This window comes from Muntiacus reevesi, chromosome 1, assembly GCF_963930625.1.
Source record: "Muntiacus reevesi chromosome 1, mMunRee1.1, whole genome shotgun sequence".
In the NCBI taxonomy this organism is placed as follows: domain Eukaryota; kingdom Metazoa; phylum Chordata; class Mammalia; order Artiodactyla; family Cervidae; genus Muntiacus; species Muntiacus reevesi.
In genome coordinates, this window is record NC_089249.1 from 6,729,887 (window position 1) to 6,973,679 (window position 243,793).

At 42.1% G+C, this 243,793-nt stretch overlaps 2 protein-coding genes and 1 non-coding gene across 7 annotated transcripts; 2 read left to right on the plus strand and 1 right to left on the minus strand.

The window, feature by feature from the left end:
- The first annotated feature begins 67,915 nt into the window (after nt 1-67,915).
- On the plus strand, nt 67,916-137,750 carry ELK3 (ETS transcription factor ELK3). Of its 2 annotated transcripts, XM_065937153.1 has the most exons (5): nt 67,916-68,246; nt 95,665-95,873; nt 119,605-120,384; nt 129,599-129,721; nt 135,160-137,750. In XM_065937153.1, exons 2-5 carry the CDS (start codon nt 95,667-95,669, stop codon nt 135,256-135,258), a joined length of 1,209 nt encoding a protein of 402 aa, XP_065793225.1. In that variant the 5' UTR covers nt 67,916-68,246; nt 95,665-95,666; the 3' UTR covers nt 135,259-137,750. The 2 variants fall into 2 exon arrangements, with proteins under 2 accessions (XP_065793225.1, XP_065793231.1); XM_065937159.1 differs by lacking the exon at nt 95,665-95,873.
- Nucleotides 137,751-138,625: 875 nt separating this feature from the next.
- On the minus strand, nt 138,626-242,044 carry CDK17 (cyclin dependent kinase 17). 4 transcript variants are annotated; one of them, XM_065937167.1, is made up of 17 exons: nt 241,484-242,044; nt 180,340-180,486; nt 176,184-176,348; nt 172,343-172,476; nt 169,116-169,241; nt 157,205-157,261; nt 156,151-156,265; nt 155,305-155,399; nt 154,912-154,974; nt 152,536-152,659; nt 150,686-150,806; nt 148,389-148,486; nt 147,810-147,915; nt 145,281-145,323; nt 143,962-144,052; nt 142,600-142,677; nt 138,626-142,075 (listed from the first exon to the last, which is right to left on the minus strand). In XM_065937167.1, the coding sequence occupies exons 2-17, from the start codon at nt 180,455-180,457 to the stop codon at nt 142,038-142,040; spliced, it is 1,572 nt and encodes a 523-aa protein (XP_065793239.1). In that variant the 5' UTR covers nt 180,458-180,486; nt 241,484-242,044; the 3' UTR covers nt 138,626-142,037. The 4 variants fall into 4 exon arrangements, with proteins under 4 accessions (XP_065793239.1, XP_065793249.1, XP_065793245.1 ...); XM_065937177.1 differs by having other exon boundaries at nt 138,626-142,425; XM_065937173.1 differs by lacking the exon at nt 241,484-242,044 and adding an exon at nt 240,615-240,807.
- TRNAC-ACA (transfer RNA cysteine (anticodon ACA)) lies at nt 182,385-182,456 on the plus strand. The gene has a single exon. It is a non-coding gene; the product is annotated as a tRNA-Cys (tRNA).
- Nucleotides 242,045-243,793: the final 1,749 nt, after the last annotated feature.

The window sequence follows — 243,793 nt, forward strand, 5'->3', positions numbered from 1 at the left end:
TGGGGTGGGACTGCTTAATCACTGTGATCAGAATTAGCCGTTTCAGATGAGACCTGCAGCATGAGAAGGAATCAGCCAGTGAAAATCAGGGAAAGAGGGTCCAACACCAAGGAAACCAATGGCTCAAAGGCCTTGAGCTAAGAGTCTGACTGTCTGAGGAAGCAGAAGGAATGTGGCTAAGGACATTAAGACAATTTAGGGGAGAAAGAAACGATGTCTTTTCGACACATGGAGCTAGAGAACTGGATAGCCACATGTAAAAGAATGAAACTGGACCCCACTTATACTATATTTAAAAATTAGAAAAAAAAAATTAGCTCAAGTCATAGCCCTGAGTGTGACAGCCAAAACTATAAAACTCTTTGAGGAAAATATAGGAATTTATCTCCATGACATTAAATTATGCAAAGCCTCTTTAGATATGACGCCAAAAACATACGCAGCGGAAGAAAAAATAGATAAAGTGCAGTTCATAAAAAATTTTAAACTTCTGTACTTCAATGGACAAAAAGTGGAAAAAACTGAAATGCCTATCAATTGATGAATGGTTAAAGAAAATGTCTATACCCAAAATACCGTAATATTATATTAGTAGAATACTATTCATCTGTAAAAAGGAACAAAGTGTTGATATAATCTACAACATAAATGAGCCTTGAAAACATTGTGCTTAGTGAGTGAAGCCACATATAATGACCAGATACTGTAGGATTTCATTTATATGAAAAGTCCAGAATATGAAAATCTATAAAGATAGAAACTAGATTAGTGGTTGCATAGGGCTGCAGGCGGGCTTCCCTGGTAACTCAGCTGGTAAAGAATCCGCCTGCAATGCGGGAGACCTGGGTTTGATCCCTGGGTTGGGAAGATCCCTTGGAGGAGGGCATGGCAACCCACTCCAGTATTCTTGCCTGGAGAATCCCCATGGACAGAAGAACCTGGTGGGCCATAGTCCGTGGGGTCGCAAAGAGTCGGACACGACTGAGCAAATCAGCTCGGGCTGCAGGGCAGATGGGGAGTGACTCCAGTGGGCACAGTTTCTTCACCGAGCGATGAAAACATTCTCAATCCACTCTGGTGCTACTGTATAACTGTAAATGTACTAAAAGCTATTGAGTTGCATATTTAACTTAGGTGAATTGTATGTACGTGAATGATATCTCAGTAAAGCTGCTATATAAAAAGAGAAAGAGAGACGAGGGAGTAAGGCAAAGGAGCTCCAATGAGGCAGAGGGCTACGGTGCTGTATAAACATTCACTGCTAATTTTTAAGCTTCTTTTAGAAATCAATGTACAAAAATATACTGATACAGTAGTTCAGATAGTACCTGAAGCATGTGCATAAACAAAGTGTAGGACAAACTACTAAGGGCCTCGAAGTTAGAAGCAAACATCATGGATCAGACGTCTTGGATGAGACCAAAGGCAAAACATACAAGAAGATCAAGAGCAGTGTAGAACCACTTGCTAGACATGTTTCCTTAGCATTATCACTGGCCATGAATGAAGAGGAACTAATAATAGAGGTGGATATTTATTCAGTGTTTAGTATGCACCAGGCACCATTCTAAGTACTTTTCCAGTGTGAGCTCACATAATCCTCACCACATGCTAAAGAGATAGAAGCAGTTACTAGTCTTTTGTACAGATGGGAAAACCTGGACACTCAGTGAGGTTAAGCCTGGTCCTTCACCCGAGCTGCCTGGCTCCTGAGCATGTGCTCTTTACCACCTCCCTAGAAGGCCCCTTATCATTTCTTCTCTGTCCGTTAGTTCTTCATATAGAAAAACAGGAAGCAAGCTGTAAATGGCTTACATTATAGAGTGTGGGGTGAATACAATCAATTCTTTGTTGATCTTCACTAAATCCCTAGTAAGTCTCAAATATTATTGTGTCTCTGTGTGTGTGCATGTACATGTGTGTGTATTGTTTCTCTATCTACCTATCTTAAACAATATATATATTTTCTACTGAATGAAAAAATACTTACCAAAATTAAACTTCTGGTACCCAACAGGTACTGTGAAAGAAAGCACTACACTCAATATGCCAGCAAATTTGGAAAACTCAGCAGTGGCCATAGGACTAGAAAAGGTCAATTTTCATTCCAATCCCAAAGAAAGGCAATGCCAAAGAATGCTCAAACTACCACACAATTGCACTCATCTCACACACTAGCAAAGTAATGCTCAAAATTCTCCAAGCCAGGCTTCAACAGTATGTGAACCGTGAACTTCCAGATATTCAAGTTGGATTTAGAAAAGGCAGAGGAACCACAGATCAAATTGCCAATATCCGTTCGATCATCAAAAAAGTTAGAGAGTTCCAGAAAAACATCTATTTCCACTTTATTGACTATGCCATAGCCTTTGACTGTGTGGATCACAATAAACTGTGGAAAATTCTTTAAGAGGTGGGAATACCAGACCACCTGACCTGCCTCCTGAGAAATCTGTATGCAAGTCAAGAAGCAACAGTTAGAACTGGACATGGAACAACAGACTGGTTCCAAATAGGAAAAGGAGTACGTCAAGGCTGTATATTGTCACCCTGCTTATTTAACTTATATGCAGAGTACATCATGAGAAATGCTGGACTGGATGAAGCACAAGCTGGAATCAAGATTGCCAGGAGAAATATCAATAACCTCAGATATGCAGATGATACCATCCTTATGGCAGAAAGTGAGAAGGACTAAAGAGCCTCTTGACAAAAGTGAAAGAGGAGTGTGAAAAAGTTGGCTTAAAGCTCAACATTCAGAAAATTAAGATCATGGCATCTGGTCCCATCACTTCATGGGAAATAGATGGGGAAACAATGGAAACAGTGAGAGACTTTATATTTTTGGACTCCAAAATCACTGCAGATGGTGACTGCAGCCATGAAATTAAAAGACGCTTGCTCCTTGGAAGAAAAGCTATAACCAACCTAGACAGCATATTTAAAAGCAGAGACATTACTTTGCCAACAAAGGTCTGTCTAGTCAAAGATATGGTTTTTCCAATAGTCATGTATGGGTGTGAGTGTTGGACTATAAAGAAAGCTAAGTGCTGAAGAACTGATGCTTTTGAACTGTGATGTTGGAGAAGATTCTTGAGAGTCCCTTGGACTGCAAGGAGATCAAACCAGTCCATCCTAAAGGAAATCAGTCCTGAATATTCATTGGAAGGACTGATGCTGAAGCTGAAACTCCAATACCTTGGCCACGTGATGCAAAGAACTGACTCACTGGAAAAGATCCTGATGCTGGGAAAGATTGAGGGCAGGAGGAGAAGGGAACGGCAGAAGATGAGGTGGTTGGATGGCATCACCGACTCAATAGACATGAGTTTGAGTAAGCTCCGGGAGTTGGTGATGGACAGCGAAACCTGGCATACTGCAGTCCATGGGGTCACAAAGAGTTGGACATGACTGAGCAACTGAACTGAACTGAACTGATCCAACAGGTTAGGATTTTGGTTAGGATACTAGTTCGGCTACTGTTAAAAAAGTCAAAATAACAGTAGCTTAAACAAATAGAAGTTTATTTTTCTATCCTGTAATAGTTGAAGCATAAATAATATAAGGCTAACGTAGTGACTTCATGATAATGGAAACCCAAGTTTCTTCCATCTTGACTCTCTGTTATCCTCAACAAAGGATTTCTGTCTCATGGTTGAAAGTGGTTGCTCCAGATCCTGCCATCATGTGTGCCTCCCAGCCTATAGAAAGGGGAGAAGGAAGAAGTGGAGGCTTATTCTTTCCCTGTAAGGTCATGGACCAGAAATGGCACAAATCACTTCTGCTGACATCTCATCAGTGAAAATTTATTCCTTTCCACACCTACGTGCAAATAGTGCTGGAAAATGTAGTCTTTAGTGAAATAGTCAATGGTTTGGCTAAAACTCAGAAACTGAATCGTCAAAGGAAGAAGGAAGGATTGGCTGTTAGGGGACGACCAGCAACCCTGCCACAGGGTAAAGCCAGGTCAATAGACGCTTGTATAGAATCCTGCCTTGAGAAGGCTTATTTCACATTGAATGCAGACCATTTTGTATTCACAAATGATTTTACTGCTTTTCGGTACCTTTTAAGAATACAAAGGAACTACTGATGGCTGGCACCTCTAATGTGAACATTTGTAGAGGAACATTTTTTAGCAGAGAAGCTAAAAACTCAAAGGACAACAAAATCAGTCTACATTCCTACTCCCACTTAGGGTGAAAGCATAAAAAGTTAAAGTAGATGTATAAGAGAACAAAAGGAAACCTGCTAGCTTGATGTTCCCACATGATCTGTACATAATGTGAGGTAGGCAATAGATCGGGTACTTTTCTATCAGCAGTTTGGTAAATTCACTTGGAAATGGAATGGATTCACTTCTGCACAATGCTGGAAACAGCAGGATCACATCTTTTTTCCCCAACCCCCCACCTGCCACATTTAGACTCAGATACTGGCTTCGGTGTGAATACAATAGGCACTTCCCTGGTGGTCCAGTGGGTTAGGACCTTGCGATTTTACTGTGGACAGCCCAGGTTCAGTCCCTGGTTGGGGAACTAAGATCCTGCAAACCATGTGGTGCAGCCAAAAAAACAAAAAACAAAAGAAAACAAAAAAACCATGGACACAGTAATACGCTGCGGACACGAAGAGCACCTGCATGAACGCGTTGGCAGCCTGGAGCCATTTCCTCACCTTGCTTACTCTGGTCTGAAAGACTGGTTCAGATCACATCAAAGTGTGTATCGGTATCAGCGAAAACCCGTGTCTCACAGAACTGAGCTGCTAAACATTATGATCAATACAAGGCTGACTTGATGATCCACAAGTATAACATAATTTATAGGTTCATGTCCAAGTTCAAGGAGTAAAACAAATATTATAAAATTACAGGCTCTGTCAAATGACTCTAAAACCACCAGTCAATTTAATAATAACAATCAATGAAAATCCGTCAGATGGGTTATTTAGGAAACTTGCTTATATAGGCCATACAGTAAAAGAACTGAATTTTTCACTCATCAGCAAATTACCTGTGCCTTGTGAAGACACGCGCTAAAATGATAAAACCAAGGGACTCAAGAAGTCATCACGTCCAGTCCTCCATCTGTGGTCAGGTCAATGCTTAACCTATTTTTAGCAAACTTGAGTAATGGGAATTGAACTGTCTTCCTCTGAAGTCTGTTCCAGGGTCCAATGAGGAAATGCTTTCGCATTCATAACCACCATTGTGCTGTAATCTCAGCCCATTTCCTATAATTTGCTCCTCCATGGAGATGGAAAACAGCTGGCCATTTTTTTCTTGTGATAATCTTTTTTTTTTTTTTCCCAAATCCACGCACACTCTGTTCTCTCCTTTCCATCTTAAAACACCCAAACTCCTTTAGCCTGTTTCTAGAAACTTCTTATTTTCTAGCACTTATTGTTCCAACTCTTGGTTCTGTGAGTTTCTCTGTATCTCTTAAAAATATGAAGCACTGAGCAGTTTAAACTGGCCTTGCTCAGTTCAGAAACACCGGAGGAGTCTGTCTCAGCCTTGGTATCTCACAGTCTCAACTGCAGTCTCTGCTTAAATTTCAGTCCTCTGTGACCTTCAGGTCATTTTCATGACCTGGGAGCCCCACCAATTTTTCCCCCCATTCAGCTTCTGGAAAACAACTTATCTTGTTGGTCAAGGTGGGTTAGGACATGATTTCCCTCCTTCAAAACATCTAACATGTCCCCAAACCTAGTGTCCTCTGTGACCAATAAACACAATTTAAATGAATCCCTCCAGCCTCAGGTGAAGATAGCTAACAGCCCTAAACCAGCACGTGCGAGTCACAGGAATGTTTCCCCTCAGTGGATGCTTCAGAGCACAAACCTCACAGACACAGTTGAGTTCACTTGACACATTGACTAAACACTGTGGAAGGTACAGCGAGGACCCAGGTTCCAGCCAGGGCAGGGTTTCTGTCTTGGCACTCTCAATATTTGGAACCAGAGAATTCTTTATTCTAAGAGGCTGATCTGTGCATTGTAGGGTGTTTAGCAGCATCCTTGACCTCTGCTCCCTAGATTCCAGTAGTAATTTTCTGCCCAGGAATGACAGTCAAAAATGTCCTCAGACATGGCCCCAAATCCCCCCTCCAGAGTGGAGCACAATCAACCCTCAAGTTGAGAAACCACTCTTCCAGATGTATGACTTCCCTTTCCAGGAAGTGAATTGGTTCAAGAAAATTTGCTCACAGCAGGTTCTCGTTCTGTGCTTCCCAGCCTCCCAGGACCTGTTGGACTGATCATGCATCATATACTGAGGTGCTTTTCCCATCTTCTGTAATCCCATCCTTTGAGATCAATGTGATCCCCTTTATTTTATCAATACTGAGTGGTTGAACTGAGTCATGTATGGATGTGAGAGTTGGACCATAAAGAAAGCTGAGTGCCAAAGAATTGATACTTTTGAACTGTGGGTGTTGGAGAAGACTCTTGAGAGTCCCTTGGATTGCAAAGAGCTCAAACCAGTCCATCCTAAAGGAAATCAGTCTTGAATATTCATTGGAAGTATTGATGCTGAAGCTCCAATACTTTGGCCACCTGATGTGAAGAACTGATTCATTTGAAGAGGCCCTGATGCTGGAAAAGATTGAAGGCAGGAGGAGAAGGGGACGACAGAGGATGAAACGGTTGAATAGCATCATCGACTCAATGGATATGAGCTTGAGCAAGCTCCCGGAGTTGGTGGTGGACAGGAGAGTCTGGGTTGCGGCAGTCCATGGGGTTGCAAAGAGTCAGCCATGACTGAGTGACTGAACTGAACTGAATTAAGAATGAAGTACCACTCACCTACCACTGGGTGTATTTGAACCCAAATCAGGCAGGATATAATGACTCTGTTTTTCCATCACCTAATACAGCCTCTTCTCTCGATGGTTGGTGATTTGTAATTACTGGGGTCATCCTTTCCCTTTGAACATGATGCAGATCTCATCCTATAAGAATGCTGCAGTTTTCTTTAAATAAAACCCACACTGTTTCACTGAGGTGATCAAGAAGGAAACCCCAGTGGAGAATCCCCTGACGGTGCGGACTTTGACAAATCTGGGTTTACTTCATTAGATGAGATGGCAGTTTCCTTGTGCATCTTTAAAAAGCTGTTCCTTCTCCCCCAACCCCTACACACACCCTGCCCTCGGAGTTTCACTTCCCCTTGGTATCGTCTGCTCTCACCATCCACACATCCAGACCCTTTCAGCCTGTTCAGTTGTGCAGGGGCTGGTTTGGTCTCCTTGATCAGCTTTCCCCATTGTCGGGGGCGCTGGGTTACATTTGCCTAAGACTTTGTAATTCCCAAAGCACTTTTCCATGTGCTGTCACATTTGATTCCTGCCCCATCTGTGAGGGAGCCTGGGCAGTGGGATTACTAAGATGAAGAAAACAGAGGTGCAGGGGGGTTCTGGATGGCTGAGGAAGGCCTGGAAGTAGGGTTAGGCATCCTGACTCCACCTCCAGAGCACATTCAAGGGACATCTGTTTGGTTAGATGGCAGTAAGAGCTCTTCCTGCAAAAGCTGTGCTTTGGTGGCTGTTCACACTCCCCTTTTTTTCTGAGAGGGCTGGTTCCATTCCCTGGGTCCTCTCTTTTTATCTAACAGACAGAAAGAATGGTTTTGAACCTTGTGATCACATCAACCTTTAATAATGGTGTCATTTTCTGCCTTCCATTGTCCCCTCGTGGTCTACCTAAAATATGAATTTCTTTCTTCACGCAGACAATCCAGGGTCTAAGAAATCTGTTTCGGCTGTGTTCTTTTCATGCACATGATCTCTTCTGCCAGGCAGCACCAGAGCCTCCTTGCTTTCTCCCCTGTTGACTGCAGCCTCTAGGAATTCATTCTTTTTTCTGTGCCTGCTGTCTCGTCCCCTTCCCCCTGCTCCCCACAGCTCAGTGCCAGCACCTTCCAAAGTCCCCAAAGCCAGGCCTCACCCACTTGGTCTCACCCATGCCTATCTCACTGGACTGAAGTGAAAATTGGATGAAACGCTGCCTGTGAGCTACATAATATACACAAGAAGGGCAATATGACGAATTTAGTATATGATGTGAAAAGGGCATCCTGTTCTCTCAGACCCTTTGTCCCTCAGATTTCGTTCCCATTAGCTTTTCTTGCCAAAACCCTGAGCTTGAAGAAATGCACCTTCCTGCCTCCTGTTTTCTTTATCTTGCTGATTTCTCTCCTTCCTTCCTTAGAACCCTGAATGTTATCATTTTGTAGTCATTTCCACTGAAGTCCCTGGGCACTTTTCTCCAAAGATGGGAGAAATGTGGGTATGTTTAGAGGCTGAGCAGGACTCAGGAGAGAGGGAAAAGTTAAAGACATAGAAGACCAGAAGGATTATTGAAGGAACAGAGTCTGGATGAGATGAGTCCCCAGAATAGGAGCAAGGAATCTCTGAGGTAGGAAGCACAGAAATGAGATAGGTGCAGGTAAGTTGGAGGTGGGGTTGAGGGACATTCCAACATCTTAGACTTAGCGCAGTAGAGGTTTTGTGAAGATGGGCATGGGGTGAGCGTTGGTTGACTTGGCAGAGTCCAGTGACCCAGCATAGCGTGGAGTGGGGTGTTGTTGGTTTAGAGAAGGTTGGGCGGTTTGGAGGACGGGCTTTGGAAGAGAACGTTGTGAAGGAGCAGAACGCACATGTTCAAACTGATAACTGGTGGAATCCAGGCTGGGCAGGAAGCAAGTGAAGCAAAGAGGGTTAATAGACTTGGATGGCGTCCTCGACAAGAGAGCTGAAAGGCTAGACGTTGGTGGTCTGAAGCCTCGAGATTAGAGTTTAAGGTTTCTGGCAGAGAACACGTCTGGGTGACAACAAGGCCCCAGATGTGGTAACATAAGCGGCTGCCCAGGAACAGCGGAGGTGAGGGCTGACCCACACGACTCTGTGGGCCCTGCTCCCGCGACCTTCCAGCGTCCCAGGAAACACGGGAGGCCTCGTGAGCCCTGTCCCCGGAGTCGGGCCTGCCGGATCTGGTCTGTGCCTGCCCCTCCCTCACTCAGCGGTGTCACCAGCATCACCTTTGCCTGGCCTCTCTCTGATTTCTTGCATGTTTTCCACCTCACACGCAAGCAATGGCTTTGGCTGCTCCCAGCAATGACCTCCTGGTCTTCAGAGCCCTTCAGTGTATCCTCTCCCCAAAGGACCCTCCTTCTCAGGCGCCACCCCAGAGAAGATTCCTTTCACCCAGCTGGCCTTGGCCTCACCGCAGGTGGAGTATGGGCAGGACTCCTGGACGCTGAAATCACCAGCGCACAGCACCCATCTGGGGAGAGGGGAAGATTCTAAGGCAGGTTCTCAGTGACAGTGAGGAGCTAAGGGCGGATAATATTTTTTCTCTAAGACTCAAATTCCTACAGGAGCCAAGCAGGTAGATAAACCAGTGATGCCACCCAATGTCGTATGATAGAAACCAGTGCGGCCCACGGCCACCTGGCAGACACATGTTCTATCTGTGTGCAGCAAGAGTGCTCAGCTCCCAAATTGTTGCCATACAGAAATGTGGGCTCAGCGCTGCCAAAGCTTTTCATCATTCAAGAGAAGCCAGAAATCTAGGTTTGCACATAATATCTCCTGGTTTTCAAAGGATTACAACTCACTCAAAGGAAAATTTTAAGCAACTTGTTAGCCAGACTATCTCTGATGATTGAACATCCCCTGAGGGTCGCCATTGTGCCTGAGTAATGGTGTGTGCACGCCAGAAACAAGTGAAGAGAAAGCCTGTTTTCCATCCTGGGAACGGGGGACAGCCCTGGTGTTGGGGTGTGCCAGTAAAAGGATTTCCTATGAAGGGTATAATTTTTCCCCCTGCTAAGACTCAAGAAACAGAGTTGAAAATGAATTTTAAGCTTTTTTCTCTCAACCCTTTTTTCTTACTTTTAACCCTTTGGAAAAGTCAATTACACATGCACAGCCTTGATTGGTGGCATGTTGGAAAACTGAGAGGTAAGCAATGAAAAGAAGTAAAACTTCCCTGCAAGCCCTCCTTTTGGGTTGGTGTTGTCAGTCGTGTCCGACTCTTTGTGACCCCATGAACTGCAGCCTGCCAGGTTCCCCGTCCATCACAATCTCCCAGAGTTTCCTCAAGCTCATGTCCACTGAGTCAGTGATGCCATCATCCAACCTTCTCATCCTCTGTGGTCCACTTCTCCTCCTGCCCTCAGTCTTTCCCAGCATCTGAGTCTTTTCTAGTGAGTCGGCTCTTCTCATCAGGTGGTCAAAGTGTTGGAGCTTCAGCCTCAGCATCAGTCCTTCCAATGAGTGTTCAGGGTTGATTTCCTTTGGAGTAGCTTAGCTACTACATTGTACGGGGTGGAGGATGGGCACCTGGAGGATGGAGAACCAGGAAGGCAGCAGCAGATGAGCCAGCAGCGGGACCAGGAACAGCTGGGAGGGTGAGAAGCAGGAAATGAAAAGAAACAGCTGAAACCAGGGCTGACTCTGCTGAGACCCAGGATAATTTGCCAAGGAGGATGGCCATGATCCCCAAGGTTGGTGGAGGCTGACATGGAAAGATCTTTGCCATATGTGGCTAGGTGGAAAAGCAAATCCTAAGAGAACATTACAAAATCATCATGTGTAAGAAACACATGAATATTTAGATGATATGTGCATGGAAAAAGATTGGAGGAATATAAATGAAATATTAAATGTGGCTTTTATTGGTAGGTGAGTGGTATGTTTTTACAATCCACAGAGATTGCTTTTGTGGTATGGTAGAAATGGGTCTGGCATCGCTCTTTTTTTTTTTTTTAAGTATCATAGATTTTATCTCTTAATTTTATTATTTTTTAGCCTCACTGCCTGGCATGACAGGTGTTAGTTCCCCAACCAGGGATGGAACCCACACCCCCTGCAGTGGAAATGCCGAGTCTTGACCACTGGACCACCAAGGAAGTCCCTGTTACTGCTTTTTAAAAACTTTGCACGTATTAATGGGTTTGACCCTCACTACCTCCTTCTGAAGGCAGTACTGTTATTATCCCCCATTTTATTATTGAGGAGGAAAATAAGGTGAGGAAATCTAATATAGTTGGAGGCAGTGCAGTGGTATCAATGTTAAAAATGTCACAATTATTTCATAAAGAAGAAATTACCTCCACATGTGAGCACTTATTCGAAAATCTGTGTTGTGCAGTATTTTTTTTCCAGGTGATAATTTTGGGGGTTCAAAACTTCTTGCCTGTTCCTAACCTAAAACAAACCAGAAGTCTCCTTGGAGACTGAATCGCCATCTTCTTTCATCTTGGTCACTGATGGTCTGGAGCCTGTTCTTAGTTGTTGCTTCCTTCCCATGTGTTTATTGAATGCATTTCATTTACATGTGTAGAATCTGTGTTTACCACTCTTCTGCTTTTATCCCTTCACTGGTTTCCTCAATGAAAGTGAAAGTGAATGTCGTTCGGTGGTGTCCAACTCTTTGCAACCCCATGGAATTCAGCCCATGGAATTCTTCAGGCCCGAATACTGGTGTGGATAGCCTTTCCCTTCTCCAGGGGATCTTCCCAACCCAGGTTTCCTGCATCACAGGCGGATTCTTTACCAGCTGAGCCACAAGGGTTTTCCTCAATATATATTTTATTATGAAAAATAATGGGTTAAGACTGAATTCTTTCTTGGGCTTCCCTGGTAACCCAGTGGTTAGGACTCCACACTTCATTGTGGAGGGCCAGGGTTCGATCCCTGGTCAGGGAACTGCATGCCACACAGTACAGTTAAAAAAAAAAACTGAGTTCTTACTTTGCATCAAGCACTATACTAAGCCCCTTTCAGAACATATCGTATTTAATTCTCACACCACCTTATCAATAAGGGGCTCTGATTGGCCCACAGGTGAAGCCTGAGAAGCACAGAGAAGTTAAGTAACTCTGCCAAAGCCACACAGATAGCAAATGGCAGAGCCAGGATTTGACTCCAGTCTGTCTGATTCCATAGTTCGTGGCTTTAAGGGCCACACTCTACTGCTAGCCCTGCTCACTGTGTAGTGAGGGCCTGAACAAGACTCCTTTGTCCTGGATCTCAGAGTACACACGGACATCCTTGGGCAGAGGCCTCCTGCTTCCCCTGCCTGGCTCTGTTACTTTTGGCTAACAGTCATGGCAGCCTGGAATAACCCAGGCCCCTCCGGCCTACATTCCTGGCCTGTTTGCCAGGCCGCTGTGTCTCACTTGTGCTGATGACATCATTACCCTGGTCCTGAGCTGAGAAGTCAGAAGCGCCTTCTCTTCACGTTTATGTATGACCCTTTTCAGTCGGTCCGTCTGTCAGCATGAGTTTTCCTCTTGCTTTCTTTTTCCTTGGCTCCCTCTGGCTCTCTTCTAACTTACCATGTCTCTGCAGGGGCTTGATTTCCCTTCAGGCGTGGAAAACCCAGGCTGTCTTTGACTTAAACCCTCTGCTCCCTTGGCCCTCCAGCCTGTTCCTGAAGACACCCTCCCTTTACTGAGGACACAGTCCCCTACTCTCAGATCACACTCCTGAAGAGAATTGAAAACGCTCCTCCAAGCCATTTTACAGGGAGTCTTGTGGGTCAAACCCACTCCTCTTTTCTGCTCAAATATCTGAAGTTCCTTCTGGCGTGCTTATTCTAGTTGAGACTGGTCAATATCATTTCAGCCAAATCAGTAGAGAAGGCAGCCAGTACTCTGGAGAAATGCTTAGTGATAAATATAAAAAAAAAATAATAATAATAATAAAAAAAATTAAAAAAAAAAAAAAGACAATATGGAGCTGGGTGTTTAATGGGTAGCCACCTTCCAGATTACTGAGTGACTGGGTGACCCGTTTCTCTCCCCAGACCCTTTCGTTTTCTGTTCCCCTTCTCTGGTAGGAAGAGGTATGCTCTTAAAAAGCCTCCTTTTAATGGACCAAGAGCATTCCTTTTTAGCCACACTGTTCTAGATCCTAAAGACCTCTTCCCTAAAATGAGAACAACTTGGTGCAATGGGAAGAGTGATGATCAGAAGATCAAGGTTGTAGAACTGGTTCTGTTAGTTAATTGTGTGTTTCGAGCAGTCGCTTAAGCCCCAGAGCCTGAAGCGCTCTCTTTAATAGTCATTCATTCTTTGTCTGCACTGGGCCTTACTTGCAGCTTGTAGGGCCTCTCACTGTGGCCACAGACTCTCTAGTTGTGGCGTGACGGCTCCAGAGTGCTCGACCTTCAGCAGTTGCGGCACGTGGGCTTGGTTTCTCCAGGGCATGCGGGATCTCAGTTCCCCGACCAGGGATGGAACCCACGTCCTGCATTGTGAGGCAAACTCTTAACCACTGGACCACCAAGGGAGGTCCCCTGAATCTCTTTTTATGTGAAATGCTAGTGATCATCCAATCAGTGTCACAAGGTAAAGTAGTTAAGACAGCTTTGATGACAATGCAGACATAAAGTCACATTATTCCTTCAAGTTTTCTGTCTTGGAGGCCCATGCTGTAAAACTATCAAAACTTCTACCTTGACTTCTAAGAGGAAAGTTGAAATCCTTAGATGATTGGTTTTAAGCCTAGAAGTATAGTAATGACAAGGTATGGAGGTGCCTGGGGCTACCTTGGCCCCTCCTAGTCTATGATCTGGACAGTTGCCTGCTTCTCAACCTTAAAGGTGCAATGCAAATGCAGTTTCAAGACCTCATCCCTACTTCCCATTTAATTGTCACTTTTAAGTCCCTTCTGTATAGAAATCCTAAAATCATATCAGATTGCTGTCTATTAATTTGTAATGTGAAATTGGACAAAAATTAGATAACATGTATTTGTATATGAGTTATCTATATGAATAGCCACAGTATTTTTAAGTAAATACTCATATTGTTCATGTTATAAGAAGTAGACATATATAATGAAGAAGGTTTATAACAGAACACAGTGCATTTTTAGGCTTTTCCTTAGACATACTTTCACTTCAATGCTCAGTAGAAACTCTATTACTTACTAAGAAATAGAAGCATCTCTAACACAGCAAATCCAAGGAGTAAAAGTTAAGATCAAGAAGTTGTTCGTTATAGGTCTATCAGGTAGGAATGCTTTTGACTGCAGTTTGCAAAAGGAGCCCAACAACAGTTAAAGCCATGTGTATATCTATTATTTACTTAAGAAATCCAGGGTTGATTTCTGTGTTTCAAGAATGAAATCAATCAAGGAACCAGGCATTGTCCTACTCAACCATCTTCTGCAAGATGCCCTTACATTTATCACCTCATATTTGTAAGATGGCTGCCATTGCTCCAAGTATCATATCACTTTATGATAGCATTCCCATCAAGAAGAAAGGAAGGAAGAAAGAGAAAGTACGACAAACCTTTTTCTTCATGTGACTCATCAGGGAGGAAAGTCTTTCCTGAAGTTCCCAGTAAAGTTTGCGTTATTTTTCATAGCTCAGATTTGGGTTACATGTCATCTATAGTCCGATCACAGGCAAGGGAGTAAGAGGCTTGGGTTGTGACTCATCCCTTGGGCTGAGTGAATTGCAGCCCCGAATGGCTATTGGGTAGACAACAGTATTAGCCACAACAAAGTAATCCAAATGTGGGCTTACAAAAAATACAGAATTTGGGTTAAGTGAAAGCACACACATTTCTCAAATGTAAAGTAGCTGTATGTTTTATTCATGAGCTAGAAAATAAGAAACAAATGTACAAAAAGATGTGCTGGGTTATGCCAGGCAGAGAGTATATAGATCTGGTCTGCAGAGTGAGTGTGTCTACATGTAATAAGCAGGTGAGAATTTTGAGTGGATGAGACCCACTTGGCTGGAATCCACAGAGACAAGCAAAGTGACAGCAGGCAAACAAGCTTCTATATAGGTATCTCTAGGAAAAAGAATTGCTATATCCACTGACAAGTCTCTAAGAAGAGTGATCACTCTGCGTTGGACGTCTACCGGCTATCCATGTCGTGGGGGATCATGGCCCCAGGACTCCAACATCATAGCCCCTCCAGTGAGCCTGTGATCTTTGTTTGAACGGGTTGAATCCTCCATCCTGGGCATGTGACCCTGGAGCAGAAACATGGAGGGACAAATAGAGTTGGAATTAAGTCATCCTATGGCAATGCCTACAAAGAGGGTTCAGAAATTCCTGCTACTGGTCATCCCTGTCTCCTGCCATCCATTCCCAGGGCTTAATTTTTCATCTCCTCCTTTCTACTCATTGATTTTTTTTGGAGGGGGTTGCTACACTGGATCTTCGCTGCTATGTGTGGGCTTTCTCCAGTTGCAGTGCGTAGGCTTCTTGTTGTGATGGCTTCTCTTGTTGCAGAGCATGGGCTCAAGGTGCTCGGACTCAGTATTTGTGGCACATGGGTTTAGTTACCCCGTGGCAAATTGGATCTTCCCGGGTCAGGGATTGAACCTGTGTGGCCTGCATTGCAAGGCAGATTCTTAACCACTTTCCCACCAGGGAAGCCCTCTGCTCATTGACTGATCCCACAAATATTGGTGACCATACTGTGTGTGCCGCCCACCGTCCTAGAGTCTGGAGTGCAAACAAGAATGTCAGTGTCCCGGCTGTCATGGAACGAGCAGTCTCATAAGGAAGACTGATGACGGCATAGTAAGGAAGATCATTACCCACAAGATAAGTCCTGTGAAAGAGAAAGGGTTTTGCTGTATTAGAGATCAACAGAAGAGGCCACTTCAGATAGGATCATCAGGGAAAACCTCCATGAGCTGCCCATGATCCTCCAAATAGCCCTTCTTTCTTGCTCTGTGTAACCAGGGCCAGTTTCAATTGCTTGCTGTTGAACATTGCTAACAGACACATGGAGCAAAGGAAGTTCATGAGACCCTATCACAGGTGGTGCTACTGGTAAAGAACCTGCCTGCCAATGCAGGAGAGACATAGAGATGCAAGTTCTCTCCCTGGGTCTGGAAGATCCCCTGGAGGAGGGCATGGCAACCCATTCTAGTATTCTTGCCTGGAGAATCCCATGGACAGAGGAGCCTGACTGGCTACAGTCCAAGGGGTCACAAAGAGTCAAACATGACTGAAGTGACTTAGCACTGTCATAGACAGGAAACATCAGCCTATGGATCACAAGCCCTTCTTTCTCTGAAAACATATACCCAAATCATCTTCTGATAACTAACTTAACTTACTAAGAAAAAAATCTAGGTAGTATATTAATATACATATACCATTAACGTAGGGAAAAGGTGTTCTGGAGAGGAGATGGAGGTCTTCTTGCTACTGCATATTCATAAAGAAGCTTTCTGGGACAAATCTGACTTGTCTGAGTCTGGGCAGTATGAGTCAGTTCTCCCAGGGTCTGATCTTATCCCTGAATGAGGTGATGGCTTCAAGTGGACAGCACTGAGAGTTAGTACCTGGATAACTCAGTAAAGTACCACAGCCCATGAAGTCTGGCTGGAAGAGTCTGTGGATCTTACCCATCATCTTTAGTACTGAGGGTAGTTTTGAAGCCATCTTGACCTCGCGGTATTCATGAGGAAACCTAGGCTAGGACCCAGACTGATCACTCAGGGCCTCATGCCTCAGCCTTTACCTGGGTCAGGAGTAAGGGCACTTTCCATCTGGAACCCTGAGTATGAACCACAGCTGCTTCGATCATGGAACAAAACATCTTAACATAAAGAATTTTTTTTTTTTTACATAAAGAATTTTGTACTCTGCATGGTGATGGAGGACCTGAAGAGTAAGTTGGAGCCTGATGGTGTGGGGCCGACTTGCCCTTAGGAACAGGGAGACACAGAACACTTTTAAGTAAGGGAAATGGTGAAATCAGATCTGGGTTTTAGAGAATCAGGTCTGATGAGAAACGAGAGGAAGGTGCTAGCACAGGATTAGGAAAGATGAAAACAGTTCAGGTGAAGTCTTGAACTAAGGCAGTGGGAACAGAGAGAAAAAACACTGGCAAGACCTTACAGTGATGTCAATAGGCCTTGGAGGGGGAGAAGAAAGGGAGGGATCTAGTCTGGGTGGATCCAGGCAGATGAGGGAAAAGAAGGCCAGAGAAGTTGTAAATGGGAGTGAGAGAAATTTGGGGTGGTCGTGATGAATTTAGTTTTAGCTTAGTTAGAAGCGTTTACTAGAAGTATGACCCTCAGTGTCGGCTAAACCACAGTTTTGTAAAGTAGCCACTGATACTACCCATGGGGAGAAGGTGCATTGGTAGAAAATCCTAAGAATAAATGGTAGAAATGAAATAAGGGGGACAAATGTGGGTTTAAAAAGAGAAATGATTTGGGAGCGATGGCTGAGGGAGAGCAGAGGAAGGAGGAAGGAAGCAACAAGAATTGCAGGAGCGAGCCAGAAATAGGCCAGGGGCAGGCGCAGCCACACCGGAAGGAAGGGGAAAGGTGTGAACATGTGGGTGGAAGGGGGAGAAAATAGGTAGGAAGTAAAGGATGTGAGTGTGGAAAGGACGTCTCCTTTGGAAGGTGCAGGACACAGCTTTCAAAGTTGCCTGCCCCACCCTCTCTCTCTCCTCCAACTACTTGCCTTAGTTGTGTCTGCGAAAAAGGATTTTATGACAAGAAGCCTGCCTGGATCAGACTTAGGGGGGTGTCTTCTGGATCACAGAGTGTTCATCAGCAGTCTTTAAAAAGAACTCCTCTTCCTTAAGAATTTTTGTTGGCAAAACATGGAAGGTATATATGAGGCACAGATATCAGACGCCCCTGGGATTCTTCTTTATCGTCTTCCTCCTCACCTTCCTCTTGGTTTCCCAGGTCAAAAGGGCAGAACTTCCTGTCGGAATTTTAAAGCCTCTGTCGCCTTGATTTTGTTCCTGGCTCAATGGAGATGAATTCCAAGTTGAAGACAAACAATTGTGCCTTGTGAACAGTCGTCCATGTGTTGAAAAGGCTCTAAGAGTGTTTTTTGTTTTTTTTTTTTCTTTTGCAAACCTGTCTCAGGGAAAATTCCCGGTGGTGGGGAGAGGGAGAGTAAAATCCATCCTAGAAAGAGCAACTTCTGATGACTCTGAGAATGTGATTTTCTAAATAATTCATGAAAGTCAAAGGTGTCTAGTAAGAAGAGATGTGGGGTTGACTGTAAAGAGAAATGGCATTCCCTAGAACAAAACCTCCCTGAGCAACAGTAAGTCTTGAGGTTAGAAAAGTTGCTTGCATGCTCTCAGCCTGCTGCTGGGCCCTGTGCACCTCTGATGCCTGGCTGCCCACAGTTCTCACCTCCCCTGAATCACAGAAGCTGCGAGATAAGAGCTTTCTGGGCAGATGGACGCACAGTGCCGTCAGACACCCTGCACGCCCAGCCTCGTACCGCTTGCCTGGGGGGAACCACCTCGACTCTCACTCTCCTGATTTTCAAATTACTGCAGAAAAGCAGAAGTCATGGGTCTAGGAAAGGAGGAAAAAGTCTCTGGAATTCCGTTCTCGGAATAAAGTTCACCTCTACTCATACAAGGACTGATGTGCAACAAGAAACCTTTAAGCAGTATCAGTCATGTGAAGACCAGCCCTCCGAGGTCTTGTCACCAAGTCTTTGCAAATATTATTTTCTAGAAACTGTGATCCTCTCCTCTCCTCTGTTCTTGCCCAAAATATTGTATTTATCATCAGTAACAAGTGTGTGGTGACTGTCTATTGTATGCCATCCAATTGTGCTAACCACTTATGTGAAATTATATTTAAAAGCCAAAGTGAGTCAAAATCAATTTTTCTAAATCTTTTAAAGCATCTAGAAATGTTGTAAATTCAAGGTGAGATGTCCCTGTCACATGGAGATATATTTTTACTTTTTAAAGTAAAAATGTTTTAAGAGTTTCCTCTTCACAATATTATCTTTGGAATCTTCTGTTAAAATACTTATTTACTTAATTCATCCAACAAGTAATTGAAGGGTGTACTAGGTGTCAGGCACTAATCTAGAAGCTGAATAATTCAGTGGTAAATAATAATAATTATAATTTGTATATATTGAGTACTTTCTCTGTACTCATTGTGTTAAGCATTATGTGACAGGTATTATGTGTATTCATTAATTTATTCCCAAAACACTATGGTGTAGATGCTATCCATGTTATTATAAATATTACATATTAATATAAAAGTTTTAAGATGAGTAAACTAGGGCAGAGAGAGGTTAAGGCCCTTACACTAAGTCACACATCTAGCTAACAGAGAAACTGGGATTTGAATCCAATGGTCTGGGTCCAGAGCTCCAGCTCTTAACCTCTTGGAAACCGTCTGCTGTCACAGAGTTTGCATTGCTAGTGATTATAACACGTGCTGGTGTATTATTTTGCAAGCATGCCGTGGCCTCTGAGAGGTCCACATTCCTCAAACTAGGGGAACAAATAGAATAGTAAAAATGAGCAGTAGATTTAGAGTCAGGAGGCACTAGTGGCAAAGAACCTGCCAATGCAAGAGACTTAAGAGATGTTTGATCCCTGGGTCAGGAAGATCTCCTGGAGGAGGGCATGGCAACCCACCCCAGTATTCTTGCCTGGAGAATCCCATGGACGGAGGAGTTTGGTGGGCTCCATAGCGTTGCACAGAGTCAGACACAACTGAAGTGATTTAGGTTCAACACCTCAACAAAGCATTTAACCTTTTGAGATTCAGATTTCTCATCTTTACATTGAAGATAACCACCTATCAGGGATGGTGAAAGTGAAATGAAAGTGTTAGCTGCTCAGTCATATCTGACTCTTTGCGACCCCATGGACAGTAAGTAGTCTGTCAGGCTCCTCTGTCCATGGAATTCTTCAGGCAAGAATACCAGAATTGGTTGCCATTCTCTTCTCCAGGGGATCTTCCCAACCCAGGGATCGAATCCAGGTCTCCTGCACTGCAGGCAGATTCTTTACCATCTGAGCCACCAGGATGGTATCATTCATTAATGCCTTCTGTCTGTGAGGTTGGCCTGTAATGCTGTTGATCAGCTTGGGTGCTGCTGGTGATGTGGAGACTCACTGCAGAGGGTTAGAGTAGCGAGAACAGCCCCAGCTCTTTCATCTAAGCTTTAGCCATTTGAGCATAGAAGACATATAGCAGTTTCCTGCTCACATAGAATGCTTTCAAGTGGGAACAGAAGTTAAGTTCAAAGATGCTCAAAATTTAAAGTAATTAGAGCTGAGAAGTCAGTTTAACCTAGTTGACATCCGTGTTAGCAATAAATGGTCTACAGATCAGTACAAAGTTAAAAAACTTTTTAGAAAGTATCACATGGAACTAGGAAGTGTTTCTAAAAGTATTAACTGTATGACATTCACTGGAAATGGTAGGAAAAATGTTTGTCACATATTAAAAAAGACTTAGAAGGTAGAGAATCTTTAAAAGTCTATTAATCTTTATTCACAAAATTTTATAAATTAATCCTTATTTTCCTTTTTATAGTTGTAAGATTTGGACAAATTACACACTCCCTGAGCCTCCGATTTCTCATCTGTGAAATGGGAAAGTAATTACATTGCAAAGTTGTTAGGAGGATTTGAGATAGCCCATGTTATATTACTTCTGGCTGTTATAACAAAATACTCACAGAATGGTCTAACCAACAGACATTTATTCCTCACATCTTTGGAGTCTGGGAATTCCAAGATCATAGTACTTTTTTTTTTAACTTACTTTGCTGCACTGGGTCTTAGTTGTGGCATGAGGGATATTCATTGTGCCGTGCTGGCGTCAGTAGCTGCAGCATGCAGGCTCTCTCTAATTGTGGCTCGTGGGCTTCAGAGCATGCGGGTTTCAGTAGCTGGGGTGCACAGGCTTAGTTGCTCTGAGGCATGTGAGATCCTAGTTCTCCGACCAGGGATCAAACCCTCTTCCCCTGCATTGCAAGCTGGACTTTTAACCAGTGGACCCCCGGGGAAGTCCCTGGCAGATTCAGCTCTTGACCAGGTTCCTTTTCTTGGCTTGTCGACAACTGCCTTCGTGCTGTGCCATCACTTGGCTAAGAGAGAGGGGGAGCCGGCTCTCTGGTGTGTCTTTTTATAAGGTTACTAATCCCATAACAGGGGCTTCCCTTGTGGCTCAGCTGGTAAGGAATCTGCCTGCAATGCAGGAGACCTGGGCTTGATCCCTGGGTTGGGAAGATCCCCTGGAGAAGGGAAAGGCTACCCACTCCAGGATTCTGGCCTGGAGAATTCTATACATCAGTCCATATAGTCTATACTATACAGTCCATGGGGGGCAGAGTTGGACATGACTGAGCGACTTTCACTTTCACTTTTCAATCCTTTAAGGACCCCACCGTCAGCACCTCATCTAAACCTAATTACCTCCCGAAGGCCCCATCTCCAAACAGCATCACATTGTGGTTAGGGGTTTAACATAGGAATCTGGAGGGACATGATTCTGTCCGTAGCACATGTAAAACCTCAGTACAGTGACTAAAAGGTGCCCAGTAAGTAAGAGCTACTTCCAGCTTTTGAAGAGGAAAATCAGGAGTTTCCTTTTCTTCCCAGACCCATGTGGACTTAGGTCTGTGTTGCCTCTGTTGGGTTCTTGCTGTGAGCCGTTCATTCTATAGTTTGTAACATATATATACAGTACAAGCATTTCCTATACTTGACTAATGCCTGGGCATATTCTAAAGTTAAAAAACCATTATAGGTTGATTTCAGTTGTGTTTTATACCAAACTATAGGAGCATAAAATTATATCTAACCTCCTATGCAACTGTAAAACCAAACAGATTATAAGAGCCCAAACGTACACAATCAGTATAATTCAGAATAATAATATTAGCATGAGAGATGGTGTTTGCACTAGCATGAATTATTGAACATGAGGAGGCTCTGGCTCTGACTTCGGGTGCCAGCTTATCTGTGTGGGCCCCACCCTCACTTTTCTTGTTGGTACAGTGTTCCTTGATGTCAGTTGGTCTTCAAGGTATCACTCAGGAATTAGGTCCATCCATGCTCCTTTGTCATTAACCCAAGATAATTACAGTGTTACTGTTTTCTGCCAATACGACAACAAGCACAAACACAGACTTGGGAAAATAGTCCCTGTTTATGGGATTGGTGATCTGGAACATGTTCATATTAAATTTTTAAGACTATATTTGACATTAGTACAAAAAAATTACAATTTTTAAAATTTTTTATTTATTCTTAAAAATTTTTTTAATATTTATTTGGCTGCACCAGGTCTTATTTGCAGCATGTGAGCTCTTAGTTATGGCATGTGCAATCTTGTTCCCTGACCGGGAATCAAACCCATGCTCCCTGAGATGGGAGCATGGACCACCAGGAAAGTCCATAAATCACAAAATTTTAGAATCATCATGGCAAACTCTTAGACCTATAGGGACCTACAGACCTTGGTTTAGGAACACTGATGTGATCCTCAGATCTGTGAGCTTTGCCCACAGAGAATCTAGGTTCAAATCCTGCACCACCGTGCGGTACTTGTGGAATCTTAGAGGAGTTCACGCTTTTAGCCATTCAACAAACACGCAGCGAGCACCGACTATGTTCCAGGCACATTTTTAGGCCTGGGGATATAATGGGATACAAGACAAGCAAGGTCACTACCTTTGTGGAGCTTACATTCTAGAATCTCAAGGGCCAAATCATTTAAACACCTCCCCAAGCCTAAGCTTCTGTATTTATAAAATGTGAATAATAATGCGGCCTACCTCTGGCGAGGATGAGATGGTTGGATGGCATCACCAACTTGATGGACATGAGTTTGAGTAAGTTCTGGGAGTTGGTGATGAACAGGGAAGCCTGGCATGCTGCAGTTCATGGAGTCGCAGAGTTGGACACGACTGAGCGACTCACCTGACCTCTGGCTGATCTCTGGCAGCCTAGATAAACTGACACATACCTGAAAGGTAGGCTGAACTTCCCTGTTTGGCCTAGTTTCACTCTTCATCCTTCTTATCCTGCTCTGTGCCTCTGGTTGGGCTCAGCTACACCAGCTCTCATAGCGAAGGGCAGAGGATGGAAGAGTAGGCTTGGGGTACTTATTCCCTAGGCTCCTTGCCTGCCAGGCTTCTGGTAGACAGCTCCTGCTTCAGCCTCATACATGAAACAGGAATCTTATTTCACAAACTTGTATGTGCAAGAAGGGTCACGTAATGTATTTTCATTGAGAATAATTAAATCTGCCTCCAATCTCCCATTCCACTGGGTTGGCGGGAAATGCCATGGCATTTCTCTCCTAGGGTCATGCAGGTCAGCGTCTCCTCTAAAGGGGCGCTGTTCACAGCAGAGATCTATACTCAGGTCTGTGGGACTGTGAGGGTGGGTGTGCAGAGTCCAGACCCGTGCCTGAGTCTTGGAGCAGCAAGGTCCGCTCAGCTCTGCACACACCCTGTAGATCACAAACACGCACGCTCACTGCCCCCCCTCGTGCCAGCAGCTGCTGCTTCCTCCTGACCACAGCTCAGAGACCCTGCTCCTGTGCGCCCCTCCCTCTGCACCCGACGGGCTCTCTGCACCTATCCCCATGTCCAGCGTGTGTGTGAACAGGAGTGAGCGCGCTGTCAGGACCCCTGCCCAGCGCAGGCTCCACAAAGCCTAACCAGGGAGAGTTGGTCAGACAGCATGAGAACTGTATTCGTCTCCCGGGGCCATAACAAAGTCGCCCAGGCTGAGTGGCTTAAACAAGAGGAATTTATGTTCTCACAATTCTGGAGGCTGGAAGGCCAAGATCAAAGTGCTGGCAGGACTGGTTGTCTCTGTGGTCTCGCTCCCTCTGGCTTGCAAACGGCCATCCCGTTGTTGCTTCCTGCCGTGATCTCTCTGCGCATGTGGCCTCCTGTAGTCTTTTTGTGCATGCGGGCTTCTGTGGTCTCTCAGTATGTCCACATTTCCTCTTCCTCTAAGGACACTGGTCAGATTGGATTAGGTCCCACCCTGAGGCCTCATTTGAATTTAATCATCTCTTTAGATACCCATCTCCAAATACAGTCACTTTCTGAAGTACTAGGGTTTATGGCTTCAACATACAAATTTGGTGTGGGGAGGGGATGGTCACAATTCAGCCCATATCAGTAAAATACCAACTTTATTTTATTTGAAGAAGAAGATTGCCTTTTTCTAATTAGCACAGAGGCACATAAAGCTTTCTTGATAGCTCAGTTGGTAAAGAATCTGCCCGCAATGCAGGAGACCCCTGTTCAATTCCTGGGTCGGGAAGATCCGCTGGAGAAGGGATAGGCTCCCCACACCAGTATTCTTGGGCTTCCCTTGTGGCTCAGCTGGCAGAGAATGTGCCTGCAACGCAGGAGAGCTGGGTTCAATCCCTGGGTTGGGAAGATCCCCTGGAGAAGGGAACAGCAAACCTCTCCACTATTCTGGCCTGGAGAATTCCATGTACTGTATAGTTCATGGGGTTGCAAAGAGTCGGACACAACTGAGTGACTTTCACTTCACCTCATGGACTAGTGGTGGCCCAGCTGGTGATCCTTAAAAGTTCAGTGATTCCAGGGCTTCTGTGTCCCGTTTGGGGTGTGGAAATCTTTGCAAGGGCTGGGAGCCTAGGGCCTAAGTCCAGTCTTCCCAGGACAGATGACCATTCCTCTCAGCCTTAGCAGTAGCACAGTTCGAAGGAGTGGGGTTTGGTTTCCACTGCCAAGGGACCTCCTGACCTTTGCCCTCCTTTCAGTCTGGGGGCCTTGCTCCGTTCTCCTCTCCTGCTTCTTCCTCCGCTCACCGCTCTCCTTGGCCAGGACATCCAACACCATCTCCTCCAGGAGCTTAGCTGTTTTCCTGACAAAGAGAAGGAGATATGTTATATTCAGCTGACTTTGATTCTTGGTTCTTCATCACCACCTTCTCCTTGGTCACTTCTTTCTTGGATTTTTGGGTGGGGAGAGAGAAAGAAGGCAATGATGAAAAAATTAACTTCTCTCTGAATTAACCTGCCACATATGGAACGCTTTAGCCCACTGCCTGGCAAAACCAGCCCATCGTCATCATTATTATTAATGTAATTGCTATTCTTACCACAACACTATATGAAGCAGCACTCAGAGTCTATGGTCTGAGCACAGGGCACCAAGAAGCTAGTGTCTAAAAGAGCACCGTCCAATAGAACTTTCTGCTGCGATGGAAATGGCCTTCATCTGCACTGTCCAACGAAGCAGCCGTCAGCCGCTTATGGCTTCCAAGCACTTGACATGTGGCTAGCGCAAGTTTAACTTCGAATACGATGCAGCTGGCTGCTACCCTGCTGGGCCGTACAGATTTATAAGATTTTCATAGCAGCTGACAATAGAGAATGTTTGAACACTTTCAGTCCAAATAATAGAACTATTTCAATTTCATTTCCCGGCCATACCTGAGCCCCATTTTGCCTCTTTGCCCACTAGAAAGAGGAGGGCTGCCCCCCTACAGATTCGACAAACAAGCCAGAAAGCCAACAACAACATTTGGAAGCCTCGGGGGATGTTTCTGCATTGAAACCTTGACCTTCCCAGTTCATTCTGCACAGCAGGAATGTCACAGAGCGATGCCATCCTCTCCTGACTTCAGTTTATGACACCCCCTTCCCCAGGTTTTATGTGGCATCTGAAAAAAAGAAAATCAAAGTGTAATTCAAATGAGTTTTGTTTTCCTGCGTTGGGGCTGTCTTTTCACACCACCTCTCGAGACCCTCCAAGATGCTACAAGTCTCCGCTCAGCCAGGCCTGGGAGGCTCACATTCCAAGCCGGTCCAAGCTGCCAAGCTCCATGAAAACCCTCTGAGCACAATTAGGAGTTTTTACTAGATGCCTTAATGGTGTGCCCACTGCAAATGTGTACCTTGGCATAGCCAGTCCTCTAGGCTCCCGTCACCTTCTTACTGCAACTGGAATTGGCATCGCAGCCCCTGGAAAATGGGCACCTCTCTTCCCGACCTTCTGCATGAATCGCTCTGTTCTGTGGAGGAGCAGAGCTCGCCTCAGACGCCTGCAGACAAAACAGACGGGCTGCTTTTCCTGCGTCGGACTTTTCCCGGGGGCTGGAAGGGAGCCGAGGAGCTCTCCTTGAGCTGCTGTAATTTTTCCTCTCTTCCTTCCCTGCCTTTTCCAAGTTATATAATTTCCTTGGAGCCACATGTTTTTAAAAGTCCTTCATTCACACGCCTTCACAAACACTCTCAAATAATGTTCATGCATCACACCCATCTGGGTGTGTCTTCAAGGGACACATTTGACGAATGCATAGATTTGAACGAAATCCGACGGTGTCACCCCCTGGGAAGCACTCCTCTGACTCCCCATCACTTACAGAATGTAGAACAAGCTTGTTAATTACAGTAAATGAGGCCTTTTACGATCTGGGTCTGGCTTATGTTGACAGCCTCATCTCCCTCTGTTGTTACACTGGCTCCAGCAATTCTAAGCAGCCTATGCTTCCTCAGACAAACTTTGCTATTTTGCTCCTGCGAGTATTAACCTATGCTGTTCCACCTGCCCTGCAACGCCTCCTTGTCCGCCAGGGAACCGCCTTTCCCCGGTATTTGGCCAGCAGGCACCTGCTCCGGGAAGTTCTCTCCTCCTGCTCTCTCTCTCCCTCTGCATTGTGACCATGCCCTGCATCTTACATTTACCCGCGTTTCACTTGTCTCTTTACATCACCTTGTTTCCTTGCCCATCTTTCTCCTTTCTTGGACTGTGAGGTCACTGAAGTTTGACTCTGTGTCTTTTTCCTTTTTGTTTTTTTTATTATTTATTTGACTGTGTCAGGCCTCAGCTGCAGCCTGCAGGCTCCAGAGTGTGTGGGCGCAGTAGTTGCAGTACCTGGGCTTAGTTCCCTGATCAGGGATCTTAGTTCCTTGACCAGGGATTGAATCTGCATCCCCTGCATTGGAAGATGGAAGATGAATTCTTAACCACTGAACAACCAGGAAAGTCTCTCTTTTTCACCAGAACTGCCACAACCATAATGCCTGACTCATAACTGCCAATCACAACCCATTGTTGAAATGAGCTGATATGAACAGAAAGAACATCTAATGTGAGAAAATGTGTATTCTCTTCGGGATAAAGTTTTGTTGAATTCATTTGAATCGGCTTTGGTTGTAATTATCATCTGTGCCTTTAAAGAAAAAGATGTGAATTACTGTGGAAATAATATTTTGCCAAAAAATAAAGGAGATAGCAAGGGAGAAACAGGAAAAATATATATGTGTGGAAGCATTCATTCAGGTCCTGTGCTGTGGGCTTCAACTCCAAAGGCAACTTGAATCTGCCTGCATCTCTCTACCAAGTTACATCCACCCTGGATCTCTGCTGCCACCTCCTCTCACTATTTCCACCTGCCCTGTTATGAACTGCAATTTTGTGTCTCCCCAAAAGCCACATGTTGAAGCTCTAACCCCCAGTGCTTTGGGGGGTTATTAGATTCAGATGAGGTCCTAAGAGTGGAGTCCTCATGATGGTATTAGTGTCCTTATAAGAAGAGGAAGAGAGACCAGAGCTTTCTGTCAAGTGAGGACACAAAGAAAAGATGGCCATTTATAAGCCAGGAAATAGGTCTGCTGTTACCGTGATCTTCCCAGTGTCCAGAACTGTGAGAAGCAAATGTCTGTTATTCAAGCTACCCAATCTATGGCAATTTATTGTAGCGGCCAGGGTTAAGTAGCACAGTTCCCTCCTCACTCCATGCTCCGCCCAACAGCTAGAGTCAGCTTTTCCTGACATAGGTCAGTTCAAGTCATACTTAACCACCCCATTCACTTCCAATCCCACTTGAACACGATCATACTCCTCTCTCTGGCCTACCAAGACTTGCCGTGGTCTGGCTGCCACCTCCTTTCTAGAATGCTGTCTTCGCTTCTCCTCCCTGTTCACACTCCAGCCACATCACCTTCTTTCGTCCCTCCCAGCCTCATCCCATGTGAGCTCTGCCCAAAGGACATTCCTACAGCCAGCTGGATGACTGACCCTTCAGAGGAAGACTTCCTGTCACAAGATCTCCCCTGACTTCAGTATCTGAGGTTGTTTCACCGTCACTTTCCACCACGTCACCTGTTTCATTTCCTTCATAGCTCTTTCGGGGACACACCTTCTTGTTTATTTCCTCATTCATTTTCTGCCTTTCCCAGCCGGGCTCCTGGAGGACAGAAGCCACACCTGCTTTGCGTGCTGCCTAGAACAGAGCCTGGCCCAAGCGGTGTCAGAAACGGCTGGCTATCCAGACTCTGGTAGGTGCTTGGTGCTGTGCTGGACACTCCCACAAACACTACTCTGTGTAATCATGTCCAGGAGGGTGTCTTACAAAAGTTAGCAGGGAATGGCCCATGATTTTCAGTGTTTTGACATACCTGAGGTAGATTCATTTATAATTCGTTTCTTTGAAGTAGAAGTGAGTCAGAGAGAGTGACTTCATACCCAAGTCTATCCACATCAAAGCATTTATGGATGAATGCCAGGGCAGCAAAATTAATGCGACCTTAAAATGGAAGGTTCAACCTTAGCAATGTGGTGGGTGGTGGCAGCACCCCACTGGGGTCTGCAGTCCAGCACTTGATCACTCCAGCTCTGAGGCACCTATAAATTAAGATAAGGTTGGTTCACTTTAAAAGCAGGTTCAGTTCTACCTCTCTACCCCTTTAGAAAAGATGAGTGCAGTTTCTGAAACACTGAGTTTCTCAGAAGCAAAGTTGACTATGAAGGTTAGGTTGTGTTTTTAGGAGAGCTCTGTCACGGAGAAGGCAATGGCACCCACTCCAGTACTCTTGCCTGGAAAATCCCGTGGATGGAAGAGCCTGGTAGGCTGCGGTCCATGGGGTTGCGAAGAGTCGGACACGACTGAGCGACTTCACTTTCACCTTTCACTTTCATGCATTGGAGAAGGCAATGGCAACCCACTCCAGTGTTCTTGCCTGGAGAATCCCAGGGGTGGCAGAGCCTGGTGGGCTGCTGTCTATGGGGTCGCACAGAGTTGGACACGACTGAAGCGACTTAGCAGCTGTCATGCAGAACCACAAAATTTGAGTTCAGATTATATTGCTTGGGAGCTCCTCGGCTTTAGGCAGTTCACCTAACCTCACGTGATCAATTTTTTCCTCTGTAAAAAGAAGTGCTTGCTCTATCTGCCTCAAGAGTCCATTCTAAAGGTCAGAATTAAATAGAATGGTGCTCTGGAGGAAAGTGTAAAATGGTAAAGAGCCATGCACTGGAATGTGTTACTCTAATTATCATCACAATCTACTTCCTACAGAAGCAGAGAATGACAGAATACTAGAAATTATTCATTCAAACCCTTTTATGTGATATATGTGTGCACGTGTGTTTAAATGTTACATAGGTTATAGAAACAAGCTTTTGGTGACTTCTTGTCCACTTGAGAACACTAATACATGTAAGACATTCTGACAATAGAATAAATGATCAGATATGTACTTCGTGTGAGTCTAGGTGGTGGTCTGGATTATTGTGATGGTGTCCTAACCATCTGTCCTACCCCTGAAGGCTCTCTGCTCCCCAAGCTACCCCCAAGCATTGGCACAAGAGAGACTTCTCCAACAAAATGTAGTATAATAAAGTGGTCAAACGTGCGAACTTTGGATCCAGACTGCTTGGGTTCAAACCCCAGTTGCGCAACTCAATTAGTCAGTTATTTCAGCTCTCTTTAAAAATGGGAAAGTATCAGTAATTTCCTCTTAGGGTTATTCTGAGGATTTAATGAGTTACTGGGGCTTCCCTGATAGCTCAGTTGGTAAAGAATCTGCCTCCATTGCAGGAGACCCCGGTTCGATTCCTGAGTTGGGAAGATCCTCTGGAGAAGGGATAGGCTACCCATACCAGTATTCTTAGGCTTCTCTTGTGGCTCAGCTGGTAAAGAATCTGCCTGCAATGTGGGAGACCTGGGTTCGATCTCTGGGTTGGAAAGATCTCCTGGAGAAGGGAAGTGCTACCCACTCCAGTATTCTGGCCTGGAGAATTCCATGGACTGAATAGTCCATGGGGTCACAAAGAGTTGGACATGACTAAGCGACTTTCACTTCACTTCACAATGAGTTACTATCTGTGAATATTTAGCATCTGTCTGACACTTGACAAATATTTGCTATTATCATTCACTTGCTCTCTGATTCTATCACTGAACTACTACAGATTTTCTCATGGGGTCTTATTTCTCTCTAAACCAAAGTCACACCCATGAGCATGATGTCAAGACCTTTCTCTCCCCATCTCTGCAGCTTTGACTATTACTCCCTTCACTCCAGCCAAAGGGAACAATTTGCTTTTCTTGACATCCTTCTTGCCTTCAAGGCTTGTCTCTGCTCCCAGGTTGGAAGTGCCTCCTCTTTTTCTCTGAGCTCTTTAGAATCTTGTCTCTGTCTCTTAGCCCTTGCCATTCTAGTTTCTGAAGTCACTTTCTCTTCCCCTGCTAGACCGTAAACTCTTCAGTAGCAGGAATTATGGTTTATTTGACTTACATATTCTGCAATATCCCAAACAGACCCTTTGACCATTGTAAGTATTTGGTCATGGGTTGTTGAATGAATGAATGAATGGCCTGAGGTGATCAGAGGTCACACCACAGAATTGAAAGTTGAACTATATCCTAAAAGAACAGGTTTTTAAAAATTATTTATTTTATTATAATTTATTGATTAAGATCACACAATACGGAGCTAAACTCTCTAGGTTCAAATCCTGATTTTGACATTTACTAGCTCTGAGTGAGTTGCTTCACTTCTCTGTTCCTCAGGTTTCTCATCCTCTGAATAAAGATAACATAATGCCTTTCTTCCTGGCATCACATTTTGAGGATTATCACATGAATTTAGTGGCATCTTGGCACATAGTGAATCCTTACACAATAGTAGCTGTTATTCCTGTTGCCATAAAAGTGATAAATGCATTCTTGCAAGAGGTCCAGGAATACAGTAAGAAGGGCAGGAGTCCCCACTCCACTCCAGCAGTCTTACCCCACAGATGTCGCCATTGCTCTTGTTTTAGTAAGCATCCTTTCAGGACTTTTATGAATATAAAATGTATTCAGCAACATATGTGAAATCATACCACATATAGTGCTCTTCAAGTTTTTCTTTATACAACCATATATCATGCTTATCTATTTATGTCAATACGTGTTACTTCATCCCTTTTAACACTTGCTCACCATATTAGTTTATGGATTCATGGCAATTAATTTGGTAACCACCATATTGGTGGCCACTGAGGCTTTCCCAATTTCTCACCACGATGAACACTATGCAGTGAATATATTAGAGGTGCAATTTTACACACTTGTGATAGAAGATCCTGGATGTAACACCATGGCCAATGAAGACTATTTCTACAGATGTGCAAGAACATCAGTTGTAGATTACAATCTTTGGCCCTTCTCATGTTGTCATTATTTGACCTCTCATGGCTCTCTTGTATTTTATTTGTTGATCTATATTTGATGAAAATGAACACAATAACCATGTGCTAAAATTTCATAATCATTTTCCAGTTGCTCTCTGGAAAGATAGTAACAGTTACACTCAAAGGATAGTATTTAAACAGGCAGAGAACAGTAGAACTGCTCTTGTTAGGGAAACAGTTTGTACTTGGGGAGGTAGTACTAAATAAGTCTTGTTGAGGTTCCATGACAAAGAGTTCAGTCTTAATTGAGAATATTTCTTTACTGAAGTTGTGTGACAGAAAGTTAAATGTGGGACTGAGTTGGCTTAAAGCTCAACATTCAGAAAACTAAGATCTTGGCATCTGGTCCCATCACTTCATGGCAAATAGATGGGGAAACAGTGGAAACAGTGGCTGACTTTATTTTTCTGGGCTCCAAAATCACTGCAGATGGTGATTGCAGCCATGAAACTAAAAGACGCTACTCCTTGGAAGGAAAGTTATGACCAACCTAGATAGCATATTAAAAAGCAGAGACATTACTTTGCCAACAAAGGTCTGTCTAGTCAAGGCTATGGTTTTTCCAGTGGTCATGTATGGATGTGAGAGTTGGACTATAAAGAAAGCTGAGCACTGAAGAATTGATGCCTTTAAACTGTGGTGTTGGAGAAGACTCTTGAGAGTCCCTTGGACTGCAAGGAGATCCAACCAGTCCATCCTAAAGGAGACCAGTCCTGGGTGTTCATTGGAAGGACTGATTGAAGCTGAAACTCCAATACTTTGGCCACCTGATTCGAAGAGCTGACTCATTTGAAAAGACCCTGATGCTGGGAAAGAGTGAGGGCAGGAGGAGAAGAGGACGACAGAGGATGAGATGGTTGGATGGCAACACTGACTCAATGGACGTGGCTTTGGGTGGACTCTGGGAGTTGGTGATGGACAGGGAGGCCTGGCATACTGTGGTTCATGGGGTGGCAAGGAGTTGGACATGACTGAGTGACTGAATTGAACTGAACTAAACTGAGAAGCAAAGGTAGGGAGCTAAGATCTCACACCAGACTGCAAGATGAATCTTAAAATCCAAGAGGTATTTTACAAAGATATGCCTGGGGACAGTAGTCAGGATGGACTTTCACTCTTATATTTATAATTCACTCTTTCAGTGTACAAGTAGCTTTTTACACTGAAGACACCCGTATCCATCACAAGAGATTAGGTTATGTTGCAATAACAAACAGCTGAAATCTCCTAAACAGCTGCTTTCAACAATAAGTCTCTTTCTCTCTCATGCTACCTGTTCATTGGGGATTGGTCAGAAGAGGAGTGGGAATGAGGTGGTTCTGCTCATCATTGATCAGTCATGAAGGAATGAGGCTGATGAACAGTTACAGCCTCCAAAGTTGCTGGCTTTCGAGCCAGAGAGAAGGAGAGGTTTGGTGGGTGTTGCATTGGCTATTAAATACTTCAGCCTGGAAGGGACACACCTCACTGCTTTTCACAACTCATTGGCAGGAACTAGCCCACTGACCCCATCCAATGCCCCAAAGGGGACCAGAAGTATAATCCTATCATGTGCCTAGTAGGAGGAGGGTTGGAAATAATTGACAAACATTATTACTACCCATCTCCTTTCTGATACCAGCCAGAGTCCTTGCCCTTCTCCAATCAATAGAAATTGACTAGAGGCCAGACAAGAAATTCAGGCAAGGCTTTATTTGGGCTGCTGCACCAGCTGCAGGAGGGAATGAAAACAAGTAACAGGCTTTCTGCACCCCACTCCAGCTTGGGAGCAAGTGGAGGTGTGTCCAGGCATTCGGCTGGAGGGGTGGCTTAGACAGTTTGCCGTCCCTTTAGGTGGTGGTATGTGCAATACCCTGATTTTACTCCTGACACCCAGTTTTTGCTCCCAGCTCTTCAGAAATGGTTGTTGAGGTTTTTTGTCTTTTTTCTATCTTTTGGCTCAGAATTTGCCCCAACTGCGTATGCATGCAATGATGTTTAATCTCCTATAGTTTCTTTGTATTTTGTAGCTCAAGGAGAAGTGTGTCTACATGTGAGCTTTGCAGCACTACAGCAAGGGCCCCAGGTTCCAGCCTGTCTCATTTCCATTATCTAAAATATCCTTTTCAGATAATCTCTCAACAACTGAGAGAGAAGGGTCAAATAATGCTGTTGTGTCCAATGTTATTTCAGAATACTGGGCTACAAACAGGCCCTGACTATGCTTGGAAACAGTGTGCTTCTATAGGCCAAATACTATTTTGATAATGGCTTCAAATAAGGTGAAATAGCATGAAAAAGCCGTTGGAATAGGTGAAAACTTATCCAAGCAAATCTTCATAGCAAATCTACCGTCCTTTCACTTTGCATGTTTCCTTCTCCATTTTCTCTTCCCTGGGATCTTAGGCCTTCTTTGGGGCCTTTATAAGGCCTGTTCAATCTCCAATAGATTCTCTGTCCAAGGGCAGAGTACATTACAGCAATGATAATCGTAATAATGATAGTAACTCCTTTAGTATTATTTTCCATACCAGTGCTTTTCATCTATTAATTCATTTTTCCTCACACCAACTTTATAAGGTCAACATTTTCCCTTTTCTCCAAATGAGGAAATTGAGGCACAAAAAGGTTAAATGACTGCACTCACCGAAGATGAGAAATCAGGTAGTGTATGATTGCTAGGGCAATTGATGTAAGAAATGTTCTAGAACATTCCCCTCCCCCAACCACAAACTCCTAGCTACCAAAATTTACCACAAACATTTCTGCATTTTATTGAAAGCTTTCCACCCCTAACCCATGCCCCATTGATTTCAGCCAGCATTCAATTCAGAGAAATAGCACCACAATGAAAGTTCACAGAGCTGACAGATTCTTTAATAGACTTGACCTGAAAAATCTTATATTAAAAACCAGTTATGCTGTCACCTTGGTGGAGGACCTACTTTGTTTTTGTTAACTAGTCTGCTTTCATGGTCACTCATAATCCTTGATGTTTGATGTTTACCTCTTTCCTTTTTTTCTCACTCTGAATACTTTTATAATTTCACCATGAAAAATCTTTCATGGGGCATGTGTTCCCCTTGGATAATGGGAGCTTTGAAACATACACCAATATTCCTTTACCTTTAAATCTAGTTAATACTCACTTGACTTCAGGTTAATTAGGGTCAGTAATGGTGCGCATTCTTGCAGTTTCATAAGAACGTTCATCTGAGACCTGCAGAACACTTTATCTACCTTAATTAATCCTTCACCTCTGTGAAGCAGGGATGGGCAGGGGTAAGTACAAAGATGAAAATGAACAATGTGCTAAGTATGTGACATAAGCCAGAGATGTTCTTTCCACTTTATGTTTTTTTGTGTTCATCTTTTCAGTGTAGACATGATCAGAAAACTTTATTTTTGAAGAATTATCTGGTTGGCCTGCACATTTTCTTTAGCTTTAAACCTCAGCTATTGGTACTTTCCCACAGGCTCATTCTGTGGCCCTTTGGACCTTACCTCTAGATTACAGGAGAATCCTTTCCTCAGGGTCTGGAGCCACCCTCCTGCCCTGCCCCTAGTGAAGTGGACCCTTAGTCTAGGATGACCTGACCATACCAGGCACACAGGAGGGAAGTGAGTGAAGAAAGAACTCACACTGATAAGAGGGGATCCAGGCCGGCCACTGGCCCGACCTTGTTCTGTTAGTGTAGAACCTTGACTCATCCCAGGTATGACCACCACTCTCTGGTGCTTATGGTATGGCCTGAGGACTCGGTTTTGTGTGCGACTCGCTCCGTCTTAGGGAAGATGAGGGGTGGTGGAGTTGAGGGCCATAGAAGTTAGGGAACCTCTAGGTACATGACTGATATGCCCATGAGAAGAAAAGGCTGCTGGCATTGGGACTGACACTCCAGTGAAGTGGGAGAGATGAAAACTGCACACTCCCTGGCCTGGGAACTGGGAAGGCAGGCTTCTGTGGGGAGGGCTGTGAGAACCTGGAAAACCAGGCAGTTATCCCGGATCAAGGTCAAGATTAGCTCAGAGACGTGGAATGGGAGACAGAGTAAAATCATCCAAATAGACCACTGGACCAGCTCTGGGGGAAACTGCCCAAAATTCTTCAACGTGAAAGAGCAATGTGATTTCCTTTCAAAGAACTAGAGAGACATGTAGTTGGGAGGACTTGAGAGGCTTAACCATGGTTTTTGCTCAGGGAAAATCTTGAGCTGTATTCCTTCAGCCTTCAGTTGTAGACACAAGGGACTTTTCATTCCACAGAGACACCTTGTCAGGTACCCGAGGGCTCCATCCTCCTTGGGGACTTCAGAGTACCCTGAGATATTGTGTGTTAGGTTGATCACATGGCCTAAGTCCAACTGCAACAACACAGCCAAGTTTGGGGGCATAGTCCATTGTTATTCCTGCTAAACAGTCAGCAAGACACTCTCACTGGAAGGCAAAGGACAAGGTAACTAGTGTAGCCCCAGGCATGGGTGACACATAGGGTTCCGTGAGTGGACGATGGGTGGTCTGTGAAGTCTGTTTCTTCTCATGCCTACAGAGTCCCTTCAGATCTGGTGCTCTTGCCCCAGACCCCACCAATTTTTCTTTCTCACTGGGTTCTCCCCAGTTCTTAGACCTCATTGGGTAGGGCTGGGGAGGAATTTTGTTCTCATTCATGGTATTTCTGCCAATGTTTTGTCCTTTCTGTGGGTCTTTTCCATTTCCCTAATGGCCTATATAAGCTTCTGAAACTCCAAAGTCAGGAACAATCTTTACCCTGGCTCTTTTTCCACTGTAACATCTTTTCTCTGAGGGAGTCAATACAGAAGAGCCCAACTGCTTCAAAGGGAGTAGGGACATGAGGGAAGCACCAAGAAAAGAGTGGAAATGTAGGGGTTGAGGAAAAGTATTGGTCAATACAATACAAGGATATTAAGTATTTTTCTCCCACAAATCTAGTTCCTTGGAGACTGACCTCAAATTGCTTGCCTCACTTGGATAGAAAAACTACCCGGGGTAACTCTGGGCAGATCAATTGGACTTCCGTGTCTGCAACAAAAGTTGGGAACCCCAAGATGAGCACTGCCCCGTGGGTCACCTGGGACCCACAGGAAAAGAGTCAGGAAAGTTCCTCCCTACCTGCAAATATCCTCACATAGCAGAAGGTGGTTGAGTCGCTCAGTCATGTCTGACTCTCTGAGACTTCATGCACTGTAGCCTGCCAGGCTGCTCTGTCCATGGGATTTTCCAGGCAAGAATGCTGGAGTGGGTTGCCATTTCTTTCTCCAGGGGATCTTCCCCACCCAGGCATTGAACCTGGGTCTCCTGCACTGCAAGTGGATTCTTTACCAACTGACTCACCAGGGAAGCCCCACATAGCAGAAGAGGAGCCACAAACAACTGTCAGACTGAGCAGTATGTGGGAGGAGCTGGGAGTTCCAGGACAAGACTGGTTGGGGCCAGAATCTCTTTGGTCAGAAGTAGGGCTCTGGATAGGGATAATGTGGAATCAAATTGCCTTTTCTGGTTTCTGTTCTCTTGAGAGGAGTTAAATCTGATTGTTTCGTGATTCCATCTAGTAACTGTCCAAGTTCTGAGTCTCAGCACCAAGGTGAAAAGTTGACATTGAAGGAAAAGATTCTTCTGTTTATGCAATACTGTGGTTTATATAATTCCTATGTTTAAAGTTTGTAGGCAGTAAAACAACCAATTCCCTCAAAATATAACTATCTGAGGTTGATTTTATAGGAAATAAAGCATCTAGATGAATCTTGAATCTTATCCAGATTGACCAAATTGGTTGAACTGAGTTAAATGGAAAATACTGGGTCAGTTACAAACATACCTTGATTCTTAAGAAACTGACTAATCTCCTGTCTGAATTCTATGTCAACCCCTGTGTCATGCATGAACTATTTTAACTGTCGTGAACCCTGTGTGAAGGATTGCAGTTCTCTTAGTGTCTATGCCATTCACGGTACGCGCACACACACACACATGTCAGTCAAGGTTCACAGCCCCAAAAGTCACTTTATCAAGGGAGAGATGAGAAAATAAAACAAATCTGATATGCTGGGAGGCAATTTGTGGCAACCATCAAGCCCAAAACTCCCCATGGAAGTGTGATTCCTTTTCAGTTTTGAAAGATGTCATTTGTGTAAATGCAGGACACATTCTTTTGGGGGTGAGCGGAAATGTCCCCAATTTCTGGTGGTAGCGGATACATCTGAAAAATGGAATCAAATCAATTTTGCTCCCCAGAGGGACAGGTAGAGGACTCCCATTTCCTGCCAATTCAGTTGAAAACAATGAGGAGAGAGGAAAAAAAAAAATTGGAGCCCTCCCTTCTCTTTCTGGCCTTAGACATGAACTCTCGATAAGATCCTGGAAAACAAGCCACGTTTTTTAACAGCCGTTTGCCCTCTTCAGCTGAGAAAACAGCAAGAGCCAAAACTAGGAACTGGGGCCACCTCTATTGTGAATGTGGCCAGGCTGACTTATTGTCGCCAAAGAGCAAATCACGAAATGACTGAGATAAGGCATATAATCACATTTTCACATGAACCTTACATTCTTACCTCTTCTATAGGAGAGGATATCCCTCCAGGAAGGAGGAAGGTGGGACCCCGCCCATGTCCTACAGGAGCGCTGGGACTGCATTGTCCCAGCCTTTTGTAGGGACACAGGAAGAGGGTACGGAAGTTTCTACAGGAAAACAGAGAAAAGTTCAAACATAAACAGCATCCCAAAAAATTTACCAATAGTGAGCTAGGTTTCCTCTCTGGGCCTTCCATGCTTCCATGCACCACTGGGCTGGCAGATTTTAATCTCAGATTCTGTTCACCTTGGTAACCTCCAACGTGTGTGATTGTGCTGTTTCCCTACTTAATAAGTAAGAGGATGTGTTTTCTATGGCACTGGAGACAAAAACAACCTCTTTCCAGAGACCGTATCCTGGCCTGGCTGGAGTCTGTTCTGTCTTTTCCATTTGTCACTTCTGGGGAGGGCACGGCTTCCCTGAAGTCCCGTGTGGGACAGGGCGGCTCCCTTTTAGGAGGCTTTGAACAAAAGTTGAAAGTGGCCAAATTGCTGCTTCCCATGGCCAGGCAAGGGCTTGTGTTCAGCTCCGGGTTTTGGCCAGAGACGTGCCTGAAGAAACACACTCCTAAAGGATGTGAGAACAGTTGTGTCCCCATGGCAGTGAGGGCTGAAATTTTCCCTCCCTACCCACTACCAGGGCTCAGAGGAAGAGCCATAAGAATCTCTGAACCCAATCTGAGGCCACACGGCTCTCTCTCTGGCTTTAGGCTTGAGTTGCAAAAACCACAGCTCAAACAGAAGGAGTGATTTCATTGTTAAACCTGAAAGAAAAGTGCCAAGGTGAAAAGAGAGCAACTTTTGGGAGTCTCTTCCCCTATTCCTAGTCACTGTGTGTGAAATCCCTGTGTGAAATCAAAATGGCTGCCCTTCACCTCAAACTACAGAGATGGGTGACAAGTAATGAGGTCAACTTCTGAAGTGTGAGGAGTGTCTCTCTTTTTTTACCCACTGATTGAAGAAGTGCCTTCAACTTGGCTAGGAATTGTGGAAGCCACTTCCAAACTGGCTCTAATGGGGGCTGCCAGACTCTTAAAAGGAGCATTCGTTACTTCCCAGACAGAGCCAATCACACATTGAAGAAGCAAATGGTTACAGTGAGCAGAAAACTTCTTAGAAGATTCCATTATGGGAAATGAGAGCACCCCTAATCTCCCCCACCCCCCAATAGCTCTTAAGCCCAAGTATCTTTCATAGCCTGTCAGAGGAGAGAGTTCTGAGTGGACTACTCTAGCGTTTTAGGTGATATGTTTTTCTGAATTGCTTTTTCCAGAACAAATGACTTTCATTATGTTCAGCCAGGGACCGATTCTTCACTTAAGTATGTAAAGCAAAATATGGCTTGTTTTCACAACAGAAAGCTTTTCTGACAGTTGCCCCAATAGGTGATTGAAATGTGTTATATAAAAGTCCAGGTGCAAGTATGAGGGTGAGCTTGACTTCTGAAAGCAGTTGAAAATGCTGGTTAAGATGTACTCAGACTGCTCTGCCGCTTGGAAGGAATACCTGCCTTTTCAGAAAACAGTTGATAGAGAACTCCATCATGCCACACAGATTTCTGGAACAGTTGTTACTGATATCCTCTCATTCATTCATTCACTCATTCATTCATGTAATTGTTCATATGTAGAGTAAGGTGCCATGCATTGGGTTATATTTCAAGGACAATCCAGGATGGTTTTCAATACGTTTCAGAGCGAGGCACTGACCTTGGACACTGCTGGAGGTCCCCCACCCCTGTGCCAGGGGTTAACGCTTTAGCTGCTCAGTGCATGTCAGTATTTTAGTAACCACTGCAGCCGTGCCAGTGCATGAAAGGCTAAGCAATAGTCCTGATACAATGAGTCTCCCATCTCTAGAACCAGCAGTCTGGAGCCTGCTGCTGTAAATTACTAGCAACTTAGAGAGAGACAAGGTCCAAGGCTCTTTGAGTCTCAACTGATCTAAAACCCCAGACAGGCCCCAGCAAGGTCTTAAATCCCACAGAAGGGAAGCAGTGAGGGAGGGCCCTTCTAATCAGAGACAGGGGATGATATGGGGCTGGAAGCAGCAAGGATGCTGCTCAGGATGATGTTCAGGAGGGAGACTGACCGTGCTCTGTTCCCCACCTGGCCCAGCAGCGGTGCAGGGAAGCCAGGCCTGCCCCACTCCCAGACTAGCAGGCACCCCTGCCCAGGCCTCCCCGAGCTCTCTTGTTCTGCCTTCTCCCCAGTCTTCATTCATTCACTCAGCATACTTCACTGATGAGGATACAGCAGTGGCCAAAATGGACATGATCCTGCCCTCAGGGGGCTAATAGTCCAGCCAAATATTAGAAAGGCGTCAACTTATACTTGAATTTCCTGAAAAGTTCTTAATCATAGTTAAACAGGCTATTTAGAAGCTCATATTCCAGTCTGGTGAGATAATAGATTTTCCCATCCTTTTTATCATCCAAATGACTTCTAATGTGTTTATATGCTTCTATAATCTATAATAATAAATCAAGTAGAATTTTATTAATATTCAGTTCATTTCAGTCACTCAGTCACATCCGACTCTTTGCAACCCCATGTTTCGCAGCACACCAGGCCTCCCTGTCCATCACCAACTCCCGGAGTCCACCCAAACCCATGCCAATGAGTCGGTGATGCCATCCAACCATCTCATCCTCTGTCGTCCTCTTCTCCTCCTGCCCCCAATCTCTCCCAGCATCAGGGTCTTTTCAAATGAGTCAGTTCTTCCCATCAGGTGGCCAAAGGATTGGAGTTTCAGCTTCAGCATCAGTCCTTCCAATGAACACCCAGGACTGATCTCCTTTAGGATGGACTGGTTGGATCTCCTTGCAGTCCAAGGGACTCTCAAGAGTCTTCTCCAACACCACAGTTCAAAAGCATCAATTATTCAGCACTCAGCTTTCTTTATAGTCCAACTGTCACATCCATACATGACTACTGGAAAAACCATAGCCTTGACTAGACGGACCTTTGTTGGCAAAGTAATGTCTCTCCTTTTAAATATGCTATCCATGTTGGTCATAACTTTCCTTCCAAGGAGTAAGCGTCTTTTAATTTCATGGCTGCAATCATTCTGGAGCCCAAAAAATAAACTCAGTCATTGTTTCCACTGTTCCCCATCTATTTCCCGTGAAGTAATGGGACCAGATGCCATGATCTTAGTTTTCTGAATGTTGAGATTTAAGCCAATTTTTTCACTTTTTATTAATATTAGTCATATTTAATTGGATTAAGATTTTTTCACATATAGAGTTATAAATTCAAACACCTTGTATTTAGCAAGCCCATCTAACCCAGATCAAGTCTTCCCGAGGATTAAAGGGATTCAAGGCACGACCTTCTGTTAGAGTACTTAAATTAACAGCTAGAGTAGCATTAATGGGTGTGTGTGTGTGTGTGTGTGTGTGTGAGCGTGCTATGATTCAGGCCCTTTGCTAAGCATTTTACATGAATTCTCTTATTTATCACAACAATTTAAGAAATAATTACTAATATTATCCTTATTTCACTGACAAGGAAATCAAGGCTCAGAAAGGTTAAATAACAAGTTTTAGGAGAACAAAACTTTTAATGATCAGATATGCAACTCATTTGGCTTTGCTGCACCCAAGTGCAGAGATGGTGAGCAAAATATTTCACAAGTGATATGGTGTGGGTACTAACCAATCAGAACGGATGCCAGGCAATGGAGTGAAAGCAGTGTCCCTGGGGGAGAGGCTGAGTTTGCCAGGGTAGCCAAGTCATAGATGAAATTGACTAGGACAGCACCTATTTATGAACCAATATGAAATTGCTTCAATATGTTAACAACTTGGCCTTATCTATAGAGCCTGCTCAGGTGAAATGGAAAGGTCAGCCCCCTACCACCTCCTCTGGGTCAGCTGAGTGACTACTGTTCAGTTGTGTTCACCAGCAAATTGGAGAGTTACTAAGGGTCAGATTGACATTGACAGCCTATTCCAAAGACTTAGTGTATGCTGAGAAGGTGAGTATAATTTTATACGAACTGTAAAGTTACCAAAGATTTCTTTCCTGATTCTAGACCAGAACACCCTAATTGAAAGTCTATGGGTCACATTCAGCCTGCAGATATGATTTATTCAGCCATACAATGTTCTCATTTTAAATAGCAAAAGCTAACATTTCTAACTACACATCAGGTATATATGTGCTTTATTAACTCACTTAAACTTTACCTTAAAACTATTATGACCACCCCCATTTTACAGATGAGAAAGCCAGGGAACAGAAAGGCTGAGTAACTTGACTAAAGTGGCACAGTTAATAAAGGACAGAGCTGGGATTTGAACCCAAGCCGTCTGGCTCCAGAGCGAGAGTTCTTGACCGATACGCTCCTCTGCCTCTCTGTTATACTTGAATTATTAGCTGACATTTAAAAATCAAAAGAGATAAGATAAAAACCCAGATTTCCAGCTTGTCAGAATTAAAAATCAGAGCTTATACTCCCCCATGGCAAAAATCTGCCTCTTTTCCATGGGAATGTGGTTTTCTCTAGTCCTCATCACTCTCAATGGCCTTTCAACACTGAGGTTCATCATCATTTGCCATTTGTCATCAGGCTGACACTGTTGTTTTCTTACAGACAGCCCTTGTCAGTCCTCTTCACTCATTTATGTGACCTGCTTGGCCCCTCAACTAGACTCTTCCTAAAGACGGGATGTACTTTTGCTCTGATAACACATATATCATGATATGCAGAAGTATGGGTGGAGCTTACTCCTCTTGAGAATTGTTACTAAGTACCAGAAAGATAACAGGTGAGGAGAGAAATGAAGCGATGATGGGCAAATTTAAAGCAACTACTGGGAAGAAAATCCTTGATCCCCTCAAGCCAAAACCATGTAAGACCTCAAATTTCTACTTAAAAACAACCTGATTATTAAGCTAAATTCTGTGCAACTGCAAATAGTTTTCCATAAAAATCCAGTATTATACAACATATTACTGTAAACCAATATGATTGTCTTTTAAAATTCATTTACTGGAATTTTTACATTCAGATGCAAACCTGCTAAGTGATCCCTTTGGAAGATTGGCCCCCTTTCCTGTGATGTCCCTGCCAAAAACATTTTGGGATTCCCCAGGGGGACTAATCTTCAAGGCACTTTATGAACCACACAGTAGAAGTCAGTCTCATTGTTTTATATTCACATCTTGTTTTTGATCCAGAACAGTAACACCCACTTTTTTCACTGTTATTCAAATAATTTTTCTGTTCCAAAGTAAAATCCATTAAAGGATGAATATTTGTTTATACTGGAGATAAAATAATTAGCAGCAATCTTGGAAAGCAATTCCATAAGTGTATTAACAACAATAACATCTTTGAAATCAGAGCGTAGGGTTCCAAGGTGACCTCTTTGAATGTCTCATTTCTTTTTAAAATATGTTCTGATATGTTTAAAGAATCTGATAAGAGAAAAATAAATATCTATTTTTGATGGAGTGTATATATGTACGAACAGAAAGCATATACACTGAAGCATATATACTGAATAAATAATCATTTCTGGGCAACACTATTACACATGGTCTTTATTTTCTTCATTAATATTCATTCAACAAGATTTCAGTACTTACTGGCACTATGTTAATGCTAGGAACACAGCATAAAGATTTCCTTACAGTTTTTCATTATAATGAGAATGTCTGATTTTTGCTATCATAAAAATGAAAACTATTTCCATTCTGAAATGACATATCTATGTATCTATCTGCCAGATGAAGAAAACTAGAAGAGGAAAGAGGGTTTGTCTTCATAAACTTGTTAATTGGGACACCTAGCTCTTTATGAAATTATATAAATTTGGCTTAGGAGACAGAGGCAAATGAAATCTCATGCAAAGCCAGTGGGTGAATTGGAAAATTGGTGTAGAAAAATCAGACATTCAAGACCCATACCTGACATTATTGTGTGACTTTGTGCCATATTGTGCCAGTGCCTTAAGTTTCTTCTCCAAATATAAAGGTATTGGATTAAATGATCTGTATGGTCCCTGACAACTGTGATATTTTATGACTATTCTAAAGTTAAACCATTCAGTTAAATCGCACAATAAAATATGTTTTTCACATGGACATGTGTTAGTCATAAAGAAAACAGGGCTCAGTAAAGAGACAGACCTGCAGCAGAGAGTCACACAAACTACTGTAATAGGAAGTTAGTGTTCAAAACACTAAGCTAAAAACCATGTAGCCCCTGTCCATGAATAGATAAATTCAGAAAGGGTGGCTGCCAGTTAGGAGGAAGAAGTCAGTGCCCAGGCTTGCCAGTCACACTGAGTTTTATTTTTTTTTTTAAGTTTTTATTTTTGGTTGCAGCATAGTCAATTAGCAATGTTTTGTTAGTTTCAGGTGCATAGTTAAGGGATTCAGTTATACATATACCTGTATCTATTCTTTTTCAAATTCTTTTCCCATTTAGGTTATTATGGAATATTAAGCAGTTCCCTGTGCTATATAGTAGGTCCTTGTTGGTTATCTATTTTAAATGTAGTAGTGTGTACATGGAGAAGGCAATGGCACCCCACTCCAGTACTCTTGCCTGGAAAATCCTATGGACGGAGGAGCCTGGTAGGCTGCAGTCCATGGGGTCACTAAGAGTCGGACGCGACTGAGCGACTTCACTTTCACTTTTCACTTTCATGCATTGGAGAAGGAAATGGCAACCCACTCCAGTGTTCTTGCCTGGAGAATCCCAGGGACGGGGGAGCCTGGTGGGCTGCTGTCTATGATCGCACAGAGTTGGACATGACTGAAGTGACTTAGCAGCAGCAGCAGTGTGTACATGTCAGTCCCAAACTCCCAGTCTGACCCTCCACAGCACCTCTCCCCCCCAATCCCCATAACCATAAATTCGTTCTCTAAGTCTGTGTGTTTTATAAATAAGCTTATTTGTATAATTTTTTAGATTCCACATATAAGCATATGACATTTGTTTTTCTCTGACTTGCTTCACTTAGTGTGATAATCTCCAGGTCCATCCATGTTGGTGCAAATGACATTATTTCATTCTTTTTAGTGACTGAGTAATATTCCATCTAGTCAAGGCTATGGTTTTTCCAGTAGCCATGTATGGATGTGAGAGTTGGACTATAAAGAAAGCTGAGCACCGAGAAATTGATGCTTTTGAACTGTGGTGTTGGAGAAGACTCTTGAGAGTCCCTTGGACTGCAAGGAGATCCAACCAGTCCATCCTAAAGGAGATCAGTCCTGGGTGTTCATTGGAAGGACTGATGCTAAAGCTGAAACTCCAATCCTTTGGCCACCTGATGGGAAGAACTGACTCATTTGAAAAGACCCTGATGCTGGGAGAGATTGGGGGCAGGAGGAGAAGAGGACAACAGAGGATGAGACGGTTGGATGGCATCACCGACTCAATGGACATGGGTTTGGGTGGACTCCGGGAGTTGGTGATGGACAGGGTGGCCTGGCGTGCTGTGGTTCATGGGGTCGCAAAGAGTCAGACATGATTGAGCGACTGAACTGATGAATTGACTGAATATTCCGTTGTGTATATGTACCACATCTTCTTTATCCATTCATCCATCAATAGACATTTAGATTGCTTTCAAGTCTTGGCTATTGCAAACAATGCTTCAGTGAACACTGGGGTGCATGCATCTTTTCAAAACATGTTTTTTTTTTTTTCCAGATATGTACCCAGGAGTGGGACTGCTGCATCATATAGTAGCTCTATTTTTAGCATCTTAGGGAACCTCCATACTGTTCTTCATAGTGGCAATACCAATTTACATTCCCACAACGGTGGAGGAGGGTTCCCTTTTCTCTGTACCCTCTCCAGAATTTATTGTTTGAATTTTTTAAATGATGGCCATTCTGACTGATGTGACATGATACCTCATTGTAGACACTCAATTTTTAGATCCACAAGACAATAATCCTAAAAGGCAGGCTTTGTGGGAGAAAGGAAAAGTTTCAGTTGGGATGCAGGTATGTGTGTGTGTGAGGGAGCAGGAGGGGATGGTTAATTTCCAAAGCTTGCCTTAACACACAGAGAGGCAGACCTGGGTCACAAGATTTGTGGACACATGCTGTGGGTCCACAGAGGCCATATCCTGGGGCCTAGGGTCCAATAAGAGTGGAAGACCAGGGAGAAGCTCTTTTATATTAGGAGGAGGAGCGTGGAGGGGGAGAAAGACTTGGGTACCTTGCTGTCCGTCAGATGCTCCAACTCTTTGTGACCCCATGGACTGCAGCACACCTTCACTCTACCCTGGAGTTTGCTCAAACTCATGTCTAATGAGTCTGTGATGCCATTCAACCATCTCATCCTCTGTCTCCACCTTCTCACCTTCAATCTTTCCCAGCGTCAGGGTCTTTTTCAACGAGTCCACTCTTCCCATCAGGTGGCCAAAGTATTTGAGCTTCAGCTTCAGCATCAGTCCTTCCAATGAATATTCAGGGCTGATTTCTTTCAGGATTGCCTGGTTTGATCTCCTTGCTATCTAAGGACTCTCAAGAGTCTTCTCCAACACCACAATTTGAAAGCATCAAGTCCTGAACGAACATCCAGGCACAGATAAGGACAGTACAGGTGGTAGAGGGGATTCAGATCAGAGAAGACTGGGCTCTGCTTTCTGTTCAGAACTTAGAGAAAACTCTCTCTTCAGGCTCCTCATCACAACAGAGTCAAAATGGTGGTGGGTGGGTTTCTGCCGAGTGGGGCCTGAGACTGTTCCCCACTTCCCCTTGGCCTGTTGTGGCATGTAAGGGAAATAGAAGTTCCTCAAGACACACTCCCAAGAGAGTTGAGGATGTCAGACTGTGATCTTTCATAGCAAACCAAGACAGGGACTTGAAACCAAGGGCTGGAGGGTGGAGCTGAGCCCCCAAATGGCAGACATGGAGGCATTGGGGATGTCCAAGGTATAAAAGGTGTCCTGAAGGTATCTAGGACCAGCGAGAGCTGAGCTGGGTGTGTGATGGGCAGGAGATCCCTGGCGTCTCCCAAAGGAGGATCTGTGCAAGGCCAAATCAGAGATGATGCCCAGGAGGGGAGGGGTCCTCCTCAGCCCAGGGCAGCCCACCTGGGCCCTGAGGCCCCAGATCCATCCTTCCCTGCATCCAGACCCCATCTTGGGAAGGAGGACCAGCAGGGAAAGCATTTGAGAGGAAAGGGAGAACCCCTGATAGGAAGTGTCAACCTTGAATTAACCAATTGTTAGAGGGAAACAGGTGGTTTTAAACCAGAAGGGGCTGTCCCCTTCCTTTGGCAAGTTGACGGTTTTTTCCCTCCCGCACCATCAGCAGGAATGGGAGACTGGTTATAAAAATTAATCACTTAAGCTACCTTTAAGAAAAGAAAGAAAAGAAAACCTGAACTGTCATGTGTGTTTCCACCCTGCTGGGTAAGTGTGTAATTATAATTACTGAGTCCTATGAAAAGTCCCTAGTGCTTTGAATGCATTTAATCAGGGCACAGAGATGGGCAGGCAGCCCTCAGGGACAGCCTCAAGAAGGAAGTGATAGTAGAGCTGAGATTTAAAGGAGGCGTTAGCTAGGCAGGGGAGAGTTCTAGGCCCCCAGGAGGAACGAGGCTAGTTCCCAGGGGCTGGGAGGACGGGGTGAGGTGGTGACGGGTGAAGGGGTGAGGCCAGTGGCACTGGGCACCTTTCAGCAGCTCTGGACAGTTGGCTGGTGCACTTTGACTGAGCTTAATTGATTTAAATGCTCCTCGATTTTGTGGGGGAAACAACATTAATGAACTGTGTTAGTTAGGGCAGCAGGGATGCATTTAGAGATAGTCTAAGAGTAAGTCAAGATAGCAGCCTAGGAAAATGGATCTGCAGCTTGGGCAGCTGGTAGGAGCCCAGACCACCACCACCGCTGCCACCCACACCTGCCAGAGCCCACAGCCGTCTCCGCTCTCAGGCATTCCTGTGCCCTGCCAGTCTCTCCAGACCTCTGAAGGGCTGGCACAGGGGCTCTCCCTCTTGTGGGATTGAGCCAGAAAAAAGGGGGCCAAGGAGACAGAGACTAAAGGACGCGAGCTCCTGGCCAACTCTGGGTACCTCTCACCCAGCTTGTGGGGATTTCTCCTGGGCCCTGGGCATGCAGCAGCATCGCCAAGAACCCTCCTGGCTGGGCAGATGATTCCCAGAAGTAGTAAGAGCAGACAGACTCCAGCCTGGAGTGTGTAGGGATCATCCTCTCTCCCTCAGGGGGGCCCATGCCTGCTCTCACCACCAGTAAACTTGCTTGGACCATTGGGGCCATCTTGTAATTGGTCTTTCTGCTCTTACTCTGTCCTGCCTACATTTTTCTTTTCTTTTTTTTTTTAGAGAACTGTTTTTACAAAACAAATCAGATTGTGTCTCTCCTTTGTACAAAATCCCTTCATAGTTCTTCATTTTTTTCTTTTAATAAAATCAACAGTCCTTCTGAGCCCGCAGGATTCTGGATGCTCTGGCCCCTGCTTACCTCTTCCATCATGCTCCACATGTTCATTTCACACAGGGCACCTTGAACTCCTTTCAGCTTCTCAATATGCCATTTTCTCTGCCTGTATTAGGACTTTTGCCCTACCTACTCCCCCCCACCCCATATCTCTTCTGGACCTCTTTGTGCCTTCTACCCAAAATGCCACCCCTCCCTCCTGTTCACATTTTGTCTTGTCTCCCTAGTTAGTCCTTTCATAGCATTTATCGATCTTACATTTCCTTGTTTACTTATTTGCTTGTTTATTGTCGATGGACAGGGAGGCCTGGCATGCTGCGATTCATGGGGTTGCAAAGAGTCGGACGTGACTGAGTGACTGAACTGAACTGATTGTTCATGTCCTCCACTAAAATTTAAATTTCTTGAGGGTGGGGTTTGCCTTGAGTAATGTTTGGCTCAAATAAGACTCTTAATTAGTGCCTGTTAAATAAGTGCACAAACACATGAACATATAGGTGAATTACCAAATTAACTTTGAGCAAGGGGGGACCAAGGCAACGGAATGATTCTGAACCACAAACATTCTCATTATATGGTTGGTCCTGGAGGGTAGAGGTGGAAAAAAGGCAAATAAAATGTGCAAAGAGATTTCTGGCAATCCCATGATTGAGAAAGGCACACTCAACTAACCCTATCAGAATTACTAAAGGAAGTGTTGTGGTCCCATTAAAAAGCACTGCCTTCAATTGGGAAATTGAAAAAGTTTCCTAGATCCAATTGAGTTCAGCAGTTCAAGAAACAGTATTTGGGCTTTTACTTGATACTGGGAAAGATTGAGGGCAGGAGGAGAAGGGGGTGACAGAAGATGAGATGGTTGGATGGCATCACAAACTCAATGGACATGAGTCTGAGCAAACTCCATGAGATGGTGAAGGACAGGGAAGTCTGGTGTGCTGCAGTCCATGGGGTCACAAAGAGTCAGACATGATTTAGCGACTGAACAACTGCTCTGCAAAACATGGAGCATGTAGATGAACAAGTCCAGAACACTGCCTTCAGGGAACATACAGTCTAGCAGAGGAGACAGACACAGACAAGGCTAATGATTCTATTGTATAAGGTGATAGGTATGGAGTCATTGTTCAGTCCCTCAGCCATATGGGAGTAGCCAGGGGGAAATAGGAAGAAGTGACTGGCTCCACCTGGAGAGGGTGGGGTTGCCTGTATGGAGTGGGGTGGCTGTGAGCTGTGCCCTAAAGGTGAATGGGATTTTAATTGGCTGAAAAGGCTAGGGTGGATGAAGGCAGAACTAAAATGACCAGTTAGGAATTATGAATGACGGAGGCACGATTCTGAATATGTTGATCTTGTAGGGACCTGGAACACTGATGTGGCTAGAGAGCTAGTTTGGGAATCCTCAGTAGCTGTTGGAGCCACAAGCTTTTAGGAAAGCTCCCAGGGAAAGTATTTGAAGCCAGAAGGGGAGGAGGCAAACTCCAAACCCTGGCAATCAGGAAAGGAATGATCAGAGGAATAGGAACTAGAAGCTGGAGAGATGCAAATCCCAGAAACCAGGAGGGAAGAGACTCACCTTTCAGAGTCCTTCCCCAGGTCCTTCTTCATAACACCCATCTTGCAGGTTGCTACTTAGTGAATGTCTGTCCATTCCCACTAGAAATGAAGGTTTCTAGAAAGGGCAAGAAATGTTTGCCTTGCTTATTGCAATATTGCCTACACCTGTACTGGGTCTTATCACCTAATTGAATGAATGAATGAGTATTTTCAAATTACTCAGAGTTTAAAAGGCTAAAAGTTGCAAATAAGACTTTTGATTTCCCAATTGGACATGAAGGTGACATTTGCGAGACCAGTTTTAGGAACGGGGTTAGCACTAATACCTATGTCATGTGGCAGTTATGAGAATTAAACGAGTTAATACGTGTAAATGCTGAGCGCAGTGCCTGGATGTAGTTAAAGCTCAGAAACAATAGGTGGTTATTATTTCTTCTAGTCTTCACTTTCAGAAACAATTCTGGTGAATTAATTCTTGATAGTTGTATTGCATCTATCAGATTGGTTTACCACCTTTCCAAGACATACTATAGATGTATTGCCTTAAAAACTACCATGACAGAGCACTGTCTTATCAAATGACTGTAACAGAACCCAGTGAAATGAGATTTTGCTGTCAAATCTGGCTATGGCCTGGGAGTCTGGCAAGCTCCCAAGAGGCCATAAGATGGAATGAAGTCTCCTTTCTTATTAAGGAGACTTGTAGAACAAAGGTTTACCCAGTGGCTCAGTTGTAAAAAAAAAAAAATCTATCTGCAATGCAGGCAACATAGGAGATGCAGGTTTGATCCCTGAGTTGGGAAGATCTCCTGGAGAAGGGCACAGCAACCCACTCCTCTATTCTTTCCTGGAGAATCCCATGGACAGAGGAGCCAGGCAGGCTACAGTCTATAGGGTCTCAAAGAATCAGATATGCCTGAAATGACTGAGCATGCACTCACACATGCATGTAGCCAGGTTTTGGTTCCTAAATCTTTGATTGTACCAGTCAGTTAATCCAGAGGATAAAGCCTGAGAAGTGGGATGGCTCCAAAGACTGGCTCTGTCACTGCTGCTGCATCTCTCGTGTCCGACTCTGTGCGACCCCATGGACTGCAGCCCACCAGGCTCCTCCATCCATGGATTTTCCAGGCAAGAGTGCTGGAGTGGGGTGCCATTGCCTTCTCCGGCTCTGTCACTAGGTTTGGATAAAGAAGAGAGAGGCTGCAGGTGGAAGAGGTCTTTGAAGTACGACCTGAGACAAAGGAGACCTGGGTTCCCATTCTGGATGTGCCACTAACTCTCAGAATTTGACCAAGTCACTTAGCCTGTGTGTGTGAGTCTTCTCATTTGTATAATGAGATGCCTACATGAACCTCGAAATCTCTACAGCAGATGGTTTGCAAAGATGGCCACAATTTCTCCCATCTCTATCTGTTTGCCTCCTTTGCAGCATAACTTCACTTTTTCTCCTGTCAAGAGGTAGAGTCTATTTCCTCTCCCCTTGAATCTGGACTAGCCCTGTGACTCGCTTTAGCAGAAGGTAGTACGTGACATTCTGTTTGGGTCTAAGCATTAAGAGGTCTTGCGGCTTCCACTGTCACTCTCTTGGAATGATGCTGTGGCCATGCGAGCAAACCTAGGCCAGCCTCCTTGAGTACAGGCTCACGTGGAGAGGACTGGCCAGCATCCAGCACCAACTACCAGCCAGTGTGAAAGTGGCCGTCTTGGACCATTCCACTGCCAGATGAACAGTCACATGAGCTGTCCCAGACAAGACTAGCAGAGGAACCACTGCGCTGAGCCCCACCAAAACTGCTGACCCACAGAACTGTGAGCAAATATAATGGTTGTTGCTTTAACCAACTAAGTGGTGGTTTGTTACACAGAACCAGATAGCTGATACAGCCCCTTTTATAGCCGACACTCTAGAGACCAATTTTATTGCTATGAAGAAGAAATCATGCTGTGTGATCTTTCAGTTTCACCTTACAGTTGGCTGCAAAGAACTCAAAGGTTAAGGGACTGTTTCATTTCCTCCCCTCCTCCCCCAGTCCCTGACTCTGAAGGTCTTCGCTTTGCAACATCACTGCATATGGAACCACTAGAGCTTAAGCACTCTGCCATCTTCCCACCATGGAAGACACTGAGCAAGACAGGAAGTGGCTTGGTGACTCAGTGGGCCTTTCTTCTGAGTCACTGAGTTGTCACTTCCCCTCTGTGTGGTTCCAGAGAACATTCCTTCATTCAGCCAATGCCTGTAAACAGCTGCCCTGTGCCAGGCGCAGCCTGGGAAGCAGTGTGGTGAGGGACGATCTGGCCGTGGAGTGGATGGGTCACAGGATCTGCGTGGCTCTGATGGAGAGGGCTCACCCAACCCTGCCTTCTCAGATGCTTTCATTTAGCATCTCATGCACATGCTCCGGGCTTCCTGAAGTGGCTCCGTCCTAAAGGCATGGAATTTCAGAGCCGGGCAACTTTTAAGGCCCAGTCAGTTCAAGCTTTTCTTTCTTATACTTATGAAGTAATGAAGGTCTGAGACTTAAATAATAGAGGTAGCTTGTGGCAAAATTAGGCCCAGAATTCAGACCTCTTGCTCCAAATCCAGAAATTTTTCTATCGCATTAAAAGACCTCTCAGAGCTCAGATTCTCCTTCCTTCTCCTTCCTGACTTTCCCACACATTCTTCTCAGTTTTGTATTTCAGGCATGAAGTTAGTTCCCTCTTTTGGCTCAAGATTCATACCTTACCTGTGGAAGATAAATTCCACCCACCAAATGATGATGATAATTAATAACATAACATAAACTCAAAATACATTTTTCAAGTACCTGTTATATGCCAGGCACAGCCTCAGTTTTGGGGATATAGTGAATTAGAGACACAAGGAATCTACCTCTGGGGAATTTACATTCTTGAGGGAGGTAGAGCAGACAATATATAAGAAGATAAAAAGAATTAGAGAGTGGTGGTATAAAAGTAAACAAGAAAATGTGATAGAGGGAACCAAACTGGGAGATGTATGGTCAGGAAAGGCCTCTTTGACAATGTGGCATTTGAGCTGATAGTTGATTGGCGAGAAAGCAATAACTCTTTAGAAAATGCAGACAGCAAAGGCCCCAAAGTGGGAACAAACTTTCCTTATTCGAAAAAAAAGAGAGGAGGCATGTGGTCTCTTGAAGGGAAGAATGAGGGGGTAGGAAGGAGACAGAACAAGGAGGCAGAGGCGAGATCGTGCTGGGCCCACAGGCCACAATACAGAGCCGGGAAGCTATGTATTTGTGAGGGCGCGTGGGAGGGTACTAAGTGATATGACATGATTTACATTTTTAAGAGATGGATCTGACTGCTTGGATGAAGAATGTATGTTAAAGATTAAGAGTGAAGTTGGGAGGATAGTTTATATATTATGTGTGGGGTACCTTGTATATTTTATCTCTAATCCTCCCACACTTCAAATCAGACCTTATTATGCCCATCTTGTGGACAAGGAAATGGAGACTGGAAAAGATAAGGGAACATATTCAAGGTCACGGAACTGAACTTGAACCAAAGATCATCTGACTGCACTATGGGAGACCTTCCTATGTAACACGTGGCTTTACTAAGATGGTTGACCACCCTGGGCTAATTAAATTTTCTGATTATTATTGTATTTTGTAGTGTAAGATTTTAGAGCTGTAAGTTATAGATTGAAAGTTCCTTGGAGGCAATAACCATGTATTACTTATCTTGCCATTTATGATAGTTGTGACTCAATCCCTGACACATAGAAGGTACTAATTCATATATGATGGATGAATGAATGAATGGGTTTCAGTAATGAGAGGTTTTCTGAACCTCCTCCCACCTCAGGCCTACCATTTCCAGAAGTATAAGTATCTTTCACAAAATCATATTACAGGGCTGGAATGAGAGTCTAAGATGCTGAATCATGGTTCTTTCCACCAAACAATGCTAGCCCAATTTATCTGTTCAGGACAGATTTCTTGGTTTAACCTAAATTTTAGTTTGGTAAATTCTCAAGGTCAGGCAGTGTCTATTTTGTACCCTGCACATTGGAAGTGTGTGGAGTCTACAGAGAGGCTCACCCTGGGCCTTGAAGTAAGTTTTCTCTCAGAAAATTAAACAAAAAAGGTTAAATCCACATGTGATGGGGAAAAAACAGATATCTTTAGGTCCCCTGGAACAGCTGCTTTGCTGGAGTTTAATGTCTAAAAATAGAATGTTCAGACAGAGCAGGGTGAGACTGGGAATAGAGCACAAAGAGAAAGGCCATCTTGACTTGATCATCCAGCAGAATATAGTATAGGGACAATGTATGTGAGGAATGGGAGCTTTGTGGTTTCCAGAGATGACCTTCCTTGATGAGAAATTCATCCCATGTTTGTTCACTGCTGACCACCAAGCAGCGAATACTGCTCGTGGGGTCCTTGAGGGATGGATACTGAAGTGGTTTGCCAGTCCTTTCTCTAGAGGACTGCGTGGTGTCAGTGCCACACTTGGGTGCAGTCTCAAAATCATTTCCAGTTCGTTTCCAAGGCAAACCATTCAATATCACAGTAATCCAAGTCTATGCCCCAGACACTAACGCTGAAGAAGCTGAAACTGAACGGTTCTATGAAGACCTACAAGACCTTCCAGAACTAATACCCCAAAAGATGTCCTTTTCATCACAGGGGATTGGAATGCAAAAGTAGGGAGTCAAGAGAAACCTGGAGTAACAGGCAAATCTGGCCTTGGAGTACAGAATGAAGCAGGGCAAAGGCTAACAGAGTTTTGCCAAGAGAACACACTGGTCATAGCAAACACCTTCTTCCAACAACACAAGAGACGACTCTACACATGGACATCAGTTGGTCAATACCAAAATCAGATTGATTATATTATTTGCAGCTGAAGATGGCAAAGCTCTATATGGTCAGCAAAAACAAGACCTGGAGCTGACGGTGGCTAAGATAATGAGATCCTTATTGCAAAATTCAGGCTTAAGTTGAAGAAAGTAGGGAAAACCACTAGACCATTCAGGTATGACCTAAATCAAATCCCTTACGACTATACAGTGGAGGTGACAAATAGACTCAAGGGATTAGATCTGGTGGAAAAAGTGCCTGAAGAACTATGGACAGAAGTTTATAACATTGTACAAGAGCAGGTGACCAAAACCCCTAAGAAAAAGAAATGCAAAAAGGCAAAGTGGTTGTCTGAGGAGGCCTTACAACAGCTGAGAAAAGAAGAGAAGCAAAAGGCAAAGGGGAAAGGGAAAGATATACCCAACTGAATGCAGACTTCTAAAGAATAGCAAGGAGAGATGAGAAAGCCTTCCTCAGTGATCAGTGCAAAGAAATAGAGGAAAAAATAGAATGGGAAAGACTAGAGAACTCTTCAAGAAAACTAGAGACACCAAGGGAACATTTCATGCAAAAATGGGCACAAAAAGGACAGAAACAGAAAGGACCTAATAGAAGCAGAAGAGATTAAGAAGAGGTGGCAAGAATACACAGAAGAACTATACAAAAAAGGTCTTAATGACCTGGATAATCATGATGGTGTGGTCACCGAGAGCCAGATATCCTGGAGTGTGAAGTCAAGTAGGGTTTAGGAAGAATTACTATGAACAAAGCTAGTGGAGGTGATGGAATTCCAGCTGAGATATTTCAAATCCTAAAAGATGATCCTATGAAAGTGCTGTACTCAATATGCCAGTAAATTTGGAAAACTCAGCAGTGGCCACAGGACTGGAAAAGGTCAGTTTTCATTCCAATCCCAAAGAAAGGCAATGCCAAAGAGTGTTCAAATTAATGTACAGTTGCACTCACTTCATGTGCTAGCAAGCTAATGCTCAAAATTCTTCAAGGTAGGCTTCAGCAGGACGTGAACTGAGAACTTCCAGGTGTAGAAGCTGGATTTAGAGAAAGTAGAGGAACCAGAGATCAAATTGTCAACATCTGCTGGATCATAGAAAAAGCAAGGGAATTAAAAAAAAAATCTACTTCAGCTTCATTGACTATGCTAAAGTCTTTGACTGTGTGGATCACAACAAACTGTGGAAAATTCTTCAAGAGTTGGGAATATAGACCACCTTACCTGACTCCTGAGAAACCCATATGCAGGTCAAGAAGCAACAGTTAGAACCGGACATGGAATAATGGACTGGTTCAAAATTGGGAAAAGAGTACATCAAGGCTGTATATCATCACCCTGGTTATTTAATTTCTATGCAGAGTACATCATGTGAAATGCCAGGCTGGAAGACTTGCAAGCTGGAATCAAGATTGCCAAGAGAAATCTCAACAACCTCAAATATGCAGATGACACCACTGTAATGGCAGAAAGTGAAGAGGAAATAGAGTCTCTTGATGAAAGTGAAAGAGAAGAGTGAAAAAGCTGGCTTAAAACTCAGCATTCAAGAAACTAAGATTATGGCATCCAGTTCCATCTCTTCACAGCAAATAAGATGGGGAAAAAGTGGAAATAGTGACAGACTATTTTCTTGGGCTCCATAATCACCACTGACTGTGACTGCAGCCATGAAATTAAAAGATGCTTGCTCCTTGGAAGAAAAACCATGACAAACCTAGACAGCATATTAAAAAGCACGGCATCATTTTGCCAACAAAGGTCCATATAATCAAAGCTATGGTTTTTCCAGTAGTCAATCAGATGTGAGAGTTAGACCATAATGATGGCTGAGCGCCAAAGAATTGTTACTTTTGAATTGTGGTGCTGGAGAAGACTCTTGAGAGTCACTTGGACAGCAAGAAGATCAAACCTGTCAATCCTAAAGGAAATCAACACAATATTCATTGGAAGGACTGATGCTGAAGCTGAAGCTCCAAAACTTTGGCCACTTGATGTGAAGAGCTGACCCACTGGAAAAGACCCTGATGCTGGCAAAGACTGAGGGCAAGAGGAGAAGGGGGAGACAGAGGATAAGATGGTTGAATGGCATCACGGACTCAATGGACATGGGTTTGAGCAAACTCCAGGAGATAGTGAAGGACAAGAAAGCCTGGCATGCTGCAGTCAATGGGGTTGACTTAGCAACTGAACAACAACAAAGCAACAAATTCTCAAATGATGTGGGAACAAAATTGGGTCATTTGTAGTGATATGAATAAACTTAGAGTCATACAGAATTAAATAAGTCAGAAAAAGAAAAACAAATATCATATATTAATGCATATATATGGAGTCTACAAAAATGGTACTGATGAACCTATTTGCAAGGCATGAATAGAGATGCAGACATAGAAAACAGACTTGTAGACACAGTGGGGGAAGGTGAGGGTGAGGTGAATTGGGAGAGTAGCACTGACAAATACACACTGCCATGTGTAAAACAGACAGCTAGTGAAAACTGCTGTGTAATGTAGGGGGCCCCGTGCACACTCTGTGACAATATACAAGGGTAGGATGGGTGGGGGAAGGAGGAGATATATGTGTGCGTGTGTATATATGTATATATAGCTGATTCATGTTATTGTATGGCACAAATCAACATTGTAAAGCTATTATACTCAAATTTTTAAAAAATGTTGATTTGGCTTGGTTGGTTATATAAAGGGTCCTCTGAACAGTAGAGGCAAGCAATTTAGTTACTTTGAAAAAGGAATGCTCTTCATTACAAGCAAATTCACTTGTCAATGTTTCAATAAAACTGTATCACTGAGAATATAGTTTTCCCTGGGGGTGGTGCCTCTCCAAGTTGGGAATGGCATAGAACATTGCCACTTGTTGAAGTTCTAGGTATATTAAAAACTGAACAAATGCAAAAGAAGGGTATAAAACTTGTGATATATGGTCACATTTCTACATTTTAATTGTTAACATATAAAACACAATGCAATATTATTGTACTGCTGACAATATAATTAAGGACCTACAAAAATACTAGTTCTTAGTGCATTTTAGCAGTGGTTGGAGGATGGGATGTACATACATGAATGCCTTCTACTTTCAACTTTATCAGGCTGTCTGCACCTACATAAATGAGATCCTTGGGCAACAATGTTAGCGCTAAACATGAGGCCTTGACTGGTGAGGCCACGCTCAGAGGGGCACTTCTGCTCTCTGCACCTGTCAGCTCAGGCTCAGACTGTCACCAAGGTGGTGCTGTCCGTGGACCATCAGCCACACCAGCCTTGCCGTGGCGACATCTGGGTCTTGCTGTGTGCACCGCCACCACTACCCCGCTGAAATATCGCTTGTCTCACCATGGTGAGCACAAGTGTCCACTGGTATTCGCATCGTATTTACATATAGCCTATGCACATCCTCCCATGTGTGTTTTTAAATTGGCTTTTGAAATTTGCTTTTTGATTGATTGGTTTACTTATTAATTGAAGTAGAGTTGATCTACTAACACTGTAACAGTTGTATTAGTTTCAGGTGTATAGTAAAATGATTATATATATATATATATTCTTTTTTAGATTCCTTTCCATTCTAGACAAGATATAAAAGCTAGTGCCCTGTGCTATACTGTGGGATTTTGTCATTTATCAGCTTTATATATACAGTAGTAGATAGATTCTACATATAAGTGATATCATATGGTATTGTCTTTTCTGACTTCACTTAGTATGATAATCTCTGTATCTGTCCATGTCACTACAAATGGCATCATTTCATTCTTTTTTATAGCTGAGTAATATTCCATTGTCTCTCCCGTATACTTTAAATCATCTCTAGATTACTTCTAATATCTAATACAATATAAATGCTGTGTAAGTAGTTGCAAATAAAATGTAAATACTATGTATCTAGTTGCTGGGTACACAGCAAATTCAAGCTTTGCTTTTTGGAACTTTCTAGAATTTTCACTCCAAATATTTTCGATCTATGTTTGGTTGAAGCTGCAATTGTAGTGCCCCCAGATACTGAAGACCGGCTGCGTGGCAGTCGGCTACATACACAGTGAATGTTCCTCAAGAAGCATGTTGACTGATGGGCTGGTAAATCAACAAAGTTATAAACAAAGCCAGGACATCCAGAAAAATCTCTTAAATACTGTATTTGGGGAAGAGAGCTTCAAGACAGCCGGGAATGCACTTGGTGAGGTGGCAGACAATGGGAAAGTGTCGGGGGTGTTTAGAAGGACACTGATTCACACACAGACAGAAAACTGCTCTCCCTTTTACTAAGCCACTTCTCCCGTGGACTTCAGCTGGCTTCTGTGAGCCCATCTTCACATGATCTGCCTCACCACTAACCCTCACTTCTCAGCTTTCTAAGCTGTGCCTCTCAAACCATTCAGGGATCTTGAAGTCAAACTGGTGGGCTGCAAACGACATTTTCTAAGCAAATAAAAAGGGATAGAAGATATCAAAATACATCACACGTGATAAACATTTTTAAAAAATCTACTGTGAAACCTGTTTCAATCCTTTATATGTGTGTGTAGGACTTAGATGTAAACTGCATTTCCTCCTGTGGGTTGGAGTAAAAGTTTTCAACCTGCTGCTCCAGGGGGCAGATTAAAATGCCCCAGCCTTCTGCTGTGCAGACTCTGTGACCAGGGGCTTCTTAGGCAGAACTGCTGTGAATAACTACATTGGGAGGTGAGGTCTCAGACACTGGTCGAGTGTCCTCAGTTTATAGTTTGATGGGGGAAGACACCGAGTCTAAGAAAGGCGATATGACAAGTTAGTGGTAGAAACTTCACTCCCAGCAGTTCCCCAGCCTCTCCGCTCTGGGTTTCTCCTCTTTACCTTGTGGTGGTGTTCAGTCACTCAGGTGTGTCCCACTCTGCACCCGCATGGACTGCAGCACCCCAGGCTTCCCTGTCTTTCACTATCTCTGGTGGTTTGCTCAAATTCATGTCTATTGATTTGGTGATGCCATCCAACCATCTCATCCTCTGTCATCCCCTTCTTTTCTGCCTTCAATCTTTTGCAGCATCAAGGTCTTTTTCAATAAATCAGCTGTTTCTATCAGGTGGCCAAAGTATTGGAGCTTCAGCTTCAGCATCAGTCCTTCCAATGAATATTCAGGGTTGATTTCCTTTAGGACTGACTGGTTTGATCTCCTTGGTGTCCATTGGATTCTCAACAGTCTTGTCTAGCACCACGGTTCAAAAGCATCAGTTCAGCGCTCAGCCTTCCTTATGATCCAACTCTCACATCTATTTATGTCTACTGGAAAAACCAAAGCCCTGACTATAAAGACCTTTGTTGACAAAGTGATGTCTCTGATTTTAAATGAGTTATCTAGGTTTGTCAGATTTTCTTCCAGGGAGCAATTGTCTTTTAATTTCATGGCTCCAGTCACAATCTGCAGTGATTTGGGAGCTCAAGAAAATTAAGTCTGCCACTGTTTCCTCTTTTTCCCCATCTATTTGCCATGAAGTGATCAAAGTGGATGCCATGATCTTAGGTTTTTACCTTGTGCAGTCCTCTATTAGAACTCAGTAAAGAGTACCAGAAAGGATTTGGGTTTGTTCCAAAAACCTGGACTTTAGTCCCAACCCCATCACCTACTGTATGACCCTTAACCCACAAATCAATATCTCCACTCTTCAGTTGTATCAAATGTAAAACAGGATTCATACTATTAGAGATTGATTGACTTCATCTATTTAATTGCACTTTTTAAAGTGTGAGGCATTATACACATTTTCTAGTTGTTTTTGCTCTGTGAGTATCTATCACATTTATTAAAGAAATGTGTATTGCTGTGGAGATGAAGTGGGGGGTGGGGGTGAATGTAATATTACCAAGTCTCACCTCCTCTTAAGAGTACCCACTGACACTTTGTGGGGAGGGAGATACTTCTTCCATACATTTAACCTCAGCATCTGCTTTTGGCCTCAGAGCTCTCGCTGGAGCCTACAGAAATCCTAGTTAATTTAAAGCTAGTTCAAAAACGTGCCATCGCCCCAGCTTTCGTTACATCCAAACCCTGGTGCCCGGTTTCTGACAGCAGCCTACAGGTGGCATTTCTCTCCTCCATCGTGGGTTCCATCTGTAGCCTCAGCGGCCTGTGGGAGACATGAGGCCCTAGGACCGTGGATGTCCCACTAATGACATCGTTGAACATCTGCCTGCTCTTGGGGGGACCCAGTACTGCACCTCTGCTCCCCCTAAGCCCAGTCTTCTGCACTTATTTCTCAGGTTCCAATTGTGATGTCTCACATGAGGTGACTGGCTAAGCCCTCAGTCCACTGAGAGCCTGTTATATCTCAGGGAAATCTACTTCATGCTGTGGTGACCTAGACGAGAGGGGAATCCAGAAGGGAGAGGATATGTGTGTGCAGATGGCTGGTTCACTTTGCCGAGTAGCAGAAACTAACACAGTGTTGTGAAGCTACTATACCAATAAATTTAAAACAGAGAAAGTGCCCTATTTTTTGTTCTATGCATTTAAAATCCAAAGCAGTTGTTTATACAGGAACTCTAGGCAAGTCATCACTAAAAGAAAAAAGAACCAAGACCATTTGTACCTTTTTGGACAAATCAGATTTCTATTATGTAGGAAGTGATTTTGACTAGTAGCTGCTCAGCATAGTTTCTTAGTTGTATTCACCCTGGAGATTACAGCAAATTATTATATATACATACATATATAGATATAGATATAGATATATCTGTATAATCTACAGAGATTATAGAAAGGAAAATCTGCTTTCTTTTCTAATGATATAGTGTGGTTTGGGGGCGAGTGTGGGTATATAAAATATTCATAAGTTTTAATCAATTGAGAATCTAAAAAAATCTAAAGCTTGGAATCATTGTTTATTCCTTCCAAATGTCATCAATTGTTCTCCCTTCTACTGATCGTTCATGTGTCTCAGTAATGTACATCATTTATAGAACTTGTATATCAGTCCTTTTATTATTGATGAATTGGTTGATTAAAAAAATTGTTAGCACCTTTTTTGGTAGGCATTAGTGATAATGCTAAGTGGTAAAGTTTAAACCCTGTATGATGGGGATGCAGGAGAAATGGGCCATGGACTTCATTTAGTGGATCTTGAAAGACTTCTTGGAGGAGGTGGAGTTCGAGGTTAGTCAAAGGGATGAGTAAGACATTTACAAAGCTTTCATGAGCAGAGAGGTCATCTGGGTGGAGCTCTGAAGATACAGAGATTCTTGGATTCAACCTCAGAATCTCAGGGGTGAGGCCCTGGTATGTGTGGTTCCAGTGTGTAAACAGGACTGGGAACTCAGGTTTGTTCAGAGACCAGAGGAAAGTTTGAAAGGCTATCTCCAGGGCTAGGAGAGTCCAAACCAGCTATTCCCCACCTCAGCAGAAGACCAAATAAGAGGAATTAAATGAAGTCCAACAACTTGGTTTCCTTTGAGGAAGTTTCTGGATGCAAAGTTTGTTAAAGATACTAAGATTTTAACCCCATATGAGAGAGAGACGTCTTCTCCAGAATTAGAAAGAAAATGCAGCTAAAACCAAAACAAAAAACAGGGCAAAACTTGATGGCCTCTGCCAGGGGTTGATAAACTTTTTCTGTAAAGAGTCAGAAAGTAAATATTTTCAGTTTTATAGGCCATACCAGTCTCTGTCACAACCACTCAACTATGCCACTGTGGCACAAAAGCAGCATTAGGTAACATGTGAGTGAGTGAGGGTGGCTCTGTTCCAACAAAGATTTTATGGACACTGAAGTTTGAATTTCACATAATTTTTACATGTTACAAAATATTATTCTTCCTTTGATTTGTTTTCAATCATTCGAACACATAAATTCTTATTATTCACTAGAGCCAGGAGGTAGAGGCAACCCAAATGTGCATAAGCAGATGAATGGTTAAAAAAAATGTAGTATGTGTACATAATGGAATATTAGTCAGCCTTGAAGAGGAAGGAACTCCTATCACATGATATGCCACGGGTGAAGCTTTAGGACACTATGCTAAGTGAAATAAGCCAATCACAAAAATGATAAATACTGCATAATCCCACTTATGAAAAGAAGTGAAAGTGTTAGTGACTCAGTTGTGTCCAACTCTTTGTGACCCCATGGACTGTGGCCCACCAGGCTCCTCTGTCCAAGGGATTCTCCAGGCGAGAATACTGGAGTGGGTAGCCATTCCCTTCTCCAGGGGATCTTCCCAACCCAGGGATTGAACTCAGGTCTCCCTCACTGCAGGCAGATTCTTTACTGTCTGAGCCACCAGGGAAACCCAATCCCACTTACATGCAGTACCTAAAGTAGTTGCATTCATAGAAATTGAAAGTAGAATGGTGGCTGCCAGGGGCTGGAGTAAGACAGAATGGAGCATTGGGTTTAATGGGTTGAAAGTTTCAGTTCTGCAAGATGAAATGGTTCTACAGATCAGTGGTACCATAATGTGAAGAGACTCTACACCTTACTATGCTGCTGCTGCTGCTGCTAAGTCGCTTCAGTCGTGTCCGACTCTGTGCGACCCCATAGACGGCAGCCCACCAGGCTCCCCCGTCCCTGGGATCCTCCAGGCAAGGACACTGGAGTGGGTTGCCATTGCCTTCCCCAGTGCATGAAAGTGAAAAGTGAAAGTGAAGTCGCTCACTGGTGTCCAACTCCTAGCGACCCCATGGACTGCAGCCCACCAGGCTCCTCCGCCCATGGGATTTTCCAGGCAAGAGGACTGGAGTGGGGTGTCACTGCCTTCTCCGACACCCTACTATACTAAACACTTAAAAACAATTAAGATGATAAATTTTATGTTATGGTTTTTACCAAAGTTAAACTCTATTTTTTTTTTTTAAGAAAAAGTTAATTCTTATGTTGAAAGTCATAAAGAAACAGGCAGTGGGTCTTGCAGACTGCAGTCTGCCAACCTCTGGCCCATGGATGGCCAGTCTGAGGGCAAAAACGATGGTCCAAATCAGTGCTTCTCAAAGGTCCCCATTGATGGACCTCTAACAATGTAAAAAGGAGAAGGCAGACTCTCAACGGGTCTGCCTGCAAGTCTATACAGTTATTTTAAATATTCATTCAAATGTAGTTCGTGAAAAATTCAAATCCTGGTCCATAGCACATGCTGTTTTAATGTAAAATTGGCATTCAATGTAAAATTCAGTAAAAACTGATGTTCATGCAGGCTCAGAGAGGGTGCGTGACTTAGTCAAGGTCACAGGGCTGGAACAAGTCAGTATGGGACTGGATCCCCAAATTCCTGATTCCCTTTGTCTACTTGCCCCCTGTGTGGGTTACCTTTTCATCAGGCTTTGGCTGTCTATTTCCAATTCCCACCCACATTCCCGCCAATACTGAGGTAGTCTCCAAAGTAGCGAAGCAAACCACTTTTAAGTTTCTACCAAAATTCACCGATTCATAAGTTTAATACCATCAATTCATATGTTTCATATATTATTTGTTCTGCTATGTTCTAGAATATTTTAGTTTGATATATTCTAAAACTCACTTTTTCTTGTCCTATCTAATTATACTTCCTCATCCATCTGTATTTTTTAAAATTGTTCACAGCATCCCATTCTGTTACACATTGTGCAATGTTAAATTATAAGGGAACCAAGAGATTTGCTGTTTTTGTATATCCAGCATCCATTTTCTCATATGGTAGATTATTTGTTCCGATTTCTCTCTTCTTTCCTCTTTGTCCTTCTCCCTGTCCCACTGACTTTTTTTTTTTTATTCATCTCACTCTGCCAGGTCTTAGTTGTGGCACATAGGATCTTTCAGTTACAGCATGCAGACTCAGTTGTGGCATCTCAGATCTAGTTCCCCGCCCACGGATTGAACCCAGGCTCCCTGCATTGGGAGCACAGAGTCTTAGCCACTGGACCATCAGGGAAGTCTTCCTGTTGACTTTAAATTTTGGAAAGCACTTTATAATTTTATTTATTTATTTACTTTTGGCTGTGCTGTCTTGGCGGCTGCATGGGCTTTTCTTTAGTTGTCGGGAGCTGCTCTCTAGCTGCAGTGAGCTGGCTTCTCATCGTGGTGGCTTCTCTTTTTGCAGAGCACAGGCTGTAGGGCACACGGGCTTCAGCAGATGGGGTCCCTGGGCTCTAGAGCTCGGGCTCAGTAGTTTGGCTCTTGGGGTTCGCTGCTCCATGGCATGTGGGATCTTCCAGGATCAGGGATTGAACCTGTGCCTCCTGCATTGCCAGGTGGGTTCTTCACTGCTGAGCCACCAGGAAACAGCCAACCCAATCACTTCCCCCCCAACCCCACTGACTTTAAACTTGGCCACATGACTCACTTTCCCTTCTGGGTAGTGAGTTGACCTGAGGGTGTGCTAGTTCTAACCAGAGGTTTTAAGAGGTTCCATGTGTCTTCATCCACTTCTCTTGAGTTCCTGTCCTTCTGGAAAGTCACAAGTCCTGTGTTGAGCCTGTTCCTTCAGCCTGGGTCCAAGAATGAGAAAAACATGAGAAGCAAACCTGAACCCAGGCAACTGAGACCCACTTGTTGTTAGCCACTGGGTGTTGGGGCTGTTTGCTACATACTATTATCCCAGCAAAAGCTGACTCCATAAGGTTTATTTGAGCTGATCCTCCTCCATCCTGCCCCAAGCATCCTCGAACTCATCACACTGATAACTCCAATCTCTGGTAAGATCTGTTCTTTTCAAAGCGGAGAGAGCCTCATTCTCTCTTGGCTGGCAGTCATTCATTACGGGTTCCTGTCATAGAGGGTTTCTGAAGAAATTACTCATCATCCATATAATCCAAACTCTTACCTGTTTTATAACAGAAACATAAAAAGAATGTGATCATACAATACTAGATGCTACATCTTTTGGCTGCTTTTTGATAGTGAGAAGCAAAGCATAGAAAACCAATAGCAGTTGTGAACTAAATGTTCCATGTCTCTCCTAAATTCACATGGAAATGAATAACCCCAAGTGTGATTGTATTGAGAAGCTGGGCCTTTGGGAAGTAATTGGGTTTAACTGAGGTCATGAGGGTGGAGCTCCTGTAATTCGATTAGTGCCCTTTATGATAGGAGACGACAGAGTTTGCTTCCTCTGTCTCCTTCTACACGTGTGTATTGAGAAAAGGCCACGTGGGGACACAAGAGGTGGCCCTCACCAAGAACCAAATCTGCTGGCACCTCGACCTTGGCATTTATTACAGCAGCCTGAGTTAAGGCCTGCTGACACCTCCCTGCACCTTGAGGAAGAGCTGTGTCAGCTCTGAGTTATTCATTTTAAGCAGAAGCTTGGACTAGTGATATGGACAACCTAAAACACCAGGAGAACTTAAGCAGGTCTTCATTTGGTCTGGGAAACTCCAAGACTGCCTGTGAGTATTTCAGAAGTGCCTTAGACAAAGAAGCATTTCTTCAAAACAAAGCCTGATGAAATCATGTAAACCTTCTCTTGCTTACATATTAGGATTCAACAAAGATTTTTTTATGAAGATATATAATTAAAAAGCATGAAAGCCACTAGTTTAAGATACACTCATGCTTTGCTTTGGCATACACTTTGCAGATAACACAGGGTTCTGAATTGTATGTGTGAGATTGTTTCTCCTTGAGAAGGATAGAAAATTAACATTCTCCTGGTCCCCAGCTGGATCATTCAGGGGTACAGAGTGAGCTCTGCTGAGTGATAGAAGCCCACTAGGGATTAAAACAATAATCCCTAAAGTGGAAAATCAACTGTGGAAAATCAGGGGTTGATAAATAACCCTCTTCCCCATGCCCTCTCCTCCTTTACTCTGCTACCTTCCCCCAAGCCCCGAGCTCCTGTTTTCCCACCTCTCTCAGAGGTCTGGCGGGCTTCAGCCCACTTCTCCGTGACCTATCCACGCCAGCCCCAAAGCAGAGGCTGAGGACCTGGACAGTCCGCTGGTCAGGTGCTCTGATTGACACTTGGGGGTGGGACCTGGTGCTAACTAGAGTAACACACAGCCCCGCCCTTAGAAGCCCACACATAGTAAGACTGAGAGATTCATGAGCAAATAACCTTCAGAAAGATGGCAAAAGGAAGAAACAAGTAAGCAAGTGGGGGACTCTTAGAATGCCGCCCTCTGGAAGGCACACAGGCCCTGCCACCGGGATATATGACTTAATCGGTTTGGGTTGTGCATAGAGATCAATAGTGTTCAAAACACTCCCCAGGTGATTCTAACTTTAGCCTGGGCTGAGAACCATCCCAGACCTTTTGAATCAGGAACTTCTGTGGTGCAGTTAAAACCCGCTTTAACAAGCCCCCCACGTGACGCATTCTTCAGTCTGGGAGCCGCGGGTCCGCGCTGCTCGGGAGGGAGAGGCGTGGACGTGGAAGGGGCCAGAAGCCGAGAAGCTGGGGCTGGAGCCCAGGACGGGGTGGGGATCCTTCCCCCGGCCCCCTCCTCCAAGCCTCAGGGCAGCGGGCGGGCTCCCTCCTTAGAGCCTGGCCTGAGCCCTTCGGGGCGGGGGTCCTTGTTGGGGGAATGGCGTGGGGTGGGGTCCAGCTTTGAGGCCACGGAGCCTCCCTCCGAAGCCTCAGTCCCTGGGCCCCTGGTCGCTGCTCATTTCCCCCTGGAGTCCCTGAGCAGGCAGGAGAGGTCGGGCCCGGCGTAGGCCATAGCGAACGGCCAGACAGGGCTCTTCTGGAGAATCCTGGCTTCCAGTTTATGGCTTCTCATCCTTTTCCCCCAAAGTGGGCCCCCTACTCTGAGCGCTGGCTTTTTTTTCCCCTCAGACAAAACCCGCGCCTCCTTTTCTGCACATGCAACAAACATCTCCTCCTTAGCAATCAGGCCCCCACCCACGATCAAAGCAGCCCTTTGGCCCAGAGCACCGAGACCCCACTCCCGACGCCCCTCGGCCCCACCGCTCTCCCATCCCAGCTGACATGAAACAGCGCGTCCAGCCGCCTCCCCACTTTGGGCCTCCGCGTCCAGACCAACCCGGCAGGGCAAGCCCCCACGGCGGGCCCGGCGCGGTCCCCAGCCCGGGGACCCCGCTGGGGGGCGGTTAGAGGGTGGAGAAGAGGGACCCCGGGCCCGGCCGCCACCCAAGGGCAGCCCCCGAGCGCGCCGGGGCAGCTCCTCCGGGTTTCTGGCCGACTCGCCCGGCCCCCCGTGGGGAGGGGCTGCGGCCACTCGGAGTCGCCAGGGGTCCGGAGGCTCCTCCCCGGGGGTGGCCGAGCAGGAAGCGGGGCGCGCGGCGGGCGGGGGCGCGGTGCGGGCCCGGGGCGGCGGAGTATGCGCGGGCCTCGGCGGCCAGCCCCGGCGCACAGCCGCGGCCGGGGCGCGCGGCGCGGGGCGGAAAAGCCTGTTTACACAGACTGCACACCGCCTGGGGAATAATGCAGTAAAGGAAGTGAGCCGGCTCGGCCTGACTGCTCCAACTTCCTGCTCTCACACACACCAGAGGGAAAAAAAAAAAAAGAGGAGCGAGAGAAAGAAAAAAAGGGGGGGAAATCAGGATCTCATTACAAGAGCAACAGACCGTCTGCAGACGCCTGTCAGCATGGAAAGTCGGGGGCTTTCGCCCGGTTCCTCCTAGAAATTCCCCCGAAGAAGGATCTTGAAAGCTCCCCCACATCTGGGTAGGTAGTAGGGTTCGTGCCTGTTGCTCGGACACTTGCAAAGTTTCGTGGGGGTTGGTTTGGGATTTTTTCTTCTTTCCTTTCTTCTGTGTGGTTTGGTGGGGGTGGGGCGGGTGGGCATCGCGTAGGAGGCTGCAGGCCCGGGGGCTGCGGGGAGGCCGCGGGGAGTGGGCGCCGCGGGATGTTTCTGCGCCTGGGTCCGCGCGCCGGCCCCGGGGGCTGCGGCCACCCGGCGCGGGCACACCCCGCCCTGGGCTGCGCTGCGAGCCGGGAGGAGGGGGCGCGCCGGAGGAGCGGGCGACGGTGAGACTTGGGGTCCCCGGGGGGTCGGCGACTGGAGCGGGCTGCGTGCCTGGAGGCTAGACCACCGCTGACCTTCCAGGGGGGCTGGGACTTCCTCGGGGTTGCAGTGGGTACGGATGCTCGGATTCAGGGAGAACAGGGGTGGGGAGGGAAGAGGAGGGCGTGGGGAGCCCAGCGGCGGGGCTGGGGGCCGCGTCCCCTCTGGCTCGGCAGGTGACCCCCGCCCGGGTCGCCGCCCCAGGCGCACGCCTAGCTGGACCTTATAAAGCCGGCAGAGTCATTACTGGACTCGGTCTGGGAGGAGGACCCAGCAGTTTGGGATGGGGCTCTTCAACTTGCAACTGAATGTTGGCCTGTAATGCTACTGTAACTTTAGGGGGTAGGAATCACAATTTTGCAGGGTTAAAAGAAAAATCGCAGGTCTGGATTTTTGTTACGTTTTCTGAACCGAATCATCCTGAGGACAAGCTGCAGTTAGGCGGCGGGTGGGGGTGGGAGAAAGAAATGTTATTTCAGAAACTGCAAAAGGGGCTTTTTAGAAGAAAAAAAAAAAACGAGTGTCGGGAGAGTTTCTGGCTTGTCTGGAAACGGCAAGACTAATTGCCATGCGCTTCCGCTTTGAAACTGGCAGCAGACAGCATCTTGAAAATGACTCACTAGAGGAGCTGACAAAGAAACTGTGGTTTGCTGCTGCTCAGGTTTATGTATTTGTGCTTTTTACAGTTTCCTTTGTAGTGTTCGAGGGGTCACCGCCCCTTCCCCGCCGGCCCCCTCCCACCCTCCCGCTTTTGGAAGCCCTTGGCGGGTCTTTAACTCCCCCAGCGCCCCAGCCGGGAGGTGGGGGACGCCGGGGGAGGCTGGGTTGTTTTTGGAGTTGGCTGGGGAGAGGGTTAAAGGGATTCTGCTGCTGCAGGGGGAAAAAGTTCCCTGAATTTTCCACTGGCTGCTGCAGGAAGAGAGCCCCTTTAGTCATTGCTAAGTAATGTCTGCACACACACCAACTAATCTCATTAGGAGTTTCCGCTGCTCAGCACAGGAGGGGTTTTGTGCAGCCACTGTCAGCCGGGGGAGCCCGGCGCTGAGACCGAGACAAGTTACAGCTTTATTTACTTAGAGGGGCAAGTCGCCCAGCGAACCTTTGCAGGGCAGCATCTTAAACTTTGCAGTCATTTTGGATCTTGGGCTTACAAGGTTTTTCTCTCCTAGCTGTCCGTGTGTGCGCGCGCGCGCGCCTGTGTGTGTGTGTGTGTATGTGAAGTTTCTATTACCCAAGCAGCTCAAACACACCCATCCTCTCTCATCTGTGCTTCAGTTGGAGGGGGAGGGGGGATGCGGCGGAGGTGATGAGAAGCCGAGCGTGTTCCAGGCATCTTATTAATGAGCTCAAATTGATTTCTGAGTCTTATTGGCAAACAAAATGCCCTCTGATCTCTACCCCCCCCCCTGTGACACACTTTTATTTGGGAAAGGTCAGTTATGAGTTTCAGTTTATGGGGGTTATAAAATTACAAATTGTGTTAGGAGGGCTCGCCCGTCAGACAGTTAAGAAGACTGTCCCTAAATGTTTTTAGGGTTTCCAGTAATGATCCTGCCTGCAAAAACCCCTGATGGTCATTCTATGCCAAATATAGCCAAGGCCTTCTGGGCTTTTTTTTTTTTTTTAAACCTTTCAATGTTGGGAATGTGTAGAGTTACTAAAAAGGGTAAATAATTTTAAGGAACCTGATTGGAACTGTTGGGTCTCCTTTATTGACAAGGACATGCTGCTCTCTTGAGGGTTTTTTAAGGTGTCAGTGTTTCTTTTCTGGTGGCAAAGCGTGTCCTGAAAACAGCCCAACCAGGGTGTGAGTCAGGGGACGTGAGTACAGGATGTCCCCAACACCGCACCTGGCACAGAGTAGATGCTCAATAAATCGCTGCATTGAAAGCTGTAAGTAGGATAACAGGACTTAACAATAAATAGATAAGGAAAAAAGCTTTCCAAAGGCAGCATCATTCTGCAGGATCTATCTTAAGGATGAAGGTTGTAAATATTCTCCTCCGTAGACTACATTTCCTTCAAAACAAAAAGGAGGTCAAGTTATTTATTCCGATAAGTTATTATTTGGAATGCATGATGTTCATTTGTATCAGTTCTCAACTAAGAGTAATTTTGCTTCCTAAGGGATATTTGCCAGCATCCAGGAATGGTTTGGTTGTCATAATCAGAGGGGGTACTGCTGGCGTCTACTGAGTAGGGGTTAGGGATGCTGCTGAACATTCAACAATGCCCAGGACAGCCCATCGCAAAGAACTTCCCAACCCAAAATGTCAGGAGTACCCAGATGGAGAAACTCTTGTTTACGTTAATGATGAAGATGATAACTTTCATATGAATTCATTCAACAACTAGGACATATAAAAATCATCACTGCACTTTTCTGTCATGTTGAATAACAAAGTAGGCATGAATTTTCTCTCCCTTTCTGTTTGGTTAGTAGTATGTGTGGAATGATATGTAAATAATGATAGTGTGATGGTGTACCTTTGTGAGCTGAGTTAGTCCCTCTCTGAACCTCACTCACCTGGTACTAATGCCTTCTAGACCAGAATGACAGTAGCCCAGATGGGGGAGAGCAGTGTTTTGTTTTTTTTTTTTCAGCCCTATTTTAATTTTTATGCTTCTAAACATTTCTGAAAGATTTCTCTTATTAAAAAAAAAAAGCTTACTAATTCAAACCTGTATATGTAATATATAATAACTGTAATTGTGAGATCCTATATTGAAATTTATATTTGTAATAACTTTTTAGAACTTGAATCTTTTCCTGAAATCGGTTTTAAAGGGCTTCCAGGCAGTGCATATAAATTAAAATATTCCATTCTTAGCTGTCAGATACTGGATTTGAAGCATCCTGTGCTGCCCAGTTATATGTTTATGAGATTCAGAAAACCAGTATGGTTGCAAAGCATTACCTAAAACCAAACAAACCCAATACACTGGAAAAAAAAAATTAAGGATGTGACTTCCTGGAGTAGAGGTTTTTTTTTTTTTTTTTTGCTTATGATGAATTACTACTTACTAATTAATGGCTCTGCTCCTTTCTAGTCCGAGGGAATGATTCAGCCATCTTTGTGATTTCTAGACCTGGGGTTCCTCATTAAACTTTAAAAGAAACAAGATTCTCTATCCCTTTTGGGTTTGTCCTGACTGTGGGCAGACAGCTTCTGCCCCTAAGGGCCAGTATCTGCACATACAGATGAGCAGTTGTGGCCATTTGAATGAAGGGCTCCATTTCTGGCAGATGTTTCTGTATGTTTAAGGCAAGACTTTTTCATGTTTTATTATTTATCTGTAATTCCCCTTTGCCTTCATAGATTGACGTATTTGAGGTCACATTAGTATAGCAATATTTTCTAAAGGTTAGTTGTTTTTTCTATTATAAAAATATTAATGTGAATTATCTTAGGAAGAGTGAGAAAACCACAAAGAAAAAATAATAAACATCTCCCATAATCCCTGTTAACACTTCGGTGTATTTTTTATTCCAATCTTTTAAAATACACACATACCCACACAATATTTTTAATTGGAGTCACACTATATACTTTCTGTTTTGTAACTTTTTCAGTTAACATATCGTGTAACACAGTTTAATAACTTGTCCTAAGACCAAAATCACCACCCATAGAGCTTGTATTTATTGATCCAATAAATGTGTTGACTCAACAGTGAATTGACATAATTTCTACATGAACTCGTTCAGTGTTTTTGCCTCTGTGGCTCCCAAGTCATGTTCTAAGAATGCAGCCCTCATGAAAGACTGAATTCATATGTGCTGTGAAGTTTGGGATTTTGATGAGCTTCTCTGTGATTTAAGGATGAGTCATGATTTGCAGAAGAATATCAAGATGTAGTAACAGGAAGTCCAGGGTGCTACACATCAAAATAGAATGCTCAGTGATGAAAACAGAGAAACTAGGTTAGACCAGAAATACACCTTGACCTTCTCTAACTATAAAGAAGGGAAGAAGGTGCTTCTTGCACATTGGGTGACTCTTATTCATTAGCGTTTCATTTTATATCAGTAAAGTTTCCGAACTTTGAAGTTGGTATTTTCAGTGAATTTTCAGTCCAAGATTATTATTGCCTGTGACCAATTTGAATTGAGATCATCCAGCTTTTTGGCTGAGACTGTGGCAGTGAGAACGTGAAAATTCTGGTTTTGCCACTTAGGATACAGCCTCAGTAAACCGAATTGTCAGTGTGTGTGTATGTGTGTGTGTACTGTTTAATTGATACACAATTTATAATAATGAGCTATTTTCAGATGTACAACAGTGATTCAATTATGTGTCTTCTTTTTAAGATTCTTTTCCCTTATAAGTTGCTACAAAATATTGAGTGTAATTCCCTCTGCTGTACAGTAGGTCCTTATTGGTTATCTGTTTTATATATAGTATCGTGTATATGTTAATCCCAACCTGCTAATTCATCTCTGCCAAGTCCTCTTCCCCTTCAGTAACCATTAGTTTTTATTTTTCTGTGTCTGGGGTGCACTGTTAACACATCCTATGGGCCTTCAAAAATGGTAGATCATTCAGTCTTTTATGTAGAAATTTGACTCCTCATCATCCCTACCCACAACCAAAATGAAAATGGTTTTCATCCATTACTGGAAACTCAAATATATGTCAGCAATTTAAAAATAAACTTTGAATTGACCGTTTCAATAAGTTGTAATTTGGTTGACTTGCCACTAGGAATTACTCACAGACCACTTTGTGTGTTTTAATTTACAGTTGCTGGAAAGTTATTATTAAATTAGGAATTAAATGGGATTATTTTATAATTGGCTGTGAGATTTACTTGCATATTTTTAAAGAAATTAAGATGATGGTTATGCTAATAGATTCTGATTTGAATTGGATTAAAATAAATTTACTTATATACATGCTCTAAAAAGAAGTTCCAAAGCACATAGCATCCCAAGTATTTTCAAAGTTACCATATCTAAGGACAGTTCCTAATTTTCCAAGTATAAATATGGGAGTGATGAGACTGTCTGGTGAGGTTAGGGGTCATTTACTCCAAAAGTAGAATGAATCGGAGACTCTTTGTGTCTTTTTATTTCTTTCACTGATGTATAATTTACGTACATGAAATTGCACAGATCTGAAGTGTTATAGCATACACCTATGTAATCCCCATCCCGTACCTCCAAGGAGAGAAATTTCTATCATCTAGAAACATCCCCTGGTTATTTTTTTTATTATATTATGGCAATTTCATGATTCTACCATGTTACTAAACCTCAGAACACCAGGGTAAAATACTGTAGTATTTTTATTTGATCTGCTTGGTTAAAAATAAATTGTCAGAATGTGTGGATTTCCTCATCATCCTGTAAAGAGGAAAAGAAAGTTCCTTCACTATTTAGTATCACTTTTGCTTATCAACAGTCATATGTATGTTGGGGGAAAAAGCAGATTCTCTTAAAACAAGTTGGGTTTAGAGGCTAGCTGACTTGATCTCCCTGGACCAAGGTTTTCCTGGTCAGAGGGTAGAGTGGCTGGAGAGTTAGATCCAAAGTCCTATTTGAGTTGGTCTTTTTTTTTTTTTTTAAGAATAGAGAACTTGAATTCTTCCAGGAGTTGTGAAAGTGTAAAGTGAATGTTTGCTGTCATCCCCCGAAAGCTGACTTTGAGAGACAGGCAGCAAGTTTTTGAAACTATTTGATGGTGGAAAAAGGGGCTCCCCATAAGCTTCCCTTCAATCCCATTTCTGCCCCTTGTTGAATCAGGATGACCTGAGGGACGGTGCCAAGCTCCCTTTTCCCCTCCTCCTGAGGTTTGTGACAGGCACCCCTTGTTTCTAAAGAGCACGACTGCCTCATTCTTGGGGACACCAGCGACCGTCTCCAGCTTGGGTACTGAGTAGCTCAGATAAGATTTTGATCGCCAAGTTGGGTCCCTGCTCTTTCCTCCTGATCATATCTGAAAATCCTCCCCCCGCTGAATCTGAGGGGCTCCACATTTCCCCTCAGCCCCTCGGTCTCTTCCCTGCCCACACGCTAGAGCAGTCCTGCAAACCCAGCTCCTATCCTGTGGCTCCTCTGCTCACGATCTCCCAGTGGCTGCAGCTGGGATACAGACCAAAACTCTCTAATGTAAGCGACATGCTGTGCTTTGGGCCAACTCCACTGGCCTTTCCTCAAGTCCTCAAACGTGTGACATGCCCTCTGGCCCCTGGGCCCTTCCAAATGCCCTTCTCTCTTCTGGGAATCCCCTCCTGGTCCTGTGTTCTCATCAGTTTCTCTCACTCCACTTTTGAGCCAGCACGTGGTCATCTGTCAGGTCGCAGCTCAGCCATCCCTTCCCCAGGGAGACCTCTCCCAGTTCTCCAGACCAGATCCCCCCCATCTTCCATCCCTGGCCTTTAGAGCCCTGCCACCAGCTCTACTTGCAGTTTCCTTTTACCTGAATTCTTCCTCTGCAGATTCTTGCTATCCAAGCACAGGTACCAAACAGTTTCAGATGTTTACTTCTGGAGATAGGGTTGGTGTTCCTCATTATTCATTAATACTGCTTATCCAAAACTCAGGAACCATGTAGATTTGATAGCTGGCTACCTCTTGTTATCTGAAGTCACCATCCAAACCCTGAAATTCATTAGATTCGGAAACTGAGGGATATCTGCACATGGATGTATCAAGATGTATTGCTCATCAGTCTTGCCCAGCAGTCTAAGCTCCCACTGGGCCTCATCTTTTCTTATCCTTGTATTTATTCCAGCCCTTTGTACAATATGTGACATTCATTGAATTAAAAGCAATCTGAAGAGGAAAGATTTTGTCAGTATGGCTCTTCTCCCCCCATTTTGCCAGTGAACTTGATATAGCTATTGATATTGCTATTCCTAAATCCGGCTCTTTCTTAGACAGTAAGTTATTTGAATTAATAAGAGGCATATCTCTTGGTTAAATCAAAGAGACAGCTAAGAAGGTCCTCTATAGAGGATATATAATTGTCCAGAGTTTTTGTCCAGATTTGCAGCAAAAGTGAATTTATAGAGATCAGGTTAGTATGTTACCATCTGAGGGGACAGACTTTAGCTCTGTTGTTGATATCGGTGTTAGAGTTGGTTAACAGGTAATTTAAAGGATAGTACAGCTTGAAAGAATCTCAATGTAAAGTTCTTTCCATATTAAAATGAATCATTCTATAGCAATCATCATAGTCCTTTATTGAGACTCAGTTGACCAAATTTCCATAGGTTCCTTGGGCTGAGTTCCATAACACTCACTGTTAAAGGTGCTTCTTCACTTATACTAAAACCTTTGTGTAGCTTTTGTTTATAACTTCTTATAATAAGTGACATTTCTGATTGAGTTTTAAAATAATAATATTGCCTGTGTGATGATGAAAGGATGAATAATTAAATACCTAAATTGTTTTCAGTTGAGGGCTAGATCTGCTAATTTCAGCTGGGTTCTGCTGAGGAGTGGTTTGTTGATAGTCAAACCTTGATTAATCAGAAGGTGTAATTAAGCAATATTTTTTTTCTCCCTGCAGTTAATTGTCAGAAGAGAGAGATTATGACAACTACCACAATAAAACAAGCCCTAGAATTTATTCCGGGATGTGCTTCTTCGTGACTGCAGGGTCTCTCTGTAGGAATTAGCTGCAGGAATTCTTAGATGTTTACACCTGTAGGTCCTTGTCGTTGTCAGAATGGTGACATGAGCGCCCGGGAGAATCAGAATGTTCTGTTAGGCAAACAAAAAAGGCTGTAGATGTGAGAACAGCTTCCCAACACTAACAGTTAAGGATGTGTCTCTGGTTAATACTCGATGAACTGGAGAGGTAACCTCCTCAGTACCGTTTACTGGAGCACTGTGTGTGCGTGTGTGTGTGTGCACGCGCGTGTGCACGTGCCTCCGTAGTTGGAGCTACAAGAGGGATGCATGAGTCTAAGAGAATGTGACTGGTCTCAGTTTTTGCTCCTTTTCCACAGTCCCTCTGCTCATGGAGTATTCAAGCCCCAGTTCTATACAGAGGATTGGCATGAGGGAAAGTTTGCCAGACCTCTTCATCCCATCCCAAAGAATCATTACTTCACTGTGAGAACTCAGAAGAGCTTGGATTTTTGATATAATTTTCAGGAGCAAAGAAAGCCCAGGTACATCATAATTTCAGCAAGCCCCATATAGAACATACAGGAAGGGACCAAACCACTTAGCATCATTTGAAGACTATGTGGATACAGCTCCTTGGTCTTTTCTGTATGGTCTTACATTTGAAATCCTCTGGATTCTAGACTTCATGAGTGTTGTGGGGAAGCTATTTTTGCTAATGTTCCTGCCTGTTTTTCAAACTCCAGATACGGATCATTTAGACCAGAAGGTGTTGGGTAGTAGAGCATTGCTAGGTTTTTTTTTTTCTCTTAGAAGCATTTTAGGACAAACATCTCCAGATTCTCCCAGTGATATTCTGAGTCAGGGTTGGAAGTGATTAAACCCCAGGTGGAGAGAGAGAGATGTTGTCCCATGGTGCTGAGTCTTTAGAGGAGGGAAGACTGCCTGTTGGTGAGCCCACTCCATCTTTGATAGTCGAGGCAAAGCCAGAAGCATGGCCCAGCCAGCCATTCGGCATGCCTGACTTTGCTTCATTCACTTCTTTAGGTTCTTTAGCATTGATTCTCAATTCTGCATTTGTGATCCTTGGATGCACTGAGTAATTTTGAAGAGTGTTAAACAATTTCCTAAGGTGAATTACTTTCATTCCAGAAGTATATTGCTATTAAAAGATGTCTTGAATCAAACCGAGTGACCCAAAAGTACTGGGGCTCCCAGAAGGTCAGCATCACTGCTCCCCAGAGTTTTGCTCTGCTTTGATTTAAATCAGAACTGAACCACAAGAACAGCACCCTCCTCCAGGCTTTGCCACATCCTTTGTTTTTTTTTTTTAACCTAAATATTGTACGTGCTGTGTGTGCTCAGTCACTTCAGTCGTGTCCGACTCTTTGCGACCCTGTGGACTGTAGCCTGCCAAGCTCCTCTGTCCATGGGATTCTTCAGGCAACAGTATTGGAGTGGGTTGCTGTGCCTCCTCCAGGGAATCTTTCCAACCCTGGGATTGAACCCAAGTCTCCTGTATCTCCTGTATTGCAGGCGGATTCTTTACCCACTGAGCCACCTAGATGTTAAACCTACCAATTTGTCTTTAGGAAAACAGACACTCTCAGACCTTGATGGAGAAGACTGTATATGTACCAAATGATTCAAATACAGAAAGGGTGATTTTCTTTAGCAAACGGAAAAGATCATTGAAGTTGAAGCTGGCATTTATTTTGTGCAATTAATATATTTGTGTGGAAGAGTTGCTGGAAGAGTAAGCAGAGGAACAAGTCATATGTGACATGTAAGAAAAGGGCTAAACCGACTTGGTGGATGGCGGATTCCCGCATGGGAATTAAGGGAGTGAGGACGCTTCGGGCTCGCTGATGTTGGGTGCTGCTGCACCGACCACCGCTCTTTCCTGTTGGATGCTTTTGTTGGTTTCTTGAAGGAAACGTGTGACGGCAGCCGGACACGAATGAATGAACTCTCAGTCTTCCACTTGATGACAGTTTCAGTGTTATTTTGTCCATTTTTCATTGCAGTCTGGGGGTTAATAAATGCATTTTAAGTATAACGCCCTGGAGAAGATTAGTTTTGAAATCACTCATTATCTGTTTTTGCAACTTAAAAAAAAAAATACAAGTAATTATGCTCAACAGAAACACCAAGATATTTTAAATGTGTTCCACTTTCTACAGTTTATCTACAAGTCGGCTAGATTTTTTAAATGGACATTCTCTGAAACAATGAAATGCCTTTTGCTTGCCATTTTACCTTCATGCCATTGTAGTTTTGCTTCATGTTAAAATGAGCTTTATTAGCAGTCGTTTGGATTTAGAAGAAACACTGTATTTTGGCACCATACTCGTCATATATAGCTAAACTTGATATCTCTACAAAAATGTGGGAGAGAATTCTTCATATGGAGACAGTAAAGCTATAAAAGTGAGATTCTACCTTCATGACTTTAGATGCAGCTAAAATCCCCCGCAGATGTCCACCACATGAGCAGGTGATGATATTTTGAAGACTGCAGAGTCACTGTTTTTTATAGATCCCTTCCAATGTGAATATATTATCATACCAGATTTATGTATAAATGTTGAGGCTGTGAATTTGCATTTTCTAAACCATGCCAAGCATTTTGTCAAGAAGAGCACTCAAGAGAAGTGGTGATGCTCAAGTAAGTGCGGATCTTTGCTTAGGTAGCCACCCCTGGAAGGCAGCTCTTTTGTGCTTCTCCAGAATCCCTAAAGAAGATGTCACAAATACCAGGAACTTGTCACTATTTTTGTAACAGTACTATATTTAGTAAGGCCCCCAAAACTAGCTAACGTTAGTCAATATATCCCAGCCAGATTTTGACATTTTCAGAAACCAGCACATTTTGTGAAATGTTACACTTCAGAAAAAGGAAAGGGGAAAGGTTTATATTTATATTATTATTAGACATTTGTAAACAGTTAAAAAATGCTGTAACATTTCTAACACCAATCATATACTTCTAAACAATGTCAAGATCAGCTAAGTAGTATCATTTTCTATTTTTAGAAGACATGGAAAATGGTTTTGGTGGACTTATTCCAGGAAAAGGGAAAGATAACTTTACCAGGGGTGTTAATGTTGGTGACCATTTTTCTTTTTAGTGACCTAGGCTTTCAGATATGATTGAAGAAAGGATGCTTTTAAAAAAAACCCTTTATTTGGAGTATGATTGCTTCGCAATGTGGTGGTATTTTCTGCTGTACAGCGAAATAAATCAGTCACACGCATACATAGATCCTCTCGTTTGGATTTTACGGAGAACAGTGTGGAGGTTCCTTAAAAAATTAAAAATAGAACTATCATATGATCCAGCAATCCTGCTCCTGGGCATATACCCGGAGGAAACCATTCCAAAGGATACATTCACCCTAATGTTTATTGCTGCACTATTTACAATAGCCAGGACATGGAGGAAATGATACTTTATTTTAAGTTCCGTAGAGAAGACAAGAGAGTTTCCAAGTGTCTCCGGGAAGACCGCAGCTCTCTCCCTCTCCTGGCCGATGCCAGGGCTCTCTGGGAAGGAGAGCTGGAAGGAGGGGGTCAAGGGTCCCTTTTGCTCCATCCCGTTCCCAAGGTCAGGAGCCTGATGTGTCGCGTGTGCGCGAGAAGCAGTCTCTGGCCAAGAGAGGTGTTCAGATGATGGTGGTAAGTGGAATTGAGATGGACTGAAACGACCTATGGGAGGCTTTGGTCAGACAGAGGAGCAGAAGCAGTGGTCACCGTGGAGAGAATTTGGGGGACGGGAGATCAGGGCCACAAGGGAAGGGGAAGCTCCGAGCCTTCCCCCCACCCCGGGGGAAGCGAGGGAGGTCGAAATGCCTGCAGATGTTGGAGGTAGCCCAGACCGAGTGCATTCAGACCGGGGAAAGGGGAAGATGCACAGATGGTTACCTTTCTGCCAGGAAATGCCCGACCCTGCAGCTGGACGGGGACACGAAGCACAGCTGTGCAGATTTCCTGGTCCCCACGGTCCCTGGGGGCCCTTCTGCGAGGAAGGGATGGTGTTGCAGGCCACTCCTGACCCCACCCGGGACTCCTTCCTCCCTGGCCCTGGTGTCGGCCCTGTGTGTGTGTGTGTGTGTGTGTGTGTGTACACACGTGTGAGAGAGACCAGGCAGATGTGATGTTGATCATTTGTGTGGGTGCATTGAAGGAATGGCCTGGGGACCAAGGACACAGTTGTTAAGCAAAATATTGCTGGTCACCATTGATGGAAAAAGCACACTGTCCAGAGTTTTAATTAGCAGAGTTTATGACATGACTTTTGTTTAATTCAACATGCTTTATCTTGCCTTTTCTCTCTCTCTCTCTCTCTCTCTCTCTCTCTCTCTCTCTCTCTCTCTCTCTCTTGTTTCCACTGGGTGGTGCTGCAGGAATTCCTACCTTTGCCTTGAATCTACCCTTCCCAGAAAGACGCCTCTAAAGCATAATAGGAGGAAGTCAGTCCTGATTTAGAAAGATTTTACAGTTTCAACACAATAGTGGAGTTTGGAGGATGCTCTGGCAGGAAATGTCTCAGTTTCTGGATGTGGAAAAACCACCATCATATTGTATCATGCAAAACTGTTCTGACTGCACTCTGTATATACTTGTGGGCTTTACCAACTTACTATTTAGCACAGAAAAGCTTTCAACTTTGTCTGAAAGGTTATGGTTTCATCCTAGTAGAAGTGGCATGTGAGATTTCTTTTATTTTTGATTTTCGTAAAACTAAAAGTAGGTAACTAAACATTTTCTGCCTTAAACTTAGTTCAGGCAACCACAGATTTTAAAAGAATCTCTCTGTGAAGGCTTTATTTGAAGCTGAAGGTATTCCCTTTTTGTTTTAAAGATCATTTAGACAGCATATTGATCAAAAGGATATCTTAGATTTCTACTTTTGAAATACTCTTCATCAAAGAACAGTAGTTTGTAGTTTGCTAACCCTGTATGGAGCAGGGTTAGGGTTGGTCTTACTTAAAAAGTTGAAACAGAGAAATTAACATTCTTCCCTGAGATCATGCAACTCCTCAAGGTCATGACTATGTTTAGAATTTATATGTTCTGACATCCAGTGTTTCTCCTTGCACACAGGATTGAATTTTATTAACAGTACAGAAATGTAGGGAAAAGATTCTTCCATTCAAAGGCCTATGAAATATAAGAATCAGGGGGTAGTGTGGAAGAAGAGTGCCCACTGGAAATTAGGGAGCTCGTTAAATTGAAGCTCAAACTTAAGAACACTTAGCAAGGTTTTAAGTAAGTTTTACTCAATGCAAAACACCTTTTTTATTCTATGTGCATGTCATGAGACGCCATGAGATCCCACGTTAAGCTTTCTTAGAACCTGAAACAGGGCTTCCCCAGAGATGTTGGTTTTTTAAAAAGATGTTTTTAGCCTCCGCTGGGTGCTCGCCGAGTCCAGTGGGTCACGTCTTTTTAGTGGGGTCCCCAGCCTGCCCCTGTTCTCAGCGATGTGTTTCTCATGAGTCATGTTGTTACATGAAATGCATGCGGGTTTGGGGCTCTGCTTGGCGGCCAGGTGAGATCACCTACCTTTCATTTCCCGTGTTCCTCTCCTGATCCACCATCTAGCGCACGTATACACACCGAACGGGAGGATGTCTTTCCTATTGAGAAAGACCTAAATAATAGAAGGCACAGTTTCTTATCATCAAGAGGCAACCTTGGTTATTTAGCATTGGATGAAGCTGCCCTGTATTGAAACTGATAGTAGATCTTTTAAAAAAGGAAACTTTTTGTTTTTGTTTTTAAATGATGGAGTGGGTTCAAACTCCCTTAGAACCACTTGGAACAACTGGAATCACAAAAGCAAAACCAGAAATGAACAAGGAAACCTCTTGATTTGATTTCTCATGGGAATGTTAACTGTATTTTCCTCTGTGTTAAAATGGGACGTTTCTCTTAGTTGCTGTAAGGTGTGCACATAAGAAATGAAACCTCTGCTGGGGGAACTGTGTGTGGTGATTAAGAAGCTGGACTCAGAACCCAGGTGCACCTGGATACGAGTCTCTGTTTTCCCACAATACTCCTGTGGCTGGAGCATCTTATTCTATGTCATTAAATCATGGAGTATCCAATTTAGGCAACGTGTATAATGCCTGGTACACAGTAAATGCTCGTCGCATGTTAACATTAAAAACAAAGTTACTCTTTAAGGAAGAAATTGTGTTTTTTTGGTAGAAGCCCTATTTTTGAAAATTCCATGGACACTCAGTATTGCTGGTGGGGGAAGATGTAGCTAACATTTCCTTTAGACTGGGGCTCTCTGAGATTTATAAATTATCCTTAGGCTCTAAATATATCTTTTTTTCCCCACTAGAGAATGTTAGATTCTCAAAAAGGGTCCATGGACCAAACACAGGAGGAAGATACTGCCCTGAAGATGAGTGTGTGTGTCTATTCTCTGGATATATTAGTAATTGTATGTTTTAGGTTGACTATAGGAGATTGCTGGTATTTGACTGTTTTCGACCCATGAAAACAATATCATATGGTTCAACCTAATAGCTGTGTGGTTAAGAACATAATTTAAAATAGCATCATAATGAGAAATTATAATGAGGGGTAATTATAATTTATTTTCATATGTTACTTATCAAAGCCTCAAAAGTCAGAATTCATCTGACAGCCTTGAACTGCTAGTAATCATCATGATATACAATAACTTCTGCTATGTACAGTACTAGCAAGTGGTCTTAAACTTTCACTGGGGACTTAGTAGTAGTTTTATCACATTGAATGCATCATTTTTCTATCTCCATATGGCTTTTGATCCAAATGAGTACTGTTAGGAGAATTCGCTCAGTGTTTCCCGTGCTGAATTCATACGGTTAACTACTCTGGGGAAGGGAAAAGTCTCGAGATGTTCCCTTGGGCAATGGGCACAGCAGTGTTCTTTCAGAAAGCAGAGTTGGCCGTTGTTTTGGGGGTTAAAACAGAGCTGACACACAAGGCAAAATGAAACCAGAGCTGCAATTACAAAGTGGGACAGATGTAGGAGGCCAGGTTTCCTGTGGCCCATTTTCCAGTTTCCTGCCTACAACCTGCAGAAGAGGAAGCTGAATGTTACCAAGTGTGAGAACTGGAGGGAGATGTGCTTCAAGCCAGAATTAAGATCCTTGAAAACAACGCAGACAACAAAAACAACTGCAAAGAAAGTGAAGGTTTGGGTTTTAGTCCAAAAATGTCTGGGAAGGAGCAATCCATCTGTTTAAAGAAAAGGCATTCTCATCAGAGCCTGGGCTTTTTGAGGGGGAGCACCCCCTCTATGGGGGGACCTGGGGAGTGTCCCAGGTTGTAGGAACCTCTGATTTTTTATAGCCCTACTTATCTTTCAAGATGTGGTCTGGTTTTTTAATACCATTGGTTACCTGAAAAGATTTTCTCTGCAGTGCCCAGGACTTCTGAGTCTGTTTTTTGGGGCATGTTGATACACAAGGGAGGTAAATGTGATTAACCGATTGGCTGTAATGAACTACAGCCCCACTTTGGGAGGGCTGGGTGACCAGTTGGCCGCTTTGATCTAGCAGGCTTCTGTTCCCTTAACTGCCCAATAAAATGGTGTCTGATGTTTTCAAAGAAGAGATTAATTAAATGGAGATGTGTATATATGTGGAGGACTATAGATCACACACTATTTGTGTGGCTACCTGACTGTAAGCCATCTGGGGAGATGCCAGAGAAGTGGGCAAGTCCATCTTTCTCCCAAGAAAAAAGGAGAAAAATAAAATCCTTCTATGTCTGGGCTCTTTAGCAGGTGATAGAAGAGTCTCTGAAGTCAGATATTACAGTCCCTATCTTAAAGGGAAAGAAATCGAGATTCATGATGCTTTTTTATTGAATGCCCATCATTTACCAGGTGCTGTGCTGGAATTGCTGGATGACACTGATGTAGTGATGGTCATCGTTCAGTTGCTCAGTCATGTCCAACTGTCTTGTGACCCGTGGACTGTAGCCCACCAGGCTCCTCTGTCCATGGCCTTTCCCAGGCAAGAATACTGGAGTGGGTTGCCATCTCCTCCTCCAGGGGATCTGATGGCCAGCAAGAAATAGCCCCCTCGGTGGGAGGCTTGTTCAAGGCTTCACGGAAGGCACAGATGCAACAGCATCTAAGCCCTGGGGAAGTCTCACAGTGTACAGGGCGCTTTGCTGCGCTTTTTCTATACACCATCTCATTTAGATCGACCCATTTGTTTCTTTCAGGTGCAGAGAAATAGGTGGGTGCTTCTGGGACAACCAGTTATTTCATTTATTTTTTAACCCTGTGGATTAAGATCACCACGTCCCCTTCTGGCACAGGAAGAACAAACTCAGTACCAGGAATATTAGGAAGTTTGGAGATGTTGCCAAATTTAGAGACCCAAAGAGTATCCATCCATGCCAGGCAACCTAGAGTGAGAATAGGCCCTTTCTTATCTGCCTGTGGGCCTAGTCTGAAAGATGTGGGGTGAGCTAGGACTGGATGTGCAGTGGAGGGGATGGGTGGGCTGGGAAATGGTGGGGCATGGTCTGAATATACAGATGTGGCAGAAAGCAGAATGGTTGGAACCTACTTTCCCAGCTGGAGTTAATGTAGCCATCCATTTACTTTTCCAAAGGAAATTCACCCTATAAAAGTCACCAGCAAACCAGCTGAGTTGCTTCCCATATACCCACAGACAACACATAGTTTCAGAAGGAAAGAGGAGTGGATTTTATGCGCAGTAAACAGCAGGTGGTGGTATTATAGTGGCTGTTAGTGACTTCCCCAGAAAAAATCTTTCTCTGTCCTCAGAATGATTTGAAAAACATTGTGAACTGCAAAAGGTATTTAAAAGAAAAAGGCTGAGCGATGACTGCTTTCCCTCTTTTCTTGCTCACTCTGCTCCTTAAGGGGGCCTTCCTAGGTGGTGGTGGTGTCAATGAGGGAGACCCGGGTTCTACCCCTAGGTTGGGAAGATCCCCTGGAGGAGCGCACGGCAATCCACTCCAGTGTTCTTGCCTGGAGAATCCCATGGACAGAGGAGCCTGGTGGGCTACAGTCCATGGGGTCATAAAGAGTCGGACATGACTGAAGAGACTTAGGTCACACACGCTGCTCTTTAAAGCATGGACAATCTGCAAATAGTCACAGGATGAATGAGAATGTAAACATTTTTAATAGATAAAAAGAGCCTCGAGGGACATGAATTTAGCCTCACAGATTAGCATTTTTTTACATACAGTGGTTGACGAGAATTAAAATGTCTTTTGAAAATACATGTCAATAATCTTAATTTCACCTTCTCAAAAATAATATAAAAAAGACTTCCGTTTGTGTTGCTCAGTTACCAAATATTAATCCTTATTGACTTAATGCCCTAAAATTATTCTGTGCCAAGTTACTGCTGACCTCAAATAGTACAAATTGTTGTTTTCCAATTCCCTGCCTTAAGTACAGGTTTTTGTTTTAATGGGATGGTTTCTGACATTTCTCTACAGAAACATTTAGTAGATATTCTGGGCAGAGGAATTGAAATTCAGAGAATTTTCAGTACTGAGTGTTCAAGTTTCATCCTGACTTCTCTAACTCTGCAAGTTTTAACAAGCAAAAAGATGTCAACTTGCTGAACACCTAGTTTGTTTCTTTCTCAGGAGTTTTACTCCTTTCCTTGGGCTCATTTCTAACTGGTTTTTTTATAAGTTGGCTAAAAGTTTTCTAGTTCCCACAATATATAAGCTTTACAAAGACAATTTTTCTGAACCCTCTAAACTCTAGCTCAGGGTAGCTTAAAACAATGAAACTAGAAACATGCAAAGAGAAGCCTTAGGTTGCCACAGATAGGAAGAAGAGCAAATAAGCGGGTATTTCAGCTTCTAAGAATGGAAGCAGAAACCTCAGGCTTTGCCTACGCACTCTGAGCGGCTCTGTCTCACGTTAGGATGTCTGGCGCCACCTTGCGGCAGAACGACTGCCATCAAGAAGCGGAGCACATCTGCTCGGGAGGAGGCAGCCTGAGAGGGGTCGGGGCAGGACTAGGTTTGGGAGGGGTGGTGCTGAAGCTTAGAACAGTTTGCAGAAATCCTCTTTGTACAGACCCCCACAAATTATAACTACGACATCACTAGAGCCCCTAGACTGGTGCAAAGTGATGGTCCCTGAGGCATTGGCTTCACCAGGAGCCCTCGGTGCAGGGAGAGAAGGTGATGCTGGTGGCCGTGGGCTGGGACTGATTCTCCTGGCATCCTGGCCGCTGCTGGAGGCTTGGTGGCGGCTGAAGGAGCACGGTACCCTTCGCTACCTGATGGACTTACCTGCTGCTTTGCTTGAGGTATAGTTGATTTACAACGTTAGTTTCCATTGTACAGCAAAGTGAGCAAACATTTTATAGGTTAAACTCCATTTGTAGTTATTATGAAATCTTGGCGATATTCCCTGTGCTGCACAATCCATCCTTGTGGCTCATTTATTTTACTGATGGTCATTCAGCAGTTATGATTCTGGTGTTTCCATGAGAGGGAGTAGGCACATGTCCTTCTACTCCACCATCTTGTCTCCGCCCCTTGGTTATTTATTTTATGCACAGTAGTCTGTGGTCCTATCTTATCCCTTCCTCCCTGCCCCTTACTATTGGTAACCACTGGTTTGTACCTATGGGTCTTGGGTGGACTTTGTTTTTCAGGCATGAGTTGGAGGTTGTTTCTGCGCAGGTTACATGGCCGTCTCATCCAGGCCTGCACACTGATTCTTGCTTTGGACTTTAGCCATCACTGGCTGCTCCCACCCCTGCCCTGTCCATGGTGCAGAACTTCTTCCTCTTTAGTTCAGTTCAGTTGTGTCCAACTCTTTATGACCCCATGGACTGCAGCATGCCAGGCCTCCCTGTCCATCACCAACTCCTGGAGTCCACCCAAACCCATGTCCATCGAGTTGGTGATGCCACCCAACCATCTCATCCTCTGTCGTCCCCTTCTCCTCCCACCTTCAATCTTTCCCAGCATCAGGGTTTTTTCAAATGAGTCAGTTCTTTGCATCAGATGGCCAATGTATTGGAGTTTCAGCTTCAGCGTCAGTCCTTACAATGAATATTCAGGACTGATTTCCTTTAGGATGGACTGGTTGGATCTCCTTGCAGTCCAAGGGACTCTCAAGAGTCTTCTCCAACACCACAGTTCAAAAGCATCAATTCTTCGGTGCTCAGCTTTCCTTATAGTCCAACTCTCACATCCATACATGGCTACTGGAAAAACCATAGCTTTGACTATACGGACCTTTGTTGGCAAAGTAATGTCTCTGCTTTTTAATGTGCTGTCTAGGTTGGTCATAACTTTTCTTCTAAGGAGCAAACGTCTTTTAATTTCATGGCTGCAGTCACTATCTGCAGTGATTCTGGAACCCCCAAAAATAAAGTCTGTCACTGTTTCCATTGTTTCCCCATCTATTTGCCATGAAGGGATGGGACCAGATGCCATGATCTTAGTTTTCTGAATGTTGAGCTTTAAGCCAGCTTTTTCACTCTCCTCTTTCACTTTCATCAAGAAGCTCTTTAGTTCTTTTTCTCTTTCTGCCATAAGGGTGGTGTCATCTGCATATCTGAGTTTATTGATATTTCTCCTGGCAATTTTGATTCCAGCTTGTGCTTCATCCAACCCATAAAATACTCTCATAATGTACTCTTACTCTTTCCTCTTATCCTTTTCTTTTTGAAGGTGAAAGAGAGTTCTTTTCTTGCCTTCCACCCCCTAGAACTTCAAATGCTCTCCTAGGCAAGACTTTCTCCTGATGACACAACTCCATGAATTGTAAATCTGTATCAGAACCTGGTTCTTATGACCCAACAGAAGCTAAATGTTAACAAGGAAAGGGGAGAAATTACGGGCGCATCCTCTGAACAGAACTCTAGCTTTAAGCTTTTGAAGGAGGGGCTTTGGTCAAACCCTGTCACCCTTTTCAGATTTTGCTCACCCTTTTGTTCAAGGCTCTGCTCAAGCTCACTGCGCTAGCAAGCCGCCTCCAGTAGCCTGCTCCCAGTCCTGATACTGATGCGAGTTCCTTGCTCTTGGTGGGAGGCGGTGTAACAGTGGTTAAAGGCACAGACAGGCCTGTACGAAACTCAGTCTCACTCATTCATTCATTTGACAGGGGGCAGAGGGAGGCACCATCGGGGACGAGAGTGATCAGTATATTCAGTCTATAGCATCCTTCCCTTTGAGACTCCCTCCAGATTAAAGAGTGAATCAAGGATACTATCTGTGTTCTTTAAAGACAAAAAGAGTTGAAAACACAGAATGAGGGTGGAAAGTGACAGCTCAGAGTCTGCCTGAATGTCCCTCCCTCCTCCTCCGTGCCGTGGACAAGCTCTTCATGCTTGGTCCACCTCCACCGTGAGCTGCCCGGGGAATGCTCCCCAGTTGGGCTTCATCTTCACAAGTGGTGCCATCACGGCTGTCCCTTGGGTCATCATTTTAGAGCCCTTCTTCTATCCCATTTGGAGCCAATGGTTCTTGTCTCCTTAACTCCCTTCCCTGCTCCAGGGACACAAAATAGATCAGGGCAGAGCTAGTCCCAAGGGAGATGTGAGCGCCCAAGGGCTGTCTTTGCTAGAGAAACACCTTGGAAGCTTCAGGACAAGCATTTTACACCAGGGTTTCTTAAGCTGGAGGCAGCAGATATGTGTTCAGGGATCTGAGTTTTCTGCCAGAAGTTTTAAAAATCTGTTTTTTGACTTTTAAAAATATTGACATATAGTTGATTGACAATGTTGTGTTAGTTTCAGGTACACACAGTGTGATTCATTTTATATATATTCTTTTTCAGATTCTTTTCCATTGTAGACTATTACAAGATGGTGAATATAGTTCCCTGTGCTATGCAGTAGGTCTTTGTTATTTATTTTATATATAGCAGTGTGTGTCTGTTGATGTTTTTTCATCTTTTGATGATAGTCTTTTTAAAAACCCACATAAACATATTCTAGGTCACCTTATAAACAACAGTCACCGAAGAGCTGAAGATTCTTCCTCGATTTCAGCGCCTGTTGTGGAATCATTGCCTGATGAACAAAGAACCAAGGTGGATATGGTATCTAAATGATGCCTTTGAGCTAGCTGAAGGCCTGATATCCTCACAACATGATCTATGAAGAAGTTTCTCTGTTGCTTAAGAAATAATAGTAAACTTTGGAATAACCAAGTGTAGTTCAAGGGCATCCTTAGTAACTCATGTAATCCTTGCAGCAGCCCTGTAAGGGAGATACCTTTATCATCATCATCTCCATTTTCCTTATTTTCTGTGCCATTGAGGCACAGAAAGGTTAAGTAACTTAACCAAAGTCCCTCAGCCAAATAGGACCAGTACTTAAATTTGAACCCAGATAGTCTGGCTCTGAATCTGCTCTTCCTCACTGTGTAGCCTTCTAAGTAGACAGAAGCAGTTCACCCTCTCATCTGCTGCAAGTTGTAGAAAATAATTATGCTTCCACAAAAAACTGTGCATTGCCTAGACTCTAATCTCCTCTGGAGGATGTGATTCTGGTTTTATGGAAGGTATTTTGCAATCTATTAATTAGAGATAGCTGATAGCAAAAATAATTATTGTCTATAGGTATGCAAATTGTCTCCTATCTTGTAGAGTTCAGTTAACTCCTCTCTCACCCCTGTTTGTGCATTCATTTCAATATTCCTAATTTATAAATGCCTTTATTATTCAAATTCTTTTTTGAACTCGTTAGAACCCCTGCCAAGTTCCCTGGTTGACTAATGAGTGAAATAAAATCTTTAACATGTCTTCATTTTATATCTGTAGGAGAGCCACGATTTTACCCATTTTGAAAATTATTTTTTAACAAAGGTATTTCTCGGCCCTTAGCTTCTCGATGAGGCCTTCCATGACCTTGTGCGCACACACCCCAGGCTCCCACCCCCTTAACCTGCTCTGGTTGCCTTTCCCTGTGACACTGTTTTTCCAAAATACTGTGTTTTAATAGTCATGTGTTTGTTGTTTATGGCCTGCCTTCTCCCATTAGAATGTAAGATTCATGAAGACAGAGGTCTTCATCTCCTGTGTCTCTGATGTGTCCCAAATACCCAGAGAGTGTCTTGGCATTAAATGGATACTCAAAAAAATTGAAAAAGGTGGAGAGAGAATTGAGCCTCTCCTCTTTGTAGGGTATAATTGTATGAATACATCTTACTCAAAATAACTTACATGACCATAACTTCTGTGTTGGTTGCCTCTCAACCAAGCATCATGTGTCATATGTAAGATTAATTGTTAATTTGCATAGGGTGGGAGCGATCAGCTGGTTGTATAAGAACTATACAAGGTTGTACAGTTGTATACAAAGTTGTATACAACTATATAAGGTTGTATAAGAACTATAAACCTTGAGGCACTTATATCCATTTTTCTTCTTAATATTGAAGGGAGACTGTAATAACATATTTAGTGAAGATGATTTGCCCACATGAGGACCTGTTAATTTTTTGCCTCCTGCTCCTTCCAAAGGAGGGATGTGTGTTATTCAGATTTGACAAACTGTTTTAAATGATCTATCCTCCGCCATGGCAATATCTAGGCTATAAATTACAGAGAAGGAACAGCTGGGGCAAATAGCAGGTAGCTCTGCTCTCTGGAGAGGCCTGGAAGAGGCCTTGTCAGATGCTGTGACCATGGTCTTGGGTTAGTTCCAGTAGAAGTGCTGAGAGAGAAACCATCTGCAGCGGGCGGCAGGGTTGAGATGCAGTCAGGGAGGGTACAGAGAGTATCTAATGTGGAGGGCATCTCTTCCAGTAAGAGCAGTGATGTTTCACAGTGGATCCTCCTAAACATAAAAGTGCAGAGCTTAATGTTCACATTAAGCGTGGCATTATGAGCACTATAAAATTTAAAGAATCTTTCAATCAATAAAAATTTAACCTTGATAAAAGAGGAAAAAATAAGAATAGAATCATGTGCTTTCCGTGAAATTAAAAAGAATTTAAAACCATCAGTCAATGATTTTTGCAGCTCTCAAATTATTTTATGAGATTTTAAGATTTCAAAGGATCATGTGTTCATATGAAACATTAAATTTTATAGACTCTTGGAAAAAGGAAAGAATGGCATTACCATACCTGATAAAATTTTGTCCATTCAAAATAAGGTCTAAGGGGGATAAAAGAGTAACATTTTCTAGTCAGCTGAAAGTTTGATTTGGGAAAATTTTTTTAAAGCAAATTATAGCATTTCTTTCATGTATTGTACATAATTTAAGTGGAGAGTTGTGGGAAGTCAGCTAAATGAGGCTAGGCTGATGAAGCATATTAAGTTAAAGCAGACCCCTGCTTGTATAACAATGTATCAAACATAAATCTCAACTATCAGTGCTTTCTTGAGCTTTTTATTTAGTAAGAGGCACAGGATGCTGCCTGAATTATACACATTCTTCATAATGGCAGCCAGATACACTGGACTTGATTGTACCTTCATGTTAAGACATAGGACTTTATTAAGGAGTCTAGGCATCAAGGAATTAATTAAAAAAAAAAAAAAACACTAAATATATATATATATATATTTTTGGTGAGAGGTATATTAATTTTGATCAATTTGCTACTATGTGTTGGTGGTTGGGGGGAGAGTGTGTTCCGCAGCCATGCGTGAGACGCTTCTTTGCCAGTTCCTTGAGGCAGGCAGAGTTTGTAGCTGGCAAAGGTGTGAAGCATGACTGTACGTAAAAACAATTATGTAAATGATGACACTTCATCACAAGTTACTGAGGTTGGAACTAAGATCAAGGAGACGCTGAGTATCTTAGTGGTGGCGACCACAGCGGTGAGATCAGTGGCTGACCCGTCCACCCCAAGCCCTGCGTGTTCCCACTGCCTCGCGTGCACTCGGCCATTTCCATCACCAGGGAGGGTGGGGCGGGTGGAGGCCAGAGTGGCCGTGGGGGGCCCGCTGTCGCCCAGCACGACTTCTGCCAAGTGTGGAGGTGGGTGGCAGATGTTTGTCGCTGTGATAAGCTCGTGGGGAAATGTTTCTGAGGCTCACCTCTGAGTAGCGTGTGGCTGGGTGTTGCACAGAGAGGGCTTGTGTGACTGCACGCTGGCGGAAGCTGGCGGACCCAGCGGCGTGGAGTGGCTGGAGGGCTGGAGAAGGAGAATGGGCCGTCCGCGGCGGGTTTGCCGTGCGTTAGGCAGGAGCGGCTCGATGGCTCCGTCACCTCCGGTGCAGCCCTGTTACTCACATCCACCCTCTGGGGAATCCTCCCACCCTCAGCGGTAGCCTGGCTCCGACAGCTCCATGTGGGAGAGTGACCGGGCAGGACGGGGCCGCTCCTCCGCCCACCCCGCCTTGCCAAAGCTCTGAGTGTGTGCGGGCAGCCCTCTGGTGCCTGGTGCTCGGCTTATGCTGCTCCTTGGCCCAGCTCGGCAACTCTAGAAATCTGGCAGGGCCCTGACGAGGGTGTCCGTGTCCCTAGCCTTTGCTCCTCTGCCTCTTCACTTTCCTCTCATATCTCCCTTTTCCTTCCCTCTTTCCTCCTTTTAGCTTTGCTGAGGGCCAAGCCGTAGCACCTATGGTCATTTATGTGGCCCACTTGTAACCCTCAGAGTAAAGACAGGATTGGCCAATCCCCCTGCATATCATGCGTTTTCATGCCTAGACACACCTCATGATTGTGAATGTAAGTTTACAGTGTAAAGATATTGTGCCCCAGCAAAGGGAGTTTTTTAGACTAAGACATTGTAATAGTCAGCTCTTGCTGCTATGATGCTGCGTAACAAACAGCCTGAGAGTCACTGGTATCCGGCAACATTTATTTCCCTCGTTGGTTGACCGCAGGGGCACTGCTTCAGACTGTGATTTGTGTGACTTTGCTCCAGGTTTTGAGTCGAGCTCAGATTGGCTCCGCATGTCTCATTTTTGGGCCACAGCCTCACAGTAGTAACAGGAACATAAGAGGGAAGGCGCAAACATTGGAAGCCTCTTAGACCTCAGCTGAGAAATGGCACATTGTCATTTCCGCTCATCATTCCATTGGCCAAATCAAATAGCGTGGCCATCCCCAAATATCCGTGGGATGTGGGAAAAGTACTCTACCCATTCTGGGGCACTGCTGCACGCTCACTTGAAAGGAGGAAGGAGTGGAAGATTGAGAACAGTTATCTGGTCTACCCTGCAGTAGGTCCTCATTGTTTATGCCTGGGGCACATGGCTCCAATACACGGGGTTGGAGTGCCATGGGAAGGGATTCCAGGAAGCACAGAAAGCTCTGAGGAGTCCTGGTTGGGAGAAGCACTAAGCGTGGAACACATGGAGATGTTTACATTGTCCTCCTGTTCCATCAGGAACGTGATGGCTCATATCAGAGGTGGGGAGGTGCGAGCGGCTAGAGCCCCCGGCCCAGGAATCCCTTCCATCAGACCTCCAAACCCACTGGCAGCCTTCTGCCCTTTGGAGCAGGTTCCTCCGAGCATCCACTCTAAAATTTTAGAGATATTTGAAAGCTTACTGCCTGAAGGGTTTGGGTGTGAAAATGCCGAAGAATCTGAGACCGCTGTTAGTGATTCTTAGTGCCAGTGATGGGGAGGACGCTGTGGGCCATCCTCAAATAATCGCAAGCTCATATTCGGAGCTGGAGCTGGCGGGTTGCTGCGTGTGCATCACAGTGGTTGTGTTTATGAGACTCATGAGATACAAAAGGTGGTTTTAATCCAACGAGGAAGTGATTTACTGTCTTACAGACTGAGTGGCCATTGTGGTGAAGATTGATTTCTGAAAAGAATATCTCCTTTAAAGAGCCGTAAATAAAAAGTGTCCTATGGGTATTTGAAGAACATTACTATTCTGTTTCTCTTTAACTGAGAAGCCCATGTTGCTCAGAGAAACAGTAAAATGTGTTCTTTTGGCTGAACATGTGAAAGGAAATAAGGAAATAAATACTTATTGGAAAGGTAGGTATTTTTCACATGAATTCCCATGTGGAAAGGGAGAAAAATGATTGGTCAGTCTGAAAGCTGCCCCTTTAAGAGAAATGCAGGAGAGGAGGTGTGGAGTTGACAGAAATGTTGGTACAGATACGTCTCCCTGCGGCTGTTACTCCGGCTTCTGGGTCTCCCAGCGTTGTGCGCTTCTCACTGCACCCTAGTTCCTGTCGCCCTGGCTGCCTCCTGGGGCTTCAGTGTTCCCTGTCTGCATCACGGCACCATCCCTACTTCTCTCTGGCTTTGTCTGCACCTCACAACTGGCCTTCGAAGCTTCTATCTGTGCCAAAAGCCAGCGTTCCACCCTCTGGACATCCTGGGCTTCCTCATTCCAGCATCCTTCCCAGATTGAAACCCAGGGCACTTCACGTGTCCAGTCATGAGGGTTTAGCTATGATGAAGCTCTGAGACCAGCCCAACCGCCTCTGCTTTTCTGATGTGCAGTTGTTGATGAGACAAATGGGCATTGTTGCTGTTATTTTTACAATCAGAACCCATTGCCATGAAAGTCTTCAAATGTCTGAAGTTGGGAACTGCCTGGGAGAGTGAGAAAAAATTTCCTTGAGAAGGTCCCGTATCAACTGGGTAGTGCTGGATGAGCAGGATTTCACCAAACTCCGAAGCTGAGGAACAGCATTTTAGAAGGAGCAGCATTTACAAAGTCCTTGACAGAGTCAAGGGGAAAAGATAACATTTTTTATAGGCTTCCTTCTCATAGTGAAGAAAAGAGTGCATTTCCCATCTCTGTGCTTGTGACAGTGGTGGGCTTTTTTTTTTTTTTTGACTGTGCAGGGTCTTATTTACACATGTGGGATCTTTAGTTGTGGCATGCGAACTCTTAGCTGTGGCATGTGAGATCTAGTTCCCTGACCAGGGATCGAACCCAGGCCCCCTGCACTGGGAGCGCAGAATCTAAGACTGCCAGGGAAGTCCCACAAAAGGTGTCTGTTTCTGCAACGTGACAAGTGCCTGAGAAAGAGACCAACTCTTTAAGTGGCAGTAACTGATTCCTCAGGTCTTTAAGCATGTATTGGTGGGGCATTGGGCGGGGTTATCAGAGCACTGGGAATACAGAAAGTAACCTAACAAAGTCCCTTCTTAGAGAAGCTCCTCACGCAGCACACCTATTGGTATACCCCCGGCCCCTACTAACCGCACTTAGCGGCTCCGGTGCTTCATCCAGGTAACAGCCTAGAGGCTGACCGACGCGGGGGCTGATAGGATGAACGGTCCAGACACCATGTCCGTCGCATGGGCAGTCGTGTGTATGAGGACTGATTCAGGAAGAGGCAGTCCGTCCATCGTTTTTCATGTCACTCCCAGTGTAACCCCTGTGGGGATGTGTGCGGCGGGTCCCGGGGCCACAGGGCGTCCCTGTATTTTGAATCGTGGCTGCTTGCAGACATGCAGCCAGACGTGACTCAGCCTGGCGGTGGGGATGGACGGGAAGGTCCCTTGCCGAGGTGCACGGGCGGGGCGCGGCCGGGGTGCCCCCCGGCCTCGGCAGCTGCACTCACCGCCCTCCCCCCCACCCCCAGGTATGGAGAGTGCAATCACACTGTGGCAGTTCCTGTTGCAGCTGCTGCTGGACCAGAAGCATGAGCACCTGATCTGCTGGACCTCCAACGATGGTGAATTCAAGCTGCTCAAGGCAGAAGAAGTGGCCAAGCTGTGGGGACTCCGGAAAAACAAGACGAACATGAACTATGACAAGCTGAGCAGAGCCCTGCGGTACTATTATGACAAGGTAAACCTCCGCCGTCTCGGGGGGCTGTCCCGGGGCGGGGGGCCCACCCTCAGAGCCGGCTGAGGACAGCGGGAAATAGCGCACCGTGCGTGTGCGCACGCGCGTGCTCAGCCACAGCCGGCTCTTTGCGACCCGGTGGACTGGTAGCCCACCGCGCCCCTCCGTGCACGGGATTTTCCAGGCAGGAATACTGGAGTGGCTCGCCATTTCCTTCTCCAGGGAGTGTGCCGTGAAGGGCATCAAACAGGGGCTGTCGATGCAAGTTTGGTTGCTGTTTAAGAAAGGCTGTGCTATAGGGACTTTTTTCTGGCAGCCCTTTAGGTGGTGGTGTTTTTGTTGTTTAATCTCATAAGTCGTGTCCACCTCTTTCTCGACCCCATGGAGTGTAGCCCGCCAGGCTCCTCTGTCCACGGGATTTCCCAGGCAAGAATACTGGAGTGGGTTGTCCTTTCCTTCTCTAAGGGATCTTTCCCACCCAGGGATTGAACCTGCATCTCCCGCATTGCCAGGTGAGTTTTTTATCACTTAGCCACCAGGGAGGCCCGCCCTTTAGGTGTTACTGTGGGTCACATTCTGTTGCCTCTGCATTTTCTTCTGTGGTTGCTGCAAAATTTTTCTCACAATAGAAATTAGATGCAGGGAGGTTCTGGGGCCTCCGTCATAGGTAGAGTGACAGAATGAATGTGACAATCGAGAAAGTCTGTTTATCCTGTCTGGTTTGTGACTCACTCAAACAGGCTTTTCCAGGGTGGGGAGGGGGTGGTACCTGGGGCAAGCTATGTAACATTTGGGTGCCTGCTGTCCTCATTTATAAAATGGGGCTCAAATAGTGTGGGCTCAGGACTGCTGTGTGGAACTAAACAAGCCAGCATATGTGGAACACTTAGAGCAATGCTTGGTACTTGGGGATCGCGACTTCGTGGGAAACCTCGCTAATTAAAAGCAAAACCACTCTCATGTTTAAGTCCCGGAAATAAGTCAAAGTGCTCTATTAATGATAACACAGCATAGTTTCCAAAGCCTGGACAGTCGGAGTGAGCTGTAATGCGTTTCTGGAAAAGCAATTGATGTGCCTGCTGGGGCAAAATTATTGCTCTCGAGGGGTAATTATTTCAGACCTGTAATTGTTGACCATTTCTGTGTGGAGCTATTGTTGCTGAATGTTTAGCCTCATAGACATAAAGATTTGGAGTCCTAATAAGGGTAAGCTTTTGTTCCGGTTTTACTATTCATGTTGAAAGGTGAATTTAAAACTGATTTAAATATTAGTTCCTGAACTATCTTTAGTGCCTTCCTCCTGCCAGCCTCTTTGGAATTCAAGACAGAAGGATTACACATTTCAGGAAGTGGAGGCATCGTTAATTATAAAGTGTTCCTTTATATGATCGTAATTGCATATGATTATGTCATTGAAATGTTAAAGGTGCTTCCCTTTAATGTAGCAATTAATTAATGCCGGCTTAATGCAGAGTCCTATCAAGATGTATAAAGCACTTCTCACAAATTGCACTGTCTGGAAGCCTCACAGATGGTTTATTGTTTTGCCTTTTCCCAGGTTCTAAGTCACAGTGAGAACTGGGGCCCTCTGAAGGAAAACTGTCATCTTGCTGGCTGGCAGAATGCCTAAGAGCATGACTTTGAGACTGACAAAAAAAACAAAGTGATTTTATAGTTTTAAATCAAGGCATCACAGAAAAGGGATTCGGGGTCTGTGACTTGGTTTCCCCTTTTTCACATGGCCCAGGCATCGGGACGGAGGACTGGGACTTCAGCCCAAAGAGAGAGCAGAGCCTTAAGGTGACTTCCCCAAGAGACAGGCCAAGTCGTGCAGTCCAGTCTACGTCTGATATCCCTTGGGCAGACTTTTAAACCTCTGGGGAGAGCAGTTTCAGATTCTGCAGTCACCCTGCATGCTTTGTTCTGCCTGGTCTCCACACCCCCTGAGCCTGTGTGCGGGCATCTCTTCCTTTATAGGTAAGGTCGTGGGCCTTCGATGGGAACCTTGCCCACAGTCCTGCGGCCAGAGCGCGGTAGAGCCAGGGTGCCCACGTTCCTGCCCGGAAGGCACACGCTCTGCCATCTGAGCTGTTTGTTTCCCATGCCTCTGAGCACCTGACCTCCAGGTGGGCAATCACACAGCACGAAGGTGTCGCAGCCCTGGACGTTTCTGCTTTTCATGGAGCACCCCGGGTCTGAGTGGCCAGTGTGGCCTGCTCACCCTCCTGCTGGCGGAGCGAAGGTCTTGCCATGTGACCATCGTGCCGGCAGCTCACGCTGAGAGCGAGGGCCAGCGTGGCTCTTGTCCAGGTACCGGGCAGGCTCGGCTACCAGGAGAAGATGCCCTTCCTCCTTGGGAACACACACACCGTGTGCTGTGTGTGCACGCGGCCGTTTGACTCTCTCTTGAGACCTGCAATGGTCATTAGACACTGAATACAGGGTTGTTGGTTTTTTAATCCGATTTTTTAAAATTTTTAAGTTATTTATTTATTTCGGCCATGCTGGGTTTGATAGTTGCACCAAGCAGGCTTAGTCGCCCTGAGGCACATGGGCTCTTAATTCCCCGACCAGTGATCGAACTCGTGACCCCTGCATTGGAAGTTGGATTCTTCATCACTGCACCTCGAGGGGAGTCCTGACACCAGACACTAAATATAGTTTGAAGTGAAAAGAAAAGGAGGGAGGACATGGGGAGGAGCGGGAGAAGAGAGGAGGGGGCCTGAGTGAGTGAGGGGAAAGAAAGAACAGAAAGGGGGAAGAAGTGGAAGAAGAGATGAAAGAAGGTTAAAAAGGTGTATTTTACATTTTGTGATGAACACTTTTTCAGTTTTGTCAGTGTGATTCTAGGACTCTGTGTATAAGTTGAATGGTATGAAATTGGCAATATCTGACTATGTTTGATCCACAAAAACGGCAGTCTTCATGGTCCGTTCTCTCACCTGGGAGTCGGGGAAGGTCTCTGTGATGTGGAGCCCCTGGCCACGCGGGCACCTCGCTGGGCCCCATCCTCACTGCCTGTGCTTCTCACGGTCCCCCAGCCCTCCTGTGACCCTGCCCGCCTTGCAGTGCCTTCCTCGGTCCCTGTCCTCCTTGCCCCCTCCCCTCCCGCGCGGCCCCCTTGCCCAGAACCTGCTCTGCACGTGGCACGGTTAGGGGACAGCCCACCTCGCCAGCTGCTGCTTTGTTCCTGTCGTCTTCCCTCCTCTCTGCCGGCTTGCGTCTCTTCACTGTTGGCTGAAACTGCACATCCCTTGGTTTCTCCTAATAGGCAAGTTTTCCCGCCAGAGGAAGCAGGCATGAGGATATCGTTGTTTTTATATGCTGCATGTTACATTTTTAACCCATTCTAATACTTAGAAATGGGCAGAGGGTATAAGTGGAAAATGTATGCAGAACTTTGCAGAAGACATCAGAGAACAACGTATGGGCTAAGGTACCAGGCTGGGGCTGAGGCTGTTTAATCCTTGTTCCTCTCTGTGGGAGAAGGTGAGGGTGGGATGTTTCAAAAGAACAGCATGTATATTATCTATGGTGAAACAGATCACCAGCCCAGGTGAGATGCATGGGACAAGTGCTCGGGCCTGGTGCACTGGGAAGACCCAGAGAGTCGGGTGGAGAGGGAGGTGGGAGGGGGGATCAGGATGGGGAATACGTGTAACTCTATGGCTGATTCATGTCAATGTATGACAAAACCCACTGAAATGTTGTGAAGTAATTAGCCTCCAACTAATTAAAAAAAAAAAAAATCCTTGTTTCTCAAGAGGATGCCCTCAAGTCCCACGCCCCCCAGCACCGGGCAGATTATCACAGTGAGAACTACGATAATAGCATTAACTCTGGGCTACATGGTTTGGATTTAAATCCAGCTCCATGACTAAGTGCTTTGCCTAATTTCTCTTGGCCTCAACTTTAGTTTCTGTAAAATGGGTATAAGAGTAGAGACTATGTCATAGTATTGTGGTAGGGATTAGCTAAGTTAACACATGGTTAGGGCTGAACCTCTTGATGAAGGTGAAAGAGGACAGTGAAAACGCTGGCCTAAAACTCAACATTCAAAAAATGAAGGTCATGGTATCCAGTCCCATCCCTTCGTGGCAAATAGATGGGGAAACTATGGAAAAAGTAACAGACTTTATTTTCTTGGGCTCCAAAATCACTCCAGATGGTGACTGCAGCCATGAAATTAAAAGCTGCTTGCTCCTTGGAAGAAAAGCCATGACAAACCTAGACAGTGTATTAAAAAGCAGAGACATTACTTTGCTGACAAGGGTCCGTCTAGTCAAAGCTATGGTTTTTCCAATAGGCATGTGTGGATTTGAGAATTGGACTATAAAAAACGCTGAGCACTGAAGAATTGATTCCTTTTAACTGTGGTGTTGGAGAAGACTCTTGAGAGTCCCTCGGACTGCAAGAACCTCAAACCAGTCAGTCCTAAAGGAAATCAGTCCTGAATATTGACTAAAAGGACTGATGGCTGAAGCTGAAGCTCTAATACTTTGGCCACGTGATGCGAAGGGCCGACTCATTAGAAAAGACCCTGATGCTGGGAAAGATTGAAGGCAGGAAGAGAAGGGGATGACAGAGGATGAGATGGTTGGATGGCATCACTGACTGGATGGACAGGAGTTTGAGCAAGCTCCAGGAGTTGGTGAAGGACAGGGAGGCCTGACGTGCTGTAGTTCATGGGGTCGGAAAAAGTCGGACACGACTGAGCGAATGAATGAAACAGGGCTAAGAACAGTACCTGAGCATGTTCAGTGCTGCCAAGTGCTAAGCCACAATAATAATGCAGAGGCTAGTTCCCTGAGCACTTATTTTAAAAGTTCAGGCAGGTGCCAAGAAGAAAGTTAGGACTTTTGTGCCTGCGTCCTGCCCCACACCGGGGTGGGCGTGGGCCGCGCATGTCCTGGGTGTTACAGCTCTTCTTGCTCATGCTAAGACATGCTTTGTGCTGGTTTTTTTTTTTTTTTTTTTTTTTTTAAATATTTGTTTATTTATTTTTGGCTCTGTTGGGTCTTGGTTGTGACACGTGGATCTTCGTTGCCGCGTGTGCTCTCCAGCTGTGGTGTGCAGACACAGTTGCCCCTTAGCACGTGGCATCTCAGTTCCCCGACCAGGCACTGAACCTGTGTCCCCTGCATTGGAAGGTAGATTCTTAACCACTTAGACCACCAGGGAAGTCCCTGCAGTGCTATTTAATACTATTTTGGCTGATTTGAAAATTAAGCTTTCACAGATGCCTTCATATTTCAATGACACCTCCCGCCCCTCCTAATCAGACACTTCCCCGTGCTTCCCCGGGGGCAAGCCTCCCCTCCCCGTGCTCCCTTTGTGGTCACCGCCATCCTGGTAGAGTCCTACCGTGTCTCCGTCCCTGGGTCTCGGATCCCTGATGGGGAAGTGGGCACCGAAAAGCCCCTTCCTCCCTGGATTGTGTGAGGCGTGTGTGTGAGCACGCGCTCGGGTGCTCAGCACCTGGCTGTGGTTCAGTTGTCCGTCGGGTCCGACTCTGCGACCCCATGGCCTGCAGCACACCGGGCCTCCCTGTCCATCACCAACACCCGGAGTTCACCCAAACCCATGTCCATCGAGTCGGAGATGCCATCCAACCATCTCATCCTCTGTCGTCCCCTTCTCCCCCTGCCCTCAGTCTTTTCCAGCATCAGGGTCTTTTCCAATGAGTTGGTTGGTCTCATCAGGTGGCTAAGATATTGGAGTTCCAGCATCAGTCCTTCCAGCGAATGCTGAGGGCTGATTTCCTTTAGGACGGACTGGTTGATCAGCACCTGGTAAGCACACGATGAAAATGCCCGTCGTTTCTCTTAGCTGTGTTTGTGAGGCTGACTGCCTGGCGGTGCAGCTGTTTGTCTCTGTGACATTCACAGAGCCATCTGCACCATAGGCTCCGGGCTTACCCACTGTCGTCTCTCCGGTGCTCTGCACAGCGTCTGGCACATACCCGGGGCTCAGTAAGTACTGGAAGCAATGAATTAGCAAACGGATAACATGGTGAAGCGGCCTCTACCCAGATTCAAATCACCTCTATCATGAAAGTCAACACTAAATACGTGTTAGAAAAAAGTTACTGCCTTCCGGTTATTGTATTAATTATCTAGAGCTACAGTAACAATTTGCCACTAAGTGGGGGGCTGTAAACTGCAGATATTTGTTCTGCAGTTCTGGGGGCTAGAAGCTGAAGTCAGGGTGTCAGCAGGACCATATTCCTTCTGAGACTTGGGTGGGATCCTTCCTCACCTCTCCTGAGCTCCAGGCGGTGGTCGCCAGTCCTTGGCATTCCTCAACTTGTAGCTCCGGTCTCTGCCTCTGTCATCTCATCGCATCGCTCCCCGTGTCTTAAAAGGACACGAGGTGTACTGCATTAGAGTCCACCCTCAGTACCGCATCTTAACTCGCTCACCTCTGTGAAGTCACATCCACAGGTCCTGTGACTAGGCTTTCCCCTACGCTTTTGGGGAGCACACTTCAACCCATATGATGTATATGATTTCTCACACTCCTGGGCTTGCCTTTAGATTTTCACAATTACGCACCAAGGGAGAGCTTTGGAGATTGTGGTTTGAGTCAGCGAATCCTGAAGGATCATTGTTCCTGTGACATGTTCAGCAGCTCGATTCAGCTGCAGGTGTGAAACTAGACTGTGAATGGAGCGTCACAGTATGTTTACCGTGGACTGGGCGCTGTGCTGGGTCCCCAGGGTGGAACCAAGGCCGTGAAGATGAGCCCCGCCTTAGAGGCTTTCCGAGTCTCTGGAAATTCGGGGGTTCCCTGCCCTGAAAGAGCAGAGGACTTTAATACAAGACACAGATTAGAAGAAAAACCTACTGGCCCCAACGGCCCCAATCCTGGGTTTGTAAAAAAACACAGTATGCAAAGCACAGTGAAAGAAGGTATGCCTATATAATTAGAACCACCCAGAAGCTGTTAATGGAGAAGGCAATGGCACCCCACTCCAGTACTCTTGCCTGGAAAATCCCATGGACGGAGGAGCCTGGTGGGCTGCAGTCTATGGGGTCACAAAGAGTCGGATACGACCAAGCGACTTCACTTTCACTTTTCGCTTGCATGCCTCGGAGAAGTTAATGGCAGCCCACTCCAGTACTCTTGCCTGGAGAATCCCGGGGATGGGGGAGCCTGGTGGGACATAATTGAAGTGACTTAGCTGCGGCAGCAGCAGCTGTTCAAGAAGTCACTCAATGCCCTGAGTCCTAGGTTGGAAACACGCAGGTCATGAGAGGACACCTGTGTCTGAGCCCATGAAGGGCAGAACCCAGAGTGGACGGAGGCCTAAACAGGATGCTCAGTGCATGCCTGGGCATTTCACTGTCGTCTCCTACCAAACAGCTTGTTTTGCTGTCTTGCTGTGAGCCTCAGAGGTGGACTGGTTCATTGCATCAGTAGTTCATTTTGGGGGTACATTTTGGGGGTAGGGTTTTTTCTCTTCTTAGGTTTAAACTGAGTCTTCCAGAAGGTACTTCTACAGCCTGATGTAGACATAAGGATTTCTCAGAGATTTTATTTATTAAATAGTTTAGCAACTCTTAATAACATCAGGCAGACTTGGTTTTAAAATCTCTTGTCCTGGGGTGGGGAAGAGAAGTGTCTGGACCCAGAACACACGTGTCTCTGGCCCTGAGTGCTGCCGGCACCCATGGGCAAAGTGTGAGGGGGGTGGGGAACCCCTCGGATTCACAGCATTTACTCGCTTCATGAACAGCTTCTGTGTGGTTTCTAATTATACAGGCATACCTCGTTTTATTGCACTTTGCAGAAACTGCACTTCTTTACGAATTGAAAGTTTGTGGCAACCCTGTGTGGAATGAGTCTGGTAATTCTCACGGTGTTTCAGACGATTTTATTAGTATTACGTTTGTCATAGTGATCTGTGATCAGTGATCTTTGATGTCACTATTTCAAAAAGATTGACTTGCTCAAATGATGGTTAGCATTTGTCTTAATCAATAAAGTAGTTTAAAGGTATATAAGTGTTGTTTTTTCAGATATAATGCTGTTGTACACTTAAGAGACTATAGTATAGTATAAATATAGCTTTTATGCAGACTGTGAAACGAAAAAGCTTGTGTCTCACTTTATTGCAATAGTTGCCTTAGTGTGATGGTCACTTTATTGATGGGGATCTGGAGAACCAAGCCTGTGGTATCTCTGAGAGATGCCTGTACATCCTTCTCTAGTTGGTATGGCCGCTTTCTGTCCTCTCTGCCTTTTCTTCTATGGTTAGGCCATTCCTTTGAAAACATACTCCCTGCCCTTGAGTGGTTTAGCAGCTGCTCAGGGAGACAAACACGAAAACCAGTTATGATAGGAAAGCGCTGACTTGGCCGATTCTGGCGTCTCCCTTGCAGTAAGGTGTTAGTCACGTCCAACTCTCTTTAGAGACCCCATGCACTAGAACCCACAAGCTCCTCTTTCCTTGGAATTCTCCAGGCAAGAATACTGGAATGGGTTGCCATGCCTTTCCCTAGGGGATCTTCCCAACCCAGGGATTGAAACCTGGTCTCCTGCGCTGCAGGCAGTTCTTTACCGTCTGAGCCACCAGGGAAGCCTGTAAAGACGGGCTGCCTTTCTTTAAAAAAAAAAAGCTGCCAGGGGTCCAGATATCTGACCCAGGTCTGGAAGAGTAAGAGCACATGTACCAGACTGACAAAAGGAGGGGAGGGATATGCTGAGGAAAGGACCAGCATGTGCAAAGACCGGGCGGTGTGGAAGAGTCTGAGCGTTTGCTTAGGGAAGGAGGGAGGGATGAGATGGCAAGAGTGAGCGGGGGATGAACGTGAGGGCAAGGGCAGCGGAGAGCCAGTACAGGGCTGTCAGCGAGAGAGTGCCAGGGTCAGGCTTGCATTTTAGAAATAAACATCCGTGTTTCCTGTGACTCCTCGTGACATCGGTGCTGTCGCAGTCCGACTCCATAGCCCCGATCTTTGTGGCTAACTGGTACCAGTTGATTGCTGTCTGCTGGCCGAGCTGGTGCCGTCACACCTTCCGCATCAGAGCTGCATGCCCCCCTCTAGAACTGACCGAGCGCGAGGGGGAGAGAAGGGACAGGGTGGCGTCTGCCTCTTGCATGCACCCGCCAACTGGCTTCTGCTCGAGGAAGCCCAAGCCATGACTCTCTGGGTAGCTGCAGGAGGAGACCTGGAAGCTTACACGATCTTTCATCCTTTTCTGTCCAACAGAGCTTTTTGTCCTTGTTGTTGTTGGCAGTGAACACTCATCCCAGGGGGAGGCTGAGAGCTCTGCCAGCTCCCTTCTCATCAGGAGATTGAAATAGTGATATGATGAAAACTCCTCCTGTCTCCACAGCAACCTCCTGGCTTAGCCTCACGATGTACCGAACGGTCTTAACTTAATTGGAAGGGTTTTTAGGGGAGAACAGTCAAGACAGAGTCACTGGCAACATATTCCTGGAAGCAGAATGCATCACCTTCTTAACTTAATTGGATAATTCATTTTAAATTGGGTGTGCAATCACGACAGGAAAATGTTTGTATTAATAATACATATCTAAACCCAACTGCCTGCACCGAGAAGCCTGGCCCGGGTGGAATTCTTTAATTCCTCCAAATAAATTGTGTGAAGATTATGTGATGTATTGTCTGTCAGAGTGGAGAAAGAACAAAAAAGTTCGGCGAGCATTTGTGTCCTGGAACTTTCTAGAACACCTTCGTGGGTTGTGAAACTTGACAGAAGACCCGTCTGTCTTGGACTCTGTTCGGGGGTGTTTGGTGTTTCAGACGGTCCTGTGCTCAGCTCTGGGTCTGAGTATTGAGGGCCGGGCGTGTTTTGCTGGGTGTCTTTTTTTGTGTGTGTCCCGTCAGCCGCGTGGATGGTTAAAAGTACAACAGATGGCCACTGGGCTTTGCCTGGGGGCCACGGGGGTGACCCGGGCCCTCTCTGCGAGCTTTCGGGCTGGGAGGCTGCCCGGAAACCTGCGAGGTAGCTGATGGCCTCGTGGCAGGCTTCCAGCCTGGCCCCCGTTGCCCGGGAGGGAGCCAGCCTGCCGGGGGGACCCTGAGGGTTGATTAGGGGTGCCGCCTGTCTTGCACAAACTTCAGGCCAGCTTCCCCTTTGGCACTCACTGTTCCCCCAAATAGGGCCGTTGCTAAGAAACACCCAGAGTCTCGGGAGTCACTTCAACACTGTGCTGACGAGGCTGCAGCGCTCGGCAGCCTGGCCAAGTCCGCTGACGTCAGGCTGTTGCCCAAGCCCACACCAGCTTGCCGGCATGAGCCTTCCCGATTCTGGGCTTCTCGTGGCAGGCAAATTGAGTGGTTGTGGAGATAAGCTGACAAAACCCCTAGTGCTCACATCACACCGCCCACCACCCACCCACCGGGCCCAGCTGCTCCCCTGAACCGCCTCCTTCCCATCTCCTTTGGGCTCCGGCGACAGTTTATCTCAGTTCCTACCCCACATTTGTGACAGAAACAGGGAACGCTCCCATGTATGGAGCCTCTGTTTTGAGCTAGGCCCTGTTTAGAAACTCATTTCCCTGCATGTGAAATGCCCATCGGCTCTGTCGGCAGTGGACCCATTTTAGAGATGGGGATACTGAGTCTCAGAGAGGTTAAGTAACAGATTCAAGATGAGATGACTGGTGACCGGCAGAGCTTTCTACTTAGGCGTCTCAACCCCAAGGCCCATGCTCAGGACTATAAAGCTGGAGGGTCACACAGCTGCAGGGCCAAGAACTCGAGCTTGAATCTGGTAGGTATTCCTAATGTTGTTGATGATTGCCCCAGGGCAGGCAGGGAGAAGGGCATCACCTCCAGGGCTTGTTGTTTGAAATGACAATGGAAGAACTGCTTGCAGTGTCCTCCGAGCCTGCTGAAAACATGAGGGTGATGGTTCTGGACTCCCCAGAACACCCTGCCCTTCCTGTGTGTCCAGGTGATGCTTCCTAAAGAATGCCAGGTCGGGGACTTCCCTGGTGGTCCAGACCCCACACTGCCAATGCAGGGGGCGTGGGTTCGATCCCCAGTCAGGGAACTAAGATCCCACATGCCACCTGGCACAAACACTAAAAACAAAAAGCTTACCTGTTAAAAAAGGCCAGATCAGAGCATGGTACCCCTCTGCTCATGCACCTGCTCGGCGCCCTGCGGCCTCCAGGAAGGGTTCCAAGCTCTCTACTCCATCTGGCCCCAGCCCGACTGCCCTGCTGCCCCGCCCCAGCCCCAGGCCCTCTTCCAAACCTCACGTGCGCCTGGACTGGCGCTCTGCCTCTCCCGCCGGGCCCAGTTCGTCCTCCAGCTCCTGCCTGCGGCACCTCCTCTTGCTGACTGCACGCTGGGCGATGCCATCTCTGCGCTGCGCTCCTGCCTCACTGTCTGGGAGCTGGCCTGCCTTAGTGCTCTGCCAGTCCTATCTGACTGTGCGACCCCATGGACTGGAGCCCACCAGGCTACCCTGTCCGTGGGATTCTCCAGGCAAGAACGCTGGAGTGGGTTGCCGTTTCCTCCCCCAGGGGATCTTCCCGACCCAGGGATTGAACCCACATCTTCTGCGTTGGCAGGCGGGTTCTTCTACCAGAGTCACTTGGGATCTGGGATCACGGGAACGCAGGATGGAGGGAACAATGAGCGAGCACCGAGACGAGAGGCGCATCACGGGAAATCCACCCTCTTGGAATGTCAGTGTTGGAAGGGGCCTGACATCCTCTCCCACCCTGCCTGCCCCTCATTTACCACGTGAAGACCCGAGAGGGGAAGCGAAGTTCCAGGAAAATCGGTGGCAAAGCCAGAATGAGATGAGAATGTGCTCCCAGACCACCTGTGGTCCCCGCCCCCTCCAGCCACCTGCCAGTGCTGGCAGCGGCTGCTTGAAGTGGGGCCGCTGCCAACAGCTCCTCCACCCACGGGGCAAAGAGGGGAGCAGTTCTGCATTCTATTTTATTAACACTCCAGAGACCTTTTAATAAAAATACCCTTGAGTGTTGAAAGGGGGCCAGTGGCAGACAAGACTCCTGCCCAGTGGGAAGAAGCTGCGAGCCCGGGGGTGGGAGGATGCCCTTAATGCCACGAGGTCTGCCCCCGCCCCCAGTGGGGCAGCAAGAGTTTCTTGAGCGGCAGTGCCAGGAGGGTTTGGAAGGGCGGTTTGCCCAGCGGCTTAGCAGTGCCAGAGAGTAAAGAGATCTCATCCCAAACCGCATGGAAACCTCCCCCGGGAGTCAGTCAACTCCGAGACAGGGTTGGAGCCCTTTATTGGCAGCGCGTTATTCTTAGAAGTTGCAAGTGGGGGCGGCTGTGTGCGCTTGTATGCAGGCTGTGCACTCCGGGCTTCCACACTGCACCCAGGGCGGCCCGGGCTGCACCCGCCGGGTGCCCTCGGCCCCGTGATGGCCCGCGGGCCGGCCGAGCTCTCAGAGAGGAACCATGCCTCGCCACCCTGCTGGACAGAGACATTAAGAAGGAAGAGGATGTTTCCTTGGGCTGCTGTGACAAATTAACACACAAGTTGGTGACTCAAAACAATAGAAGTGTATTCCCTACAAGTTGTGGAGATCAGAAGCGTGAAGTCAAGTTGTCAGCAGGACCAGGCTCCCTCCGAAGGCCTTCGGGGAACCTCCTTCCTGACCGTTTCCAGCTTCTGGGGCCCCTGGAAATCCTTGCTTCCTAACCTGTAGCTGCATCCTCCAAGCCTCGCCCCTGCCTTCCCATGGCCTTCCTCCTCATGTGTGTCTCTGGAGCTTTCCTTTCCTCGTGGGACGTCGGTCACTGAATTCAGTGCTCACGTAACTCCAGGACAATCCCATCCTGACATCCTTAGCTGATTACATGTGAAAGACCCTCCATCCAGATGAGGTCTCATCCCGAGGTTCTGAGTGGATGTGGAATGTATGGAAGCTCTGTTCACCTCATGAGCGAGGGGGAGGACTGCTCCAGGGCAGGCAGTTCAGACTCATGGGTTGGGTCTCAGGGGCCCTTTCATAGCTGCCCTAGGGCAGACGGTGTGCGGTGAGGCTGCCCATAACAGGTTTCCAGCAGAGCCCAGTATGGCTGGCCAACCACTGTGTCCCCTCGGGTCCAGGTGGTGGGGCGAGAGGAGGCAGGGGCTGCCACGACCTTCTGCATAGCTGTCAGATGCTCCGAGGATGAGGATGGAGCCAGGTTCCCTTCCTTTGCCGTTGCTCAGAGCCGAGCAAGGAGCTTTTCATACAAATGCGTCTTCAGTGTTTGCTTGTGATGGAGGAGGAGCTTGGAGCATGACTCCTACAGTGAGTTCTTGTTCTGATTTTGGAGAGAGGACAGTCAGTTTCTGTGTCGGGAAGGAGTGAGTCAGACCATGGTCTGGATGGAAACCCAAGACTAGGAGCTGAAGCCCGGGTGTTGGCTGCAAAGCCGGGGGCCTGGAGACTCCCCTTTGCTGCTTACTGGATTGTGTACTCAGCTCCGAGCCCCAAATTCCTTATCTGTGAAATGGGTTTCAGAGTGTTGCGAGGGCCACATGAGTCACTGTGTAAGCCTCTGTGACTGCATGCCAAAGTACCCATATAAGGAATTTTGACTACTTGAAGCAGAATAAAATGAGAAGACAGTGTGATATAATGAGGATGCTATTCAATTAGATCATTGCTTGCTGGGCGAAATTCCACCGGGTTAGAGCTCACGCTCTAAAGACTTCTCCGAGTGAGGCACTGACACACATTGGCCTTTGAGAACAAACTGCCCTGTGAGATATTTTTATTTCTCTTTTAGGAATGAGCTAGACATCTCGTTGGGGAAAGCAGCCATCTAATACATCTTCTTGTGACATCTTGAATTCGTTTGTATGATTTTCAAAGATACCACTGTCCTTTGGTTTTGAAGATTGTTTAAAATTCATTTTCCTAAATTCATGTAAAACTGTTGCTCTGAGGATATCAACACTTTATATTAAACGTGTTCCAATTCTTTGAATCGAGGTGAGGAAACTGAAGCCGGCAGAGTTTCAGTGCCTTTCCAAGGTCATGGTAAGTAGTGAAGCTGGGACTGGAACCCCGGGGCAGTTGGCCCCTGTGCTGGCCGCACTTCGCGTCTGGCCCGTCCGGGCTCTGGGCCTGTCTCCGTGCGGGAGCACCTCTACCCAGGCCGTGGATCCGGGAGTTGCCGGGTGCGCTCCGTCCTCCCTCTGAGCCCTTTTGCTGCTCAGGGGGCACAGCCAGGCCGTGTCTGTGGACACCAGCTTCCTGTTGTTTTCCCATCTCTCGCGGGGGTTCACGTCTCTGGTGGCTCAGACAGTAAAGAATCTGCCTGCACTGTGGGCCTCGGGTCCATCCTGCTGTGGTGGGGCTGCTGGGTCCCCGTGCCTCCTGCCAGGCATCCCCTCGGAGCACGCGCCTCCTCTGCCCTGAGGCTGGGCAGGGGCAGCCCCGTCTGGAGTTACAGATCAGCCTCGGGAGGGCCGGCCGGCCTCAGGAGGCCATAGCTGGGCCCTGGCTTCCTGAGCGAGGGGCTGGTGTTCCCAGGTTCGCCGCAGTTGTCCCGAGGCTTCTCTGGAGTGCAGAGCCGGTGGTCCTGGCAGGCTGACTTGGGTAGCAACCTTTCAGCTGCTTTCTGGGAGAGGGTGTGCTGGTGGGACAGAGGAGGCTTCGTCTGGGCTCTGGACAGAAGCTGGTTGAGTCACAAGCTGCGTCATCCTGGGCACCTAAGGTTTTTAGAGCCTGATTCTTTCTCTGAGTTTGACAAGCAGTGCATAGGAAACAATTCTTTTAATGTGAAAACGCAGAGTAAAAAAAAAAATTACGTCTCAGTGGTAATCCTACTTCTGTCAAATTTTATTATACATCTTCCAAGATTAATTTTTCTTTTATATGTATATATGAGTGTATATATAATTATTTTGGTTAAAATAATGGAAGCATTTCAGGCCTGCTGCTTTTTTACCCTAATTTTATTTCAAAGGGGCTTCCCTGGTGGCCCAGGCGGTAAAGAATCCACAATGCAGGAGATCTGGGTTGGGAAGATCCCCTAGAGGTGGGACCATCTATCCACTGCAGGATTTTTGCCTGGAGAATTCCATGGACAGAGGAGCCTGGCAGGCTACAGTCCATAGGGTTGCAAAGAGTTAGACGTGACTGTTAATTTAAAGACATGGGAAAATGCTAATGATGTATTGTCCCCTGAAAGAGCCCTGGGAGATTCCATTATAAGGTCCACCCAGTACATTTTTAAAAGAGAATTTAAAATTTTATTTATTTGACTGCCCCTAGTCTTGGTTCCCTGACCAGGGATCTGGGGCCCCGAGCTGAATTCACATCCAGGGATCCAGTCCAGGCCCCCTGCATTGGGAGCACAGTCTTAGCCCCTGGACCACCAGGGAAATTCCCCCACCCAGTATTTAACCTACCCCTGTGGATTGGGAAATTGGGCATAACCTCACTTCCAACCAAGAGCCTCGACTTTTGCATCTTTAAAATGGGACCACCGTGCCCATCTTGCAAGGCAGCAGAGCACGTGGAGCGTCCCTGGAAACGCTTGCTGCTTTCATTTGCCCTTTCTGGCCACAGGTTCCTTTCATGGAGGATATCCAGCCCAGCCAGGCAGATGTCCCCCAAATAAATCCTTCGCATTTCCCCCTCCCGGGATCTCGTTGTCAGGTACTCGGGGCCAGTCGCTCGCATCACCCTCCCCAGGGCCGAAGCCTCGGGGGTGCTGTGGAGCCGGGCTGTTCCCTCCTGCCTGGGCAGTGTGTTCCATGCTCCGAGAGGCAGCAGCGAACGGGCAGATGGGCCGGGCTAGTGCTGGCACCAGGTGTCAGGCTGGGTATGCGGCATCTCTGCCGAAGCTGAGGGGCTTTCTGACAGGACATGGGCTCTGCAACCGCTCCCATCCTCTGCCCTCCACCCCCGGCCCCCAGACCTGAAGCAAGGGGCGGGTGTGAGGTTTATTCACAGTGGACGTCAGGTGCTGGCCACTCGAGGCGTGATGGACTGAAGCCTAGTTTTCTCTTTGTCTGAACCCAACTAAAGAGAACTTCCTGCTTCTCTTCCTTGGTCAAGATGTGTAAACTAGGTGGGTTTCTGTCTGCCAGATGATCCACCTGTCGCCCAGACCTGTGGGAATAAGCACGGCCTTCTGAGATGTTTAATTTTGACTCTTCAGTTGTTATTAAAGCAGATACAGGGTGGATTTTTCATTTTGTTTTGTTTTGCTTCAATAGGAGTGTAAAAATCAAAACAGTGAGAGCCAGTATGTATTGTGGGCTTATCATGTGCGTTCCGCAAGGTTTACGTGGATTACACATTCGGTCCCGTAAGGTGGGTGATAGGTTGGTCCCCATTTTATAGATGTGGAAGCTGAGGCGCACGGCTGATAAGAGAGAGGGGTAGCATTTGACCTCAGGCCGTGACTCTGGAACGCTCTTTGCCATCCCAGGGGCAGCGCTCGTGACAAGGTCAAGAATTTATGGAAAGATCCGCCACCCTGTCCTCTGTAGCCCTGCTGCTGGTGTTGGGTTCAGAAAAGGACAGTTATGTGTTACGAGTCTCAGACATTTCTTGTGTTGAGAACAAGATAGGAAAGTTGTGGAATCAGGGGCAGGGGTCCTGCAGTCCCTGGGAACCCTGAAATGGTAGAGGAACAAGAGAGCTGTGGCCCTGCTGATGGGGCCTCAGAGCTGGACCGGCTCCTCCCGGGGGAAGGGCAGTGCTGGGAAGGAATGCGAGCTGGGTAAGGAGTCTGAGCGCCGGAGAGCCCCTCGCATGACCCTGTGTCAGAACTGGGGTGCCAGGCCAGAGCCCACACACCCAGCAGGTATTTGCTGGGGACTTAGATAAGTAGAACTACAGTTTAGTAAGCTCTCACCCGGTGGCTCAGTGGTAAAGAATCCGCCTGCCAATGCAGGAGACTCGGGTTCAGTCCCTGGTCTGGGAAGATCCCCTGGAGAAGGAAATGGCAACCCACTTTAGTATTCTTGCCCGGGAGTGTACAGAGGAGCCTGGCAGGCTACAGTCCATGGGTCACAGAGTCAGACATGACTTAGTGACTCAACAGCAAGCTCTCACTGAAGGCATGAGGTTGTGGGGCCTTGCATATAGCTCCCAGTGTCTGGGAGTTTTCCAATAAAAAATGTCAGCATAAAAGCACATGCCAATACATATATGCGATGCTTCATATGGAGCTTTAACCAGCCTGGGGATTAGCTACAGAAAATTGTGTTTGTCATGGGGTGAAGCCTCCGGCTTCCTGCCTGGGTTTGTTCTATCCACAGTGAGAGTCATTCATTCAATAAACGTGTAATGAACTTAATATTATCCTTCATAACATCAAAATGAAGAAGATAAATTCAATTCCACAAACATCTCTTTATTACCCTGTATGTAATTTTTTCTTAAATTATGGAACTTAATAAACCTACGTCTGAGTTCTCCACTCTAGGGCATTATTCACACACATTCCTCTTTCTTCAGTGGGAGGAGCAGGCAAAATTGGGCATGAGGTACATATTTGAACACACCCATGGACACACCTATTTGTGTAAGTAAGCCTGGAACCTGTCAGGGCAGCAGGCAGTGCTGAGGGAGATGGAAATGGGACCCACTCTGTCAGCATATCCGCCTTGTTAGGGTGAGGTAACCTAGGGAGGCTCCATAGGACCAGGGGTGGCTGGTGCTTCCGGAAGGATTTCTTTGCACAGGGCGACCATGGTGCTGACCCAGATGGACTGCTCGCCCTGTAGGCTCCTGCAGTCTTAAAACACCCACTGGGCAGTGGCGATGGAGGGAGTGGTTTGGAGACCTGAGCTTCCACTTCTGCTGGAACTGCCTTTTGGGGTATACTGGATGAATGTCGCTTTTCCCCTTTGCTGAAGCTGGTCCCGTCCTTGCCGCCTGTAACCTCATGCAGAACGCCAAGTCAGGAGTCCTCCTCGGCTGTGAATGCACATTTGATGGGAAGTTACAAGTGGAGGCTGGTCCCCCACATGCGGAGGGGAGCAGGTGTGTGCGACTGTTGCTCTGAAACCACGCTTGGGAGAGTCCGTCAGCCCAGCTGGACACAGACAGCGTTTGTCGGGTCACCAGGCAACCGTCAGCAACAAATACTTGTGAGCCTGGGAGGAAGGGGTGGAAAAAACAGACTTCTAAATATTCTCATCATTTTTCATAATAAAAGCCCATACCCAAGTGCTCTCATGTTCTGAGCTGTGTCAGTTAACCCAAGTCTTATGACACCTTCTGTTATGACCAGGGGCTGTGGGGTCTGATTGCCCAAGTACATGCTTGTGACTGGGGATGATTTATATTCTCTGAGCCTCAGTTTGCCCATCTCTAAAATGGGAGTAATAACAGTTCCACTTTTTCAGAGGATTCAATGACTTGAGGGTGGTCAGGTTCTTAGTACACAGCCTGACACCTGATAGTCAGCAAATACTATCTAGTGTTATTTCCCTATATTGTGTGTTTTCTCAGCAAGCCCCTCCCAGGGTAAACTCGTGCAAGGAAGCTTTGCTTTGGAGACTTACAGAAAGATCTTCAAACACACATGCCACTGATGCCATCCTAGGGTCTGCCCTGAAGTCATGTACGAAGGGGCTGTCAGTTCAACTGCCAGGCATACCCCTCCTCCCAGTCTACCCACCCAGCTGGATCGCTGGCCTTGAACATCGTGGTTGGGGGCTTTCCTGACAGGTTCCCCTCCTGTGGGGAGCTGGGTTCCTAAAGAGCTGGCCTGCAGGCTCTGCCTTCCTTCACACATCCTACCCTCCCCTCTTTCTGCCTCAGTCCCTTCCAAGCCTTCTATCCTTGAAGAGGTTTCAGATTGTCCAGGTAGCTAGATCGAATCCATATTTCCTTTTAGTTTCTAGAGAAGCAAGACCCAGCCTGGTTCTTTCCAGAAACTGTTTCTTTCTCCTTTGGTCAGCTCCTGTCATCATCTCCATGTCCCTGTCCCTGTGTCGCCTTTCCCCAAAAAGCCCTCCCGGGGGCCAGTTGGTTCTCCTCACCAAGGCAGCAGCTACTGAAGGGCCCTGACTGCTTCAGCTGAGTTCAGTGGGCTGTGCAGTGTCTGTCTTTCTGTTCAGAATGGGGATTAGCAGATCATGGCAGCTACCACCCAGCCATCAGACGTTCCCACCATCTTCCCTTTAAGCATGCCAAAATTCTTCAAATTCCTTATGTTCTAGATGGACCTTGGGGGCGTCATGCTAAGTGAAATAAGTCAGAGAAAGACAAATACCAAATGATCTCACTTATATGTGAAATCCACAAAAGCTGAACTCGAAGAAAAGCACAGAGTAGCTTGATGTTTACCAGGGGCTGGGTTGGGGAACCAGGTAGGTGCTGGCCATCAGGTACCGATTTCTAGCAGTGAGATGAGTAAATCTGGGGCATCTAATGTAGAGCGTGCTGACTAGAGTTAACAGTACTGTGATGTATAATGACAGTTGCTGAGCGATCTTAAATCTGCTCGTGACAACAAAATGGTCATTATGTGGGTGAAGGATGTGTCAACTAACCTTATGGTGGTAAATGTTTTGTGATTATATATGTGTGTGTGTGTGTGTATCAAATCATCGCATTATATACCTTAAATTTACACAAAGTTCTACGTCAGTTATATCTCAGTCAAGCTGGGGGAGAAAGATTCATTTTTTTAAAAAAAATCTTTATTGAAGTATGAGTCACATACTATCTAATTCACCTGTTTAAGGCATATCAGTCATGCCTTTGAGCCTATGTAGAGTTGTACATCCATCACCATGATCAACTTTAGAACATTTTCACTACCCACCACCCCCTGCAAATCACCTGATTTTTTAACTAACATCCCCGAGTGCCTCCATCCTACCAAGTCATCCCTTAGGAGATGACTCATCTATTTCTATCTCTATAGATTTGGCTATTCTGGACATTTCATATAAGCAGAGCCCATCGTGAAACATGGCCTTTGTGTCTGGCTCCTCTCACTGAGCCGAACTCGTTTGAAGTGCATCCGTGTTGCGGCCTGTGACAGCGCTTCACTCGTTTTCACGGTTGGATGACACTCTATCTTAAGACTCGCCGCTATTTTATTTCTCAGTTAGCCATCATGTGGGTTGTTCCTTACTCCTTGAGTTCTTTTTTTGTTTAATTAAAAAAAGTTTCTGGCTGTGCTGGGGCTTTGTCGCCGCACACAGGCTTCCTCTAGCTGCAGTGAGCCGGCTTCTCGTCCTGGCGGCTTCTCTCGTGCTGGTACACGGGCCCTGGAGGGAGGCGCAGCAGTTGCCGCCTGTGGGCTCTGGACACACAGGCGCAGTGATCGTGGCCCGTGGGCTTTGTTGCCCCACGACGTGTGGGATCTTCCCAGACGAGAGATTGAGCCTGTGTCTCCTGCATTAACAGGCGGATTCTTAACCACTGGACCACCAAGGAAGGCCCCTTACGTTCTTTTTTAACATGTCAAGGCCCAGCTCTCTCTCTGAGTTTGCCTTTCAATTTCCAACCACGTTTATCATTTTTGTTACAGCCCCAAATGACTTCTTGGTTTGCTTGTGAGTGTAATCCCCGTTCAGACATTATGTTCTGAATACCCATAATAAAATTAAAGGTTGGTTCTGTTAAAGAATTTATAAGACCCGCCAGAAGAAAGGATTCAGCTCATACAGTTTCTCTTTTCTTCTATGTAATTATCTAGGCTCTAACGAGTCACTGAGTTTAGATGAGTGTTCAAACCGGCTGAGAATAAAATGAAGTTTTGCCCCAGGGAGAAAAATATTATGAGTGAGAAGCAAAAATACCTTAGAATTCTAGCAGAGAAACACACCAGGCTAGATGCTTTTCTTTTCATATCTATGGATGAGGTGGCACTAATGACACCCTTACTTAACCCTTTCCTCCTTGGGAACTGATTTCTCCTGGGTGAGTTGTAGACCCAGGCCTGCTGTGTCACCTGCAGAGATGCTGCCCATTAGGCCAAGGGGCCTTTTAGGTTTATCAGATCTCTCTGAAGTTTCTGAAGGTGTTTTTCAGTTCTGCTAGTCAAGTGTGAGAATGAGGTCAGAGGGAGTCAGCAGGAGCAGGCCAGGGTCCCAGGCCCTGGAACCGCCCAGCTTTGAATCTCAGGCACTCAGGTCTGAACCTCCCGTGTGCTGGTGCTGAGCCAAGTTTCACCCGGATTTGCATTATTGGGATTTCTGGTGCTGCTTGGGAACCTTATGTGTCTCTCCGTTAGAAGCCTGCCCTGAGGAATTCCTCCTTGAAAATCTCAGTGGCTTGGTAATTATGCCCATCCTTCTTACTACTGGATAAATTCACTTCTGGGATTTGAGGCTCCATCTAAAGGAGGACAAAGGCAAGTTAGCGGGCTGTAATGTAACAAGAGAGGAGGCAAAAACATATTTGTACCCCAAACTGATCACAAGAGAAACATCAGAATTTAATTACATTTCCTTTCATATATTTGAAAGTTGCGAAGAGGATAGATCTTAAAAGTTCTCATCACAAGGGGAAAAAAAATCTGTATTGATTGATGTGAACCAGACTTATCGTGGTGGTCGTTTGGCAATATACACAAACATTGACTCGTTATGCTGTGTGCCTGAAAGTAATGTTATATGACAATTTTATCTCATTTAAAAAAGCTTTATATGAAATAATTTTTCCCTGAAACTGTGTGTGGACATGGGAACGAGATTAGGTTTTAGCGTCAGTAGCCTGTGGCTCCCGGGCCCATCGCTCCTGTCTCTGAGCTCATGTCATAGGAGGATACCTGCCAGCCTGCAAGTGGGTCCGTGTGAGATCATGTGGGATCACTTGTGCATAATACCCCGGACAGAGCAGGTGCTTAGTGGGAGCTACATTTTGGTTTTCTTTTTCTTCTCACCAGTTATCTATTCCATACATGGTGGTATATATGTGTCTGTTACTTCCTCCATTCGTCCCACTCTCCCTCCCCTACTGTGTCCACAAGTCCATTCTCTGTATCTGCATCCCATTCTGTCCCTGCAAATAGGTTCATCAGTACCATTTTCTGGATCCCATATATATGCATTAATATAGTAATTTTTCTCTTTCTGACTTACCTCACTCTGTATAACAGGCTTTAGATTCATCCATCACACTAGAACTGACTCAAATTCGTTCTTTTTCCTGGCTGAGTAATATTTCTCTGTGTGTGTGTGGGTGTGTGTATGTGTTCTTTATCCATGCATCTGTCAGTGGACATTTAGGTTGCTTCCATGTCCTAGGTGTTGTAAATAATGCTGCTGTGAACCTCGGGGTACATGTGTCTTTTAGAATTGTGGTTTTCTCAGGTATATGCCCAGTAGTGGGGCTGCTGGGTCATATGGTAGTTTTATTCCTAGTTTCTGTTCTCCATTTGTTGTTGTTCAGTCACTAAGTCATGCCTAACTCTTTGCAATCCCATGGACTGCAGCACTCCAGGCTTCTCTGTCCTCCACCATCTCCTGGAGTTTGCTCAAACTCATGTCCATTGAGTCAGTGACGCCATCCAACCATCGCATCCTCTGCTGCCCCCTTCTCCTTTTGCCTTCAGTCTTTCCCAGCATCAGGGCCTTTTCCAGTGAGTCAACTCTTCACATCAGGTGGCCAGAGTTTTGGTGAAGAGTCAACCCTGAATATTCATTGGCAAGACTGATGCTGAAGCTCCAATGCTTTGGCCACTGATCTCCATAGTGGCTGTTATCAATTTATGTTTCCACCAACAGTGCAAGAGGAGTTACTTTTAAAGCTTTTCTCCCCAAAATGATTGTTTTTTACCCTGCTTCATACCCAGATTTTGGGGGAACAGTTTACAAGGAATCCCTTTTCCCACGGGATGGCGCTGCCGCTTCTCTGGGCTCGATGGAGACCGTCCTTGTTTTCCTTGAGTATCTCCACCAGCAAGCATCTGGTGTTTGCTAAGCTTCCAATCTAGTAGCCCTCAGGAACAGTACAGCCTTTAAAATGAAGTCCATTCTCCTAAAGAGGGGGGTGGAAAATTTGCAGAGATTATTGGTTTTCATTTACATTCTGATGTTTAAGGACGAGAGCCATAAACTGAAGAGCCAGAATTAGATAACATCAACTTAAAATACTGCATGAGTGTCCCAAACAGCCAAGTAGACACTTTATGTTTTCCTCCAGCGGCTTTCTTGGCAGCAAATTAAAAAGAAAAAAAAAAGGCTACATGATTTAAGAAAACATTGTGGTGTTTGGTGATAATAACTTACATTTCTATAATGCTTTCCAGCTTATAGAAGGCTTTCCCATTATTATTTCTTTGAATTCTCCCAAGCCCCAGAGGTTGGTAAGACAATACTGTATTATGGTTGGGGAAATGCTGCCTCCACCACTTACCTACCATGTGGCTATGTGGGGTATTTAAAGGCTCTAAGCTTATTTCCCTAAGTTTTAAAATGGGAGTTGAATAGTCCCTTCCTCTTAGCATTGCGGTGCAGATTCTATGAGCCATTGCAGAAACAATGCCAGTGACATAGTAAGTGCTTAATAAATGGCAAGAGTTTTATATTCCTAAGTATAAATAGTCCACACTTCACAGACGAGGAAACTCAAAATGACCATCAGTTTGCTAAAGACCACACCGTTGGCAATCAGCGGACGCGGGAGCGCAGCTCAGATGCCTCCACTCTTGACCTCCGTCCCCCGTGCAGCCCGTAGCTGAGATGTGTCATCAAGGCTGCTTGATGCTCCCGCCTGCAAAATACCCCCCAAGAATGACCCTCTTAGCCGGTTTCTCTGATGCACTCATCTTTTCCATGTCTGCTTTTGTGTTTGCAGAATATCATCAAGAAGGTAATCGGGCAGAAGTTTGTGTACAAATTTGTCTCTTTCCCGGAGATACTGAAAATGGACCCTCACGCGGTGGAGATCAGCCGGGAGAGCCTCTTGCTGCAGGACAGCGAGTGCAAGGCGCCCCCCGAGGGCCGCGAGGCGCACAGACACGGCCTGGCGGCCCTCAAGAGCGCCAGCCGCAATGAGTACATCCACTCGGGCCTGTACTCGTCCTTCACCATCAACTCCCTGCAGAACCCGCCCGAGCCCCTCAAGGCCATCAAGACGGAGAAGCTGGAGGAGCCGCTGGAAGACAGCCCCCCCGCGGAAGAGGTCAGGACTGTCATCAGGTTTGTGACCAACAAGACCGACAAGCACGCCAGCCGGCCCGTGGTGTCCCTGCCCTCCACGTCGGAGGCCTTCCTGGCCTCGTCCGTATCCGCCAAGATCTCCTCCTTAATGCTGCCGAACGCCGCCAGCATCTCGTCCGCCTCGCCCGCCTCGTCTCGGTCCCCGTCGCTGTCCCCCAACTCGCCCCTCCCTTCCGAACACAGGAGCCTCTTCCTGGAGGCCGCCTGCCATGACTCGGATTCCCTGGAGCCCTTGAACCTGTCGTCGGGCTCCAAGACCCGGTCTCCATCGCTCCCCCCAAAGGCCAAAAAGCCCAAAGGCTTGGAAATCTCCGCGCCCCCACTGGTGCTCTCCGGCACCGACATCGGCTCCATCGCCCTTAACAGCCCGGCCCTCCCCTCGGGCTCCCTCACCCCAGCCTTCTTCACTGCCCAGGTAAGCGCGTAGAGTCCTGTCCTCCCGGCCGCACGCAGACTCGTTGGCTTGGGGGAAATGTGGGGGAGAGGGGCAACTTCTGTCTTCGCCTCAGAGGGTGATCCTCGGGCCCCTGGAGCAAGGTCACTGTGCATTGTGCAGGGAAGTCACGCCCAGACAGGTGTACACAAGAGAAATGGGCTGGGACACTCGATTGGTTTCTTTTAGGGGCCTGAAGTGATGTAAGAGGGGATATGCACACGGGCCGTCAAAGCAGGTCCACACAGTGATTTCGAAGGGCACGTTGAGCACTGACAGCATTAGCCCCTCAGTCGTGTCCAACTCTTGGAGACCCCGTGGACTGTAGCCTGCAAGGCTCCTTTGTCCGTGGGATTCTCCAGGCAAGAAGACTGGAGTGGGTAGCCATTCCCTTCTCCAGGGGATCTTCCTGACCCAGGGATTGAACCTGGGTCTCTCACATTGCAAATAGATTCTTCATCCTCTGAGCCACTACCCTTTTAAGTTGCTGAGCAGGCCAATGGACATTTCAGGAGGCACTTGGGTTTTATGAAAATTTTATGGCGGAGTCCTCTTTGGAGGGCACTTGGTAAGTAGTCATTTGTTTTCTGCTAATAGGAAAGTATGTGCTAACCAATATGGCCATTGTGATTGTCAGTGGGGAGCTGGGCTGTTCTGCAGTCTCTAAAAAGCAATGCAGAGGCCACACCAAACGATGAGAGAGAGATGCTTCTGTAAAAACAGTGCTGGTCTGAGCAAGCCCAGGTCCCTGGCTCAGGGGAGGGGGGAGCAAACTCGTGGAGCAACAAAAGTCTGCAGTGTCACTAACTCCACCATGAAGGCGGCCTCCTCCGAATACACTATTCAGATGCTCACTCTCATCCAGCTGACAACGGCAGGGCAGGTACTGGTAAACCTATTTCTGCTTCCCCTGGAAAACTGGATGCGTTTCAGTGGCAGAGGTTAAGTTCGTTGGCTTCGCGGTCACAGACTTGGATTCAGTTCCTGGCGGCACTGCTGGGTAGAAATGTGACCGTGGGTACTTGCTCTCTGAGCCTGTTTCCACATCCGTGAGATGGATGGTGTGAGGATTAGATGGGGTAAAGGCCGTGGGAAGAGAGTTGGCTACAACTGGCGGGTTTCAGAATCATGTGACTTGGTGGCACCAGGGTGGGGCGTGCTTGAAGCAGGTGGGAGCTCTGTCCTGTCGGGTGGAGGAGCTCTCTGTCCCGTCGCGGGGGAGGAGCTCTCCATCCCGTGGGGGGGAGGAGCTCTCCGTCCGTCGGGAGAGGAGCTCTCCGTCCCGTCGGGGGAGGAGCTCTCCGTCCCGTCGGGGGAGGAGCTCTGGCCCGTCGGGGGGAGGAGCTCTCCGTCCCGTCGGGGGGAGGAGCTCTCTGTCCCGTCGGGGGAGGAGCTCTCTGTCCCGTCGCGGGGGAGGAGCTCTCCGTCCCGTCGGGGGGAGGAGCTCTCTGTCCCGTCGGGGGAGGAGCTCTCTGTCCCGTCGCGGGGGAGGAGCTCTCCGTCCCGTCGGGGGGAGGAGCTCTCTGTCCCGTCGGGGGAGGAGCTCTCTGTCCCGTCGCGGGGGAGGAGCTCTCCGTCCCGTCGGGGGGAGGAGCTCTCTGTCCCGTCGGGGGAGGAGCTCTCTGTCCCGTCGCGGGGGAGGAGCTCTCCGTCCCGTCGGGGGGAGGAGCTCTCTGTCCCGTCGGGGGAGGAGCTCTCTGTCCCGTCGCGGGGGAGGAGCTCTCCGTCCCGTCGGGGGAGGAGCTCTCCGTCCCGTCGGGGGGGGGAGCTCTCTGTCCCGTCGGTGGGGGAGGAGCTCTCTGTCCCGTCGAGGGAGGAGCTCTCTGTCCCGTCGGTGGGGGAGGAGCTCTCTGTCCCGTCGGGGGAGGAGCTCTCTGTCCCGTCACGGGGGGAGGAGCTCTCTGTCCCGTCGCGGGGAGGAGCTCCGTCCCGTCGGGGGGAGGAGCTCTCTGTCCCATCGTGGTGGGTGTCCTCGCTGTCACCACCATTAGTGGCAGCACAGTTGAGCATCTCGTGTGTCAGGCACTGTTGTAAACACCATCCACGCAGCATCTTAGTTATCTATCATCACAGGCCCGTGAAGGAGATAATGGCCATTGTCCAATTTTTCCAGCAGAGGTCAAGGAGGCAGAGGCCCAGTAACTCACCCAAGCTAATAGGACTTGGAGGTGAAGACTTGAGCCCAGTTAGCCTGCTCCAGAATCCACGCCCTTTAGGTACAACGCTCTCCGCACACGTGCTGGGAAGGTGCCCGGCCTTCTCTGACCGTGAGATGTCCGTGGAGTCTGCGGGCAGCTGAAAGCAGCTCTTGGTCTTTTTCCTCTCTGGGGCGTCTCCAGAGTGACTGTGGCCTTCTCCCGAGGGACTGTCAGCGTGGCTTGTGAGCCTGTGGTGACCAGCGTGCTGCCACGGAGGGGCGGGCCGAGGGCCGGGTCACAGGTCAGCATGGGCACGTGTGCTCCAAGGGGGGCATTTCCTCACTCTGCACCACTGGCCGGGGACTAAGGACCGCTAGGTACATGGCTCAGAAACAGCGGCCTCCGACGTGGCTCAGAGAAATGAGCCGAGAAGCTGACCCCGAGTGGATTCTGAGAACCTCCTGCCCGGCCTCCCCTGTGTTTCCCGCTGTGAGGTGTAGAGGGATCTAGAGCCAGGCCAGACCAGGCCAGCTCAGATTTCAGTCTGTGCTTGCTGGGGGAGTTTGTTATCACCATCTCTGAACACATGCCCTGTAGCTGCGCTGGAGGAGAGTGGCTGAGGCTGGCCCTGTGGTTTGGGACCGGGACACGGGCAATGAAGGGAAGCTCCGTGCACTGTGGCTGAGGACGTGTGTAGCTGGCCAGGGTGTGGGTGGGGGACCTTGACACCTCAGCACTTTGTCACAGAAACGCCACTCTCCCCTCTGGGGTCTGCTGTGTGCAGTGTTTACACCCGTGGGCACGTCCAGTCGGTCAGTCTTCATGGCTGGCTTTACAGGACATAGAAGTGTGCTGTAATTACTTGATACCCTGAAAATGAAGTTCCCAAGAACTTGTATTTATTCCAAGAAAAATTTATATTTATTCATGTATTCCACGAATAATCCCGAGTTTCAGCAAGAAGCATGGCAGGAAGAAGGGGTGGGATTAAGCATGTCTTGGCATGCTTGGGGTCATGTGGTTACAGTTCCCTCCCAGGACCTTATTAAGCCACAGACCTCCTGTAGGCCCAAATTCAGATTCAAAATTTCAACCTACAACATGATGGGCATGAAAAAATCATCCGCATTCTGCCAGTCCCCCTGCATCACAGCCTCCACTCCTGAAGACACTTAGGGTGCAGTCCTGGGCCTGTGTGAAACGCCATTGAGATTCCTCCTTATGAGCCTTTGAGAAACCACAGTTATTAACGTAGACAGACATGATGATGACCCAGAGGCGCCCCCAGCATGGACTGTGTGGAACTGAAGGAAATGAGAATACAGAAACCAGCTGGGTGCCAAGGAGTAAGGCAGTTGGAGCTTGGCCATCGAGGTCATACTGGTCTGTTGCTAGAAAAGCCAGAATCTTCTCTCTGATGGCGAGTTACAGAAACTGAGACAGGACGTGGGGGAGAGCTGGGATGGGAGACCCTCCTGGCTCCCAGCCAGATAGCACGGAAGCCTGAATGGTGCCAACTGGAACGTCTGATTTTCTGCATCATCTGTACCTGGGTGTCATCGGGCCCTCCTCCTCTCTCAGATGAGTGGCTCATCACTTTTCCCTTTCTTTATGCTAAGACCTCTGTTCATCTCCCATGTGATGTCCAAGATGTTGAACTCAGATATGTGTGGGCACCAGGGCGTGAACTCATACCATCAGAGTCTGAGCATGCATGCCCCGGGCTGTTTTATTAGCAGCGGCTTTGGATTACCACTAATTGAGTAGGGACAGCTTGATGAAGACTGAAATGCTAAAAGCTCCTTTCTGCATGTACTGATGGACATACAACCTTAAACCCAAATCATAAAGTGGGAATTGGGAGTAAGATGGATGCGTGCGGTGAGTGTAGACCGTGTCCTGGCTCAGCTCTGGGTGGTTTCTCAATTTACTGTCTCTTTTGCCATGATCACAAAAGGAAAAATGTTCCCCCCCTCAACTTCATCCCACCCTGTAACACTGCCCTAGCCCAGCCTACAGCTTCCTCCATCCTGGTCTTGCAGGAGGATGCCCCTTAGAAACTTGGCAAGTAGAGGATGCTGCTGATAGACTTTGCATGACTTGACTCTCCAGCTGAAGGTTCTTGCTGCTCCCCTAGCTCTGGGTGCCTAGGATGAACCAACCGTGATAGCTGCCCCCTCTCTTTCCACCCCGGAACCTGTCTTTTCTGTAGCTCCTTCACAGATTGCTGACTCCTCCCCTGTTCTTTCTCTGTTTTTTCCTCTCTTACCATAGCTATCCTAGACCAACAGGGCCGTCCTCTTCTTCATTTCAGCACATTCAGCGCCACACAAACTTCTGTTTGTGACTCTACTTCTTTTTGAAAGTTGCTGAATACATGTTTTTATTTGAATTCAGACAACTCTAGGAGTTTCCAGGGGTTCACTGTCACCTTTTGAGGATTTTTTTTTTTTTTTAACCACAAAATGGCAGTGTCATGGACTTCATTGGCATCCATGGGAGATTAAGGTTAGAGATGTTTGTTGCTACAACCTGCCCAACCATCAGCTAGGCTCCTGAAGATAGAGAGGTGAGCAAGAAACAGTTCCTGCTCCCATAAGCTTACAGGCTGGCTGGCCAATAGGTAAAGAAAGAGAACAATTAATAATTTAGAGTGGTGTGAAATTATAGAGGGCCCAGGGAACTTGTTGAGGAATTCAGAGGCCAGAAGTTCCATGAGTATGAGTTTCATAGGAGGAAGGAACTTGTTTTTATGGGAAAGTAAGTGCTGCTGAAGGTGTAAGTCAGGGAAAGAGATTCTTATTAGAATCTATCAACAAGTAATTATTGAGCATTATTTGCACATCATAGGCAGGACAAGTGCCTACTTTCATGATGTTTTGTTCTTGGATCTAGCTATGACCAGGTGTACACATGCATGACGGCCCAGTGCAGAGACGAACCTCAGGAACAGGAGGAAGAACATGTAGTTCAATTCACTGAACACGAACTGAGCGCCTGTCATGTGTCATGGGCTTAGCTTGGAGCTGGGGTTGGGAGGAAGCTCCTAACTTACTTTTAGGTTGGTTAAATATAGTATCCTGGACACAGTACATACACAGAGAATTTTTAGGTGTAGGAGCAGCACTAAGGAAGAGGGTGTTCACTTTGCTGGGAGTGGGGATGCTGCCAAGGCTTTGTGGTCTTAAAGATGTGTAGCGGCTTTATGCATTAGGGCAGTGGTTCAGTGAGAGAGGCGGATACATTCCAAAGGTAAAGGAGGTGGTGGGAGGAGGAGCCTGAGGGACATGGTGAGAACTGTTTTAGAAATCATCCTGAAGACATGGGCAAGGGAGGGGTGAGGCTGGAAGCAGTTAGATGGCTGAAATCCCAGGTGAAAATCAGTGAGGACCTATGGCTGTGACCATGGCCGGAGGCCAAAGGAGAGGGATCTGACAGACCCAGGTGATGGGTTTGGAGGTGTTAGGGGTGAGCAGAAGTTGAGTATGAGTTTCATGGGAGGAAGAAACTCATGGGGAAAGGGTCCAGGTCCAATTTGGAGTTTGAGGAGCTTGGAGGACATTCAGGAAGAAACACCCAGCTGCAGTTGGAGCTAAGGAGAGAGTCTGATGGTTAAAAACCATGGAAAAGATGAGATCCTTTGTGGAGTGGCTCTAGCCCAGGGGATCATGGGCTGAGGGGTCATGGAGGTTTTGGAATGAGTGCTGAAGAACTAGTAGGTTGGAACTGTGTGGTAGTCAGGACCCATGGGGCAAAGTAGGGGCAGGGATTCACATTCTCGGTTGCTATGGGCCTACCTAGAATTTTGGCCAGGGGAACTTTTTTTTTTTGGCTGCATGGCATGCAGGATCTTAGTTCCCTGACCAGGGTTTGAACTTTACCCCCTTTAGTGGAAGTGCAGAGTCATAACCAATGGACCGTCAGGGAAGTCCTAGGTTGAACTCTTCTCTTCCCTAAAACTGTGAACGGTGTCTTAAGGTGATTGATTCAGTGGCGGCGCTCAGAATAGATTGGAAGGGAGAGACCAGAGACAGCTGGACTGGTTTAGGTGGCAGTTGCCGAATGCCATCTAAGTTGATGGGGGCTTGGATGCTGCAAGACTGGAAATGCGGGGATAAACAGGGGAGTCAGTCCAAGGAAGGATCTCCAGGCCGTGCCGAGGAGACGGGGGAAGACGTCTTGCTTCTCAGTGTCTGGGGTGCTGGGCTGCAGACGGGCTGTGAGTACAGGGTCAATGTCTTACTGTTCTCTGGCACCTGATACATATTATATACTGTGTCAGTATTTGCTGAGTGGGTAGATATATGGTGGTACTGTCAACAGAAACGGAGTCATAAACACTGGATCTGGCAAGGTGGTGAGTTCGTGCCATCTGGCTGAGGGGAAAACAGAAGTCTCTTTTCAGGGGGCGGAATTTTGGTGGTCAGAGGGCACTCAGAAGGGGCATGTCTGGACAACATTAACTCACTCAATTTAAGCTCAGATATGTGGGCTTTCTAGAAGACTCAGTATTCAGTGAAGAACTGAGTGGGGAGGATGACATGAGGTACTGACAGGAGGGTGTTTCCCCTTGAAAATGAACACCCATGGCTCTTGGGTCCAGAAGCATCTCGTTTCCTGCAGGTGACAGGGTCAGGAAGTTCCTGTCTGCCACTCAGAAGACCCCATTTGCTAAGACATTCTTTAGTGAAGGAAGAGGAAGCATGCATTTTGCTGGTAGCTTCTTTCTTTAGCCTCTGTCTAGGGCGCAAGGAGCTTGTGGAGAGAGGCTCTGAAAGCTCACACAGTACCAGAGAGAACTCACGCCAGGCTTTATGGAAATTTTCCCTAAGAGAGTAACCAACTAGATTTTCCCCTACGGCCATAGAATCTTCAGCCAGAACAGGGATGGGAGGGAGAGGAGCGTATGAAGTCATTTTACGGTATTTATTTGCATATATTATAGAAGACATTTCAAATATATTAAATAGGAGAAACAGAAGGCTACTATATTCTGAGTACATCCTGTATCCCTTAGAAACAAATGTGCAAACATCTCCGATCCAGACATGGGTATGACATTTAGACTACGAAAATATATTCTATACCTCATATTGCTCAGAAGGTTAAAAAGGAGTGGATGTACATTTATGGCTGTGGATGAGAGAGAAAGCTGTTTTGTAGTTTAAAGGATTCACTGTCTCTTTAGAGCTGTGACTTTCATTGGTAGGTAAGCTAGGAGGCCCTCAGCACGCTGGTTAAATGTTCATGCGGCATACTGTGCTTGGAACCTGGCTTGAGCGACGTGCAAATATTAGTCCTCAGGTCAGATGAGCTACAGACCTGAGACTAACACAGCTGAGAGGAACCCCAAGGTACTGGCTGCCTGGGTTGGTCTGTTTCAGTTCTTTACACAGTTGAGGATTTCTCCCACGGCTGGGTTTTAATACAGTTAGTCCAATACATTTAACTATTGACAGCAGTCTTGAACATTTACTGAGCATTTCTAACCTGCCAGTTTTACACAGATCTTTTACTCTTCCTGATGATCCTGTTATGTAAAACATGTAGGCATTTTTCTCCCTGTTTTACAGATTAGGAAACCAAGGCAGAGAGGGGTTGTTACCTAACTCATAAGTAGTTGTTCTGAGGCTGGAACCCTAGTAGAGCCCATGCAGAACTGCCACATCTGAACCGTTAGGCCAGATGGCCTGGCCTGTTTATGAAACTGCCTTGGATTAGAACAAATGGGAAATTTACCCAAAACATGTATTTTGGGTAACCTTGTAGGTAATTCAATATGTAGGAAATGCTGTGGAACCAAAGACTCAAATAATTTGAGTTTTTTCAGCAGCTCCATTCTAAGAACCTTTGGATGTTTATCTCCTTTCTGCAGAACAGAACAGACCTTTCCATTTAGGTTTAAGCCAAATGTTCTGGATAATTAACCAAGCTGCTGAGGCCAATTCCAGGGTGGAAAAAAAAACACTTTCGCATGCAGCATGATGCAGTCTGAAATGCTGCCACCCTCGCCAGAGCACCTCACTGACTTCACGAACTACAGAGGGGCTCCTCCTAGGCCCCAAGATGCACAGCCACCCTGGACAAGGAGCTTGTCTCTGCTGAGACTGAAAGCCAGGCAGGCTTACCAGTAGGGGTGGGTTGTTCCTTCTGCACTCTAGCTGGCTTGAAGACCAGGACTCCTGCTGCGAGTATGCAAGCAAATGCCATCCTTGGCACTCTCCCAGGAAACCCAGCGTTTTGGCTTTACATCCTATCTGACAAGAATGGATTTTGTTTCCCTCTGAGCCATTCCTGGGGAGATGAATTCTCATCAGCCCCATATCCAGAGTGAAATCTGGTAAACTCAGTTCAGAGCTTTTCATGAAGCTGCTACAGGGTATTTTAGCAGCAGATCCTCAAGTATTTAAAGAGTTGTTGATAGGGAAAGTGAAGCTTGGGAGGCCCTTTAAAAATGTGTGTGTGTAGCCCAAGTAATGGATGTCCACTGTAGAAAAATTAATATAGAGAAGAAATAAAGCCTTCTCATGGGATCCATTTGCTTGTATATTTTTGTGTTTATGTGTGCTCAGTCATATTTTGACTCTTTGTGATCCCATGGACTGTAGCCCACCAGGCTCCTCTGTCCATGGAATTCTGCAGGCAAGAAAACTGGAGTGGGTTGCCATTTCCTCCTCCAGGGGATCTTCCTGATCCAGGGATCAAATCTGCGTCTCCTGTGTCTCCTACATTGGCAGGTGGAGTATTTACTGCTATTGCCACCAATCTTGTTTAATGTGTGAGGGGGCGCAAATTGAAGAAAGAAGCTGGACAAAGGTTGTTACAAACTTGAGTTTTCTACTAGAATGGTCAAGGAAGGTAACTTTTCCGGTCTTTATAATATAAATTGCTCACACAGTTAGCACTGAAGGAAACTGAACTGCACAGCCCCGCGGAAATAACATCAGGTTTTCCTGAGACGATGAGGCTGGTTTGGGGCTGGGGCCCCTGGCCACACTGCTGACCACAGCAGGAACCGGTGATACAGGCATCAATCCTTCGTGTGCTTTCTTCCCCAGACGCCGAATGGACTGCTTCTGACCCCGAGTCCACTGCTGTCCAGCATACATTTCTGGAGCAGCCTCAGTCCAGTTGCTCCACTAAGTCCTGCCCGGCTCCAAGGGCCAAGCACGCTGTTTCAGGTGAGCATTTAGAAATGAGCTTGTACATGTGCAATTTCTAAGGGATATGTTTCCTTGATAAGTCCTGCAAGGTAACATTTTCTCTAAATGTAGGGCAGAACTCACAGTTTAAGTTTCCAAAAGGAATTCATGTTAACGTGGCTGCAAAAGGCGCCTTCAGAGGCAGGTATTTTCATTGAGGTGGTGTGCGCATGTCAGCTATCCATAAATGGAACAATAAATTCTCCAATTGCTCCATTTATTTTCACTAACTATGAAAACTGGAAATTTATAAGGAAAAAATTTTTAATTGTATTTTATAAAATCTCATAAGACTTTAACATACTAACCTATTAGTATAGTAACCACACAAAATAAAGATAAAAATAGTGGACTCTACATTGTAATAACAGCAAAGTTACCTGCATAATTCTATGAATCAGAATCAAGTTTTCCTTGTTCCATAATAGAAAAAAGCAGCATCCAGGGATCTGATTAAAGATGAGTTAAGTCTCAGCTGTTCGTCTTGTAAAACTCCCCGTACTAGTTTAAGTGCATTCATTAGTCATCTCCATACTAGAAACCTGCAGTAGCATCACTTGCTATCATGTGGAAATTGGTATTTCCTCTTGGAGACCCAAAGATTATGACTCACCGACCAAGATGTTACTGTCTGAACATGTGAGTGTAGAAAGGATCCCAGGGACAGGAACGAGGCAAAACTGGATACTCTGCACACACCTTCTGTTCCCGATTCTGACCTTGTCTGTCTCGTCCACCTTGCCTCTCACCTCTGCCCCTCAGTCTGGCTGACCTCAAGCTGGCGTTCTTTGGTTCTCATTGCATCTAGCACTAACCACTTTGTACTGCCTGTTCATCTGACAATCTCCCCACTAAATAGTGGGCCCTCAAGAAGCCAGAACTGCATCTTGTTTGCTGTGGTGTGTGCCTGGCATCTAGCACGCTGCTTGGTACACAAGATGTTCAGCAGTTACCACTGACTGACTAAAGGAAGGGATGCCTCAGAATTCACCAAGAGAAGAGGTGCCTGAGAAAGTTAAGTGTCAATAAGATCACATCTCCAGTGCTTTTCTTTACTGTTCGTCTGTCAAAGTTAATATTCACCTCTGTGCCAGGGGCTATACATGCTGGTATTTAGGGTCTCTCTGGGAGAAGGGTAGAGCTAGAGAGATTCTGGTTACTATCTTGCTTCTCTGGTTTCCTAGTAGCGATAAGGTAGGATGTCATGATGTGACTATACTTGAGCTATCAGGTTTCTCTTACAGGCCTTCCTTCTCATTACAAGAAACTGAGATATGGTCATGCGCAGCCAATGTGTTGATTCTTAGCCATTTTAACTCAGGCAAAGAAACAAAAACTAGCAATAGCAAAAGGCAGTGAGCAAATGCAGAATTAGGCAAGTTGTAGATTGGTGATCTTTTGGTGCGGAAACTAAAAGACCTTATTTCCGGGAAGTCTCCAGATGAGAGCAGCAGAGAGTTCCTGAGTAAAGCAGACAGGATCGTGTGGTGCTCCACAGCGGGCAGTGGGGCCTGTAATCCTACCCTAATCCTGGAATCCAACACAAGGCCTCTTTAGGTTTCCTGAGATATATGTGAATAATGAATGGACTCTCACTTCCCTCCTTGCTGAAAATCTTACCACCTGACTGTGCAGCGCTTGGTGACTTCCCAAGGAAGCCCTCCAGAACTACTGGTCCAGAATTCTTGGAGATTTCTAGCCCGCTACTCCCAACAGTTAACAGTAGTTCATCTCCCCACTGATTCTACACATTAAAAGGTATCAGGAGCTCTGGGAATTGGCCAAGATGCGAATCCCTTCAGTCACTACTGTAGACTGTAGTTCTGTACTGTAGACCAGTGGTTCTCAAGTTAACACAGGGCAGACTCAGCCAGAGGGTGTGTTAAATGCACCTGGCTGGGTCCCTCCCTCCCCCAGCGTCTCTGATTCAGAAGGTCTGGGATGGGGCCTGATAATAACATTCTTTAATACATTCCTAGAGATGCTGCTGCTCCAGAAACCTTACTCAGAACCACTGCTGACCAGTGGCTCCTGATTTACATTTAGAATTCTGCAGAAGAAAACCTGCTCAGAACTGTGATTTCACAAACTGGGCCTGTCCTCTCTCCTGGACCCATTCAGAACACAACCCTGAATGGGGAAATGTAACCAGGTGTGGATGGCTGACAGGTCGTATGGCCGTGGACCCTCTTTTTGGGGTTGGGGTCTGTGAGACTATAGAAAAATAACCTTGTACCTTTTAGAGTATTACGTCTCTTCCTATGTATATGATAAGAGGACTGACCTGGTGAAAGCCGAAATTTGCAGTTTTGAGAATGGTTAAAATAACATGGTAAGAAGAATCTTTTTTAAATTAGACATTTTAAATGATCGAGTCTCAAATTTAGGTTACTATCAACAGTACTGCTTTTTAAACCAATGAAAGTAACTTTAAAAATAACAAGCCTCTTTCACATATGCTATGTGAATGTGTTGGAGAAGGGAAAAAAAAATAGACTTGGCCTATAATGATGCTGGCAAATTTCCTGTTATGATTAGAAAAGTAGATCAGAGTCCTTATGGTAACAGTTGACAAGGCTGAGGCAGTTCTGGCACTGAGGGTCTCCGGCTATTATTAGTAAGTGATAGCAGATACTGAGAATTTCAAGAGAAGGAGAGTGGAGATACGAGCCTTTCCAGAACAGGTATGCTTTGTAATTGAGACACATAAAAAGAGAGATGCCAAAGACACTATACTAAGTCTAAACATACACCTTGGTTTATAAAGTGAGATGGGTTCCCAGTTGGGCTGTTTCGCATTTTAAGCTTGTCTTTAGGATGTCTATTCCACTTTTGAAACAGATTTTGATCAAATTTGGAATATACCTAGTAGGTACAGATAACAAGGTAATTTTCAACTGAGAGAATTTTCCGTAATTTTTAACTCAACAAATCTAACCCAGAAAATACTTGTAAAGCTCTGAGGCAGGGACTGTGGGGATATACAGCACGTGAATACCAGATGTGTAAACACAGTGCTCCAGGAACCCAGCAGGAGTTGCTCTTTCCAGCTGGGGCCTGGACAGAGGCCCCAAGGCAGAAGAGACGTCTGAGCTGGGGAGACGGGACAGGATCACGGCAGAGTGAAGGACATTCTAAGTGAACAGGCATGCATCATTTGGATATGAAAATACATAGTCTGTTTTGGAAGGGACCTGGGTGATAGACAGGTTGGAAAAGCAGCAGTGGGGCTTGGATAGTATACTGAAGAGTTGCTAAGTGAAAACCATGGGAGGCCTTTTAAAGCTGGAGATAACTAAGATCTCTAGTTTAGAAAGGTATCTCTGGTATCATAGTGTGGAGAGAGGATAGAAGGCAGGAAGAATAAGGGGCAAGAACCTATGAGATTTACACTACTCCAGATTCTGAGGGGAGAACCACCTTTTACATAAGAAGAGTGAAAATGACATTCCAGAGGTAAAATTGAGAGGATGACTTTTACATGGGTATAAGGAGTACTCAGTGAAAAATCAGGAAGAGGCAAGGATTACTAAGTGATTAAAAGACTGGGAATGGTATTGATAACAACAGCTACAATTTTTTGAGGGCTACCGCATGTCAGACATTGTTCTAAAGCACTTTTCATGGCTCCTTATTGAATAGTCTCAATAGCTCTATATGAAAAGATGACCAATTTTATAAGAAAAAGAAAAAAGAAACAAAGGCCCAGAGATGTTGCTCAATTTGCCCAACATCCCATGTTACCAAGCGGTGCAGCCCTGATTCCTGTTTAGTGTCCTGCTCCTGACCATCCTTACTGACTTTAGAGTAAGTGAGGAAGAGGTGCCGGGGCTATCTAACTGACGCCAAGAAACGTTTGTTGAGTATGGTACTGAGGACAAAAGTTGGGGAATGCTGTAATTTAAGAAAAGGAACTGTGTGTGGATGATGGGAGGGGAGGGGGGGCAATAAAGACGAATATGAAACATGTCAGGTCAGGCTAACCAAGAAAGACTACGACACTTGAGTATACAGAAATAAAGCGGACAGAAGTCAATAACAAAACCAAAAGGTGATTCTTTTGAAAACACTAGTAAGATGAACAACAACTAAAATGAGAGAAGATGTAAATAAACTACAAGTATGAGAATTCAGAGTCTGCTCTTCTTCCAGTGTCTATTAATCAATGGGAATAGTGGTGAGGAGCACACCTTAAATAAAAAGTATAAGTTAAATGTAAATAGATTTGATAACCCCAGATGAAATGGATAAAATTCTATATAACATTACAATTCAAAGTGCCAGGAAAGAAAACCTTGATTATAACCATTACAGAAACAGTAAGTAACAGCACCACCCGCTTGCCACTGACATTGAAGTAAGTTGGGCAGTTGGATACAGAAAGCACAGTATCTAGACTAAGTAAGAATTAAACTAGAAGACAGCCCGAGAGATCACTGTGACTCATCTTGTCCTCAACAAGGAAAACTTCGTTTTCAGCGATCGTGTTTTAGAAGGAGGTCTTTAAGTATTTTGTGTTCAGTTGGGAGTATAGCTGCTATACTTTAGACATGAAAGACATCAAAGCATATACTTTTGTGCCATCTTAGTTACCAACAAGACAAATTAACTATAAATTTTGGCACTTACGGGTTATCTATTTGGTTTGCTGTTATCATTTTAACTAGAATATTTTTAAAGATACTATTTTCTAAATCTCTGAAGATAAAAATATTCCTCATTTTTAACAGTTACTGAGAAACATCAGTAGTACTCTGGAAAACTGATAGTTTCAAAATACAATATGAGAAATTACTGATTCATATACAAAGAGTTTCCTGGTTTCCAAAACTGATTTTTCTTAATATGAAAAGCAAATGATCATTCTGAATAGAATGGAATCTTCTAGAAACACTATGAGAACATGCTTTAGCAACATATAAAGCATGTATTTTTCCTAGGAGTCTCTGCACATAAATAACTTGGGATATTTTCTAAGCTTTGGCCTCTGCTATACGTAGTCTTGATTTCACTGTCATCTTCCAGTTACTCATTCTGTAAAATAACTGGCAACATGGACTTTCCTAGTGGTCCAGGCATTAAGAATCCGCCTGCCAATGTGTGGAACATGGGTTCAATTCCTGGCCCGGGAAGATTCCACATGCCTTAGGGCAAACAAGCTCGTGCACCTACATGCTTAAAGCCTGAGCTCCGCAGCAAGAGAAGCCACTGCAGTGAGAAGCTCACACACTGCAACGAAGAGCCAGGGCAGCCAAAAATAAATAAATAAAATTATTTTAAAAATTGGCAACTGACCTCTATCAATCACAGGGGTGATGAGAGAACTGGTCCACTGTGGTCTGTCTAGGAATGTTTAATAACTCCGGTCTTCCCAATGGATTTGCAATAATTATTGTAAACATCTTTTGCCCCTACAGTTCCCCACACTGCTTAACGGCCACATGCCAGTGCCAATCCCCAGTCTGGACAGAGCTGCTTCTCCAGTACTGCTTTCTTCAAACTCTCAGAAATCCTGATGACATCTGGCCACAATTTAAAGACTCACTAACTGATGAAGCAGATTTGTCCCCATGGGCTAGTGTACCTGTGTCGTGAGAAGGATGTTGTGAAACCCGTCTGTTAATTTGGTTTGCACTTTTCATAACATGGATGGTCTAGATTTGTGTTAGCATTTTAAAAACTTTTTTATATTCAAGTATATATGAAAATCTGTTTTGCATTAAGTGAATTTTAATGTTTTTGTTTTTATATCTTCTTAGTTCTTAAGTGTTGAACACTGTTGACAGTGAAGAACTTTTCTAAATGGTTTTCAATGTAATAAGGATGTGAAGCTTTCTTCCTCTTTAATTCTGCAAATGCTGAACTGTGCTTATATACACTATAACCAGCTGTGCCTTCCTTTGCATTTAGTTTATTGTAAATTATCTATATATATATATTTTTAGTATTAAGAGAAAATGTTTGAAAGACAAAAATTAGTATCAAACAACTCTCTAGTAGAATTTCATTATTTTTCACAAGTAGGCAATATGAAAGCATTCATTACTTTTCTTTTTGGCTTTCAACTGTATGAGACTGCCTTAGAACCTCTTTTGAACTGAAATTCAGTGACTATAATGTCCAAGTAATGTTTTTATAAAAAACAACTAAGCCATATTTAGACAATAAACTTTCTTAAAAGAATGTTCTAAAGTGCATTTTTTGAAAAATGAACCTTGAAAGGTTAGCCTCCTGTTTACATTTCTTTGAGACTCCTTCCACACAAAAGCCTGAGATGGAAAAACGACATAAAGTTCACTCACTCTATGCCCCTGGAATATTTCCTAGGTTAGCACATTCTTATTTTAAAAAATTAACCTGGTTCTTCCCATTTTCCATTGAGAATCATACCTCTCTGATGCATTTACTGTATGTAAGTTAGGGTTTCTCTGAACCCCAGAAATTATAATTAACATTTAAGAATCCTATGCTTTGGAAAAGGTTCACAGACTGGTGATGAATACATATAACAAAGAAAACATTTTGTAATACCAGGTATCTTCATGTGTATGGGTAGAGCCTTGGTTGTGGAAACTGAGGTGTAGGATACACTGCTTTATGTATTACTGTTCATGGTGAGAATGAAGGAAAATTGATTAAAAAAAAAATAACATAAGTTATTCAGGAACATTATCATTGTGAAACTGAACGTATTATGTAACAATCTGCAGTACTAAGCAGTGAATCCTTTTGTGTACTGTAGTTTAGAACAGTGATAACAGAAACATTTTTTGTTCCTTCAAAAAAGTCAGCAGGCACCAGTCTAAGGTGCCAATCTGTGTATGAAGTAGTAAAGTTCTAATGTAAGATACAACAACTGAGAGGTGCCCAGTGCCTGCAACTCCATGTAACTGTAACAGAAACCAATCTGAAATGTGGCTAAATAATTCACTGATCCAAATGAGGCATTAAATGGCAGGGATTATGAGAAAGGGTAAAAAACAAACAAACATTTGAGTTTTCAAGCATTCTAAAATTATGTTGCGACACTTGAGATGTTCAACTGGAATTGAGCTTGAGATTTTCAGGAATTTTATTTGGTGATATTCCCCCTTATCTGGGGGAAAAATCCAAACACTCTAATATGCATCCTTGAATATAAAGTAATGGGCCTGGTGCCACAATCTGCAAGGAGACACTATTGTCACTACCCACAGGCTAAGGATAATTCTGTACCAAAATAAAAGAGCTAGTCCAGGGGACTGGTGTTCACCAAACACAAAATGTTAGAAGAGGCCTTTGAGATACATCCAACCACCATTTCCAGGTAAGGACAACTGCACAGAAGCGGGAATGCCTAAAGCTACATAGCTCATTGAAGGCAGAACAATGATTGGTGTTCAGTCCAGTTCTACTTCCCCATGCCCAGCTGTAAGGTAACTGCTGGCCCCAAACCGCATGTTAGGTAGAAAAAAACAAAAGAGCATTAAAAACAAACAAAAAACTTGTCAGATAAGAGCATACCTCAAATGCAAGATTCTTACAGAGAAACGAAGTCAGTCAATGTGCAAAAACCTCAACCTAGTATTCCCTTCCTCCAAATACTATGATTAACATACACTCTAGCTCCATTTGTTAGAAATGGAAAAAATACAGTAATTTTTGATGCACCAAAAAACTCACATAACACAAATAGAGAACTGGAGGTGTTAAAGTATAATCCTTATTGCTCTGCCTCATTCTCTGTGTGTGTGTGTGTGTGTGTGTGTTGGGTTTGTCTTTTTTTTTTTAAACAATTATTTTAGTAAAAAAATAGGTTTCAAAGAACATAATAAGTTTGTTTTCCCTTTTTATATGTTTGCTTGATCAGTGTTAAAATGCTATGGTAAAGTTTATAGAACTATAACCTAACTGTTGGTCTCTTTGTACACATCTTTTCTATGACTGCAAATCTTCACTCAATTTTCATATATGTATCATTTTTACTGTTATATTATTTTTTTTCAATAAATACTTTGTGATAAAAGGTGTGAAGAGGCAAGTGGGTTGTATTACTTCCATTTACTTGGGATGATTCAAATGCCACTATTCTATGGGTGAAGTTGGAAAAAGAATGTTATTTAGCTTAAATATTGCACATTGAAACACTATATGTAAATCTTATTTAAACAGGTATTTAAGGAAACAAATATACTTTATTGATACTGAGTTGGATAGAAGGGAATGTATTTGAAAACTGGTCCTCTGATCACTTAAATCTGAAGTTCTGTCATTCTGCACTGAGGTAGGGAGGTAATGAGGAGGGGAAAACTACATTACCATTTACTCTTTTAGCTGCAATTAACATCAAGAAATTAAAGCCATCCCACGTTCGTGGATTAGAACACTTAATATTGTTAAGATCACAATACTACCCAAACTGATCTATGGATTCAATAAATTCATCACAATCCCAAAAATCTCATCCTAAAATTTATATGGAATTTCAAGGAACCTGGAATATACAAAACAGTCTTGAAAAACAGAAGTGGAGGACTCACACTTCTTGACTGCAAAACTTATAAAGCTACAATTAATTAAAACACTGTGGTACTGGTAGAAGGATAGCGATGTAAAACCGAGAACAGAATTAAGAACCCCCAAATAAACCCTCATTTCTATGATCAATTGATTTTCAACAAGGGTGCCAAGGGGGAAAAAGACAGGTATTTCAACAAACAGGCCTAGGAAAACTAGATACTCAGATGCAAAAGAATGAGGTCAAAACAGAACAAGGTCCTAAATGTAAGCACTAACCTATAAAATTCTTAAAACGGGGGAAAATATTCATCATCTTGGATTTAGCTGCTGCAACTTAAATATGCAACCAAAAGCAAAGGCAACACAAGAAAAAATAAACTGGACTTCATGAAAATAAAAAACTTTTATCAACAGGACACCATAAAGTAAGTGAGCACAACCCACAGAAGAAAATAATTACAAATCATGTATGTCATAACATTCTAGACTATATAAAGAACTCCTACAACTCAACAAAAAAGAGGTATACAACCAAACTTTTTAAAGGCAAAGGACTTAAATATACATTTCTTTAAAGCAGATAATGGTAACACATGAAAAGGTGCTTAACACCCTTAAGTCCTTAGGGAAATCAAAACCACAATGAGACACCACTTCAAAGCTATCAGAATGAATATAATGGAAAAAAAGAAGCAAGGATGAGGAGAAATTGGACCTCATGCATAACTACTGAAAATGTAAAATGGTGTGGGTACTGTAGAAAAGAGTTTGGTGGTTTCTGAAAAAGTTAAGGATCAAATTACCCACTGACCCAACAACTCCACTCCTGGTATATGAACCCAAAGAATTTGAAAAGAAAGGCTCAAACAGATGCTTGTGCACCAGTGTTCATAGCAACATTATTCACAACAGCCAAAAATGGGAAAAAACCCCATGTCTATCAACAGATGAATGGATAAGCAAATTATCCACATTTTGCTTGGAGAAACATAAATGGATAAGCAAATGCTGTACAGTCATGCAACAATGTTACTCAGCTATGAAAACAAATGAAGTCTGACACACGCTACAATGTGGATGAACCCTGAAAACATTATGTTAAGTGAGATAAGCCAGAGACAAAAAAACAAGTGTGGTATGATTCCCCTTACATAAAATATGCAGTTTTTGTCTCTCTGAATTTGCTTATTCTAGGTAAGAGGTTACCCAAAGGATGGGGCAAGGAGAAAACATGGTGGTGTGTGTGGGGGGCAGGGGGGTGGAGATTATAATGGCTACAAAGTTTCTGTTGTTTGGAGTGATGAAAAATCCTGGAAATAGATAGGTAACTGCTTTACAACACTGTGAACATAATAATTAATGCCACTAAACTGTATGCTAACAAAGTGCAAAAATGGTACATTTTATGTTACATGTATTTTACCACAATTTTAAAAAATAGTAAAAACACACACAAACCACATGAACTGTCTTGGGTCAAAAAGATTATAACATGTTAACAAGTAGGCTTTCGTAAGCTAATAAAGCAGCCACTTCTATATAGAGTATGACATATTCAACATGTTATCATCATCACTTGGAAGGAAAACAAAAAAGGCATCCCCTCTTACCTTTAAGAACCTTATCAGTTTAAGATGAATCATCTGTTCAAGGTTCACAATTTGAGCTTCAGTTCTCTTCACTGCAAAGTTTTCAGAATCTGAATGATGCTCAAGTTATCAAAAAAAGAAAATCAAATTCCTTGATAAAATGAAGGAACATCTGTAGTTTTTCCTAGGAAGAGCAATTTTATATAACTGTTGGATACAATTCTTCACCTTTTATATGCAAGAATGAAACAATAGGATAACTGTCAAATTTTCAACAAATCAAATATATAACCTATGAAATGAAAAATCTGACAATTAAAAGTGCTATCCTATAAAATTACAGTAAAGATTAGTAAATGAATGGCCAGCACAATTATAAATTAATTGCTACTGGCACAGAGACACTTCATCATCTTGAGACACATAAAATAAAATGGTCCCATTCTGCACAACCTTCTTCCCCAAGAAAGAATCATGACTCAACAAAACCACATTTTAACAACATGAAGATTTTGTTATTATAAACTTTGAAACAAAATGGAGGAATTTTCACATAATATTTATAACCTTCAAAGTACAATATTAATACATGTCTGTCAGTTAGAAATAACAGCAGTTTGTTAGGCTACAGAGTTTAACATAAAACCAATTTACAAATGTGAAAAGCAGTAGTGGTCCAATATTCACCATTACACATGAATCTGTTTCTTCCAGAAATTTCTTTTTTAAAAATTAAAACTTCAATATCATGAAATATTAAAATAACACCCCAAACATGCCACAATCACTATTCACAAATAAAGTTAAAATGAAATATACAAAAATTCACTTAATACTGTTAAATAACAATAAACTACAAGATTTCCTGAACAGAAATGGTAGGACCCCTGAATGTTTTACAGTGAATGTCAGGAAAATGAATTAAGTTATGACTCTTTTCATGATATATAAGCCCCAAATTTACATGATCATTTCAAAATATAGCAATTAAGATCTGCAGTTGGTAAGATGCACTAAACAAATAGTCCTTAAAAGTGAACACAAATGCTTAAAGCACTGTTACCAACACCAAGGTGTATTTATGATGCTCAAAAAGATGCATAATTAAAACTGTAATATTTACTATCTCTGGTAAACAGATAATACCTAGAATGCTTTAAAACAATTTTCCAAGTTCTCATTTCTCTCGTTTGTTATTTATCATGGCTCATTTCAAACACATATTACAGCTTTCAGCTGATTCCAAGTGAATGCTATTAAAACACACATGTACACACATCTCTCAAATGAAATAAGTTGTTCCCCAATGAAGAATCATCCATTCTAATAAAAGAATTGTATTTAAGACAAATAAACAAAACAAGATCTCTCATGTTTGACTGGACTTGCATGGTTTGTTTTTAACTAAATTAAAGCACAAGGTAAAACAGGTTAAGTGTGTTAGTATACAAATATCCGATAATATGCAGTAAGTATTTCTAAAATGAGGAAAGGTAAAAATAAATAATTTTGGTACTTTAATTTACTGGTATGTAATTCGAGATCCCCAAAATGTCAGGTATTCACTTGCCTGAATCAACTTCTGCATCACATGCTTTCCTAAACATGATGTGCTTATCAATTTCTTAGCTACTCTATTTGCCAATGTTCAATAAAAGATTACATAGCATGAACGCAAGAGTGTTCAAGTTGGCTCACTTATTTTACTGTTAAGCAAAGCTAAATTTACATTCCAGGAAACAATGCAGTTTAATTTTAAAAACAAACAAAAAATGCAGCAGTAAAACAACTTGTGAGGAGAAACAGATGCATTCACATATAATAAAGCCACTGCAACTTCTTCAGGCATCAACTGTTGTGTTAAATAAACAGACAGTAGTTATTTAGCAGCAATGATTCCGCAATAAATAATGCACTGTGTTTCTCAGTCCTGCACAAAAACTGCAGCTATAGTTACATCAACAGCTGTAACCTACTGGCTCTAATGGCAGAGAAGACCTTAAAACCAACTGTACAAAAAAATTGTCACACTGTGACAACAAATATAAAAACAATTTGTAGATCTGAAATAAAAAGACTCCACTGTGAAGAGGACAGTGTAGACAAACGAAGATTCCAAGTCCACCAAAAGAAATAATTGCCTTCAGATCTGAGTCCTTGATTGATAAGAAAGGCTGGGGGCTGGGCTTGAAACCATGTTATCAGACTTAAAAGAGCATGCTCTGTCTTCTGTTCTTCCCATGTCCTAAAATATAAAGTCATTTTATGAGGCAGTTCATGGTTCAGTTTTATCCCACATACAGTATTTGGTGACTCTATGAAGCTAATGTTCCCACCAGCAAAAGCTAATTCCATGGTAAGAGAGATCAGCTCTGTCTTAAAGGACCCTCTTGTTGATGGGGCCAGTCTACAGCTTCTATGCTTCGAAGTGATGAGCCTGATGACTAGGGGAGCACAGATGTATCTTCTGCCTCAGGTGCCAGGGATGGCGTGTCAGTGATCAAGCCAGGTCACTTGTAAGAGGTCTCTGTGCCATCTGCAGCTTTCAGGATCCCTGATTGCACTGAGTCAGGTTCTCTCTGAAGAATTACTGAGCTGCCCACATCATACAGAAAAGTGAGTATGTGCAATGCTAAACATACACAGTTGTGGAATGCACTGTACATTGGTTTTTACATCAATAATTTTACTGATCAATTTATAAACCAAAATCTTGGTTCCACGCAAAATTTCATGATCGACATGTGAAATGGTTTATGACAAACACACCTGTCTCTGGATAAGAAGAATTTCGAAAACCGGGGTCCTTTTGCAACTGAATCTCTTTCAAACTGAATATTGATACACCTAAAATGCATAGATAAAAAATAGCAGATGAAAGCCTATCATTAAAGCAAATATAATCCAACTAGAGACAAAATGTCTAAATTATATACTGAGTGAACGTGAAACATTTATACTAATTTAAAAATTTAAAGCCCCACTGAAATATTTTCTCTTTTGTTCCAAGGTTTTGAGAAGTAAACCAAGCGAAATAATCTCCCCTCAGAACCTTTCTCCTCCAACCTGGCTTTAACTCAGGCTGTGAATGTGTGTTTCTCTGAGGAGAATGAACACTGCTTTATTTCTAGGGCTTACTGAGGTTGGGAGACCTCATCAAAATGTATTACTTGGTTTTATTCTATCCTTTCTCCATTTGTCTTATGATGGCAGTGAAGGTCAAATTCTTAAACTATCTTCAGAACTTTACAGCAAAACAAGAAATAGGTTTATACACCTTTACTGCAACTCAAACTTTAAAACTTGATATTAGCAATAATAATGAAATGTAAATAGCATCCTAAAAAATACTTGTAATTCATCTTTCTCATTTCCATCTCTGCCACAGAGGTAGTCTTTCATTACAAAATATCCTGTAAGTTCTAAGTGAAGAGTCTTGAGGAGTCTTGGTTCCAATTAGAAAACCACTGTCTAGTAAATGAGAATGGGAAATTAATGAAAGCTTTTGGTAGCTCATTTCCAAAATATTCTCTTAGTTCCCCACTCACCTTGCTCAGTTTTAAAGAAAATATTGGGGTAATTTTTAAGAATGTTCTGAGTAAAATCAAGCAGTTACCTCAGGCATGAAAAATCAGCTATTTTAATGACAATATGCTCACCTCTGTCATGGGGAGAGTTAAGTCAGAGTGAACACAGTAAAGGAAAACCATCTTCACGTCTTAAAAAGGAAATTTACTTTCATGAGAAAACTAATGTTTTGGCTGTGTTTCATTACAACTTGCTTGAAATCCATTTTTAACAACTCTGAACCAAAGTAATTCAGATTGGGCCTAATGACAATGTCTATCATTGGATGGCATCTTCCAGCATAAGTCCAATAAGACTAATGACCCACATGTAAGTGCTACTGATTTCTGAGAGTCGTAGCAACATGCTCAGTGTTAAAAGAAATAAATTAAAACAGGTAAATAAGACATACACCTCCCTTCAAGTAATTCTGATCTAATTATAAAAAGACCAGAATTTTAGGCTTAAAAACCAACAGTCCCTTCCTAGACTCCTAATTCACCCCCGTCTCAAACCTGGATAAAAATAGAAGTGGATGGGAGGACATACTAGAATTTCTCTTACTTTCAGGTAAAGCATGTATTCTTGGTCCCAGACTTCGAAAGTACACATGTTTCATGGCCTCTTCTGCTGAAACCCTTTTCTTAGATTCATACTGTGAAAAACCAAAAAAAACTGCTTCATTAATTTTTTTCTCTAAATACTGGAAAAAGCATGTGTGAGGGGCAGGGGACACACATACAAATGAGCAGTTAAGCGTTTAGAGCTACCATTATCTTGACTACTTAATACAATGATTTATTTTTAAGAATGAATTTACTATGCTCTAAATTGAGTTACTACTGGAGCTTGTGTAGCAATGATCTCAGTTACAAATTTCCAAAATAAAGCTAGATCTTTAACTAAAGATTAAGATACCTTTTATTTTCTGAAGTGATGGAAAAAAGCAAAATATCTGATCTATCGTGTTACTTTCCTTCATGAACAACAAAGGATTATTAGAAATGTAACTAATACCTTTATGAAAGATATTATTAAGTTACCTATTCAATACCCATTTCCCCTTTTTCCTTCAAGAGATAATGTAGATTTAAGGCATTCATGCTTCCAACTCTGACATATGAATCATGGCTGTTCTAAGTTTAGGCTAATTATGGCAATCCAGCTCCCCAATTTTCAGCCTCTCTTACAATTAATATTTTAGCCATATGAAGATTTCAGAGACATAGGAAGAAGTCCTTAGAGGGGTTTTTGGAAAAGCCTTTGCTTTACAAATACAAGAAGACTAATGTGACTGACACTCTCTTATCCTCTCTGTCGTTTCTGCTCTGAATGCAGATATGGATGGTATTTGGAGGTACAACAGCCTGTAAAGCGTAGGTATAAGGAAAAAAGAAAGAGAACATAAGAAAACATGAACTGCAGAGAACATGGCCTTGACACAGTTGATCACTGCCAGCAGTTAACTACCTCAGTGAAGGGAATATGCTATGCACATTTTTATATGTCTTTTTTTTCTGTTTCTACATAGTCTGGTGGCGAATCACCAAGAAAGTTGATGGACAACAAAAGCAATTAGCAACTATCTCTTTGGCTTCCATGATCGCCAATAATCACCAAAAATAAGCTTCAAAAAAGAAAAAAGGGGGAGGTGAAGGGAATATGCTATGCACAGGCCTGTACATAGGTTACAAGGAGAGACCCAGACACACTAGGAGAAACCGTATTTTTTCACCTAAGCACGTGTCTTAAGCATGCTAGATACTAGCATAAATAATCTTATTTATGAGAGGGATATTACTGATCCCAGTCTATAGATGAAAAAACTAAGGCTCAGAGAAGTTAACACACCATTTAATCACTATAAAAAAGATGTAACTTACCTGAAGAAATTTTGTTATCAACTCAATTCCTTCAGAGTCTAATCTAAAAACAAGGAAGGACAAGTAACCATTTATTTATTAATCTTAACTGATAGCAACTTGCTAAATAAAACTATTTTCCAAGTGTTTTCATCTGCTAAATTCAAGTGCCCTAAAATAGCACACTTTGCAGTTTTTCAAACAGATTCAAATCTGTTTTATCCTTAAGATTTATTGTGCCCCTTAAGAAGCAACCACAAGTAACTGGGCGTCAACTCAAAATTTCAATATTCAAGAGTAAATTAGATTACTAAAATGACAGAATTTTTTAAAATCACCATTTTATCTCTAAACAAAATAACCTCTATTATTGAAAAAAACTTTAGTAAACTAGATCTGTTTTCAGTGTTCTAGTGAAGGCAAGAGTACAATGGCATCATTTCATATTATATAGGTGAAAACAAGACGGTAAGAGACCTCCAAATTTGTCACTGTGGTTCAAGATAAACAGAGATGAATCACTCAACAGATTTTTACAGGACAATATGCTGAAGGTTGGTTACTAGAAGCTATAACATTCAATTTAAATATGCCTCAATAATTTCATAACAGTTTATTTAAAAGGGATACAAAACCAATGACATAGTCAATAAAGGCAGAAAACTGTAAGGATGAAATTAATAAAACAGGAAGTAGAAGATTTAGGAGTTACCTTAAAGGGATAATCTCTTGATCAGAAGTCACAAATCACAAATTCTATCATGCACTGATCTTCACTGGCAAAAGCACAATTACGGAAACTGCCTTCCCTCCCTCCCACCTGAAGTGCTCTTAGTAGGTACTGTGGATGCTCTGGCCTAGAGATTCTCCAGAGTCTCCTAATCCTTTGCAGTCTGCCATTCTGACAAACACCTGGAACTCTGTGGCTACAGATAAAGTGAAAGTTGCTCAGTCGTGTCCAACTGTGTGACCCCATGGACTATACAGTCCATGGAATTCTCCAGGCCAGAATACTGGAGTGGGTAGCCTTTCCCTTCTCCAGGGGATCTTCCCTGGAGAAGATCAACCCAGGGGTCAAACCCAGGTCTCCCACATTGCAGGCAGATTCTTTACCAGCTGAGCCACAAGGGAAGCCCAAGAACACTGGAGTGGGTGGCCTATCCCTTCTCTAGTCATCTTCCCAACCCAGGAATTGAACCAGGGTCTCCTGCATTGCAGGCTGATTCTTTACCAACTGAGCTATCAGGCTACAGATAAGGTAGGTACTAAGTTCATGATGAACCTGCTTTAAAGAGCTGCAACTTTCACCCTGGATATTACAACAACAAGCAATATATATATGGCAATATATATATGACAGAAACAGGATTTATGCTTTTACGCTAAAAGTCTAACACGTTATATTATTCTTCCTTCTTAGGAAGTCTACTTAGAATGCTACCAGTTAGTTTACTGACAAGGCTATCAAATCACATAAACACTTTCAAAATAGTTTTGGCACCAGAATGATCTTACTAACTGTCCCTATCTTGAGAATAAATGGAACTAGAGTGAGTATGTTATGTTGTGAGCAATGTGAATGGCTTTTGATTAAAACAGATATTTGCCTTATTTGGTATCTTGGTGCCCTTTTCACATTTATTTTTTCTTAAGGAAAGATGAAACAATACAAAGGGGGTTAGTGATTCTATGTTACTTACAGAAATGTAATATATTCAGTAAGTAAAAACATTCTCAAATTTTAATGGGTGTCTTAGATTGATCTGAGGTAGGTCTATAACTGGATGAGCAACATGAAGGGTCAGAAAGTTCATATTCTTCAAATACAAATTATCATTAACACTGGCCAAAATTCTGATGGGTCATCTTGTATAAGAGCCAAGATTTTACTTATAACACATTCCTAAGTAAATATAGAATGTACGTGCTCAGCCGCGTCCAACTCTCTGCGATCCCATGGTCTTTGTAGCCTGCCAGGCTCCTCTGTCCATAGGATTTTCCAGGTAAGAATACTGGAGTGGGTTGCCACTTCCTCCTCCAGGGGATCTTTCTGACCCCGAGACTGAACCTGTATCTCTAACATCTCCTGCATTGGCAGGTGGGATTCTTTACCACTACACCACCTGGGAAGCCCAAAATATAGAATAATTGTGTAGAAAAAATAAATTTCATCATGGTCTTCACACAAGGCATAAATCTGTTTTCTTTCTGAGAAAAGGAACAACCTACATAAACCCTAGAATTATATTATGTATATATATATACATATATATTCTATGCTCATTTTATTTACAGTTCAATTCTGTGGACTTACATAGTTTGGTGATTCTTGGCCATTGAATTATAAAATTAATTTGACATAGGAAGAAATTAAGTTCTAAAATATTTAATAACTGTGTATGTATATCAAGTATTTTTCCTGAATCATTACCGTGACAAACGGTTCAAGAGACTAAAAAGAGAAAAGAGAGAGAGAGAGAGACTAAAAAGAATTTAAAAAAAAAAAAAAAAGTGTGTTTCCCCTTTCACGTAAAGAGAGAAAAAAAATACCTGGGTGCATGGTTAATTAGAGGCTGCGGTTTATACTTTGGAAAGTTGTAGTTCTTGAACTCATCATTTGAAGAAACACCTGGCCAATTTTCCTGAGATGGAGTTCCTGAATTTAAAAATATATATACTTATAAAGAAATTTTTATACAGGCAAATATATATAGGCAGAACAAAAGTGTCTTAAATACAACTTATATTTAGTAGATAATTTGATTGTTTCAACTAAAATTAGAATGAAATAGTAAACAGACTTTTTTTCAGACTAAGCAAAGATTCTACAAAAATGATGCCTAATTGACATCTAAGTTAAAATATTTCCTAATAACATACTGAAAGTCAATTTTCAATATTTCTCTTCTCTGTGTTTCCAATAAAATCATTACTGCACAGGTAGAAATCGGTAAATAAAAAGCAGAAGTTATCGAGAAGGATCTTTATCGTAACATGCAAATTCTAATTCTTATAACAGCTAGTTATGTTAGTCTCAGTATCAAATTTATAAATATATATTTTAAAGATGTAGTCATATCCAGCTACTCAATTATAGGTAACAAATCATTGGGAACAGAGTTCTGTTACCTAGCAGTCGGAAAATTAAGTGCAGTTCATCTTCCACAGTTGATCCTGGAAACAGAGGTCTTCCAGAAGCCATTTCAAAGAAAATGCAACCAACACCCCTATAAAATATACCATAAAAAAAAAAAAAAAGATGAGTAATCCATTTATATATTATTAAGCATAAGAATCTTTTCCTTAAGGCTGCCTCTCTTGAGAATTTTGTACTAGCCTGCTAGAAAATCTGCAGATTTCTTTCAGATATAACTAAACTAACTTGTTAACATTTACCTTATTTGTCTCATCTTCCATACTTCTACTATATCCATTTTCCCCACTTAAAATGTCCAGCCCTCTTCTGCATGATCCTTGAAGAATACCACTAACCATAGCTAATAGTGATTTAATGCTTACTATGTGTTAGGCAGTGGTCAGCAGAGCTAGGGAGAAACAAATGACTCAAGATGCTTTTATGTAGGAAGCAAGAGACAGAGCTCACAGATGTGGGGTAACGTGAGAGATAGTGAGTAAGACAGAGAGAGAGATAGAGAGACAATGTGCTAAGAGAAGGAAGAGAAATGGATAGAGGCTCACTAAATAGATACTGTCTTCTAGGACCTGTGTGAAGACATGAGTTTAAGATAGGAGTCCTTCCTTTAAAAGACTCACAACCTAGCAATTACATATATATATATAAATTAAAATATTATATAGAAGATTAAATAATGGAGCCACTATGGAAAACAGTATGGTAACTCATCAAAAAATGTAAGATAGAATTGCCATCTGATCTAGCAATTCCACTTCTAAGTATACAACCAAAAGAAGAACAGTATCTCAAAGAGGTATCTGTACACTCATGTCCAGAGCAGCCAGAACGTGGGAACAGCCCAGCTGTCCATCAACACAGAAGTCAGTAAACAAAACCACATACACGTGCAATGATTATTCAGCCTTAAAAATAAGGGAGAGTATGACACATAAAAAAGCCAAGTATCTATCTTCACCAGGGGTAAACCCTGATGACATAAAATAAAGTAAAATAACCAGCCACAGCAAAACAAATACTATATGCTGCTGCTGCTAAGTCACTTCAGTCGTGTCCGACTCTGCAACCCCACAGACGGCAGCCCATCAGGCTCCCCCGTCCCTGGGATTCTCCAGGCAAGAACACTGGAGTGGGTTGCCATTGCCTTCTCCAATAAATACTATATGATTTCACCTATATGAGGTACTTAGAAGAGTCAAATTCACAAACACAGAAAATCAGTGGAGGGAGAGGGAAATGGGGAGTTACTATTTAATAAGTACAGAGTTTCAGTCTACAAAATGAAAAGAGTTGTGGAGACTGATGATGATGGATGCACAGCACTGTAAATATACTTAATGGTAAATTTGGTTATATATATTTTCCCAAAATTTAAAGAAGCTTCTTAAAAAAGAAAAAATGTTTCACAATACAAATTATATAAATGTTCAACCCAAGACAACAACAAAACAAAGTATATGATTTATCACTACACAAAGAGTACTTGCAGTATGTGTAACCACAGTTCAAGGGAAAAAATTAGCCATGGGAGGCTAGGTTATAGTCAGGCAGGATTTATGAAAAACTATGTTTTAAAGGCCCTAGGCACAGGCCCTAGTCAGAGAAACAGAGTAGTCATTCAAGACAGGTGAGCTGGTATGGATACAAGAGCAAAGCCAGGAAAGCCCAGGTTACTCATGAAAGATAGTGAGTAGCCATTTGGCTAAACGGAAACATCTATGCAGAACAGTCTGAAGTAAACTGAAAAAGGTAGAGACGTTTTATGAAGATGATTAAATATCAGATCGAAGAACGATACCTTATTCTGTAACAGGTAGTGAACGGGGAAGCAGCAAATGTGTTTGAATAAAAGAGTGTTGTGATCAAAGTGCCGGGTGAGGAAGATTACTACTGTATCTCACTATTTCAAGATCAACTTAAAGCAAGTGGGTTTTAGTGAATATTAAACAATGATAAAAATATATATCAGCTCATTTGGTCTTAACGTTACTCACAGGACAGGCTTTTAAAGTAGTTATTGTTATGATTCCCATTTCCTTAAATGAGGAAACTGAGGCACAGGCCAATAATTTCAAAAAGGTTATATAGTTATATGTGGTAGAATTGGTCTTTAAACCTAGGTGATCCTACTTGCCAGAACTCTTCATCATTGTTTATATTGTCTCTCTTTAAAATAACATCTCCTTAAAGCCAAATACCAATCAGTATGACCTGTGTTAATGGCTACATTCTTTCAAAATTATAAATGGCAATAACATATGCACATATTTACCACATGTCAATCTGTGTTGAGTACTCTGAGGACCCCAGAAGCACATCAGGCGGCCGGTACCAAAGTGTGACAACTTCATTTGAGTAGGTCTTTGTGGGAACTGACTTGGCTCTGGCCAGTCCTTCACATGGCAAAGAAAACAATAAGAGACAGCTAGAATGTATTTCCCAGTTCACATGACAATGACTCCCGCCACAAGGACGCCTGAGACGGCGATTCTATACCTGTTTGAAGCTAACAAAATTCGTCTTATCAATTTTTGAGTGTGCATGGTCTTGGGTCAGCAAATCTTCATGTAGTTAAACTAAATAATAATAATTCCACAGTCAGGGACTATGCTACTTTTACAAGTGAATGCACATGGTCTCAGTATCTGGGCTAATCTAAACTTAATATATCTTCCTTCTATCTATGATTATGCCCAAGTTACTTCCTACTCCAACTTAAATTAATGCAAAACAGGCCAATGTTATTAAGGTAAACAATTTTACTTCTTACAATTATAGGCTTATTGACTTTTAACCTGATTTCAGTTTTCATTTGCTGTACCAATTCTTACCAAAAAGCATGAAGTTACTGGTCCATGATCCTGTTAAGTTTTACTAACAATTCTCTTGCAGAAGTTTTTAGTTAAAGTTTTCTTGGAATAATCTACATTGTCGTTCTGTACTTCTTAAGTTTTTCGTTATATAGTTAATATTAAAATATGATGAGCCTGTCTCTGGATATTATTAGTTGCTGTAGATAACATGTGCCTTCCTTTGCCTGTTGAGTATGAAATTTACTTATTATCTAGATATAAAGGCAAGAGCTCACAACTTTCTCTCTTGAGCCGCTAGCATAAGAGTTGTCTTTATTACCTTCATGCCTCCAAATTCTGATCACCTAAAGAAGTAACTTTTTAAAAGATATCTGAAGAAATATAAATTTTAACATATACTTTATTTCAAACAACAGGGAATAATTCATTCACAGGTTGTGATTTCTGCTCTGTGTGACTATTATATATGATTAAAATACTAAGTAAGAAAAATGTCATAGAAGGATAATTCAATACTTTGTTAAAGCAGATAAAGTCACCCAAGTGAAACCAGAATTTTTCTTTTTTAAATCAGGCAGTGTTCATACTATTTTCATTTAGTTTAAGGGCTAAAGGATGTAACTGAAACAATATTGGCACTATTTTTATTTAACTACAGATTTTACTCTACCATCCCAACTTGGTAAAATAAATTCAAAACTTTTCGATAATTAGCAATGGGAGCGACTTTCTAACCCCTCTGTCTGATGTAACACTGGGTCGTAAGGGGAGAGGACAGGCTGCACGCTTGCCACTCCTACACACACAACAGCAAAGCCTCTGCGGCTGTGGCTTCCTCAGGACCTATACTCCCTGAGAGAATTCTAAACTATGGTACTTGCTCAAACAGACTTCTGGTTCAGCTCACAGTTAGATTTGCAATACTGGCATGAGACGCAATAAACAATAATCTCGTCCAAACCAAATTAACTAAATGTGACATGGTATTATATAAGCCATTTTCTATTATTAATGGAAATGTCTATTTATATGAATACTTCCCTGATCACAGGAAAAGCAGAATTTTCATCTAGACCAACAGCAACTTTATGCCTCTGGAGATGCCCTGAAAGGGTCTCAGCACGCGTAGGGGACCATGGGCCAGTTCTGAGAACCTGTGATGCTTAGCATTCACTAACATAACTGACCACCAAAATTTTCAGATATCTTCCAAACCCACATAAAAAGCAACAATACAGTGTCAATACTTGTTTTTTCTTTTAAACTTAACCACCTGGAACTATCTATAAATATCTCATACATTCCGTACCAAAATCTGCTAGCTTTAATTCTCCTTTTTCATTAATGAGGAGGTTCTGTGGTTTTAAATCTCGGTGTAACACCTTTCTTCTGTGGCAATATGCCAAACCACGTAGAATTTGGTATAAAAACAGCTATGGAAACAAAAAACAGAAATTAGTCTGACAGATAATAAGACATACTTTGGTATAAGTACGGTAAACAGAAAAGCGACTGGCCTAGAATACTCAAAGGAAAAAAAGGAACCATCTCCTTTTCTTTACATACTTACCTGAATTTTACAATTTATTATTCTATTTGAAGCATGTATTTTTTTAGTGTGAACAAATGAAACTTTATCTTAGTAGTAATAGTTCACTTATTACTGAAAATGATTTTAAATAAATGTACTTCATAAACTTACAGGTCTACTAATTAGGTCTACAGTTTAATTATGAAATTCTCACAAAACAATCAATCTTCTACCATTACTCCACCCTACTCTCCCTGAAAAATACTGATGCAGGACGAAGCCTTTAATATGAGGCACTGGAGCTGGTGGTTTCATGAAAATTTTGAAGTGTCAAAGAGATCGGTGCTGCACAGCTCTGGCCCATTATGTGCTATAAAAATAACCTAAAATAACCTAACCCAGCTTCCATCACTCACCTCCTGGGTACTTTACTTTCAGCACCTCCCACTCAGCCTTCAAAACCTGCTATGATTCAGAAAAGGGATTAAGCACTGTGGAGCTCTGAATGACTCTTGGAAAAAAGCAATTCCTATAAGGCTAATGGTAGACTTTTTTGTTGCAGATTTTGGTGGAAAAGGGAATATGAAACACAGAAGACATTTGATTCTTTGTGGTTAACAAAAAAGAGCCTCAAGTCCAGAGCATTCAGGAGTGTACCCTTGGTTTTCTTGGAAGGTGAAAAATAGCATTAGAACTTGGAGAATAACCCAAGGCAGCAGGTGAACAGTGAGCCGGAAGAAATTGTAATTAGCAGAGCTTCTATACTCTACATATTTATGTTTTGAAAACTCTTAAATTACTACTTCCAAATATTCTCATTACTTTTTATGTTTAACAGAGAATAAAATACTTTGCAACTTAATTCAGGCATGCAGACTTGGCTTAAGACAAACTTCTCAAATCTTTGTCAAATTATGGTAATTAAGGACAACTTCATTTCCCAATTACTGATAATATGACTGTAGGAAAAACAACATAAAAGCCATGGCAGAAGTAAACATAAATGAGATTCACAACACCTGCCAAATAAAATATAAAATATGATGAGAACAATTCTCATTGAAAATATATGGAAAAGACACTTACAACTTAAAGCCCTATTCTAAAATTCCTAACAATGTGTTATATCCATATATTTTGAACTATTTTTTAGTAAAAGAAACTGGCTCTCCTTTATACCAAACTTAACTATTTAAAAAAGTATCTTAAGTTTAAAGTTAGCATCTATAGAACTGGAACTGTCGCAAAACCACAGCTGGGACAGCCTATTTCCAAAACAGTCTCATGAACCATTGAGTGAGTTCGGACAAACAGATCTTTGCTAAATTTGGAGTAAATCCAGTCAAAGAAACCTACTGTAAAAACACAACTGTATCAAGGGTTTTCACTGATCTTACTTTTACTTTTGGGCTTTATCTGGCACAAAGTTTACATCCAACTGTTCTATCATTACTTGCATCTTCACATATTTTTCAGGTAAGAAAACATAATTACCTTACTTTTCCTCCTAATAGTGCAGAATGGTATTTCCAGCCTAGTATTCATAATACCTACACAGCTTCCTGACCCTACTCATTACGTTAGTACCTTCAAAACTTGTTTTATAATTAAATACCATTCTAAATATGGGGACTTTGCCATTTAAAGGAGGCCCTTTGCAAAATGCACTGTATCATTTTCATTTCCCTTAAACATTTGCATTCTGATAAAACAGGCATGTTGTTTCCTTTTTAAGCAGAATATGCCTGTAAATGTATTCTATATATATCCAAGAGAACCAATAATACTGTGAAAGGAAATGTCAGAAGACTTTTCTGCTTTGAAGCAGAAAAAGGTTAAAGGTTTATTGAAGGGCCAAGCAAGGAGAACAAGTGGCTCCTACTCAAAAACCTCAAATTCCTCAAAAGTACTTATTAAAACTTTTGAAATGAAATAGTTCTACAAAAAAGGTCTGATTCTAGTAAATACTACAGTATAGCAAACACTAGTTCTGAGTAAATGTGTCTGAACACAACAACAACCTGTTTAAAATGCATAACAAAAAATTCTGAAGCAGAATAGTTATGAGACTGGCGTATTTCATTATGTAATGCAGTTTGTCTCTGCTTAAGTGTTTGTCTCTAAACAAAATTTTAAATGACACAGTAAGCATACCTTTACATTGTGCATACTCATGATGTTTCCACAGTCATCCATGTACTGTTTTAGATCTTTATCCTGAAAAAATATAGCACTATGTGATACATAGTTTTGAGAAGGCATGACATTTACTTATTTAGTTTTTAAAAATAAGTTTCCTTTTTAAAATTGAAGTATAGTTGCTTCTCAATGTTGTGTTAGTTTCTGGTATACAGAAAAGTGATTAAGTTATATGGAGATATTAAATATTCTTTTTTTAAAAAATTAGTTGCTTTTTGAAGAAAGATACTGAATGTACCACACATAATTAAATACTAATAACAAGAATGTCCCTGGGGATGTTAAAAAATCCAATCTGTGATTTTTTTAATAGCAAAATCAAATACTGAAGTTTTATTAAATGCTTACCAGATACTCAAAGACCAGAGTCAAAGATTTATCTGTATGAACAATATCATGTAAGGTTACTATATTTGCATGTTTTAGATCCTTTAACAGTGAAACTGCAAAACAGAAAAGAAAGCCAATTATTTAGTCTGTGGTAGCCAGTCTTTTAGAAAACCCTAAGTTTAACATATGCATGCCTGAATTTAGGAGTCTCTTAAAACAATCCAAAGGGATTTGTAGTAAAAATTTTAATAGAATTTTTTCTTTTCTTTTATGGTACTGGGTTTGGTATTTTTGTTACTTAAATTATTCCCAATACTACATTAATACTCTCCATAACATCTTTTTTTCACTCAAATGTTAACTTATTGAGACTGTCCCAAGATACGTTTTCTTCTTCCAAATTGGCTTATCAGTTGCCTCACACCATTTTCTGGATAATCCTTTTAAAAAAATGCTACCATTATAAAAATATATTTACATCCTGTATATACTTATTTATGGTCAGCTCTTCCCCTAAGCATCAATATGTAACATTTCCAAGTGTCAAGTGTTTGTCTATGATAATGATCTTATGACTTCATAGTATTTCATCATATGCTGTATGATAATATATCTAATTCCTTTTTGTTAAATATTTTAGCTTCAGACATTGCTTCTACCCCCAGGGCCTCATTTTATTGTATTTTTTTTTCCTCAATGAGATGCCATTAGTTGTGAGAGCATATTATTTTCCAGTCATGTATTATTTCTATACCTGAGCTCTTTGTACTTACAAAAAATGAACTCTTGTTACATAGCTTTGGTCTTAAAATGTTCTATGTAAATTTCATAAAACATTCTGCTCACAAAAATTACTAACTGTACCTTCTCTTATTGCTGTGCAGGGCGCACCTTCTTCATGTTCCAACCGGATCTCTTTCAAGGCCACCAAATTCTCTGTCAATTTACTTCTTCCTTTATATACTGTTGCATATGTACCCTACAAAATATATTTTCAAAAGATACATGAAAGCAGCATGAGTCTGTCTATATCATCAGTACAAGAAAGAGCCCTAACTAAATTTCTAATTTCTAATTATGTGTTAAATTCCATCTTGCAGAGAAAACTCCACCATAATCAGTCTTGGTTTTCCTACAGCTGAGAGGACTTCCAGTTCCCTGTGTAGCTTCCCTATTCTTACAACCCTACAGAGTGCTTCAAAAGTAAAAACATAAGGAGAATATTTAATTTAAAAGTATTGTATTAACTATAACTACAATGATATGTGAAGATTGAGGAAATTAATTAAGCAAATTAAGTGAAAACTGAAACTGTAACTAGCATATTATTAAAATTTTACCCATTTTCAGAATCTTTGTATGCTGGAGCTCTCCTTTAAAAACCAAATGTATTCTACAGATATCTTCTCTTGTGGCCAAGATAGTTCTCAAACTCCCTTAAGGCCTCCCTAATAACTAATTCCATTATTTTCTTTCCACTTTTATCACTCTGGGAAGCGGACCATTTCAAAATTAGTACTAGTGGCAAGTTCAAGAAAACCTTGAATTTCATTTCAAAAAAATGAGCCAAGAATTGCCTTAACCATTATGATGTGTCTTTACCCTTACAGATAGTATTTTGATTGTTCACAAGTTTGAACACATGGAATTTCCCACAGCACAGTCACAGAGTACCAAGGAGCAAACTAAAAGATAGATGCCTATTTTGTTACCAAAAAGGAACAATATTTTGTGCATCAACTGAAGGTTACAGTGTTATTAAAAAAATTCATTTCTTCTCACACTGATGGAATAATATCAAGAATTGAAGGGTATTTCCTTCTAACATTCTGTTGCCTTTACAGGACAAGATACAATCCTTTAGGTGATGAACAGGAAAAATATGTATCTTACATTTTCAAAATAAGTATTAACTTACCTCTCCAAGCTTTTCCAATTTGATGTAGGTTTCCATTTTTCCAAACCCAATTTCTGACTGAAAGCAAACAATTATAAATTTAGTGTTCTTAAAATTTGAATTCTTCTCTGCCTCAATATCTGAAACTCTCCTGCTCTTGGAATGTTTTGGAATAGAAAAATCTGATTAAATAGTTGAACATCTGTCAAATTTTAAAATAATTTTTTAAAATCGGAACATTCAAAGGCTCAAAAACAAAGTTCACAATTAAAACTGACAACTCATCTTTTTTACAAATCAATTAACATTCTGCTTTGAAAAAATTCTGTTCTACCTTAAGACTCTGAAATTTTAACATATCATAGGCATTTTATATACAAAAGAATTTTGTAAAAGGTAACTACATGATTTAACAAAATCACAAAATAAACAATTTTCCTACATATTTTCCTTCATCAATCTTTTGTCTTCCCTGGGAAAGCCTGCAAACAAAACACTATTTCAGGTTTTCCCATCAAAGTATAATAAGAAAGATAACTACATATCATACTCTATGATGAGTCAGGAAATGGCTAACACAGAAGAAGTAATCTAAGTCTAAATCAGTCTCCTCCATCCCCCACAAAAGGTTTTAAAAGTGAGTTCTGAAAAGCATTGCTTTTAACCCTTGAGCTTGTTTGACTATTTTGTATGGAGTCAATAAATGAGGTAGATGGACTACTCAAATATGCAATGGAAACCCAGTATTTTTAGAATAATTTTAAAAAAAAACACCTAACACAAAAGATTTAGGGGAAAAAACAAAATGATAAAAATTTAGAGAGGAGAAAAGTTAAAAAGAAGAGAATAAGAATTTTCTTAAATTCCTTTCTAGTACCCCTTTTGTGCTTTGCTGGAGCAGCCGTGAAGAGATAACCCACGTCCAAGGTAAGAGAAATTCAAGTAAGACGGCAGGTGTTGCAAGAGGGCATCAGAGGGCAGACACACTGAAACCACAATCACAGAAAACCAGCCAATCTGATCACACGGACCACAGCTTGTCTAACTCAACGAAACTAAGCCATGCCGTGTGGGGCCACCCAAGACGGACGGGTCATGGTGGAGAGGTCTGACAGAATGTGGTCCACTGGAGGAGGGAATGGCAAACCACTCCAGTATTCTTGCCTTGAGAACCCCATGAACAGTATGAGAAGGCACAATGATGGGATACTGAAAGAGGAACTCCCCAGGTCGGTAGATGCCCAATATGCTACTGGAGCTCAGTGGAGAAATAACTCCAGAAAGAATGGAGGGATGGAGCCAAAGCAAAAACAATACCCAGTGTGGATGGGACTGGTGATAGAAGCAAGGTCTGATGCTGTAAAAAGCAATATTGCAATAGGAACCTGGAATGTTAGGTCCATGAATCAAGGGAAATTGGAAGTGGTCAAACAGGAGATGGCAAGAGTGAATGTCGACATTCTAGGAATCAGCAAACTAAAAAGGACTGGAATGGGTGAATTTAACTCAGATGACCATTATATCTACTATTGTGGCAGGAATCCCTTAGAAGAAATGGAGTAGCCATCACGGTCAACAAGAGAGTCCAAAATGCAGTACTTGGATGCAATCTCAAAAATGACAGAATGATCTCTGTTCATTTCCAAGGCAAACCATTCAATATCACAGTAATCCAAGCCTATGCCCCAACCAGTAACGCTGAAGAAGCTGAACTTGAACGGTTCTATGAAGACCTACAAGACCTTTCAGAACTAACACCCAAAAAAGATGTCCTTTTCTTACAGGGGACTGGAATGCAAAAGTAGGAAGTCAAGAAACACCTGGAGTAACAGGCAAATTTGGCCTTGGAGTACAGAATGAAGCAGGGCAAAGGCTAATAAGAGTTTTGCCAAGAGAACACACTGGTCATAGCAAACACCCTCTTCCAACAACACAGGAGAAGACTCTACACATGGATATCACCAGATGGTCAACACCGAAATCAGACTGATTATATTCTTTGCAGCCAAAGATGGAGAAGCTCTATACAGTCAGCAAAAACAAGACAGGGAACTGACTGTGGCTCAGATCATGAACTCCTTATTGCCAAATACAGACTGAAATTGAAGAAAGTAGGGAAAACCACTAGACCATTCAGGTATGACCTAAATCAAATCCCTTATGACTACACAGTGGAAGTGAGAAATAGATTTAAGGGACTAGATCTGATAGACAGAGAGCCTGAAGAACTATGGATGGAGGTTTGTGACATTGTACAGGAGACAGGGATCAAGACCATCCCCATGGAAAAGAAATGCAAAAAGGCAAAATGGTTGTCTGAGGAGGCCTTAGAAATAGTTCTGAAAAGAAGAGAAGGGAAAAGCAAAGAAGAAACGGAAAGATATTCCCATTTGAATGCAGAGTTCCAAAGAATAGCAAGGAGAGATAAGAAAGCCTTCTTCAGCGATCAACGCAAAGAAATAGAGGAAAACAACAGAATGGGGAAGACTAGAGATCTCTTCAAGAAAATTAGAGATACCAAGGGAACGTTTCATACAAAAATGGGCACAATAAAGGATAGAAATGGTATGGACCTAACAGAAGCAGAAGATGTTAAGAAGAGGTGGCAAGAATACACAGAAGAACTGTACAAAAAAGATCTTCACGACCCAGATAATCACAACGGTGTGATCACTCACCTAGAGCCAGACATCCTGGAATGTGAAGTCAAGTGATGCTTAGAAAGCATCACTACGAACAAAGCTAGAGGATGAGATGGAATTCCAGTTGAGCTATTTCAAATCCTGAAAGATGATGCTGTGAAAGTGCTGCACTCAATATGCCAGCAAATTTGGAAAACTCAGCAGTGGCCACAGGACTGGAAAAGGTCAGTTTTCATTCCAGTACCTAAGTAAGGCAATCTCAAAGAATGCTCAAACTACCGCACAATTGCACTCACCTCACACACTAGTAAAGTAATGCTCAAAATTCTCCAAGCCAGGCTTCAGCAATACATGAACCGAGAACTTCCAGATGTTCAAGCTGGTTTTAGAAAACGCAGAGGAACCAGAGATCAAATTGCCAATATCCGCTGGATCATCGAAAAAGCAAGAGAGTTCCAGAAAAACACCTATTTCTGCTTTATGGACTACGCCAAAGCCTTCGATTGTGTGGATCACAGTAAACTGCAGAAAATTCTGAAAGAGATGGGAATACCAGACCACCTGACCTGCCTCTTGAGAAACCTGTATGCAGGTCAGGAAGTAACAGTTAGAACTGGACATGGAACAACAGACTGGTTCCAAATAGGAAAAGGAGTACGTCAAGGCTGTATACTGTCACCCTGTTTATTTAACTTATATGCAGAGGACATCATGAGAAATGCTGGGCTGGATGAAGCACAGGCTGGAATCAAGATTGCTGGGAGAAATATCAATAACCTCAGATATGCAGATGACACCACCCTTATGGCAGAAAGTGAAGAGGAACTAAAAAACCTCTTGATGAAAGTGAAATAGGAGAGTGAAAAAGTTGGCTTAAAGCTTAACATTCAGAAAACTAAGATCATGGCATCTGGTCTCATCACCTCATGGGAAATAGATGGGGAGACAGTGGAAACGATGTCAGACTTTATTTTTTGGGGCTCCAAAATCACTGCAGATGGTGACTGTAGCCATGAAATTAAAAGACACTTACTCCTTGGAAGGAAAGTTATGACCAACCTAGATAGCTTATTAAAAAGCAGAGACATTACTTGGCCAACAAAGGTCCGTCTGGTCAAGGCTATGGTTTTTCCAGTGGTCATGTGTGGATGTGAGAGTTGGACTGTGAAGAAAGCTGAGTGCCGAAAAAATTGATGCTTTTGAACTGCAGTGTTGGAGAAGACTCTTGAGAGTCCCTTGGACTGCAAGGAGATCCAACCAGTACATCTTAAAGGAGATCAGTCCTGGGTATTCACTGGAAGGACTGACGCTGAAGCTGAAACTCCAATACTCTGGCCACTTCATGCGAAGAGCTGACTCATTTGAAAAGACCCTGATGCTGGGAAGGATTGAGGGCAGGAGGAGAAGCGGATGACAGAGGATGAGATGGCTGGATGGCATCACTGACTCGATGGGCATGAGTTTGAGTATACTCCGGGAGTTGGTGATGGACAGGGAGGCCTGGCGTGCTGCGATTCATGGGGTTGCAAAGAGTCAGACACAACTGAGCGTGTGAACTGAACTGAACCCCTTTTGTAGATAGTGGAAAGGGCAACAGTAACCTAAAACTTCACTTCTCAGAGTGATACTAATGCCCTTACGTAGCCAATGAAAGGAATAACGTTCTTTTATGTATAACTTCAGCTCTTATAGGCGTATGCTGGATCATTAAATTGTACGTCAAATTCTGGAGGTTCAGACACACTTTTTCTGGAGGTGTTGAACAAAATAAAAATACTACTTGACAATTTGACTTAACATCAGTCACCGCTTGAAACAAAAAAGGTAAACTGCCCCAAACTGACAGTCAAAAGTAGCAGGGGCCTCTCAAAGGAACTGTTGTTATCCTTTTTTACAAGACGTATATATCACTTTAAAAGCCATGAGGAAAACTGCATATTCAATGGTACTCATTCAATTCTGGTAAACTAATAAAAACTGTGGTCACAGGTGGTACTGGTGGTATCGCTGAAGGAATGAAAAATTGCTTCTCTCTGTGTACTCTTGAAGACTTTCTTCTATATATGGTATTTTCAAAAAAAAATTAAGTGAGATTCTTAGGATCCATCATGATCCATCCAGCCATGCACTATTTTATATATGACTTAAGTCCTTATTCTGTACTGTCAATAATTATACAGGATAATAAAACTACAAGACAACAGTTTCCAAATACAAATGGAGTTTTTAACTTTAATTTTAATGTGGGAAATGTGGCAAAGAGATATCACCATTTGATACACGAGAATCTGATTCTGAGTAATCTTCTGATTTTGTAGTTTTTCTATAGTCTATTTACATATGATCTCACATAACACTTTTAAAAAAAAGGCTAATTGCCAAAGTCACACAAACTATGATAGAGTGTTTATTTTCTTATACCTATCTCCAGAATTCAGGTGATTAAATTCACAAACATGGAACTATTTTGACATGAATTTGAAGTCTCACCTGATTTTTTTATGAAGGAAAAAGGAACTAACAGCAAGAATAAATGGAAACTAGTAGGAACAAAGTAATCAATGTGCCCCCCCACAAGATATAATTAAAATGTCATCATCTGTAACAGTGAGAAGCACATAGAAAAATATAACTACAAGCAAGGAACTTTTTTTTTTTGCCACACCACGTCTTGTGGAAGCTTAGTTCCCCAACCAGGGACTGAACCACACCCCCAAGAGCAAAAAAGTACACTGTCCTAAACCACTGGACCACCAGGGAATTCCCTGGGAACTTTTTCTTATAAGGAGTTGGGGAATTTTCTTATTCATTTTTTAAATCGTAAGTGAATAAATACTAGAATGGCCTTATAAGAGCAAGTACACTTTGTTCTAACGGTGGCTTTGACAAAAATGCTTAAGTTTTTTTTTTTTTTAAAGATTGGATAAATGAACTACAAATTCAAGACTGTAAAGACAGTACTGATGTAGAGATTACCGCATCATATAAAGTATACAAGGAATAAACTATAATAGATGCATGAAATATTAACATTACAAAGAGTCACTCTTTAAATAGTGAAATTTAGTGAGATCATTAAAATATATGAAAAGTATGCTTTTTAAAAAGAGGGTAAATACTGGAACTGTCTGCCACAACCCAATTAAAGAGATTTTGAATTGGGTGGACCACATTTTAATGATTCCCAACCTTTAGGACTTAGTAATTACAACCAATTTATTACTTAACTGAATCTTTATATGGAATTTCTAGAAAATTTTGCTTGCATTTTTATCTGCTGAACATGACAAGATTAACAATAGACATAATGACTAGCTTGTTGACACACTCTCCTACGGAAATTGTTCGGAGGACAGAAGACAAAGCTCATTTATTCAACATTTACCAAGCATAATGCTAGGTACTGGGGATACAGTGAAGAAGACAGATATGATTCCTCCTCTCATGAGTTCACAATCTAGACTGACTTTCATCCTAGATTATTTTAGAATATTTTTAAAGTCTCATAAAAACAAATAATAGCTGTATGGCTGGAACAATACACTTTGCATTCTAATACAACATAAAAATCTCCTTAATTCTGCTTCAAAAGAAGATAATTTTTTTCTGATACTTCACCACTCTAATACTTAACTTTCTAGAAAACTAAAACTCCTGTTCAAATAGCTCTTATAGCTGAGTAATATTTCACTGTTAAGTCAGAAAGAGAAAGACAAATACTACATATTAATTAACGCATGCATCTGGAATCTAGAAAGATGGTACTGATGAACCTATTTGCAGGGTAGCAATGGAGACACAGGACATAAAGAGAACAGACCTGTGGACACAGAGGGGGAAGGAGAGGGTGGGATGAATTGAGAGACTAGCCTGGAAACAAATACACTACCACATGTAAAACAGACAGCAAGTGGGAATCTGCTGGGCGACACAAGGAGCTCGGCCCAGTGCTCTGGGACAGCTGGAGGGTGGCGTGCGGAGGGGGCGGGAGGAGGGCTCAGGAGCAGGGAGGGGACACAGGGATGCCTGCGGCTGATTCATGCTGACGTACGGCGGAAACCAACACAATACTGTAAAGCAATTACCCTCCAACAAAAATTAAAAACTAGCTCTTATACAATAAGCACATGAACGTCAAATAAAATATAAACAATTATAATTTATAATAGCCTTCCTGTAATTTAGAGTAACTTGCAAGTAGCATCGATTATTATAGGGTATTTCTTTGTTACTTTGGTCTAACAGTATAATCATTCTACCAAAGTTATAAAGAGGTATTACATATTGGCAATGCAATTCTAAATGAGCTTCAAAACAACTGAAACATGTGCAAAAGCTCTATTAGATGTCATTCTAAGAGTGAATGTGCATATAAAAAACACCGGAGGCAAAGACAGATTTTTCAATTATCCATTTCCCCCCTTGTAAGATTTACCAAGTTACTGTTACTGATAGAAATGTCAGTCTACTGAGGTGGATAGACTGAGAGTCTCTATTCTACTTGATCATCTGTTTTACAAAATATTACCTTACCCCTGTCCATAATATGCCATAGGTAAATTAAATTGTGGGTAAACTGTGAACCTCATTTCCACACCATAAAATCACTTCTGATAGACATCAGGACTTGATACCCTATTTTCTCACCTGTCCTTAGAAACAATGGCTATGTATGATCTATGCTGGTAAAGCCATAAATAAGGAACCCAAAACTTAATGTTTAGGAAGAGGCATATTCTTAGAATTCATATAACCTAAACTTCAATAAAATGAGACAAACTTTCCTATATAGACTTAGTTTACTAAAGTTGAGCTTAACACTCAGGAAATCTCCATGGGGCATGCCATCACTGTAAATGTAACAACGCTTTGATAAACCACTACCTGCCTACGGGCTTTCCCACTAGTCAGTGGTTTATGCATTTTAAGAGTTAGAATATTCCGTTTCTTATCACCTATAAATGATTATTAAATAACACTTTACCAATCCAATAACCAGTATCTTTAAAATAAGATAGAATGACTAAATGTAATGTGATGTCCTGGATGGGATCCTGGGGATAAAAAGCTATTAGTGAAAAACTAGGGAAATTTGAAGAAAGTATGGAGTTTAGTTAATAGTAATGTACCAACACTGGTTTCCTTAGTTGTGACAAATGTACTAAAGTAATGTAAAATGTTAATAATAGGCATAACTAGGTATGTGGTATGTGGGAACTCTCTATATGATCTTTTAAATTCTGTAGATCTGTAACTACTCTAAAATAACTTATTAGAGTAGAATTAGTTTGCTGTAGGTAGATTTGCACATCTGTAATTCAGAAAATGAGAGGGTCTCTAGTTAGTGGCTTCTCTCCTCTTGGTCACGTAGTGGGAAGAGAGAAGAACTAACCAAAGAAATGCAACGCAACAGGGCAGCCAAATGTACTGAGGATCCAATCGCATTGATGCTCGCAAACTTATAGAAAAACCAGTCAGCCCTACTGTGTATTCACCAGAAGTGAACTCAGACTTGTTTCTTACCTCCTACTCAAGTGATTTATGTTATTTTTACTACTCTACTTATTATACATTGCAATCTGAAAATACAAAAATAAACATGTACATACTGCTATATTTAAAATGGATAACCAACAAAGACCTATTGGAAAGCACATGGAACTCTCAAGGTTGTGCCGGCATGGATGGGAGGGGGGTTTGGGAGAGAAGGGACACATGTATATGTATGGCTGAGTCCTTCTGCTCTTTGCCTGAAACTACCACAACATTGTTAACTGGCTATACCCCAACACAAAATAAAAAGTTTAAAGTTAAAAAAAGAAAAAAAAAGTTTATCCTTTTAGAAAGACAAAATATTATATTTTGTCTTGAAACAAAAATGTTTTTAGGATAAAGAGTATATCATCCACGGAAACATAAGCTCTAACAAATGTGAAGAGTATTTTCATTTTCCCATTTCCTTTCCATGGATTCCCTAAACCTTCCCCTTCGCATATAAACCTAAGGTATTAAGAATAATTTTCTAATATACTTCAAAAGAAACCATGGCTTTAGTAACAACAACAAAAAGATAAACAATGAAAAGAATGAACCAATGAAAACCAAAACAGAGCTGCAATGATTAATGCCATTTCAGATTAAAAAAACAAGGGAATTAAGATAGGAACATTCAACACAATAAAAACTCCAGTCACTCAACATTCATTAGAGGGCACTGTTTTCCTTAATTTCATGTACACTGAGAAAGATAAGTCTTAGATGATAGCTTTGGTGATTAAACCATACCTTTAGTCCCAATCTGAATATTTACTAATTCTAGAATTTATGCTAAGTACCAATCTTTAATAAAACTTGGTAACTAAAGAACACTTTCAACCTGGTAATTAAATGACAAAGTTATGTTAATGAAAATGTCTTAAGCAGTGATGTAAAACTATGATGATCATAAACCTATACCAAAATCAAGCTTTAACCTTATTGTATACTGGTGAATGTCGAGTAGTAATGTGCTCATATTATACAGCATTAGGTAATTTTATTCTTTAGAAAATGCAACCAAAAGAGAAGTTGTTGGTGGATAAAAATATTCCACGATACAATATATAAGAAGAAGATATAACAACTGTTAGTGACCCAATACCCATCAATGGCTCCTTCTTCAGACCCGAAGTTTAAGTGGGTACTCACTCAGTTCAGTCGCTCAGTCGTGTCTGACTCTTTGCGACCCCATGGACTGCAACATGCGAGGCTTTCCTGTCCATCACCAACTCCTGGAGCTTACTCAGACTCATGTCCACCAAGTTGGGGATGCTATCCAACCATCTCATCCTCTGTCGGCCCCCTTCTCCTCCTCCTTAGTACTAAGTGGGTCCTGAGTCCTGAGTATTTTATCTTTACACAGTCCCTAGCATCTGGGCTCTACTTTCCATTTGCACATGACTGCCACATCATCCTTAACTATGAATAAATTCCTAATTCATCTCCCTGCCTCTAGTCTTTCTCTTGTTCTACTTGTTAACACTTTTCCTGAAGCAACAGTTATGAAACAAAAATGTGATTATGGTAGCCCTCGTTTAAATAAATGTCTCTGAGGTCCTTCTTTTTACATGGGATGAAGTCCAAACTCAATGGCCTAACAGCTGAAGCTTTGTACAGTCTACAGCAGAGGTCCCCAAACAGTGAGGAATCCAGCCCCACAGCAGGAGGTGAGCGGCAGCAAGCAAAGCTCCATCTACCGCTCCCCATGGCTCACTCTACTGCATGAACCATCCCCCCAGTCCCGTCCACGGAAAACGGTCTTCCACTAAATTGGTCCTTGGTGCCAAAAAGGCTGGGGACCACTGGTCTAGATCTATCCTACCCTTTCGAGGCTTATGCTTTAAAATTATTCCATATCCACCCTTCATATCAATTATAATTTTCCCAATATACTCACATTCTCTGGGTTTTACTACATGAAGTTTCCTTTGCTTAGAACACTCTTCTAATAACTGTCAACTTGACAAAATTCCTACCCATCTTTTTAGAGCCGACTTAAGCACTATCACCTCTGTAAGCCTGTGATGTGCAAATACATTTTACTTGCTGTTTCTTTAACTGTCCCACAGCACTTTATATACACTTCTACCATAGAACTAAAGTCATCCAAGAGATCCTCACACACAATCACCTGCATTTATGTCAAGATGACACCGCAACAAGGAAAGCTATTCTTTCAAAAAGCAGTGCTGGGTCACCTGCTACATGATGGGAGGCCAAGATACAAAACTGTCAAGAGCCTTTTATACAGAATGTATAAAGAATTCCTCACAAATCAATCAGAAAAAGGTAGACAGTCCAACAGAAAAGAAATAATAGGATTCAACAATTAATTCAAAGAAGAGGATATTTAAATGGCCAATAAACATTAGAAAGGTGTTCAACTTAAGCCAACAAGAAAATGAAAAATAAAACCACAATGCATGAATGCTCGGTCGTGTCTGACTCTGCAACCCCATGGGCTGCAGCCCACCAAGCTCCTCTGTCCACGGAATGTTCCAGGCAAGAATACTGGAGTGGGTTGCCATTTTCTACTTCAGGGGAACCACAATGAGATAACACTATACACTCATCAGAAAAATTTAAGTTTCTTTGAAAAAGAAGAAACAATATAAAAAAAAAATCATGGAGAGCAACTAGAATGGGGTGTAAAATGGTATAATCACTTTGGAACCAACTTTGACAATACCTAGAAAAGCTGAACATGTGCACACAATCTACCCAACAACTCCACTCCTAGGTATGCACCCAACAGAAATGCGTACATATGTTAACCAAAACACATAACCAGGAATGGTGATAGAAGCAGTGTTTGATAACAGCCAAAATTAAAAATAACATAAATGTAAACATTCATCAACAGAAGACTGAATAAAATACAGTATACTCACCAATGGAACACCATGCAACAGAAAGAACAAATGAATAACCTAACTACATGCAATAACCCAAAGGAAACTAACACTAAGCAAAAGAAGTCGACTGCAGAGGAATACATATTGGTGTACTTCTATATGTAATAGGGTATTTTTGTATACTATATATATAAACTTGTATGTATATATATTTTATACATATATATTTGTACAACATATTTTAATATATTTGTATAAAATGTATTTTAATCATTTGTATATTCATAATTACATAAAGTTCAAAAGTTTAAGAATAATCAGAAAAAGAATATCAAATGCATTTTTCAAATAAGAATGTAAGTAAGTCAAGATAAAGAAGTCTTTCTTTATATTAAAACACTATAAACATAATCAAAACAGTGAAAAACATATAGGTAAAACTAATCTTTGGCATTAGAAGGCAGAGATAATGCCAAAGCTGAGGAAGGGAGGGTGGAAGTGAACAATGAAGTGGCAGGACAAGTTTTCTGGAATTTGGGGGATTTTCTTATATTTATCTGAGTACAAGTTACACAAGTATGCTAACTTCACAAAGATTCATGGAGCGCTACAATTATGTTTATGTACTTTTCTGTGTATCTAGTACATGATAATAGTACATGGTACATATTTTGTACATCTAGTACGTATCAATAAAATTTACCAAAAAATAAAATAAACCTAAATTCTATTCAATATAACATCTTTAAAACGTTAAGAAGGGAAAATGACAAAATCCAGAAAACAATGTAATAAACTATAACTATTAGCAATATAAAAATTAATTTAAAATGTTTATGCCCAGAAAATCAAACAACCAGATCTAATATAATAGGTATAGGAGACTTAAAAACTTACTAAGGAAGCTCTCCGAGACCTTCGGCTCATTGGTTGATCAAATGGTGGACTGTTGATCTGCAGCTTTTCAAGATACCCATCAGGTATTCTGATATCTGCAGGCAGTGATAACCGCTTATTTAAATCCTTTTAAAAACCAAGAAAAAGAAAATCTATATAAGTAACCACAAACAAGAGATGACAAGGGCATTTGACTTTTTAATTCATGAGCTCTAATATATTATTTCTCAGCAATCAGTAATTATAAAGGTTTGTTGCAATTACAAAGCTATCTACATTAATTACAAGCAGATTCTTTATGGTCTGAGCCACTAGGGAAGCTGTATGTAATATACCAAAAGCAAATGTATTTACTGTAAGCAAAAGTATACAGTACAGTTTATTTTACAGAAATGATATTCTACAACTGAGTTGAATCCCTTCATTGATTAAATCAGCATGGAATAAATTTTTACATTATTATACCATATAGTTGCTTTTAAGTCACTAAGTCGTGTGTGACTCTTTGCAACCCCGTTGGCTGCAGCACGCCATGCTCCTCTGTCCACTACCTCCCATGGGTTGCTCAAATTCATGCCTATTGAGTTGACGATGCTATCTATCTCATCTTCTGCCGCCCGCTTCTCCTCTTGCCTTCAATCTTTCCCAGCATCAGGGTCTCTTCCAATGAGTGAGCTCTTCACATCAGGTGGCCAAAGTACTACAGTTTCAGCATTAGCCCTTCCAATGAATATTCAGGGTTGATTTCCTTTAGGATTGACTGGTTTAATCTCCTTGCAGTCCAAGGGCCTCTCAATAGTCCTCTCCAGCACAATTTGAAAGCATCATTCTTCAGCACTCAGCCTTCTTTATGGTACAACTCTCACATTCAAACATAACTACTGGAAAACCACAGCTTTGACTATACAGACCTTTGCTGGCAAAGTGATGTCTCTGCGTTTTAATATGCTGTCTAGGTTTGTCATAGCTTTTCTTCCAAGAAGCAAGCGTCTTTTAATTTCATGGCTTCAGTTACCATCTGTGGTGATTTTGGAGCCCAAGAAAATAGAATCTGTCACTGTTTCCACTTTTCCCCCTTCTATTTGCATGAACTGATGGGACTGGATGTCATGGTCTTGGTTTTTTGAAGGCTGAGTTTCAAGCCAGCTTTTTCACTCTCCTCTCTCACCCTCGTTTTCCTGCCATTAGGGTGTTGCCATCTGCATATCTGAGGCCGCTGGCATTTCTCCCGGCAATCTTGATTTGAGCTTGTGCTTTGTTCAGTCTAGCATTTCCCATGATGTGCTCTGCAGATAAGTTAAATAAGCAGGGTGGCAACACACAGCCTTGTTGTGCTCCTTTCCCAGTTCTGAACCCATCAGTTGTTCCCGTGTCCGGTTTTAACTGCTGCTTCCTGACCCACACGTCCTGGCAAAGGGGCTTGCATAACTCAATGAAGCTATGAGCCATGCCGTGCAGGGCTACCCAAGACAGACAGGTTATATGTAAAGAGTTGCGGCAAAACAAGGTCCACTGGAGGAAATGGCAAACCACTCCAGTATTCTTGCCAGGAGAACCCCATGAACAGCATACCATATGGTAGGAGTAGGCAAAGTCTACCATAAAATGGAGTTGGTTTAACTAACTAATTATGTGGATATTGCATGATTTTGCATGCAACACAGTGAGATAATTGAAATATTTTATTATTGCTATGTCAGTGGAAACAAGTAAAAGGTATTTCTATTTCATTTAATTATGTGAACTGAGAGAAACAGAGGTCCTGCCTACATTATCACACCAAGAAACATAAATCCTATAAAAATAAATCCCTGCTATTTATAATAAACAAATCAGGAGATAAAATTGAGATGTAAAGAAATTGTATATAGATTTATTGAGAAATATATGCCATAACTATCAAAATATATCATGTTCTCAACTGATGAGAAAATAATAATTCTCCCAAGTTAGTTTTATATTTTACATGACTCTAAACAAATCACAGTAAGATTATTCTTGGAACAAAACATTTAAAATTTATCTAGAAGAATAAATAGAAAGCAATATCCAAAAACATTTTAAAATAAATAAAAATATATGTGTGGTTTGGGGGTCTTTCCAAATACTAAAGTATACAATAATCAAGGGTGTGTCACTTTTGGGGGAGAATACAGCTCAATGGATGAATAAGAATGTCCAGAAATAGATCCTAGTATTAAATAAAACTTTTAAATCTATAATAAATAAAATCATACATATGAAGAGAAATATTTTTATTACTAGTGTGATGTAATTTATACAGTGATATGAACAGTTATCATGAGTTTGAGTTAGCTCCGGGAGACAGTGAAGGACAGGGAAGCTTGGCGTGCAGCAGTCCACGGAGTCGCAGGGTCAGATATGACCTAGCGACTGATAACAATGAACAGGTATCAAGCTGATTTCAAGAGTTGAAAATGGTATTTTACCATTTAAAAACTGATACTGTTTTGCATAACTGATTCAGAAGCAATCTTTGATCAGCAAAAATGCAATCAACCAAGAAGACAAATACCCTAATCATCAATACCTCAACAGCACTGAAAAAAAAAAAACAACATTCTTATTTCAAAACATGCTCAATTTTCTGGAGAAAATTATTTTTAATCTATAGTATACATATGGAAATAATAATATTCATAATCAACTTCTGTCCTCGAGGTTATACACAACACTGACAAAGAGAAGGAAGAAGCTTTTCATTCTTTTACATTGAGAAATAACTTACATGAGCTACAGACATTAGTAGGTATAATAAACCAAAAAAGGAATTGATATCCATATTCATAATATAAAACAAGGAAAAAAAGCTGGTGCTTATTTCTTGTATATTTTTTGAAATGTGAAAATATTTATAAAATCTGAAGTACCTAGATGAATCTCAAAAATATTAATTAAAATATTTTCTAAAAGGAAGACTTTCCCTAATGTATCATCTTGGATTTCTGAAACTTTCGAAAATTCACATTTCCTTTACAAAGACTCTATATAGTATTTTGCAGAATGTTTAAGTATAATTACTGTATATATGCCTTGGTATAGTAGATAATTAGGAAAAAATATTCACAGACTAGTTTTTATTAAAGCAAAGAAACAACTTTCTTACAGGTGTCACTGCTGTCATGAAAATTTTCAAATAGGCACTTATTCTTATGCATTTATACACACAAACACAGGCATATTTATGTTTTTTTAAAAAATGGTACCTCTATTGAGATCCGCCTATGTATACGATTTCTAAGACAAACACCCGTAGGTGACTGGACTTCATCAGATGATGTCCCAGAAGCTTGGTCACTCTCACCATCTGATCCCATTTTTAAATTTTCATGAACAATATCTGTATCAGAAAATGAAATGTTATTTATCTTAGAAGAGATGTATTAAATTATACAGTATCACAGAATCTATTATCTCTACATATAAGATGTAGACAGCCAACAGCCAAAAATCATAGCATAAAAGGTCTTTTACATTCTGGGTACCACAGATGTGCAGTTAATAAAAGCTGCACATTTAGGACAAATGTCCTAAAACAGTAGTAATAAATCCTCTTATGCTCTAAGATTATAAAAAGTTATTTTAAAAAACTAACATTCAAGTTATTACTAAGAGTTGAATAATAAAGTTAAAGACCAAAAATAACATTTGAGGATTATTTAGTCAGTTCTTTTATTTTCCAGATCTAGAAACTGAAAGCTTGAAAGGTTAAATGACTTTCAAAGGTCACAGAGCTTAGAGGCAGAGCCAAAATAGAAACCTGATCTTTTATTTAGTTTAGTATTCTTTCCATTTAATAATGTGCCATTGGGTCATATCAAGATGAACTGGTTTGTTGCACAGTCTTTTAAAAAACTTTTACAGTTGCTAATGTAGCTCCCCATCCCCAAGTGTTAAAAAATAACTCAAAAAAGTATTTACTAAGTACTGATTTTGTATAACTACAAAGACAGTACCACAAAATCTACTGGGGGCAAAAACATTTCACTTACAATGCAAGGTAAATCATGATTTTTTAAAATAGGAATAAAAGTTAAATGGGAGTAGAGGGTAGGGAAATTAACTCCCGTTGGGAATATTAAAAATAAACTTGTACACTTTTATACCTGCTCTTATATTTACATTTGTCAATCACCTTCTAACTGATCTAGCAAGAGTAGCCCACCAGAAACAAATGCTAGATCTCAAACACATCTCTTTCCATGGGTCCTCTCCACAGAATTATTTACTCCCCCAAAAGTATAATGTTCTTCCACACTGAAGTGCTTTAGCAAGTTTTTTCTTTTTTCTTATCTGTAAGAGATTACTTCTTCATTTTATCAATGTGGTGAATCCATTCTTCGACAGTATGCTCATATGTCATCAGGTCTTTTCTACTTTCAGACACAAATGAACACTGTGCCCACACCTAACACACCAACTATATCGAAGAGCAGTTTTTGGTTCATGTGATTTTATATCAAGCTATGAGATCCCTTGGGGGCATAATCTGACTTATTCACTTTTCTATTCCTAGAACCAAACTAAGTTTGTTTAGTAAGTAGCTCAACAAATACTCCACTGAATTAAACATTAACTAAAAAAGAAAAAGAAAAAAAATCAAAGGATGGACCAGACAACTGGACCTTTTCTTTCAAATGAAATGTTATATGAAATATGAACATGTAAAATAAATAAAAATAGTATTTCACAACTACAAATTTGAACTTCTAGTTATTTACTTACAAAAATATGAGAACTATTTAACAAAAAACTGAACTCCAGGGTCTCATCAAATCAGTCTTACATTTCATACATTTCTGTATTTTGTCTTGGTAACACATTATTGAGAAAATTCTTATTCATACTGATAAGCAGCTGCAAAAATAATGGTTTTTAATAGACCAATATGTAATTTAAGAATATAGTTTAATTACACATTTCTGGAGAAATTTTATACTGAACAAAAAATTAATTTGGCAGTAGAAGTCAATATACTGGGTGATTGATTCCTAATCTGATGGTATTTAAAACATCTGAGACCAAGCATGCTTTTATACCACTCTTTAAAAATGTTAAAGGTAATTTAATTGTGTCTTCTATTTCCAGGAAAATCTACAAATCTTACTCAAGAAAATGTTGAATATAGTTTAAAATATATAGCTGAGTTTGCCTGACAAGCATGCTTAATACCCAGGAAGCAGAGACAAAGAGAGAATTGAAGGTCCAAAGTTGTTATGCAAAAATTGACTGTCACTTTCTTGGGAGGGGTTTCTGATCTTGGCAAGAGTGTGCTAGGATTTAGCCACTACACTGAAATAAAAGATGAAGCCTCGGGTGTCCCACTTGCAAATGAGAGCTTTCTGTAGAAAGGCAGGCAACTCTCAAAAGAGCTACCATCTTTAGTAAAAGGTGGACTTAAAAACAGAAATCTGCTCTCCCACATAAGGACTAAAAAGGAGTTTATCAATTTCAGACTATGAGTAAATAAATACTTGCGAGCATCTGACTCAACCAAGAAACACCTCATGTCACTAACAAGCTAGTTCTGACATGAATACCAGTTGGTATTTTCACTTCCATCAATAAGAAAAGAGTGAAGCAATGAAGTCTTATGTCAAAAGACTTCATTCATTTGTCACCAGTATGAGCAACTTCTTTTCTGAATCAGGCAATAATTCTTAATACAAGAACTTACTTAAGAAATTACTTCTCAAATGCCTCAGTTTTTGTGTAATTCACAATGTTAACAGCTACAGACAGACATAACCCACTTTCAAACTTAATCTGCATTACTAACATTTTTAACATCAGTTTAAGTTTAGACCAAGGATCAGCACATGTGACCTGTTTTTGTATGGCCCTGAGCTAAAAATGGTTTTGGCATGCTTAACAGATTATTTTAAAAAGATTATGCAACGGACTATATAAGGCCCACAAAATTTGAAAAAATTTTTACTGCTTGACTGTTTACAGAAAACGTTGGCCAACCCCTAGTCTAGACAATCAAGAGAACAATAAATTCACCCTGATTTGAAGTGGTTTCCAATTTCTGTGAGGGTAAATACTCTCTTTGTGGCTAACCTCAAGCTACCAATATGGTATCACTGAACACCTAGTTCAGTAATATGGACACCATGACATTAGTATTTTTGAGTATACAGATACAGGAGAAATATCCCCAAAGCATAGGCAACAGTTAACTGTAGTAAAATAATTAGGAAATAATGACTTTTGGTTATTTATTACCTTTGTTTTTAATTTTATTTCCTTAACTGTAAATTCATATAATTTAAATTTTAATAATGGATATGATTAACAATCAGCTTGCAAAATTTCTGAAAATTTAACAATCATCTCTCATGAACCAGTCTGAGACACAGACAAAAACCCCTGTAGACAAGCTCATCCTCCCAAAATTAACAGAACACATAAGAAAATAATCTGTGGGTTGATACCATGGCTAGATTAAGTAGATAAAGAAAGAAGCAGAATAAAACCTTCAGAAATTTCAGTAAGTACAATTATGTAATAAGAGTATAAAATAATTATATTTAAAATTATTTAAAAAACAAAACATGATGAGAGCATCAAAAAAAAAAAAGGACCAGAGAAATAAACAGAAACCTGCAGATATATGTTTCCTTAGATATTTAAGGCGACACAGAGACAAGAATAACTCAGGTAATAATCACATATACTCATAATCATGTATACTAATCAAAACTATTGCACTTGGTGATCAAAAAGTGATGATCCAAAGTTACTGAGGTGTGACTCAAAATTAGGCACCATCTCAAACTGCTATTCATCTTGAAATCTTACATCTACCTCTTAAGGGCTCTGTTTTCCTTCTGGAGAACGGGTCTTCAAATGTTACTCCTCCTGGTGTCAGCACTACTGCCTCTCCAGGACCTTCCGTTTTCTGCTCTTCCTCCTATTTCTCCTATTGATTTTTACCTTACAAGAAAAAACTAGATAATAAAGGTGGGCAGACCTGCATACAGCTGAAACCTAGCTATGGACAGAAGCCACAGTCAGAAAAATTTTAAAATACTGATGAATTACCTAATCTGCTTCCGTTTCTGGGCATTGCCATGAAGGAACCAAGGCTTCCTCCAATAACGCTATGTGGTCTCCGCAATGGGGGCTTCTTAAAGGACCCCGTGTACTGGTGGAGGAAGGAATGCACACTGTGCGAGGTTGGAGGCCTGCCATTCTTCACGATAGGCTCTGCAGTTCACAGCATCCACAAATCATTCCATTAACAGCCCAAGATCCAGGATGACGTGGGAAGGATTGAGAAAGCAGAAGAGAAAACAGAAGATTATGACAGAGCTCATTACATTTAACCTCATTTCCTTGGCTATGCATATAAAGTACTAGAATTAAAACAATTTCTACGAAAAAGACTATTTGCAACTGATCCAGTAACTTAAAGATCCACCTTTAAAAATGTACTTTTTAATTGGAGGATAGCTGCTTTATAATGTTATATTGGTTTCTGCCATACAACAACATGAGTCAGCCATAAGTATATATATATATGTCCCCTTTCTCCTGAACTTCCCCTCCCACTCCTCTTTGAGCCCCACCCCTCTATTTTTAATACAGTTGAAATTGGTTAGCAATGACAAAGCCCACACTTTTCTGATCTGTTTAATACATCTCAAGATTGTTTCCATAATTCTAACATTTACTGACTGCCTCATATATGCCTTTTGATTAGGAATGCTGTAGAATATAAAAGACATAATCCTGGCCTGAAATAACTATATACCTGTTTGCTAGACATTCAAAAGAGTATGTCAAGTTAGTAAATAAAACAGAAGTACTTAAGTACGTTGTAAAAACAGAGGTTCTGAAATTAGCCCAAATTTAGAATTTTTCAATAGTTTAAAAAAAAAAAAATCACAGACCTATAACCATGCAGAAACAGTACAAAAATTTAACACTTAAAAAGAGCAGAAGGCTCAGATCCACAGAAAACAAGACCAAGGCATGGGCTTGGGAAAAGTGAGCCAAGAAGGCCACTTGGTCTCTGGCTCTACTAATAATGGCTGTGTGAAGGGAGGAGAGAGATGGAGGATGGGGCAAAACAATCCTCAAGGACCGCACAGGCCTAGGTCAACTACGCTGGATAAAACACCAGACGAGAGGTAGGGGAAGTGCATAACCAGCAATGCCGAACATCGGTCCATGCCCATGACTGGATGTACATTCCCTGACAGTAGCTAGCTGATCAGAGACTGGGGATCCTAACTTAAGCTGAGCAAAATGAACAATGACTTAATAATGAATGGGGGCAAAAACATATTTCACTTACTAGTACACAAATGACTACCATTAAATTTTTGAAAGCTATGCATGCAGTAAATATACAGGCAACTACAATGGCAAAGGAGGGGAGAAATGGAGAACAGAAAGCTAAAAGAGCGGAAAGAATCAGGGATAATTCCTGGATTTTTAGCTATAAGTGGTTTAGCTTAAGTGAGGAAAGCTGGAGAAGAGGCTGATTTGGGGGGAAGGAATCAAGATTTTTGGTCTGGTCATTTTAAGTTTAAGATTCTTATTAAACATCTATGTGAAGAAGCCAAATAAGCATTTGGAAATGAATCTAAAGATCCAGACAAAAATCCTGAATAGAGAGACAAATTTAGGTGTAGTCAGCATGTACATAGTAGCTGAAGTCAAGGGACTAGATGAGGTCAATTACTCAAATATTTCAAGATTATGACAGCAATTAACTAGACAGGTTCAGTAGGATAATATTCCTCTATATCTTAAAAGTGGTGGAAATCTTTAAGGCATTATGCTAAATTTATCATATGCATTGTAGTTTTTCTAAGATTTTGAGTATTATCTCCATTTGTGTGTGCTTTCTCATTTGTTTTATTCTAGAGTATGCATAGAGTCACTTGCCTATATACAGTGCAAGAGAGTATTCTATTGGTACAAGTGACTGAATCAGAGACAAGAGATCAAAAACTGGTTCAAAGGTAGTTTACTTAGGAAATTTATAAACTATATTCTTCCTCCTCAAGTTAGCATTGCGTCTATATGGTTAGACAAAGATCACTTGTTTCACAAACTGGTTATATAGCATGTGAAGAGATCATTAAAAAAGTATAGTCTATCTCTTCTCATTTGTTAAGCCATATTCAGACAGATTGTATGTGTTACTTACCGTAGGAGCCTTTTACCCTCTAAGATAAATTCCATAAAGAAAGAATATGTTGGAACCAGCTATCAAGCTTTGATAGATCACCAAAAAGGTATTGAATCTTTGTGAAAACTGTCCCGTGTTCTTTATACACAGGGAATAAACATTATAATTCAGAGATAACCTGTGCTACCAGCAATCTCTGCAACTGAAGAGCAATCAATGTCTATTATGACACCTTCAAGTATTACTTCAAGTAATTTGAGAAATTTAAAGAGGAAACTCAGTAGCTTCTATTTTTCTCTTTATTAATTTTAATGTTACTATTAGAATAAAAGTAAATTTTAATAAGCTATATTCTACTTCAAAATTTTTTAAAATATTTCACCATTCACTATAAATTCAGTGTGTTTTAAGACAGTTAATACAAAAGTATTCCAGAAACTATGCCATGAATCAAAAACATTAATTAGCTCTCTAAAAAGTATGTACACTTTCTTTGACTCACACTGTTTTTTTAAAGAAGATGTTTTTGTCTTGTAGTCAAATCCGTATCAAGAATATGTCCCAGAAACCATCCATGAAGAGTATTCTGTGCCTACTTTACTTCTGAGTATCACTGGCAGATAGCTAGCAATACTCATGAAGCCCAAGAATGAACATACAGGGCTTAATTAATATCAAGAATTCAAGGAGATCAGAGAGATTTAAGGATTTTTCTCCTGGCAAGAGGAGTAGAAGACATAATAATATCAGCTTTGAGATTTGATTCAAATCTCAAACGTAAAATATTTCCCTCCTACATGTAAGTAAATTATACCAAAATTATTAAATTTTCTACCCAACTCATCTATGTTTCCCCTCCCGTATTATGAGCCAGATAACCTTGAGTAAGATAATGACACTCTGAGGAAAACAGTATAAACTGACGCTTGGGTATGATAAATTACTTACTCAGAGTCATACAACTATTAAGTGTATACATGTATATTCCAAATTCCAATCCATAACTTTTAACTTAACATCCAGAGCGCTTTTCATTATACCTTTCCCTCTCTCACAAGGATATTTACATTTCAGCCAGAGTGGGTACAGAAATTCATGAGTCCACCCACTGCCACAAATCTCTTAACAGGAAAGTTTCAGGCAGAGGCAAGGAAGCCTTTCCAGAGAATCTGCACATTATGACACACGGGCAGCCATTCCTGTAAGCTCCTTCCTGGTTATTATTATGACATCCCTAGGGCTATCTCAGTTTTGAATATGTAGCCTTGTTCTATAATTTCATCAGGATTTTGCATTATAATGCATTCAATTTAACAAATCCTTTTTATTTTAAATTAACATCTGTGTACTAACTACACTACAAAAAGAACTGCCAAACTTGTGGAAATATTATATGCCTGTCTTACTATAGGAACTCTCAACACTATGGATAGATTCTTTGGTCAATATAAAATAAGAAAATAGTATGATTCAGTCATGTGATAAACCTTGTGGTCTATGTGAACAGTCAATATGCATACATAATGTTATAAAGCTGTGATCAAACAGAAATTTCACACACTTTTTTTCCGGATGCACCATGCAGCATGTGGGATCCTAGTTCCCTGGCAGAACCTGAGACCTTGGCAGTGAAGTGCTGAGTCTCAACCACTGGACAGCCAGGGAATTCCCTGGAATTTCACAAACTTACTGTGCACTTCTAAGCTGTATTAACTTTAGTTATAAGAATAACAAAAATATTTAACTGTTAATTTAAAGGTAGGTACTTAACTAGGACATTACTGTACAAAGTATTGTTATTCAAGAACCACTGAAAAATGGAAAGATAAATAGGATATAGAATTCATCAGTGTTAGAGACCAGGTAGAATACACTGTTTAAGTAAGAATGGAACATTCCAGTAAGCAAGCAAGTTACTGAACTAGGGAAGGAGGCAAATAAACAAACAAAAGGAAGCTACTAGGAACTAACCAGGAAAGAAAGGTACACTGGATTTATAAAGCAATTCAAGGGAGAAGCATCTCTTCTTCCCACCCCACTCACCCAAATATTTACCATTATCTTTGCTGCTGTTTTCTTCAATAGTCATTTGCTCAGCCAATTCAGACAATGATTCATCAATAGTCTGGCTTCCTCGAAGCGTGAGGGATAGCCTTCTCTTAAATTTTTTCATCCTATCAACTGAATGTGACTTGAAAAATCCTGAAAGAAGAGAACAGAATGAACACAAGAGTAAAGCTATGAATATCTTACTGCTCAAGAGCAATGTTTTTCTGGGTTTACTGGGAATCTTCAAAATAAGTATAAAGTAAGAATTCTCATGTCCATGAAACATCACAAAATCTAGCCTCTTCCTTAAAAAGATCCATTCATTTTGATTAATGCCATGTGTATATAGCATCATCAGAAGAGCAAGAATTCTACAAAACTAAACATTGAGATTTTAACCATCACAATTAAACTTAGAAGGATTAGAAATTTTCCTAAAATGAACTCTCTAGAAGTCACTTTAGTGAAAATATATTATTTTGATGTGTCAGTTCCATCATTATAAATATCAATCATCGTATTGGAATCAGTGATATCTTTAGATACAACTGAGGAGATAAGACAGGTGAAAGCAATGAAGCAGGGGGAGAATAAAGAATGAAGTCTGACAATTTATTAAACAGTGCCAGCAGAAATTTTCTTTTTTAAGTTCTTATTTAGCCAATATATTGGGGTTCTGTTCCCCTACCACATCGCATCAGTTGTCAGGAGTCTCTTCCTATTATCGTAACAATGCCAAATTTTAGAAAGAAAAAAATGAAAGTCTAATTAACAGGTTTCAAAATGCCTACTCCGTAAGACTATTTGTATCTTTTAATTCATTTAGTCGTCCTAATTCTAAAGAGTAGACTATACTATCCCAATTTCACAAATAAGCAAACACGCCGAAAGAAGTTCCTTGACTGAAGGCAAACAATGACATAACTGAGATTTAAAACTAAGATTACCATTTACCTTCTCCCCCACATTTTAACATCTCTGAAATCATGATGTATCACAACTAATGGGATGTCAATTACAACTGACAGCTTTCTCTTTTCTTAGCAGTACATATACCAAGGGTACAGTTTATAGTGGAGTCTTAGATATGATTAAACAAGGTACTGGTTGCCAAAATCAAGTCCTCAATTATTTACCCATAACTTCTTTTCTAATTTACAGTCTTAATTGTTGGAGAAGGAAATGGCAACCCACTCCAGTATTCTTGCCTGGAGAATCCCATGGACAGAGCCTGGCAGGCTACAGTCCATAGGGTCTGAAGAGTTGGCCAGAAGACTTAGCAACTAAACCAGTTTACCAGATTACCAAGTATATTAAAACCATTAGCCCAACTAAAAGTAAGAATCTTCTAACACAAATATGTTAAAATACCTGTTTAACCATCTAGCTCTGGATATCTATTTTGAATTGGTAAGTATTTTGCTTACTTTTTCATTCCAGGGCTTTACTCCAAGTAGCTAAGTGTGCTAAATAAGCTACATAAGGTTTTTATAATGAATAATTTTTGTCTGCTCAAAGGCTTGGGGGAGGGTATCAAATACAAATGTGTAAGTAATATTATGTTTTACCAATTCTGTTTTACATTCTTAAAGATACATTGCTGTTGCTGAATATTTTCTACTATCTTCCAATTGACTGATCCTCTTTTTAGCTGTATCTAAACTACAGTTAAACTGATCTATTGGGTTTTTAATTTCAGTTGCTCTATTTTCAGTCCTTTATTCTTAACTGATTCCCTTCTATAGATTCAAGTTCTTCTGTGAACTTCTTCACCATGCTGTCTATTTTCATGACTAGGTTAGTTACAGTATTTTAAAGATCTTGTCTATAGCTCCGGAATTACATAACCTATGAATAATCTGTATAACCTGTTTCTACTGCTGGTTTTCTTCTGTCGGTCCTATTAGATGCATGGTAATTTCTTTTACTGAATACTACACATTGTATGTGAATGACTACATGAAAATACTTAGGAAAAAATGTAGAAGCTCTGGATGATGTTTTCTTCTTCCAGAAAGGATTTAATTTTTTTCCAACTGCTCTTCCAGACTTCCCTGGTGGCTCAGACGGTAAAGCGTCTGCCTACAATGTGGGAGACCCAGGTTCGATCCCTGGCTGGGGAAGATCCTCTGGAGAAGAAAATGGCAACCCACTCCAGTATTCTTGCCTGGAAAATCCCATGGGAGGAGCCTGGTAGGCTACAGTCTATGGGGTGGCAAAAGAGTCGGACACGACTGAGCGACTTCACTTTCTTTCTTCCAGAGTAAGAGCAGACCACCCCAGTCCAACTAGAAACACAGCTGGTTTGAGACTGAGTTTCAGATACAGTAAAAACTGGCCTACTTCTGTTTGTTTCCACTCCTACCGTGTGGCCTTTCAAACAATGCCAGCTGCAAACCTAGGACAAAAATAACAACAACAAAATCTACTGAAAGCTCCACTCAACTCCCTCAAGTCATATTTTGCTCACCTCTCATACATTGCTCAATTTTATCTTAGCCCAAAGAGCTTAAGAGGTGGAAAATATTTCAAGAGGTAACCCAGCACAGAGTATCTCTCTCTCTCTTCTCTCTTGAATCTTTACTCCTGAAGTCCTAACGGACTCAGAAGCTCTACAATGCCTTCAAACTATACTTTCTCCCTAGTCTAGTAAGGAGCCTTGGTGGTGGTGTAGTTGCTAACTCCTGTCCGACTCCTGCGACCCTATGAACTGAAGCCTGCCAGGATCCTCTGTCAATGGGATTCTCTAGGCAAGAATACTTGAGTGGGTTACCATTTCCTTCTCCAGGGAATCCTCCCAACCCAGGGATTGAACCAGGGTCTCCTACATTGCAGGCAGATTCTTTGCCAACTGAGCTAAGAGGGAAGCCCTTGATACAGAGTCTTGGTTTGATACTAATTCCTCTCATCACAGACAGAAATGGAAATTCAGATGTGGATTAGATGGAGATAATATATATTTTAACAAACAAGGTGAATTTATAGGAGGCAGTCAGTAAACTCGAAGATTGATTCCAATTAAGAAATCAGTAACTACAGGGCTGTCCTAAATGTTAGATTCTTTACTTTTCAAAGTCAGTCTATTTAGCTCTACCTTGAGAGTCAGTAATCCATGCTATTTGTTTAAAAAACAATAGTATTTAAGGTGAATTGAGCTACTGCCAATCTCATCTACCCTTAAGTTTCTTTAGGAATTTATACTAGACACACACCCTTCCTTTGTAAAGCTCCAGAATCACCCTGTGCAGTAATGGGCTAATTCTCCAAGCTTTGGGGGTCAAACTCTGCACATTCCAAAGAGGGATCACTTAAGACTAGCTCCTGGAAGATAACCTCTGACTCCTGCAATATCCTGACTGATAAATTTCTTTGTATACCTGAAATCTTGGGCCACACCCAATAATTTATATTAACAATGTAAATTATGGTAAATCCCTATCTTTGTAAGCCTATCAGTTTGACCTCTGGGGAGAGAAATAATAAGGGAAGCTGGAGACTGAGTGTCTAAAGACAGTCATGTAGGTACTTCCATGCTTATGTAACTGACCCCTAGAAAAGCCCTCTGCACACCAGGATTCAGGTAAGCTTCCCTGGTTAACACCTCTCTGCCACGTTGTCATACAAGACAATGGGAAGAATGAGGCACTGTCATGCAACCCTACTAGGAGAGAATAACTGAAATTCACACCTCGTTTCTCTTGGACTCTGCCCTACACACCCTTTTCTCCTTTGCTGACTTTAACCTTAAATATTTTTCCCTCTAATAAAACATAATCATACGCTTAACAGCTTTTTAAAAATTTCTATGTCCTTTTGCAAATTATCAAGCATGAGAGTATCCTAGGAACCCTCAACATATACTCCTTCAAGAAGTCTGGGTATCCAAACAAAAAGCCCTAAGAGCTACTCGCTCACAATTACCAACTTTTTTACTCCAATTTTCTCAAACATAGTCACATGGTTACTAATGTCTAATTATACAAACATCACCACTTGAGAATCTTGCACACCATTTCTGAAAGTTTGCTGACCATATACCTGCCTCTTATTTTAGATGACAATAAAGATTTAAAAAAAAACTATAACAGATGTGTTATTATGGAATTAATTCACATAACACAGAAACAACCCATTCTGACCATTTGAAAAGTAGACAACCCAAACTCCCTTGTACTATAAGTAAAAAATACACACTGGATTTTAAAGACTTATGTAAAAAAAAATCGTTATATGCATAATGATTTTTTAAAATTCTAGATATAGTTAAATAAAATGTATATCAAAAACTAATTCTACTAACTAAATATGCCTGCAAAATACTTTAAAAATCCAGTATGGTGCTTGTACTGTATTTCTGTTGGGATACTGCCAATATAGAGATCCAAGTAAATTTTGGTGGTTTTAAGTGGGTACAAAAAAGGGGGATGGAGGAAAATCACATAAGCCTTAACTTTTTCTTCATACAATGCTTTTTGAACAAAATAGCAAGAGAAACTCTATATGTTTATAATTCAGAATAGTAGGCATTTCCATCAAGAGTGGAGAAAATTCTAGTCCATAAAATTATATGTATTTTCTAATCTGTCAGGAATAAGAAAGACATTTCTAATTCATATTAGTAAGAAAAACGACACTTCATAAAACACATCACAGCCCCAAAGGGTCCTATCTTCCATGCCGTGACTATAACCTTTTCATTAAGTCACAATGACCAGTAAACACGAATGTTAAAGAATTTCATCAACACTGCCTAGATCATTATTAAAGAAAAAATACTCCAAAATTAAAGATTTACCAACATTTCTAATTATCTTTAAGTTGAGCTGTGCATATCAACCTTTTTTCCCATTAGCCTGAGGACAAAAACACATACAATGCTATAATAAAATACCTTTTGTGAAGTAAACATTACTATTTACATTAGCTACTATACTATAATAAAGCAGTGCTAAATTACTGATTTCCTAAAACCAAAACCCTCAAGAGGTGGGATAAAATATTTTTTCTGTTTTAGCAAAAACTTTTATTTGGAATTGTGAGGATCTTTATACCATCACTTTATGAAGATTAAGATATGGTAACAATGTGATTTAGAGCTTAAATATTTAGTTTTATATTTAATTCATGCCACTGAAAAAACTATTTTTACCTTAGAAGTAAATGTGCTGTGATTTAAAATAAACCCTAAATAAAAACTCTGCAACTGTTTGGTTTTAATATTTTTAAGACTTACGTATCGAGAGAACAACTATAAATGCTCAAATTTCAGCCTAAGTATTACTATTACTCTTCAGAGGGCTCCTTCCTGACCCTGATCCCCTCTATTCCTTTCTTTTTTTACTCACAGTACTTACCACATATACACAAATACACAAGTACATATATATTCCATTCAAATATATGTGTGCATGTATAATACAAAACAACTTCTATGCCTTTCTAGCTGTCAAAAAGATCTCCAGTTTTTTTGTCATACCTAGATCAAAATTTTAAAGGTAGGTAAACAAGTGGACAGGGATAGGGAAGCCTGGCGTGCTGCAGTCCACGGGGTCACAAAGAGTTGGACACGACTGAGTGACTGAACTCAAACAACTGGGACCTGATTAACTTAAAAACTTTAGCACAGCAAAGGAAACTATAAGCAAGGTGAAAAGACAACCCTCAGAATGGGAGAAAATAATAGCAAATGAAACAATGGACAAAGGATTAATTTCCAAAATACACAAACAACTCATACAACTCAATACCAGAAAAACAGACAACCCAATCAGAAAGTGGGAAAAAGACCTAAACAGACATTTCTCCAAAGAAGAGAACAAACACATGAAAAGATGCTCAATATTGCTCATTATTAGAGAGATGCAAATCAAAACTACAATGAGGTAACACCTCACACCAGTCAGAAAGGCCATTATCAAAGTCTACAAACAATAAATGTTGGAGAGGGGTGAAGAAAAGGGAACCCTCTTGCACAGGTGGTGGGAATGCAAACTGATACAACCGCTATGGAAGATGGTATGGAGATTCCTTAAAAAACTAGGAATAAAACCACTGTATGACCCAGCAATCCCACTTCTAGGCATACACCCTGAGGAAACCAAAACTGAAAAAGACACATGTACCCTAATGCTCACTGCAGTGCTATCCACAACAGCTAGGACATGGAAGCAAACTAGATGTCCACTGACAGACAAATGGATGAAGAAAGCGTGGCCGAAGTACACAATGGAGCACCACTCAGCCATAAAGAGGAGCACATCTGAGCAGCTCTCACGAGGTGGATGAACCTAGAGCCTATTGTACAGAGTGAAGTGAGTCAGAAAGAGAAAGAGAAATAACATATACTAACGCGTAAATACAGAATCTAGAAAGATGGTACCAAAGAATTTACTTGCAGGGCAGCAGTGGAGAAACAGATACAGAACAGACGACATGGGGAGAGCAGAGGAGAGCATGAGATGCATGGAGAAAATACCATGGAAACTTACATCACCATGTGTAAACCAGAGTCAATGGGAATTTGCTGTATGTCTCAGGGAACTCAAACAGGGACTCTGTATCAGCCTAGAGGGAGGGGTGGGTGGGGAGGGAGATGGGAGGGAGGTTCAAGAAGGAGGGGACATATGTATACCTATGACTGATTCACGTTGAGGTTTGACAGAAAACAACGAAATTCTATAAAGCAATTATCCTTTAATTAAAAAATCAATTAATTTAAAAAAATTTAAGGTAAAAGGGCAATAAATGATATTCCGAATGACTTCATGTAAACCGTGCCTCTTTCCCTTCCTCCCCCAAATACACACAAATACAGCTGAAAATGTTGAAAAATCAGTTTCCAACTACAAGTGCTTAAAAATATGTAATGTGTCAGCTTACTTTATCACCAAAGTCTAAACTTGGTCTGGGATTGGCTGCTGTACAGTTAAGAAAATTCTTCAGGTTATTTTTTCTTTTAAATCCTGAAAATGTAACCACAGGCACCCCTTCTTTCACTGCACTGTTTTACTGCAACAGATAATGTGTGTGTGTGTTTTACATTAATGGAAGGCTTGCAGCAACCCTGCGAGTCTATTGGTACCATTTTCCAATAGAATTTGCTCACTCTGTATCTCTGTGTCCCATTTTGGTAATTCTCAAAATATTTCAAACTTTTTCATTGCTATTGTCTTTGTTGTAGTGACCTGTAATCAGTGAATTTTGATATACTATTGTAACTGTTTAGTATGTATAATATATATCTTAGAAAACATATGAATTTTGGCCTAACTGAAAAATTTATGGCATTTTGACTTCTTGTTTGACTTAGTATGAATGGAATGCTAGATTTCTAATTTAAAAAAATAAATATGCAACAAGCAACAAAGGTTTACTGTACAGCACAGGGAACTATAGTCAATGTCTTACAATAACCTATAATGAAAAATAATCTCAAAAATAATACATGTATAAGTACAACTGAAATCCCCTTGCTGTACACCTGAAACACTGTAAATCAACTATACTTCAGTGAACATACACAGCAGGAAGAAAAAAAGAAAAGAAACCAAAACAGCCTTACTTCTGATATGGAGAAAATTTTAGTAGGCTGGATGGAAGATCAAGCCAGCTACACTCCCTTAAGCTAAAGCCTAAATCACAGCAAGGCCCTAACTCTCTCTAATTCTATAAAGGCGAAAGAAGGTAAGCAAGTGTTGTAGAAGCTATAGCAAGTTATTTAGAACATCTAGCTAAGATAATTAATGAAGGTGGCTACACTACACAACAGATTTTCAGTGCAGACAGAAAAGCCTTCTACTGGAAGAAGATACCATCTAGGACTTTCACTGGAGGAGAAATCAATGCCTGGCCTCAAAGTTTCCAAGAACAGGCTGACTCTCTTGTTAGGGGCTAGCACAGCTGGTGACTTTAAGTTGAAATCAATGTTCATTTACCAGTCCCAAAATCCTAGAGACCTTAAGAATTATGCAAATCTACTCTGCATGTGCTCTGTAAAAGGAACAACAAAGTCTGGATGACAGCACATCTGTTTACAACAGGTTTACTGAGTATTTTAAGCCTACTGTTGAGACCTACTGCTTAGAAAAACATTCCTTTCAAAATATTACTACTCACTGACAATGCATCTGGGCACCCAAGAGCTCTAATGGAGATGTACAATGAGATGAATGTTTCGTGTGACTACTAACATAACGTCCACTTTGCAGCCCACGGATCGAGGAATAATTTTGATTTTCATGTCTTAAATATATTTAATACAGCTACAGCTGCTATACACAGTGATTCCTCTCATGGGATCTAGACAAAATAATTTTAAAACTTTCAGGAAAGGATTCATCATTCCAGATATCATTAAAAACATTCGTGATTCATGGGAAGAAGTCAAGATATTAACAGGAGGTCTGGCAGAAGTTGATTCCAATCCTCATGGATGACTCTGAGGAGGTCAAAGACTTCAGTGGAGGAAGAAACTGCAGATCTGATAGAAATAGCAGAGAAGTAGGATTAAAATGGAATCTGAAGGTATGACTGAACTGCTGCACTCTCATGATAAAAAGATTCAACAGATGAGGAGCTGCTTCTTAAAGATGAGCAAAGAAAGTGGTTTCTTGAGAGAAATCTCCTGGCGGAGATGCTATGAAGATTGTTGAAATAACAACAAATGATTTTGAATACCACATAAACTTAGTTAATAAAACAGCAGAAGAGTCTGAGAGGACTGAGTTCAATCTTGAAAGAAGTTCTACTGTGGGAATAATGCTGTCATACAGCACTGTATTCTATGGAGAAATCGGTCATGAAAGGAAGAATCAATTGATACATCAGTTGTTACAGTAAAAAACTGCCACAGCCACCCCAACCTTTAGGAACCACCACCCTGATCAATCAACAGACATCCTCCAGCAAAAAGATTACAATTCACTGAAGGCTCAGGTGATAGTCAGCATTTTTAAGCAGTACTTTTAAATTATGGTGTACATACTGGTTTTTTAGACATAATGCTATTGCACACTTACTAGACTACAGTTTAGGGTAAATGTAAGTTTTATATACACTGGGGGGAAAAATCTGTGTAGCTCATTTTAATGCAGTGAATGGAACCAAATTTACAGTATCTCTGAGGTATGCCCATATTCCATTTACTTACAGAATATACAGATAACCATTCTGGAATACCAACTGAGTTTTGCCTAGGAATGGGAAACCTCTTCTTTTTTACTGTTGCTACTGTTTTTAAGCCAACAGCTGTATAAAGCCATGAAGACTCACAACTAGGTCCTTCACTATGAGTATTTACCCGTAAAAATGCTGTCACTTTGCGGCCCTTTTGGTACTTCCAATAAAAAAAATTTTGTACTCAAATTTACCTTTTAAACCAAACTTTTCCTAATTAAAAGATCTGAGCGACAATTCTCTGCTTATATCTTTGAAACATCTTAAAACAACTTATTAATATAACTGTAGTTAAAAGTCAAGAAAAAGCTAAAAATTGTTTTAAAAATGCTATGACTTTCCTTTAGGTAAAGAAGCTAAATTTACATGCAGAACAAATTAAGCATTTTAAAATTTGGATTAAGATACAAGACTGAGGGACTTCTGTGGTAGTCCAGTGCCTGCGACTCTGCTTCCAATGCAGGGGGCATGGTTTGATCCCTGGTCAGGGAACTAAGATCCTATATGGCACGCAGTGAGGCCAAAAAATAAAATTTGTTTAAAAAAAATTTTAATGCAAAATTCCAGTGACAAACTAATACTTTTTCACTTAGCCCTGCTGTTGTCAATCTTTCCAAATACAACTTCTCGAAGAGAGCTATATTTACTTCTTTATAACATTTTTTTCAGTCACTATGGTTTTATATTAAACATGTAAATGAAATAAATTCACTGAGTGGCTTGTAAGCAAATTTTCTAATAGCTTTTCCTCAATAATTAAATCACAATAAATATCTACCACTTTCTAGAACTCTTGAGCTAGCTATACTTAGAGGAATAACTAAAAATGAAGTTTTTTCACTAGATACAAAAATTTATTTGTATAAAACACAGTTTTGTACAAAAGATTGACAGAGCACTAAAATAAAATTTCAGTCATGCTTATGGGTTTTTTCCACCACTTAAATATCTTAATCCTTTATGTGTTCAAATCTGAGACCGATTCTTTTCATTTGAAAGTATGAGCAGTCAAACACAGAAACCAGGGGAAAAGAAAAAAAGACACATACTGAAGATGTTTGTCTATTCACAGACACACACGAGAAGGACAATATAACTGTGACACTTCAGATGCAAAATATCATTGTAGGAAGCTCTTGGGGTTGCTCCCACCACCACCCCCAACCAAAAACAACCAGCAAAGTCAACAGAGGACCAGCGTCAACTATCTTGGAACTCTGTGCTTGCTGAAGGGAGAGGCTGCTGGCCCTGACAGGAGAACCACATGTGCTCACTCAGCCTGGTTCCAACAACAGAGAGGGCTGCAATGCGACCTGCACTCCGAGCGCAGCCGGCTGGTGCCAGGGACGCAGTGGGGAGTCTGACACAAAAAACGCGGGCTGCAGACTCCGGTCAGCCTGGCGAAGCCCGCCTTCCTTAAGGCCCTTCTGGGCTTCCACGTGTGCCTGCACCAGCATCTACTGGGAGGGTTAAAGAGACAGCAACGGTTTTTGTTGTTGCTTGGGCCAATTATTAAAGAAGATCTTCATCAGGTCACTACCTGACTGTAAAGATAACGAACAGTAACTTTAGTGACCACACACAGGAATACACATTGGCAAAAATCATTTGGCAAAGTCACAAGTGGATGGGAGCAGACCTCAACAGCCAAGAAACACCCACAGCCATGGTGTGGAAGTATCTGGTTTAGAATTACCACATTACAGTACAATGTCCAGATCTCAACAAAAATAACACAGCATGCAAACAAGAAGCACAGCCCATTTATAAGGAAAAAAGCATTTCACTGAAAGCTTGAGGAAGACCAGAATTTTTAACAGCCAAAGGTATTAAGTAAACTGCCCTAAATATGCTCCTAGTTAAAGGAAGCTGGGAACAAAGAACTAAAGGAAGCCAACGAAACAATGTATGGAAAGAGAGTATTAATAAGGAGACAGATTTATAAAGGACACAATGATAAAATTCTGGGCCTCCCAGGTGGCACTAGTGGTAAAGAACCTGCCTGCCAATGCAGCAGACTTAAGGGACGTGGGTTCGACCCCTGGGTCAGGAAGGTCCCCTGGAGAAGGGCACGGCAACCCACTCCAGTATTCTCGCCTGGAGAATCCCATGGACAGAAGAGCCTGGGGTCACAAAGAGTCAGACACGACTGAAGCGACTCAGCACGGCACAATGTGAATTCTAGAGCTGAGAGCACAGTAACTGAAAAATTCACAAGAGACTTAAGTAGACAGAAGAAAAGGTCAGCGAACTTGAAAGTAAAAATTACTAGTCTGAGGAACAGAAAGAAAAAAGAGAAATTAATAGAGCCCGAGGGACCTACAGAACATCATCAAGTGGAGTCACAAAACCAGTCACAGGAGAGAAGAGAAAAAGAGGGTTTTTTTAAAAAAGTGAAGAAATAAAGATCGAAAGTTCCCTAGTCTGAGGAAAAACATGAACATATACATCCAAGAATCTCAACAAACTCCAAGAAGGATAAACTCAACGAGATCCACGTTGAGACACATTATATTCACAGTGTCAAAACTCAAAAAAAATTTTTGAAAGCACCTAGAGAGAAGCAACTTGACACAAACAAAGGAACCCTCAATAAGATTCACAACTGATGTCGCATCAGAAAATACATGAAGATCAGGTGGCACTGAGAATAATGTATTTAAAGTCTAAAAAGAAAAATAAAAAACAATCTGTCAACCAAGAATTCTAATTTTGCAAACTTCAAGAATGAAAGATCAATAGACATTTCATATAAAAGCTGAAGAGGTTCATTATTAGTAGATCTGCCCTATAAGAAATGCTAATGGGAGAGCTGTAGGTTGAAATGAAAGGACACTCAATGGTAACTCAAAGCCATAAAAACTAAAAAATACCAGAAGAGGTAAGTATGTAACAATAATTATATAGACAGGGAAGTTAATATACTATTTATATATGCAAATACATATTTCTACATATCAGAGTGTTTATATATCATTAAGGTTAAGTTGGTATTACTCAAGCTAGGTTATTAGAAGTTAATTCTAATTTCCAAGTAACCATTAAGAAATTGACTTAAAAACATTACAGAGGGCTTCCCTGGTGGACCAGTGGTTAAGAATCTGCCTCAAAATGCAGGGGACACTGATCCAATCCCTGTTGCAGAGGATCTCACATGCTGCGGAGCAGCTAAGCCCACGCAGAACTACTGAAGCCTGCAGGCTCTGCAGCCCACGCTCTGCAACAAGAGCCAGCCTAAGAGACCTGTGCGCCGCAACCAGAGGGGAGCCCATGCACAGCAGAGAAGACCCTGCACAACCGAACACTAAAAAATCAATTAAAAAAAATATTACAGGAAAGGAAGAAAGGACAAGAGTAAAAAAATCAACTACAAAAAAATCAAGGACATGTAAAATAGGACAATAACAGAGGAATGAAGGAACAAGAGACAAAGATATATATAAAAAAGTAGCTAAGCAGAAGAAATCCTTATCAGTAATCCTTATCAGTGGCGGTTTAGTCTCTAAGTCGTATACAACTCTTGTAGCCTGCCAGGCTCCTCTGTCCACAGGATTCTCTAGGCAAGAATATTGGAGTGGGCTGCCATTTCCTTCTCCAGGGGATCTTCCCAACCCAGGGATCAAATCCAGGTCTCCTGTACTGCAGGGAGATTCATTACTGACTGAGCTCCGGGGGAAGCCCAATACTGGAGTGAGTAGCCTATCCCTTCTCCAGTGAATCTTCCTGACCCACAAAACCAACCAGGGTCTCCTGCATTGCAGGTGGATTCTTCACCAGCTGAGCTACAAGGGAAGCCACATTAAATGTAAATAGACTAACTCTTCAATGGAAAGGCAGAGGTTGTCAGAATGGATTTTAAAAATATGGTCCATCTATGTGCTGTTTATAAGAGGGTTATTTTAGATACTAAGATTGAAAGTGAAAGGATAGAAAAAATATATTCCATGAAAACAGTAATCAAAAGAGAGCTGAAATGGCTAAATTTGTCAGAAAAATAGAACAAAATAGTGAAATAAAGGTCACAAGACACAAAGAGACACTATGATAAAAGATTAAGACACAACAATCATAACATCTTCATGTAACAACAGAGGCTGAAAATATATTAAGTAAATATTATGACATTGTATAGGACATAGGACTCAAGACCATCCATCCCCATGGAAAAGAAATGCAAAAAGGCAAAATGGTAGTCTGAGGAGGCCTTACAAATAGCTGTGAAAAGAAGAGAAGTGAAAAGCAAAGAAAAGGAAAGATATTCCCATTTGAACGCAGAGTTCCAAACAATAGCCAGGAGAGATAAGAAAGCCTTCTTCAGTGATCAGTGCAAAGAAATACAGGAAAACTACAGAATGGGAAAGACTAGAGATCTCTTCAAGAAAATTAGAGATACCAAGGGAACATTTCATGCAAAGATGGGTTCGATAAAGGACAGAAATGGTATGGACCTAACAGAAGCAGAAGATATTAAGAAGAGGTGGCAAGAATACACAGAAGAACTGTACAAAAATGATCTTCATGACCCAGATAATCATGATAGTGTGATCACTCACCTAGAGCCAGACATCCTGGAATGTGAAGTCAAGTGATGCTTAGAAAGCATCACTATGAACAAAGTAAGTGGAGGTGATGGAATTCCAGTTGAGTCATTTCAAATCCTGAAAGATGATGCTGTGAAAGTGCTGCACTCAGTATGCCAGCAAATTTGGAAAACTCAGCAGTGGCCACAGGACTGGAAAAGGTCAGTTTTCATTCCAATCCCAAAGAATGCTCAAACTACCACACAACTGCACTCATCTCACACGCTAGTGAAGTAATGCTCAAAATTCCCCAAGTCAGGTCAGCAATAGGTGAACCGTGAACTTCCAGATGTTCAAGCTGGTTTTAGAAAAGGCAGAGGAACCAGAGATCAAACTGCCAACATCCACTGGATCATCGAAAAAGAGAGTTCCAGAAAAACATCTACTTCTGCTTTATTGACTATGCCAAAGCCTTTAATTGTGTGGATCACAATAAATTGTGGAAAATTCTGAAAGAGATGGGAATGCCAGACCACCTGACCTGCCTCTTGAGAAACCTGTATGCGGGTCAGGAAGCAACAGCTAGAACTGGACATGGAACAATAGATGGATTCCGAATAGGAAAAGGAGTACTTGATCAAGGCTGTATATTGTCACCCTGCTTATTTAACTTATATGCAGAGTATATCATGAGAAATGCTGGGCTGGAAGAAGCCCAAGCTGGAAGCAAGATTGCTGGGAGAAATATCAATAACCTCAGATATGCAGATGACACCACCCTTATGGCAGAAAGTGAAGAGAATCTAAAAAGCCTCTTGATGAAAGTGAAAGAGGAGAGTGAAAAAGTTGGCTTAAAGCTCTCAACATTCAGAAAACTACGATCATGGCATCTGGTCACATCACTTCATGGGAAATAGATGGGAAACAGTGGAAACAGTGTCAGACTTTATTTTGGGGGGCTCCAAAAATCACTGCAGATGGTGATCTGCAGTCATGAAATTAAAAAACGTTTACTCCTTGGAAGGAAAGTTATGACCAACCTAGATAGCACATTAAAAAGCAGAGACATTACTTTGCCAACAAAGGTCCGTCTGGTCAAGGCTATGGATTTTCCATTGGTCATGTATGGATGTGAGAGCTGGACTGTGAAGAAAGCTGAGTGCCGAAGAATTGATGCTTTTGAACTATGGTGTTGGAGAAGACTCTTGAGAGTCCCTTGGACTGCAAGGACATCCAACCAGTCCATCCTGAAGGAGATCAGTTCTGGGTGTTCACTGGAAGGACTGATGTTGAAGCTGAAACTCCAATACTTTGGCCACCTCATGCAAAGAGTTGACTCATTGGCAAAGAACCTGATGCTGGGAGGGATTGGGGGCAGGAGGAGAAGCGGACGACAGAGGATGAGATGGCTGGATGGCATCACCAACTCGATGGACATGAGTTTGAGTAAACTCCGGAAGTTGGTGATGGACAGAGAGGCCTGGCGTGCTGCAGTCCATGGGGTTGCCAAGAGTCAGACACAACTGAGCGACTGAACTGAACTGAACAAAATTCAAAGGAGAATCAGACAGTTCTACAATAGTAATTGGAGACTTCAATATTCCATTTTCAACACTGGATAGAAGAATCAGACAGAAGATGAATAAATAGAGAAGGTGAACAATACTATATACCTAGAGTAACAGACTCAACAGACATATAGAATGCTCTTCCTAACAACAGGAGAATACACATTGTTCTCAAATGAAAACAGAACATTCTCTGTGATAGACAATAGTAAGACCACAAAACAAGCCTTAATACATTTAAAAAGTTTGAAATCATACAAAGTATATTTTCTGATCACAATGAAGTAAAATTGGAAATCAGTAACAAAGAAAACTGGAAAACTTACAATAGCTGTAAATTAAAGAACACACGCAACCAACAGGTCACAGAAGTAACAAGAGAGATTATAAAACACAGACAAAAGAAAACAAAAACACAACATATCAAAACTTACAGGATACAGCAAAAATCAGTATTTGATATCTGTAAAAATCTACAATAAAAGATCTCAAACCAACAACCTAACTGCAGGCCTTAAAGAACTGGAAGAAAAGCAAGTTAAATAGAGAAAAAGTCAACAAAACAGAAACTTTGTTCTTTGAAAAGATTATCAACAAACCTTTAGCCAGACTGACTAAGGAAAGGACTTAATTTAGTAAAATTTGAAATAATGGTGAAGAAGCTACTGATTATACAGAAATAAAAAGGATTATAAGAGAATACCATGAACAACTGTGGGCTTCCCAGGTGGTGCCAGTGATAAAGAACCCGCCTGCCGACGCAGAAGACATAGGAGACGTGGGTTCAATTCCTGGGTCAGGAAAATCCCCTGGAGGAAGGCAAGGCAACCCACTCCAGTATTCTTGTCTAGAGAATCCCATGGACAGAAAGGAGCCTGGCAGGCTACAGACTATAGTGTCGCAGAGTCAGACACAAATGAAGCAATTTAGCACATGAACAACTGTACATCAACAAACTGGGTAACCTAATGGAGTGAATAAATTCCTAGAAACACATAAATTAGTTGACAGAATTCAGTAAGAAATAAATGCAGGTCAATGTTTATGAATTTAGATTTAAAAATCCTTAATAAACTACAAACAGAATTCAGCATACCACAAGGATTACACTTAAGAACAAGTGGGGGTCTTCTCTAGTGGTCCAGAGGTTAAGAATCCATCTTCCAATGCAGGGGATGTGAGTTTGATCCCTGATGGGGTAATTAAGATCCCACGTGCTGGGCAACAATGAAACCTGCATGCTAGGATGACTGAGCCCAGGTACTCTAAGCAGAGCGCTCACGTGCCACAAACTACAGGGGCCAAAGATGCTCTGGAGCCTGGGCACCACCCCTACAGAGTAGCCTGCCTGCTGCAGCAAACAGTCCTTGCACCGCTACAAAGGACCCTGCATGCCGCAACAAAGAGCCGACACTGCTATAAATAAATATTTTCTTTAAAGTGGGATTTCCCAAAAGGGAGGTTCAATGTAACAAAATAATCAGTTTTAATGTAGTGTTATTACATTACACTACATTAAAAGAAAGAAGGAGAAAAGCTACATGAACATCTCAAATCACACAGAAAAATATTTACCAAAATCCAATACCCTTACATGATAAAAACACTCAATAAACTAGGACGAGAAGCAAACGTCCTCAACATAATTCATAACACCATGGAAAACCCATAGCTAATGTCATATTCATTGATGAAAAGATTGAAAACTTTTCCCTAAGATCAGAAACAAGACAAGGATGCCTGCTTTCACCACTTATACATAGTACCTGGAAATTCTAGCCACAGTAATTAGCCAAAAAAGGGGGGGAAAATGCATCATAATTGGAAAGAGAAAAGTAGATGTATACCTATTCACAGAACATGACCTTACATGTAGAACACCCCAAAGAATCCAAAGTAAAAACCTATTTTACCAAATGAATTTAGCAACATTAGAGGACACAAAACTTACACACAGAAATCAGTTTTATTCTACATGCTTGCGATGAAAACAGAGGTGGTGATCTAGGACCAAAACTGATACAGCACTTAGGAATAACTTCAATCAAGGGGGCAGAAGTCCTGTACACTGAAAACTATAAAATGTTGCCCCCCCAAATTTAAGAAGATCTAAACAAGTGCAATGACATCTGTAGTCATGTATTGGGTTGGTCAAAAAGTTCATTCTGTTTTTTCCATACTACATTACAGAAAAATCCAAATGAAGTTTTTGGCCAACCCAATACTGTAAGACTTAGTATTCAATTACAAAATTACCAAAAGTGATCTACATAAGCAATCCTTATCAAAAAAAAATCCTATAGTGTTTTTTGCAGAAATAGAAAAGCACATCCTAAAATTTATATGGAATTCCAAGGCACCCTAAATAGTCAAAACAATATTGTAATAGAAGGACAAAATTGAAGGACTCACATGTCTTGATTTAAAAATTTATCACAAAGTCTGGTGGCTCAGATGGTAAAGAATCTGCGTGCAGTGCAGGAGACCCAGGTTCAATCCCTGGGTTGGGAAGATCCCCTGGAGAAAAGAATGGCAACCCACTCCAGTATTCTTGTCTAGAGAATTTCAGGACAGAGGAGCCTGGCGGGGACTACAGTCCATGGGGTCACACAGTCAGACATAACTGAGCACCTATCACTTCACTTCACAGTAATCAAAACATTATGGCAGTGGCCTAAGGACAGACATACAGACCAATGGAATGGAACTGAAAGCCCAGTCATAAATCTTCATATCTATGGTCAATTGATAAACATGAAAAAAAACAATCTGGACCCTAATTTTACGCTTTATTACAAGAATTAACTCAGAATGGGTCAAAGGCCTAAATCTAAGAGCTAAAACTATAAAACTGTCAGAAGAAAAACATGAAGGAAATATTCATGATGTTGGATTGGCTGCTGCTGCTGCTAAGTCGCTTCCGTCATGTCCGACTCTGTGCGACCCCAGAGACAGCAGCCCACCAGGCTCCCCCGTCCCTGGGATTCTCCAGGCAAGAACACTAGAGTGGGCTGCCATCCTTCTCCAATGCATGAAAGTGAAAAATGAAAGTGAAGTCACTCAGTCGTGTCCGACTCTCAGGGACCCCCTGGACTGCAGCCTACCAGGCTCCTCCGTCCATGGAATTTTCCAGGCAAGAGTACTGGAGTGGGGTGCCAGTGCCTTCTGTTGGACTGGCAGTGATACATTAAGTATAACACCAACAGCACAGGGGACAAAAAAGACAAATTAGACATTACAACTGAAAACTTGTGCATCTAGAGACAGTATCAAGAGAGTGAAAAGACAACCTGCAGGATGGGAGAAAATATCTGTAAATCATGTATCTGATAGGAGTTGACTATCTGTAAAATATAAAGAGCTTCAACTCAACAACAAAAAGCAATTTTAAAGAATGGGCAAAGGAACTGAGCAAACATTGCACCAAAGAAGACATACAAATGGCCAACAAATGCAGGAAAAGATGTTCAACATTACTACTCATTAGAGAAAAGGAAGTCAAAACCACAGTGGGATACCACTGAACACCTACTAGGATAGCTATTACGAAAGCAAGGATGGGAGGGAGGGAGGAAAGGGAAGCAGGTGAGGGTGTGAACACACTGAACACTAGTGTACGGCTGCTGCTGGGAATTTAAAACATGCAGCCACTGGGGAAAAACTGTCTGGGGGTTCCTCTAAAGTTAAACAGAATAACCATATGGCCAATAATTCCATTTCTAGGGTTATACCCAAAAAAATTGAAAACAGGGACACAGATACTTTTCCACAAATGTCAATAGCAGCATTAATCATAATAGACAAAAGGTAAAAACATGCAGGTGTTTAACAAGTGAATGGATAAATAACATGTATTTATACACATATATACACACACACAAAACACACACACACACCCGCAAACACACACAATGGAATGAACACTGCTGTGTCACACAAATGTAAAGAAGCTCTGACACATGCTAAATCATGAGTGCTGTGCAGAGTTTCTCAGTCACGTCTGACTCTTGTGCCTCCATAAACTGCAGCCCGCCAGGCTCCTCTCGGTCCATGGGATTCTCCAGGCAAGAATATCGAAGTGGGCTGCCATTTCCTCCTCCAGGGGATCTTCCCAACCCAGGGATCAAACCCAGGTCTCCAGCATTGCAGTCAAGACTCTTTACCAATTGAGCTACAGGGGAAGCAATGAACATTAAAAACACTATGCTAAATGAAACAAGTCAGACACAAAAGGACATACTGTATGATTCGACTCATATGAAATATCTACAATAGGCAAATTCATATACACAGAAAGCAGAATAGAGGCTACCAGGGAATAAAAGGGAAGGGATGATGAGGAGTTATTGTCTAAAGGGTACAGTGTTTTTGTCTGGGGTGATGAAAAAGTTCTGGAGACAGTGGTGATAGTTACACAACTTTTTGAATGTATCAATGTCACTGAATTGTACACTTAAAAATGTTTAAAACAGTATACTTTATGCTATTTTACTACAATAAAAGATATAAACTGTTGTGTCAGCATGTATTCTTAGCAGTTTTTTAATCAAACCTACATATGGTCAATACCTTATTTAGTACAATTTTATGAAAAGAACAGACTAATTTCAGTGTGAACAGTCAACCTATACAAATTATTCTGAACACAAAAGAGTAAATACCAGGACTACTGCTTATGGTTGGGATGTAGAAACTTTAAAGACTATTGTTTCTCCCATCTTAACAGTAAGAACAACCCAGAAACACTAGAAAATCATAGTTTTTTAAACTCAGCTGAGATGCAATCAGTCAATAAATGAATTAAATTCCTAGAGAGAACTACCCCTTTGCAGGAATGAAAGCAGTAATGGCCGGGGTCACAGTGAGAGGAGGAGTAAACCCACTATAAAACGGGGAAACTAGCCCAACTTTTAAGAACCTTTTTAGGCGTTCAAGGGGGCTGGCAAGACATTAAAACCTGGAGCAGCTTCGGTCACAAAGCAAATCCGTACTTTCTCGAAAGGACTCTAAGTATTGAAGTTGTATTAACAAGGGAGTGGGGATGCAGGGCTGCAAAATGCTGGGGACGGTGCAGCAGAGCTGACAGAAAAACTCCGCCCCCAAGCGGCAAGTCCATGCCTACAGAAACGCGCAGGGCATTTACTCACTAGGTGAGTGCTTTCTCCAGAGCCAAGGAAAGCCAGGAGTGGGGCTGAAGAGAAGAGCAAACGGCTCGGCCGCCCAGAACACCAGGGTCTGAGCTGTGAGACAGAGATCTTAAGAGTTTTACTGTTGGCTGCACTTTAAACCATGAAGAGATTTCCTGAGTCTCACAGGTGGCTCAGATCCCAAGCCCTAATGAAGGGAAAATTCTGATTCTTCACTCAAAACATTTGATATCAGTGATGAACTAACTATAACTAAAGCTGTAACAGAGTTAGGACCTAAACTAGGCTGTTTTCCTATCAAATATTATATTTCAGCTTTTTCCCCACAACTATGTCATGGAGACCCATTTACATAAATGAGTGTAGCTATTCAAAAGAATCAGAAGTCTAGCATCTGGGAAAGACATCAAGGAGAAAAAATCACCATCTCCACTGCCTCCAAACCCTGCTCCTCTAATAATTTTCACTATCCCAGTAAATGGCCACTAGAGTCAATCACCTGCTCTGGTTGTCTTCCCATTTTTGATACCCCACAATCAATATATCACCAAAATCTGCAGGCTCCTTCAAAATATAGCCACACTTTGACCACTTCTTACCACCTGAACTGCTGAACTCCTGAGTAAAGTCCCATCATTTCTTTGCTTACAATATTTTGAGCATCCTAATTGGTCTTCCCACTCCCACCCACTACAATCCCCCTTCCTGCCCCACAACCCACAGTGTATTTTCTATATAGGAGCCAGAGCAAACATATTAAATCATCGATGACATCATCTCTTTTTCAAAATCTTCCAATGACTGGCAACTGATTCAACAGTGAAACCCAGAGTCCTTAAATGGCTCCCTAGACCCTCTGTGACGGATCTGTCGCTCCCCTTTCTAACCTCACCTGCCACCATGCTGCTCCCGCCCACTCTACTCCCGCAGGACCGGCTCTGCTGATTCCTGCCTCTGCTCTTGCTCCTCCTCTGGGGATGCACTTCTCCCAGACACCTTTAAGGGTAACTTCCTTCTGGGTTCTACTCAAATATCACCTCCCTGGTCACCCTGTATAAAACAGGGACAACTCTTCAACTAAGTTACACATTCCATCCCCCTTGCCTGTTTTCATTTCCTTTATCTGCCTTACTGCTTGACATTCTAAATATTGGTTTATTACTGATAACCTCCACTAGAATTTAATCCCCTTGAGAACAAGGAATGTTTTGTCAATCATTGTATTTAGTACAACCTAGCATTTAGCACAAAACCTGGCATTTAATAGGCACCCATATCTGTTTGAATGAATGAATGAATCAGTGAATAAAAACAAATAATAGAGATAAGTCATCTTTTATAACCCCAAATCTTTCTCCTATCTAAAGTCAATCTATCATCTGGCAAAAGTTTTACATGACTGTCATTTTGATCTGCTTATGATTTATGTTAAAATGTTTTATTCATTCATTCAACAAAGATCCACAAAGAGGCCCTACCATGTCCCAGGCAACATGAGGCAGAAAGATAAATAAGATATGAACTCTGCCCATAAGAAACTTAGCTTGGGAAGGTATCATATCATTTTCAGAATGATGAAGCTGTAGTACAGCAAGTGAGTAACTCTAGGTTAATACATTAGTCATTTTTATAATTATTAGAAAAGCCAAACAATTTATTCAACCAAGAGGACATTTAAACTGCACTTTTTGTGAAAATCATTTCATCAATGTGACATCTTATGTGAAATTTAATTTGGCTAACTTTATTAAGGTTGTAAAGATCAAGACATTTTGTTCATTATACTGGAACCCCTATAGGTACACGAAATGACTCATGATCCCTGATGGCTCAAACGGTAAAGAATCCGCCTGCAGTGCAGGAGACCTGGGTCTCATCCTTGGGTGGGAAAGATCTCCTGGAGAAGGAAGTGGCCACCCACTCCAGTACTCTTGCCTGGAGGCTCCCATTGACAGGGAAGCCTGGTGAGCTACAGTCCATGGGATCGCAAAGAGCTGGACACAACTGAGCATGCACGATTCAATACAAACTTAGATGAAATATAAACCAGTAACCAAGAAGTCTCCAGTGGGCTTCTTAATGCTGAGTATCAATACACTGACTGGTAAAAATAATCCCCCAAATCCTTCGTGCTTTTAGATGGTAAGAGGTTTCCCCTAAAAGTTATTCTGTTGTTGTTGTTCAGTCACTAAGTTGTGTCCGACTCTTTGCAACCCCATGACTATGGCCCACCAGGCTCCTCTGTCTCTGGGACTTCCCGGGCAAGAAGAGTAGAGTGGGTTGCCATTTCTTCTCCAGGAGATCTTCCCAAACCAGGGATCGAACCTGTGTCTCCTGCATTGGCAGCCAGATTCTTCACCAACATTCTTCCCTGATGGTTCAGTGGGAGCCAGAGTCAGACATGACTTAGCGACTAAACAACAACAACAAAAGTTATTTTAATTATTTTCTTTAAACATGCATTGTTGATACATATTCTGTTGGGAAATAAGTTAAAATTCAAAATGTGATTAAAACCTGATTTAAAAATCACTCAAAATGTAGACACGTCCATCATGAATAACCATCAATTGATCTGCAGATGAGAAGTCCTCACAGAAGGGCCTTTGTTTGAAACAGCTGTTCAGTTTCAGCGAATTCAGAAAGTCGTCTATTAAGAAATGTCATCTGATGCTTTTGACAATAATGGTCTTACTCAGAACAGAACCAAAAGAGCAATTGTAATCACTTGAGGTAGTGCCTCACTCTGATACACAAATGGTTATATACAAAAAGGAAAAGGTCCATCGAAACAGCAGCCAAGATTTGGAAATAAAATGGATCTGAAAAATGTATTATCTCACTAATTTTTATTTCTTTGTAAATAAATCAAATTGTCTTAATTATTCATTTCAGCTACATTTGTTGTACCAAATTCTCTGTGATTTAAACAAAAACTTGAAATTAAATTATAAAACCAGGAATTCTTTAAAGACACAAAGAGCTGCTCTTAATCACTTGCTCTGCCAATTATCTCCTACACTTGAAATCAATCATCATCTCTGTAGCTAGTAAAACATTGCTACTATAAAAAAAATTAAATTTCTCCACTGTAATTCAAAAACAAAGAATGCAATTCAGATTACCATTCTATATCACCTGATCTTGGGTTTGTATATAAGTACTGTATTTCTCAGCGTACAACCACAGGAAGGTTATAATAGACTTGATTATTCTGAGCTTCAAATTACTTAGTCCTTTGAGATCTACCATTTTTAAACAATAAAGTAAATACTGGGGTTTTACAACTTTGTATAGTACTTACGTATTTATTTCATGAAGAGTGAAATATTCATTTGAAAATATGTGTGTTATTTTCAAATATCTTCTGATACTGATTCCTAACATAATTTCACACTAATAAAAGATTCTGTATGATTTCAATACCTTTAGGCCATGAAATTTTTGCACCTTGTTTTATGTCCCGTGGATACGTTCCAGTGTCTCCTGGCTTATAGTCCATGTGATTGTGACAAGAATTTGCATACTATTTTGTGAAAATTATACAAATCTTAATTACGTTTGCTTTTCAGGCCTACTATATTCTCACTACTACTTTTCTGTATATGCATTAATTTTTCAGAGTTTTATATTAAAATCCAACCAAGAATCTTAATTTATCTACTTAAAAAATAGTTGTAATATATGATGGAACTATATATAACTTTGTTCTATATTTTCCAAGTCTCCTGTAAATATGTTGTCATATTTTCAATAAAAAAAATAAAAGTGAACTCCACACAACTGCACTCACCTCACATGCGAAAAGTAATGCTCAAAATTCTCCAAACTAGGCTTCAACAGTACGTGAACTGAGAACTTCCAGATGTTCAGGCTGGATTTACAAAAGGCAGAGGAACCAGAGATCAAATTGCCAACATCCGTTGGATCACAGAAAAAGCAAAGAGAATTCCAGAAATGCATCTACTTTTGCTCCATTGATTACGCCAAAGACTTTGACTGCATGGATCACAACAAACTGTGGAAAATTCTTAAAGAGATGGGAACACCATACCATCTGACCTGCCTCCTGAGAAGCCTGTGTGCAGGTCAAGAAGCAACAGTAAGAACCAGACATGAAACAACATACTGGCTGCAAACTGGGAAAGGAGTACATCAAGGCTGTATATTGTCATCTGCTTATTTACCTTCTATGCAGAGAACATCATGAGAAACGCTGGGCTGGAAGAAGCAAAACTGGAATCAACACTGTCAGGAGAAATATCAATAACCTCAGATAAACAGATGACACCACTCTTATGGCAGAAAGCAAAGAGGAACTGAAGAGCCTCTTGATGAAAGTGAAAGAGGAGCGTGAAAAAGCTGGCTTAAAACTCAACATTCAAAAAACAAAGATCATGGCATGTGGTTTCATCACTTCACGGCAGACAGATGGGGAACAATGGAAACAGTGACAGACTTTATTTTCTTGGGCTCCAAAAAATCACTGCAGATGGTGAGTGCAGCCATGAAATTAAAAGACGCCTGCTCCTTGGAAGAAAAGCTATGACAAACCTAAACAACATATTAAAAAGCACAGACGTTACTTTGCCGACAAAGGTCCGTCTAGTCAAAGCCATGGTTTTTCCAGTAGTCGTGTGTGGATGTGAGAGTTGGACTATAAGGAAAGCTAAACGCTGAAGAATAATTTATGCTTTTGAACTGTGGTGTTGGAGAAGACTCTTGAGAGTCCCTCGGACTGCAAGGAGATCCGACCAGTTCATCCTAAAGGAAATCAGTCCTGAATATTCACTGGAAGGACTGATGCTGAAGCTGCGGCTCCAATACTTTGGCCACCTGATTTGAAGAACTGACTCACTGGAAAAGACACTGATGTTGGGAAAGATGGAAGGCAGGAGAAGAAGGGGACAACAGAGGACAAGATGGTTGGATAGCATCACTGACTCGATGGACATGAGTCTGAGCAACCTCCAGGATATGGTGAAGCACAGGGAAGTCCGTCATGTTACAGTCTGTGGGGTCGCAGAAGAGTCAGTCATAACTGAGCAACTGAGCTGAACTGATCGATGATATTAGAACCACAGTTTCAAATTATTCTTGAAGTAGTTTATTTGTTTTTCAAGCATTAGTACAGAAAAAACAGTATCCTACTAAATCTCATGAGGTAAAATGCTTAATTTTTTAAATCAGAAAATGGTGGTGGAGAAACTAAAGAAGAAAAATTGATCTGAGCACTTTTTAACTAGAAGATCAGAAAAGGCAACTATATTTACATCTTTGATTCACACACAAACTAGAAACTCAAGTCATTCTTTACCCTTTCCACTTCTTCAATGGCAGTATCCAATATGATCATCAAGTTAGATCATGTTCCTTTTATATCCCTCACATTTCTCAATCTTACCCTCTTTTCTCTATTTCTACTGCCAGGTCTTAGTTCAAACCACCATAATTTGTTATCTAAATCACTGCAACAAGCCCTGATATTATTCTCCCTGGTTCTTTCAGAAGAGTTATAAGATAGACAAACCTCTGGCAGTCTGTCAAGGGTTTAAAAAAAAAAAAAAAAAAAAAATGTAAGTCAACAGCATTATTATAACAGCAGAAATTAATTTATTAGGGACCATCTTGTAAAGTTAAACACTGAATATCCTGTGATCCTGCTTTTCTTACCCTTGGTACATATCCAGGAGAAAAGTTTAACAGAAATATGAATAGAAATACTTATCGTAAAGAGTCTATAACAGTGTAATACTGGAAATAACACAAATGTCTACAGACAGGAAAATGGACAAATGATGGTAAACCTGCAGAAAGACTGTACAGTGGTCAAATGAATGAACTGCAAGCACATGCAGAAAGAATGAATATTAGTGATATTTAACCAAGAAAGCAAGTCCAAAAGACTACATTTAGTATATTTTTTAATAAAAACAAAAATCATACAAAATATATTGTTCAGGTAAATATACATATGGTAAAAGCTTTATAAAGTTTAGAAGACTAAAATACAAAGTTCGAGATGACAGTTACCATTCAGGGAGAGGCAAGGAGAACACACAGGAGGATGCAAGCTACTAGCAGGGTTTGAGAAACTGGATTGACAGATACTATTTTATTGATGTATATAAATATATACACACTAGATAAGCAGATCATGCACAGACCAGAGAGGACAATCATGATCCAGTAATTATGATTAGCATTATCCTGTGCAAATTGGTTAAAAATGTTAATACATTTAGAGGGGGAAAGTAAGGAATGAAAAGAATAACAGATCAAAAATCTCAAGAGAATAAGTGAAATCTTTTAATTATTAAAAGGACAGAGGGCTAGAGTCAACAGGGCTGATTTCTTTTTCCTAGTCCTACCACTGAATAGCTGTATATTCTTTGACTAGTCACTTAACAGGTGAGCTTTCAAAACTGAGTTTCCAAACTGTCAGATGGATTAAAAAATTTCTTTTCCAGAAACAAATGAACTGTATTTAAAGCTATCAGGTATGAAACCTGGTCTTTTTTAGTAGATGTGTCATCCCACTCTTGTCTTCCCTGCCATTCCTGGCCCGCCAACATTCTATTACTTGTCACTGTACTATTTTGCACACAAATAAGGCACCCAGCTAATCATCTCAGTAGATTTGCTTTATAACTTATATTGATTATTACAAACACTTAATAATGTGTGCTGAACTTCAAAAGACACATATAACCTGGGAGAACAACAGTGAAATAAATGTTGTTACTACAAAAAAGTATAAGATTTAACTAGGTTATGCTACAGTAACAAACAAAGCTTGATGGCTTAAAATAACTTAAAAGACTTTATTCTTTCACACTCTATGTCCCTTGAGAGTGGACTGGGGCCCTGCTCCAACTCTCCAAGGACCTAATCCAAAGGTGAAGCTACCAAAGGAAGGGAACAAAGAGTATGACAAAGTACACATTTAATACTATCTCTTAAAGCTTCCATCCAGAGTACTACTTTTACTCTACTTTACTAGCTAAATCAAATCACATGGACACGCCTAATTTTTTTAAGCAGGCAGGAATTCTTACCACATTCCCAAGAGGAAAATCAGAATATATGTGAACATTTTTCACAATTTCATAATGTTTTAGCATTTGGAGACAAACATCAAATGTAATATTAACATACTATTATGCATTAAAAACTCAAAATTAGAAATAAGCAACATAATTGATTTTTAAATGATTTACCAATACTAAAATTCAAACAGCAAATAAAGAAAAGATCAAATGCAAACCAAATCGCCATCAAAATTTCCTAAGATTGGGAAAATATATATATATATTCCTTAACAAGCATTAAGACATTTCAAGGAAATATTTACTTTCCCTGCAAAATGTCAGTACTGCTGAGACATTCAAATTGTCCATAGTTAAGCTGCCCAGTTCAGTCGGTAAAGAGTCTGAGTGCAGTGCAGAGACCCGGGTTCAATCCCTGGGTCGGGAAGACCCCCCGGACAAGGAGACGGCAGCCCACTCCAGCGTTCTTGCCTGGAGAGTCCCATGGGCGGAGCAGCCTGGGGGCTCCAGCGTACGAGGGCGCAAGAGTCAGACACGACTGAGAGGCTTGAGCACACGAGCTGCTCAGCAGACCCTCCACTAAAAAGGAAATACAACAGGGACAGAGAGATTTCCCCGAGAGTCTCATCTTGGAAAACGGTAACTATAGGTCTAGATTGTTTGAGTCACACTGAGAGGGAGGTATCCTGCACTGCAACAAGAACGACAAGGGGTACCATGATGGAGGCAAGAGTTGACAACTGGGATTGACTGAGGCCAAGATAACCGCACCATATGCTGGAGAGGGAAGTATACTGTAATCAACTTAACTAGAAGGCCTGCAAACTCTCTGGGCTATCCTCTATTAAGCATACACTTACATAACAATGATGAGAGTACACTGAAGAAATAGGGCTCACTCTGAATATAATGAAGGTGGAAGGGGAAGCCTGAAGGTTTAATCAAAGTGAGACATGCTAGGCCTCAAAACCTGAAAAGGTATGGTTTGGATTCTTACCTGGAACAGAGTTGTTAACAGTTGGTGAAGATGTGCTATCAAAACTAGGTATATTCAATCTCATGAACAACTAGACTAGAACAGCTGAACCAGAAAGGTCCAACCAAGCCTGAAGTATGTGTCTTTTGGAGGAAAAGCATACAATCCCTCATGTCATACTAATATTTGGTTTAAACTCCTCAATATCTGAGGAGCTTCAGATGAAAATAATAATCAAAATAAGATCCTTCCCATCATCAGATAATGTTTATCATGACTTCTGCCCCTTGCAACCATTATCTAAAAGCACGCTCATTATTTAAAATACTAACTGAGCAACCAGTATACACAAATCCTGTGTTAGGAACTCTTGAAGTCAGAAATAAAGAAAAGCAAACAACAATAATGAAGTGTGATAATGATGATTCTCAAGCAGCTCTGGGACCACAATTGAGGACATATGATAGTGGACACAGAGAACAAAGAAAGGCCTGGCAGACTGCATAGGCTCAATAACTACTAAATAAAGAGCAGCCTAATTTGATCTCCAGGACTTTAATTTGCAAAGACCTATTATTTTGATCAGTGTACTAGTCAGGAATCAATCAAAAAACAGAAACAACAACAGTAATTTTAGCAGAGAGAATTGTTAATCAGGAATTGAAGAACTGAAAAGGCAAGAGGACACAGACTGATAGGATCTGAAGGAGCAGCTATGACCCAGAGCTGAAAGAAGCAAAGCAAACCTGGAATGATTAAAACTCACAGGCCTAAAGAAGCCCCAGGAAACTGGGACCAACCTCTGAAAACAAAGCATCCCCTGAAGCACACCAAGAACTTGAAGGAGAGAGGAGCCGCTGGCCACTCCCACTGCTGCCCCAGTGCAGCCTCCCTCTGTGGGGACAGGCAGGAAGAAGATGCAAGCAAGGAGAAGCAAACCCTCTGACCCTCCTGTCTGCTTTACTGTCTCCCACTGGGATCTCCGACTGGCAGAATGTGACAGGGAACCAGCAGGTCAAAGAGGAACAGACACAACAAAATAAAGTTTAGAAGACCAAGCCTGGAGCTGACAGAAAGTACAGCTCAATGGCAGCACCACCTGGAATTTTACTTCTCCATTCTAAGTATTTAAGAATATAAAATATTTAATATTCTGCAAGTATTTAGAATTACAAAATGCTACCTGATTAAAGCTATTTGAGCCATCTCATGACTTGTGAGGAAATTATAGAGACCAAAGTGAAGGGATCTATTTTAAAACCCAAATTTTAAACCAACCACCATTTCTGTACTCTATAAATTAGGCAACATATAGACCTTAAAACACAAAATCAGAATCTCAAGAGTTCAGCAAAACTCTGAAAGCTCAAATTTAATGTCTACATACAAATTTTAGTTCCAACGTGGCAAGGAGGGCTCGCTTCGACGGTACATATACTAAAACCAGACATGGCAAGGAGAGATGAGAAAGCTTTCTTACGTGATCATGCAAAGAAATAGAGGGAAACAACAGATGGAGGCTAATTACTTGACAATACTGTAGTGGTTTTTGCCACACACTGACATGAATCAGTCATGGATTTACATGTGCTCCCCACCCCGATCCCCGCTCCCGCCTCCCTCCCCACCCCATCCACCATTTGGCTGGGTCGGGTTTCAGATGCAGCATGCAGGCTCCAGGGCACGCAGGCTCTCAAGTGGGCTCTCTGTCTGAGGCATGAGGGCCCAGCAGTTGTGGTGCCCAGGCGTAGCTCCCCAACCAGGGATAGACCACCATCCCCCTCCCCGGCAAGGGAAGCCGTATTCTTGACCACTGGACCACCAGGGAAGTCCCCGGGTACAAAGTTTCTATTTTGGGGCAGAGGGTGATGAAAATGTTCTAAAATTATAGTGAGGTTGCAGAACTGCAAATATATTAAAAACCAGTGCACTGTGCATTTTGAAGGGGTGAGTTTTATAGTACGTAAATTATAGTTCAAAGCTGTTAATTACATTTATGATAAATTCTGTTCTCTCACATCAAAACAAAATACTTACAGCATACTTTCAAAATAACTGAAAATAACTATACATTAGAGGAGTCTCTAGTTCAGGTGCCAACAAACTTTACCTGCATATTACCCAATAGAAAATATTTTAGGCTTTGTGGACCACGTATAGTATCTGCCAAAATTTTTAAAAGCAACCTTTAAAAAAGTAAAGCCATTCTTAGCTGTAGGACTGTAGCTTGTTGATCCTGCTCTATCACATACTACTTTTCTATTTCAGAAAGCAAACAGTCCAAAGTAGCCTACAGTGGTGACAACATTAAGGAGGAAAGTAACTAGAAAAGCAGTTTCAGTCTTTTGATAAATTCAGTTTTCTTCTCATGTACTGCTGCGGGGGGGGGGGGGGTGGAAAGTTGGATACAAAAATTATTTCCACATCATAAATCAGACATTCTAGATGTATCGTTCCAGTATCCCAGGCGCTTTAATGGAAGGAGCCAGCCCTCAGACATTTATAATTAGTAATTCACGAGTTATTCACATCCAAAAAGTATTTGAGGGAATAAAGACAATTACAGAAGTGACTCACAGACACACATCTATGCATCTAATCAAAACTCACAGAATTTCCAGTTTTGAAAGGAAATAAATCAATTAGTATAAACTAGCATTATTATAATTAGAATGGCCAGTACAGTTTTTCAAATGGGGTTCCACGAGGTGCTACTTGTTCTAGAGATCGTGACTTAAAAAAGTAAACACGGGGTCTTTCTGAACTCTGTACACTGAAAGTGAGCTCCCAGGGCTGGAAAGGTGATCAGGGTGTCCATCAGCAGCTCCCCGTCTGTGAGCCCCTGCAGGTAGCAGTCTTCAGGATTCCATGTCAACTGGAACACGTAAGAGTATACAGTCTTACAGCACGTGACTTCTCTACTCAGCACAGTGACTGTGACATTAATCCACATTTTGTGTACCAGGCTTCCCAGGTGGCTCAGCGGTAAAAAAAAATCCACCAGCCAATGCAGGAGACGCAGGACTCGTGGGTTTGATCCCTGGGTCAGAAAGATCTGCTGGAGTAGGAAATGGTAACCCATGCCAATATTCTTGCCTGGGAAATCCCATGGACAGAGGAGCCTGGCAGGCTATATAGTCCATGGGGTCACAGAACATGACTTAGCTACTGAGCAGGTAAGGATAGATACAGGGCTCCGCTGGTGGCTAAGACAGTAAACAATCTGCCTGCAATGCAGGAGACCTGGATTCAATCTCTGGGTCAGGAAGATCCTCTGGAGAAGAGAATGGCTACTCGCTCCAGGATTCCTGCCTGGAGAATTCCGTGGACAGAGAAGCCTGCGGGCTACTGTCCATGCGGTTGCAAAGAGCTGGACATGACAAAGCAAGTAACACACACGCACCAGCAGTTTGCTTTTTATTCCACTGAATGGACTACACCACTTTCTCTTCTTCAGCCTGTTAGAGAGCACATAGTTTGTTTCCAGAGTTTGAATGTTTCTAGGAACATTTTTGTACAAATCTTTTTTGCAGGGTCATATGGTAGATGTATGCTTAACTTTCTAAGGAATGTCCAGTTTTCCAAAGTGACTGCACCATTTTTATATGTCCACCAGCAAAGTATGTTCCAGCTGTTCCACATCCTCATAAACAGTGTATTATTTAACTTAATTTTATACATGGCTATTGTACCTAGCTTTATAGAGTTTACAGTCTTCACATCTTATTTCTTAGAACAATTCTGCGAGATAAAAAAGGTACTATTTATCATTCCCATTATACAAGTGAGAAAAAAAAGCTCAAAATTTAAGTAAGTCATTACACTAAGTAAATCATGATAAAGCCAAAATTCAAATTCTACGTGCTTATTAATTCCATTAACCCACACACAAATAAGCTGGTTCATGTGCACTTTACAAGGGAAATACAAACTGCCTTTCCTTTTAATTTTTGTGAAACTGAGTAATATTCTTGAGTAAAGTAAAGCAACTATAATAATCTTTTATAAAAGAAAATTCACAACTTAAAGCAACTTTAGTCATATCAAATTATCTGCAAGTCAACAGATTTTACTTACTATCCTACCAAAATGTGCTCAATAAACTATTTCCTAATAAGGATATCTGATATTTCTTTTAAATATAAACTAGGTTTATACAAAGTAGATAATACTATAAATAGTACATTTGCAGGAAACCTGTAAATATTCCTCCTGCCATAGGCCTACAAACATTTCTCCTTGGGCAGAATCATAAAGATAAATTCCAGATTCAACTCCACAAGTGGTTAGGAAAAATTTCAACTATTCCTGGTTATATTTTAACACCTCTGAGAAGAGATATCTGACAAACACAAGGTCAAAAGGCCCCAGCAAACCTTCAGCAGCTATCCAGCCTTCCTAGTCAGTGTATTTTTAAACGAAGTTAACTAAAATAATTAATAAACTCTTTTTGAGAACAGCATTGTCAAGAGTTAAGACATCCCATCAGAGACATTATTATAGGAACACAGACATTATTATAGGAACACAGACATTACCCTTACCCTTACTACATAGCTGGCCAGCTTTGTCATCACTTTTATGGGCAATGTAACTCAGTCCTTCATATAAGGAAAAGCAAAATAAATATCCACATGGAAAGCTTCCTTAGTTCTAATAAACCACAGCCACTATCTAACATATTATAATAACATATGATATCTGGTATGTTATATCTAGTGGATTAACAGAAATGAAGAACGTAAAAATCATCTTTGAAAAATAAAAAGTGGAATTATAAAAACTGTTTTTAAATTCCACTATCCCCCCACCAAAAAAGTCAACTAGTAACTCATGTTTGTTTAAAGTATTTGGTTAAGGCTAAGACCAATAAATTTGATCCTTACATAATTCAATTAGCTTGGCATTAGTAGGAATATAATGTACCCACAACTCCAGACATTAAGAAATGGAACTATGTATGATTGGTCCTATGAGAATTTAGCTAAGATTTGAGGTGGTTCAATGTCATCACTGACACAAAAGATGTGACCCTGGTTAGATAACTGGGGTCCTTATATATAAGTCAACAAAATTTTAATATTTACAAAAACACCTGAATATATTTTTACCTCCTCATTTCCATTGATCGTCTCATTGCATGACATTTTTAATGATTTCTACTATTGTTTCTTATTCTGTTCTAACTCAATATATCCTCCAAAAGCACTTGACTACTTGAATTTCTAACAGTTGAAATTAAAAAACTGAATTATACTTAATGAATTAGAGCCAATTAAGGGTTATTTCAATAGTAATGTCACTCCCCATAATGAATGAGAGAGAACGGTTTCACAGTTTATGGACTGGAAACTGCTCACATTCTCAGTCTCTCTTATCTACAGTTTTCCATATGTGAAATTATCTTTGCTGTCATGTGAGTTACAGCATAAACAAAGTTGAAACCTCTAGAAAATAAAGCCCAATAAGACCTCTACAGTGACTGCATGAGTACTCAGAGAATAATGGGAGGCCGAGATTTATCAAAAGAAAGCAATCATACAAAACCGTATGCATCGAGAAACAGCGGTCTGCTAACAGACAAGAGAACTGTCACACTCTGGTGTGCTTTTTCTCTTTTTTTTAGGAAAAGAGAGGGTTTACAAACACAGTCTCAAGTCTATTATTTTATCTATACTGCATCTATAGGAATGATTTAGGAAGATTTCAATAGAAAAAAAATTTTGACTTAGAGGGGAGAGATGATTTCTCTACTCAATAACAACAGTACATTATGACTTGTTCCTTTTACTGTTCTGAATCCACCTGTATAAAGGATAAAGAAAGTCAAGAGGTCACAATCTTTAGATGTGGCTATATGTTCCCATGCTATTTTGTGGTTAGAGGTTAGGGAAGTGACTGGAATTGTTCCCTCTCTCAAAGGTAGGAAATGAGAGGTTATCCTCAGGTCAGAATCTTCCAATGTGGCTCCTGATTTAAATTGTGTTAACGTGCTCCGCTCCAGGATGAAAGCAATTAGACCAGACCAATGTGCTCCACAGCTGCTTAGTCACTGCTCCAGAACAGGCAGCCAGCAAAGCAGCTCTGGGGCCTGTTCCGGGCCCTGTGCCTCCTCAGACTCAAATGCAGGCCAGTCTCGATGATACTAATTCTTATAAGGTATTTTCAGCTCCCCAAGGGAAGAAGATAAACATAAATAGGAAATATACCCTTTTAATTTTCCAAGCAAGCTATAACTGTTGAACTGTTTCACATTTCAGTCTAAAATCCACCAGAAAATGAAATATTTTGACACCTCTATACGAAACCACTATAGTGGCTCAAAAGTCTGCCTTAGAAGCATCAGATGATTTCTTGGGAAGAGGAAATTCTAAAGGAAGCCATTCTGCTATTGTTGCTGTTTTTAAAGCAGGGGGTGGGGGGGTGGGAGACAAAGCTAAAAAGAAGCATTAGAGGCTATGACCAACCTAGATAGCATATTAAAAAGCAGAGACATTACTTTGCCAACAAAGGTCCGTCTGGTCAAGGCTATGGTTTTTCCAGTGGTCATGTATGGATGTTAAGAGTTGGACTGTGACGAAAGCTGAGTGCCGAAAAATTGATGCTTTTGAACTATGGTGTTGGAGAAGACTCTTGAGGGTCCCTTGGACTGCAAGGAGATCTACCCAGTCCATCCTAAAGGAGGTAAGTCCTGGGTGTTCATTAGAAGGACTGATGCTGAAGCTGAAACTCCAGTACTTTGGCCACCTGATGGGAAGAACTGACTCATTTGAAAAGACCCTGATGCTGGGAGAGATTGGGGGCAGGAGGAGAAGGGGACGACAGAGGATGAGATGGCTAGATGGCATCACTGCCTCGATAGACATGGGTTTGGGTAAACTCCGGGAGTTGGTGATGGACAGGGAGGCCTGGCATGCTGCGATTCATGGAGTCGCAAAGAGTCGGACACGACTGAATGACTGAACTGAACTGAAACCTAGGTAATTACAAAGTTTTTTAAAGGAGACAGCTAGAATGCAAAATTTTATGACCGTTGCTATAACCACAAGTGGTACTAACCATGGAATCACATAATATTCCAATTTTACTACAAAATTCATGTTAAACTTTGAAAAAGTGCTTCAATCCTACCGCTTTCTTTCAAGTGAAATTTAAGAAAATGTCTCAGATAGAATGGGATAGTCATTAAAAACAAGAATTCGTCAACTAACTCAGGACCAGTCCACTAATCAAGTCAATAATTCAATAAATCACAAAATGGAAAAAATTACATGTATGTACCTTATGCATTTTAACTTAAAACATTCAAATGTGCTTACCAATCTTCTGCTGTAAAACTAAAGCCAAGACTGGAATCTCTTACATAAACCCGTGTGCCAACACAGACACTACAATTTCTAGAAGATTTCTTTTAAATTGAAGGGAACAGCTGAAACACCTGAAAAGCAATCAATACCCAACTGTGAGATTTGTATGTATGTTTCAGGTTGTTCATTGTCTTCCTTACATCTAATTCCAAATGATTTTTTTTTTAAAAACATCAACTAGCCTTTATCAACTCCGTCCCAAGTTTTCACAGAAATAACTCTCCTTATACACTGAAATTTTATTGGTTTAGGTAATATTTGGTTAAATTATATAATTACAAGTAAAGCTGATCAAAGTAAAGACCAGACTACCAGTCACTGGTTAGTATTGAACATGACATGACCATCACCAAGCAGTCTTACAGAGGGACAAATGAGGCAGAGCTGCTACTACACCCTTGGGTGTCTTCTTAAACACTACACACAGAAGACTCTGCAAGCAAGGAACCATCTACATGACCCAAAAGACTTTAAACGTAACCAATTTTTTAACCTTTCCTTTCTAAATGGAGTGCTAACAAACTGTAATAAAATTTCTACACAGGTTTAAAAAACATTCTTAAACTGCAAAAGAATTTAACCAGAGAAGAGCAAAGAATCAAACTCAGTATTCCAGTTAAGATTTAACAGCTTATCTGTGAATGTGACCTTTTTAAAAAAAGGTTAAATTCCACTGAGAAACTTTTTCTTATTTCATTCTTCTACAAGAAATACTACTTGAAATATGTAGATACCAACTAAGATTTGATTACTGTATCAGTTCAGTTCCGTTGCTCAGACGCCTCTGACTCTTTGCAACCCCAAGCATGTAGGACACCAGACCTCCCTGTCCAATGCCAAATCCCAGGGTTTACTCAAACTCATTTCCATTGAGTCGGTGATGCCAACCAACCATTTCATCCTCTGTCATCCCCTTCTCCTCCTGCCTTCAATCCTTCCCAGCATCAGGGTCTTTTCAAATGAGTCAGTTCTTTGCATCAGGTGGCCAAAGTATTCAGCTTCAGCATCAGTTCTTCCAATGAAGACTCAGGACTGATCTCCTTTAGGATGAACTGGTTGGATCTCCTTGCAGTCCAAGGGACTCTCAAGAGTCGTCTTCAACGCCACAGTTCAAAAGCATCAATTCTTTGGAGCTCAGCTTTCTTTATAGTCCAACTCTCACATCCATACATGACTACTGGAAAAACCATAGCCTTGACTAGATGGACCTTTGTTGGCAAAGTAATATCTCTGCTTTTTACTATGTTGTCTAGGTAGGTCATAACTTTTCTTCCAAGGAGCAAGCATCTTTTAATTTCATGGTTGCAATCACCATCTGCAGTGATTTTGGAGCCCCCCCCAAAAAATAAAGTCTGTCATTGTTTCCACTGCTTCCCCAACTATTTGCCATGAAGTGATGGGAACAGATGCCATGATCTTAGTTTTCTGAATGTTGAGCTTTAAGCCAACTTTTTCACTCTCCTCTTTCACTTTCATCAAGAGACTCTTTAGTTCTCCTTTTCTTTCTGCTGTAAGTGTGGTGTCATCTGCATATCTGAGGTTATTGATATTTCTCCCGGCAATCTTGATTCCAGCTCGTGCTTCATCCAGCCCAGCGTTTCTCATGATGTACTCTGCAGATAAGTTAAATAAGCAGCGTGACAATATACAGCCTTGAAGTACTCCTTTCCCGATTTGGAACCAGTCTGTTGTTTCATGTCCAGTTCTAACTGTTGTTTCTTGATCTGCATACAAATTTCTCAGGAGGCAGGTAAGGTGGTCGGGTATTCCCATCTCTTTAAGAATTTTCCAGTTTGTTGTGATCCACACAGTCAAAGGCTTTGGCATAGTCAATAAAGCAGAAGTAGATGTTTTTCTGGAACTTTCTTGCTTTTTCGATGATCCAGATGTTGGCCATTTGATCTCTGGTTCCTCTGCGCTTTCTAAATCCAGCTTGAACATCTGGAAGTTCACAGTTCATGTACTATTGAAGCCTGACTAGGAGAAGTTTGAGCATTCTTTGGCATTGCCATTCTTTGGGACTGGAATGAAAACTGACCCTTTCCAGTCCTGTGGCCACTGCTGAGTTTTCCAAATTTGCTGGTATATTGAGTGCAGCAATTTCAAAGCATCATCTTTCAGGATTTGAAATAGCTCAACTGGAATTCCATCACCTCCACTAGCTTTGCTAATAGTGATGCTTCTTAAGGCCCACTTGACTTCACATTCCAGGATGTCTGGCTCTAGGTGAGTGATCACATCATCGTGATTATCTGGGTCGTGAAGATCTTTTTTGTATAGCTCTTCTGTGTATTCTTGCCACCTCTTCTTAATATCTTCTGCTTCTGTTAGGTCCATACCATTTCTGTCCTTTATTGTGCCCATCTTTGCATGAAAAGTTCCCTTGATATCTCTAATTTTCAAGACGAGATCTCTAGTCTTTTTCATTCTATTGTTTTCCTCTATTTCTTTGCATTGATCACTGAGGAAAGCTTTCTTATACACTGTATATAGAAATTAAAAATAAGTGTTACAGAATTTGACCTGATGCTGGAAAATCAATTTTTGTTTTTATCATGCTTTGGTACAAGGTTTATAGTGAGCTCCTAGGCACCTGGGTACATGTTCACTTCTATGATTGCTTCCACAACAGCAAGCTGAATATATGAGTAAAATCCAAGTCATTAGGTATGCAATCAACAGGAAGGAAAACCTAACAGTACCTACCACGGTTCCTCAGAACTCATGAGTAGTAAGTCAGTAAAATGGGTATGAATTCATTATTACTGAACTCCAGAATATATTTTACTCTAACTTTATTCAAACATGGTGGGGCAGGGGGGCATTATTTAATTACCGTGAGCGAGTGTGTTCAATTTGATACAGGTTTTTTTAAGTGCCAGAAGCATCAAAGTGCTTCTCAAGAAATCCAAAATAGACTCTTCTTTGTGGTACCAACTGCTGCTGGAAATATGGCTTCTTTTACCAAAGAGATAAGACGCCAGTTAAGTTTTCCTAGAGCCCTGATGTGTGCTTGCCTTCTGTGTGCTCACAGCACGAACACGTCTCTCTCTCTCGACATCCTTAGTGAAAAAAAAAAAAGGACAGAAAGGTTTCTGCTCTTCTTCTATTATCCCTGTAAGAAGGGATTAAATTTAAAAATGATTTTCACTGATTGTTCTTACCTCTCAACAATCATTGCTCTAGAATGCAGTAATTGTTTTAGTTTACTACTCAACCTGACACTGGTTTTGATCTAAAATTTGATTTCCTAAGAACTACCTGAAAGACGTGTTCAAATGAATCAGTCTCAACATGAAAATTAGGAGCAATTCTCTGTAAAGTTAACGAGGTAACTCACAAGTTTATGCATTCCCTATACATTAGAAAATGATTAGGAATATACAGAAAATAACTAGTACCCAGTGATATTAATGAACAATTTTTCTCTCAACAAATGAGATTTAAGTTTAGGTACTTCCCTGCCCCCTAGTTTCTCTAGCATTATCATGTAAGAAGGTGTCTATAATAAATTCAGTAGAAATAAGTACTTAAGATTATTAATGCGAATTTAGGTAAAATATGGGCTTCCCTAGTAGCTCAGTTGGTAAAGAATCCACCTACAATGCAGGAGACCCTGGTTCAATCCCTGGGTCAGGAAGATCCCCTGGAGAAGGGATAGGCTACCCACTCCAGTATTCTTGGGCTTCCCTTGTGGCTCAGCAGGGAAAGAATGCAGCTGCAATGAGGGAGACCTAGGTTTGATCCCTGGGTTGGAAAGATCCCCTGGAGAAGGAAAAGGTTACCCACTCCAGTATTCTGGCCTGGAGAATTCCATGAACTGTATAATCCATGGATCACAAAGAGTCGGACACGACTGAGTGACTTTCACTAGATAAAATATATTTTAACTGTTAAAAGATCTGGCCTTTAATAATCAATTTTCTCCTCTTGTGCAAGCCGAAGTAATAAAAATTGAGCTCTGGATAACAACAAAAAAAAGAGACAAAATTAGCCTTTCATATAATTTTTCATCAATCCTTTTAAAATATAAAATCTCTGTGAGACTACCGAAGTTAGCATTATCAAGGAAATTACCTTTTCCCAATTTTATGTAATAGGAAAAGTAGTTAAGAATATGATGTGCCAATCTATTCTAGTACTTTATTTAATTTCTCTTAACTATCACAGTAACCCTGTAATATTATTTAAATTATCCCCATCTTACATATCTAAAGAAGCGGTCACTGACGACTTAAAAACTTGCTCAAGGTTGCAGCAGAAGAGGCAGCTGGAACCCAAGCAGTGTAGGACCCTGCCAGGTTCATGCTCTGAACTAGTATATCCACAATAGGTCTAACACTGCTTTACTCAATAAATATGAACTGGCTGGGTGCTTAATGGGCTTCTCAGGCGGCACTAGTGGTAAAGAATCCACCTACCAATGGAGGAGACCAAAGAGATGCAGGTTCGATCCGTGGGTTGGAAAGAACCCCTGAAGGAGGACACGACAACCTACTCCAGTATCCTTGCCTGGAGAATCCCAAGGACAGAGGAGCCTGGTGGGCTACAGTTCACGGGGTTGCAAAGAGTCGGACACAACTGAAGTGATCTAGCATGCACGCACAGAGGCTTAATAGATTTTCTTTCTTCTAGGACTTATAAAAATCAGCTTTTAAGAAATAAGGCACATACTAATCCTTTTCCTTTCCTTATTCTACTTTTACCTAGAGAAAATAGTCCCTACACTATGTTGTCCTTATTTTCATATACATCGTTTATGGAGCATCTTCCAATTCGTTTCTAATTAGTTTAAGTATGAAACTAAGAAAACTTGCAGACAAAGGATGTTTCGCTGTTCTTGTTTTTAAATTCCATTTCCTTGGAGGACCTAGATCTAAGAAGGAAGGTTCACATAAGTGTTGGACAGGACAGGAAGGAGAGCAGTTTAAAAAAAAAAGTCACTCTCTAGAGTAACTTATAAAGAAGAGGTGATGCAAAATTAGAGCATACCTCAGGTAGCATTCTTTCTGCTAAGTTCTATTAATAAAGGATTTTATTAGCAACTGTATATAATTTTAGTTATCTTGATTTCCATGAAAGACTTAGGAGCTGGTAGTTAAAAAGTGCTTTGCCCATTTTTACAAATAAGGAAAAGTCAAAATGTTCATGAATTTGCCTAAATTCTTATAGTTAGCAAGCCTTATCATTTCAAAAAGCAGGAGGGGAACATTAAGAATCAAAGCCTATAGCTCCAAGGCTCTTCACAGAAGAAGACAGCCAGCAGCAGATTCGAGAAATAGAATTACTATTTCAGTGTGTTACTACAGCTTAACAGACATAGTCCCTAAGAATATCCAATACAGAGACAATGATCAAAGATTAGGATCCAATTTCATCTTGCTCTAAAGCAGAGATTCTCCAAGTGTGGTCCGTGCAATCTTTAAAGGGGGCTGGTACTTGTGTTAGCTGCTCAGTCGTGTCATACTCTGTGTGACCCCATGGACTGTAGCCTGCCAGGCTCCTTTGTCCATGTCCATGAAATTCTTCAGGCAAGAATAGTGGAATGGGTTGCCATTCCCCCCTCCTGGGGATCTTCTAAATCTAGGGATCGAACCCAGGTCTCCTGCATAGAAAACAGAATCTTTATCATCTGAGCCACCAGGGGGGAGTTCTTAAGGTCAAAACTATTTTTACAATAATACTAAAAGCATATTTGCCTTTTTTACTTTTCTCTCATGAGTATAAAGTGGCATTTTTCAGATTACATTTCACATAATATTGCAATAGACTGAAATATAAAAGATATGAAAAGCCAGCTGTCTTCTAAGATAGACATTAAAGAGACTTGCAAATATGAAAACAATGCTACTCTTCTCACTGTATTTTTTTTTCCATTTATTTTCATTGGTTGGAGGCTAATTACTTTACAATATTGTAGTGGGTTTTGTCATACATTGACATGAATCAGCCATGGATTTACATGTATTCCCCATCCCGACCCCCCCCCCCACCTCCCTCTCTACCTGATCACTGTATTTTTTGAAAATAGTTTTCATTTATTTGCAACACTTGTTATCTTTAAGTAAATTAATGTAAAAATTAAGGAATTTTTTGATGCTGAGACCAAAAAGGTTGAAAAGCCACTAGTCTAAAAAGCTATGTTCAACCAATCCTGAAATCTAAAACCTGGTCTTCTAAACTGATTTACATACCAAGATAAGTGAGCTATGTAAATGGAAAGTTCCTGAGTTTCATGATATTAAAAACTCTTTAACAACAGAAACATTTAAAAAAATCTTTGTGTCTCTACCTACCCTCATCACATCACTCATATCCAAAAAAAAGTGCTGCATTAAGTCATATGACTTCACTGTACATTTCTGAATCAACACTATACTTTATACCTAAATTACATAAAAGCTTCTATAATACCACATCACCTCAAAATAAACTGAACAGGAATGTTAGCCCACATCATTCAAAAGGTCAGACTTTGTCACATGGTGACAAATAATGAACGTAAGGATGTTCTGTAAGGCTCAGCTAAATCATTCAATCTTCCAACCACCTCCTAACAGAAGGGAAGTTAAAAAAGCATTTTAGGAAAAGGATCATGTAAAATATATATTTAGATATTTAGAATGTCACATTCTTATGGCTATTAGAAAAATAAAACTTCCACTCCTTAAAAAAAAACACACACACATTTTTCAATTACCAAATAAATTATGTATATGTTTTATATTGCTTATATGATTTTATATGAAGTATAAATTTCACAAAATCATCTACTTTTATCCATGATTCACTGAGAATGTTGTTAACATACTTGGCACAAGATAAATATGAACTTGTTTTTGATGTTTAAAAAAAGGAAAACTGTGTAGGCAACTTTCTAGGCTCTCCTCTCAAATAAACATCTGAACTAGATAACTGAATGTGTTATTTTGTAATTCTGTAACTTGTGATACAATAATAGCTTCACCTTTTAAAAAAACTAACACTTCATTAAAGCTTTCATAAGACAAATTCTACTGGATAGTGGCCAACTGTCCTCAGCAACAGTGGCATTAAAAATGCCAGCACTCGCCAATCTTCTGGTAGTTGTTCTTTGGGGAAGAAAGGGCTGTTTAGGGGGGAAAAACACTCTTACCAAGTGGTCCCTTAGTTTTAAAGATAACAGGAAATACTCTCCAAAAGGATCTTTCTAAGACTGAATCGTGTATCAGCTGATCTCAAATTTTTCAAACTATCAGAAAAGCCTTCTTGTGATTTTTGAGGGAAAAAAAAAAATTAATCCTCTACACCACATTACTTGCTAAATGGAAAATCAGAAACTGCTCACATACCAATACTAAGAGTGAGGGAGCATAAACAACCAGTCAATTAACAAGCACACTTAATTTACCTTGTAAGATCTATAGTAGAGGCTAGGGTGTAAGAGTTCAATCAAAACATTAAGAAGAAAATTTGTACTTGTCTAACTCCCATAGCTACAATGTTGGTATTTTCCACAAGTTTTTATCTCTAGCATTTTCTAGTCTACTAATTCTACTTATTTAGGAAATCTTTGCACATTAGAAACAAGAAAAGTAAGGAAGTAAATTAGATGAACAAAATTGAAGAACAAAGATGGTAAAATGTACCTTCTTAAAAAAGTAACCAAAATAAGGTTACCTATAAGGACACAGAAAAATATTTTAAAATGACAATTCCTAAGTATCTCCTTTAGGTGAAGTTAAATGGATTCCAGTTAAAGATTCTAGTTAATAAGGGCCTAGGTCCTCTCTTCTCTGCTTCATTATTGCTTACTACCTATTCAGTCTGTCACAATCTCAAAAGCTAAGAGGTAACATATTCTATACTTAATTAACAGCTGTGGTAAAATGTTAACTACATACAAGTTTGGCTCTGGTTAATGAAGGGTTTATAGCATGTCCACTTGGTGAAAGGGAGCATAAGCCTCACTCAAGTTCAAATCTTTTTTCCTTCATATAGACATTGAGGAGAGTGAGAAGTAGAATGTTGAGAAAACCAATCTTAGTGTTCTCTTGGAAGAAAGGAATTAACAAGAATGTGAGATATACATTAGAATATATGTATGTGCCTAGCACACAGTAGGTATTCAATAAATGTAAAGAAAGAAAGTGAAAGCAACCCAGTCCTGTCGGACTCTGCAACCCCACAGGCTGCAGTCTGCCAGGCTCCTGTCCATGGAGTTCTCCAGGCCAGAATACTGGAGTGGGTTGCTGGTCCCTTCTCCAGGGGATCTTCCCGACCCAAGGAATGAACTCAGACCTCCCGCATTGCAGGCGGGTTCTTCACCATGTGGGCCGCCAGGAATGTAACTTTCTCCCAAATTAGAGCAGAAAATATACCCACTATGTATAAAACTGCTGGCTACACACCAGTGACCTCCTCAATCATAGTCAAAATGAGAGATTAAGTAACTTTTTATGGGGTAATGTTGGGGCAAGATGGTAAAATAACTTCTAAGAAAATATTCTTAATTTCAAATAATTACCCTGCAAACACAACTGCCCACTAGGCAATTCTTATGTGAAGAGTATCGTGACAGAGCGAATAGCTCCGTGACCAGTCTGTATTTTTGTACATGTATAAGAATTGTTGAGTGAAAGTGCATCACAGGGGCCAACAGGTCTTTCTCCTTTTAGGCATGAAAGGGTTTTGTGTACTGACCCCATTTCTTTCTAGCCACCTCTCCAGAGGCCATGTAACAATATCCTGGCTTTCTTTCTACCTCTCTGGCCACTGCTCTGTAGGAGCGGGCAGCCAGGTGGCTGGCTGCCTCCTCACCTCTCTCACTCACTCACACACATACATAGGAGAGCCATTAAGACTGAACTCTTTAGGCCCAAGTATAAAAGACGCTTACTCCTTGGAAGGAAAGTTATGACCAACCTAGATAGCATATTAAAAAGCAGAGACATTACTTTGCCAACAAAGGTCTGCCTGGTCAAGGCTATGGTTTTCCCAGTGGTCATGTATGGATGTGAGAGTTGGACTATAAAGAAAGCCGAGCGCCGAAGAATTGATGCTTTTGAACTGTGGTGTTGGAGAAGACTCTTGAGAGTCCCTTAGACTGCAAGGACATCCAACCAGTCCATCCTAAAGGAGATCAGTCCTGGGTATTCATTGGAAGGACTGATGCTGAGGCTGAAACTCCAATACTTTGGCCACCTCATGCGAAGAGTTGACTCATTGGAAAAGACCCTGATGCTGGGAGGGATTAGGGGCAGGAGGAGAAGGGGACAACAGAGGATGAGATGGCTGGATGGCATCACCATGAGTTTGGCATGAGTTTGTGTAAACTCCGGGAGTTGGTGATGGACAGTGAGGCCTGCCGTGCTGCGATTCATGGGGTCGCAAAGAGTCGGACACAACTGAGCGACTGAACTGAACTGAACTGTATCTCTTCTTACTATACTGCAGACTCGTGTGTGACCCCACAGACTGTAGCCCGCCAGGCTCCTCTGTCCACAGGATTCTCCAGGCAAGAAAACTGGAGCGGGTTGCCATGCTCTTCTCCAGGGGATCTTCTCCACCCAGGGATCAAACCTGCACCTCTTACGTCTCCTGCACTGGCAGGCAGTCTCATATATACAAGCAACTAGTTGGGTGTCTCAGTAATGAAGTTAGGCTTCATTCCCCAGGAGGGAGGAAAAAAAAATGTCACACTCCTCACCAAGAGAATGCACTGTCTTTGTAGATAGGCTAAGGATTAGACAGATTTTCAAACTTACTGTGGTTCTGAATGGGCACTTAGAACTGAAGCCATCTGCACCCAGCGCTCACGGTCCACATTCACATCACTATCAGCTGTCTTCAGCAACACACTTTACTATTCCAGGAAACTCTTGCCCAAGCAGATAAGAATTGCAAATAACTTCATTGTTCATTCCAGGAACTTCACCAAAACCCCATATAAAACATCAGACCGTTCAACTTTTCAATAAATAGTAGCGAATGATTGTTTACTTTCCAAGATTCTGGGAAAAAAAAATCTCACCTCAAAATCCTTGCTTTACTATGTCTATCAATCCTAAACTGCAACATCATGATCTCTACTAATTCTAATCAAGCTCCTACACTGAAATACCTGCAATAAAGATTTCAAATTTTCAATAAAATATACCGACTTTTTTCTCTTTCCTAACTCTGCTATTCTTTTCACCCATACACATACCCCTCCTGTCCCAGCAGATCCTACCAACTCAGGAAAGATGGTGTCCTCCTTTACTATCACAAGCTACAAACTCACCAGGTTATCTTGGGTAGTATTTTCTAGGAACCAACATTCCACAGCACCACCAGTTTCTCAAACGTCTGTTCAAATTCAGCTCAGCAATCCTAGTTTCACAAGCACTATGAGGAAAACACGAACACCCACGGTGTAAGAACCAGCAGCCCGTATTAGGCGACACATGCTGACACTACTGGTTCCGTCTCTTAAGGAGCTAAGGCTATGTCTAAATAAGATGAACTACGGTGCTACTGACATCAAAGGGGCCACGAAACCACTGAAGAGTTCTAAGGAAGACAGACGATAAATCGCAGACAGGCCTAATAATCGAAATAGGAACCAAAGAAGAAACCGAAACCAAAGGAAGGGGTAAAAACTAAATATACGAATAATCCACAATGCTAATCATCTGGAAGAAAAAATACTGCTAAATATACAAGAAAAGAAATTTTAAGAGTCTTTATTTCGGTAAAACTTTTAAGCCATGATTCAGAATTAAGATACAATGAAATGCTTAATGTATTTTCTAGAAAGTCTAAACTTCATATCCACCAAGAGTAAATGTATAAAGATTTCTTCTACTATAAATCATTTAAAGTACCAATAAGGCCACAGGCATGCTTACACAGGCATGAAAGAAAAGGTTAAGCATTTAAAATGACTCAATAATTGGGAGGAACTGAACAATTCAAACTTTTAAGATCTAAGTGTAAAAAAGGAAATCACAAGTACTAGAAGAAAATATGGATGAATTCCTTCACAACCTTGGAATGGTGAAGACTTTTCTAACTATATTTCAAAATCCAGAAACACTAAAAAACTACCATATAAAAAAGGAAAAACCTGCATGAAAAAATCAGAAAATCTATACATAAATACTTGCAACCCATATCACAAAAAGGGCTAATCTCCCTACAGGGAACTAGATTCCATATATATATTCCATATATATCCCATATATGGAATCTAGAAAGATGGTAATGATGAATTTACTTGCAAGGCATCAATGGAGAAACAAATACAGAGAACAGACTTATGGCCACGGTGAGAAGGGAGGAGGGGGTGAGATGTATGGAGAGAGGACCATGGAAACGTACACTACCATATGTAGAACAGAGAGCCAATGGGAGTCAATGTATGTCTCGGGGAACTCAAACAGGGGCCCTGTACCGACCTGGGGTGGGGCGGGGAGGATAGGGAGGGAGATGGGAGGGAGGGTCAGGAGGGAGGGGCATGTGTATACCTATGGCTGATTCACGTTGATGTTTGACACAAAACGAAATTCTGTAAAGCAACTATCCTTCAATTAAAAATAAATATAATTTTTTTAAAAAGTGCTAATATCCCTATAGAGAACTCCTGAAATTAACGAGAAAAAGGCCAACAACCAAACAATAAATAAGTTAAATGCCCATTAAACATATTAAAAAAATATTTAATGTTATTCATGATGAGACAAACACCACAGTGGGAGTTATACCAGATCTTAAACAAAAGTTTTTAGATACATCTAAAAGAATTACAGAAACACCTATTCTTATTAATAAATGTTTTATAATAGTTTTAGATTTACAGAAAAATTTCAAAGATAGTACAGAGTCTCCCTACACCACACACTTAGCTTCTGCTATTAGATCTTGTATTACCATGGTTTGTCACAATTAATGAACCAAAACTGATATACAATTAACTAAAGTCTTTATTTAGCTTTTATTAGTTTTTATCTAATGTTCTTCTGCTGTTCCGGATCCCAAGCAGTGTACCACATTATAGTATCACCATCTTCTCAGGCTACTTTAGGCACTGACAGTTTCTCAGACCTTCCCAGTTTTGGTGACCCTGACAGTTTTCAACAGCACTGTTCAGCTATTCTGAGGAATATCCCTCAGCTGAGATTTGCTTGATGCTTTTCTCACGATTAGCCTCGGTTATAATTTGGGGGAGGAAGACCACAGAGGTGAAGTGCTAATCTCAACACACCACATTATCAACGTAATTTATGACTGCTGAAGCTAACTCTCTACCCTATTCAGGCTGCTATAACAGAATACTTTAGACTAGGTGGCTTATAAACCACAGAAATTTATTTTCTCACAGTTCCACAGGCTGGGAAGTCCAAGACCAAGTTACTGCATATTCAGTATTTGATGAGAGCCCACTTTCTAGTTCACAGACTGCTGTCTTCTCATTGTGCCTTCACAGAACAAGGGATCTCTTAGATTTCTTACCACTAATTCCATTCATGAGAGCTCCACCCTCATGGCATAAGCATTTCCTAAGGGTCCCACTTCCAAATACCACTACACTGGGGATGAGGTTTCAACATGGGAATTCTAGGGAAATCCTTGCTTTTAGACTATGTTGCTATTGTTACTGTTCCGTCACTAAGTCTTGCAAGTCTCACAGTCTTTGCAACCCCATGGACTGCAGCACCCCAGGCTTCCGGGTCCTTCACTATCTCCCAGACTTTGCTCAACTCATGTCCATTGAGTCGGTGATGACATCCAGCCATTTCATCCTCTGCTGCCCTCTTCTGCTCTCAAGTCTTTCTCAAGATCAGGGTCTTTTCCAACGAGTCAGTTCTTCACAACAGGTGGCCAAAGTATTCAAGCATCAGCATCAATCCTTTCAAAGAATATTCAGAACTGATTCCCTTTAGGACTGACTGGTTTGACATCCTTGCTGTCCAAGGAGCTCTCAAGAGTCTTCTTCAACACCACAGTTCAAAAGCATCAATTCTTCAGTGCTCAGCCATCTTTATGGTCCAACTCTCACATCCATACACGACTATTGGAAAAACTGTCAGTCAGTCAGTCAGTTCAGTCGCTCAGTCCTGTCAGATTCTTTGCGACCCCATGAACCACAGCACGCCAGGCCTCCCTGTTCATCACCAACACCTGGAGTCCACCCAAACCCATGTCCATTGAGTCGGTGATGCCATCCAGCCATCTCATCCTTTGTCGTCCCCTTCTCCTCCTGCCCCCAGTCCTTCCCAGCATCAGGGTCTTTTCCAATGAGTCAACTCTTCGCATCAGGAGGCCAAAGTATTGGAGTTTCAGCTTCAGCATCAGTCCTTACAATGAACACCCAGGACTGATCTTTAGGATGGACTGGTTGGATGTCCTTGCAGTCCAAGGGACGCTCAAGAGTCTTCTCCAACACCACAGTTCAAAAGCATCAATTCTTCGGCACTCAGCTTTCTTCACCGTCCAACTCTCACATCCATACATGACCACTGGAAAAACCACAGCCTTGACTAGACGGACCTTTGTTGGCAAAGTAATGCCTATGCTTTTAAATATGCTATCCAGGTTGGTCATAACTTTCCTTCCAAGGAGTGAGTGTCTTTTAATTTCATGGCTGCAATCACCATCTGCAATGATTTTGGAGCCCCCAAAAATAAAGTCTGACACTGTTTCCCCATCTATTTCCCATGAAGTGATGGGACCAGATACCATGATCCTAGTTTTCTGAATGTTGAGCTTTAAGCCAACTTTTTCACTCTCCTTCACTTTCATCAAGAGCCTTTTTAGCTCCTCCCCTTTCTGCCATAAGGGTGGTGTCGTCTGCATATCTGAGGTTACTGATATTTCTCGGCAATCTTGATTCCAGCTTCTTTCAGCCCAGCGTTTTTCATGATGTACTCTGCAAATAAGTTAAATAAGTAGGGTGACAATACACAGCTTTGACGTACTCCTTTTCCTATTTGGAACCAGTCTGTTGTTCCACGTCCAGTTCTAACTGTTGCTTCCTGACCTGCATACAGGAAAAACTGTAGCTTTGACTATATGGACCCTTGTTGGCAAAGTGATATTTCTGCATTTTAATATGCCATCTAGCTTTGTCATAGCTTTCATTCCAAGGAAAAAGCATCTTTTAAATTCACGGCTGCAATCACCATCCAAGTTATTTTGGAGTCCAAGAAAAGAAAATCTGCTACTGTTTCCACTTTTCCCCCAACTACTTGTCATGAAATAATGGGACTGGATCCCATGATGTTAGTTTGCTGAATGCTCTTGGATCATAAGCTATCCATTGTTTATGCAAATGGTACACATATGTTATTTGTTTGGTAGAATAATGGCAAAAAATAGGAAGCAACACAAAGACCCACAGAGGACTGAGTGACCATATATCCAATAGAGTACAACCACCATTAAAAATAAGGAAGATCTTTATACATGAAAAAAGCCTCCAAACTAAAATATACATTTATTTACATTTGCCAAGAAACACCTGGAAAAATAAGCAGGATACTAAAAGAAATGTTTGCCTATAAAAGGTGTGTGAGGAAAAACAAGAAGAAAGCAAAAGAGGAAACAAAACCCTTGTGTGTCTCTATACATACTTCTAGGTTTATAACCACACTGGGTGCATGCTAAGTAAGACGCTTCAGTTGTGTCTGACTGTACCACCCGACCAACTGCAGCCTGCCAGGCTCCACTGTCCATGGGGATTCTCAAGGCAAGAATACTGGAGTGGGTTGTGGTGCCCTCCTCTCCACGGAATCTTCCCAACGCAGGGACAGAAACCGCATCTGTTAACGTCTAACCTGCATTAGCAAACAGGTTTTTTACCACAAGCACCAGCTGGGGAGCCCCATAATCATATTACTTATTCCAAAATTTTTAATTTTAATTTCTGCAAAGAATTTTTAATGCCTACATCTGGTAAAAATATTTGAAGGGTTCAAATAGAAAGAAAGAATGGGGAAGGGAGAGAATCATTTCTGGAGAGTATATTATGAGACAAGATAGCTCCCGCTTAGGGACAATTATGCACCAAAATTTCATTGCAAGCTTTAATTAAAAAAAAAAAAATGCTGAAATGTACTCTACCTGCTAAAATGAGCCTATTCTCAGAACTTAACTGAATTACTATTAGACAAATAATTATAGTGCTGTAAAATCACCTTCGTTATTAACACAAAGATAAGTCTAAAGAACTACAAAACCATTTGTATAAGCACAATATTTGTGTTATTGACTAGTAAGCTGATACTTAAGGTTAATTAAAAGTATCTATTATTTCTATAAGCTAAAATTTACCATTTTTTTCTATTTCCCCAAGAAAATGGTGAAACCAATTTCTAACATAAAGAAACATATTCTCATTGAAAGATAAAAATGGCAGGGGTCTGCAAATAAAAACACACATCCAAGTTCTCCTAAGAGCCAGTAAAATAATTTTCAAGTCTCTGAGGTGAACCAGACCAGAGAACAAGAGCACAGGTAGCTCTTTTTAAAAGTAGGAAAGCAATCCTCTGAGGCCTCCATCACAAAAAGCTGTCCATTCCACACTCAGAAGTAGCTCACTTGCAGCTGTTCACAAAACTTTCCCAAAACTCACAGTAGAGAAGATTATATTCTGCCTAAAAATGTTCCACTGGTGAATAAAATCCAAACTCCTTGCTGGTGTATCTCCCTCTCTGATCTCATCTTCTACCACTATGCCCATAAGCAACCTCTATTTCTCTATTCCTATTATACTACAAGTGGTTGACAGAGAATGTAGTCTTTTAAAATAATGCTCAAAGTCTTTACTCATACCTCCTTTTCACCCACTTCTTTTATCCGAGAATGCTTCCCTTCTTTTCTGTTTGTGGAGCTAATTATCTTTAGCATCTCCTCTGAGAAATCTACCTACTACCCTTGGCTAAAAGCCATTCCCTCATTCTCCTCAGGTTAACTATTTAAGTCCACCTTTAGTGAGAGCATGAAATGGATAAAATCTATCATAATTTACATAAGTTTTACTGAGATGCTCTTTACATGGCATAATCTGGACTAAGTAAATAGAAGTCTATCCTGATTCCTAATACATTTCTTATTAGATGTGTTGACCTATTTAGGATTAAAATTTTATAGCAGAGAAGACAAGTTTTGGAAAAAATAAAAGGAGACAACTGTATCTTTTTTTTTTTGCCTGTCATTTACAAAAGTAAAATAAGAATACATATATAATATCAAAATTATTGGGAGAAAATATTCAGCATCTTGCCATACCAGGCAGGAAGACATAACATGGTGAAAGGTTAAAATAAGCTGGAATTAGTACAAGAATACATGGATCACCAAAATGAATTCTCTGACTTTAGAAAAGAAAAAAAGCTTTATATGTAGTAACTTGATACAAAGAAAATATCACAAAATAACAACTCTAGTCAAAGCTATGATTTTTCCAGTAGTCATGTATGGATGTGAGAGTTGGACTATAAAGAAAGTTGAGCACTGAAGAATAGATGCTTTTGAACTGCAGTGTTGGAGAAGCCTCTTGAGAATCCCTTGGACTGCAAGGAGATCAAACCAGTCCATCCTAAAGGAAATCAGTCCTGAACATTCATTGGAAGGACTGATGCTTAAGCTGCAACTCCAACACTCTGGCCACCTGATGCGAAGAACTGACTCACTGGAAAAGACCCTGATGCTGGGAAAGATTGAAGGCGGGAGGAGAAGGGGATGACAGAGGATGAGATGGTTGGATGGCATCACTGACTCAAAGGACATGAGATTGAGTAAAGTCTGGGAGTTGGTGATGGACAGGGAGGCCTGGTGTGCTGCAGTCCATGGGGGCGCAAAGAGTCAGACATGACTGAGCGATTAAACTGAACTGCTGGTGCTGCTAAGTCGCTTCAGTCGTGTCTCTGTGCGACCCCATAGACGGCAGCCCACCAGGCTCTCCCGTCCCTGGGATTCTCCTTCTCCAATGCATGAAAGTGAAAAGTGAAAGTGAAGTCGCTCAGTCGTGTCCGACTCTTAGGGACCCCATGGACTGCAGCCTACCAGGCTCCTCCGTCCATGGGATTTTCCAGGCAAGAGTACTGGAGTGGGCTGCCACTGCCTTCTCTGGAAGTGAAGTGAACAACAACAAAAAAAGCTGTAAGGATTTAGGGAAAGCTAATAGTCTCCTTCCCAGCAGTTTGAGGGGACAATACAGAGGGAAGAAAAAAACAACAAAAACCAACATCTTAACAATCAAAGAAATTCAAACAAAATGGTTATCTTTGTATAAGCAAATTATCAGAAGCAAATATTCTAAATATTAGTGTCGCTGAAAACAGATGTGGTAGATTATTGGTGGCACTGGTACAACAGGCATTACCAGGAAAGGTTCACAGGCTTCGATGTGGGAGTTCCATTTCTGCACATCTAGTCATCCTAAGGAAATGTCAAATGGGGGTGGTGCGTCACATGCTGGAGTCTGTCCTTGCACAATTTAAAATAGTGAAAATTTAAAAGTGATAATTTAATAATTATCAACCACTATGAAATGTTTAAACTTCTTTTGATGAACTTATGATTAACCACTAAAAATTATAACCATAAGAATTAGTATTACCATAAAAACTTAATTATAAAAAGGATCTTAGGCAAAAATATTTAACTCTAAATATGAAAAAAGACAAAAGAACTATTTGAAGATGATAACCACTGTAAGGGAATTTAAAGTCTATTTTCTACATTATTTTATGTTCTTATATTTAAAAGATCATTTTCAAAGCATAATAATTGAGACTATAGAGGCAGAAAACCGTAAGACACTGGAAAGAAACTAAAATAATTGAACAAGATGGGCATTACACTGGGGTGGTTCCAATGCTTTGGTAGTCTATGTAAGCAAACTAAAACCTAAGCCAGACTCAATACACTTGTATCTGAGAAAATTAAACTTAAGAACAACCAACCAACTAGGCTTTCCTAAATAAGGCTATCCCTTAAACTATAGCCAGTCAAGTTAATTTCCTTTCTTTGCTTCCATGTCTTCTCTATAAAAACCTCCATCCTCCTCCTATTGGTGGAGCATTCCTAACCACTTGTGGCTTGGCACTGCCTGATTCAAATCAAGGTATGCTCAAATAAAGTTGAAAATTTTTTATGTACCTCAGTTTACTGGTTTTTTACTTTTTTTTTTGGCTGCACTGCATGGCAAGAAGGATCTTAGTTCCCCAACCAAGGATCAAAGCCATTCCCACTGCAGTGGAGTCTTAACCACTGGACCAACAGGGAAATCCCCTCAGTTTACCTTTTGACCAACCAAACTAAAAAAGCAATACGAAAACATTCACTAAAGTAAATAAAACAACTGCAACAGACGACTTTTGTCCATCAACCTAAGAAAACCTCCCCCCAAACACAATTAAACTAGGGAATACAAAATAGAATAAAAAGAAAAAAATAAAATGGAATGATGAAAGTTTTTAATCACTTTGCCTTTAACTTATATATGAGTGGTCCCTCCCCTTGAAACTAAGCTAAATCCTAGAACAATGACTCTAAAATTCAAGAACTACTTGAAATATTTTTTAAAAACCCAAACCCAGAGTATCCCAATTCAGTTGCTCTAGGACAGAGCTTGAAATTTTACACACACACAGAGGCTTCTAGTTTTGTCGTTTTTAATCAGGTTAAGGCCACTGACCTACAAATAAGAAAATAAAAACAAAGTAAACAGAAAAAACCTAAGCAGATTTTATGATGACAGAAAAATGCAAAACTAGTTTCCTTTTTTTGATGGGTAAGTTTTATTAGCTGTTATTCTATTTTGACTTCAGAAAATCTGACTCACACATAAAACTCTTTAAGAAGGAAAACATATATATATTGTCTATAGACCATTAAGATGTCAAATAAACGGCATAGCACAGAGAAACAGGGCAGACGGCTACAAGAAAACTTTGGTTGGCCTGAAGGAAAAGCTTATCAATGTGCTCATCAGGAAGATTTTGACAGTTTTATTCCTAGCGGTCATTAGATAAGAAACAACGATGAATATCCTACTTCAGTCCGCTAGCCTATGCTATTCCCCTCCTGCCAATACACATAAAGGGTGCAACATACACCCATTAGTAACATTAACTCACTAACACATTGATTCTCAAATTCAGTGAGAGGCATATTAGAAAATCCACGGGGTATATCTATAGTTTAAAAAGCCAGAGATGATTTTGACTCAATTATCCTTGTGAATCACTTACTTAGACATTCATCAACCTGAAGCAATGGCTCTGCAAAGCAATTCTAGTACCATAACCAAGTTTTTCCCACTATAATGCAGAGTAATAATAATAATTGCTGAGTACTCACTAGGTGCAAGGTACTTTGCAAAATCTTCTATACATACCATTTAATTTCTGTAACCCTATAAAGTAGGGACTGTCATTCCCAATTTTACAGAAGAAAATGACCCTGAAGAGTTTAACTAGATCAAGATCACATAGTTATTAGTTATTACTGAAGCAGTCTTTATGGGGCGGGGGGGGAGAAAACTATAATCAATTCTAAACTTTACATAATAGAAATGTGTTACAGAGTTTTTTTCCAAAAAATTATAGCTAAAAGTTAAAATGTCAACCATTTTACAGCTTCCTGGAAAAAAACAGGTCAGACGAAAATGGAAATGTAAATAATATCTGGAGAAGGAATGGCAAAAATCCATGTTCACAAACTTACAGGCAAAAATTACTGCAAAATACAATGCTAACTTCTGTTTCTGGAGTGACAAAATATAGGTATATATCATCTTGAAAATTTAACTGATACAAACATTCTCAGCATTTTAAGGCCATATAATTTTTTGAATATGAAAAAGCATCAAATCTTACAAATTGTGAAAACTTTTTTTTAAATACCACATCTCAAGATATTATCTAGCTATAATCTGATTTCTCAAATCTAGTTTTTATAACACACTATATCAAAGATATAATTTAAAACGCAAGTTTAAAAACCTCAATGAAATGTCTAATTTTAAAAGTAGACAATAAAGCAGTTTTAAGTACAGTAATTTCAATGAAAAGTGTATATATACATAAACTATAAGGTTAACAGGAATGACATTAAATGCACTGTTCTGAGTGCAATTCTGTATTTTAATGAATTTAAGTCTAGTACTCTACAGCTAAACAATTGGATTTCATTAAGGATGAAATTTTATCCAAATCTTATTCTTGATATTAACCAATGTTTTTAGACCTTTAAAAATAGCCATTTTATTCACATGGGCTTCCCAGGTGGCAGAGTGGTAAAGAACTCGCCTGCCAATGCAGGAGAATCAGGAGGCATGGGTTAAATCCTCAGTTCAGAAGATCCCCTAGAGGAGGAAATGGCAACCCACTCCAATATTCTTGCCTGGAAAACCCCATGGACAGAGTTTAGCAGGCTACAGTCCACGGAGTGGCAAAGAGTAGGACACAACTGACCATGCACACGCGCACACACACCTTGTATTTACATGTAGATGTTGTATTTACATGTAGATGTTGTAACTGTATACAGATTAGATACTGTATCTGATTTGTGTAAAAGAATAATCTTTGAAGATTACATCTCTTTTCTTTTCATTTGCATATATCTCACATGTAATTTAAAAGGCCCAATAATACCAAGTTATTGCCCCTCCACAATTAGCCTACTAACTACTTCCAGATAACTCTCATAAAAACACAACATACACGAAACACAGGCTCCTTATTTTCTACTGTATCAAAATTAATTGACTATTTCTAGGCCATAACTAATCTGACTCTTATTTACTAATTCAATATTTTTTCTAATTCCATCACTTCATTCACTCAATTAAGCATATGGGGGAAATACCAAAATTTAAAAAGCATGGTCCCTCTGGTGCACAAAGCAGTCAAAAGGGTGAAGACTTGTAAATAATTAATTACAACACAATGTATTAAGTTCCACACAGGGTGCTAAGTCGCTTAGCTGTGTCTGACTCTTTGCGACCCTATGGACTGTAGCCCACCAGGCTCCTCTGTCCTTGAGGATTTTCCAGGCATGAATACTGGAGTGGCTTGCCATGCTCTTCTTCAGGGGATCTTCCTGACCCAGGGACTGAACCTCTGCTCTTAAATTTTCTCTACTGGCAAGCAGGTTCTTTACCACTAGCGCCACAAGGGAGGCCCTACTGAGTCCTATAGCAGACATAAATGCTACAGCAGGATTACAGTAACTCTGCCAGAATGAATCAAACACAACTTCGAGGAAGTAACACTGTCCTCAAAAAAGAGAATTTCTCTCCAAGTGTCACAGCGCTGTAATATCTACATACCAGTTTCCTCATCTCTGTATCCTAGTGCTGACCACAGTGGTAGTACCGGGTAGACACGCACTTCAGACAAGGATGAACAGATGAATGGATGGATTTCATTAAGGACAAAATTTTATCACAATAAAATTTGGTACATGCTCAAATAAGGTGAACTAATTTTAACTTTAAGCAAATTATAGACAACTTTCAATTATCCCAAAGTCATGGATCTGTAAGTCTACCTCCTTACATATAGTGTTCAATATCATATGTTACAGCAGAACACAGCATTATTTGTAGTAGGCACGCCACCTATTAGATTTACTGATAGACGTCTACTGATTTTGCCAGTTGGCCAATAGAGAGGAAAACTGGCTAGGAAAGGTAAGCTGCACCTCAGATACATTCGCTATATTTTTCTGGTCCTTAACAATTTCTCTTTTCAGGTCAAATATTTTGCAGATATCAAACTGACTGCCACTAAAAAATTTGACAGCAAAACAATGACAAAGAATTCACGAATGACAGTAAAAATTCTTGGCTTAATTTTGTAAGTATCTCACAGAAATCTTTTTTTAAAAGTCAGTCTAATAGGTCCTCTCCCCACCAGTTCAAAGAAATTGCCAACACTGTAAGCTGAATGCTAGTAAATTATACCAGGTTTTCTATCATAGGCTGTTTTTTACTTCATAGATACTACATAAAGCACATTTTAAGATACCATCAACCTACTGTTTATCTTCATTATTTCAAATGCAAAGTGTCATAATCAGTTTACAAAATGCATTTAAAATACTTTATCCATTTAAAAGATTAAGCAGAAACTACACATTCAAAATTCAAAGAACTGTTTTTCCTTCACATGTATGAAAGGGGACAACTTTTAAAATAGATAAAATACTCTAAAGAATATTTTATAAGCTGGATTTAACTTATGTCTTTTTCTATAATACAGCAATACATTCATTACAATTACACATGATGGAAGTATAAAACCCATATAAATGTCATGTCATGATGCTCTAATTTTTATTAAGACTAGAGAACAGTAATAAAGATTCAAAATGTAATGCCCTATAAATATTCAGTACTATTAGACAATAACAAAGAAAATATCAGGGCAAAAATTGTGTTCATGGAAAATTTTTTTATATTAAGTAACATCATTATCTTCACTTTGCATGTCTATCTCAGTAGCCATTGTTCACAATCTCTGCAGTGTTTTAGTTAGTACTATTTCACCAATAGAAGAGAAAAATACCGCTGAAAATAAGGGAAAAAACAAAGGCACTGACGGAGTAAATTTTCCAAGCCAACTCTTTTCACCATAACCACAGGACCAAACCAGTAAATGAAAACTAAATATATCAACATTTATATAATTTTAAATTTCCTTAGTCAACACAGCTATTTTGTGCTACAGAAAAAATTTATTTTTCTATTAGTAAAACCAATGTCTTATTAGAACAAGACTGCTGGTGTACAAAGCTACCACTACCACATTGAATAGATATCATACATGGAATTAATTATTATAATTTAATCTTTCCTTACTATGTATCTTTTTGCCTTTTCATTACTATGTATCGCTTCCCCCCACTTCTTTTTTCTTCAGGTAATCAGAGTCATTTGGCAAGCTGCACTATTTCAAATATCTAACACTAAAAGTGATTTTAATGGACCTGAATCCAAAGATGAGAATACATTACACATTTTATAGAAGCTCCTTTTAGTAACAGGCAAAGCAGAATATTAACAAGACAACTTTTTTTTTTAACAAGCTTTTTTTTTTTTTTTTTTTTACTGACTGTAAAGGTCAGCTGAAAATTTGAAAGATACAGAAATGTATTTTTACTCATCTGTAAGTCCCACTACCCAGATCTTTGTTGACTTTTTGGTAGGTTTCCTTCTAGTGAGGAGAAAACGTCAAGGAACTAATTAGACACTAATAATTATGTGGGGGGGGATCAGTGTATCCTCAATACAGACTTTCGATAAATATATGAAACATTGATTATTAATGATATGACCTGTTAAATTCACGAAGAATTTAGGGAGTCTTTCAATTCAGACTGATCCCGAAACTGAAGTCCCTTTCACAATTTTTATAGTGTCAACATTTTAATGGCAATAAGCAGCAAGATGTGACTATTCTTACAATGATTATCAACAGTGATGTCAAACACATTTCAACACGTTTTTCTTTTTGCTGTTAAAAAAAATCAATAATGTATTTGCACAGTCATTTTAAAACAGGTTAAATTCAAAGACAAAATTCTTTGAAGCCCAGCATTCAAAACCATTAGTCTTCCTGGCCCATAAGATAATTTACCAGATAAAAGGTTACCGCTTCTACACCTGGAAATCCCTTCCATTAAAAAAAAAAAAAAAAAAAATTCCTTAAATATAGCCACATTTTTTCTTTTGTTCCAACCCATTGTTTATGGAAGTATGCAGATATTAGGAATACAAAGACTGAAATGACTTCATTAACAAAGCAACATCAACATTTAATAAACCAACTACTTAATCTTATAAAAGAACAGAACAAAACCAATTAAATGCTAGCAAGTCCTTTTCTTACAGTATGGTTGAACCTTATTTCTAGCTTTTAGGAAGGCTTTCCTTTACTCAGGACATCAAAGATCTTAAAAAATCCCATTCATTTTCTTCTAATGGTCAATACGCCTAAAATACAGTAATTTCAGATTTGTTACTCTGATCTTCTTACGTAAGAGCCTTTTAAAAGAAATCCTTCAACAAAGACTCGAGAAAGAACCAGCAAAGTTTGAGTAAACAATTGTCTAAGTCAAGCATTTCCTGATAAGTGACAGAATATCCAGTGGCTGCCAGGGATATACTTGCTGACCCTAGGAAGTCAAAACTCAAAACAAAATTTGCCACTTCTGTATCTAAAACGCTAATTTGGCTAATAAGTAAAAGGGGATAATCCATGACAACGACGTGTCTCTGGTGGACACATTGATATAGAGGAGGAGCGCCATGGATTTCAGCTACATGCTTTTGCCATTTTTGCAGAAGAAAAGCTAATTGTTAACGGCCATGTGACATTATAAGATCCCAGAAAGGAAAGGGTGGGAGGAAGAGAGGAGTTCAAGGCAGTTCAGGGTCAGAACAAGCTCAGACATCCTGTCATTAGCAAACGTTCCCCAAGCAGAAGGCATAATACTGCTTACCCGAAAAGGAGTGGGTGAGAAGGGAAGAACGAGGGGAAAACCGCAGGAGTCAGTGTGGCACGGAGGGGGTGATGGGAGGGAGCAGATCTGGAGCTCTCCAGCCGAGTTGGGGAGCAAAAACCATCGGGCACAAAAACCCTGAGAAAAGCAACTGCGACGCAGACGACAGTACTTGGCAGCCCCTTCATCTCCCCCTCCCCATCGGTTACTGGGGTTTCCCACCTTCCCTCCACCTCTGCTCTGACCAACACTCAGGGGTGTGACCCGCCAGCGGGAGGCTGCCCCGATCTTTGTCTCGGCCGGCTCCCCACGCGAGGGCTCCTCCTCCTCCCGCTCCCCACCCGCGCACACCCCCGGCGTCTCCAAGGAGCTGGAAACGCGGCGGCCGCCGCCTCTTCGCCCACCTCCCGCGGACCCGCGCCCCTTCCTTCCCCTCGGAGCTGCGCCGCCCGCTCCCGCAGCTCCACCCCCGCCGAGGGGACCTTTGTGTCTCGGGAGACTTTCTGCCTCTTCCCCTCCTCGGCCTCGCGGGGAGACCGGCCTGCCCCCGGAGACCAAGACGGCAGCAAATACGGGCGCGGCGGCGGCTGAAGGCGCCTCCCGCGAAGGAGCCGGAACGTCAGACACCCACCCCCACCCCACGCCCGGGGAAGTGCCCGGGGTCCGCGCTGGACCCCAGGGGCGACAGGCACCAGGGAGCCCCCTGCGCCGCGCCGCCCTCTCTCAACTTCCGACCTGGCCCGAGCCTCCCGCGCCCCTACCCAGCCGCCCGCCCCGGCCCCCAGTCCCGGGCACCCTGCGGCCCCGCTCCGCCCGGGGTCGGCGCGGCAGGAGGGAAAGCCCCGCGCCGCCGCCGGCCGCCAACTCACCAGCAAGTGCGGGGGCCGCGTCCCGAGAGCAGGCGAGGCGAGGGAGGCGCAGAGGCAAAGCGGCTCCGCCGACGCCCGCGGCGACCGGATGCAGGTCCGGGTCCCAGCCTCTGGCCGACCGAGGCGCCTCCGCCGCGCAGGCCTCCGCCGCCGCAGCCGCGTTCCAGCTCTCGCCGAAGATTCCGAGCCTCCGGCAGGGGCCGCGGGTCCCTCACGCGTTGCCAAGCCCCCCGGACAACATGGCTCCCGGGCCGCCGAGTCGCGCGGGCGGCCCACTAATCCCCTTGGAGGAGCCGGGGTGGGAGCGGGGCGGGCAGGGAGGCGCCGACGCCCGGCTGAAGCGGCCGGGCCGGACACGGGCTCCTTCTCTGGGGCCGCGGACGGTGCCGAGCCGACGAGACGCTCGCCGCTGCGTGTGCGTCGCTTTCTCACTCGGCGGCTGCGGATTGACGCCTCCGCCTGTTTCCCCGGGGAGAGAGAGCGCAAGAGAAAAAAGACTTTTATTGAAACGCTCCAACCAGCAGCGGCAGAGAAAGGCGACCGGCTGCCGGAGCTTCCCCCACCCCCTCTCGAGCCGCTCGCCGCGGGCAGCGCGACCCCTGCCGGTGGCCGCGGCGGGGGCGGGGCCTGGAAGGCGGGGCGGGGTATCCCCGGGAAACCCCCACCCCGAGGTGGGGGCCCCGCGCCGCGAGGGCCCCGCTCCTGGGGTGGCGAGAGGGCGGCGGGAGAGGTGATGAGACCCCACGGGGGCGAAGTTAGGCAGTGCCTGTCCACGGCGACCAGGAGAGGAAATCTGACTGGCTCAGCCCTTCAACTTTCAACATCCCCCCACCAGCACAAAAACTGTGGCTTCAATTATCCAAGTAATTATGTAATTTAGATACCATTGCCACAGTTCTCTACCCGTTCTCTAGAAAGCTGATGTCAAAGGACCCACACTTGAGCTTGATTGCTGCAGCTTTTCTCCTTTATTGTGGGAGGCTGGGTGGATACGAGAGCAGCAGTCACACACACACAGCCTTTATTCAGTTAAACTACAATCTCCTTTATATTATGTTTTTGACAATACAGTAGGTCCTTAAAGGACTAAGAGTCTCACTGGCATGAAAGATACGCCATAAGCAATTATAATAAAAACCCGAGCTTTCTGAGAAGGGAAATAGAAGGTGCTGTGAGGACAGAAAGGAACTTCTGTTGCTGAGCTGGTTAGGTTTTGTTTTCTTGGAGGAGGGGGGCCGGAGAGAGGTTGGCCCAGTTTCTGTAAACGTTTTTACTTTCTTCTCTCCCAGAGGCTAAAAGCTAGTTCAGGAATGAAGAGCAGAGTGAAAGTGAAGACAAACTGAAGTCATACTGACCCACTTTTTTCCTTTAAAAACGATAAAAGCATAAAGTAAACACAAAAACATAACCCCCTAGAGGGAGATCATGAGAGGACTGAAAAGAGAATGGAAACCGGATGTAGACAACCTAAACAAGAAAAAAAAAAACCTTTAAAACCACATAAAAGGCCCGGTGAAGTGAGATATATATTTTTCCATTGTAATGCCCAGAAATAGGCTTACTAAAATTTTAATGTAATTTCAAATCACATTATGTCCTAAGGACTTCTGACAATTATCTCCTTGGATTCCTGGGTGAATCTTTTCTCCCTAAAAATAATGTCTGCCGATTTCTCTTATTTTGTTGGACCAAACTGAACATATCTACTGTAATATTCAACAATCATATATTTCGATCTAGCCACTCCCATACATCTAAAATTACCGGAATCCATAAGTTAGCAGCATTTATGCTCTACACGTATTTAACACTTGCTTATCATAACAAGAAGATAAGTATATAACAAGCTGTCCTTTAGAACAAGTGGGCTTAAAAAAACAAAACTGTAATTGACGCTTTTTAAATTTGTCCAAGTCAAAGAACTTTGTGACATGGCAAGAAATAGCATGATTCAGAGATCTTTTAAGGTTGGAAAGACAGAAAAGTTGGTATTTTTATAAGGCCTACTTACATACCAAGTATTTATCACACCCTAGTGGCTCAGACGGTAAAGCATCTGCCCACAATGCAGGGAAACCCAGGTTCGAAAACCAGGGTTTCTTTTCCCCTGGAAAAGAAAATGGCAACCCACTCCAGTACTCGTGCCTAGAAAATTCCATGGATGGAGGAGCGTGGTGGGCTACAGTCCATGGGGTCACAAGGAGACGGACACGACTGAGCGACTTCACTTTCACTTGCCTTATTTAAAAAAAATAATTGTACGTCTTTTTTTGGACCCTTAGTAATGTTAAAAATCATAATAAAAGTTTA

Coding starts and splice junctions, on each gene's coding strand:
- ELK3 (XM_065937153.1), top strand. CDS start 95,667: ATGGAGAGTGCAATCACACTGTGGCAGTTCCTGTTGCAGCTGCTGCTG. Junction 95,874..119,604: donor TGCGGTACTATTATGACAAG/GTAAACCTCCGC, acceptor TTGTGTTTGCAG/AATATCATCAAGAAGGTAAT. Junction 120,385..129,598: donor CAGCCTTCTTCACTGCCCAG/GTAAGCGCGTAG, acceptor TTTCTTCCCCAG/ACGCCGAATGGACTGCTTCT.
- CDK17 (XM_065937167.1), bottom strand. CDS start 180,457: ATGAAAAAATTTAAGAGAAGGCTATCCCTCACGCTTCGAGGAAGCCAG. Junction 176,349..180,339: donor AAACAGCAGCAAAGATAATG/GTAAATATTTGG, acceptor TGTGAACTGCAG/AGCCTATCGTGAAGAATGGC. Junction 150,807..152,535: donor ATTAAAGCTAGCAGATTTTG/GTACGGAATGTA, acceptor TGCCATGTGAAG/GACTGGCCAGAGCCAAGTCA.